The 211,346-nt window shown below is 41.9% G+C and overlaps 7 protein-coding genes and 1 long non-coding RNA gene across 10 annotated transcripts; 1 reads left to right on the plus strand and 7 right to left on the minus strand.

Moving 5' to 3' along the window:
• Positions 1 to 5,040: 5,040 nt before the first annotated feature.
• Exoc3 (exocyst complex component 3) lies at positions 5,041 to 26,633 on the minus strand. The gene is made up of 13 exons (XM_051182738.1): positions 26,545 to 26,633; positions 24,825 to 25,015; positions 21,523 to 21,742; positions 18,720 to 19,401; positions 16,693 to 16,810; positions 15,781 to 15,906; positions 12,776 to 12,876; positions 11,003 to 11,113; positions 10,780 to 10,927; positions 9,258 to 9,380; positions 7,206 to 7,367; positions 6,505 to 6,632; positions 5,041 to 5,299 (listed from the first exon to the last, which is right to left on the minus strand). The coding sequence occupies exons 1-13, from the start codon at positions 26,588 to 26,590 to the stop codon at positions 5,128 to 5,130; spliced, it is 2,328 nt and encodes a 775-aa protein (XP_051038695.1). The 5' UTR covers positions 26,591 to 26,633; the 3' UTR covers positions 5,041 to 5,127.
• Positions 26,634 to 31,834: 5,201 nt separating this feature from the next.
• Ahrr (aryl hydrocarbon receptor repressor) lies at positions 31,835 to 112,921 on the minus strand. The gene is made up of 11 exons (XM_051182739.1): positions 112,833 to 112,921; positions 105,830 to 105,902; positions 97,159 to 97,340; positions 77,853 to 77,950; positions 51,986 to 52,075; positions 44,512 to 44,641; positions 41,734 to 41,867; positions 37,495 to 37,691; positions 33,880 to 33,941; positions 33,508 to 33,649; positions 31,835 to 32,845 (listed from the first exon to the last, which is right to left on the minus strand). The coding sequence occupies exons 2-11, from the start codon at positions 105,892 to 105,894 to the stop codon at positions 31,837 to 31,839; spliced, it is 2,109 nt and encodes a 702-aa protein (XP_051038696.1). The 5' UTR covers positions 105,895 to 105,902; positions 112,833 to 112,921; the 3' UTR covers positions 31,835 to 31,836.
• An 8,622-nt stretch (positions 112,922 to 121,543) lies between these two features.
• Pdcd6 (programmed cell death 6) lies at positions 121,544 to 137,439 on the minus strand. 2 transcript variants are annotated; one of them, XM_051182759.1, is made up of 6 exons: positions 137,180 to 137,439; positions 136,466 to 136,527; positions 131,510 to 131,554; positions 130,107 to 130,259; positions 125,861 to 125,970; positions 121,544 to 122,095 (listed from the first exon to the last, which is right to left on the minus strand). In XM_051182759.1, exons 1-6 carry the CDS (start codon positions 137,422 to 137,424, stop codon positions 121,997 to 121,999), a joined length of 714 nt encoding a protein of 237 aa, XP_051038716.1. In that variant the 5' UTR covers positions 137,425 to 137,439; the 3' UTR covers positions 121,544 to 121,996. The 2 variants fall into 2 exon arrangements, with proteins under 2 accessions (XP_051038716.1, XP_051038715.1); XM_051182758.1 differs by having other exon boundaries at positions 130,101 to 130,259.
• Positions 137,440 to 141,458: 4,019 nt separating this feature from the next.
• Sdha (succinate dehydrogenase complex flavoprotein subunit A) lies at positions 141,459 to 167,950 on the minus strand. Of its 2 annotated transcripts, none has more exons than XM_051182754.1 (15): positions 167,823 to 167,950; positions 162,244 to 162,330; positions 160,441 to 160,602; positions 157,954 to 158,097; positions 157,148 to 157,312; positions 154,746 to 154,894; positions 151,869 to 151,993; positions 150,349 to 150,517; positions 149,387 to 149,582; positions 148,540 to 148,711; positions 145,851 to 145,969; positions 144,868 to 144,979; positions 144,551 to 144,681; positions 143,073 to 143,186; positions 141,459 to 142,426 (listed from the first exon to the last, which is right to left on the minus strand). In XM_051182754.1, exons 1-15 carry the CDS (start codon positions 167,883 to 167,885, stop codon positions 142,340 to 142,342), a joined length of 1,995 nt encoding a protein of 664 aa, XP_051038711.1. In that variant the 5' UTR covers positions 167,886 to 167,950; the 3' UTR covers positions 141,459 to 142,339. The 2 variants fall into 2 exon arrangements, with proteins under 2 accessions (XP_051038711.1, XP_051038710.1); XM_051182753.1 differs by having other exon boundaries at positions 162,244 to 162,333; positions 167,823 to 167,944.
• A 72-nt stretch (positions 167,951 to 168,022) lies between these two features.
• On the plus strand, positions 168,023 to 174,811 carry Ccdc127 (coiled-coil domain containing 127). Its single transcript, XM_051182757.1, has 3 exons — positions 168,023 to 168,073; positions 170,274 to 170,404; positions 173,430 to 174,811. Exons 2-3 carry the CDS (start codon positions 170,284 to 170,286, stop codon positions 174,089 to 174,091), a joined length of 783 nt encoding a protein of 260 aa, XP_051038714.1. The 5' UTR covers positions 168,023 to 168,073; positions 170,274 to 170,283; the 3' UTR covers positions 174,092 to 174,811.
• Positions 174,812 to 177,307: 2,496 nt separating this feature from the next.
• Positions 177,308 to 180,654, minus strand: Lrrc14b (leucine rich repeat containing 14B). Its single transcript, XM_051182755.1, has 2 exons — positions 179,701 to 180,654; positions 177,308 to 178,341 (listed from the first exon to the last, which is right to left on the minus strand). The coding sequence occupies exons 1-2, from the start codon at positions 180,585 to 180,587 to the stop codon at positions 177,696 to 177,698; spliced, it is 1,533 nt and encodes a 510-aa protein (XP_051038712.1). The 5' UTR covers positions 180,588 to 180,654; the 3' UTR covers positions 177,308 to 177,695.
• A 2,173-nt stretch (positions 180,655 to 182,827) lies between these two features.
• LOC127220918 (zinc finger protein 501) lies at positions 182,828 to 189,446 on the minus strand. The gene is made up of 4 exons (XM_051182818.1): positions 189,301 to 189,446; positions 188,712 to 188,807; positions 184,312 to 185,522; positions 182,828 to 183,052 (listed from the first exon to the last, which is right to left on the minus strand). Exons 1-4 carry the CDS (start codon positions 189,332 to 189,334, stop codon positions 182,828 to 182,830), a joined length of 1,566 nt encoding a protein of 521 aa, XP_051038775.1. The 5' UTR covers positions 189,335 to 189,446.
• A 5,622-nt stretch (positions 189,447 to 195,068) lies between these two features.
• On the minus strand, positions 195,069 to 195,416 carry LOC127220883 (uncharacterized). Its single transcript, XR_007834407.1, has 2 exons — positions 195,376 to 195,416; positions 195,069 to 195,193 (listed from the first exon to the last, which is right to left on the minus strand). It is a non-coding gene; the product is annotated as an uncharacterized LOC127220883 (long non-coding RNA).
• Positions 195,417 to 211,346: the final 15,930 nt, after the last annotated feature.

The following is a 211,346-nucleotide window of genomic DNA, read 5'->3' on the forward strand; positions in this document are numbered from 1 at the left end:
CTGATGTCCAGTCTTGAAGCGTCTCCAGAGTTTTGCTTTCAGCACACTGGAAATTTGGCCTGTCCCACAGGATCTCACTTGTCGGAGACTGCAATGAGGCTAAAGGTGGACACTGGGACCTGGAGACTTCTGAAACAAACCACTCAGCTCTCGGCTCAGGAAACTAAACACTGTGCTCAGAAACAAGGTTGACAGTTATGTTCACAGGGGTCACAAGAAGGTCCACTAATTTGTGTTAATGTTGCAGTTGAATTACAGATAGGAAGAGTGGACAATTCCTGTTCAAAAATGGAAAGAAATGAATGAATACAAAGCAAGTTCGCATGCACATCCTACTGCATTCTGCTTCAGAGTGCTGTTCTCCAACTGAACCTGTCGGTGCACTGTTGTCTGGCTGGCTCAGACTCAGCCGTCAGATGCCGAGCATCTGGTTTCCACAGCCCTTCTCCCTTGCAGCATTTGGACCACTTCTGAAATGAAGTCCTGCCATTGTAAAAACCAATGCTGTGGCCAGTAATTCCACCAGACTGCTCTGGAGCTGCTACTGGAGTACCTCCTAGGTGGGCTGTGCCTGGCTAATGTACCAGGGGTGTTCTGAGAGGCACCTGCCAGCCCCTGCTTGGCAGACAGGTTTCTCATGCCTGCCTGTGCCAGGACACTGCCTTAACACACCACCTGATCTGTTGGACATGTGGTCTAATTCCCACTGAAGAGTTAGAAGCCAAGTCTGACTAGACAGTGCCTCGGGCAACAGATACCCACCCACAGATACCAAAGCTAGTAGCCAGGTGATGAATCTTGTGACACTCTGTTCCCCGTGTTTTAGCTGTGTACATGCCATGTCCTTTGAGCTTGTGAACCACACCTTGGCATAGCCACATGGAGCCAGAGTTTTGACAAGAAAGCCCCATTAGCAAAAACCCCGTTCCTGTGCTTAGATGACACAGTGGCTACATTTCATAGTTGAGCACCCACCTGTTCTTGTCATTGTTGTACAATAGAATGTAAAACCCTATGAATGTATTTCCTTAGGAAAACTGTTGTAAAAATATTTTTATTAGGAGAGAATATTTATTTAATACTGAACTTTGACCTACTTTGTGTTACTACAAAGTATACAAATTTAGGAAATTTGTATTTCCACATCTGTATTTTCTTGAAAATAATTTTATTACAGTGTTCAATATACTTATGTATTACTGATCTTTTTGTGAAAGAAAATTTACAGAATTTCATAAAAACTAGAAATATATTTTGAGTGGTTAAAAATTGTGTATTAATGTTGTGAACATAATCATAGTTGAACTTTGTTTAATTCTGATTACAGAATGATGTGCCTTAAAATGCCCCTCCTCTGCACTGGGCATCATCTGTACAGGGAACATCAGCACAACCATAGTGACTGCTTGTCTAAGTCTATTAAAAACATTCCAAGGCTTTCTTGGTGCAAACTTTGTTTATAAATGAAAAACTATTTCCAGGATAATTTATACAGTAAAATTAATATCAACGGGTGGTATTTCTAAGGCCACCCTATTAGACGTGGGAAGCTGTTGACACATATGAGAAGTCTCTAATTTAGCATCTCTCATATATTAACAGACCAGAGACTTCCTGTGGCTGAATGGGCAGTGGATGGCTAAAGCAGTACCCACCATGGCCAAGAGGTGGCTGAGATGCTAGAGAATCAAAGTGGGTGATTGGGAAGGAATACTGAGAAAGGGCACCACGCCTCGTGGCCAAGAAGGGTCTCTGTGAGTTGACACAAGATAGTCAGGGCAGAGATGTATAGTGGGTCCTGTTAAACGTGAGGCCTAGAGGTCCTGCAACACATTTTTATTTTAATTTTAAAATATAATTTAAAATTTGCATACAGAAGATCATTCATCCAGTAGCTGATGGAGGTAGAAGCGGAGATTCACAGCTAAGTACTGAGCTGAACTCCTGAAATACAGCAGTAGAGAAGGAGGAATGATGAGCAAAAGGGTCAAGACCATGTTGGGGAACAGAAACAGTTGACCTGGGCAAATGGAAGCTCACGGACTCCAGACTGACAGCTGGGGAACATGCATAAGACTGAACCAGGCCCCTTTGAATGTGGGTGTCAGTTGGGGGGCCTGGGCAGTCAGTCTGTGGGGCCCGTTGGCAGTAGAACCAGTGTTTATCCCTAGTGCATGAATGGGTTTTGGGAGCCCACTCCCTATGGAGGGATACTCTCTCAGACTAGATACATGGGGGAGGGCCTAGGTCCTGTCTCAAATGACGTGACAGACTGTAATGATTCCCCCATGGGAGGCCTCACCCTCCCTGAGGATTGGATGGGGGGTGGGATGGGGGGATGGTGGGGGTGTAGGAAGACAGGAGGGAGAGGGAACTAGGGTTGGTATGTAAAATAAGTCTTTTTAATTTTAATAAGAATTGATTTTTAAAAATGCATACAGAATCCCTAGGTATTGGCTATTTACAAGAGGAGTCTCAACTGTTTTTAGTCATCGCCAGTGGATATAACGGGTAAACTAGCAAAGAACACAGACAGGGTAACTTACAAAGTCTGTTTCATGCCATGGGGCTGGGGAAGGACTCAACTTGGTTTTAAGAGCGGGTGGCATCTCCAGTCAAGTACTTTACTATTCTCATGTGACTTCATAACACCTTGATATACATCCCACTTATAAAGATTCTACTTCTAACCCCAAGCTGATTCGAGGTTCTAAGGTTAAGACCTCGATTGTTCTTTTTAGGGGTCACAATTCATTCCACTGAAGAAAGGAAGTGAGCCAAGGTGGCTCTGCTTGTCCAGTTTTTCCTGCACTCCAGATTAAAGGCCTGCTGAGGAGTCCTGGGTCTGGCAACTTGCACCCAAGTGCCCAGGGCACCCATCTTTCCTTCTTTTGAGGGCCTCACCTATCACCTGAGCCGAGCATCAACAGATATGAGGAAAGGAAGGTGAGACAGCATCTGGTAGCTGATTCTCCATCTCACTGGTGGCCCAGCATGACCCAGGCCATCTCACTAAATAAACCCACTAAATAAAGTTAATGTGGCAGTTCAAGCACGAATGGCCTCCATAGGTTCATATATTTGAATGCTTAGTCACCAGGGAGTAAAACTATTTGAAAGGATCAGGAGGTGTGGCCTGGTTGGAAGAAGGATATCATGGGGTAGGAGTGGGCTTTGAAGTTTCAAAAGCCCAGTTTTTCTTTCTGCCTAGAAATCAGGATACAGCTCTCAGCCACTGAGAGCACTGACTGCTCCCCACCATGATAATATAATGGGCCAAACCTCTGAAACTGTAAGCAAGCCCCCATTTACATGTTTTATTTTATAATAGTTGCAAAGAATCAGGGACTATTGACAGTCAACAATCAAGAGACTTTGCTAATTTGGAAGACATCCTTTCATTTCATGGAGGATAAAACCAAGACCTGGTGAGTGTTCCCTCTCAAAATACTTCCCTGTCTGGCAGATGGCAGGAAGCAGACATGAACTTTGGTATATGTAGCCACCACCCACTCACTGGAATAGCCTATCCAATCCTGTACATAGGTGTTCTCTTGGTCCCCGCCTTCTCCTGGTGTCATAGTGGACACGGTCTACCCACTGGCACACAGCCTGGCACCATCTCTTAGCTTCTAGCGATCCCTATCCTGTCTCTATGCTCCGACTACCCACTGCTTAGGAACAAGATTTCCTCTGTCCTCGGTTGACTCCAGGGCCAGACAGACAAATGGGCTTAACCACATGGGCATGCAGTGGTCATCTTAATGTCTGTCTAACCTAGACACTGAGCAGCCCCAGCAGCCTGCAGTAAGAAATGTCACTGAAGGGTCATTGCTATTAGTCAATACTTCTCAGTACACATTTAATGAATGCTGCCCAGCTGTCATTTACACTAAGCAGATTGTTGGGCGGGCACTAAATCTACACTAGCCAGATCCTCTAGGAAATCCAAGTCTCTGAGTCCCAGAGGAATTCTTACTTAGTTTCATATAGAAAAAGGGTTATTTGTGATTTTTTATACCTTGTAAGAATGTAATGAAAGCAAAATATTAATACTGCCACCAAAAGTAGAAAGAAAATACAGCATTAGTCCACACATTCAAGGATGGCCCAGTGGTATAAGGTCCAGGAGATAGGCCCTACTGGCCTTCTACCACTTTTTAATTTAGGTAGTCCCTGGAGCTCTGGAACAAAGAAGAGAGGACAACCATCTGTGTACATGGAGAGCAGTGGAATTTAGGTAGTCCCTGAAGCTCTGGAACAAGGAGGAGAGGACAACGATCTATGTACACAGAGAGCTGTGGACAAGGGAACCCCAGTATTACCTCTCCTTCAGGTAAGCAGACCACCTTCTGTGGACCATGTTCACAAGATATGGGGCCCACCATTTATTCTGAATATAATCCTATTAATTAGCTTAATGTGCAAAATAATGGCATCACTGGTTGGCTAAATTAGGGAAAGAATTGCAGAAACCTTGGATCAAATAAGCAAGCTATATAAATCTTAACACATATTTTAAATATTCATTTTTACACATACTTTGACCAAAATTTTTACTTGTGACAATTCTCATCCTCCTGGTATAACTGACCCAGATGGCATTCAACCCATAGGAGGTTGTGCTTACCTGGGTGGGGTTCACTGGTTCAGCATGATAGATTTTTGTCCCCCCTACCCCTGCCAAGATGATCTAGGGACAGCCAGAAAGGCAGAAAGGCCAGGGTAGAAATTGGCCCCAGAGACTGCTGAGGACTACTCATAGGTCAGCTGAGACCTGATGACCTGTAGCTTCTGGACATGGCAGCATCACAACTAGTCAGAACAACCTACAACTAGGGATAAGAAGCTCCCTTCTTTCCTTTCCTTTGAGTGGCAGAGGTTCAAAGTGTGTCAACTAAGCAGAGCAAGTCCTCAGCAGGGAGGAACAAGTGACGTTTCCCCACACATCTTTTCACAATGACAAGTGACCAAGAGGTATTCCGAGAACCATATGATACCACAGAAGACAGGCACATGAAACTGACATATGGAGCACCCAGGAGGGCTTTTGTTTTAATACATTGGCTTCTTAGGGTGGCAACAGGAAGCCACACATGAAGACATGAGAGGCAGCAGAAGGCAGGGCTACTTAAGGAGTTTTGCCACATTCAGACTTGGCACAACGATCTCCCTGAAGATGGGCACGTAGTTGGGGCTTGCTTGCATGGGGCCCTGCTCCAGCGTCTCCATGATGGTCTGTTTCATGTCCCGGCTGGCATCTCCTCGCACCGCCAACAGGGCACCAATGTGGTCATCTCTGTGGGGAGAAACCCACGGCCTGAGCTTCCATCTTCTTTCTCCCCAGTCTGCACAGGTCACACCCACAGGGTGGGACACTGACAATCACAAAGGGCACCTCTTCTTTTACAGAAGACAGATACCCAAAATTTCATCTTACTTTCTCTATGAAAAATGCAAAGGACTTTTTAAACTCTCCTCTTCTAACTATTGATGTCAAGAACGCATAACCAGGGAAGGGAGACCATGGAGGGTTTAGAACTCTAGCTCTTTTAACAGAGGCAATGACACAACTTAGCCATGCTCACCCTTAAAGGAAGTGGCAAGTTCCTGGAATGGAGCTCACAAAGGCAGGGCCTGGGCCTGAAGCTAGCACAGCAGGTAGAGGGACATGGAGCAGACACCCCTTCCCTCTGCCTGAGACTGAGTACACACATTCAAGGAAGTCCTGGCCATATACGACACATCAGCTTCCTTTTTTTAGATCATGGATTAAGATCCCTTTCAGACCACTTCAGTGATTACAACCTTCCCCACTCCACTCATCAAAGATTCAATACTCAATCCTTCCTGTGGAGGTTGGAAAGAAAAAGGCCCATAGGGAGCGGCACTACTGGGAGGTGTGGCCTTGTTGGAGTAGGTGTGGCCTCACTGGAGGAAGTGTGTCACTGTGGGAGTGGGCTTTGAGGTTTCCTATGCTCAAGCTACACCACCCAGTAATACAGTTGCTTCTGCTATGTGTAGATCAAGATATAGAACTCCTAGCTCCTTCCCCAGTACCATGTCTGCCTGCACGCCACGCCACCATGTCTCACCATCATAATGGACTAAATCTCTGAAACTTAAACTAGCCCCAATTAAATGTTTTCCTTTTAGTAAGAGTTCTGTAGCCATGGTGTCTCTTCACAGCAATAAAATGCTAACTAAGACACTTCCCAATACCATCTACTTTTTACAGTTAGGCTTACCTTCTGACTACCACTCACTCAGGTACAAATGCTTGGCTACAAGGCAGATGTACAAACCTCAGCCAGATTCTGCTAACATGAGGTAAGGCTGATGGAAGGCTGCACATAAATGACTCCTTGTTGTACCCTCACCACCACAGTCCTGACAACCTTATCCTTCACACCGTCTAACTCCAGATGCTCATAGCTTGTCTTCCTGGGGATAGCAGGAGTACTCTGTTGAACTACTTGCTGATGGAAGGTGCCCAGCATTTACCTGATATCTGGATATTTGCTGACCAGAGTTGAGACTTCTAGGTAAAGCAGAGAGGGGTCTGTGAGCTTAATAACCTCTGCCACTGCAACAATTGTATCACAGTGTCCATCTGCATCTTCACCAAATCCCTGGAAAATAGCAGCAGAGTGAGGGACAGCCGCAAACTCAATCTTGCACAGTAGTCCCAACTTGATGTTGACATCTTTTCAGGCTGGGCACCTTGCTCTTCCATGTAAACACCCCAAGATTCTCTCTGACTACGGATCAGGGGCCAATTTCACAAGGTGATTTGGTTAGTCACTATTTGGTCTCTAGCCAGGAAATGGGCCTGGTGGATTAGTACCTGGTCCCAGCCACTTGAGTCAAGGAGTTAGGCAACCAGAAACTTAGGGAACAAACAGGTCAGGGCAGAGAGACAGGAAGAGATGAAGTACACATGGGCTGCCACCAGAAAAGTCTTGAGTGTTGCCTTGATGTGTCAGCCTCTGTGGAAATTTATCAATTATGAGGCTGGGAAGGCTCTGGACAAAACCTTCTCTTGACAGACACAACTAACTGGCCACTGGTTCCTGATGTTGCTGAATCCCATAAACTTGACTCAACAGTTCAGGCATAGAAACCAAAAGCAAACTACAGGACAACACAACTCTGTAGCCTGACATCCACCATCCTGGAGCTTAGCCCATGGCTTCAATACTCACAGATGCCAGCTTCCGGAACAGGAAGCGGAGCTGTTCAGCCTCTCTGACCATCTTCTCAGCACCCTCCTTGCGCTCTTCAGCACTTCGAAAGGAAATGCGCTTCTGCATGACAGCCCGCAGGTATTCTACCACCACACGCCTGTGTGCCTCAGCCGTCATCCTCTGCGAAGAAACATGTGCTAACACACACAGATGTTCTCATCACACCTATAAGATGGCCTGCAAACAGGCTGGTACACATCCTTCTTATCCAACAACTTAGTTGGATTTTTCTTTTTCCTATTAAGACCTTCTTCAGCTATATAGTCCAGGCTAGCCTCAAATTCACAATAATCCTCCTGTCTCATGCTCCAGAGTACCACACCTGGCTATATATTTGATGGAATTTTAGAGTAAGTATGTAAAGCCAATTAAGCATACCTGAATTTCACCATAAGGTTTTGGATTCTCCTGGCTGCACATGGTGACAGGAGCTATGATTGGCCAACTATCAACACAGCATGTACACAGATGTGGGGTATTTGTACGCTGTGTGAAGATACACTGCTGTGATCGATTTAACAAAGAGATGAATAGCCAGTAGTTGGACAGGAAGGGATTAGGCAGGACTTCCAGGGACAGAGAGGACTCTGGGAAGAAGAGAGTCAGAGAAGCCAGCCAGACACAGAATGAGTCAGACACACAGAATGCGACAGAGGTAAAAGCCACAGGGTAGAACGTAGATTAATAAAAATACAGGTTAATTTAAGTTAGAAATAGCCTAGGCTATAGGTTGAGCTTTTATAATTAATAAGTTTCCATGTCATTGTTTGGGAGCTGGCTGGTGGGACAGAGACTCATTAAACATGAGTTAGAAAGGACTCACACATGGCCTGTGTAGCATTTATGCTTATAATCCATCTAAAAATCAGATGGATTTAAATCCCTGGGAGAACTTGCTTCCAGCACCATTTTTCTAGTGGCACCATGTCATGTATAAATGGACTTCAGTGACCCTTGTTAACAGACACCACGCCAGCACTTGTTGATGTGTGCCCTAGACTCCTTTGGAGGCTCCAACTCTGCCTGTCCCAGAGGCTCTCAACCCAATACAGAGTGGAACTGGAACTGGGGAACTAACTGCCTGAGTCAAACAAAATTTGGCTTCATGGACTGACAGGCTAGCTTAGCAGGAGGAGCTTAGCTCAGATGGAGCCCCAACAGCAGTACCTCATTCATAGGCAGCCTCTGATTAGTGCAAAAAACCAAAACACAGCCTGCACCCTTTGATAAAACAAAACAACCACAGGCCAATATCTTACAAATCTTCAGGAAAGGCTCAAATGAGAAAAGAAATCTCTAGAGCATTACAAAGCAAAAGAAAAGTCTAGAACCAACATGGGTAGAAGTACAGGAAAGCTGGCTTGTTGAGAGATCAGACTCCCTACACAGAGGTAATGGAACCTTACTGAAGGAGATACTTAAATCAGTCAGATCCCTTAATTGTACAACCACTGATGTGATGGCTGGTGACTTGTAGCTTCTGTACTGGAGTCTGCTCCCCATCAGTGGGATGGGCTATTGTACCTATTCCAAAATTCCATTAGGCCCATGGGCATGCTAACACACTGGAGAAGAGTCCCGCAAGTCTCCAAGGAAAACAAAGCAACACACATCATTAACTAAATCAAGCTGTAAGGAGGCTGAGACTGGAGCCAAGACATGTCTGGGAAGTGCATATCATTTCCCCAAATAATAGCCTCTTTCCTTAAGATCTATCATCTGCACATAAAATAAAAATCAGAGGTCATAATACCAAGAGGTAAAGCTGGCTTACAAAGACAACAAGCTCTGACATGGGGAGAAACCAACATGCCCAAAGACTTTGGGCCAGGACTGTCAGACGCCTCTATGTTCCTTAAAAGAATATTCCAGTCTTCACCCAAGCCCATCGCCTCACCTTCTTTAGATCACATCAACATTGGCATGTTATCATAAGCAGAGAGCTATTTTGACACTGAATTATTACCAGCTGGGAGATAGGCTCCAGTATACTATAACACATTTGTTTACCTTTTTATATGGCTTTTTGATTTTGGCAAAGTCATTGAAGTAGTCTTCTACAGTGACACAGATGATGTCCACAGCATTGGACCCTAACAGCCACTTCTTTGTCATCAGCTCATTCAGATGTTGCTGAAAGGCACAAAGTGATCATGTAAATCTTCATCTGGCACAATGCCTGGGATTGCCCCTACCTGAGAGTGGGCATTCCCTGGTGTCACAGAGATTTTGTGTAGTGGCAGTAATATGCTCAGGTTAAAAAAAAAAAAAAAAATCTTACTTTTACATAATCTGCAAATTTATACCTTACATTTATGAGATTTGTATTATATATATAAGCTTTGTAAAAAAGCATCACAAATAACAGGTTAGATATGCAAATATTGGTTTTTATACTTAATAGACATACATTATATAGATATGTCATAATTTATCTACCCAATTCTCAGATATACATCCCTATACTTTTCACATTTTGTGATTACAAATAATGCTGTAGTGGATTTGTATTTTGCAGGTGAAATTTCTTTAGGTGGAATTCCTAAGTCAAAAAGTATACAAATTAAAACTCTAATAAGTATATCCAAACTGCCCTTGAAAAACTGCAGAGTCAGCACTACCGAGCATTGTGTGTTCTCAATCCTTGGCTCCCAGCTAAGGAACAGCTTACACTAAGTCTCAGTATGTTTCTTTGGTGACAGCAGATGGATGACTGGCTCATGTTTAGATGCTGGTAATACTTTTTCTGTGCAGAGGTTATTTGTACCCTTTGTCTATTTTGTATCATGTCTCCTCTTTTCTCAACTGCTGTGTGTGCCCTACAGAGCCCAGAGGAGGGTGTTGGTGTCCTGTTTTATCACTTTCCACCTTATTTCCTTGAGACACGCTATCTCACTGAACCTGGAGCTCACCATTTGGCTAAACTGGCTGGCCAGTAAGCCCCAGTTGTCCTCCTTTCTCTGCTCCTCCTAGCTCTGGGGTTATAGGCATTCATAGGTGCTGGGGATCTGAATTCAATGGGGCATAATTAAAAAGAAAAAAAAGAGAGAGATTCCTTTGCAGCAAGACCCACAAATGGCTATAGTTTTACTTTTTAATATATGCTGATTCCTGCCAAAGCAATCAAGGAGCTGGTATCTATGTTCCAAAGTGGCCCTATTTGATTATGGTGCATTATGCTTTTGATACGAATGAAAATTGTTTTGTAAGTTTTGGGTGTGTTGTATGTTGGAATTTTACTCTATAGTGAGGTTGATTTATGTGACCTGTGCACTTTCAGCTGGGTTTTGTTATAGGTTTCTACATACTTATCAGGTAACGTGCTACTTAGTTTGATACCTAATATTTCCTGGCAGTCTTTATCCAAATTTGCCTAGAAAGGGTCCTAATTCACACAAGGAAGTCAGTGGCCCTCTGTACAGATGCAAGGGAACTTCTCAGCTCACGTATACCTTCTACATGAGGCAGGTGACAATACAGCACAAAGAAGAGAATGAGCCCACTCCATGCAAGGTGGAAAAACCAAGCCCACCTCTAGATCCAGGAAGACTTCCTCTAGCAGACTACTGCAGCCCTCCTTAGCAATGGCATCTAGAATCCCATCCATGCTTGACTGACTCAGACATGGGCCCTCCTCTTCAGGTTTTAGGTATTTCCTTTTCAGACTGACGATGGATTCTCTGCAAGGAAACATCAAGGGCTCAGGAAAGCAGCTCCATGCTTGCATGATTTCTGCTGTACCACCCACCACTCACTTGAAGGTCTGGCAGTTGTTGATGATGGCAATCATGTATTGCACATAACAGTGTGGGTGTTGCCGGTTTCTCAGGTGCTCTTCCTTGTAAAGCTGGGCTTCATCTTTGTATCTGAAATCACACAGGGGAACCCTAAGCTGTCTCCAGTGACAGGTAGACATCATGCGTGTCAGGGGGACTCAGATCACCACTTTTGGACCTGGGGAGTCTTTAAAACCCAACATACTTTTAAATAGTCCATATTAAAGGTAGAATAGAGAGTCAATCATGTTGAATGAATTTTAAGAACAATTTTGTAGCAGGCTTTGAAACACAGTTTGGTATTCTGACATGAAGACTCTCTGAAACAAGTAACTGTAACCAGGAAAGTATCACCTTATTTTATCTCATGAACAATTCATTACACAATTTATATAACAGGGTAAGAAGGTGACTCAGTAAGTAAAGGTACTTGCCACAAAAGCCTGCCCACCTGAGGTAGATCCCTGGAACTCACATAATGGTAGGAGAGAACCAAATCCACAAAGCTGTCCTCTGACTTTCACACGTATACCATGGCACAATGCCCCACTCCATTCCTCCACAAAACCCTCAACAGTGTGAGAAACATTATCATACATCTGATAAGACATCCCTTTTCAAAACTCTATATGGAAATGAAACAAAAAATAACCAGATTCCTGAACTATCTGAAAAAAACAAAAAACACCCAGGATGCCACTCTTTCCTTTTTAAAGGAGATTGTTGAATACACACTGAAATAAAGTAGTACCTCAGTAAATGTTCTATATATTTTTTTTATTTATTAACCTAAAACTGTTTATTAAAGAGGAAGATCTACACATTTATTCTGATTTTGTCTGTCTCTGATTCCAGATCAACCAAGCAAAAATCCTCTTCATAGAAGATCCCACCTCAAAAATGAAGTCACTAACTTGGAAGTGACCTTGATAAGTGACAGCCTTGGAATACTTGGGCAATGACCCCATAAATTGGCTGAGGAGCTTAGATATAACTCTGGGTGGAATGTGGAGATCAGGTGTGACCCTGTGAGTAGACTAGAGGAATCAAATCATGACCCCATAGGTGGATAGCAGATGGGGTTCTAAGGAAGAGACTGAGTTGTCAGAGGTGGACAGACATATAACACTAAGCAGCAATGTTGAAGACGTGCCGCTATGTAAACAGAGCCAGGCTCTGGAGTGGCTCCTGGTGAACAGGGAGATGGGCAGCCCTCATGTCCCAGAGGCCTAGAGAACTAGAGCACAGTGACACAAGCCTGTCAACCTAACAGTTGAGACTAAGAACTCTTAATACAAGATGTCAGATACCCACTGCATAATTGATGCTGTTGTGCTTATAGCAGATAATCTGACACATGGATAGCAACATCTGGGAATTGGAGTGGTAGAGGGAGTCACAAAAAGGGACAATGTGATACGAGAACAGGCCACATGAGGGTGACTTAGAAGAACTTGGACCATTATGATGGGAGAACAGGTTTCATGGTATTCTGACTAGGCTTGAAAATCTTCATGTGAACAATTCACAGGGCAAGACCCATTGTGACACAGTATGTTACACATCCCATCTGTTTAGGGTATCTTCATTTTAGCAATCTTTTCTTTTTCTTCTTCTCTTTAATATTTTTGCATTTTTAAACAATGAAAGGGGGCTAATCTTTAAATAACAGCATACTAGAATAAAAAAAACTTTGTTCTTAATTTTAAAACACATAATATATAAGTTAGATCAGTGGCAAAAAATACATACCTACTTAGGAAAGAATTCATTTGCTGAAGACACAAAATCAGTACCTTTGTTTTCAAATCTTCACTTATTTGAGCAGCAACTTGAAGATTCTGTTCAAACATCTAAAAATTGAAACCCTTAAGAATCTGAAATGGTCTTACAAGAGTATAGAAAAATGTTCCCCATTAATAAAATTCTACCCAGGACATCCTCCTCTGGTGAATCTGCCTGACTCTTTCTGCTCGACACCCTGACAACCTGCTAAATCTATCCTGGATCCCTCATCCAGTGCCCTGGGCTAGTCTAGCCACCCCTACTTCACCTCGACCAACCTCTAGGCTTCTCCTAGGACCCACCCTCCTATTCCTGACCCACAGGCTTCTACCATACCACATCCAGCCTTTCCACTTAGCCAGATCTACTCCCACACTCCAGGCTTAGAACAAGATACACACCCTTCACACCAGCCCAGTCTCCTTTGCCTACCTGTTTCATTCCTACCAAGCAATTTCCAACCTCTGGGTCCAAGCAGCCTGCATATTCTCTCTTCTGTTCCTCCAACCTGCTTTGTCATATCAGACACAAAACTAACAAAGAAGTCCATATGCCCATAACTCCTCACAAAAATACAAACAATAAGAAAGATCAAGCCTTTATCTCTCTGCCAAAACCTACTAAACCTTATAAATATGTGTGTCAATAAGAATTACCTGGATGTACCTCAGGAATCAGAATTCAAAAAGAACACATAAAATTAATCAAAGAATTCAAGGAATTTAAAGAAAACACAAAGAAGCAGCTAAGTGAAATTAAGGAAAAATAATTTACACCTGAATAATGCCCAGGAAAGTACAAATATAAGGCTGATGGAGATACTGAAGACAATACAGGACTTGAAAAAAAGAATTCAATAAAAAGTTAAAAATGAACAGGGAAACACTACAATACACACCAAAGAAATTCAGGGTATTATAAGGGAATACTTTAAAAACCAGTACTCCATTAAGTTGGAAAACCTAAAACAAAACAAAAAACCAGATAAATTTCTAGATTTAAGAAATCACCGAAATTAAACCAAGAAGTTAACAACCCAAATAGACTCATAACAAATGAGGATATTGAAATAGTAATAAAAAGTCTTCCAGAAAAAAAAAATGCCAGGTGGAGTCACAGAATTATACCAGAGACACAGAGAGAGACCAACACAAAGAGACAAACACTGAGACACAGAAAGACAGACAGACACACACACACACACAGAGAAAGAGAGAGAAAGAGAGAGAGAGAGAGAGAGAGAGAGAGAGAAATAGAATTCCTTCTATCAAGCCAGTATCACTCTAAGACAAAACCAGGAAATGACCAAAAAACAAAAAAACCAACAAAACAAAAAAAAAAAAAAAAAAAAACCCCTAAAGACCAATATATTTGATGAACACAGATTCAAAATGCTCAACAAAATACTTCAAGAAACCACATTAAAAAGCCTTTGAAAAAATCCAACATGCCTTCATGATAAAAGTCTTAAAGAATGGGGGCTAGAGGAAACATAGTTCAGCATAATAAAAGCTACATATGAGAAACCCACAGCAAACGCCATCCTAAATACAGAAAAAACTGAAGCAATGCCACTCAAGTGGGGAATGAAAAAGGGCTGCCCATTATTCCCACTTCATTTCTTTTTCCATAGTGTGCTTGAAGCAGTAGCTAGAGTAATAAGATGAGAGAAAAAAATAAAAATAAGGAAAGGAGTTAAACTATCCCTGTTTACAGATGACATGGCAATATACATGATCCAAAAATTCTACTAGAAGATGTCTACAAACAATAAATTCAGCATGTGGCAAGATACAGAATCAACTTGAACAAATCAAGATCTTTTCTATATACCAACATAGCATACAAAGACATATCCCCATTCACAATAGCCTCCAAAAAGATAAATATCTAGGAATAACCCTAACAATGAAAATGAAAGACCTCTCAGTGTGACAAGAGGGCCGACAAAGAGGCGAGGCTCTGAGGATGGCTGTGCTAGTTACATGTGAAGGGACTCTAACAGGCCCGAACGTGGCAAGCATGGCTCTAGCAGATCTTGCTTTCTCCCCCTTTCCCTCTGCCTTACTAAAAACTGCTTTTATATTCCTAAAGCTGCCACCAAGGTCTATTCCCTTATTTGGCCACTTCCTCCTGCTGAGGCTGACTACCAAAGTCCAGCTATCCAAGTATTGATAGTCTAGCAATCAAAAGCCCCCTAGTGGCTGCCCAAAATAACCTGTCCAATCAAAAATTAAACACCTCATCCTAACATGGGAGTGGGGAGGGGGGTGTGATGGCGGTGGGGAGCAGGGGGTGTGTGTGGGGTGTGGAGGATGTTCCCCCTATTACTTTTATAAACTTACCCACGCCACATTTGTCTCTTCTCTATGCAGAGGTAGTCCTTTGTCCCCCTGGAACAAACACTCCTCCCCCTCCCTTGTTCCCATCCCCCTTTCCCTGGTCCTTTATCTCCTGCCTTTGTCTCTTATTCCACGCCCCTTGTCTCTCTGGGGAAAACAAATTTTCTTTGTGCCAAGACCTTAGTCTTTGGGTGTCTTAGGCCAATACAGGCCCCTTCAATGCATACATGGACCCAATATCCAGCACAATCTTAGTGATAACAAAGTATCTTTAAAATGCTATACAACTTCCTTAGATTTCACCAAATGAAACTCAAGTGTGGCATTTTAAAGACAAGACTTGACTACTTACCAACATAGAACGTAAATAACCACAGAATGGAAGCACCATGCACAACCAACATATAATTAGCTTCCAATTCAGACCCAAAAAGATCTTCTGTAAAATCTCAAGTGAGCCCCGGTAACACTACTTGGTGAGTACAATCCTGAGCCTCCGTTTCTTTAGCTCCAAAAAGCAGAGACAGAGACATCAGGGAGATGGTGTTATTGACATCCTTACTACATTGTGAAGACTGAGGTATTCTCTGTCTATGAAACCAATGGATTACTTAAATCTAGGGCTTCTACCTGGAACACAATGGCAGGAAGTGTAGTCTGATAGTAGCCATCCTGGTCTGCTTCTGGCTCTGTCTCTTTGCTCCAATCTTTCTTGTCTGTTTCCAGTGCCTTCCGAAGCCAGGCGATGATGTTGGACTACAAGTTTGGTATCATGGAAAAGGAAAGAACAGGCTTTGAGTTATAGCTAACATTTTCCCTACAGCACTTGTAGCTGCTGCACAGACCAGATGCAGTTTTCACAGCAACTCTTGCTCCCAAGCATAGAGCCTGCTAGAGCAGGCACCTCACATGCAATTCATTGGTGTGCAGTGCTCTATTAGTCTCTGCATTATGTGGACCACCAAAACCCTAACTGCAGATAACAAGGGGAAAGGACCAAGAAGGCTATGGATGAACATTATGCTGGAGGACAAAACTGGATGTTCAGCATCTGACAGTTAAACTGAGGCCATCAGAGAACAGCCTTGGCAAGCCAGTCATCTCAGGCCACAGCAAAACACAGGTCTCCAGACCCCAGGGGCCCTCAGTAGTGGCTTAGATATCATCTTACTGCACCTTCTATCTTACTGAGACTGTTATTGGTTGTGAACCTAATGTCAGACTGGCCCTTTGCTCCCCAAATTGCCACCCCACATTGGAACACAATGCTAAGGTGGTTAATACAACCTCAGACGTAAGGCCGTGCTAGTCAAATGGGTGGCACAGGTTGGCATCTCCAGCAGAAGAAACTCAGCGTATCTGTGACATACATTCAAATGTGCTTCAGAACCAGAGTCAGGTGTCCCTTCTTTAACAGAAAAGGACATGGCAAGACCCAGAGAAACAGCTTGTCTACTGAGGATGGTTAGCTCAGATGTCTCACCACATTTCAGACAACTAACCACTAAGCACTTTCTGGGACTGCAAGCCAGTTCTACTCACTGTGAGTGTTGACATGTATGTGTCAAGCAACTCAGAGACCACGTTTGAAGAGAGTAGAGGCTCCAGGGCACTAACGTCCACTTCTGGGGCCAGCTCCACATTCCCCATCATCTCTGCACTGCAGTAAAAGCCAGGTGTAAATGACAAACCACAACAGAACACTCTCAAGTAAATCTACATGTTTGGCTTGATGTATAAATGCACTATGCTAGAGATCTCATTGCTAACACTTCTACAACTCCAAAAATCAGGATGAACAGAGGTCTCGTGGAGAGCACAGAGTGAAAGGTCAAGGATGTGAAGGTCCCTGCATGATGTCACGATGCAGGCTGTATAGCCACTTATGTAATCTCAATATGGCCTCCTCACACTGTGAGCACACACTCAAAGGCAGGGAAGAATCAACACAGGTTTGTCTGTTTTAATTCACTCAATTTCCAGAGCTGAGACCAGTACCAGGCAAATAGGAATTGTCAAATTGTCACACTCATTAAGTAAAAAGATAATGGACAAGTACTATTATCTGGAACACTAAGCACTATCATAAGAGTCACTAATCCCTATGGGAAGGTAAGACTAAGGCAAGGGATAAATGTTAGTAGTGAAGGAAACATGTCTGCAAAGAAAAACATTCATTTTACTGTTCAGAAAGCAGGGAAACAAATGCTAAGTTTCAGAGAAAATGTATTTGTTTATGCAATTGGGTACAAAAAAGTCTAGGACACATGACACACTATGGTCTAGGTTTGGTGAAAGACTACAGAATGGAATAATGGAGACTATTTGGACCTCTGAACAGTGGTTAAACACTAAAGTTCTGGCCTGTACATGTAAAAGCTATAAAATAATGGGGCCAGTGAGATGGCTCAGTGCCTAAGAGCACTTGGTGTTCTTTCAGGGGACTGAGTTCACTGTCATTACCCATACCAGGCTGTTCACAATCATCTACAAGTTCAGTTCCTGCGAATACAACACCTCTGGCATCTGAAGGTACCTGCACTCACATGTACATAACCATATGCAATTACATACATAACTCCATGTAATTAAAATAAAAAGAAATCCTAAAAAGGTAACAAATAATGATCATCACCCATGCCTGACAATTTCATTCTATTCTATTCACTTTTCTATACTGAGGTACTCTACTATAAACAGTTAAAACCACACACAAAGTCAACCTCACTGTTAAAAGCATGCTTTCTTTCTCCACAGTACTAAGATGGACAAAAACAAAGACATTTTACAATATTACTTAATACTGTTTTTCTACCCAGAAAACCAAGCAAAGTTAAAATTAATAACCATTTTAATTACCTAATCTTAAAGTATCTCACAATAGCTTCCCAGTGACATTTTTTTCAAAGTCCACCTTCAACTACTTCATGCATAAAGTAGCTCATGTTCCTTCACATAAAGTAATACTCTCAAGCTGCAATGCAAAAGGAATAACTGATTTTTCTATATAGTCTACATATTTTTTCTATATAGTCTTGTTGCTATCTTTTTTTTTTTTTTTTTTTTTTTGAGATAGGTCTTGCTATTCTGCCCAGGCTGTGCTCAAACCATCTGTCCACTCAAGTCTCTTGAGTTTGGGAACTACAGATATGGACTACTAAGTACAACTGTTTATATTTGGATGATTAACTGTTGCAGTATATTGGTAAGGAAAACAAAACTTGAATTTCCTAGAGTCACATGCAACCTATAGAATGTTCTAGTACTACACCTGTCTCGGGAAATCACCATGAAGAAGGCAAGAATGCACAGTGAGCAACACAAAATAATACCATATCACATAACAGAGTGCTCAAGGCAGATAGCAGAGACCACATAGAAACAATTATACCCACATGAGAGGTGGTTCATCCTTAAGGGTAAGACCCCAACTGGCAGAAGAGAAAGACTTTCACAAACCAGAAAAAGGCACGGGTTCAAAATGCATGAGACTATTTGTAAACTGTTGGTCAGTGTGCTTTTAGGAGTTTCTAAATAAAAGAACACATAAGGCACGAAATCAGTTCTACCTGGTATAGGTATTTAGGACCCATGTCAAAAGGCTCACAATCTCATTGGCCTCAAGGTCCTCTGAAGCGAGGTCCTGCATCCGAGTGCTCAAGGCCTGGTGGTACATGCTCAGGAGGTTCTTAAAGATCTCATAGTGGGGAGGGAAGCACTGGACCATCAGGTTCTTGGCAATGATGAGATCGTCCAGGACATACTTCCTGATGATCTCCAGGTGGCGCACAAGCCACATCTTGTCAGACTCTCTGGTGTCTGCCTGTGTACCTTCGATTCTAGTTGTCACAGTTCTGTCCAAGATGGTAAACATTTTTTCCCTCCAGTTTTTGGGCCTCCCAGGAGGAACAAACCCAGTTTGCTTTTTTCGGTCCAGTATCCGCCTGTCAATTTTTTCTTCCCTTTCAATGATTCTGACCACAGAGACCAGCAAGGTGGGATCACGGCGGACAGTGACCAGTGATCTTTGCAGCACCATCCACAGCTGCTTAGCCAGTTCATCAGAGAGCATCTGTGTGCTACCAAAGTAGTCATGAATGAGGGTCATGTCCCGTTTATTCCCACTGTCCATGCGGTACTGCTCACACATGAGCCCATCCCGAGAGCACTCCAAGTCCATTAGCTTCCGGTGGGCCTGCAGGAGAGCCCCTTGCTCGATGAGATCTTGGGTCTCCCTCACAATCTCAGGCACTAGAGAAAGGTACAAGCTGACTCAGTGAAAACACATAGAGGCTGTGTGTACACTCAGAGATGACAACAGGTAAAGCAGGAGGCACCTGGCATCCATCTCTACTTGGATAGCTACCCTGACAGACCCTAATGGTTTTGACCTCTAGAGTCTATAAAAGGTTAACAACTCCCAGAAGGACTAAATGGAAATTAAGTAATTATGGTCAAGTTCAGCTACATGTGCTTTTACTAAGACATTTTCCTGAGCTAAGGTAAACTTCAGAAAAAAATCCCATGTTCCAAAGTATGATGATCCATGTTCTAATTATTGATGACTCTTTCTAACTCTTTTATAGCTACTATTGCTGATGTGAATTCTAGGAAATAAAGAAGATGACTACCTTCCTTTCTCCAATTTTCTATCCCTTTGGAATAGATAAGGCATTCAAAAGTGCGCGCGTGTGTGTGTGGGTGTGTGTGTGGGTGTATGTGTGTGTGTGTACATGCATATATGACATGTCAGAAAAAAATCACTAGGCATGCTCAGGCAGAGGAAAAGGATCAGAAAAAAAGATGAAAGGATCCTATGTAAAACAATCTAAAACCACAATTCTAATAGATCCCAACATCCAGGTTTATCAAATGCCCAAAACAGAATACAAAGTACACTACCAGCAAACCATTCAAAGGTTAAAAATACAAAACAAAACAAAAAACCATGCTTTTAACCAACTTAGTAAAGAAGAAACCCTAAGGGAAATTGAAAGGTATGCAGAAAAGAATGAAAATGAAAGTACAATATAACAAAACTTAGAGGATACAATAGAAAACATATTTCTAGAGCAGCTCCCACTAAGAAGATCTCAAACCAACAACCTAACTTTACAACTGAAAAGCTAAGAAGAAGATGGGCTAGAGAGACTGTTCAGTAGTTAAGAGCACTAGCTGTTCTCACACCCAGCACCCACACAGAGGCTCAGAACCACCACAACTCCAGTTACAGGGAATCTAATGCCCTTTTCTGGCTTCTGTAGGCCCTAGGCCCTAGGTAGTACACAAATGTACATGCAGGCAAACACATACACAAAATAAATCCCAAAAAAAGAAAGAAAAGCTTAAAAAAAAAAAAAAAGGAAGGAAATAATAGAAATCGGAATAGGTAAACAAAACAGAAAGTACTAATCAATAGAGATAACTTGGTCCTTTGAAAAGATTAAGGAAACTGGCAAACCCTTAGCTCAAATGGTCTAAGAAAAAAGATTTTAATTAAGACGAGAGTAGGAATATTATTGCTAATTTTTCAAAAATTGATTTATTTAAAAAGGCTGTAAGAGAAAAAATAAAAAACCAAATAACAAGAAACTGAAAACCCAGATCAAACAAATTCCTGGAAACAAAAGCCTATCAGACTGAAAAAGCAGTAAAAACAGCAGACTAAACACATCTCTCTACAAAGAAAAGCCATAACCCAGTCATATCACTAGTGAACTGGCCAATGTTTCTTGGCCAGTCAAGAGTTCATGACTGGAGACAGCTGACACGGATGGAGAATTCCGCATTCCCTAACACAGGTAACAAAGAGATAACTCGGGCCAGCCCGTCAGTCAGTCAGTCCCCTGCCCCCTTTCCAGAGCTCCCCCAGCTCTGGCTATCACGCTGACTCTTGCTCTGACTGACACTGCTGCCCTACTCTCTTCCACCAGTGCACTTACTCATCCTCGCTTAAGAACGGTTAGTCTCACAGGTCCTCTGTCTCAGGGCCTGCCTCTCATCCCACCCAGTCAGCTACCCCTCTCAACATGTACTGCTACCTCCTAATCACTCATCCACAGCCAAAAGCGGTGGCTCTTCAGCGTGCATCTGTGTTCCCACCCTGACACAGAGTCATGTGCTCTCCACTGGTCCTTATTTACATTCCTTCAACTGACCTTTTCCATTCATGTTCAGAGAATCAAACTTACCATGTGCCTCAAGACAGGGCTAAAAAGTATATTACAAAGAAATGCTAACCTGCCTCGGCACATCTCACAGAGCTACCAGTGTGTGAAGGAAAAGCAGGGATGTGTGTGGGACGGCACCATCATGAGTGTTCCGGCAGCCTCCGAAATCTTCCTCCAGCCCCCTCCACGACCCGCCACTCACCAGAGAATATGTTCTTGAGGTTCTCCACTGCAGCGGCCAGCTGGCTGTGCTGCACCACGGCATCTTTTACATCTTTGAGGCTCTCGATGGTGTTGATGCTCTGCCTCCAGTCCTTGCTGACGTCAGCCAGGGACTGCTGGATATCCTTGACATCATTCAGGGCATTGTGGAGCTGGCTCAGGCCTGTGCGTACCCCATCCAGCTGAGACTGGATTGCAGCCTAAAGGAGACACCATGCAGGTAAGCAGAGCCAATGACAGCCATATATGATTTCCTAAGGAACACATTTTTGCCAGGGAGAATCAAGTTCAGAAGGAATCATTTGGCTGGACCAAAAATCACCCAAGAAGAATTTAATGGACTCAAATAGAAACTTTTTGTTTCTTTCAAGACTGCCTGGGAACAGAACAATGCTAATTTTAAAGCTTCGATGATACTTAAAAGAATCATAAGCAGAGAGGGGGACAGTTTTATTCAGGAGAGCACAGGAAAGAATAAATTTAAAAAGGAATAAATTCTATCATATCCAACTCAGTAAACCAGCAAACCTCTATCTGGATAGGAAGAAAGCAATGACCAAACAAAAAAAAACAGGATAGCTAAAATGATCCTATACAACAAGAGAACTTCTGAAGGTATTACCATCCCTGATTTTTAAGCTGCATTAGAGGGTTATAGTAATAAAAACCACATGATACTGGCATTAAAACAGGTTGATCAAAGGAATCAAGTCAAAGACATAGACATAAATGCACACACCTATGGACACCCGATTTTTGATAAAGTAGCCAAAGATACACAATGGAAAAAAGAAAGCATCTTCAACAAATGGTGCTGGTCTAACTGGATGTCAGCATGTTAAAAAAAAAAAAAAAATAGATCCATGCCTATCACCCTGCACAGAATTCAAGTCCAAGTGGATCAAAGAACTTAACATAAAGCCAGATACATCAAACTAGATAAAAGAGAAAATAGGGAGTAGTTTTGAATACACTGCCACAGGAGACAACTTCCTGAATAGAATACCAATAGTGTAGGCACTAAGGCTGACAATAAATGGGACCTCGTGAAACTGAAAAACTTATGTAAGGCAAAGGACACCATCAATATAACAAAATGGCAGCCTACAGTGTGGGAAAGAACCCAACATCTGACAGAGGGATGATTCTCTTTGGAAGAGTTAGAACAGACTTTCTGTAAGAATTAAACCCAAATTCTAACATAGCAGATCCAGAAAGGAATGTGAAGAGCAACATTCTATCAAATGTCTTGTTAGGACCCAATTAAAAGAAAAGTCAATAAAATGATTCCTAATGGCATGTTGCTATACTCGTACACCAGACCTGGCATAATTGTCATCGGAAAGGTTTCATCCAGCAACTGATAGGAGAAGATGAAGAGATCCACAGCCACACATTAGGCAGAGCTTGGGGAATCCTGTGGAAGATGGGGAGGAAGGACTGTAGGAACTAGAGGAGTCAAGGATACCACAAGATTACAGCCCACAGAATCAACAAATCAGGGCTCATAGGGGCTCACAGAGACTGAACCAACAATCAGGAACCTGTATAAGTCTGACCTAGGTCCTATGCATACTTATTTTGGCTGAGTTCTTCTGGGACTCCTAATAGTGGGAGTGGGGACTGCCTCAGACTCTTTTGCTTCCTTTTGGGACCCTTTCCCTCTTTCTGGGTTGGCTTGTCCAGCCTTGATATGAGAGTATATGCCTAGTCTTATTGTAATTTGATATGCCATGTGTGGTTGAAATCCCTGGGAGGCCTGCTGCTTTCTACAGGGAAATGGAAGAGGGGTGGATTTGGGGGAGAAGGGATGGGGGGAGTGTTGAGAGGAGAGGAGGGAAGGGAAACTGTGGTCAAGAGATGATATATGAAAGAAGAATAAAAAAGGAAAAAAAAAAAGGTTTTAAAGTGAGGCAAAATAACAACAGAATTCCAGATAAATGAATAAAAAAACTCTTAACAAAAAATAAGGGTCTCATGATTTCATAAAATACTACTGGACATAAAGAGGCAGACAGGTCCTGATACTTTAATATGGTTTATTCAAAAATCCCACTATTATCAATAAGTCATCTAGACTAAAACTCAATAAACAAACCTCACTGTTAAGCTATACTATAGATCAAATAGACTTAAGAGATCGTCTATACACAGGCATGCCTAACCTATTGGCCCTGCAACATGTTACCTACTGAGTTTGTGATCAACAACTACACTTTAGAACTTTTTAAAAAATCCCATGTTTTAAGTATGCTTATTGTATGTTGGGCTGCATTCATAACTACTCAACACAACTAATTCTACAGAATATTCGATCTAATTTTGAGTAATAAAACATTTTTCTCATTAAGCTATGGAACTTTCTTCAACATAGATAACATTTTAGTTCACATAACAAAAACAAAATTCAAATAATTTCTTAAATATTATCAGATCACAACAAATAATTTCTTGTATCTTATATCACATTATAATGGAATAAAACTAACAATCAAAGACCATAGAAACTAAAAAAATAATTGGGAGACTGAAAAAAATTCTCTTGAATGATCAGTAGGTCAGTGAAAAAAGTCAGGGTAGAAACAACAAAATTCTTAAGTGAAAATGAAGGCACAATTTACCAACACCTTTAGGACACAGCTAAGGCTATTTTAAGAAAAGCTAATAGCTTTGAATGCTTACTTGGGAAATGTCAGAAATCTCAAACAAAGCTAAGTATCTATTTCAAGATCTTAGAAAAACAAAAACAAGAGAAATTCAGGAACAGCAGACAGAAAAACAGAACAAACAAACAAACAAACAAAAAAATAAAGATCAGGACAGAAATTAATGAAATCAAAATTAATAATAAATACCAATGAAATCCAAGGTTGGGCGCTGGTGGTAACTTTAATCCCAGCACTCAGGAGGCCTGTCTTGAAAAACCAAACCAAACAAACAAACAAACAAAAAACCCAATGAAATCCAGAAGTTCATTAGAGAATAATGTTAACTTGACACAAAATAGAGTCATCTGAATGGAGGGAACCTCAACTGAGAAAAAATGGTAGTACATGCCTTTAGTGCATCCCAACACTTGGGAGGCAGAGGCAGGCAGATCTCTGTGAGTTTGAGACTAGCCTGGTCTACAAGAGCTAGTTCCAGGATAGGCTCAGAAGCCACAGAGAAACCCTGTTTGGAAAAACCATAAAAAAAGAAAATTATCTCCATAAAATAGGACCATAGGCAAGCAGGGTAGGTCAGAGCAGAAACTGTCTGTCCCATGATTTCTTTGGTCCCTACCTTTAGCCTGGCCTCCACAGAAGCCTTCTTCCGAGCCTCCCTTCTGCGATACTGCTCCACTTTGTCCAGCTGGTCTGGGCGCTGAAGCATCCCAGCAACCCTCTGAACTGCTGTTGCAACAGCCTCCAGATCTGTCTCCTTCATGGTCAAAAAGCAGGCAGAATCTCTGCACATATCATACCACAGGAACACTATGTACACAAAGGAGAGGGTATGTTAAAAAGGCTGAAGTGAGGCATCAAACTTACCATGCAAAGGTCATGTGATCACAGTGCAACTAGAGAAGAGTTTCAGCACACCAGAAATAAAAGCTGAGCTTGGGTCATACATGCCTTAATAAAACCACAAATCTTCGCACCTCAAGTGCTGGGAAGGTTTTACCTTAACAGAGAGAAGCAGGGATATCTCACAGGCCGGAGAGAGGCACACACAGAGGATATTTATAAAGGACTTAAGACTATGTCAAAAGCATCTCTTTTTATCTCTGGAGCTGTTACCCCATTGCTAGCCACACCCAGTGCTAGTCACTGGAAGACAATGACTATTACATACACCTCAGCAGCCCAGTGGGCAAACATGAATCCTATGACTTCCCCTTAGCACTGCTTTGGGTACCCAAGATTCCATTTCTTATTTTTTAACACCTTTAAAATAAAGTTAAGACAGAAAAAAGGTACATATTCTCCTCACTCAAGTGGTTTGTTCCCCTAAGCACAGATGTTCAGATACTAGGTCAGATACTAGGTCAGGCAGCCTTTAATCTGAGGGCCTCGCAAAAATGGGATGTCAATAACATTGCTTCCTTAGATTTCAGCTACTCAATATTCACAGATGTGATAAACAAACAAACAAACAAAAACAAAAAACAAAACCTTTCTGGAGCTTTTCAGTCTCCATTCCCATGTAGTCTCAGAAAACCACTAAAATCCATTGTACAGTTTCAGGCATGTAACTTCTTCCGTGTATCTCTGTCTTTTTGCATTTCTCATTCAAGTGGCACACCATTGCAAATACTATCTTTCTTCATCTTCTGATTATTAAATTACATATACGCAAATAGAAAATCCTAGCAGGCAATAGAAATAAGATTCTAGAGGCTACCGCTTCTAACAGCACTGTTTCTATTTCTTTCTAAATTGAGATTCCATTATATACATAATTGCAATTGCAGGTTTTTGCTTTCTTGCTTTGGTTTGACATGTTATCCTCAGCATTCCCAAAGCAATTAAAGCTGGCATAAATTCTATTTACAGGGCTAGGTATTAAACTCAACATCCAACCACTCCCCAGTGTTACCCACTCCAGCTGACAGGTGAAAGGCAGTCCAGTGGCAATGGTGCAAGCCAGATACCAAAGGAAAGCTGGCACAACCTTTGCAAGAAAGAATCCACTCATAAACCGGAACGAAAACCAGAAGGTTAAAAAAATGACACGGGATCTCCATCAAGCCTGGTTCCCATGGCAGCCTGAGGACCCTCAGAGTTCAGGCCACAGGGGCAAAGGGGAACTAACTCTGAGGGTGGCAACAGCCCCGCCGCAGGGGCGACGCTGGTCAAGGGCAGACCCAAACACGCCCTAGCCCCTCACCAAAGGCCGCCAGAAACGTCGGCCAATGGGGTCCCTCGCCAAGGTACAAACCCGCTAAGGGGCACAGCGTACCAGGTCCCTGCGCCCCGCCCACAGCGCAACGACCCTAGCAGTCAAAACTGAGGATCCTCACCGTCCGTGCAGCGGCTTCCACCTCCAGGAGGCCGACCGGAAGTCATCGTGGCCACTTCCGTTTCCGGCGTTGGGACGGAAGGACGGGACCAGGGTGCCTTGAAGGTTGTCCCTGTGCAGGCAGTCCTTGGGTGGACTTCTTGGGAACTTGTTCTGCCCTTGTGCCACGGACTCAGAACGACCAGAGATCGCGGATCCTGGCCCGGCTCAGCCCTGGCCCGCCTCTCTCTCCTAATGTAGCACCTGCTGCACCCGCCCGAATTTCAGGATTCACCTCTCGTGTTGCCCTCGCTCAGTTCCTCTCCTTAGTCACCTCGATCTCTCCACGATTCTCCATCTCTTTACTATGTCGTGTGTTCAAAGTTGCACTACTTGTACTAAGTATATTGGTTTCTTCTTGCTGTCCTTGCCCTAGCCTGTCCCCAGAGGTTTCTGACAGCTGGTAAATTCTGGCGTTCAAGAAGACAACGGAGGCACACAGAGGCTGGGGTGCTACTGATAGCTGTTAACATAGCCCTTAGAAGCTACAAACAAAACAAAACAAAAAAAACAGCTGGCGGAATTCCTCCAGCTGAAGGAAGCAGGGAAACATCAGGTTGCTTTGGCAACTTGGAATAATCATAAACTTTTTACAAGTTCCTACATCTACAGATAGAGAGACTTTCCCACACTAGTGTAAACTTTTAGTATTTTTTGGAAGGTTTAGGTTCTAATTAAGTTCTTCTTTGGGTAAAGACTCATCAGGTCTGACAACTCCGCCCTGATGGGTCTTATTTTTTCACCTCTTCTGCATACGCTCTTCTTGAGTAGCACACCTACCCATAACACCGCTTCAAAGTCTGAATCTCCCAAACGAATGGATGATAGGGCAGATCTTCAGTAAAGGAAGGAACAATGTAAGTAATCTGTCATAACTACAATTCAAATGATGTGATTAAGTCAGTCTTTTGAGGATGCAGATCCTTCCTTAGTGCATGAGTTGCAATTGAGAAAGTACTCTGGCCCCTTAGTTTATGATGTAGCAGGAAGAACTTCAGCATCATTAATGTTTAACTGCAAAATTAGTAGGCGCAGCTACCAAGGCAAAGCTGTAGTTTTCCTTGGTTAGCTTATATAGAACTCCAATCTACTGCTGCCTGCTCTATAGTGGAGAGTTTGGTGATGGTGTTCCCTAGCAGATTCAGTTAGCCATCCTAGTTAGAGGTGAACTGCTTCAGTAAATGACCCAACTTCTGTTTCCTTAGAACAAACAAATATTAAGAACCTTTCTTGATTTCTGTTTTTGGCCAGCCATATGGTGACAGAGCTCAGGAAATACTTGGAGTCACTGTGTGAAAATACCAAGCATACTTTTGAATATATAGGTGGATCCATAAGGAGAGTAACCAGGGCCAAAGTATGGAAAGAAACAAGCAGTGACTAAGAGTTCTTCTTCCCTGAAGCATGATGGTGAGTGTCTCAGAAGCCACTTTACACTCACCCAGAGCAAGGAAGGAGGCATAGGTTCCAAGTAAGTAGAGGACAGGTAGAGATTCCCTCTGGAAACCCAAAAAATCAGCTCAGGGTTTCCTTGGTGAAAGAGTGGGTCCAGAAGCAGTCTATCCTGGGCATGACTAGAAGGTTGCATAGCTTGCTGGGCCCTAGAGTAGGGTAGGCTACTAGAGACACTTCACATGGGACAAATTCCTCCTTCTCAGTCTGAAAAGTAGCACTGACAAAGAAAACCCAGAAGGGCTCTTGAGCCCCCTCAATCTCAACAGAAATGAATTCTGATGTGACCAAGGTCTATTCTTGTTCTCAGAGGACAGAGCTCTTACTTAGCTACAGGTTAGATGTTATCAAATATGCACCAAGGATATAGAATTGTAGATTCCAAACAAGTAGAAAGAAGAGAGAGAAGGAAGAGAGAGAACAGAGTATTCCAGTGAGCAGAGGAAGTGGGGGAAAGGAAGACTTGATTATACATAATGGGAAGTAGAAATGTGCTCAGATGAGCACAAGTAAATGAGTTAATCATGGTGAGACTGTTTGTTACAAGAGAAAATTTAAACTGTTAAACAAACAAGCAAACAAACAAAAAAGGTTTGGCAGTGGAGGAAGTTTCTCACAATGGCCAATTAAGCCTGAAAGAATTTGTGGGTGGTGGCGTTAGCATCAAATTGCCTATGTTTTGTCAAAAGTCACAGACAGAGACCGTTGAAAAGATACAAAATGCACAAGACATAAAGAAAAAAGGATTAAAATGTGGTAACTACCCTTGGATGAGCTGGGCGTTGGTGGCACACACCTTTAATCCCAGCACTCGAGAGGCAGAGGCAGGTGGATCTCTGTGAGTTTGAGGCCAGCCGGGTCTACAGAGTGAGTTCTAGGACAGGCTCCAAAGCAATACAGAGAAACCCTGTCTCAAAAAAACAAAAAGCAAAAATATCCTTAGATGAAAAGAACCCTCTGGGAAAAAAAAAAAAGAAAAAGAAAAAATAGAAAGAAAAGAACCCTCTGTCATGCCTTCCTCACTCTTCACAGGCAGTGTTAGTCTGGGGTGTCCTGAAGGCATGTGAGGGTCCCAACCCTCAATGAGAGCTGAGGAGGGCTTAACCCCAGCCCTCAACTCCAGCCTTTCTACTTTTATATATTATTCCATTCTGCTGTCCCAGAATGTAAACATTCTCTGAAGGAAAAGGCACACAATCTTACACTAAGTTCATGAAAACATGAAGTTTATTTTACACAAGTTTTGCAAATTTAGTACAGACCACAGTATGTGAAATGCATGTGGATTCTCTATTAAAACAAAGCATCAAGAAAACAGCACAGAAAGTATTGCATTGTAGTGTATCTGTTTAAAGTTTGTTGGGCCAGTCTAGATCTTGAGGACTTTTTTCTAGTAGAAACTACAAATATAAAGGACACTTTGTGTTAGTTATTCCTTCTTAGCCCATCTCTCATTATATTTGATTTTGATATTTTTAGCCAAATAGGCAAAAGCTAGATATCACAAAGAGTGTGAGCCTGTAGTTAGTGTAGATGGTGAAATCCTAAAGCAGGAGTAACCTCTGCGCACCTTCTATGCAAGCTAGTTGACCGGGGATTTGTGATGAATGAGCAACGTAAGTGTAGATGTGGGCGATTTGAGCATCCTTGGACAGTGCTGGCACCAGGTATCCAGCTTGCCATGTGATGTGGTGTCTCCCACACACAAAATCTGAAGAACTGACATCTAAGTGCAGAATTCAGTGTACAAAAAGCCTAAGCTGCAGGGAAACCCAGGTTCCAGTTGAGCTGCCCACATGCCTCTCCACACTTGGTAACCCATCCCAGCATCGGTGCAGATGAAGTACAGCTAAAAGGTTCAGAGTACCTGAGCAGAGGACATACAGCCTGTAGCAGTGAAGAGCATGGCTTTGTTTGGTTACATAGCAAAGTTATGGAAATCTAGCTAAAATTGGTAAATATATAATAATGCATTTTATTTTATTTTGTTTTAATTGAGAAGGGTCTCATGTAGGCTTGAACTGCTGATCTTCTGCTTCAGCAGTACACATCACTATGCCTAAATATGTCTCTGAATTTCCTATTTTTGGACTCTTTTCTCAGGTTTCTTCTACTGGCTCCAGGATGCTTGGGAAATGTTGTATGCATTGGTGCATAACAGTTTAATGTGTTCTCTGCTCCTTGTGTAGGAAGCATATAGGTTACTGAGTCTGGCTGAGGATAGGAACATAGCTAATCACTTTCAGAGAGAAGAACTAGAATGTCAGACACCTGAGTAGTTTGGGCATGTCCTGTCCTTGGAATCTGGGCATGTGATTAGGACAGGGAGTGTTGAGGAAGACTCGGATTCTACCTGTTGTTATTCATTAATACCCACAGTATAAGCTATGCTTGGCAGAAATATGTCAAGTGGGACTGAGATAAAGTGAGGAAAGGAGGGAGACAGGTGGCTGGGCACAGGGTACAGAGCTTGGACACCATCCTGACTTCAGGCTTTAGGTAATGTAGAAGCTGGAGAGAAGGTATGAGCATGCCTCACACCTGTGACAGTACAGCTCCTGTCTTGCCCCCTTTGAAAAAGACTTTGTGAACTGAGGGACAGAGAGAAAGCAAATCCCCAGGCTCTCATAGCAGGTATTCTCAGTTCTAGACCTTCAGTCGTATCCCTGTCCCACTGTGAGTCCTCTTGAGAGTCAGACAGCTCAAAAGCTGGGCAGAGGACCTGAGCCTACCCACCTAACCTGATTTTAACAAGGCAATAGGTATTTTCCAGATACCTTCTTCACTAAGACAGTGGCTGAGCAATGGTATCTGGGGCCATAGATGAAGGAGAGAAAGTCTGCATTGAAGAGACTCCCTAGTAGAATTAGCTGTGGGCTCCAGAAAGCTCATTAGCAAGCATCCCTAAGACATCAGAGGTGAATACTCATCCCCCAATGAAGACTATCTGACCCATACAGGCAAGCAGAGCACAGCAGGCTTTTTCCTGTTCAGTTGACCCTGTGCTAATGGAGCAGCGTTTCTGGTCTGAGTCCTCCCCTATAACACTCTCCACTACTCCACCAGTCATAAGTCATTTTGCCAGTGGCTCATGGTAACCCTTCCTTTCTCTTTTATATTTGATACCCACATTTCCTACAATCAGAGTACATTGCCTTTATAATTCAAAACAAATGCTGGCTGCCTTCCTGCCCCTAAGTCTCCCTAGGCTAGGAACTGTTGCTCTTACCTGAAAGCCCTGTAGACAACAGACAGGGACAATGCCTCCTCAAGAGTGTGGCTTCTCCCTTTTCTGTATGCTGTGTTTCCCTAGTTCCTGGCCTGGACACTGTAACTTCCACCATGTGATGTGTACAGGGACACAGGTACATAAACTATATTCAGAAATCCACAGAAAACACCAAATGGGATGGGATGTTTCCCTGACTACCACTACGCAATGTGTGGCTTCAGATCTCCTCAGAAGCCTCAGAACGCCTGTTGCATACAGGCAGGAGATGTAGCAAGATTTGGCACCAGGGACACATCACTTTGACACATCAGTTGGGGTTGCCCAGCATAAAATACTATAGGCTACTTTCTTAAACACTTTAATTTCAAAGAGAAATACTGTCCACTTGAACAGACTTAGGTTTATGTATGAAAATCGTCTGATGTTCTATATGATTCAGGATGCTCTGATGTTCAGCTACACACAGGAAATCTCAGCCTCGCTCACTGAGTTCTATAAAGAGTGTTACTAGAAGAATCTCCAATCACATCCCATCATCCAAGGACTGAGATTTCCAGCAGAGGAGCAGCTCTAGGGTAGGAAAATCCCATCAGAGCCTTTGGGTGGGATCATAGTGATAGAGGCACTCTTAGGGAACATCCTAGGCACAGCCACCTGGCTAGGTCCAGCCCATGATGGTGAATCCAGGGGCTCACGCTTAACAATAGGAGCTCTGCAGTCTTGGCCCAAAGAGGGATGCTGGCTCTCATTGTGACCCCGCAAGAAGATGTGATGCGGAGGCTCTGGATCCAGGCAAGTGCAATGTGCAGGATGGAGAGGAGCTTGCTCCCTGCAGGATCCAGCAGTATCTCTGCCTTGGGCATTAGTTACCAACATACTATGCCCAAGGTGTGGGGTACAGACCTGTTGCTTATAATCGGGCTCTGTTTTCAGGTGCATCCTGGCAGGGAAACTAACCAGATGTCTCCTGGCCATGTCATTCGCTCCCAGCCATCCCCGACTAGTTGTGCTGGCATCAACTATATCCTGGGACCCAGATTCATTTTCCAACTTGATTGGTACTTCAAGTGACAATACTGGATTACATGGGGTGTCTATGGTGACTGGCAGGCTGGGCAATTTTGCATCCTCTGTAGAAAATCCCCTGGCTGTGAAGCGCTGCATTCCAGGCAGAGGGATCCTGGATCCCAGGCTCCCCTGGGGGATATGACAGGTGGAATGATGTACCTGGCCCTGGTGGATGTCTTGCAAGGGTTTGTTCATTTGGCTGCAGTAGGCACCAGTGGGATGATCTGGTAAATCTTTGAAAGAAGTCATATTGCTGGCACTGAACATACCCTGGCTTCCATGGTAGGGCATACAGGAACCATGGGACATTGGACATGTGGTTGGCTCATTCTTACTGGGCTGCCGAGTCAGCTTGGTAGTGACCTCTTGACTTCTCTGTTCTGTGCTCCAGTTCAGGTGCCTCAAGTGTACTGGTGTTTCCAAGCCATAATTGTATTTGTGCATCTCCCTCTGACCCCGGGCACCAGTGGGTCTCATTAGTATGTGCTTCTGGTCCTCTTCCTCTCTGTCCCTTCAGAGAAAAGATAGCCATTGAACATAGCAACGAAAGTGATATTCTTACCTCCTTAGGGCCTCAGCTTTCCTATGAGATGATGGCAACTTAGTATGCTACCAATTAAATCTCAAGGGCATCTTCAAGTATTCCCTGAACACACTGGCATTTTCAACCACCTGTGAAGAGGCTTCCTTGTTCTACCTTACCTTCATTGGCCCTGAGGTTCCCAGGCAGCATGCTGATCTTGCTCCAAGGAGTCTTCACTGGGTATGGGTGAATATCCTCCATTGGCCACATGATCATGACTAATATAATACTGTAGTAACTATTAAATTAAAAGAACAGTCCTGTGGTTGACCACAGGACACTTTGTAGCTTCAGAACTAGCATCTGTGTGATGAGAGATAAGGAATGTACTACCTAGTAGCCGATTTGGTAGAGACCCCTGGTCAGGATTTGGCAAGAGGGTGGGCATGTGGAAGGTGGCAATTGAGAGAGGGGCTGGGATCTAAAAAGATTTCTGAGCCAAACATACTCCTCCCTGACTGCTTGCTCCCCAGGCTGAGAGGATGTCCGCAAGCATACACGTGTCAGGCTTACAGCAACTATTTCTTCTCCATGCCCATCCCAACTCTTTCACTCTGATAATCACAGTGACTTAACCAGGCACCACTTACCGGGAAGCCCCCTTGGGGTCCAGGAGGAGGTTGGGACCACCCCTGAGGCACAGACATGAAGGCCTGGCTAGGGCCCGGGCCCAGTGGCTCCTATCCGTTTGTCCCCTGTACAGTGAGATGCCATTTTCACCATTGCTCCTTCCTGTTAGAATTTAGAAAGGGGGAAAATGTCACTATGAGGGCTAACGAGTTAGTTTTCCCGGAAGTGACCAGGACCAGAGTGATAGCAGCAGGCAATTATGTCAGTGGTACCCCCTGATGACCCTGGTATCTCTAGGGAATACACAGAGTTCTGTAGGCATGGGGAACTCTCTCAGGGACAAAAGCATCTTGCTATAGAGAAAATAAAATAAAATAAAGTTTTAGAAGTACCTGCTAAGTAATTGGGTTTGGGATGCAATTCTGATTCACACAGACTTGTAACAGCTTTTGCCCTGTGAAGACCAAATAACAACATTAATATATATTAACAATATGACAATGAAAGGAATTAGAAAGACAGGTAATTCTGCTTGCTCAAGAGAACATTAAAAACAACTTTCACCCTTTAATCTTTATGTTGCAGAGATTTTTTTTAGTTACAGATACCTGAAGATTCTGAAGCACGTTGTATTTGGGGTTCAATACAAAGCTAATTAATTAGGAGGTAGGTGGCACATAGGTGGCTTTTAGAGACTGTACCTTCCTCTCCCCCTGAAGGTCAGAATGAAAATACATTGGCTCCTTTGATCTTAGAAAGTTGTGTTCTATAAAATCACTATAACAATGAATTAGTGATCATGAAGCCACTATCCCTTGGGGAGTAAATACGGGGAAGTGGTGATGGGAGATGGCATTCTCTTATTAGTTAATGAATAAATCCCTGTTGGCCAATAGGAAAGCAAGATAGGCATGACTAGGAGACAAGGAGGATTCTGGGAGATGTAGTAGAGGAAGAGTCAAAATGTAGGATGTGAGAGGAGTAAGAGGTCCGGACCCTCTCTCCTGTAAGATAAGACCACATGGGAACACTTAGACTGATAGAATGGGTTAATATTTAAGTCAGAGTTAGTCAATAAGAAATGCTTTATATCTAATACAGCATCTCTGTGTGTTACTTGGGGCTGATGCAGCTGTGGGACCAGGCTGGTGGGAAAAATGCTTATAACAGTGTGGAAGTTGGGTGAGAGTTATTAACAGGCACTTGGAAGCTGTTTTTATTGAAAACCAAACTCCCCATTTGAGCTCCCAAATTATCTAAAAGCAGAATGATAGTCTGGCATCTCTTCCTTCACTTTGCACCTATGTCCTTTACTTTATTTAGGTCACCTGCTTACCTTTGTACATAGGTACACTAACCGTTCATGGAGTATCTATCTAGAAACTAGGGCTACCTATCCTATCTGTCTTAGTTCTGGTTATTATTGCTGTAATGAAGTATCAGGATCAAAAGCAACTTGGGGAGGAAAAGGTTTATTTCACTCATAATTCCATATAACAGTTCATCATTGAAAGCAGTGAGGGCAGGAACTCAAGCAGGGCAGGAACGTGGAGGCAGGAACTGATGCAGAAGCCATGGAGTTCTGTTTACTGGCTTGCTTATGACTTTCTCATCTTATTTTATTATAGAATCCAATGATCAACCACCAGCTCAGGGATGGCACCACCCACAATGGGCTGGTCCTCTCCTATTAGTCACTAATTAAGGAAAGGGCCTACAGTTGGATCTTATAGAGGCAATTTCTCAGTTGAGGTTCCCTCCTTTTCAGATAACTCTAGCTTGTGGTTGACATAAACTGTCCAGCACATTATCTCATTTGTCTTCAAACAGATAAGAATAATGTAGGCATCTTATTGTCAGCTTTTTATTGCATTCTGTTTCATATTCTCAAAGGTTACTAAAAGTCTTCAGTTATGTCCCCAAATCTTCAGACACCATAGATTCCAGAAACACGGGTGCCTCGTAAGATAGCAGACTGTCCATGATGGTGGAGCTGTAGTTTGAAGAAATGCTAACCTTTTCCACTCTGCGGAATCAGAACTGAAACTATGACTAACCAGATTACCATGGCTTGACTAGAGCTGCTTAATTTAGCATACCTCTCACCCTTACCCCATTTCTCCCTCTATTTCAGCCAAAAGCTTATGTAAATGCTCCAAAAAATGGGGCCCTTTCATGTGTTCCTGTTTCAAAAGTACTATCATTGATGTCTTCCTTCTCTACTTTCATCACTACTGATCTCTTTAAAGGGCATAGCTGGATGAGTGGCCAAGCCTGGCTTGCTAGGACTACTGGACTTACGGATTTTACCGTTAAATTCTATTTAGAATAATTTTGAGCTACCCTGGATAGAGCCATTTTGCTTTCTGAAGGAGAAATGTAGGTGTCTTATCTGATGATGCCCCTCTACTGGGTACCAGTGCTGCTGGACCTCAAACTCTTATCTATTGAACTCAACCCAGAGAGCTCTGTGCTCTTTGTACCTGGGGTCTGTAAGGAGCTGAGACTGAGAGAGAAGAAAATCTGGCCTGCTGGGGCACTCCTGAGAATGTGTACTCTCTGAGATTCATGCTTTTCCCACTGTGTGTCTATGGACAGTGACAAAACCGTGGCAAGTGTAGATTTGGGGATTTGAAATAAATTTTAGCAGGGTGGGAAAAGAACACAGCAGGCTGAACAAATAGAGGAACAGCTAACACAAACCCTTGTTTTAAAAAGCTGCGAGAGACAGCAGCTGCTCCTGCAATCATCATAGGGCTGCTTCCAGCGCCAGCTCTCAGGGCCTGGCACCACCATCTCTACCCCCTCCCCCGCAGACAATGAATTGTGGTGTGCTGCTGACAGTGGTTCTGAATTCAGGTCGAGGCAGAGGGGGCAGAGTCCTGAAGTTCTCTATAAGAGTCTCAATAGTTTGTATAGGATGGTGCCTACTCTATAGGGCTGCAGTGTTCAGAAATCCTATAAATCCACCTGAAAGGGGGTGGTCTGTGTCCCCAATCTTATGCCCACCATGCCTAGAAGACAGAGTGAAATGGTACCAGAAATGGCATTTCTCTTCTTATGTTTCAGGGTGCCCTAGAGGTCTCTCTCCAGGTCCAGATCTGAACACAGCAATAGTGTTCTTAGAGCTTTGTTTTGGGGCTAGTAAAGTATTCGGAAAAAAAAGTTTGTGGGAATCTGTGATGAAAACAATCCAAAGTACCTTTTAAAAACAGGAAACTTGGACAATGAAGAAAGGCAGAGTACTCCTTAAGGTTGATATACACCGATCTTTCCCCCTGCCCTTGTCCGGGTGGGAACTACTAGGCTCTGAAGACCATTGGGCTCTGGCTAGGTCATGGCATTTAAAAAATTTCCTCATTTGGCTTGCTTTTCTTCTCTTATATGTTATATGCTGTTTCTTTAATAAAAAATGAGAAGGTATCCAAACTTATTTTTAGAATGTTCTAGAAGTCTGTTAGTCTCCATTTGCTGGTTCATGTTGGGAACCTCCTCTAGGTTATCTTCAGTCCTAGTTACATCCCTGGAGGCTAATTCCACGTGCCCTGCACCAAGGAGACCATGAAGTGCAACACTGGCTTCAGTGTCAGGTGACACTGGACAAAAGTAAGAATAACACATTTAGAAAACCCAAAAAATATCTATCTGTGTTGTTGCCAACACAAACAAACTGAAGAGGAGGCAAGACCCATAGAGGTGATAGATTCATTTTGGCCTCTCTCTAGGGGTTCTAGCCTAGTGGCGAGGGGCAGCTTTAGAGTAGTTGCAATGGAAGTGCATGGTGCTACAGTTTGCACCAATTTTGAAAAGATGCTCTTTCCTAATAGTAGTCAGGTACATTGTATAAGGGTTTTTAAAACATCAGACTTCATATTCATTATTTATTGGGGAACATTAACATCAGACTTCATATTTATTATTTATCAGGAAGAATTAAACAGAGATTACAACATGTAGGATATTTTGCTATCATAATTTAATGTCATTATGTGACAATTCATGCTCACCTTGAGTCCACTGTAACCACAATGTCTGCCCTGTGCTTGGCCCTCAAGAATGCACTTTTCGCTTTCATCTCAGCCACAGAAGGCAGAACTGGGACCACAATACAAAACAACGAGAGCCGAGGGGGCAGGGCTGTTCCTGATGGTGCCTTCTTCTTCTGTCCAAACAGGAATTTTAGTTTTCCTTGGAACTGCATAGTCTGGTGTTTTAAAGACAGAGACAGCTGTTCACAGAGTCACGAAGCTAACTTTGTATCAATACCACCATCCTAAGACTTTAGGAGACACCTGCCTCCCCTACCTGAGTGAAGCTCTGCCCTAGGGCTGCTACAGTTCTGTCATTGGCAATCTCAAGACTATTTATGGATAGCATAATCTCACACAGGCACATGTTGACCCCACTCCCATCCCTATGTGCGTATATAGACAGGCATGAGTACAAATCTACCTGAGTCGTCATGGACCTATACCCAGCCATCAGCCATCTTTTGCAGGAGTTCCCTAGGAGCTGATCCAGCTTTGACTTTCCATTTCCAAATTAGCATTCCTCACTTGCAATGAGAAGATGGGAACAACTTATCTAGAATATACTGTATGAGTTTAAGTACCAGTGAAGAGCTTAGGTATTTGTGATAAAAGAAAATTTTAAAAATATTTTTATATGGGGAAGGCTGTTATATCACTGACTTAGTTCCCAAGTTCCTTCAGGGTTTTCCTGATGTCTGATGACCTAGCAGCACAGATCCATACCTGCTCTATCTCTTTACACATTTATATTCTCTTCCCCCATCCTTCTTCCCTTCTTCCCAGCTTTCCAGCCCATCCACTCACCCGTGCCTGAGTACATTCATGGGTTGTGGAAAGAAAAATTAATTGCAAGGATCCACTTAGTGTCAGTCACATACATGGTGTGGGGAATTTTAGGCATGGAGCCCTGTGGGGAGGCCAACATGCCAGGGTGGGACATGTACGGCTAGACCTACACCTGAAGTCCAGAAAGGCTGGCTCACCATTGTCCCTCCAGCATTTTCTTTCCTGTCCTCTTGGGTCTCATGATCTGAAACTATACTTACTAAGGACCATTTTTTAAAATTGTTTTAGTCAATAATAATGATGTTGATTTGTCAAAGGCAGAAATGGTCAATAGCGCATAATATGGGGTTGGGAATCAGCTACCACTTCACCGATAAATGGCTGAAGAATTAAATATTGTATTGCCATAGACTATGAATTGTCACCATGTTCAGCTACCATCACTGGGTAAAGTCAATCTAAGGTGAATGTTAGGTCCCAGTCCCCAAATTGACAGTATATGCTCAGCTCAAGCTGAACTCTGACCAGGTAAACAGAAGGATTGTTAGCAATAAACAAAGGGTTACACTCAGCTTTTCTGTCTGTCAGGAAGAGAGCCATCACTTCCCTTATCTAGTTCCCTACTAGCAGGTAAATGTAACACATAGCAAATCCCCACTTCAGTTTTCATGCTTTTTCAGACCTGTCCCTGATTGTTTTATGCTAACTTGGCACAAGGTAGCGTCATCAGGAAGGAGGGAGCCTCAATTGAGAAAATAAGATGGACAGTAGGCAAGCCTGTGGGACATTTTCTTAATCGATAATTGATGTAGGAAGGCTTAGCCCATTGTGGGTGGGGCTACCTGTGGACTGGTGGTCCTGGGTTTTATAATAAAACAGGATGAGCAAGCCATGTGAGCAAGGCAGTAAGCAGCACCCCTCCATGGCCTCTGCATCAGCTCCTGCCTCCAAGTTCTGACCTTGTTTGAGTTCCTGTCCTGACCTCCTTCAGTGATAGACTACATGTGAAAGCATAAGCCAAATAAACCATTTCCTCCCCATCTTGCTTTTGGCCATGGTGCGCCATTATAGCAATAGTAACCCTAAGACAGGTCCCTATCAACACATACCTATAATTCATATCAAGGCCCCCAGGCTCCTGTGTCCCACAAACCTGCTCCCCACTACTCTAAACTTCCAGGCTCCCCACCTTTTGCTATTTTCTCTGACACCTGAGACTTGAGATTCTGAGTCAGAGGTTTCTTTGACTCTCTGGCTTGGTACTTTGAATTTTTCTTTCCATCCAAGCATGTCTTGTATGGAAGCTCCACTGCGTCCTCATTTACAGTGAGGAGGATGGGAACTCACTTTGCAAAGGTTAGGCAGAAGAGGCCAGATAAGGACTGCCCCAGGTATGGATTGTGGGCCTGGAAGCTGTCATGGCTCTTCATGGCAGCTATGCTCTGCAAGCATGTGTGAAGAGGGTGTCCACAGTAGGCCTGAGTGTTACTAGGAAGGAACGTTCTGGTTTTCCCTCTCTTCTGAAGATACTGAGTTGGCATTATACGTAATGGACATCTTTATTTTTAAAAACTAATGTTTATGAATAAAACAATAAAGGAGGAAAGACTAATGAAAATAAAAAGCCCCTGGCCTATCACTGTTATGGACCCCTTTCCCTATGAATTGTCTGGAAAAAAACTGAGTACATGGTAAGTGGAGGGAAGGCAATTCCTAAGTCAGTAACATAAGCTGAGATCTTCTATCATGTGCCTGGAATGTCAGCTTGAGGGTAGCTCACAGAGCCATGAATACAGAGCTTGGTGAAGCTGAAAAAATCTCCACAAATTGTGATAGAACAAGAGTGTATATTGAGACTCTAGGCAGACCTCATACAGATTTCCTTAGGGCTCTTTCCCAAGTGTGCAGTAAGCCTGTTAGGAATGGCCAGCCCAGCCTTTGGTGGATGCTCTGTAAGAATCTGCAGTCCCCAGGCCTTGACTTCTGGGGCTCCATAGTCTAAGTTAGGGAGACATCTCTTTCTCCTAGAAGCTTAGTCCAGTTGGAGAAGATGGGACCTCCACATCCATATTATGAAGAGGGGAATCCCCGGGGAACCTTTGTCGGGTTAGATATATAGGACATGTATACCAGGCTTGTTCTAGGTGGGCCAGAAGGGCAATATGCTGTGGTCATCACTGGGTGCACAATCGATCTAGAAAGCTGAGCGCACTATTAAGCTGATCACTAGTAGCTGAGGTCAGGCAGAGAGCTCAGAGATGAATACTTGTCAAGACAATGCAGGATGTTCAGGGACTCTCAGACAGCTGTGGCCCATTGGAGAAGGAGGGTACAGGGACCAGGGGCCAAGGTTCTGAAAGGGCAAATGCAGTGTGGCCTGGCAAGGTAGGCAGGTTCCAGAGCCTTTGTTCTGCTAAGTCCCAGGAGGATAACTTCCTGTCCTTTCCATATGGAGGTGGAAGAAGAAATGTTCAAATGTAAAAAGTGGAAACAGAGCTGGAAAGATGGCTCAGCGTTAAGAGCACATATTGCTCTCGCAGAAGACCTGGGCTCAATTCCCAGCATGAATATGGGTTCAAAACCCATATTAACTTCCCAGGGGATTTGATGCCTTCTTCTGATCTCTATGGGCATGAAGCATGCACAAGGTAATACATATATGTAGGCAAAACACTCACATAAAATAATAAAATTATATAAATCTACCAATAAAATAATAAAGAAAAATTATTACATTTTAAAAATTGGTGGAAACCTAGGTATTGTAGGGATAAAGGGCTGCAGCCAAAACTGTGGACTGAGCTATGTCGTGGTGCACATGTGGCGATCAGAAGACAATTTCCAAGAGTTGGCTCCCTCTTTCCACTAGATGGGTCCTAGAGATCAAGCTCAGGTGGTCAGGTTTGACATCAAGCACATTTACCCACTGAACAATCTCATCAGCCCTATTTTTAATGGCCATTTACTTATTTATCTAGGGACAGGGTCTCATGCACCCCAGGCTGGCCTTGTACCTATTATGTAACTGGGGATACTTGAACTTCTGGTCTCCCTACTCCCACCTTCCAACAGCTGGGATTTTAAGTGTGAGTCACCATATACAGTGCATGTGGTACTGGGAATCAAATCCAGCACACGAGGGAAGTTCCCTACTTATTTAACACATCTCCAGCCCTAGAAAAGACTTTTAAAACGAGTCTTAAATGAATGTACAACTGAACTTGAATTGAAAATGGTCAATTCTAAATATTGCATCTGCTTTTCTTATAATCCTCCAGGGCCTTACCTCATTTCCTCCCCATCTACTGATCAGTGAGCCAGCTCTGCTGGCTTACTTGCCTGGAGCCTCCACATAGCGTTTACTCTGTCCCACCTTTTCTTCACCAGGGTAGAATGTATCTCACATGTCCCTGGCATCCACTCACTCACCAAAAAGCCAGAGGTGCTGTCCAGCAAGCATCGAACACGACAGATGAAGCAGCGTGTCAAGAAGGCGGAGTATTCTGAGGGCAAGCCCTTGCCCCGTTCCTGGGCCCTAAGCAACTTCCCAAGGATGGTATTGTCTGATAAGATAATTAAAATAATGCAAGATGAAATATGCTCATTAGGCTGGAAGACAGCAGACTAGAGCTATGAAGATAGTGGATAAGCACATGGGAGAACATTTGACTGACTTCCATGAAACTTGTAACAAGCATGCCACTCTGTTTAGAATGCATGCCTGTTCATGATTCCCCAAGCCTTTGCTCCTATGTCTCTGAGACAGTGCTTTGATAGCTTTGATTTTTAGCACTGGTGCCTGTGTGACTAAGGTCAGTTGCTCAGTGTTGTTTGAGATGTATAAATAATATGACACAAAAGCACCTTAGGTCTAAGGTGAATCATTCTGTTGGATATTGAGGTTGGGTGGAAACTTTTCCTTGAATTTTTAAAGTTTTTGTGGGAAACCATCATCTGAATTCCTGGATGAAGTCCAGGACCCACATGCATCTATCTCCCCCAAACCCACTGTTACCTACTACTTATGAAAATATTCTATGCACAACTCATCTTTATCAATTGGGTACAATGGATGTGTTGGGGAGTGATTTACAGAGTTCTAGTACACAACAACTACAAAAACAAAGGTTTTTGTAGATAAGGGGCTTGAGAGAGTTTTTGAAACAAGTGACAAGTTCTTAGGCTCTTAGGGGGTGTTGGAAAATACCAAATATGGAAGACCCTGGAGTTTGGATCTTGGGTATCTTCCAAAGGCCCAGGGACCCCAGCCTATGGTAGTGGAACTTATAAGAGGCTGTGAGAGGTGTTGGGCCTTTACTGGCATGTCCTTGAAAGGTATTATGGGACCCAATTTAAAATGATATATTTGGGTATTAACATGGCAAGGGGTAGAGTTTTAATTATTAATCTTGATTATCAATTTGAAAGTCTCTAGAATACACAGGAAACACACCTCTGGGCATGTGTGTGAGGGAATTTCAAGACTGGATTAATTGTGTGGGAAGACCCACCTGAAATGTGACATCATTCTATGACCCTGAGTCCTGGGCTGAATGAAAAGGGGAAAAGAGCTGAGTATTAGCTCTCATCTCTGTTTCCTAACCGTGGGTGCCATGTGCCCAGTCACCTCATGCTCCTTCTGCTATGATGAACTATATCTTCCAACAGTGTACAGAAATAAACCCTTCCTTCCTTAATCTGTGTTTGTTAAGTATTTTGTTGAAGCAACAGCTAAAGTAACTATTAAGGACCCAATTCCCTTCTTTTTCCTCTCTGAGTTGGACGCCAGTTAAGGATTTTGCCTCACCAGACACTCATACTACAATGTGCTAACCCTCACTAAATGCCTTAAAAGCAAAGGCTCCACAGTTACTAGACTGAACTCTTCCAAACTATGAAACAAAACAACCAAGTGATGTAACTTGAAGAAATCATCCTGAATGAGGTAACCCAGTCACAAAAAGAGGAACATGGTATTTACTCCCTCATATATGGATTTTAGACATAGAGCAAAGGATCACCAGCCTATAATTCACACCACCAGAGGAACTAGGATACTAGGAATCTCTTCTAAGAGATTCATATAAAGTCCCTCACAAAAGGGGGAAGGGACAAGTCCCCCAGAGCACATGGGAAGTGGGAGGGCATTGAATGGAGAGAGAAGTAGGAGAAAGAGAGGGGGAGGAGAGGAAAGCACGTGCGACTAGGAAGATTGAGTCAGGGTAGGAAAAGAAGACAGAAGAGAGTGAGAGAGAGAGAGAGAGAGAACATAAAAAAGGGAGCCATTATTGGTTTGAAGAGAAAACTGAACCTAAAGAAAGGTCTAGAGACCTACAAGACTGACTCCAACTAACAATTTGAGCAACCGTGGAAAGGCTACTATAAATGCCCTTCCCTGATATTGAGATCAACAACTAACTTATCCACCATCATGGAGCCCTCATCTAGTACCTGGTACCTGTTGGAAACAGAAGCAAACACCCATAACTAAACCTGAGTCAACTAGAATCCAGATGCAGAGGGAGAGGACAAGACCAGGTTGCAGAAACACATAGAGACAGCTGACCTGAACAAGGAGGAGCTAATGGGCCCCCAGACTGATAGCTGGGAATCCAGCATGGGACTGACTCAGCCCCCCCTGAATATGGGTCTCAGCTAGAAGGACTGAGCAGTCTAAGGGACCTCAGACAGTGGAACCAGGACATATTCCTGGTGCACAAAAAGACCTTGCAGACACATCCCCCGTGGAGGGACACTCCCTTAACCTAGAGACAGGAGAGAAGTCCTAGTCTCTACTTCAAATGACTTGACAGATTACATGACCCCACCTGGATGGCATTGTCCTGCATGTGGAATGCGGGTAGGGGGATGGGAGGAGAGGGTGGTCAGGGTGCATGTGAGGAGGGAGAGAGGGTAAGAGGCAGGGAGGGAAGGAGAGAGAACTGGGATTGACATGTAAAATAAAAAAATAATAATAAACCGTTTTTTCTCTATGAGCTGGGTATTTCAAGTACCTGCCATAGTGAAAACAGAGGAGACAGCAGCAAGCATGGTGATGCAAAGGCTCTCAGTAACGACATAGAGTCTCGAATGGAGTAACTCCTGGCTGAAGAAGTATGGAAAGGAGGGTTCAAGAGAAAGCAGAATCCTAGAAGAAACTCCATGTATATAGAGAGGAAAATGTGGATGTCATTGAAATTGGCCCACCTGTGTCAGCATGTGGGGACTGTCCAAACACCACCTGTGGAGGGTCCATGGCCCAGTGTAACTGTCTACAGAAGTCCTGTCGGTCATCCACATGGATGTAGTCATAAATGTTTTGGTGCATTACGTCTGTCTGAAACACAGAAGCAGTTGCTTTAGCCTCGTCCTGAATTTACATGTTCTGGTGATTGAGAACCACGGGACCCCCACATTAATCATTCAAAGGTAATTCACATATGTAAAGAAAAAGCTTTGAGGAAAAGACAGATCTTTGTGGGGTTCCAACTGTCCTCCCGGATCCCAGGGTCATCCCAGGATCCCAAAGCATCTCCACTCTCTGTCCCCCAGGATCTGGCCTGCATGGTGGTATCATTATGCCCTCGAAGCCATGGGCACTCAGGCAGAGTTGTCCTCTTTCCTAAATGAACTCTAGCACCTCATGGCAATTGTGTCATCTACTTCAACAATCCAAGGTCTATGATGTGCCTAGAACACATCCAACTGCTGAAACTCGTTCTAAGCTGCTCAATCCCTTTCCCTTTATAAGCAAGCACCCCTGCCTGTTCTCTTTCTCTCTGTTTCTCTCTCTCTCTCTCTCTCTCTCTCTCTCTCTCTCTCTCTCTCTCTCTCTCTCTCTGCTCCCAATCTGTTAACACCTACCCCTCCCTTTGTTCCCTTTCCTAATAAATGCCATGTGCATTTGTTGAGTTTGGTGGATCAGGTTTCATCACCCAAAGTTGCAGCAAAGAAAACAGACCTGAGTAGAGAAAATCCCCATTTTAGGAAGAATGAAGTTGGAGCCTCTTGGGATACCCCTAAATTATGATTCACCTTATACACAGGTTGAATCCCATGCCAAAGGAATACTGGATCGTTTGGGATCTATCATTCTGCCCAGTATCACAACTGTAAGACCGGTCTTTGTGTGGCAGCATCGCCTCTATGTGTTGGCACTTTATAATGTAGCCACTCTTTCCTGCTATCTTTGCCCTGCTGTCTCTAGAGACATCTGTCATGTCATCCCCCTGGTATTCCCTTTAGGTATGATACAAACAGGAGATAAGATGGTTTTCTCTGGCCTGGATGACTGCAGAAGAGGATGTTTTCACAGGCCCAGGCCACTTGTCTCTGAGCATTTCTGTTTGACTTGCACTATTTCACTCAGCCTAGCCACTGAGAAACCTGTTCCTTGTCATCTGGTAAGCCCCTTCCCTTCTAAGAATGTTATTCTATTGACACGCACACATGTCAATGAAGATTCTAGAATTAGAGTGCCAGTATTCACCAAAGTGTATGTGCTTCTGCTGTAATCCCATTAATGTGTGTAGTTTGATGTGGAGAAGGCTGACATCTTCATGATGGTAACAAGTCTTCTGGGTATGGTAGATCTCACCATGTATTTAGACCAGCCTTAATTGAATTAAGAACACTGTTTTGTTTTAATTTTCACTGTGGGTGTTCTGTAAGTCACTGAGTGCATTCGTCCTTAGTATTTGTTGTTTTTATCATGTTGCAGGCAGTGCCATTTCCTTGTAACTAGAGGAACTGCTGACCTAGGCAATGCAGTCATGATTCTCAGAGTGAGAGTGCAATCAGGTGCGGTAGTACACTTAACTGTTTTTACCTGTGTTTTGGATGACCCTGAGCTTTGTAAATCCATTGGAGAGAGTAGTTTCCAGTGTCCACTCCCAAGGCTCTCGTCTATTATCTCTACATGCTGTAGTTAGTGAAGGGCTATATCTAGGTTAACATGAGCTGGGAGCCTGCAGTTAACCAGAACACGGGGCATACAAGACAATGGAAGAGACAGCAAAGCCAGAAGAGAGGACAGAGCAAAGCCATATATTTCTATGACAAATTAGAAGAAAGCACAAAATATTTTTAAGAAACAAATTACTGTTTTGATAACTAATGCCACAAGTGTGGTGGCCTCTTGTCCTTCAAAGTTTCCTAGAGAAGATGCCACAAAGGAAAACCAAGAGAAGTAATGGGAAGATATGTGAGAAGGGGCAAAGATGACACAAAGACTAGACAATGCTCTCACCAAGAGATATAGTTATTATTTCAGCTTCAAGCCACGCTCCATACAGTGTGACACAAAGGCAAGCCTACCTTTTACATGATGCATGTCCAGCAACTGTTATTTTTGCCTTCTTGGGCAAAGAGTGTATGTGTGCATCTACTAACTGGGCATAGATAGTTGTCCTTGCTCAGACCATTGGGCTGTAATGTTCTGGTTCCCTTGGTGACAGCTGCTACAGGTTACTATGAGGGAAGAAGCAGTTTCCTGAATGAATAAGCTTCATGGGCCCAAATTTTACATCAGTGCTGATCTAAAGAGGCTGGACAGTATATTCAGGCAGCCTCAGGAAGGAACTAGCTCTTGACTTTTGTAAAGCATTTCATACAAAATGCTACCTGGATCACAAGCTATTGTAATATTCTTGTGAAATATTTTGCATGAAGTAAAGTCAATGGAAACATTTTCTATAATGAAGGAAAAATTGATTTATACTTCTAACAGTTAAAGACAAATAGTGAAGCTCTAATAAGTAAAATTCCAGCAAGCAAATGCTTACTTTGAGTATAATCCCATCTGTATTTCAGTGCCTCTGCCCTCAACACCCAACTCTGTGTTGAGGCCATGAGTTTGGGATAAAAGGAGGAGGTCCAGGTGTTTATAGCCTACTCAAAACAAGATTAAACTAAAGTAATTCTGAACATGTAGAAGGGGGCAGGTTCTCTCTCTATCCTTGAATCCTACACTCACAAGCAAAAGAGATTATACTGGGGACTATTTTAATGGAAGAATCATGCCAACCTGCCATGTCCTTATCTGCCTCCATGCCTAAATTCTGCACTATCAAGGGCACTGGGACTCTATGCAGAGGGACATAAAGTCTGGCAAATGCACAGTATCTCCCTGCTGCCAACAAATTCACAGTTGGTAGAGTCTACCTCAGGAAATGAAATTGCTTAAGCAGCCCTCAGTCTTCTCGGGGGGGGGGGTTGTCATCTCAGGCAGGAGAGACTGACTCAGTGCTCCTATGTAAGGCTCATCTCCAGGAGATGCAAAGGTCTATATCATCAGGCTATGGAGATTGTACTTGGCCAACCTGAGGTATTATGGGCCATTGAAAGCAGATGAAGAAATGTTGGTGCTTCGTATGGCAGGGGCACTGTTTTTCTAGGTGCCTAGGACTTTTGGTATACATTATCAGCATCCTTAGAGGCAAGTAGCATTGTTGTCAACTGTATGGATGTAGGAAATGAGACATAACTGCTGAGTGATGGAGCCCACCATCCCCATCCTGACCCACTCAGCTGGCTGATTTCATCACTCACTGCATGCCACCATCCCCTGGGGTCTTCTACATGGCTTCCAGGCCAACGCAAGTCCAAGGTGAGAGACTGTGAGGGGGTTGCTGATCAGGGATAAAAATAACAATGTTCATATGATACCATTAGTCCTTTCCCATGACAAATGATAGCTAATTATCATATCAAGATAAGTCCTGATAGTCATAGTATCTCTAGTTCTGAGGCACTCTAGCTTTCAGATCAGGTGACAGCAAGTTAAACTGTGAGGTGGGAATAAGAAATTGTCATATTATTTCAGTACTGGGAAACTTTAAATTACTTTTTTCTTAAAAATTATATTAAGTAGTAATTCTATCAGATGAATTTTAATGTTGTCAACATGTCAAGAACCCACTCTCAGATCTTGTTTGTTACTGTCTTTGGCTCTGTTTAGCTTTGGTTTTTAATTATTCTATGAATTGCTCGCTGTTCACATTGACACCCATTCATCAACCCCAGCTCCTGGAGCATCTACTCTGCTTGAGGAAGCCTGGGACCGCACTGTCTCCCTTCTGCAGTTGCCCTGAGCCTGAGGCACCTCAGTGTCAGATAGGTACCCAGAGACTTTTTCATGCTGGTCGGCCTGGTCTGACCCCTCTGTGAACTCCTCTGCCTCACAGAGCCATGTTTCACTGCATCGGGTTTCCATTGTCACCCTGTGGGGATTCCCAAGGGTCCCTTGGGTTCCCGCTGCCTCTCCACTGCAGTCAGGGTGCCTCCAGAGCTCTTTTACTGTAACTGCTAACGTCAAGACTCTCCTTTTGGATTTCGATACTTTCTTACGCAAGATGACACAAATCTTTTGAATTAAACAGTGATATGACTGCACAGTTCTGTCTGCAGGATGCAGAAATGGTTCAACAAAGCCTCAGGATGCCCCAGAAGTTGGTGCCATCTCAGGGACAAGGGACCAATTCTAACATACTATCTTCTTCACTTTAAAAGTCATACTTGTTCTTTTTTCCATTATAGGCTATGAATTCTTTATATTGCCTTATAAAGCTTTCATTATTTCAATTTTATTTCATGTATTTATTCATTATGTGTATAAGGATGGCAAGTGTTCATGTGGAGATTAGAAGATAACTGGTAGATTCATGTCTGTCCTTCTGCTGGGTGGACCCCAAACTCATATTGTCAAGCTTGACAGAAAGTGCCTTTACCTGCTGAGACATCTCTTCAGCCCCTTTCCCGCTTTTATTGAGACAGAGTCTCACTATGTGGTGTTGGCTGGCCTGGAACTCCCTATGTAGACCAGGCTGGCCAAACTCACAGATAAACTGCCTGCCTCTGCCTCCTGACTACTGAGATTTAAAACATGCATTGTTACACTTGGTCTCATGTTATTTTAAATATGTTTATTTCCTAGCTTCTTTCGGGGGTCTGTTTTTCTCATGTTCTTCTGGGAGGGGCTACATGCATTTATCATCTGCTGGCTTATACTTGCCATCACAGCTTGGCTTCCCATGTGCTTAGGATTTTATTGTGAGCTCGTCTTCAGAGGGGATGTTTCTGTGGGGTAGCCTGTTGAATAAAACGGAAGTACCCCCACTCATACCCTGCCACTGCCACTGCCAATTTTGCTTCATTGGTGAGCCCATGAGTTCATTTATCTGTGTTGTGTTAGTTTCCAGATTAGAAGCCCTTCTGTGTAGTCATAGGTATGTTTGTGTCTTTTCGTGTGTTAGAATTGAACAATAAATTTATGAGTTATATTGGTTTTGTTGGCTGCTATTGTCCAAGTTGTTCCAATTTCCCTTGATAATTGACAAGTGAAAAACACAGACTCTTTTATTTCTTAATTACTCTCTGTCAAACATGCATTACTCAGTAAAATTTTCCACCATCTGTCATCTGCCTGTCCATTTGTCTGTCACCTATTAGTAATACTAATTCTTAAATCAACATTATACATCATGCAGTAAGTCTGTTTATCATCTATCCATCTTTCTATCTATCTATCTGTCTGTCTATATGTATGTATGTATGTATGTATGTATGCATGTTTGTATGTATGCTACAGAATGGATACAAAAGTGCTAAAGAGGACACAGAAAATTTCAAGGAGTTTACAAAAGCCTTACTGGAGGCAGATGCAGAGGCAAACAGCTGATACTATAGAAAGAAAATTTCTTCAGTGCTTATATAAAAATTAATAACTCAATTGGACAGCTGTTGAAGGTGTGTAGAGCCAGGCAGGGTGACAGGATTGAGCTGGACCTGAAAGTTTAGTTGAATTGCATAGGCAAGGTAGAGGACCCTGGAGAGCACAGAGATGAGGTGCAAGACTAGGACCATGTGAACAGATGAATGGATGACAAATGGACAGGTTGATGGGCAGATAGTCAATCTGAGTAATCAGTGAGAGCCAAGTTGAAATGAAGCTCTGAGGATAACTAGGAGTTCTTTGTTATCCCTAGATGCACACACCAGGTAGTCAGATTATAGGTAAATGGAGGGTCATCACTTTTATAACATTAGATGTTGTTTTATGGAGACCAAGTGTATCATTTACTTTTCTGTTGCCATGATAAAAATACCATGATCAAAAGTAAATTATGGAAGAAATAATTTATTTTGGCTTATAGTTCAGAGGGATAAAGGTCCTTCATGGCAAGGAGGCATGGCAGCATGTAGTAGGCATAGCAGCAGGACCAGGAAGCTGATCACACCCTCAACCAAAAGTATTAAGCAGAGAGAATCAAATTGAAAGTGGGGTGTGATGGTTTGAGATGGAATGACCCACAAAGGGAGCGGCACTATTAGGCTGTGTGGCCTTATTCAAGTAGGCGTAGCCTCGTTGGAGAAAGTATGTTACTGTGAGGGCAGGTTTTGAGGTCTCTTTCACTCAACTTTCATTCATTGTGATAATCAGCCCACTTCCTATCCCCTTCTGATCAACATGTAGCCAGGACCCTGTCTGTGCATATGCTGCCATGCTCCTTGCTGTGATAATAATGGACTGAGCCTCTGAACTGTAAACTGCCAGCACAACTAAATGTTTTCCTTTATAAGAGTTGCCATGGTCAGGATGTATCCACAGCAATAGCAACCCTAAGACATGGAGTGAGTCTTATGAACTCTTAAAGCTGCCCCCAGTGACATACTTCCTCTAGCAAGGCCATATCTCCCATAACCTGCCAAGTAGAGAACAGCTGTTCAAATATATGAGCCTATAGGTAATACTTCTCATTTATAATTTATACCACTAAAATCAGGGGAGGATATGGCACTCTTCTTTCGTATGTTGTGTTCAATAAGTTCTTAGGCCTAGATTTTCTGATAATGGCTTTTATACACCCATATGTTCACATACACCTAGTCTATTGTGATGATCATAGATAGTACATTCTTATATTTAATATTAACTTATTTACCAGCTCATGCCTGTGGACAGGACTGGCTAAGTGGCGATGTCTACATGCACAGTGAGGAGCACAGGAAACCAACCCCTCTTTGCATTTGCACCCCAAATGCTGCTTGTAAATGGAGTCATCCAGAGAGAGGCGCAGCCTGAAAGGTAATATTTTTACACAATATAGAGTAATTTACAGCAGGACACAGCCTTGCCTCCACAATAATACAGATCTGAATTGTCACTTGATCTGGTTTCCTATTGAGGCTTCTTCCTTCCTGAGGTCAAACAGGAAAAGCTTCCTTATTCCTTTCTGTGGCTTGAGTAGAATTTCTTCTTGGATCTGTTTGTTGATGAGTCAGTTTTCAGGGTATAGTACTTAAGGCATCTGGGCCCTAGCCCTTTGCCCTATGGGCTAGAATCATATAACCTGGACTGGCTAGGTCATTGCTCCAGTGAAGAATTTGCAAAGTTGATAAAGGCATTTCTGAAATTAATTATGTCTGGAACACACTAAATATCTTGAGTTTAAGACATAGAGTTATCAAATGAAATGGTGCTCTGCATATGAGAAGCTGAGAATAGTGTCTCCAAATTCTACAATGCCCCATTGAAGCTGACATGCTGTCCAATACAAAGCTGGGTCTTGTGATATACAAAGCTTGATCTTAGAAAGTCTTAAGTTTTAAAAAGAACACACATTTAGAAAAGTAATGGAACCCAACATTTAATATATCAAAAGACTACTTTTGCTTCATTTACCTGATGGAAGCCCAGATAGTCCACAATTGTTGCCGATGCATAAAAGATCATCCCTTCTGCACTCACCACCAGAGCAAAGCCATTGAGAGACTAAGAGGGAAAAACAATATATAAAATTGAGTCAGCTCACCCAACATGAAAAGAACAAGAAGTGGTTAGTTCTGTATACGTTTCCCAACATTTCTCCTGTTTTGTGTGATCTCTAGAAACTCCAACATCAACTTTCATCAGCTTTTTGTAATAGTTCCCCATTAACAGGAGGTGGAGGAAGTTGGCCATGGTTTGTGAGTAGGAAGACTTGGATCTCTCTAGGGGATACAGTGTGCATTTTAATGAAATAAAACCAGTATCAGACTGATCATCAGCACCCAGCATCAGCATCATCACAGGAGGAAGCAAGATGGGGAACTTTCACTTCATTGTTTGACCTTCTGTATACTATTTTGGTTTTTTTTTCAGCTTTTCTAAGAATTTGTGTACATATTCTCTCCAAATTTTGGTGTCCAGTTCTTTAAAAAAAATATGGATCCCTCCCCATCATCTTGATCTACTTATTTATGACAAGAGCAATGTATTCCTTGAAAGTCTAGTTTACCTTAGAAATCATGAGCCCATAAAGGGCTACTAGATTGTAATGCTTATCAATGCAATGGTTATTATCATATTAAAGTTTTTAAACTATTCTTTAATATTCTTGGGTGTATAATTCTATCTTACCTTGTTTATCATCATTGAATCTCAGTTATATCCATAATTGTAGGTTCTTCTAAGCATATGGCTATGTTGTATTCAATTTAGGCTCATTTTGTTTGTAAAGTGCCAGATGATTTCTCTTTAAACCTCTAATGGCTCCCTCTTTTGATGTGTCTCTTTTCTTGCTCTCCTCTATTCATCTCCCCACTTAATCTTCCTGATCCCTCATGTTCTCCTCCCCCTCCTCTTCTCGCCTCCTCTTTTTCCTACCTCTCTCTGCCCTCCCCCAATGTTCCCAATTTGTTCAGGGGCTCCTGTCCCTTTCCCCTTAACTGGGGACCATGTATGTCTCTCTTAGGGTTCTCCATGTTTCCTAGCTTCTCTGGAGATGTGGATTATATGTCTAATATCCATATATGAGTGAGTACATGCCATGTTTGTCTTTCTGTGACTGAGTTACCTCACTTAGGATGGTCTCTTTTAGTTCCATCCATTTGCCTGCAAATTTCATGATTCCATTGTTTTGTTCGTTTGTTTGTTTTGTTTTGTTTTTTTCCACTGAGTAGTACTCTGTTGTGTAAACACATCACATTTTCTGTATCCATTCTTCAGTTGAGGGGCATCTAGGTTGCTTCCAGGTTCTGGCTATTACAAATAATGCTGCTATGAACATAGTTGGACAGATGTCCTTGTTGTTTGAATGTATATCCTTTGGGTATATGCCTAAGAGTGGAATTGCTGGATCTTGAGGTAGACTCTATCCCATTTTCCTGAGAAATTGCAATACTAATCTCCAAAGTGGCTGTACAAGTTTGCACTCCTACCAGAAGTGAAGGAGCGTTCCCCTTTCTCCACATCCCCTCCAACTGTCTTTGGTGTTTTTGGTTTTAGCCATTCTGACAGGCATTCTGACAACTCTGATGGCATCTCAGAGTTGTTTTGATTTGCATTTCCCTATGGTTAAGGATGTTGAGCACTTTCTTACATGTCTTTCAGCCATTTTAGATTCCTCTATTGAGAATTCTCTGTTTAGTTCCTTCTGTACCCCATTTTTAAATTGAATTATTTGGTGTTTTAGTGACTAGGTTCTTTACTTCTTTGTAAATTTTGGAGACCAGCCTCTGTCAGATGTGGGGTTGGTGAAGGTCTTTTCCCATTTGGTGAGCTGCTGTTTTGTCTTATTGACTTACAGAAGGTTTCAGTTTGAGGAGGTCCCATTTATTGATTGTTTATCTCAGTGTCTGTGCTACTGGTATTATGTTCAGAAAGTGGTCTTCTACACCAATTCGTTCAAGGGTACCTCCCACTTTCTCTCCTAAGAGGTTCAGTGTGGGTCTATGTACAGCCTTCTACACACCATCATCCAGTTGTGACAGCACCATTTGTTGAAGATGCTTTCCTCTTTCCATTGTATACTTTTAGCTGCTTTGTCAAATATCAGGTGTATGTAGGTGTGTGGGTTAATATTAGGATTTTCAATTAGATTCTATTGGTATACCTGTCTATTTTTGTGCCAATACCAAGCTGTTTTCATTACTATAGCTTAAAGTCAGGGATGGTAATGCCTCCGAAAGTTCCTTTATTGGACAGGGTTGTTTTGGCTTGCTGGGTGTTTTGTTTTTCCATATAAAGTTGAGTATTATTCTTTCAAGGTCTGTGAAGAATTGTGCTAGGATTTTGATGGGGATTGCATTGAATCTGTAGATTGCTTTTGGTAAGATTGCCATTTTTATTGTGTTTATCCTACCTATCCAAGATCATGAGATAGCTTTCCATTTTTCTGGTATCATCTTTAATTTCTTCTTAAAGGGACCCATCCCTATTACTCAGGTCAGCCCAAGCTCCACTGATACCACTTCAGGAGGAGAGAATTGACTCCTGACTGTTGTCTTCTGTCCTCCATTTGTGCACTATGTGAGCATACATGCCTACACATGCATGTATGCACACAAAATTAGTGAGTAATACATCAAAAATAAAGTTTATTAAGATAATAGGTGCTGCCAAGGAGCACTCGATAGGAAAGTCAATTAGTGTAGCCACTGTGAAAAATATTATGATGTTTTCTCAAAAAGGTAAAAATAGAATGATCAAATCTATAGCAATTACTCAGTCTAAGAGAAACAAAATTAATGTGTCAAAAGGCATTTGCATTCCTATGGTCACCCAGCACTATTCATCATAGATTTAAGATTGAGACAGTGACCATCAGCAGAATAAATGGATGAATGTGACTAAAATGTGCCTTATAAAAAAGACTTATAAATAATGAAATACTGCCTGTGACTGGGTGTCAACTTGACTAGATCTGGAATTAATTAAGACATAAGGCTCTGGAAACCCTGAGAGGGATTATCTAGATCAAAGCTCGTCTTTGAGAATGTCTGTGAAGGATTTGGTTGATTGATTGCATTAACTAAAGCAGGAAGACATATCCTAAACGTAGACCATACTGTCCAGCCACAGCCCAGATACAAGGAGGCTTTTACTTTTTGCGTGCTTGCTTTCATTTCTCACTGGTGAGTTCATTTACCCTGTTGCTATTCTCTCTACTGCTGATGCTGACATCACTGCTGCCATCCTAAGTTGGTGTTGTAACCCAGCCCTCTCAGGCTTTCAAGGTGGCTCTTCAGGCCTTCAGTACTTGATTGGAACTGCTGATGCTCATAGATTTGTGAACTGAGCAGATAGATAGCTTTGGGATCCTCAGACTCTTTAGTGTAAAGACAACCATTGTTGGATTACCTACATCATACTATGTAAGTCCATCTAATAAATACCCTTCAATGTATATTTATTTTACCCAATATATTCCTCTAGAGAACCCTGACTAATACTGTGACATCTGCAGCAACATAGAGAAACTGGAGGATGTTATGTCTAGTAAAGTAAGCTGACTTTATTTGAAGAGTGTATGTTTTAGCTAGTGTGTAAATCTTTTAAAGTTAACTTTATTCAAGTAAAGAGTGAAATAGAGGTCACTAGAAATCAGGAAGGGATGGAGGTAGAGGAAGGATGGGTATTACTAGATACAACTGTGTATTTTATAAGGAACTAGCAAAGAAGGCTTGGAATTCTCAACACATAGAAGTGATAAATATTTAAATAGTGATAATGGGGTTACTCCAACTTCATCATTACATAGTGTTTATATGTGTCAAATGATCACACTGTATCCCATAAATATGTGTGTAATTGTTAGGTGTCAACAAAACACACAGTTTTGTTTTCAGTATTTACCCAAGCGAAATGGGTAGAGACATTCACAAGCATATCTGAATAAGGATGTTTATAGAGCAGTCTTATTCATATTCAAAAGATAGAAACAACCCAATGTCTGTGAACTGGAGAATGGGAAGCACATTTATGAATAAATATAGAATGGAGTATTACTACATATAAAAACAAACCAATAAAAACTCTATTGATCACATAAAAACATGGCAAAACTTAAAAGCATTTTGAGTAAATGCAATATAGCTCAAAAGAACCTGCTTGTTATTCATGCAACATCTGTGAATAGACCAAATATCTACAGTGATAGATATCAGAAGGTAGTGCCCTGGGGGCAGCAGAAAGTAACTGAATTAAAGTGAGAGTAAACCTCTACATAAACAAATTGGACAGCCTTAATAATGTGAACACTTTTCTAGAGAAATGTAATTTATGAAAACCGAACCCATTAGCAATAGAAAGCTTAAAATAAGAACTTCTGTGGAAGGAATATAGGAAATTATCAAGAACTACTTCCCTAGAGAGATGGCTCAGTGGTCAAAAGCATTGGCTGCTCTTCTAGAGGCCCTGAGTTCAATTCTCAGTACCCATGTGGCAGCTCACACCCATCTACAACTTTGTCCCACGTGATCTGATGCCCTCTTCTGATGTGTAGACATACATGGAGAGAAAGCCAAGTAAGTAAGTAAATAAATAAACCTTTAAAAAATAAAATTAAGAAAAGAACTACTTCTTCCAAATGACCATGGCACAGATAGTTTTAAGACAGAATTTCACCCAAATCTTCAAGGTTCAGAAAACAACAATACACATGAAGTTTTCTAAAGATAGAACATGAAGGTAATTTTTAATCCTTTTAAATAAATATGACTTCGACAACTTAACTTTGATATGAAAGTACCATAAAAAAAGCTACAAATCAATATTATTTTTGAGGGTGGTATAAATGTGCTAAGTAAGATAGTGACTTTCACATTAGGAAACGATGACCAATTTGATGAATGACCAATCAGTGATCCCAAGTATATTTGCTTCAGTAATATAAGGTTGGCTCTAGGTCGGGCATTGGTGACACACACCTTTAGCCCCAGCACTTGGGAAGCAGAAGCAGGAGGATCTCTGTGAGTTCAGGGCCAACCTGGTCTACAAGTAAGTTACAGAGAAATCCTGTCTTGAAAAACCAAAAAAAAAAAAAAAAAAAAAAAAAAAAAAAAAGTTGGCTCAATATATTTCTTAACATGGTGGCAGGCAGTTATGGTGGTGGTAATTTGTGTATTACTCTTAAGGCAGCAACTTACTTAAAGGGAAAAAAATTCCAGATGCCTTTAGTGAAATCAAGAAACAAAGCAAGCATGACTGCTACCACCCATATCAGGACAGATAGACTATATTTTCTGTGTGGTCTGCCTGTTGGTTTCATACATAAAGTCTCAATGATAACATGAAACTTACTCTGTCTACAGCTTTCTTTGTACTGTGACAGTGGAGCTTGGTAATCAACCCACAAGTAGGAGGAAGAAAGGGAGGGATAGAGGAAGGAAAAAAGAAGGATGGGGGAGAGAGAGAGAAATAACTGGGAATGGCCTAGGCTTTTGAAACCTCAAAGCTGGCTCCCAGTGACACAGCTCATCTATTAAGGTCACACCTCGTAATCTTTCCCCAAACAGTTCAACCAACTAGAAAACTAGCATTCAAACATATGAGCCTATGGAGGCCATTTTCACTCAAACCACCACAGGATCTGAATAAGTAGAAAGGTATCCATCCCTGACTCTAAAAATGGCTCTGCTTCCAAAGGATACCCCTTTCCCAGGTGAACTCAAACATGCCACAGTACTGGTAACTTCCATGTCATAAGCACTCAGCACCATAAAAACAGAACCAAAAAGGGGGTTGCATCACTCGTATGAAAACATACCACACAGGATCGTTCATACTGGTTCTGTGGCTTGAAAAGACAACAAATCAATGAGCCAGACAGGAAATCCTGACACATACCCAAGTTCACAATAAACAAAAAATGAGTTCACGAAGATGCCATCCCAAGCCATAAGACAAAGCTAGGCTTATTAGACAGTGCTTTGAGAGGATTAAATTTATTTACTAAATAAATAAAAAGGACAAATTAAGAAGATTTGTTATTGTTACTTTTTGTTAATTTATCAGAGTTGGATAATTTCCCAGTGTTTCCTCCTTATGTGCACTCACTAGCTGAGTTAATGAGTGACAGACTTCTCTTTAGATGATTTGTCATCTTCTCCTGGGACTGTACATTACTTCATCATTGAATAGGTGGCTTGATTCACATTGGTTTATGTGGAATGTTTGGCTACTTGTCACAAGGGAGGATGAGCTAAAATGTTCCTTTAAGTTGAATGTAACAGCTTTGGCTTCCAAGGTTCTCTATACCTTATGGAACTAGCTGACTTTGGAACTATACCTATGGAACTATACTGTTCCCTGCCTGAAATGGGTGAACTGTGTCTTAAAGGTTTCCCAAAATTTTCTTACAAAAAAGCAGTCAAGATACCTGTATTCGGTACTTTGATCCATACACCATCCACAGCCTGCCTTCCCCCCACCCTTGGACCTGCTGGGCCTGCTGCTCAGGTGAGCATTGGGCCAGAGTGTGGGTCCAACACCCCTTCTACCTCCATGGAACTTCCTAGGTCTGCTCTGAGTATACTGGACCCACATATCCATGAAGGATCACCTTGAGGCCACACTCACTGGATCTTTGGGCCCCATCACCTGTCTTCTGCCTGAGAGCCCTCCAAGAGAGCTCGGATCATCTAGAGTTATAGACATTAAACTTCTGATCCACCAACACCCACCAGGAGAGCAGGATGAGAGAGAGAGAGAGAGAGAGAGAGAGAGAGAGAGAGAGAGAGAGAGAGAGAGGGAGAGGGAGAGAGAGTCCACCTACACTCACTGGAAGAACCAATGGGAAGACAGCAAAACAAGAAAACACCAACAATAGAAACACCAGTATGGCACCACCAGAATCTAGAGACTCTACACCAACTAGATTTGAACACACCAAAGCAGATGGAGCAGAAGAGAACTACTTAAGAAATAACTGCATAAAAATGATAGAAGCCCTCAAAGACTATATGAGAAAATCCCTTAAAGAAATGGAAGGAAAAAAAACAAATAAAATTGGAAAAAATAGAGGAAAAGACCAAGCAAAAATTGAAGAAATGAACAAATATCTTAAAGAAAGTAAGGAAAGCCAAGAAAAAAAAACAATCAAACAGATGAAGGAAACAATTAAAACAGTTCAAAACCTGAAAACTGAAATAGAGACAATAAAGAAAACACAAACTGAGGGAATGCTGGAAATAGAAAAACTTGGAAAACAATCAGGAACTACAGATGTAAGCATAACCAACAGAATATGAGAGATTGGAGAGAGAATCTCAGGAACTGAAGATAAACTAGAGGGAATAGATTCATCGACCAAAGAAAATTTTAACTCAAACAAATCCTTAACACAAAACATCCAGGAAATGTGGAACACCATGAAAAGGCCAAACATAAGAATAATAGGCATAACATCCCCCATGGAGGGATACTCCCTTAACCTAGAGACAGGAGAGAAGTCCTAGTCCCTACTCCAAATGACTTGACAGAAGTAGATGACCCTTCTTGGAGGGCATCACCCTACATGTAGAGTTGGGGGGGAGGGTGGTTGGGAGCATGAGAGAGTGGGAGAGAGGGAAAGAGGGAGGGAGGGAGGGAGAGGGAACTGGGATCGATATGTAAAATAAAAATAAAAAATAAATTAATATTTAAAGAAGAATAGGCATAGAAGAAGGTGAAGAAGCCCAGCTCAAAGGTGCAGAAACCATATTCAACAAAATCATTGAAAAAAACTTTCCTAATATTAAGAAGAACATGCCTATGAAAGTACAAGAAGCATACCGAACACCAAATAGACTGGACCAAAGAAAAAAGACCCCCTCACCACATAATAATCAAAACACCTAACATACTGAATAAATAAAGAATATTAAGAGCAGTGAAGGAAAAAGGCCAGGTAACATATAAATGCAGACCTATCAAAATTACACCTGACTTCTTCATGGAAACTCTGAAGGCCAGAAGCTCCTAGATAGATGTTCTACAAGTACTAAGAGTCCATGGATGCCAGCCCAGGCTACTAAACCCAGCAAACTCTCAAAGACATAGGCAATAGATAATCCCACTTCACCAGAACCCAAAGGATAAATCAGGGCAAATATATTCATAATACCACTGCCAACAAATCTAAAACAAATAAGAATTAATAATCAGTGGACCTTTCTGTCAACATTAATGGTCTTACCTCGCCTATAAAAAGACACAGGCTAATAAAATGGATGCAAATACAGACTCCATTCTTTTGCTGCATACAAGAAACACATCTAAGCTTCAAAGACAGACATTACCTCAGGGTAAAGGGTTGGGGAAAGATTTTCCAATCAAAAGGACCCAAGAAGCAAGCAGGTGTAGCTATCCTAATATCTAATAAGTTAGATTTCAAACCAAAATCAATCAAAAGAGATAAAGAAGGTCATTTTGTATTCATCACAGGAGAAATCCATCAGTACAAAGTCTCAATTCTATACATTTATGCCACCAATACAAAGGCATGTACATTTGTAAAAGAAAGGCTACTAAAACTCAAAGCTCACATAAAACCTCACAGACTCATAGTGGGAGACCTGAATACCCCACTGTCACCACTAGACAGGACCACCAGTCAGAAACTTAACTAAGAAACAGAAAAACTAACAGAAGCTATGCCCCAATTGGGTTTAACAGGCATCTATAGAATATTCAATCCAAACACAAAAGAATATACCTTCTTCTCAGCTCCACATGGAACCTTCTTTAAAATCAACCACATGCTAGGCAACATAACAAACCTCAACAGATACACAAAATTTGGAATGTCCCCCTCTATCTTATCAAACCACCATGCTTTAAAGTTGGAATTCAACAACAACACAAATTGCATAAACCCTACAAACTCATGGAAATTGAACAATGCACAAATGCACCATTCCTGGGTCAAGGAAAAAATAAAGAAATTAGAGATTTCCTAGAATTCAACCAGAATGAAGACACAACATACCCAAACTTATGAGATACTTTGAAAGCAGTGCTATGAGGAAAGTTCATTGTACTAAGTGCCAAAATGAAGAAAATGGAGGAGAGTCACATTAGAGAAATAACAGCACAACTGAAAGCCCTAGAGCAAAAAGAAGCAAACTTACTCCAGAGGAGTAGATGCTGGGAAATAATCAATTTGAGGGCTGAAATCAATAAAGTAGAAACTAGGAATACAATACAAAGAACCAATGTAATAAAGAGTTGGTATTTTGAGAAAATCAACTAGATAAACAAACCGTTATCCAAACTAACCAAAAAGCAGAGAGAGGACATGCAAATCAACAAAATCAAAAATGAAAAGGGGACATAACAACAGACACTGAGGAAATCAAGAGAATTTTCAGGTCATACATTGAAAACCTGTACTCCATAAAATTTGAAAATGTAAAGGAAATGGACAAATTTCTGGATAGCTACCAGTTACCAAAATGAAATCACAAACAGGTAAGCAATTTAAATTGACTTATAACCCTTAGTGAAAAAAAAAAAAGAACAATCACCAAAAGCTTCCCAACCAAAAAATGCATAGGGCCAGGTGGCTTCAGTGCAGAATTCTACCAGAAATTTAAAGAAGAATACCAATATTCCTCAAGTTGTTCCACACAGAAGCAGAAGAACTCTTTTTATGAGGTCACAATTACCTTGGTGGTGGTACCCAAGCCACACAAGGACACAACTAAGAAAGAGAACTACAGACCAATATCCCATGAACACTGATGCAAAAATACTCGCAAATCAAATCCAAGAACACATCATAGAAATCATCTACCATGACCAAGTAGGCTTCATCCCAGGGATTCAGGGATGGTTCAACATACAAAAATCTATCAATGTGATCCACCATATAAACAAACTGAAAAAGAAAAATCATATGATCATCACCCTAGATGCTGAAAACTCCTTTAACAAAATCCAACACCCTTTCATGATAAAGGTCTTGGAGAGATCAGGGATAACAGGAACATACCTAAACATAATAAAAGCAATATGCAGTAAACCAACAACCAACATCAAACTGAATGGAGAGAAGCTTAAGGTGATTTCTCTAAAATCAGGAACAAGACAAGGCTGCCCTCTCTCTCCATATCTCTTCAATATTGTACTTGAAGTTCTAGCTAAAGCAATAAGACAACAAAAGGAGATCAAGGTAATACAAATTGGAAAGGGAGAAATCTAACTGCCACTATTTGCAGATGATATGAGAGTTTACATAAGTGACCCAAAAAAACTTTACCAGGGAACTGATAAACACCTACAGCAATCTACCAGGATACAAGATAAACTCAAAAAATCAGTAGCCCTACTGTATACAGACAACAAAGGGGCTTAGAAAGAAATCAGAGAAATATCACCCTTTACAAAAGCCACAAACAACATAAAGTATCTTGGGGTAATGCTTAGCAAACAAGTGAAAGACCTATACAGCAAGAACTTTGTGTCATTAAAGAAAGAAATTTAAAGAAGATACCAGAAAATGGAAAGCTATCTCATGATCTTGGATAGATAGGATAAACATACTAAAAATGGCAATCTTGCCAAAAACAATCTACAAATTCAATGCAATCCCCTTCAAAATCCCAGCACAATTCTTCACTGACCTTGAAAGGATAACTCAACTTTATGTGGAAAAACAAAAGACCAAGGTTAGCCAAAACAACTCTGTACAATAAAGGAACTTCAGGAGGAATCACCATCCTTGACTTCAAGATCTACTACAGAGCTATAGTCCTGAAACCAGCTTGGTATTGGCACAAAAATAGACAGGTATACCAATGGAATTGAACTGAACATCCTGATATTAATCCACACACTTATGAACACCTGATTTTTGACAAAACAGCTAAAAGTATACGATGGAAAGAGGAAAGCATCTTCAACAAATGATACTGTCACAACTGAATGATGGTGTGTAGAAGGCTGTACATAGACCCACACTGAACCTCTTAAAAGAGAAAGTTGGAGGTACCCTTGAACAAATTGGTACAGGAGACTGCTTACTAAACATAACACCAGTAGCACAGACACTGAGATTGACAATTAATAAATGGGACCTCCTCAAACTGAGAAGCCTCTGTAAGGCAAAGGACACAGTTGAGAAGACCAAACGGCAGCCCACAAACTGGGAAAAGATCTTCACCAACTCCACATCTGACATAGGGCTGATCTGTGGGAAAACTACCATAAATGCCTTCCCTGATAATGAAATCAATGACTAACTTATCCACCATCATAGAGCCCTCATCTAGTAGTTGATGGAAACAGAAGCAAACACCCACAGCTAAACACTGAGCCGAACTGGAATCCAGATGCAGAGAGGGAGAACAAGACCAGACTGCAGAAACACATAGAGACAGCTGGCCTGAACAAGGAGGAGCTAATAGGCCCCCAGACTGATAGCTGGGAATCCAGCATGGGACTGACTCAGACCCCCTGAACATGGGTCTCAGTTAGAAGGCCTGGGCAGTCTAAGGGACCTCGGACAGTGGAACCAGGATGTATTCCTGGTGCATGAAAGGACTTTGGGAGCACATTCCCCATGGAGGAATACCCCCTTAACCTAGAGGCAGGAGAGAGGGCCTAGTCCCTACTCCAAAGGACTTGACAGATTTTGTTGACCCCTCCTGGACAGCATCACCCTCCCTTTGGAGTGGAAGGGGTAGGATGGGAGGGTGGTCAGGGGACAGGGAAGGGTGGGAGAGAGGGAGGGAGAAGGAACTGGGATCAATATGTAAAATAAGAAAAATAAATTTAAAAAAAAAAGAAAGAAAAAGAAAAAGGGTCAAGACCAGAAACCCACAGAGACAGCTGACCTGAACAAGGGGGAGCTAATGAACACCCAGATTGATAGCTGAGAAACCAGCATTGTATTGACTCAGACCCCCTGAAGGTGGGTCTCAGTTAGAAGGCCTGGGCAGTCTAAGGGACCTCTGACAGTGGAACCAGGATGTATCCCTGGTGCACAAAAGGACTTTGGGAGCACCTTCCCCATGGAGGGATACTCCCTTAGCCTAGAGGCAGGAGGGAGGACCTAGACCCTACTCCAAATGACTTGACAGATTTTGATGATCCCTCCTGGAAGGCATCACCCTCCTTGTGAAGTGAGGAGGTGGAAGGGGAGAGGGGTCGGGAGCATGGGAGGGAGGGAGAGGGAACTGGTATCGATACGTAAAATAAGAAAAAAATAATAATAAATATATATATTTAAAACAAGATACCTGTATTCTCCAACAAGATGGACTATTTTCCTTTACCTTACTAGTGCTATAGCCATTTTATTTAGAAAATATCAAACGTCATAATTCTTTTTAAAAATTTCACTTCTAGACTCCCACACTGAAGTTTTTGGCCATTCAGGTAGAGATGGATGCAGAACCTGGGTAACCTTGCATCCTGATACAGGAGCCAACCTGTGCTGCAGTCTACTACCTTCCTGTAAGAAATGCAGAAAGGTGATGCTCAAGAGAAACTGAGTCCAAGGATGAGCCATGGAGCCAACAAGGGAAGGTGTCTGAGACGCTGACCCTAGCAAGTGCCCCTGGAGTCTCTCTAAGCTACCAGCCATGCACTGTAGCCTGTTTCTGTCCCTAAGAGTCAGGAAGAGGTAGTCCACACTGCAGTGGCTTTTTTCCATCTGGGCTTTAACTTTATCATTTTCTCTCTGTATTTTTCAGTTAACTTTGCAGTCAATTTTCTGCCTGCTTCAATGAATGGCAGAAGAAACATTCGGAGAGTGGTGTTTCCATTGCAATCTTAATTGTGGGAGCTAGAATACAACATGATCCAGTTCAACCCACAGTTAAGGTGTTCTACCTAGTGAGGATATGACCTTGCACCAAAGTTAGGAGAGAAAAATCTCACAAGCAGACACAGGCTTTGAGCTCAAGTTTAGTCTTGTTCTCCTCCAAGTACAAAGGTGTACTTGGAAAAGTTACCATTCAAGCTGGCAAGATGGCTTAGCTGGTAAAAGTGCTTGGTACACCTGACAACCAAGTTCATTCCCTAAACCCACGTTAAGATGGAAATAGCAAATTCTACAAATCTACAAAGTTGTCTTCTACACACATCACTATGGCACATGTACACTCACACATTACACACACACAATAACAATAAATACTTTTTTTAACATTAGAGCTCTCATGAACATAAAAACATTTGTCAGTTCTGAATCAATTCATGTTAAAGCAATTATTTTGTATGCATGTAATTTTGCTATTTAATTAAGACTAAAGGGAATTTTCATACTAATGAGATGGATGTACTTATTTATTTTTACATGAAGAACTGACTTTGGCTGATATTCCATGTTTTGTTGATATTCACGGGAGACCTGCCCTTTCCTAAGCAGAAACAGAGGAATGGATTGGAGGGTGGGCTGAGAGCAGCAGAGTGGTGGAGGGAAGGACTGGGAGGAGAGGAGGAAGGGGAAACTGCTACCAGGATGTAAAAATTAATCAGCCAATTAGTTAAAATAATTACTTGGGTGAAGATTTAAAGCTGCAGGACATAAGATTATCTCCAATGATTTCCAGAGCTGATCAACATCGCGATGTTATAATTATAGATATTGAGAACATTGCTTCACATAAACATGTAGTATAAAATGGCAAAATTGTATTTAGAGTCATTTTAGAAATTCTGTTCTGATCTGATTTCAAATCAAAATGCATCTTTTAACATTTTTTTGTTTTACACACATATGGGGGGGAGACACATGTGCAGAGGTCAATACTCCTTGAGAACTCTCCGTGTTATTTTTTGAGACAGGGTCTCTCTCTGAGACTTGAAACTGCAGCTGCATTGGCAGGTTTTGGGTCACCTTGACAAAAGTTGGAGTCATCAGAGAGGAAGGTGTCTAAGTTGAGGAAATGTCTCCATGAGATCTATGTGTAAGGCATTTTCTCAATTAGTGATCAGTGGGGAAGGGCCCAGCCCATGGTGGGTGGTGCCATCTTTGAACTGGTGGTACTGAGTTCTGTAAGAAAGCAGACTGAACAAGCCAGGGGAAACAGCATCCTCCATGACCTCTGCATCAGCTCCTGCCTCCAGGTTCCTACCCTGTTTGACTTCCTGTCCTGCCTTTCTTCAATAATGAACAACAATATGCAAGTTTAAGCCAAATAAACCCTCTTCTCTCCAACTTGCTTTTTGGTCATGGTGTTTTATTGAAACCCTAACTAAGACATTTTCCACTTTGACCAGACTAATTGGCCAGCAAGCTCCCAGGATCTGACTATCACCAGATTCTCAATACTGGGGTTAGAGACACACATGGCCATGCATAATGAATTTTACATGGGTGATAGAGATTAGAACTCAGGCTCTCTTGCTTTCACAGAAAACATTCTTACTCACTGAAGCATCTCGTAAAACCCTCATTTAATGATTTTTTTTTGTGAAAGTTAAGTCACTAACTCAAACAACAATTTTTTAAGTCAAACATTATAACATAATACAATCCACAATACTAACTTGATACTTATACACTGAGAATGACAGTAGGAAAATATTTAATGTTTTTTTCTATAAATAAGCATCATATTCTGTTAGAGCAGAAAACTCTGTGTATAATAAAAAAAACATTGCAACTCATAACATACAATAGTCTGAATAGGAGCTGAGGTATTTGAGGCAGTGCTTGTTAGAGCTGCGCAGCATGACAGCATATTCAGTGAATAGTGTACATATGTGTGTCCAGAACCACGGCTGTGGTGGAGGTGCGAGATGCAGGAGAGAGTGCTAACAGAAATAGCTCGAATTCATTATATGTCTAGTTTTGAATTAAGTTTTGGTCATTGAGCAAACTTTTTATTCAGAAACCTTTTACTATAAGTGTTTCAGGACTCTACATTCAGTTACATGATTCCCATATGGAATTGTAACCCATAGTAAGATACTGGATGTTCCCATTTGTATGTATTTATTTCATGTGTACACAAATTTCAAGGATAAATCTCTTTACTCTACCCTGGAGCCCTGGGTATTGGACTCAGGCCATTAGGCTTGGTTGCAAGTGCCTTTATCTACTGAGATATTTCACTGGCCTCAAAACTATATTTTTAAAGGGAAAGCTTATTTTTTAACTCTAACTCTCTCTCTCTCTCTCTCTCTCTCTGTGTGTGTGTGTGTGTGTGTGTGTGTGTGTTTGATGCTGATTAACAACCCAGAGCCTCATATGTAATAATAGATAAGCTGTATGCTACTTCTACGCTGTATTGTCAGGCTTTTTTTTTTTTTTTTTGTAATTGCAAAAGAAATCTTTTAATATTATAATAAAATATACAAAATTCACCATTTTAACCATTTTTATCTGTTGTGTTTTATTTTGTGAGACAGGGTTTTTTCTGTGTAGCCTTGACCATCCTAGAATTCACTCTGTACACCAGGCTGACCTTGAACTCAGAGATCATCCTGCCTCTGCCTCCGGGGTGCTGGGATTAAAGGTGTGTGCCACCACTACCCAGCCATCTTTTTAAGAGCACAGCACAGGACAATGGCATTCAGCAAAATTCACAATGTTGTGTGATTACCATCATTCTTCTCAAGTACTTTCTGCCTTTAGCCTTAACACTGCTATCTAATATGTCTGTGCCGATTTAACCCTTCCAGGGATACATAAGAGAATCCAAACAGATTTTTTCCTTTTGTGACTAGGTCATTTCACATAGCAAAACAATATCAAAATCCATCTACCTTGGAGCATATGTCATACATTCCTTTCTTGCCTTCTGGCAACCATCATTCTAGTCTCCCTCTCTATGAATTCCACTTTTTGAGATTCCACAGAAAAATGAGGTCATGCAATGATTTTCGTTTTTACCTGGATTATTTTACTGAGCAGTCTTCCAATTTCACTCATGTTACTGCAAATGGCAAAACCGCCTTCTTTTTACAGCTGAATTAATATTCTACTGTATATACGTGCCACATTTTAAAGTCTGCTCAGCTATTGATGGATATATGGGTCGTTTCCATTACTTGGCTATTGTGAATAGTGCTGCAGCCAACATAGGAGTACAGTATTTCTTCAATGTAATGATTTCATTTCCTGTGCACATACACCCTTCAAGAGGATTGCTGGGTGATAAGTTAGCTTCATTTTTAGTTTTTGGAGGAATATCCATATTTTTTTCTTCAATGGCTGAACTCATATCTTCATCACTTGGGTGAAAAGACATCTCATGAGTGGTCTGATCTGTACCTCCCTGATGGTTAGTGACAAAGCACTCCTACACATATGAACTTTTGTGTATCTTCTTCTGAGACATGTCTATCTAGGTCCTTTACATATTTTAATTTTTTTCAAGACAGGTTTTCTCTCTGTAGCCCTGGTTGTGCAGACCAAGCTGGCCTTGAACTCAAAAAAATCTGCCTGCCTCTGCCTCCTGAATGCTGGGATTTAAAATGCATTTTAATCATGTTTTGATAGTTTAATCTCATCTATTTTAAACATTAAGCTCTCACTGGATATATGTTTTGCAGATGCTTTCTTTCATTACTCTATCTACTGTTTCTTTCACTGTGCAGAGGATTTTACATTGATACTACCCTGTTTCTCAGTTTTTCTATTCATTTGTTGATAGGCACTTGTGTGGCTCCTCTCAGATTTGGTAAAGAGGTCTTCTGTGAATGTGGGTGTGAGTTGTGCAGGTCTATTGGAGCAGGAAGGTATGGAGGGGTAAGTGATAGCCCATTTAACATTTTGCTTTTCCTGCAATCCAGTGGGATAAAAGAAGATTTAAAAACTTGCAGCGAGTGTCACTCTACTGCCTTCATGGCTGGCAGGTGCTTCACAAAGGGGCATCTCCAACTTTTGATTCACATCTCTAGTGTCCGGCTTCAAGTGTTTTGCGTGGGAAATCCCAGAGTTTTTGTTCTGTCTGCATTTGATCTCAGTTGGGAATATGTCAACTTTGAAAGCTCCTGTATTCCTCCAGCTACTGCCCAGCATGATCTGGGCACAATTTGGGGTAGGTGAGACCAGAACTGAGGCTGAGGAAGGGTGGAACCCTGATGCTGGTAACTTGGTAAGATCACCAAGTCTAATGCTCAGGTCCTACAGCTATTATCTCCACCCAATCCACATCTTAGGAACAGTCAGTTCTGGCCAGAATGGGGAGACCCAAATCACTACAACTTGCACGGTTGGCTATTGTCCATCACCCAACCCACAGGCTACTGCAGCCCCCTGCCCAGACGGAGATGAAAGTAATACTGGGGTGCACTTAGGGATGCTTAGTGGATAAGGCATCGTCACTGCATGAGAACTTGGGCTATTATGTGAGAACAAAACCAACAGGTTTGATATAATGGCCATTCCAGGCAGCAATTGTAGTGTTTTGGGCATCTCTTCTCTCTCAGGTGAGTGGCAGATGTGCAGCAGGCAAAGCCAGAACATATGTCCTTGGTATTGAGCCCACTGGGCAGACATAGCTCAGTTGTGCTTTCCAGATCCTGCAACAGCTTTCCTCAGCTCAGTGCTTGCCATGTCCTCATGGTGTCCTACTAATAATAGTTCAAAGACCAAAGAAATTTTCAAGACTTGAGTATATAAAATGTCTTCTTAAAAAAGATTTTATGAGATTAGTCACAAGCAAAAACAATCTTAATTTTAACTCACAAGGCAGAATTTTTTTTTTTAAGACCATAAAATGCTTTTGTGGGATCATATGGATTCAATATCAGATTGACTCTCTGGTCCAGAATTGTCATGCCAAATTCTTTTACACATGTGGAACCATCTTTCAAAAATGCATCATGAATGTTTTTTTCTTTTCTTTCTCTTTTTATTCCTACAAGTTTTTTTTCCCTAAAAATCAAATCAAATCAAAACAAAACAAAACAAAAAATATGGTACATGGAAAATGAGATCACTTTTCCAAGTGGAAAAAAAGGATTTAGCCCTAAGGTTAAAGACTACATTTTTAAGGAAAAAATTACATCTATGTTTAATTACTAAAAGTCATAACATGAAGCACCTGCCACTAAGGATGGTGATCGGTACAGGCAAGGGTCCCTCATGGTCCCACAGCCCTCCCCTGGCATTTCTCCCATCCTCTAAACACAGGGAGGCCAACACTTTGAGAAGCTGTACTTCCTTTGGCGAACCCTGCCTATCTTGATTTCTTCCAGTCCCATGGCAGGAAAATAGCCAGCATGTACTTCAAAGATTATTTTTGTCAAGGTCACCGCAGAGGGAAAAAAAAAAAAAAAAAAAAAAAAAAGAGAGGGAAAAGGGAACAATTCTCAACAGCTCTTCTCATCTCTCCCCCTTGGCATTAGGGGAAGTTGGAGCAAGTCACTCCCCCTGGGAGTTGCTGCCATGGTTACTGCACAGCAACAGGCTCCTAGTCACGCGAGCAGCACCGGGCAGGCACTGGGGCAGCTGGCTGGGCTTCCTGGAGCCAGATCACTCGCAGGGGCTGTGGCATGGAACTTGCGTGCGTGCAAGCACTGTTCTAGCCGGGGGAGTGGAATAAATGGCTGTTTATAGATGCCACAAATAGTAAACTCAGCCTTGAATTTCTTCCACGAAGCAGCTAGAGCACTTGCAGCAGTTCCTGAGAGACCATGCTACCCGTGGCTGCAGAAACAGCAGGTGTGGACAGCCTTACGAGCATCACACTCACTCCACTAACTCTATCAGCAACCCCTTGCTGGTGAAAAAGTCTACAGCTAACCTATAGCAAGTTAGAAACTAAGTATGAAGAGTGCCCATTTCAGACTTTGTATGGTTAGAGGAGTATGCTGGACAGTGTGGGTGGATAGTACAGAATCCTGAGCGACCAAAAAGTAACAGAATGGTGAAGCTTGGATCTAGACATCTGAACCACCTTCTAGGTTAGGAACCAAAGCCATGTATCCTAACCAACAGGGATATTGCTAGATGACAGGATGTAATGCTTCACCAGCATGTAGAAGACATCCCAACTAGGAAGGTGAAGTCTTTCTTGGGAAGAACAACTTCTAAATATTTTGTCTCCCACTTACTAAACTGGAAGTAAATAAATTCTATGCAGTTCCTTCCAGGAGCCTGAGGGTCTTTGATAACTTTTCCAAAAGTGACAAGACACAGAAGAAGATATGACCCCAGCTGAAGGAAATTTATCTAAAGTGGGCATCCCTGGTATCATCATCATCATTTCCATGGGGTGGCCCTTCCCATCCATATCCATGCATAGAATAGCCACAGGGGAAGGTTGTTCCTCCTTGGTAAAAACACTACCTTCATATTTATAATGGTATGTATATGTTGAATTCCTGAAATGAAAAGGACTTCAAAGGCATTGAAGAACAAAGACCCAATAGTTACAACTCTTGGTAATGAAATGTGGGTATCTCTGTCAGAAAGACCTAAAAGGAGGCAAGAAGCTCTGGACCATAAGATGAACTTAGCATATCCTGCAACCTGTTTGTTGACGGTCCCAAGAATCAAAGAGGGGCATTGGGGGATCCAGGAGCCCCCAAAAATTCAGAATCCAGCACATTCAGACATGTGCTCTATATTCCTGACCTATATACTTCATTCCCCACCATTTTAAAAACCAAAAACAGAAAAGGATAGATATTCTCCATCCAGTGGTTCCCAACGGTAGGGAGCAAAAACTATCACCTCCATCTACCAGGTCATTAGATGACAGACTTGAATCCTGGCCCTCAACCTCAAGCATGGCTCCTCCAGACCTGACAGGTCTGCCCTGCTCTCCTGGCCCATTTCCCACTATGTTCCTTTTTCCTGTACCCTGGGTTTTCTGAGTGTTGGTCATGAGTCTCTCGGTTTTTATAGCTTTTCTTTCTAGCCATGGCCTCCTAACTGAGTACCAAGAAAAAGTGGGTAGGAGGAAGGGGACTTACGCTTCTGGCTCTATCTCATATCCCTAACCCTCAGTCTTCTTCCCAGTGACCAGTACACGGTCACACACATAGAAGTGAGTCGGGTGTCAGTTCAGCACGCAGGATCCCAGGATGATATCCCAACCCAGAAGGTGAGGTTTTTAAGTCTTTGGAAGAACAACTCCCAAATATTTTATCTCCAACTTACTACATTTGGAGTGTTGGAGGTACTTAAATTCTATAACCCTCCTTCCAGGAGTCTGAGGGGTCTGTGGTGGCTTTTCCAAAAGTTACAAAACACAGCAGTGCAGCTCAGAGAACTTCTGCCTGGCACATGGCTGTGGCTTCCTGACATATAAGGTTATCCCACAGATGTTTCTGTAAAGTACTGGACAGAGGGCAGCTAAAACCTGGCAGGCAGCCCTGTGTTGTACAGGAGTTGCCCTGTCCTCAAGAGCTGGGTGAGCTCTTTTCAGGGAACTTATGAGATTCCCTTCATCTCAGTACCCGATTCAGTGAATTTTTTGTTGGCGAGCAACCACCTAAGCTGGGAATTTGACAGTGAACAGCCTGGTAATGGTTGTGTTCCTGCCCTTTACCAAGGGGCTTTAAGACCATTCCTGACGGTGGGACCTGCCCACAGAAGCAAATTTCAGAGATGGGAAAACTGGTACCGCAGAGCTACCTCCCAGGCACCTACTATACAGATAGCCAGCAGAGGGGAACTCTTGCAGTGAGGGGCTACCTTATAAAACTCCTCTATACAGGTAATACTTTCACTCAGGAAGCTTGCTGCCCTGACCATACTTTCTTCCATCTCTCCAGTGAACCTGGGGTGGCCAATATCCCCAGGCCTAAGTCTCTTGTCTGGTATCCCAGGATCAAGCTAAGAAGCTGATGTAAGTTACTGATGTGACTATCAGTAACACCTAAAGAGATAAGAAAGATACTAGCACAGGAAAACAAATGATACGATTACTGAGAATGAAAATATTAGGTATGGAATGTGATAATGCTCACACAGTGAACATGAGCATGGGGAGAAATAAGCAGCAAGCTCTTGTGACTGGAGGCACACGGAAGGGCAGCTGTACAAAAAAACGGAAATGGTGGGTGACTAGGCTAGGGACAGTCTTTGAGTAGTGCCAACTCCTAAAAGTAAAATAGGGGTCAGGGAATGAAGGCATAAAACTTCCAGAATTGAAGATGATAGAGGACACAACCAGAGGAAATAAGAGAAAAGGTACATCATAGTGAAATTTAAGGATGCCAAATGCAAAGGAAAATGTTACAAAACTTTCAAAGAGCGGGAGCACCAGGGTGGAGGACTCAGGCCATCAGGCACTACAAATGGAAGAACATACTATGAAAACTGAGGGGAAAGGGTTTATACCTTAAATCCCATATCAACAGAGAGATAGAAACATTGGGTAGAACTCAAACTGAAATGAAGGAATTGAAAAACCAAAACCAAAAGGCATAACTAGAAACCTCAAAAGAAAGCCTTATAAGTAGAATTAATCAAGAAGAAGTTGGAATATTAAGGCTTAAAGATAAAATAGAGGATCTATACAAAATAATAAAAAACTGTGAAAAAAATTTAAATACAGGAAATGAACACACAGGAAATATGGGACAGTCTGAAAAGAATGAATTACAGGAATATATGAGACAGAAAAGTTCCAGGTCAATAGCATAGAGCAGACCTTTAACAAAATTCATAGAAAAAACACTTCCACAAATTAAGACATATACATAGAGATATAAAAAGCACAAGAGCACCAAATAGAACACCAGAAAAGAAGCTGCCCACTGTAATAATATCATAGTTAAAACACTAATTATACAGGGCATAGAAAAAACACTGAAAGCTGCAAGAGAAAAAGACAAGTCACATATAAAAGGTAAACCCACCACATTAATAGCTAATTTCTCAGTGGAAATGTTGGAAGCCAGAAGAGTCTGAAGCAAAGCCTAAAATACTATGACTGCCAACCTACCCTATGGACCTAGGAAAAAAACTATCTGAAATGGGTGGAGGAGAAAGAAAAACTTTTCATGATATATTCAACAGACCAAACCTAAAGAAAATATAGGATACAATATTTCAGGCTGAATAGAGAAATGAGCAACCAAGAGATTGTAGAAAGAAAACAAACAAAACTATAACATAAGGCTACTGAGAACACAAACAATACCAAAAATCAACAACACAATTACCGCAATTAACACACCTTTCAATAATAAGTTTAAATATTAATGGCTTCAATTCTCCAATGAAAAGACACAGGCTGGTTGAATTCATTTGTCTCTTATCTACAAGAAATACATCTTATCTTGAAAGATAGGCACTGTGTTAGAGTGAAAGGATGGACAAAAGTATTCTAGTTAAATGGAACCAGAAAGCAAGTGGTCCCCGCTATTCTAATATCTGACAAAATAGACTTCAAACTAAAATTAACCAGAACAAATAAAAGGCACTTCATTCTAATCATGGGAACAATTATCCAAGAAGACATGACTATCCTAAACATGTATGCACCAAACTCTTGTGTACCCAACTTCACAAAAAGTATCTTACTGCAATTATAGACACAGATTAATATTGACCCAGTGATAGTAGGTGATTTCAATGCCAGGTTTCCTCCAATACATAAGGTTAAAAAAAGAAGCAGAAAAACATCAGAATTAAATTACATCATACATTAATAGGACTTAACAAATATCTACAGAATATTCTACCTAAAAACCAATGAATACATGTTTTTACTCAGCAGCATATGGAAATGTTTGTAAAATAATCCATATCCTGGGACACAAAACAAATCTGTACTAATTCAGACAGAAAGACTGAAATAACTCCATGTATCCTATCTGACTACAATGCAACAACAAAACAAAAATTAAAATAGACAGCAAACAAATATCCAGTAAATATACTGTTGGAGATCAAACAACTCAGTACTGAACGATGAATTGGTCAAAGAAGAAATAATAAATTTTATTATTTCTTGCCAGCTAGTAAATTTGGATTTGGTTTGTTTTTGTTTTTACAAACTTTTGGTTGCATCATTAAATCATTTATGCCTTTTCTAATTTTTAATGTAGACTTTGGAGCTATAAGTTTCCCATGAAGGACTGTTTTCAATGTTTCCCAAAGCTTTTGTTGTATTTCATTTTCATTTAGTTCCAAGACATCTCTGATTTGGGACTAAACAGCTGTGGGACCCAGCAGTGTAGAAACTTCCGTCTACATAAGAGAAGTTGCACCCATGAAATTTCATAAACATGGCTACCTAAACAAGATCCGAACACGATCTGAACAAGGACAACACCAACAGATATGGAAGGGGAAAATACCATGGGGCCTCAACCCAAGCAAAATCTCCAGGCAACTACAGACTGCTGAGAGTCGGAGAAATAGTCTTCCGTAGGCAAAAGTCCTCAAATTGATACCATGTGGTCAGCCCTGAAATCATATTAATACAAGTAAAATATGTACTAAGCAGGTTACATTTATATATTCAGGAATATCTATCTATCTATCTATCTATCACCTATCTATCTTATCAATCTATCTATAGAATAACAAACATGTGTTTAAGAGTCAGGGAACAGACTGATACATAGAAAGGATTGGAGGGGGAAAAGAGAAGAAGGGAATGATGTAATTATATTTTAATTTCAAAAATATTTTAAACATTTAAAGGTTTAATGCTAACACTTTGTAAACTGGACAGTGATATATGTGTGATTTATGCTGGTAATGCAAAGTTGTTTCAACAGTTGAAAACCAATGTAATTCATATGATCAACAGACTAAAGCCAAATATAAACATGATCAGTTTTATAGATACAGAAAATTAATTTTAGCATTTATTCATAAGAACTCAAAGGGAAAAAAGCATGGGAGAGAAGTTTTTAATATAATGTAAAGCATCTACAAAACTCAAAGTTTCAAACAGAAAGACTAAACCAGCATCATGCTTGATTTGAGATGACTGACATTTTCCCTGATATAAGGGACAAAGATATGATGTCCCTTTCACCAGTCTGATTTCACACAGTCCTGGGAGCCTAAACCATGGCAGAAAAAGTAGGTAGCTTGAAAAAGTAAATATAGATTTTAGGTTTGGTGGGCTTAAGAATGTTTACTGCTCTTGCAGAGGACTGGACTTCCATTCCCAGCACCCATGCAGGACAGCTCACAGCTGTCTATAACTCTAACTCTAGGAGTCCAACACCCTTGCCTGGCCCCTATAGGCACCTGTACTCATGAGATGCCCTGTCCATCCACATAATTAAAAATAAAGAAAAATAAATCTTTTTAGTGTATACTACTTCTGTCTTCATACAGTACAAGAAATCTATGAAAAAGCTCCCAGAACTACTTAATTAATATATTAATCATATGACACAAAGTGAACCTAGAAAAGTATATTTCTATACTTTACCAACAACAACAAAAAAATTATAGTTAAAAAAGGCCCTTATATAGAAACAACAGAAAACACTGAATACCTAAGCGTAAATCTAACACAGACAGGATCTATAAGATGAAAATGATAAAATTCTCTTGAAAGTGATTAGAGACCTAAACCAACAGACACACATTCTGCTCAGGGGCTCAATAACATCATTCTAAAATGTATGTGGAAAGATGGTTTTCTAAAAAAAATCTGCACTTTATGTTTATGGGTGTTTTGTTGGCAGGTGCATCTGCACACCAAGAGAGGGTATTGGATCCCACAGGACTACAGACTATAGGTGGTTGTGAGCTGCCGTGTGGATGCTGGGAATTGAACTCAGGATCTCTGGAAGAGACCCAGAACACTATTCTTCAACTATAGCTAAACTGGCTAAAAAAGACAGAGTTAGGAGAGCATAAGAGGTAGGAAGACTCAATACACAGGAAATCTGAGCCATTAGACAGGATGCAGAAGCTTGTAGGGAAAGCAGGTAAGTCCAAGCCAACTTTCTGGGATGGAGCCTGGCACCTGGCTGTCCATTATCCTCTTCCTCTTGTATATGTGCATGAGATTTGCAATGTAAAAAAAAATAGTAGAAGAGTTGAGAGAGTGTGGCTTCACCCTGAAAGGTGCTATCCCCTCTTTGGGCTCTTAATACTTCCATTCCCTCTTTTAAGATATAGACAGAGATGGTGCCTTAAATTTCAATGGTGATGAACAGAAAGCCAACCTCTCCCACAGTGACTGCGTATAGAAAAGTGAGGAACTTCCAGCTCCTGTCATCTGTACAGCCAACAGAGGCTCACTCAGAGCCTGGCCCAGTGAGGATGGGGACAAAGAAATACAACTCTGCCTTACTTCATATCCCTACCAGTTCCTGACCTTTTTGTGTCAGGCTTCAGCCCTCAGAGATTGTTCTGTTATGATCATCTTCTGAGATGTCAGAGACCAAGCTTGAGCATCTCAGAGAAATCCCAGCACCAAAGAATCTTGGGGCTCATCTCATATGGGAAAAAGCTCCATCTACTGGGAGTTCCCATCAGGCCTGAATACCAGTGTGAAATTCAAGAACTGTCAGGTCCTATTTGCATAGGGCTCTGGATGAACCACATAGAAACTCAACACTGACTATTTTTAGTCTTTAATTTGGAAAGTAAATGGCCTAATATTTAGGTTCTTTCATCAATGGTTAAAACCAGAGAATATGGGATGACAAATGCTTCTTAGATTTAGCATGAGGATGATGAAATCCTTAATTCCTTCCTTGAAGTTGATTCCTGCCCACAGATCCTAACTTAAACAGTCTTGGACCAGTCTGGCAAACAGCTCATGAAAGCATTTTGGTACCTCTCAGCTTCTTATCAGGAAACACCACACACACACACACACACACACACACACACACACACACACACACACACACACACACACCAAACAAACCCATGGTGGCTGTGTGGTGTTGCAGTGAAATGTGTTCTTACCTCCAGAAGCAGCCGTCCCTCCTGCACAGGGAACCCTCTGTGTGAGTGGTCTTCAGGTGGCAGGGTTGGAGCTGGCCATACACAGGTCTCCTGCAAGGCTGTCAGGAAAGAATGAACAGATGAGCCCTTTGTAGAGCCCAGGCCTGCTAGTGGCTTTTAAGTCACATTTTTCATGTGTTTTCCTGAATTTTACCTTGTGGTTCCTGCTAGATGTTCAACCTGGGTTCTGTTGTTGTCCCATGCAAGACATGCAGGATCTCCACAAAGTCCTAAAAAGTTGATTGATTGACAGGAGGAGCAAGTTGAGGCCCCGGGTCAGCATGAAAGGGTGACCAAACTCATGTTCCACCCACCCTCATCTTGGAAACTTGGAAACATCTTGATTCTCTCATCTTGAGGCAAAGTATGGCTTCCCCCCAGGCTCCCTTCATGATCAAAGACCCCAGGGTCACCACAGACACCTCCTGAGTCCCAAATACCAGTGGATCCCAACATCACTGGTGGTTACCCTTTGAAAGGGAGCCTGTCATCTGCTTCAAGTCCAGATCAGGGCACCCTGAATCCACCCATATCCTATACCCTATTCTCTCCTGGAAGGAAGCAGGCCAAATGCCCTCACCTGGAGGTAAATGAAGTCCCTTGAGAATGCTTACACTGCCCACAAATGCTTCTATGCCTATGCCAACATCCCTGGCACCCCTATCCAAGACTGGTCTAATGAAATGGTCTAATGGAAAGCTCATGGTTCTCTTACAAAGCTGGATTCTAGTCTTTGATGGGCTGACTCCATCTCCATCACCCAGGAACCTTAAATCCATACAGAAAGTCCCATTGTTGAGGGCCACAGCATTCTTAAAATTACCCTCACTGCCTGTTCACAGCCCATCTCATGCTGAAAAGGATGGGTTTGATGGGCTAGGCGTATTATTCAGAAATGAAAGCATTATTTGAATCAAAGTTCATCATTCATATGTCACATGGCTTGGTCTTAGCAATCCCTAATGCCCAAGAGTGTTGGTATTGTTTGGCAATCCTTATCTAGAATCTGAGCCTCATTGTGACTCTGTGCCTCCCTTTCTGAGTGGTTCCTACCAGTCTACTGTCAGCTGGTACCATGAAACTGAACTCTTCCCTTTCTGGAGCAGGCATCTCCAAAGGTTTGAGGAATACAGGTTCCCAGGAAGCCAGCCCTACTACTCTGGGTTCCGGATACTGTTTAACATCCTGGCACTCCCAACAGACCTACACCTGGTCCTCAGAGTTAGCCTTCTCAGCTTCACCCAAAGCCATTTCAGCTGGCTGGCAGCCTCCATTCTCCCAGAAGTCCATGGTATCCTCAGACAGTCCTGCCCACATGCAGAGGTTTTAGCAGGGATAAAGCACCCTGTGTAATAGGCCACCCTTCCCAGGGGAGCCCAGGAGACTATGACCCCCATGGCAGTGACAGGACCTTTGAGACCTGGTGTCTTTCTCTTCCTTCTTTGAAGCCACCATTTCTCACCCTTGCCTGTCCAACTACTGAGAGTGGGTTTTCTGTTCACTGCACTAAGTAAGGAATGTACCATTTTCTTCGTCAGAACTCAGATCATCATTCCTGGGAAACTTGAGCCCCTGTTGCCTCTAGGGCAATGGTTCTCAACCTTTCTAATGCTTCAACCCTTTAATAAAATTCCTCACGTTGTGGTAAAAACCAACCATAAAATTATTTTTGTTGCTACTTCACAAATGTAATTTTGCTACTGTTATGGTCATGATGTAAATATTTTTGAAGATAGAGGTTTGCCAAAAGGTTCAGAGCCACAGGTTGAGAAATGCTGCTCTAGGGGAAAGGGATGGAGCCAGACTCCTTGAAGCTCACTCACAGTCCCTCTACACCACTAATCTCCCCAGATTGGGCCTCCCACACAGGAGGCATTGATGCTTTGAGCTTCCAGATGTGGCTTCAGGAGGAATGAAGGGGCCCACTTTATTGTTTTCCTCTTTGTGGTCTGCTCTGCCTTCCCTCTGGCGATAGGGAACTGAGAGACTAGCTTCCAAGCGAGGCTAGAGCCCTTGGAGGGGCACTCCCATACCCCTGGGCGATGTTCCATGGCAACTGCAAGAGTGAAATGAGCTGCTGTCCCCTGGTGCTTGGGGATGAGGAGAACAGGACAGGAAGATTCAGCCCCTGTGGGTCCCACATAAATCAAGGTATCAGTTAGAGGATTCCCAGCTCCCAGCGAACCGCCTTCTAATGCCCTCCCTGCAGAGGAGAAGCGTTCCCAGCACCATTGAGTTTGCACAAAGGCTTCCAGAGAACTTAAGCTAGGATGGCTGAGAGGCGGAAATGCTTGTTATGCCTTGAAGCAAGCGGGTAGGAGTGGAGCTGCTGGACCATTTGAGCACAACACAGAAATTGGCCAAATCTACAGGATCTCCCCACTCCAACCCCTACAGCCAGCTTCGCCTCTAAGAGCTAGGTCCAGCATAGGCTGAGCTCCTGCGACTCCACCACCCCCATCGCGTGCTTGGCGCCTCCGGCTTCCTCTTGTGGCCACAGGCGTCACGCGATGGCTGAGATCGCGTGCGAGAGAATTGGGCCCCGCCCGGCAGGCGCGGGGGTAGATTGGTTGGGGGCCCAGACCCGAGGGAAAGGGACAGAGGTGTGGCCGGGGACTGGGGTGGAGCCAGGGTAGGAGGGGTTTGGATTGTAGCACCTCTCAGTCCAGTAATGCAGTGGTTGGTCAGCTGCAGTTAAGAGTAGTGGAGGTCACTGGGGGCCCCCCCACAAAGCATAGCCAGAGGGTAGGTGTCTAAGAACCAACAAAGTGATACAGTGATCCACATGCCCCTGAGTGTCTGCGCGCTACTTCCCTCTGCTTTCTTCATGGCCTTCCGCCCCTCCACCCTGCACTTATAGCCCCCCTCCCCCGCCACACACACACACACACACACACACACACACACACACACACACACACACACACACAGAGAGAGAGAGAGAGACAGACAGAGACAGAGACAGAGACAGAGAGACAGACAGACAGAGACAGAGAGAGAGACAGAGAGAGAGCAGGCTTCTAGGGCAGTGAGCAGGAAACTCCAGGGCACAAACCACTGTTTCAACCAGCTCTGCTGGGGTCACTGGCAAGAGGAGCGACCTGCTGGGGCAGCTCACTCAGAAATGAGCTGGATTACTGTGCTCTGTGCCCAGCTCTACCTAAATCCACAGTCTCCTGTCAGCCCCAGTTCTTCACCCACAACTGTAGGTGCGGGAGGATCAGCAGATCCCTTCCCAGGAAACACAATCATTTTTGAGATTCTCAGGGACAATTCAAGGAGTTCCCAGTTGGTCACAATTAACTGGAACCAACGAATCTTTCACTTCTCTTATTTCCTGAAACCTTGAAGTCGTTTCCTTGGAACAGCAAGATTTTGAAGAGTTACCATGGAGACAGTTGAAATTGCTACACACAGCAATGCAGGGAGTACAGGCTATCCTGAACACCCAACTTCCTAGTAACATATTTCCCTTCCTCCACACTTAGCAGGCAAGTAGGACCCCATCTGTGGATGCTAGACACACGCAAATCCAGTGACTGCTGGGGTCATGAGCATCAGTTCAGCCAAGCACTCTCTGTGAAGGAGAAGCAAGAAGACCGAACCATCTCTGCTCCCGAGTGGCACTGTAATGCCTGAAAATGGCTCCCTTTTTTCTCTTTTTTTCTCAACTCAGTGATGTCAATCCCTACACCTGAGTGGTGTGTCTGATCAGTGGGCCAACCATTTCTGTAGTTACTTTCCCCTTGGATTTTCTTTGGTCAGAGACAAAGCTGAGCAAGCCAGCTGGAGCAGAGATGTTCCAGAATTTTGGCTAAAGTTTCCTGAGTGTTTACAAGGCTGAGTAAAGTTTACTTTAGATTGTCAATAGATAGAGATGTGGGTCCCAGGCAGAGCAGGGAGGAAGTGTATGAAAAGGATAACAAAGAGAAGCAAAGGGAAAAAGAAAGAAGAGGAAGAGGTAGGAGAGATGACTTGTCACTCAGAACTCACCCAGAATATCCTGGCAACAAGCTGGACAGTCCTCCTGGACAGTTGAAATCTCTGATGCATCCCCTGGGCAAGGAGGAGGCCTGGCTGGGATTTTAGTAAGCCAGTGTACTTTAGAGTCTCAGAACTACCGCTGGGAAGAACAGGCCTCCATCAAGATTCAGTCTACAGCACCACAGTCTACTATGAGCAGAATGCCCAAGTAAGCAGCAGGGCAGAAACAGTGTAGACAGATAGAACAACACATTGTCCAGGTATTAAGGACAATGCTTCAAGATTCTGCCAGCCAAAACCTGCCCCACATAGTACTTCACATAAAGAAGGTGTGAGGACCAGCAGACCTACAGGTGCATCCAAGTTATCTCAAGGCACACATGTGGCAGAACACTCAGCAGTTCCCAGAAGGCGTGAGCAAAGAAACATAAGAGAAAACCCTGGATCCCTGGCCACCCCATCTTGATAAAGCTCCCTAAGAGAAGATGCTTAGATATAGACACAGTCCCTGAGAGTGTCTTAGGACTGAAGGGGCTACCCTGGTGACAGCAGGAGTTAGTTCTACAATCTGTGATATTCAGGCCTTTTGTGCATCTAGGATGTTCAGTCTTGTAAATGCATGGGCTTGTGTATGCATTAGGCAGTCTGATGATTGCCTGATGGTGATGTGTACCTGCCAGGGATCGGGACACAGGGTTCTTGCCATATGCATGGAATCTCATTAATTTGGAGAAAAGCCCAGAGTGTTTGGAAAGGACTCTTGCTGATTGGCTTCAGATGTTGGAGTGAACAGGTCCACAACCAAGGATTGGCCTCTACTTTTAAAAGGACAGTGCTTAGGGCCATGACCAACATTGCTTTGACTATGTGTGAATTGCCCAGTTACACAGCTTCCCATGTCTGAGGGTATTTCAGGTAGAGTAGCATCTGAATCAGGGTCCAATGAGGCAGATACAGCTTTCATTGTATGGACGGTGTCACCCAACTTCTCAGGCCTGAAGAGCACAGAAACTGGTAAGGAATAAGTTTGGCCTTTCCTCCTGCCTCTGGGTAAGCTGGAATACAGCCTCTCGTTTACATCTGCTCCTGATTCTCAGTTTGGACTTGGGTTGGATCATGGCATTCATTTTCCTGGGATTCCCATCAGCTTCCATGACCACATTAACCAATTCCTCAAAGTTCCTGCCCCTGTTGATCTGCTTCTCCAGTGAACCCTGATAAATATATGTTCAAGGTCCGGCTTGAGGTAAAATACCAACATTTCAGCATCAGATAGGAGCCCAGGCTATATACTATGTCTGACCTCCAGGCTCCAAGCTGCACATTGAGCCAGTATCCTTTATGTCGTTTTTCTCCTCCAGCCATCTAAAGAGATTAGACAAGTTAATGAGAATATGCCCCTGTCACCCCAGCCTAACTGCTAGCTGTGTCTTGCCTGGGACTTTACCAAATACTAGCCTTTGGGATCTTTGCAATGACCACTTATTATTTAAAAATATCTTTTCACTGCTCAGTCCCTCAGACAAGAAAAATCATTAGAACATGAATAAACACTCATCTAGCTCGTTGTATATTATGGAAAGTTGCTGCTTTTGATTATAAAATTTCCAGATTTTTCACAATACATTCATTAAAGATTTCACACTTCCAAGCAGCTCACAAAGAAACACACACACACACACACACACACACACACACACACACACACATCCTTAAAGCAAATGAAAACGACTCAGATTCCATTTATACCTGTCAGAATGGCTAAGATCAAAATCACAAATGACAGCTTATTCTGGAGAGGATATGGAACAAGGGGAGCACGCTTCCATTTGCTGGTGGGAGTGTAATCTTATACAGCCACTTTGGAAATCAATATGGTAACTTCTCAGGAAATTGGGGCCATCATTGCAGACTTGTGGGAGTTTTCCCTGCATCAGGCCTCTACTGGACTCCATTTCCAGCTAAGACTCCTGGCAGCAGTGGATGTATAGTCTATACTGGCCATCCCCTGTGTTCAGATTGGTGACTACCCCAGTTGTCTGCAGAGAGCCTTCATCCAGTGACTGATGGAGGAAGATCCAAAGACCCATGGCCAAACACTGGGCAGAGCTTTGGAGTACTGCTGATGAGAGGGAGGAGGGATTGTAGGAACCTGGGAGGGGGGTGGGGAGGTCAGGAACATTGCAGGAAAATCCACAGAACTAGCTAGCCTGGCACATGGGAACTCACAGAATCTGAATTGACAACCAGGGAGCCTGCATGGGACTGACCTAGGTTCTCTGCATATATGAGTCACTTGTGTAGTTTGGTCTATTCATGGGACTTCTGGCAATGGGAGCAGGGGCTGTCCCTGGTGTTTTGACTGACTCTTGGGAACCTATCCCTCAAACCTTGCCCAGCCCGACTACAGTGGGAGGTGCTTGATCTTAAGGTAGCTTGATAAGCCATACTTCGCCCATGGGAGGCCTGCCTCTTTCTGAGCAAATATGGAGGAGGGGCAGAGGGAAGGTGGGGGGGGGGGGAGATGACGGAGGGAAGGCTGCAGTTGGGATGTTAAATAAGTAAATAATTGTAAATGCATTTCCTCGGAGTCAGTGAGGACTAGTCAAAAGGCAGCCATGGCCCTATCTCTTCTTAACTCCTTGCCAAGGGAATTTACTTCTCCCACGGGCTCTCTGTATCTCCAGTCACACATACATCCTTCAAAGGAGAAACACCACCCTTGCCTTCAAATATCTGTCATGGAGGAAGATGAAACTCAAGCTCTTTGGACACAACGCAGATCCATATTCTTTTCACGATATGAAGTCTCTGGTGTAGCAAAAACTGGGAGTTATTATGGAGCTTCATCAATACATGCTTCAGCAAACAATAGCAAGGGAAAGTTCTCCAGTATCAGTGAGGGCTCAAGAAGGGTTTTGTAAAACAAAACCAAAACGTGTGTTTTAAAAAGAGATATTTTAAAGTCAAAGATGTACTAAATTCATAATTTCATGATGCTTGGGTGTGACTATCAGCACGAATAAGGCACTCTATAAGATTCACCAAACTCCCACAACCCACAGCCAGATACTGTCGTGGCAACTCAGACAGGGTGCCCTAGAGGCCAGAAAGAATGTATAATCTACTTGTAGACATGAGCTGATAATGGAGGATGAAAACTCAATAGAGCACTTGGTTATCCATGAGCTCTATTCTCAGTAACACATACACCACGAATACTCATAAATAAATCTATAGTTATTTGTCAGAAAACTTGTAACTAACAGCAGCACAGAGGTGGCCTGCTTGCCTGGCAATCATCTGAGTCTTCAGCTCCTTTACACAAATCATTATAGGTCCTGAGCTCTTATCAGGGTTTTGCCGTAAATATGATCAACAGATACAGATTGAATTTAGTAAAACATCCTGGTATCTTAATGCCAGATACACAAGTCCTTGTGAAGATATACCCACTTATTCCCTGTAGTTGCTTCCCCCTTCAACCTATTATTCAGCCTGTCATTTCTTATCCCTGACTTAATACAACAGAGAGTGAGATACAACATGCAAGCCAAACATAAGAAGAAACACTGAGCAGGAAGCCAGAGAAATTCTATTGCCGCTTGGGGATGAGGAGTGATGTCAAAAGAGTGGTCAGACAAACTGAGGGGATGGCCTTTGGGAAAAGATATGGATGGAGCAATCCCAAGATGGTTAGCAAGAGGGGCCCAAGTATTCACCTTAACCCTAAGAAAGAATCAGAAGCCCAAATAGACATCTGTATTTCCAGACTACTGGCTGGGGGATGTCAGCCTTTCAAAGACAGAAAAGTGGTAGGTAAGAGCAGCATGGAGCACATAGTATGGCCCACTTCTTGGGAAGGAGAGGGTGAACAGAGTTCCTCTGACTGAAGCACCTTGGACACCAGCAGCCCTGGCTGTAGAGAGGTCACATATGCTATCATCTGGCTTCAATGACTTGCCCTGTCTTCCCAACCTTGGAACCTGGACACTTGACTGACATGCCATCTTGAGAACAGAGACTCTTTCAGAATCTTCCTGCTCCACAGTCAGAATCCCTCCATATATCCATCTCAAGATCCACAGATAATCAACTATGCTAGCACAAAAAGCTGAAGCTTCATCAGCCCAACCGGGCCAACTGTGCAATGCATTATGGGGTAGCATCTTGGCCTAAGCAGTGTCCTGCATAAGGAACAGATACTCAAGGACAGTCAGGAGAGTTCCCTCAAGATGAAGGGGTTATAGTAGTTCCCTTAGGTTAGGACACATCCTTATTCCCCTTGAGAATGTCCCTCCTGTGGGTTATAGGGATATAGCTTCCATAGTCTACACCCCTGAGTACCATCTCTTCCAGAAACAGAAGCCAAAATGATCAGCCACTGACACTTGCCTCTTGGGCCCTGAGTTTTTATCCTTTGCCAAAGCAAACTCCTTCTGTAATACCTGAGGTATAAATCAGGAAACATTTTTAGACACTGCTGACTGATATCAATCAATGGTTGTATCTGAGTTCACAAGGCATTACCCATATTCATAAGATCGAGACTTGACTCTTATCTTTTATTATCTGCAAACATTATCTCGGACATGATCTAAAATCAGATGTTAAGTCCTCAAATTATGAAAACTAGAAAAAGAAAACATAGGGGAAATACTTCAAGATGTTAATATAGGAAAGAAAATGGCAAGTGTCAAGATGGTTCAGCGGGTAACAGTGCTTGCTGCCAACTCTAACAACCTGAGTTTGCTTCAGGGCCTACATGGTACGCATGGTAGAAGAATGTGTACACACACACACACACACACACACACACACACACCATGGGGAGGAGGGAGAATAATTTGATATGTAATATAAAATACAAATTTAAAATGTAATTTTAAAAACTAAAGTAAGAAATACAATATAATCCTACAATTCACTTCTGAGTAAACAGCCAAAGAAAATGAACTCATCAAAGAGACACCTGTATTAACTCTAGCACCATTCATAATAATCAAGATAGGGAATCAGCCTAGATTTTCACTGATGAATGAATGGATATGGAAAATGTGATGAATAAACATTATGGAATGCTGTTCATCCATAAAAAAGGATGAAATGCTATTTACTGTTTACTAGAAAAATATGGAACGGGGTGCCATTGTATTAAATGAAAGGAGCCAAGCATTGAATCTACCACATGTTCTCATTTATTTGTGGAGGCTAAAAATGTTGTTCACACAGAAGTAGAGAGAACAAAGGTCATTTATAGGATGGGAAGGAAAATGTAAAGAGAAACAGACAGGTTGGGTAATGGCTACAAAAAAATCGAGTTGGAAGCAGGAAGTAGCTCTGAAGAACTATGTTAACTAAAGTTCCAGAGGATCCAATTATCTCTTCTGCCCTTTGCAGGCATCACATGCATGTAGTTCACAGACATGTATTCAGGCAAAGACACTCATACATGTAAAAAAAAAATCTCAAAAAGAGAGAAAATAACCAAATAGGATTCACTTCAGAAATGTAATAATGGTTCAAAAGTATTAATATACATAATGTGTTAGTTCTAATGATAAAAAAGAGAAATGCTAATTATTCTGGCTTGATCATTATATATGTTTCAGTTGAAGTATGGTACATATTTTGCTCCACCAATAAGCACAAATATTATATTCCAATTAAATGTAAAAGTTATTTCCAGGTAGGTAGGCTGCAGAGGCAACATTCCCACCAGCCGGGAAACCTCCCCTTGTGCCTGCTCCCTGTCCATGTCATGCTCAAACCCTGCTGAGAGCTGTTTCATCCTACTTTTCACAGCCACTGCTGCGCACTTCTCTGTAATCGCCAAGGCCTCTTCTGCTAGTGATGAAGACAGTAATGACAGTGGAGGGAGGAAAATGCTCCTCACAGATACATGTATACATCTACTTTGGAGAACGCAGCGTCTTTGTAGACTCTATCATCCCTTGCCCCCATTCCTCTCCTCCTGTTCCCTAAGATTTACTCTTCTACCACCCAGGAGCACCAGGACCTCACTGAATGCACGCTGCAGCGTCAGGCCTCACAGAACACTTCCCTAACTCTTAAGTGCTGTTTTATTGGTGCCTCCTGTTGACTTACTTTGAGATGTCAAACTTATACAAAACTTTTAAGAACAGCACAACATACCCAATTTTTCCCATAGACTCTACTGAAGCTTACCAACGGATGCAGTAAGATCTCTGCCAAGACACTGGCTGGTTCTCATCACAGTCCAGTTTCTTCTGTCAGATCCCTTTGAAGACCACAATCCAGCCAGTGGCAGGCTGATGAGCCTTGTAATCAGATGAGAACGCGTGTCTTCATCAGGAAGACCATCAAGTTATGCAGCTCAAACACAATCACTGAGGACAGTGAGTGTTGTTTCTCTCCTTTATGCCCCCCCCCCGCCCACCGACACAAAAAGATATTTTGTTTGAGACTATAAAACTCCCATTTCTCACCACATTTTCGCCATTATTCTTTGTTTTTTGTTTGCTTGTTTGTTTGTTTTTCTTGTATTGTTTGCCTGAATCAACTATGACTCAATGGCCACTGAATGATGACTTACAGCTCACCTCTTTTATGTTTGTCTCACCTGCCTTTATTAGCCAGTAGTATGTTAGAGATCTTCTCACTATTTAATTCATTCATCCATACTGATAGAACCCTGTTTTATTCATATAATTATCAGCTGTTGCTACCGTAAATCATTTCAATGCCTAAATCATTCCTGGCTTGGCCAGTAGAGCCTCCTCTCCGGTCATCCTATATTGCTTGATATTCCTCCATTGGTTATATTGATTATTTCCTAGCACAAACAGTTCTAGCTTTCAGGTTTTCTTTCTTTTTTTTTTTTCTTTTCCTTTTTCTTTTCGGTTTTTCTGAGACAGGGTTTCTTTGTGTAATACTGGCTGTCCTGGAACTTGTTCTGTATACCATGCTGGCCTTGAACTCACAGATATCCATCTGCCTCTGCCTCCTGAATGCTGGGGCTAAAAGCATGCACTACCACCCATATCCACATATCCAGGTTAACTTTACATTAGTGATTTCTAGCTAATTTTTACTGGGGTTTCACTGCAAGGTTTTTATGATTTTGTCTTTTGACTTTTGCTGAAATTTGCTTTATTGATCACCTGGTTTCAACATTTTACAATCTGCATGCAGGCTTGACTAGACTGGGACTCTGTAGTTTGGGAGTCCAGTGTTTCATGACTGTCCATTGGATTAACCTTATTTTCGTCTTATTTGCATCTTTTATAACTTTTACTCTTCTACTTGCCCATTCTATAAATTACTTTAATATCTTTCTGATGATGAATTTATGTATTTTTCATCATTCTGTCAATGTTTGTTTTATAGGTTTTGAAGTTATTAGAAACACATAAATTTTAAATTATTTTTTCATCTGATGAATCATTAAATAATTATGTAGTGACTCATCCCCTTCCTCTCCCCAGTGCATTGTAACTTCAAAGAAAATTTTGGACATTGATTCAAAGGCATAAGTCTTCTCTCTGTTAGGGTTTTCTCAGTGTGCCTTTCCATCTTTTTGTTTGTTCTTTCTAAGCCCTTAGGCTTTAAATGTGCTTTTAGTAAATATCAAAATTCAATGACATGGTTATTCCATTTATATTTCTTACAATTAGTGATATATTGGACTTTTATGCTTTCTACTTATTGTACTCATTTGAGTTTTTTACTACTTTTTTGTCTTTTTCTTTTATTATATTTTCTCATTCTGGACTTTCTTTGGAAAATTGGACCACATTTCTTTCTTAAAATAAGATAGACTCCAAAGCTATTACAAGAACCTTAGAACTATTTCAAATCACCCTCTTTATTCTGTGCTATTATATTGTATGCTCTCATTTCTCTTTTTGTTTTTACTGTATACCATTGTTTCAGTCAATGGTTGATTTACTTTAGAGTTTCTATTTTTCTTGCTTCTCATTCCTTTTACATCTTAAAATACTCCATCTGGCATTTCCTTTCTTCTGTATAAAATATATCTGTTCAAATTTTCATTTAGTACTGTTATCTCTTGATTGTCAATTTTTGGGTTGATTTCTTTAATTTTTGGTCTCTGAGAGTTTCTTAATTTCCTGTTAGCTCATTGATTCATTTTTATAATACTAAATCTTGCTGAGTGTGGTAATGCACATCTTTAACCTGAGCCCTTGAGAGTCAGAAGCAGGTGGGTCCCTACAAGTTCAAGGCCAATCTGAGCTACATAATTATAGCCAGAGAAGGTTACATAATAAGACCCTGTCTCAAAAATAAATAAAATACTTTATCTTGTACTTATATCTGTCATCAACAGTTTTAGTAGTTACCTACTAAAAATGAAAGGTTGTTTAAAAGTAGATTTCCCACAGTATATTCTAAATGTTAAAAAGGCATGTACATGGCACCATCCCCCACTCACATTATAAAGTATACTAAAATGATTTTTTTCCATATAAATTTTAAATCAGACCTCAACACAGCTGATGATAACTATTCCCAGGCTCCACAGGGGATTCAGAATGATGACAGAGAGGGCACTGGGTAAATGTTCAGGAAGGGAGCATGCTCTAAATCTATCTCCACCTATTCCACGAGAGAGTAGGGTTTCTTCCCCCTTGTGTGCAGCCAGGGGGCTTCAGAAAGACTCTGTGACTCTACTGTGCCTTCTGGGGCCAGTATGGACTGAAGGCTGCTGTTCTTCCTCTACTTAGAAATCTAAGAGGAGAAAGCTTTGGGGGCTCCTGCCAGGCAACAAGCCTTAGTTGAAAGGACTGTTCAGCTCCTATGGACCAAGTAGATCATGCTGTTTGTTTACTAGCCTGTGGTAGTAGGGTATAAATCCTTTCCAAACTGAGACATGAAAGCAGACCACAGCAAAGGGGGATCTGCCACCTGGGTCAAGGAAAGACACACAATACCAGTTCTAGGGGAAGGACCACCTTGCTCACCTCCAGAGTATGGGGGTCTCTCATGAAACCCGATGACATCCCAAGAGTCCCCTGGTATCTCATGCCTGCTTTATGTACCAACTCATAGACATGCCAGACACACAGGACAGTTTTTGGATTTCTTTCTTCTTTTCTTCTACTCCTACTTAGGGGATCAGGAACCCTAGCATCATTGTAGAAGACTTGGATTGGGGTCCAGCCTCCCACCTGAAGCTCTTTAATTATAGAGTTATGTTATGTTTTAACTATGTCACTAGATGTGTACAAATATCCTAGCTAGCCTGCTTGGACAACAGGATAGAAATACTAATATACCCTGTCTAGAAGTAATCAGCAAGGTCCTAGGCTGCTCCAGATTCCTTCAGAGGCAGAAGGAGGGCCACACACAGAAGAGGTCTTCTGGGAAAGCAAAAAGAGAAACCAAACCTCAGTTTCTTATGTCCTGGGAAGGAATCCAGAGACAGTAAAGAAAGGAGAGAGGAATTGATCAAGGCTGTCTTTAATTGGTCAGGTTTATTTTTTGAAATCAATGAAAAGAGGTAGGAAAATCATAAAACAATCAGAGTGATCTTTTCATACACTAACAATGTGATTGTGAAAGCTATTTGATCCCAAGTGTTAAGTCTTATCAACATGAACTGGAGAAATGGCTCAGCCATTAAGCGCTTGGCTCAAAACCAAAAATGTAAGTCCTAATCAACATTTACTCTAACATCTAAAACTAAAGTCTCATCTCAGTATCATCTTCTCACGTGGGGAGATACCTAGATATGATAGACACCCCCCCCCAGCAGATTCCCGCAGCTGTAAGTCTGTGGCTCAAACCAGGTGAGTACGTTCGAGGCACAGTGGCAGAGTACCCAGAAGAGGGATTACAGTTTCAGAAGGGAGACATCAAGAAAAGAAAGAAAGGTACCATGAAAGGCTAAAACCCAGCAAGGTAAATTCAATTAGATATTGAAGTTGAGGAATATCTTGGTTTCAAAGCTCTAGGTGGGCATCCTCAGTCCACAGAAACTTTGAACTCTCTCTTCAGGTCCTACTGCCCCTTTATTTGTGGTGAATGCATGTTGCTAGTGGAATGACTCTTGTACTGCTCTATCTCCTTTTGCGGAAATGGAAGCATCTGCTGGTATACCCCTTCCCTCTCCCTCCTTCTGTGGTGGCTGATTAAATTCCTGGTTCATAACACACATTTTCTTTAATAAGTGGTTGTTCAGCTGCGTCCTTTCTCATTTGTTACAGTATGAGTGAACTAAGGATTTTTCAACTCTTTAAATTGGTTCCTTTTCTCTTAATTTCTTCAATACATCCCTCCACTTACTTTATAATGTGTAGCAATGGGAAGCATCAAGGAGCACCTCCAATAGTCTACTGAGAAATCTGCTCTGTCGAATGTCTGGCCTCATCTTTTTGCAGGCTCTATTCTGGACAAAACACCAGGGCACAGGCTGCATTTTCGACAACTTATGAATAAGAATCGCATTTCCACTGGTTTCCAAAACCAGCTCTTTTTTCTTGCTGAGTTCTTTACAGAATAACTCATTAATGCTCACGTTTCTGCTCAATTCTGTTTAATGTAACACAAATTTTCTGAGACATCAAGAGACTGCCCTACACTACTCCTCTCTTCTTTCTTAACACTCTAGGATCACTGATAACAGCCATATTGCAGCAAACAGATGTCCCAGCCAGTTGGCTCTTGCCAACACACATCTTAGAGCTCCTGCATCCTCCATCATCCATTCCAAAGATTTTTCACACATCTCAGTGTTAGTCTCAATGGCATTCCAACTTCTCAGTATTTAGTCAACTAAGGCTCCTTATAGCAAAATAGCACTGCCGGGGTAGGTTAGACCATGGAGACTGATCTTCTCACAATTCTAGAGACTTGAGGTCATGGTCAAAATGATAGCACATTTTGGTTCCTTAATGGGCCTTTCTGGCTTATGAACACATACCTTGCTGTCCCTCAAATGGTTGTCTATTCTGGGTATGTGTCCAGAGAGGGTTCTTGTATTCCTCTCATAAGGTCAATAATCCTGAATGATCACAGCCACACTTTGGGATCTTCTTTAACTTTGATTACTTTACTTAGAGGCCCCATCTTCAAAAGCCATCACACAGCTGATTTGGGTTTCAAGATACGAATTCTGGGAGGGCACAAATATCTAACAACTCATAACAAAGACCATCGGGAAAAAGGTAATCCTTCAGTGAGAATTGTTCACATCAGTCCTGAGTGTCCAAAATCACTAACAGTCTCAAGGTACACCTGATTTTTACATGATAATGGATGCTGTATTCCCAAGTTCTGGGTCTCACCTAGAGACTTCAAAGTGTATCTGTATTTGTCCATCTGGGGTTGACATGAAGCAGGGGAGCCTGTTCAGTTCAAGTAAGCATGGTGGCCAGGACTGACCTTGGCCAGGGACTCTAGGACAGCCAGAAGTGTGTGGGGAGGTATGGCAGTCTGAGAACAAAACAAATGAGCAAAGGTCCCAGACACCATCCCAGGTGTGTATGGGCCACAGGGAGGAAACAGCAGCAGCAGCAGCAGCAGGAGCACAGCCATGAAAAATCTCTAGGTTTTCATGAGCAATAAAGCCGGGTCTCTCTGTCTCTTTTTGTTATTTGTTTGGTTTTTAGAATTCTCTCTCCCTTGAGTGGCTCTACACACACACACACACACACACACACACACACACACAAATGCACATTTGCTTGCCTGGTGGATGCTGTCATCCTAATGACTCATTGGATAGATGTTGCCCATGGACCAGGCCTGGGCATGATCCTTAGTATCAAAGCCTGAGAGTCTCTATTCCTGGTAGGTCTTCCTGGGCCTGGGCCTTGGTCTGGTGACAGCAAGGAGTCCCTGGGAAAGCATGGGACAAGCCAACCTATGATGCTTTGAGACTGTAGCAATGGTTACAGGGTTTCTTGAACTTCTCTAGCTTGTTCTCAGTGCCGTGTACCCAGGGACCCTAGTGTAAGCTGGGAGGACCCAACTCTGCTCCCTGCCCTGTAATAGGACATGATGGTCTCTCCTAAACACTCCCCAACTTTTTTCCTTCACCCAAATTTCCCCTTTTGTAGATAGCAAAATTTATAAAAGTGGAAAATCCCAGCCCTGACCATTACCCACAGAAGATGGTGGAAGTAAAGAGCTGTGAAAATGTTAGGTCTCATGACACACAGAGATCTGATGAATAAAACTAAAACAGTCCACTGCCTTTTAACAACCCATTAAAGGCAACCCTAAATGTTCAAACAGATGCTCATGTCACTGCCATCCTCTGAGTTTCCAGTTCATGTCCTTTACAGGGGTGATGTTTTATAGCAATTTTAATGAAATTAGCTCAATAAGCATAAACTAAAATCCAATTTTTGTAGCTTCACTTTTTTTTTTTCTAATCACACGGTTGGAAATAAGTTCAGGAAAATTTTTAGAATTTTTTCTCTATGTACAGCTTAAAGGGAATCACAAAATTCCGAACCGTTGGTGAAAAATGCATAGTACAGAAATTTAAAAGGCTCTTATCTTGCCCCCAGAAGTCACAGCATTCTCAGGATGCCTGTGGACCCTGAGAATTCACTTTGTCTCAGCACAGCAGGACCCTCAGGCTGCAGTGATGTGGACAGACCAGCCATAAAGTAGTGCTGCACTCACATCACAGAACTTTAACGATGGTGGAAAGACTGGCAAACCACTCCACTTGTTAGTTCCCAACTGAGCATTTATACAGACTCTTAGACAGTCTTTGGAGTTGGCCAGAAACATCAGGAGCAGATCTCCTGTGGGCCAACAAGCTCTGGCCCGGCTGGGTACATCCAGTTCTGTCCAGAGAAGAAGCAGCCTGCCCTGTTTCCCTGATCTGGTTAGCTTTACCAGTCAATTTGACACACCCTAGAGTCATCAGAAAGGAAAGCCTCAGCGGGCAGATTGGCCAGTGGGCACATCTGTAGGGATCGGTGTAATTTTTGACTGCTTACAAAATACCAGCCCACTGTGGATGGTACCATAACTAGGCTGATGATCCTGAAGTGTACACTAGTTGAGAATAGGCCAGTCTTCAAGCCAGCCACCAAGCAGCATCCTCCATGATTCCTACCATGGTTCTTTGGCTGTAAAATGAGTTGCTTGGTTAAAGGTAATGCTATGTGGAAGAGCAAGTGGGCCTGCCTTCAAATTCCTGCCGTAAGTTCCTGCCTGGGTTTCCCTCAAGGATGAGCTGTGACCTGGAATTATAAGATGAACACACCCTTTCCTGGCCTAGGTTACTTTCCTCAGCGTATTTTATCACAGACGCAGAAGGAAATGAGACCACTCCTCATCTCTGTCCCAAGGGCAAGTGTATGTATGTATAGCCATGTCAGTGCAAGGACAGAAAGCAAAGCCATTTTTAGTTCTGGACAGGGTCTCTCTGCCAGGGCAGCAGATCTGAGTGGTCTATACCTGGGGGGCTGCCCTTGAGGTTTGCTAACAGTGCCCATGGGAACTGGGGGTTGACTTAGTCACACTTTTAGGCACTTTGTAGAAAACAAACCTAGAGGCTTCAATTTCCTTCTAGCTTCCCACACCCATACAAGATCAGGATGACACAGCATGTTTTGAAAGATTTTCTTGATTTCTTCCCACCCTAATGCCCTGGAAAAGCACTCAAACCTCAGAGGCAAACTGAATGCAGCACCATTAGAACTAAGAGTTGCCTAGCAGGCAGCTCAAGTCTGGACCCCCAAAGTGATATGGGAAAGAGAACTAGGGTGGAGGAAAATTCATAAAAACAATACATTTGTGTGTAAAATTAGATATCCTAGAGGGTGAAATTAAAATGTATTCAAGGAGGCTGGGACTAGCCAGGACTTATGGGTGCTTATGAAAAACCTCAGGTAAGGGTATCAAGATGACCAGATACCAGGCACTATGCAAAATTTTTACTTAGCATCCTTCTAATACTGGAATGCAAAACTTCAGGGTTCTGGGGATGTGCTGAGGCTATCAGGGTCCTATGCTGAGAACACCCCACATGCCAAGAAAGGCCCCTCTTGCTAACAGGACTCTGAGGAGGGCAATCATAGCCTATCAGTACTGCCTACACCATCAGAACATGTAACCATGCTGTACCCATAAACTAACCTGAGAAACCAGCAACTAGATACCATACTATTTGGATTTTAATCCTCTTTAAGCCTATCACCTTCAGCTGCCACACAATGAAGAAGCCAGAAGAGCATCACCTCCACCTTCCAACAAAGGAAGCTGCCCAGTTCTATCTATGTCTTCAAGCCCTGTGTTTTTATTCTTTAGCCCTTCTGATACCCAAAATTCCAAGAAAACCAAAACCTAGACATCTAAGGAAACAAGATGATGTGGCAGAACATGGGTATAATTCTCAATACAGACCAAAGGGAGAAGCCATGGCCAACACAGAGAAGAGCTCTGTCTCTAACCACCTAACACAAATCTTCACAGGCACTTTTCCCAATCCAAATATGCCAGGAAGGCCAGAGCCCTGCTACCCTTGCGGGTTCAGTACAGCTAGTAGAATGACACAAAATATCCCTAAACCATGGTAGATTGGAGCTTTAGGATGCACGGACTCCCTGGACTCCCAGAAGACAATGTTTCACATGTTTTAGAGGGTAGAAAGACTCTGCTAGAGCATGGTAGAAAGACTCTGCCAAAGCACACTGTTATTTCTGAGCCACCCTGTGGTACCCAAGGTAGCAATATACAGAAAACAAGGTTAAATGTGGACACTATACTTCCTTCCTGTGTCGATCCTACTCCCTCTCTCTCTCTCTCTCTCTCTTAGAATAGATACACTTATTCACTAGATCCCCCCACAGAGGTGTCCTGTCCCTGGCCATGACCCCCTTATTCCCTGAAACCCCCAGAGCTGTCCTGGATCTAGCACTTAAAGAACCCAGGACCATCCTAATAAATTGGATAGAAACCTTGAAGCAAGTTGTGTTACTGATGACCTGGAGCCAGAGGAATCCCACATATTGGTCAGCCTACAACCAAAGACCTTTCCATCTAGACAAGGTTAGCATAGGCACAGAAGGTTGCATGGTAGTATAATACATTCTGCACATGTCTCATCACAGCTGGGCCAAAGTCAGACCTATCCAGATTCAAGTGGACCCAGGTAAGATCCAAAAGAGCACAGGAGAAACCCCACTAGGAAGACCCAACTCAGACCCAGCAATGCACAAGCGAAACCAAACTGGACTCAGGTGTGAACCTGTATGGTGCAAGTGAAACTTAGTCAGTCTTAGATGGAGTCAATGTCCGCAGGTGACAGTCCTACCTTGGAAGAAGCTCTTCACCCTGAGGTAACTAACGCTGAGGCGCAGGACGGAAAGCTTGTCCAGCTTGGAGATGATATCAGGTGGAAACGGCAGCAGGCTGGCCAGGTGGTCCAGCTCTGTATTGAGGCGGTCCCGGTGCCGTTTGGAAGGATTTGATTTCTCGGCCCCCATGGTAAGCCTCCTGTGGGAAGAAGGCCTTCGTCATATAGGTTCCCACCAGGAGTCACTGGCCCCACAGGCAAGCAATCATTCTCTGTGGTGACCTTACTGGGACACTGAAGCTGCCACCCAGACAGAAAATGTTTAAAGAATTAGAGGTCACAATCTTTTGTGAAGAGGTGCTGCTTTCATTGATTTAATAAAAAGCTAGATGGCCATTAGCTAGGCATGAAGAAGTTAAGCTGGACTTGCAGACAGGAAGAGAGCTCTCTGGGATGGAGAAGGGCGGAGTTGCCAGCCAGACACAGAGGAAGCAGGGCATGTACAAGATGAGGAAACAAGCCATGAGCCATGTGGCAGCAAGTAGATTAATTTAAGTTATAAGAGCTAGTTAGGAACAAGCCTAAGCTATCAGTAGAGCATTTATAATTAATAATAAGTCTCTGTGTGTTTTTTTTTGGGAGCTGGCTGGTGGAACAGAATATTCCGCCTACATTCATTCTTGAAGATGCATATAGAGGAACTGAAAAGACACACTAATTAGCTACAAGCTAATATTTGGAGGAATGTGTGAAAAGTCTCAGGTGAGGATGAAGGACATGGCTACTGGCTGTGTGTCTCTCTGCTGCATGTCTCAACCATTCTGTGACAGGTTTCCTGAGAAGGGAGATACTTGGTTAGGGCTGTCTGGATAAGAATCTGCTTGGAAAAAATATACTTTTATTTAACTTCCTTCAAATTCTCACAGCGTCTAGCCCAAACCTAATACACTATAGGAAAAATACAGGTTGCCATGCTAGGATGTTGATAGCTTCCTGATCCCATTGGCAATCAAAAGAGTTCTTGGTCTTTTCGGTCCCAGGATAATGAATTTGGCCTGAGAGTCCAAATGCCTAGAAGAGGACTCCAAGACATGCCAGAGATCACACACAAGTTCTCAAAGTCAAAGCCTCCAGAGCCCCAGCATCAAGAGGGTCAAGAGGTCCTTCGCCCACCACTTCACACAGCTCAGGGAACCTGCTCACTCATAGTTTCACCTGGCTTTAACTACCTGCCTGGGGAAGGGTCGTCAACATCCCTTCATCTAACCTCTTAGCTCTCCCTCTTCTGACCCTTTTAATTGTGACACAGAATAAACCTTCCTGATTCTTAGTTATCAGTATCACCTACCCTATGCCTCTAGAAGCAGATCCAATGTTGGAAAGGATAGGAGAGCAAAAAGGCTCATTGTTGGCATATTTGCAAATAAAAGCAGCCATGTGATTCAGCAGCCTAACACTTTCCGGGGTTTCAGGGAGTCTCAGATTAGAGGCCCCTCTGGTTTTGAGGAGTTCTCCAATGGCCTAAATGCCCCAGTTTTCTGTTACTATCTGTCAGCAACAAACCCAGGAGTTGTTGCCTTTTAAAGGGAAGATCTATCTAACACAGCATAATCAGTCATTTAAAAGTAACCAGCCTCCTTCATTTGCCAGCCATGACACTGCACATCTCTTCTTGGCCTAAAGATTTTTATTATTCAGAGGGAAGTTCCTCCCTCATGTGCATTTTTCTCCTAATTCCTTACTTTTGTGTTTGAAACTTCTGACCCACTTTCTGCCCACCTGGACTGACTTTTCATCCGGATGTACAGAAACACGAATGGTGGACCCACTCAACTGCCTTCACAAAACAGGGTTCTTCCCCGATTCATTCATACTCTAATGTGTATTTTGCTTCTTCATTCTTTTTTTCCTAATGGCTGAATAACATTCAAGTATATAAATGGACTGCATTCTACTGATCTTGCACCAATTCACAAATCTGGTGGTTTTCCATGGATGACCATTGTGAATATGGCTTCTCTGAGCACTCACTCAGAAGACTCTGCTTGAACATGGGAGAGCAGAATCGCTGGATCTGTGTAATTCTGAGCTTCATATCTTGAGGAAACCACCAGGCTGTATTCTGCACATCTGCACCATTTCACAGACTCACCAATTTCTCCACACTTGCTTGTCCACACTTGTTGAGTTTCACTTTTATTATAGTCAATGGATACGAGGTAGTATTTCCTTGTGGCTCTGCTGTGCACTTCCCTGGTGATTTGTCATGCTGTGAATCTTCTCTTGTGATTGTCCATTCATAAATCTTCTTTGAGAAGTGGCTATCCAGTCCTCTGACATTCTTTAATTGGGATATATATATAGTCTTCATCTGATACATCTGATACATGATTTGCAAATATTTTTCCTCTAGGGTTGTTCTTAATTTTCTCTCTACTTCCAGTGTTATTTTTAAATTGCCAGCCAAAACTGAAATAGCCTGGCAGAGAAGGCCTAGCACAAGCTGGCAAGGAGTCCACTCTGTGAATGACTGATACCTGAGGACTCTCCACAAAACAAAGGGGACATCTGATGGGCAGATAGGGGTATGGTTAGAAGGTGGAAAAGAACCACAGAGGTGCTGAGTAGAGAAGGAGACAGCAAAATCAGGGTGGGCTGGGACATGTATAGGCACTTGGAAGACATATTTAAAGTCCAAAGCAGCATCTCTATGTAGTGGCATCTTACCTTGCCAGTGAACTTATAGTGGTGGCCACACCCTTTGGGTGTGGTTTCAGGTGCAGAGGTGACCCTTTATAAGGTAGAGGAGGGGTAGTGAGATATTCACCTTGTCCACACCTGGGGCATAGACCACGCCCATTGGGGGGTGGAGACAGGGCCCGACGTTGGGGGAACTAAGTCTGAGGAGGGGGCTCAGAGAGCTCTCTTGCTTGCAGCATGGGGACAGGAGTACATCCTGAGGCATCCTTAGGACCAGGAACCTGGTGGTGTTCATCTGTCTATGTTGTAAGTTATTTCTCCCTGAATAAACATCTATTCAGCCTATTTGTTTCTCGTGCTTTCTTGGGTTCCAAGAGTATTGGAAGAGCAGAGACTACATCTTCTGGAGCAGGTAGGCCGCAGCAGTTATTTACTCTTAGCTGTGTAAGTTCTTCCCTAATAAACACCTATTTATCATTTGTCTTAGGTCTAAACCCCGCCTTCATCTCTACCTGGGTGATGGGTCCACATGGGGTTGTGTGCTCAGAGATCAGCCCTGTCCCCTTTACCATGGCTCTGGGCCCAACCAAGAACCTATGCATCCTCAGGCATGTGTCTTCCATTCATGGTCCCCAGCTCCAGTTACTTCCATGTACTGGGAAGTCCTCAGCTGAGCAGTGGCTCCCTAAGCCATAAACCCAGCATAGTTCTAACCTCTATCTAGATCCAAGGTGGATATGTCCTTGTCTCTCCATGCAAGGTGCTCCAGCCCTGACAATCAGGTCTTTCTATACAGAGCGCATCGAGGATGCTCCCTGCAGTAAGCGGGGCCCTCTCTCTCAGGCTCGGGGTGGTGCACTGTCCAACAAAGGAGTTGTGCCAAGATCACAATATTCTTTGCTTTTTCTCCTCTGGCTTTCAGGACACCAAGACACCCCTCACTGCTATCTACACTCTGTACTCTACTTCCCAATATCAGCTTCATGAAGCAGATGGTAACCTAAGAAAGGATAGATAATCAGGAGGGACAGTCTATTTAGAAACAGTCCTCTGGGCTTGTGGTGAGTTCAAACCCAGGGCAAATGTGGAGTCCAGGATAGAATTCTCATTGACTCCAGAGAGAGAAACAGCAAGAAGTGGGGAGTAGTGGACCACCCGAGATGACCAGCAGCACGGAAGTAAGAAGAAGCAAGAGGTAAAAAGCAGTTAGTCAGCTCTGCTGGACAAAATCACAAAGGAGCGCTAAACAGCAACAAAGCAGGGTACGTGTGGATTAACTTAACAAGACATCCAGGAGACACAGACAAAACTATGAAGTATCACTGATATATATGTAATGAACCTAAGTAAAATGACCTACCGAAATCAAAGGACCTAGAATAGTTGATTAAAAAGACCACACCTGGAGGATTTATCACCTGCCTTCCATAAAGCTCCAACATTCAAGATGTATTAGTATTAGAGAAAGAAATACAAATCAGTAGAAAAGAATAGGGAATCTACAAATAGACCCATATAGTCTTCATCAAGTCAATTAACTAGACCAAGATACTAAGGCAAGTCAAGGGCTTCTGGGTCCACTGGGAATCCATGAAAACAGTAAATGCCAGCACTTACCTCACACAGCACCTCAAGATGAACTCTAAATGGATCACAGACCCAAATGTAAAACCAAATATGAAACTTTACAGGAAAACATGTACAAGAAACTGAGGGTAGTTGTGGTGAGGGTAGTTGTGGGCCTCTTAGAACACACACACACACACACACACACACACACACACACACACACACACACCTTATCAAAAGTTCTTTAGATTTCTTTTCTAGAGTCTCATTATGAAACTAACCTAGGCTGGTCTTATACTTATGTCCCTGCTTCAGCCTCCCGAGTATAGGAATTATAGGTATACCATTATACTCAGCTTAAAATGTATGTGTGTGCTCATACCTAAACACTGAGTCAAACTAGAATCCAGATGCAGAGACAGAGGACAAGACCAGATTGCAGAAACACATAGAGACAGCTGACCTGAACAAGGAGGAGCTAACGGGCCCCCAGACTGATAGCTGGGAATCCAGCATGGGACTGACTCAGACCCCCTGAACATGGGTCTCAGCCAGAAGGACTGAGCAGTCTAAGGGACCTCAGACAGTGGAACCAGGAAGTAGTCCTGATGCACAAAAGGACCTCGCGGGCAGATCCCCCCTTGGAGGGATACTGCCTTAACCTAGAGACAGGAGAGAAGCCCTAGTCCCTACTTCACATGACTTGACAGATTTACATGGCCCCACCTGGATGGCATTGCCCTACATGTGGATTGGGGTGGGGGGATGGGAGGGGAGGGTGGTCAGGGTGCATGTGAGGGGGCAGAGAGGGTAAGAGGGAGGGAGGGAGAGGGAACTGGGATCGACATGTAAAATAAAAAAAATTATAATAAATAAATGTGTGTGGGGGGGTATGCATTCATATATGTGTGTGTGCATGTTTATAAGCAGGTGTGAATGTAAGGAGGAGCCAGAGGTTGTTATCAGACTTTTCCACCTTAATGTTTATGACACAATCTCTTGCTGAGCTTGAAGCTTGCTGTTTGGACTAAAATGTCTGGCCAGAAAGCCTCTGGGGTCTACCTGCTTCCCTGCCTGCAGCTCTGGGGTTACTGATTAAGTATTGCCACGACCAGCTTTTATATAAGTGCTAGGGAACTGGAGTCATGTCCTCGTTGCCATTTTCCCAGCCTCCAAAATATTCTTTGAAAACCAGTATTAACAGTGTGAAAAAGTTATCAAAGACTGGAAGAAAATAATCACAAGCACTTGTATGTGGAGTATATGAAGAGTTCTCATGACATAATGAAACAATCGAAAATGAAAATAGTCAAATTATTTGAATGCTAAACCACAGAAACTGTGTGGATGAAAAGAAAGCCCACAAATATACATGCAACATCATTCATTATTCCTTAAGTCGATACAGATTAACCCTGAAACTCTACCTACCCACGAAAGTGGCTGAAACTAAAACCTGGCAGTGTAAGCACTGGACAGAATATGGAGGGATCTATGCCTTGTTTCACTGAAGCTGGAGCATAAGAGGATGCAATGACTTTGAAAATGGACTGAGGTTTCTGGGAAAGATAAGCACACTTTTATGCAGCGATTGCCTCTCTAGGTGTTTACCCAAGGAGAACAGAAGTACCCAGTTCTCAAAGAATCACAGTAGAACAACCACAGCATCTTTAACAGCCCCCAAACAGAGGACAATCCAGGTGCCCACCAAACTTGGAATATCCCCCACAGCATAGAATATAAAGAAAAATAAAGGAATCTGTTAATGATGCACAAACTCAGAGGAATCCAAAGAACGTAAACTCCATTACACACAAAACAAGAAGTGCAAAATTCACAGTGACAGGAAGTAGGGCAGAGGCTGCCTGGGAACAGGGGTGGTGAGGACAACTAAAGTTCAAAAGGAGACTTTTGGAGTGGCAGAATGTTTGAGATCCTGACTTGCTGATAATCTCATGGGCAAAAGCTGATCAACCTGTAAAGTTTGTCAGTTTAATTGGAACACTTGTACTTCAATTGTACTCCAGTAAAGGAAAGCTGATATGCGCCCGTGAGGTAGCTCAGTTGGTAAAGACCCTTGATGCCAAGCCTAACCGCCTGAGTTTAATCTGTGGACCTATATAATGAAAGAACAGAACTGACTTCCATAAGTTGTTCTCTGGCATGCGTGTGCGCACACGCGCGCACACACACACACACACGCGCGCGCGCGCGCGCGCGCACACACACACATTTTAGTGGGGGAAGAAAAGAAAAACAGATAAAAGAATCAGGGACTTGAGTATCACAACTTCCACATTGTCATGAGATGAAGACACTGTTCCTGGTAAAGACTCAAGGGTCCTAGAGGATGAGATGTGGAACACCAAACATGGTTCTGGTGACACCAAGCATTCATTCCTGGGAGAAAGTTATGGATTCAGAAACACCCATAGCTAGTGAAGAAAAAAATTCAGATAGCTTAGAGAACACTCTCACAAAATTACTTGCCACTTAAAGAATGGCTTGCGACACTAACATCAGGCCGCCTGTGTCATTTATCCATGTTCCTAAGCTCCCTGGATAACGGTGGAAAGGTCTTGAGTGGTGACATGTGTGCTGCAGACCTATGACAGAGCTTAATGGACAGCAAAGGACTGAGATAACACCCATATACTCAAAGTGTATAGGAAAAGTGCAGCCTATACCACAGACCCTGAGGTGTGCTGGAATGTAAACAACATGAGCACGTACAGAAAGAGAAGTAACACACTGCAAGGACATCTGAAGAAGCATTCAGACAATGCTAAAATCAGATGCTTCTTGAAAGGGGACAGGGTGTGGAGACAACCCCTGAGTTATGAACCAGGCAAGCTTTCTGTCTTTTCAAAACCTCCAGAAGGCAAAATGCTAACTCGGTATGGTGGTGCTTGCCTTTCATCTTAGCCGTTGGGAGGTAGAAGCAGCAGATCTCTGTAAGTTCAAGGTCAGTCTGGTGTACATAGTGAATTCTGGGCAAGTCGGGGCTAGCTACATAGTGAGACCCTGTCTCAAAAGCAAATGAAACAGAATAAAATGTAAGTATTCAATACCTCAAACATGGCCTCACTTTTGCATTGGAGTAAAAATATTATGGAAAAAAAAAAAAAACTCAGCTCAAATTCTTTCTACACTGCTCACCAGATAAACCACGGTTTCAGCTAAATAACAAAGTTACTTCTTTTCTTGTTTATATGATAAATGTTATGTAAACCAATCTAAATCCCTGTCATAGAGGAGCACATTTCTATGCCTAATCTCATGGCGCATGGGTTTAAGTCTTCTTCTCAGTGCACTCAGCTTTCCCCCAGCACTCCTCTTCTAATCAAAGACCTATATCCCAGCGTACCTCAAGTCTCACTGTATGGTGGCTCCGACCTCCAAAAGCCACCTTCAAAGTCCAGCCTCACACTCTGAGCAACCTCAGCTTCTTGTCAGTCCTTGGATTCACATGGTCTTAAATCTACACAGGATCTTGTAGCCCTGGAGGCCAGCAGGGGTAGCCCCATCACTTAAAGAGAGTACACCTAGAAAGAGCTACTGATGGGTGTTCCATCAACCTTCTGTGGCATCCCAGCCTCACATACAGCTGCATCATACACACAGCAGTATCACATATCCATAACGTCTAACCCCCTCTCTGTATTTCTGCCTCTGTCTCTCTCTCTCTCTTTCTCTCCCTCTCTCTCTCTCTCTCTCTCACACACACACACACACACACACACACACACACACACAGACTCCAGCTGGTGATGCACATAGCATATTCTATACCAGGGACCAGAAGCAGCCTGTGGGCCTCTTGTGGAAACTGCAACTCAGCTGATTTCCTGGAAAGTGTTCAAACCCTGGTTTTGCTGGAACCACCACACACCTCTCACTTAGACCGCTCTGTGGGCTGCAGGTTAAGCCCAGGACAGGCAGAAAGACCACAGACAAGGATGAGTGTACACCTGAAGGACATGTAAACCTGATTCCCCCGTCTCTATGCCTTCAGAGACCTTAGGTAGGGAGAATGCACCCCAAAGAGCCTCTGTCATCTAGAGTGTGAGGACTAAACCCTAGGGCGCTTCCCACAGACAGAATGACTCATTGCTAAAGGGAACAAAGTTTGCAGACATACTAGTGACATATCCCTCACCCAGATGAGACCTCCACTAATTCCAGGCAGTGCTTTGTGTCTAGGTCAGAAAAGCTACCTAAAGTAAGCTTGCCTGCTAAGGAAAGCCAGCGACAGGTCACACATGGTGAAACCTAAAGGTCACCATGACCATGCCTATCAGGAAGGTTCTCCAAAGCCTACCTTATACCGTGTTTTAACTATAAAGTCCCCTCTCCTCAGGAAGGCACAGTGTGTCCCTTATTCCCCAAGGATATCAGGATGGAAGGCATGATACTCTACCGCTTCTGAATGGGTTTCCTTCTCTTCCTACCAGCATATGTACACTCTCCTGATGGGATCATCATCTTTGGTCCTAAAAGAGAAGGGGACATTGAATCAATCACATGAAGAGACCCCATGTGACATCCCCACATGTGCTTACTAGTGACCCCAGAGCAGGAAAGTCTGTCAAGGCCCCCTGGCCCTCGCGGCAGCTTAGCACTGCGGGTTGGAGTACTCACATAGTATTACAGCACTATGGAAAGGGGGGTGGCAGCCTGTACGAACCCTCACATTTTCAGTCTGGGAAGAATTGTTGGTGGGGCAAGGTGCGTGATACTGAGCCTCAAGGAGCTGTTGCTTTCAGAATCACACAACCTGCTTATCTGGGCAGTCCCTCCTGCACCCACAGGCCCACAGGGTTAACACCCCCCCACACACACACACACTCACTCTTGTGTATTATTTTTTTTCTTGGTCCCTTGTGCTGGACTTCCACTATGGTCACTCATGCTCAGCCAACTCCAGCACAATTAACAGTGTCCTGTGGTGCTAAACACATGCTTATGCCTCCCGCAGAAGTCACTGAAGCATCCTAGGACCTGCGCTTTAAAGTTTGCAGCTTCACATCCTCTCATCAAATGTAAGTACCCTCTTTCATGTCATAGAATCTTGATATTTCTAGTAGCCAGGACATCTGAGCCTTCACAAATTCCCTTAGACCCCTGCCTGCTGCATCCCCATGCTCCAGTAGCCTGAGAATGTAAATGGATAGCTCTGCTTTGACTCCCTGTGTGTATTGCCTGGAAGAGGTACCATTTCTATACCTGGAAGTGACAGTGAACGTATCAGAACTATGTGATCGATCTCCTCTGAGGATTAAAAGAGGCAGGCAGGGAGAAAGAAAACTCATAGGATGGTTCTTCCGGGCAAACACTAATCACACACCTGGAGTAGCATGCCAGGCATAAGTCAAAAGAATGTCACTAGGGACAAAGAAAAACTACCACAGTTGCCAATTTTTAAAGAAAAAATAATGATCCTAAATGTGCATACACCCAATAACTAACACAATTAAGAGAATAGCTTATCACTTCTCTCAGTGACCAATAGAACATATAATTAGGACATCAGTACAGACCCAGAATTCACAAATGATAGCTGACTGCAACTCAGGAGAGCTGAGCTACAAAACATATCCTTCAACACTATCAGAATACACATTAGCCCTGTGCACATGGGACATACACCCAGACAGACTTTACTGTAAAATTTATGTAATCCTAATAAATCTAAAATGACAGATATTTTACAAAGTTGTTTTTATGATGTAAGGGAATAAAACTAGAAAAACATCTGGAAAACTACCAACTATTTAGAAAGCAAAGAACTCATAATTAAAAACAATTAGAAATGAATGAAAATACAAACATATCAAACTTTGTGAGACAGAGCAGAAAGTGCTTGTTAAAAAAATAAAATGTATCAAATAAATAATCTAAGCTTTTAACCGAAGTAGCTAGAACAGAAAACAAACCTAAATCCAGCAGTATAGAAACAAGGCAGAAAAGGTATGAAACTTAAAACATAAAAATGAAGAAAACTTAATGAAATTAACAGTTGGTTCTTAAAAGATCAACAAAATTGGCAAACCTTTATCCATGGATGGTCAGAATCAGAAATGAAAGAGGACCATGCTATAGATCGCACAGACATTGAGGAGGTTAGAAGAGAACACTGCTATGAATTGAACTGTGTCCCCCAAGATTCATTTGATAAAGCTACAGTTCTCCACATGGACGTGGGGCAGTAATGGAGGTGACTAAGGAAGTGAGGTCATTGGGTGCATCCTGCGGTTCCATGGAGTTGTGCTCTTAGGAAAGGAGCAGAGGACACTAGGGCCCTTTCTCTCGCCACTTCATGAAGATCCGGGGAAAACAAAGCTCTCCACCAGCCAGGAAGATACTCTCACCAGAAACTGAATTGAATAGCATTTTCCAGAATTGTGAAGAATACAAGTCTGCTTTTTAATCTGCCCAGTCTCTAACTGGTACACCAGGACAAATAATTTCCCCATAAATGAAACAATTTACATGAAATAGAGCAAGTCCTTCAAGGACACAAACTATGAAAACTCACTCGAGAAGAATAAATAACTTAGTTCTATATCCCAATAAAGAAAACTCAAACCCAAGTAACTGCTCTGATGTAATCCACTAATTTAAAATATAAATAAGACCAACTCCATTGCTTCTGGTAGGAAAACTAAACAATATTCATGTGTGAGTTCAGTCTTGCCCTGCTATCAAAGCAAAGACATTGCAAAATAAGAAACGTTTAAGTCAGTATCCTTTGTGAACATAGATACAGAAATCTCAATGAAATATTAGTACACAGAATCCAGGAATACAAAACACACCAGGCCTCAGTGGAATTTATCCAAAGAAGTCAATGTTCTTTTCAGTTCTCAAGAATCAATCACTATAATTCATTATATTAAACAACAATAATGATAGAATATTGTGAAATTTATGAGCTGTGTGTACACCAGAAGACAACATGGAAGAAACCATCTATGGGGGGTATAGAAATACTGGGAAACAGTACTGGCTATCCACCTGCTGCTTTTAGGTTCCAAGTCACCTTTGCCTGCTCTACATGAAGATACTGATTGAGTCCTTAGAGTACTTCTTTTTAGAGTGACCATGATGTTACACCTGCCAGAAGAGGGCACCAGAGGGACCTTAGAAGACAGGTGGTCCTTTCTTGGTTCTGGAACTAATTTTTCTCTTAGCTCTTGATTAGCTCTACAGAGGCTAGAAAACTCAGCAACTTCCTCTGCCACCTGGAGGGTTAAACCATTCCTCCCAAAAGACTCGAATACCATCTCTTCAAAAGTAATCTCCTTAGGTTCTCTCCTGCTACACCAGGGTACCCTTGTGAGTCCCTAGTCACCTTTATTGTTACTCTAGCTTTACAGCTAATACTTTGCTAAAGTTAATCAAATTCAAGTTGAAAATTAAGTCAAACTAAGAAATGATCATACAAATATATATGTTCTAGGAACGCACACAGTGTGCAAAGGATTCACTTCTACATAACTCTTTGGGATGAAAGTGGAGTCTAGATGGCTTGGTTGGCAGAATAAGGCTCAAATGAGGTCTTGTCTGCCAATATTGAAAATTAGCCACCTGTGCTGGTTCGTAAGCAAAGTGGGTTCATTGTACAATTCTTTCCACCTTTGTAAAAGGCTTGAATATTTCTTTAATAAAGGGTGCAGAAGGGGCCACAGGAATGGCAGTGTTTAGGAGTGCTTACTACTCTTGCAGAGGACCCAAGTTTGGTTCCCAGAAACGACATCCGGTGAGTTACTAGCATCTGTAACTCCAACCCCAGGGAAACTGATTTTAGAGAGGTAGAGGAGCTGGGTTGGTCATGCACATCTGTAACCCGGAACTTGGGATGGTAAGGTAGAAGGATTCTGATCAAGGTCAGCCTCGGCTATATGACAAGACCCTGTGTAGAACATAAATAAATTAAAAAGTGGATTTTTTAAGTTTTAAGAAGAGAGAACATTTGGCACAAGAATGGTCATACTGTGGTCAGCTGACTTCCAACTATAGCTCCAAGCTTACCCAATGAGGAAGACACAATCTCTTCAAGAAATTTGAACACCCACATGCTAAAGAGTGAGACTGGGCCCCTACCTCACACCACGTGGGGGAAAAAAATCCCTCAGCATTCATTAGAGACCGAAATGTAAGAGCTAAAGCTTCAACAGTCTTAGAAACATAAGGATTACAACAAACAAAAATAATATAAGCCTTCATGGCCTTAAATGTGACAATATTTTTAGTTTTGGCATTAAAAGCACAATTAAAAAATAAATAAAAATAGAGGATAAATTGAATTTCACCAAAAGAAAACTTTTGTCTCAAAGCACACTAGTAAGAAAGTAAAATGAAGCGCTAGAGAGACGTTTCAGTGGTTAAGGGCATTTGTTGCTCTTGCAGAGGTCCTGGGTTTGGTTTCCAATACCACATGGTAGCTTACAACCATTGGTAGGCATGCACTCGGTGCTCATAAATAACTACACACAAAACATTCATCCACACAAAATATAAAATAAAACATTTGTTTAATTTAAAAAGAAAGTAAAAGGCTAATTCACAGAATGTCAGTAAGCTCTGACAAGTTATATCACAAATGGGCCTAGATACTACTACAACTGAACAAAATGATTAGGGAGAGGAGAGAGCTGAAGGAGTGACTAGATCAGAGGAAAACCTTCAGGCTGGATGGAAGGATACCTAAAGAAGTGGGTATGGGGCAACAGAAGGTTTGGATGGATAGATGGATGGTGAGCAGTGGCTATGAACTGGAACACGACAGATACCCATGGGATGGGGTGATGGTGTGAAATGTCATTCAGAAGGTTCACCTTCCCAGGAAGGCCCGTGAGATGCTGGCCTCAGACTATGTCCAGCCACATGTCTAGTCAGTAGAATTCTCCAAGAAACCAGGTTGGATAAGCAGTAGCTGGAGGCCAGCATGTAAAGCCATCTCACTGGGTCTGCGAAGGACTTTCAATTCAGACAGGAAACTTCCAAGCCACACCCAGTCCTGGCCCCAGAGAACAGGCCAGGGATGCTTCCTGACACCCCACAGAGGGCTACACACACAGACACACACCATCCACTGGACCACCCTCCAGGTCAAATAAAGCAAAGGACAGGGATTACTCTTACATCCTAGAGGAACCCAAGCCCCTGCACTACAAGCTTGACTAACCGTATGGTCAAATGAGTCTCAGGGCAGGAAGAAAACTAGAAAGTTTGTATAGAGGGCAACCAACGACACGTAGGAGCACAGAGGCCACAGCAGAAGACCACTATGAACCATCTTTACTCTCCTATTTCATACAGCAGGAACTGCAACAAGGGCTGCAATCTGGGTGTGGCATGAACCTGTCTAGACTAGTCTGAAACAATCACTAGCTGGAGATCACTGCAGCCTAGGATGCGCTCCTGGGTGTCTCCACTGAAATGTGAGAAACAGTCTTATGATGCAGGTTCTTGCAAAAAAGATTGGTAAATTCTGCTTATGCCCCTACAGCAGGGGGAGCAAGAAGCAACTCGCTGGTATCCACAGCCAGTCTCCTCAAGTCTTTCCAAACAACTGCTTTGAGTTTTGTCTTGTACCTTGGTCTCTGTCTATGTCTCCTGCACAGAGTTAGCATCACTGCAGCTGGCTGCTCTGTTTTACCAAATGTTGTGCGCCCTTCTCTAAAAGATAAGACCAACTTCACACAAATGTCCCTTGTGGCCAACTATATCTCCTTTCCATATTTTAGAAACAGATAGGGGACATCTCTTCAATGAAGACTGGTTGGGGAAACCCTCCACAATGAACTCTTGGTGGCCCAGAACAGGGTCTTTTTGGTAGCCGGAGCTGATTCATAGGGTCATGGGCAGCAGACATGTGAGTGCTCTTCATAGGAAAGCCCTATGCTGACAGCCCTCTGTGGCCTGCGGACCTTCTACCCACTAGGACATGGGCTGACCAAATTTCTCAGGCAATAGTAACAGCTATTCATTTTTTTATAACAGATAAATAGAACGTAGAAATAAAAGGCAGTCCCCTGTGTGCATGGTAGCAATATTTCAGTCTTCTTTTTAGTCTTGCATTCATGATAACCCTGAGACCATGTTCAGCTACTGGGAAAGCAGGGTGGAAAGGACATAATTGTTTTGAACACAAACACTGCCCATCCTGCCAAGGCCAGGCACAGGCAAATAGTCTATTCCCATACCTTCTTCGGTAAGATGGTTGGCAACAGACATCTCATGGGGATGCTTTATTAAGCTGAACATGAAGCCCAGTCTGGAATAATCAGTACCTGTCCACGACAAAGACAGCCACTGCATACTACAGCAGGGTCTCATACCAAGACAGGGCACCTCCTGATGATGGCCAAAAGTGAACCAGGCTCTGGGGCCTAGAGTGTCTCCTTCTATGGGTCCACTGACGAGACCAGGAGAAGTCCAATTACACTGTCCAGTACCCTACCTATACTCTGGGGTGCAATCCCCAAGGTGTACACACAAGATTCTCCTACAGCAGAGCCTTTAAGTTTAGCTGGCCATAATCCTGAGAAGTCAAGCTACTCTTCCCACCCTAGACAAGGGGTAGCCACATCTAGAAAGATCTCATGAACCCAACCCCTGGAAATAGCTGCAAAATAGAGCCTTTGTGGCGGGACCCCTATGGCAGAACAGTGCAAAGCCTGGACCTCCTCCAAGAGACTCCCTGAGGCGCTCTGGGAGGCTGGGAAGGTGGGGGAGACAGTCATCTCCAGTGGGGAAAGGGCTCCACAACTGGGATTACAACAACAGCACAGGGGGTGAGGATTTCAGGGTTTGTACCACTCAGCTTTCCAGCAACACCAGTGCTCTTGTCCCTTTCTGAAAGAAGCCACACTCTAGAATTTTCTTCCACTCAAGATTGGAGTGGACAATTTTTTCTGGAGCCACTAACTGGTGAAATCTTGGGATGGTGGAATTCTCTCCAAAGTGATCCCCAGGTTACCGCCCTCTGAGCTCCATGAAGGAGCTGGCTGAGCTACTTCCACTGGCTGTGCCTGTGGAGCCCCAGTCCTGGGATGGCTGGGGCGGACTGTGGGACCCCCTCGCCAGCATCTGTAAAAAAACTTCTAAAAGATATTAGGTCCAGGGCAAAGAACTCCCTAATGTGGGACAGGTATGTGCTCATTTGCATTGCAAAAGTGAAGGGGGTAGGGGACAGGATACCGGAGTTGGAGAAATTGAGGTCCTCAAACCGTGGGACCCTCAAGGATTCGCGTGTCAAGCGAGACGCCCCTGGCGTTTCCACCACTTTCAGCAGTTCTGGGTCCTCCAGACGCAACAATGAGTGGGAGAAGGGACCCCGGACCAAGCAAGAAAATCTCCGAGTGGCTACTGCAGAGGCAAAGACCAGAGATCCCTTGAATCCCAGGAGCACTTACCCGGGGCAGGCGGGGCGCGGAAGATCGGGCGCGCCCGCTGGGGGAGCCGCAGAGGCCAGAAGCTGTCAGCTCTCTCATCTCGGGGACCTGGCCTCAGGACTAAAGGAGGAAAGCCCCACCCCGGCACGCGAGCCGCCCTGCCCCGCCCGGAGCGGCAGGAGCAAGAGAAAAGCGGCAGGGGGCGCACGCACATCCTCGTTCCAGTCTGCCCTGCGCTCTTTGAATATCTGGAGTCCCCAGGTCTGAGTGCCTGGACAGGGTGGCACTGAGTGCACTTTGAGTCCCCACGATCCTCCGAGGACTTCCTACCTACATGTGATCTTATACCCTGGGCCTCTCGAATTCCCAGAGCAAGCCTCCAGTTTGTGCACCAAATCTCGCCAAGGGCTGAGGAGGCTCAAGCAGTCTCCTCCATTTTGCAGAGATGCAGGTTGGGGCTCCTTGGCCCCTGGGGCCTGAGGGTGAGATAAGAATAGGTAACCTGGATTTAGTTTGACCCTCCTCGTCTGCTCCATGGAGCTGTTTGGAGAATCAAACAACAACAACAACAACAACTTTCTAACACAGAATTTACATAGTGAGACATATTAGGCACATTGGGCTCCTTTGGGGGACATTCTCATCTGAAGTTTTTCAGGACACCACATGGTGGATAGGTTCAGCCCTTAACATACCTGCTCTACTGTCCTGCCCGGCCTAGATATCAGGACTCTTGCTAACAAGCACAAGGTACCTTCTATGGAGTCCCTGAAGTTCTCCATGTGGGCAATCTGCCCTCCAGGTTTCAGTCCTCACCCCGTCTTCCAGTCCTGATTTTAACTCTGCCCATGTGACATTCCTGGGACACAGCATAACCTCACTGTTCATTCACCAAGGTTCCCCATTACCTTTGCTGGCTATGCTTTGCTTTTCTAAATTATCCATTATATCTTTCTGCAAGCTATGCACAGAAAGCTATGCACTGTAAGCTATGCACAGAAAGATTTGGTTTGCTGGAACTGAGGTGTTTTTGGCAGTCCGGGGAATAGAGAACAGCAGGTGTAATGAAGTGGTAGTGGCATCCGGGGCAGAGGAGAGAGGCTCTGCTGTGCACAGCCTGGGGTGGGGGGACTGGCATCCATAGGTAATCTGAGAATCTGAGCTTTGCTGTCCCTTTCTAGAAACTGGAACTTTCTAGAAAGAGCTTCACTCCTCTTTCATGGAACGACAACCTCTACATCTCAAGACAAATACAAGTCCCATCACACTAACCTTGTCCCCTCAAAACCAACAGAAAGAGGAAGCTTCACTCTTTCCCTGGACTGGAGCCGTACCTGAGGATTGCTCTACCCAGGTACAGCGGAGCACCCGGTCTTTGATACCTTCAGGGGTGTAGGCCATCACTCTCAGATTTTCCTCCTAGTGTTCTCACAGCCTCGGGTCTCTGTAGAGATGGCCGTTCAAAAGGAAGTGACCTTTAAAGCCAAGGTCACAGCAGACAGCACCCATGTCAGGAGCCCCAGCTCGGGGTATTCCACACCAAAATGACGCTAGTCTTCTCAGCAGTGTTCCCTGGACACAGGGACAGTCTGCCCTTGCATCTTCCATTCATATGACTGTCCAGGGCCCCTGCATCCTTGAGGATATATGACCACCTGCCCCTTGCCACAATGGTCAGAATCAAATGGACCCCCACCCCTCAACCACAGCATCTTCTTTCTGCCGTGCAGAAAAGACACTATCGGGAGCCTTCTGCTCCAGAACTCTTCCCTGTCCTCTCTCCAGTTAGGATCCCCAACTGGAATCAATGATGCCATGCTCCTGAGCTATCCCCACTCAAATTTCTACCTTGGGTTCTAGTCCCTTTCATTGGGCCACTTCCTGTCCCCTGACTCTGTATGTGAGCATTTGAGTACTGCTGAAGGCTTGGGAATTTAAGACTCTGCTCTGGATGTGGCGATTCTGGAGAGTTGCTGCCACACCACTCAGAGGTTGGCCACTGGAAGGTACCCATGGGCAAATCTAGCTCCTAGACCTGATAGAGGAATTTGGAAATGCAGAAGAACAAAACTGCTTTCGCTATAGCTGAACTTCAGGGACAGCTGACTTCAACTGCCTCAGCCTCTCCCATTCATATCCTTCTAAACTGGGCAGACAGGACTGTCTTTACCCTTTCTCATGGTTTGAATGAAAATGGCCCCCATGACCCCTGGCAGTAGGATCCCAATACAAACCTGGTACATGAGCTAGCTTGTTGGAGCCTATTCCCAATGGTGGGATACCTTGTTCAGCCTTAATGCATGGGAGAGGGGCTTGGCTCTGCCTCCAGCCTATTGTGCCAGAATTTGCTGACTCCTCATGGGAGCCCTTATCTGTGAGGGGGAGTGGACTGGGGGTGAATTGGAGGGGGGAGGAGAGAGAGGTGGGAAGAGGAATAGAAGGAAGAACTGTGATTGGAATGTAAAATGAAATTTAAAAGAATAAATAAATTATTTTTAAAAAGAAAATGGCCCCATAGAGTGGCCAATCAATGACTGGTGCATCCTGGGATCCATGCCACAAGACTGAGCCCACCTCTGATACTGCCTGTAGTGCCAGGATCCAGAGGTTGGGTAACCCAGAGTCCAAGAATAGAGTGAAACACAACTATTAAAAAAGAAAAGTCAACATAATGATGCCTAATGATATTCTGCTAGACTCATAGATTGGTGACTACCCCAATAATCATTAGAGAGCTTTCATCCAGTAACTGATGGGAATAGAAGCAGAGACCCATAGTCAAACATTAAACTGAGCTTTTGTAATCCTGCTGAAGAGAGGGAGGAAGGATTGGAGGAGCCTGAGTGACTCCTAACAGTGGAAGCAGAGTGTCCCTAATGCTTTCTCTGGCTTTTGGGAACCTCATACTGGGTTACCTTGCCCAGCCTTAATACATGGGGAGGTGTTTAATCCTATGGCAACTTGATATACTACAGGAGGCCTGCCCCTTTCAGAACAGAAACAGAAGAGGAGTGGATGGATGGTGGGGGGGGGGGTAAAAAGAGGGAATAGGAGGAGAGGAGAGAGGGGAAACTGTGGTCAGGATGTAAAGTTAATTAATGAATTTAATTTAAAAGGAAAAGAAATGGCTCCATAGACTCCGGTATTTGAATGTTTAGTCCACAATTGGCAGAACTTTTGGGGGTGGATTAGGAGTTGTGGCCTTGTGGTCATTTGGGGTGGGCTTTGAGGTTTCAAAAACCCATACCATTGCCAGTTAGCTTTCTCTCTCTGCCTACAACTTCTGCAAGATGTAAACTCTTAGCTATTGCTCCGGTGCTATGTCTGCCTGCTACATGCTCTCTGCAATGATCATGGGCCCGTCTTCTGAAAACTGAAGCAAGCCCCCAATTAAATGCTTTCATTTGTAAGTCATCTTCACAGCCATGAGGCCAGGTCAAGGTCCTGCAGAGGGTCCTGCACAGGCACAGACAGCTTCCTTCACAGCGGTCATTTAGTATCATGCTTCTCCATCATGAGTCATCGCCAGCATTTCTTTCTGGAGGACAGCGAAGGATCAGATTATCACATGGAAAGCCTCTGGGAATCTCCTACTACCCAGTGTCCCTCCCAACCAACCCACCTGCATCACAAACTGCTTCCAGCTAGTCGTGCATTGTGGAGGGCTAAGTGGCTTCCTACTCCATGGATACACTTCCTGCCCTTGCAGTTCTCAGGGACTCTGTGACTGCAACCTGGAAGATATAGAGACGGCCCAGAGAAGGTTGCAGGAAGTATCTGAGAGACAAAGCAGCACCAGAGGGTCTGCTGACCAGGGCACTGCCTGCTGCCATGCTCATAAGCCTTGGCTGTGGCTGCTTGGCAGTGTGTATAACCTAAACTCAATGTACAAGTTCACCTCCCCGAGTCCTATTCATTTCTCTTTCATACACACCAACATCTCAATGGGCATTATCTTCATGGCAAGAACAGACTTTTTCAATTTCCTATACTTGAGTCCAACAGGAACAGAAACTACTAGAAAGCTTGAGGTATGAGATGCCCACAGGGAGTAAGAAGAGCCCTTCACTCCATCTTCTGAAAGGGGTCAGTTGAGTCAGAAATACACACTGTCTCAACTCCCCCAAACCTCTGCAGACCTTAACTACATCTGGGGTACTGTAGCTGTGCAGCCAACTCTGGCAACCCTACCCACAGTCCTGACATTGCCCTAAAGATCCATTCTTGTGAGCTGACACAAGCAGTGGGCTGCAACCCTGTGCTATAGCATACTAGTGTTATAACCCAGCTGAGGAAGGAGGACTCTACACCTGATAGGCAACAGATACAGATGGGAGACAGGCACTATTCAGGAGTGGTTTTCTGGTGTGGTAAAGATGTCAAACACTGATCTACTCCAGCATGGCCTGACTCCATCACGACCTCTGATGTCTTACTCGAGCATGCTTTTGACATGGCTCCCACTCTGACCACTGGCATTGGCGACTTTTGGAGCCTCTCTTTTCCTCTTGTTTTCTTGGGATGCTGTTTCTATGACTGAAAGCTTCCTCTTCATAAACCGTTTCTGTCTCTATTGATTTAAGTGTAAAAGTTCCCCTATCAGAAGCCTAATTGGACTTATGCTTTGCCCCAGGACAGAATTTTGTGCACTTTAGCCCAAGCTGAAGACAGCGTAGCACAGAGAGGGGAAAGCCAGCGCTTGAGGGAGGGTGTTGGAAGTGGAGAAAGGAATGCTGATTTTCCTGTGATTTCTTTCCTTTCACAGGCTCTGCAGACTGGGCAGTGACTCATTTGCTTATTCTTCTGAGTCAGTCTTTGTCCTCCATCTCAGAGCTCTGCCAGTGCTTCTCAGCGAGTCCCCATGGTCCGGCACCAGGTTCCGTCTTAGCCCCACTCAAGAATTTTTCCCTCCAATGCTCACTCTGAATTCCTGGCAATCTAACCTGTCCTCCTGCTCTGTTATCTGAATCATAGGGTTGCTTGTTTGTTTTGTTTTCTCTCTGGATTTTTCTGGTGCATACCTTCCGGAAGTTACCTAGATAAAGAAGCAACAGAAAAGTTTCCAGGCAAGTCAATGGCTCATTTGACCTGACAAGGATAGGGTTCAGGGTAGAAAACAATTTCCTTCCATACACCTTAGACTGGCTCTGGTGTCAATGATGGCAAATGCAGCTGCCCCAAGTCTTAGTCTCCCATGACCTCTGCTGCCCTTGGAAGCCTTGGAAGTTTCTTCTACCCCAGAGATCAAAGTGCCCTAGTGTGACCATTACCTACACACTGTCCATCTAAATCAGACTCTGAGTTCTGAAAAAAAAAAAAAATCCGTTTTCTCAACCCATTCCCCCAAAATGTTCTACATCTAATTCCTGTGTTATTCCACCTCTCTGAGATAACAATTATAGATTAAATGGACTTTATGATACCTTCTTGGTTCCCAAACTGCCTCTTTTACAAGTATAAGTTAAACCTTTCCAACTTGGGGTGGTAGTGGTGTCAGCAAGGCTTGTACCATAGAAGTGCCGAGGCTAGGCAATTCCGGAGTAGTATCTAACTCCCCACAGGGAGGTCCTAAGAGTCCATCCTGTGAAGGTGAACTCTAGATTATAGTGGAGTAGCAGAATACTGGAGATGTCAGAAATGCGGAACATTTACTAAGGAAAGCTATGGATGAGTGGGTCACATGTGCTGCAGGCAAACAGATTTAGAAGCACAGGGCTGTCCAAAGACAGTAGAGCACAAATAAAGCCAAAAAGACCCCCAGATGCTGGACATGGAGCTGCAGGACTCTGCATTTGCTCTGCTGTATTTAGTATGGATGTTCCAGCTGCTAGGGGCATGGTGATGACTTCTTGAAGCTTGTGGTGGAGAATCAGACATCCATCAAATTCTCTTGCGATTTTCCCACTGCACTCATAAGCACAGGCTGCATTCAAATTGGGAAGAAGAAGCCCAGTAAGATGGCACTGGCCCTCTACCAGCACACTGTCAGGATGGCTGCGAGAAGATGAGAAGGTTGTAACAGGAAACCCCCACTCCTAGCTAGTTCTGTGTTGGCAGGGAAGCCTAGGTTGCTTGGGTTGTCTGAAGATGGAGACACAAAAGAGAACTATGGCAGGTGCTTCCTAGGTGCTGATCCCACAACAGGTAGAGCAAATCCCACATTCATTACCCTGGAGCCCCCATCCTCCAGAAAATGCTCCACATTTCCATCCTGAACCTACTTATTTCCCACTGTACCTGCTCACATGTATAGGGGCAGGGGAGTCCCTACCTGACTGAAAGACTCTAGGGATGCTTTTGTTTGTATGGTGTGGATGGATGTGCACCAAAGTGGGTGGGGATGCATATCTGTGTGTGTGCATGTGAAAGCCAGAAGTTGACATAAAGTTTCTTCCTCTTGTTATTCTCCACCTCATATTTTCTTTCAGTGGACCTGAAGCTTACTGGTTTTGGTTTCACCGGATGTCAGTGAGCCTTGGAGACCTTCCTGTTTTTTCCTCTCAGCATTTGGAGTCCTGAACCACCGCATACAGCTTTGTATGTGAATGTTGGGAATACAAATAAATCCAGGTCCTCACACGCATGTGTGGCGAGCACTTTATTCATTGAGCCATCTCCCCATCCTCAAGGTAAAGTCTTCTCAGGGAAATGGTGGACGACATTGATAGTGGGAGGACATGCTGTCCCTGACAGAAATGGAAGATCTTTAATAAACCGCTGGGATGTGGAAGGGACAAGTAACTTTCCAAAGGTCATGGGAATGGTGTTTTAAAAGAAATTCGTTAAGACATGGGCTAGGGGCCAGTTTGTCCTTGAGGACATGATGATACTCCCAATCTTCACAATGAGTAGAGAGAGGGGAAGGAAAGACATCTTTCCAATTAGTAAAAATGGTTATAGGTTAACCTATATGGTGACTTCTCGTCACCAGAGTGGTCACTGTCTCTTCTGGAGGGATAGTTGACCTTAACCATTCTTTATGTAGGATCCTCTGAGGTTTTAATCTGAGTGACAGTTCCAAGGTCTCAGTTCCTTACCATGCAAAGTTATATAGTGTTTAACATGCATATGTGTTCATATGATGGGTCAGCATGGGTGGAAGGTGGATATCCTGGTCTCTCCTGTCTAAGGCTGCCTCCTCCTTAGCAGGGCTTTGTCCACCCACAGCAGCTCCTAATTCACACTTTCCTCTTCTTCGGCTATCCACTCACCACATCCTGACAACCAGAGGAAGTAGCAAAGGGCACAAACCTGCAGGAAACTCCCTCCAGACACCAACCATTAGCCAGCCCTAGGACTTCTGTTGCTTCTACAAATACCTTGAATGGACAGGGCCTGTCGGTGATGTGACTGCACTGCCCCCATGTGGCCAGGCTGAGCAAACCTTAAAGACGGCTCCCACAGTGTCATACTTCCTTCAACAAGGCCATACCCGCCCCAATAAAACCACAGCTAATAGTGGCACTCCCTGCGGTATTACAGGGGCCAATTACATTCAAACTCCCACATATAGGTACTCAAGTATTCAATGCAGGCACTGAGGTATACCATGAAAATGTTCAGGTGTGCAATACAGGCATTCAGATATATAGTAATCATATTTGGTGCATGTATGAACAGGTCAGCACAGGGACAAGCATTGGGGTTCTGCTGGTTGAGAATGGTTGCAGACAGGGCTGGGAGAGGGCAGGGATGACTGGTGACTATAAATGGAAGATGAGTCCAGGCAGTAGCCTTTATACAGATGGAGGCATCATACACCACTGAACTCATGGAGTTAGTTAGCACTGAACTCAATGACTAGCAAATAATTAGGGTTATTTGCTAGTCAATGTCTGGGAGATGACTAACATAGATGATACTCAGAGCACATCCAGTGACTCCCACAATGGTGGTCACAAGGCCAAAGCCCAAGAGGCAACACAACTCTGCCACCCCAGAATATAGCCCCTTCCCTCTGGGGTCCCATAAACCAGACAGCATAGGAAACAAACTTTATGTGGCATCCTTGGCCAGGAGAAGACTTCCATGGATCTGTTTCTCTTTCCTGACATCTACCCAACTGTCTTCATATTCCTACCCTAAAGCATAATCAACATCCATTATGGAGGGTTGACAGGCAGAAGACATGAAGGGTGGGTTCCTATCTCCAGAGCTGGTGTAAGGTAACGTAGTATGATTCTTATCTCTGGTTGGTTAAATCTCACCTTCCTAGCTCACCTGTCCTGGTTGTCTGTTGGACATAACTTCATATAGGAGAGTACATGTGAAACAGTGAATTTAGGAACGTAGGTATTGAAACACAGTACAAGATACGTGAGAATTCTGAGTGCTCGTGAGAAAACTCCAAAACGAGACAACAGTCTTGTGATCTTAGTTTCTTCAAACACCGAATTGCTCTTGGAATGTGTTTTCATGTCCCTCCCAGGTGTGGCATAAAGGAGTGAGTTTACTTCAGCTGTTGTTACTCATACAGGAAAACATGTTTTTGCCACGTGTGGCTTGTCCTTGTGATTGAACATCTTACTCATGTGATTTTTAACCCTCAGAGTGTAAACTGTCTGATGCTCTGAATAAAGCTGGCTATTGCATGAGACTTTAGTTCTCCTCATTTTAGGCCTCACCCTCTCAGGTTCATATCACCAAATAGAGCAGCAACAATGTGTACATTGCTTCCAGCTGTTTGATTAAAAAAAATAATATTAAATAAAAAGCCAAAAGCAGGCAACCAGTCTGTATCATTACTTTATTGCTTATGTTATATATTCCAATGAAGACATAAACTCTTTTTTAAAAAAGTAAGGCACATGAAAAGCCTTCTGTGCAAGTTCCATATTATTTTAAAATCCTATTGGCTAATAAAAGCATTTCAACTACAGAATTAGAGATATCTAGAAAAGAACATGATAGTTTGAGAGCAGAATCCCGAACCAATTATCAGGTTTCACCTCATGGCACAATTAGTCAGCAAACCCAAGGTTTGTATTATAACGGTGTAGCTAGGGTGCCACTACAGAATCACTAGCCAGCTTATTCACATATGTACAGCCAGGTCCCCAAGTATTAATTATACAGCCTACAGGAAGAACAGCATCTAACTGTACTTGTGCCCTGCTTTGTCACAGGTAAGGGATTTGGCATTTTCAGTCTTTTTGCATGCTGCGCTTGCTGTTCACAGAGCCTGGTTATACGATGCTGAAGACCATGGAGAGATACTGCTCATAAGACACCTGAATCCAGCCGTCCTGATCCGTGTCATAGCGTCTGAATATGTCTGTCAACCTCTGGGAGAAGGATAGACATTGAGAATTTACTTAACAGAACAGTATACTTAGATAAAAGACATCTGGGGACCCATTCTCAGAAGCACATTCATTTCCCTCATCTCTTAGAAGGATATTGCAATGGCATTCACACAGGAAAACACAGGGGTAATCTTGAGCACCTCTAGTCAGTGCCTCTATGGGCAACAAAAAGTATGGTAGGCCTAGCTAACTATATACCCACAAATACCTTCTTCACGTTTCATAACCATCTCATAGACCTAGTCTGGGTAGCCCAGGACAGAAACATTACAGTTTGGACCTTGACTACACGCCCAAAGGACCAATGTGCTGAAGGGTCTAGTGGGGATAAGGTTCAACTACAATGTATAAGCATCATGCAGGGCTCAGCCTCCCTAGCCCACTTTCCCTCCTGCAGACTTTGGATCCAGAGAGGTCAGGAGTAGACGAGCAAGACCATTCTAGTCTATTCATTTTGTTGTTTTTGTTTTACGTCTTTGAGACAGAGTCCCACTATGTAACCCTGGCTGGCCTGGGACTAGGTCTACAGACCAGGCTGCCTTTGAATGCAGAGATCCATCCACCTGCCTCAGCCTCCAGAGTGCTAAGTGCTAGGATTAAAGGCAGGGTGCTACCATGCCCAGATTCCACTCATTATTTTCTAAGACTAGGTTACATATACACCAATTTTGAACTCATACGTATATTCTCAGTTATTTCTAGTGAAAACAAAATCAAAACAGACACAAGGGAATTCCACGCGTTAACAGAAACCAACAGCCCCAGGACATCAAGACTCAACAGTTCATGGTCTACTTCCTACTTTAGACATGATTGTGGTAGTACACACTAGAATTTCAGCACTGAGGCTGAGGGAAGACTGCTTAAGACCAACCTGGCCTACATAGCTAGAGCCTGTATCAATGTTCCCACTCTGCATAGAATACTACTTTCAAAAAACAAACTATAGTCATGTGGCCATAAAACTGTATCTTGGTCATTGGTGGACTATAAGACACTACAATGTGAATCTTAAACATCTACCAAAAAGGTCCATTTGTTGGGAGCTCTGTCTAAATGTACATTAGGGAAGTTGTGCCTAATGGAAAGCCATTAGGTCACTAGTGGTGTGCCCATGAAAGGGCACTCCATCATCTTCCCATCTGCCTGCCACAATTCCTCAAAGCAAAGGCCAAGTCTGGACTAAGACCTCTAAAATTGTGACCCTAAATCTTACTTCTAATTGACTTATGTCATTTTTTTAATATTAAGAAAAAGAAAGCCACACAGTGGCTATAGCATACAGCTCACATGTATAAAAGGTCCTACCATCCAGATATGTGTAAGCATACTCATGTTTACACAATAACCTCATCTAATAACATCCTCTAGAACATGTCTCTATCAGTGACAAATGACTATAGAAAAGAGCAAATTTCCCTAACCTGTGCAAGGCTCTGGTTTCAATCCCAGCTCCATAAAACTAAATACAAAGAATATGAATTACTGAGAGTGCTAGTTCAAGCCTGTAATCCTAGGACTTGGGAGAAGGAGGTAGAAAGACCAGGAGTTCAAGGCCACACTCAGCTACATAGGGAAAAATCAAAGCCAACCTGAGCTTTTTAGAAAAAAGAAACACATCTGAGGAAACTTTTACCCATATTACACATTGTTCTCTTTCCTTTTAGAGGTCCACCCCACCCCAGGTCTCCCCCACCCTTTTACCCCTCCCTACCAGAGACAAAACCAACAGAATACATAATGAAAAGCTGCTTCTAGAATTGACTAGGTTACCCAGGGGTCTTAAAAAACAAAACAAAACAACAAAACAAAAAACCCAAACCTTTTGCATATCTAAAATGCAAGGATCAGAACTTTACTTACAATTTATAATAAAATTCAGATACAGTCTATAAGATTTCACATCAAATCTCTTTCCAAAGTGTTCACCGAACACTGTAAGTATCCCTAACCTCATGGGAACTCATAGTAGCAGAGGTAGTAGTCTCTTTCAGAGACTTGAAGCTTGAATACTAATAGACCAATTCTCCAACAGCATGAAAAACTGGGGGTGATATACCAAGATCTTTTTGTTTGTTTGTTTGTTTGTTTATTTAAGACAGGGTACTGTTATGTAGCCAGGCTTGCCTAGAACTCATGAATCTCATTGCTTTAGGCTGCTGGAAGCTAGAATGATAGGCCTACAGCATATTAGGCCAAGAATGATTTTTTCTTAAGACTTACTTTTATTTTATGTGGATGGGTGTTTTGCAAGAATGTATGTCTGTACACCTGGTGCATTCATTGCCCACAGAGGCCAGAAGAGGGTACTGGATCCTCTGGAACTGGAGTCAGATGGTTGTTAGCTACCACATGGGTACTAGGAATCAAACATGGATCATCTAAAAGAGCAGCCAGTGTTCTTTCCTGCTAAGTTATCTCTCTAGGCCCTCAGATTGATTTTTTTAAGAAATGATGGGACACTGTAATTAGCAGTCCAATAATCAGAGGAGATGCACTTTTATTGGCTTTTTTAAAAAAACTAGTACAACAATCTACAAATATTTTCCAAAATTCCAAAATATTTCCAGAATTCCAAAATTCTACATTGTATCTCAAGACTTAATGCTGTCCAAATCTCTCAAAGTTTCTGCAACCAATATAAGTGATCTCAGCTTAGATTCACTCTCTAAGGACTTATCTCTTAGAGACAGGTTCTACTAAAGTATTATGGAGAAAAATTTGCTTTCTATGAACTGAATCTACTTTAGAAAAAGGGGCTGGAGCGTGGAAGTGTCACATGAAATCCACTTTGAAATAACAGCTGTTAGGTATGATCATTATACTGTTATCTCTGTTGCTCAATTTTGTTTGAAAACTTCCATAGCAAAAATCTTAATATATATAAGGGCTTATCAAAGCACTGTTATTTCCAAAGCTTAAACATAGAGAACTTGGACCTCTATCTAGAAGCAATAGTTGAACCTGCTTCTTTGACAGGAACATGCACTGACTGAGCAATGAATGGGTGTCTGCATACCCTAGAGTTTGCTTATCATGCCAAGATAGCACAGGTCATCAAATGCTTGGCTGCTTGGCACAATCAAGGGGTCACAGCAAGGAAGCGATTTGGGAGGCTGATGTTGGTGTAACAATGAGTGCTCTTTCCAGCACTTTTTTATATTTATATATATACATACATACATACACACACACACACACACACACACACACACACAGTGGCGATTAAAAGGAAAACATATGGTTCACAGCTATAATTCTATTATTTTGAAGGGTGAATTCAAAGCTAGCATAGGCTACATAGTGAATTTAAGGCTAGCCAGAGGTATAGAGACCTTGCTTCTCAAAATAAAAAGTATAGTATTACATAGTATTTCAATTATATAATCCAATTATTATTGCCAAGGATTATGTACTATATATAAACATATTGCTAGACTTATATATGACTAGCATCAAGGTTCATCGTACGAGATTTACTATAAAAATGCAATGTCTTATGCCATGCATGATGCCATAACAACTATGACATCAATAGAGAACAGGCATTTTCCAGGTCATTATAATCTTATGGGACAACTTTGCCTCACAGTGAGGCAAATGATCCTAGTTCCAAGGGTTTAAAAGAAAAGTTTCTAGCTCCAAACTTGAACAGAAGGGAAGTACTCACTCTGATGGCTCCTCCATTACTGCCCCCCACTCCCACCTTGCATGTTAAAAACCCACATGAAGCTGCTTCGTCACCTGCAAGACTATGCAGCCCTGGATGAAGTCATCAAATGCGATCTGCCCTCGTCCTTGTCTGTCAAATTTTCGGATGAGGATGTCATGGAATTGGTCAGAGAGCCTGTAGCCTTGGAGAGATAAGATAAGAGTCAAGACAGGCTAGGAGAGGAATAAAGCATGAATTATACTTCATAGTGCTGAAACTTTCCTTTCTAAGACCCCAAGGCTTCAGCTCAAACAATAAGGGAATGAGAGAGAGAGAAAAGTACAAACTTATTGAAAGGCACTCTACTTAAATATAATATTTGGAATAAATATGTTGTCCAAACTGTGAAGTGATCTTATACACCAGTACCAACTTGCAAGTCTGAGTAGTAACAGAATGTGCTGCTTGCTATCTTGTTTCCTATGAACTCACTGGTTTAAGTCAGCTAACTGTACTCAATCTGTTTTGCCTAAGAAAACACCTACAAGGCATTAAGCTTGGTATCCCTGAACCCAGTAGAGACACCTAACCATGTCAATTCCTCTAGACATGAATGTTCTCAGTGATCTGCTGTCCTTGGTTACTCATGAGAGCCAAAACATCACTAAAGGCTCTAGTTACATGTGTCTCAACATAGAGAAAGAAGGTAACTGATGGAGATCCCTACACAAATTAGTTCATTTGGGATCAGGGTCAGTCTCATAAAGGTTAGAGTCAATACCATGTCACTAGGCATTATGATTCTACGTTTCTGAGAGCTCAGCTACTCAGCCTCACTGAAGCTCAGGATAAGTAACAGATCACCTGGCATTGTAATTTCATTTCCAAATTACTGAGTGTGTTTGAAAAGCAGGAGATGAGAGCTGTGAAAATGTGTGGACACACCAGATAGACAGACATGACCAGAAGCCATGTGTAAGGAAGACACCCCTCATCTGCTTCCTTCCCCAGTCACCATTGTGATTATGGTATCCTTATTGATTGAGAAGACAAAATCCAGGTGCCAAACTATTTTTTTTTTTTACTAATTTTCAGTCTTGTTAGAAGCTTTGTAAGTATATGTTCACCTATCATCAGAATCTCAGTTAATTACTGTATGAAACTTAATCATAACACTGATAAATGTTCAAGCACAAAAACATATTCACTGCACCTTCCATGGTAGCTGTGGGAAGTGGGGGCAGGAATTTATATTCTGGAACCCTAAACAAATGTGTAACCCAGAAACTGCTACAGGAGCTTCCTTTCTTATAGATCAAGCAGAAGACAGACCACCCCTCCCAACCGCCCAACCCCCTACCCCCCACCAATTAAAATCCAAAAGGGATAGCCCGTAGGAAATAGCTGCCATGCCTCACTTCCTTATACCTAGCATGTGAGTTAGTAGCCCTGGCTAAGTCCTGACCCTCTGAAAACAGAGCTTCGGCCCAGGTATAGACAGAGCAAGACAGGTACTGTTAGTCTCCTACCAGGATAAGGAAAGGACCAATGAAACAAGAACAAACTGCCAGGCTGCACACCAACTTGTTTCTATCTAATAGGCTAAGGTCACCTAGAGGCCTTTACTCTTGCACAAGTAGCAAGATTGTAATTGTCAACCATGGAAGTGCCGTGGAGTCAGTCTTGACTATCTCAGGATAGACCAGGTGGAACGCCCTCACAGGAGGGCTGAAGGGTCTGAATGATGCAGTATAGAGACATATCTACTCTTCAACTCTGCCCCAAGTGTCTTAGGAATGTTCTTCTATAGCCCCAGAAATGAGAAAAATGCCTGAATGAAAATAGAAATATTCTGTCTACTTCCAATAGCCTACACCCTCGGTGACAGGCAAAGTCCTTTTCTACTAGAAGCTAATAGAAGGTATGATGCCACCAGACAGATAACTCCATTGACACCACTGATCTGTGGTCAGCACCAGGAAGTGAGCACCTAGACAAGAATTCCACTACCAAAAACAACATAGCTCTGTGCTTCCTGAGGAATCCTGACGCAGTCACACACAGCCTGAAATCTGTGACCTCTAGTGATACAGGAATGATCTGCCTGGTACTAGTATCTTTCCCCCAACCAGCAAATGGCATGAGAAAGGCTATATATATATATATATATATATATATATGTGGGCCTCGCCTAATCTTAACTTTGGCAAAGCATTTTTAAAAACCAGTAACCTTGTGAAATGAGTCAATGATTAACAACCACATTACTTGGAGGTCATGCTACAGGGTTCAGATTTCCCTAAGCCTCCACCATCTAGAACATGCAGACACAACAAGATTGAACACAGCTAATTAAAACAACAACAAAAACCAAACAAACAAAAAAATCTAAACTATGGAAGTTTCCAGAGACTACATGGAAAAAGGGATGCTCAAAGATGTGCAGAGTTTGGGGGTAAGGGATTATTCACTCTAACTGTGCTGCCCACCAGAACAGATGGCTTTGCTGCAGGTGAAGTAACTAACAACTAACCAAAGCCACATCTAAGGGCAGTGTACATGCCCATCCAGATCTCTGTACCTGGCCATAGAACTTAGTAGCAATGGTTTCAGTGAACAGAGAATGATTAGACTCACCCGGGGCCCCATTAGAGCCATAGGCTCACCTGAAACACCACAGATTCTCTTATCTACTACTAAGATCCTGTTACCCAATAGCAACAACCATTTTGGGAGTCAGAATAAGAACTTTTGCCTTTAAGGCAAACTTCCCAATAGCTGCCACCAAAAATATTCTGATGGGGGATGTCCTTCTGTACGTTGTGAATATATGTTTCTCTCATTGGCAGGAAGTATGTGGGGGGCTAACAGACTAGGAAGGCTGGGAAGAGGAACACAGACAGGAGCCACCAGAGAAGGAGTAACATGCCGGGCTATTACAGTAAGCCACAGCTTCGTGGCAATACATAGTTTAACAGAAATGGGTTAATGATTAAGAAAGATCTAGTCAATAAGAAACCTGAGCTATCAGCCAAACAGTTTATAATTAATATAAGCCTCTGTGTGTTTATCTGGGACCGAAGGGTAGCAGGATGGGGCAGGATAGGAACTCCATCTACAATATTCCAAATTAGTATGCAAACAGAAAGACATTTCTTTTTCCTGGACACTTAAGTGAAATGTATCAGGACAAACAGGAAAAACCATGGCAGAACTACCAGGAGAGTTCATAGGGGATTGTTGAGCTGAGAAATGTTTGGAAAGTGAGGGAGATGCTGGCACTGTCCAAGATGGCCCACTGGCCCCTAACAAACATGCTTTCCTGTAGAGGATTCTGAAATGCCCTTGGTCTCGTCAACACACACAGGGCACTTATGCTCCTAACTGGCCCCAAGGACAAAGTGAGAAGAGAGAAGACGAAAGAAAAGGGGTGGTCATTGTCATGCTGGAGGGAGAAATGGCAGAATTACAGAAGACATTTTAGTAGGAAATAACATACTTTAGGAAAGTAAAACTCAAGATAGTTACAATACATTAGATTATAATTCACTTCACTTCTTAATAAAACCTTTCTAGAAGACATCTATTAACAATCTTTTGAAAAGTAAAACACAGAAGAGTTTGGTAAGGGCAAAAGAACAGAGTACTATATGAAACTGTTCCAAATCTAATCTTGGTATAATCATGACAAGTTGCAGATGGGATACAAACACTTCAGGGATTCAGTTCTCTTGGGCTCAAGGCTAGCTCTGGGGGCCTCTAATTATACCCTGGACAGGTACTATGAATATTTGCGAGAAACACAGCACACTTTGCATGCCTAAGCCCACACCAAGCACACACATGCTAAATGCATTTGAGAATGGGCACACACACTTTATAATTTCCCACTGAAGCAAAATTTGGATGGTCCGATAAATTTATTATTTACAGAATTATTTCTTAGTGTTGCTTTATCACTATGTCTATGTACTTTGACAGAACACTATGTATAAGCTGCCAACTACTCCACTACACTGTATTTCCATTTTTCTACCTCAAATTGTTCCAAAAGCCACATTCTCAATTTTGCTCATGACACATCATTTCACAAAAAGTAAATGATTTGCATAGCCCTTATCTCATTTTGGATGAAACACTGTGTGAAAGACTTCATGTCACATATAAATCTTCATGACAAAAATAGAGTCAAAATATGAACCTGTACAACATAAACACAAATTTCACAGGGACAGGGTTAAAAAAAAAATCAATAAACAAAGTAAAACAGAGCTTGAGGGACTCCTATATTCCAAAATGAAATATGCTATACAATTAAGACAAGTGAATTACCAAAACCTGAGAGTGCTTGCTTGAGCTCGTTCTTGTCAATCATCCCAGAGTTGTCCCTGTCATAGGTGCGGAAGACGTTCTGCCAGTCTGTGATGTACTTCCACACACCTGTAAATTCACTGAAGTTCACGCCAGCCTTATTTTCTCGGTCAAACATAGCTGAGGAGCAGAGGAACAGACACGCATTAAGACTGCATGTTCAACAGTAAAAGTACAGAACTGACGGTTTCATAACACCCCTAAGGCCTTCAGGTACTGGACTGGAGTGAGCAGCTGGCTAGCAAAAGTTAGTTTGTTGAACAAAATACTAGATTACTAACCATCTAGCTACCCCTGCCCAGGGCTAAGTAATGACAACCAGAACACATACTCACATAGAAGGTAGTTAATTATGAAAAAACATAATGCTTTACACTTCAGAAAGTTCTGGAAAACAGAAACACTAAAAGTACTCTCATCTTATCTGAAGGAAAATGGCATGCAAAGGTTAAGGCCCTCATTTTCCTAGCTTCTAGTCCTGAGACAAAGCAAACCCTTTGCTTACTGCCCAGGAACACACCTCCAGAGGGAGGCTCAGAGTTCCCCCTGGGCAAGAAATGCCTTTTTGATTAGAAGATGTCCTAGTCTATTATCCTATTAACTTTGGATTTTATTTTTAAGAAGTGAATTTTCATTAAAAAAAGAATGGGTTTAATTCTCTGTGTGAACTCTCAGTTCCTGTTCATGCCCCCAGGCCTCCCACTATTATGAACTTCAATCTCCTGAAACTGTAAGCCCAAATAAACTCCTTCTTCTATAAGTTGCTTTAGTCACAGTGTTTTAGCATAGCAATGGAAAGGGACTACTTCACACAACAGAGAGCCAAACTGATAATCCATATCCTGGTAAGAAAGACATGATGGAAGGAAGTCCTTCCTGGAGGACCCAAACACTAGCTTGCCAAACAAAGACAAATTACTAAAACATGAAGGAAATCAGTTACAGGCATGAAATTCAGTAGGAAGCATTATTAGATGTAGACTGCCTTCCTATAGCTTTCAAAGTCATCAGTAACACAAGGTAAAGTAGATATAAATTAATATATGTAAACTTAAATAAATGTATTTCTTAAAGTTTAGAAGACTATTTCATATAACATTTAAATAAAAGTCACAAAAACAAGTATTCTTAGAAGATACTACCAAAATAACAAAAGGCTTAAAGAGAACTCCAGTGTGGAAATTTTATACATCTATAACCTCAGAATTAGAACTGGAAAGGACAGACTAAGATGTAAATTTAAACTAACAAATAAGTGAAAGCATCTCGAAATAACAGAAGCAGGGAGGATGAAACCCAAGAGCCCACTCAATATGACTGGGTTATAGTAGCAGACACAGAAACCACCAACTGTCTGCATGGATACTTACAGATGATTGACCTAACAGTGACTGGATTAAATGGAGTCCAAGTACCTGAAAACAAATGACATAATAGCAATTAGACAAAAGAAGATAAACTTATAAGATGTTCTAAGTGCCTGGTCTATGACAGACCATGAGACTCAGTGGTCTGTTCTGGAATAGAGGTTGCAAGCAGGGGCCTGCTCCCCAGGACACCAGAAGATCTGGTTGCCTTAATCTGTAAGGAGCCCTGGACACTCATGTCAGCAGCTAGTCCATACTTCCAAGTTGAAAATATTTGTAATTACCGGAGGCTGGAGGCTGTTTTCATTTGTGCAAATTTCTGGAGAGAACAGACATGTTAGGCTGTGCCCAGGGTCACAGAGACCACCATCAGGCTTGACAACTCTCTAGGACAAGACTCACCACAACAGCTCCTCACACAGAGGGGACAAAGGGTAAAAGTGGCAAGGGAAATTGGGTGGAAAACCAGGAATGGACTCCTAGAATCAGTAAGAGACATACTCTATTATATACACAGGCTACCAGCAGGTCAACTATCCTGAGCCTGAGATTCTATCATTTTTCAGTAGTTAGTGCCAGCTGTCCTGAAGAAAATAATGCTCTCTGCCACAAATCACATCTTTGCTGTAAACAGCCCTGAAAAAGAAGTCAGACATGATGGTACATGCCTGTGATGGCAGGACTCAGGAGGCAGAGGCAGGAGGATGGAGAGTTGAGACCAGCCTGGGCTACCGCGAGACCCTGTATCAAAAACTAAAAACCAACCAACCAAACAAACAAACAAACAAAAAACCTTTTGGTGCCCCCGGAAATCCAGCTTTTGAGCTACTCTCCCCACCCAACCGTCAAAGCCACAAGTAGATCTCAAACTCCCCCTGCACCAACAAAGGGCAACCCATGTAACTGGGCCAGTGGTGGGGAAAAAGACAGAGCGACTGAATAATATTTTACAAGGAATTATCTTGCTTATATATGCGTGATTTCCCTCAGCTCTTTTTTTATCCTAAACTAGAATTCTATTGATAAAAATGTCTCCAAAGAAAAAAATAAGACTGTTTTCAAAGAACAACTAAAGACACGTGTCTCAAATCACTAATGATATGCTTAGTAAGTCAAATCTTCAAAAGCACTAAAGAAGTGAGTGAGGGACAAGTGCCTATAACCCCAGCACTTGGGAAGCAGATGCAGGAAAACTACAAGTTCAAAATCATCCTCAGTGAAACAATAGTTTAGAGTAAAGTCAGCCTGGGCTACACTTTACAAAAGACTAACCATCAAATAAACCAAAAAGGAGCTTGGGAAAAATTAATTTTTAATATGTAACTCAAAAAGTTCCCAAAAAGTTTGTGACACATCATTTCATAAAGCTAAGAGAAATCCTGTGATGGCTGATCTTCACTGTCAACTTGACTGGATTTAAAAACCAAACACCTAAGACATGAATAAGACATGTTTCCATGTTTATGAGGGCATGTCCAGATGGAATTAGCTTAACGGAAAGACCCACCCTGATTATAGGTAGTATTATCCCATGGGGGGCGGCCCAGCCAGAATAAAAGGGAAAAAGGAGGCAGCTAAAGGACACCAGCACCCCCCCCCCCTTTTAGGCTCCCCAGCTGCCACAAAGTGAATGGTTCTGTTCCACCAAATGCCCCCCTTCTGGATGGACTGAACCCAAATTGTGAACCAAAACACGTTTTTCTTTCCATGAGTTGCTTCTAGCAGGTACTGTGGTCGCAGAGATGAGAAAACAGATCCTGTTCTGTGTTTTTTCTGTCTACTGACCATACTTCTATGTAAACAAGTTTCACAGAGGCCCAGTGTACCCATAAATACTGCTAGCATGTTGGCAACTACAAGGTAACAAAGAGGTCTTACAGATGACTCTGGTGAAGTGAGACACTATGCTATTTTTGACTTCACATTTTCTACCATAACATATTAATTAAATTTCCTACTACAGTTTAACCTGATTCCAAAAATCAAAGCAGAAAACCAACCTAGGAGACTGACTGGAACTCAAAATAGTTTAAATCACAGGAACATAAGCTGGGTGTTGGTGGTGCATGCCTTTAGTCCCAGCCGTCGGGAGGCAGAGGCAAAGGCAGGCAGATGGATCTCTGTGAGTTTGAGGACAGCTTAGTCTACAGACCTAGTCCCAGGACAGGCTCCAAAGCAATACAGTGAAAGGAAGAAAGTGCCAGCACCTCAGGTATGAGGGAAAAAACACTGGTATCATTATTACTGCTCTGTGAGACTGTGAAAGAACTGGAGTTTAGGCTCATTGATAATCTGCTTAATTTACAAATAATCAGAATACAGAAAATAAACTAAAATTTTATTACGATAGCTGAGAGGTAGAAAGTGGACAGTAAAGATGAAAGGTTAACAATAAGCCATAAATTTTACTTCAAAATTTTTAGAGCTAATGCAAAGAGGAACATGTATTCAGTTAATATGATCTTGGTTTTCCCAAGAAACAAACAAAAACAAATAGTCACCAAAGCCTCTTGGGACACACAGATTATTAGGCCTTGCACACATGGGGCCAGTTCTTATGCTCCCAATATGAGCCAAGGTTTTCCTTTTAGCTTGAGCACTGATTCAAAGTGATTCTGAAATGAATTAGGGCTTAGAGTCCTTCTGGCAAATGCTAACCGTTTTCTCTCTCAAGTAGGCTCCTGCTCCTAAGGCTGGAGTTCTTAGGACCTAACACTCCATAAAAGACCTGCCTTTTAGTACTGTGAACCATGGCAAATAAATGTTAGTTTTAGTTTCAGAGGAAATAACTTTCAAACTTTAGCACTCTCTGGCTTTTAGATTATAAGCTTCATAAAGGAAGTTTACAGCTTTATCATTGGATATTTATCATTGGATAGCTGCGTTCTTTTGTTTTGTTTTTCGAGACAGGGTTTCTCTGAATTGTTTGGAACCTGTCCTGGAAGTAGTTCTGTAGACCAGGCTGGCCTTGAACTCACAGAGATCCGCCTGCCTCTGCCTCCCTACTGCTGGGATGAAAGGCGTGTGCCATCAATGCCCAGCTGCTTTTGTGCTTTTCTTATTTGTATCTGCTGTAGGGCACTAAACACATGAGCCAAACCATTAGGTACCCATTCTCCTGCCTGCATGTGGCCATGGACCCTAGGCCCCCCTGCTTCTCTTTATTGGAAGATGTACTTCGTATCACATAGGTGTGGCTGCTCCTGCAGACTTTGCTTTTTTTCCCTGACAACCTGTCAAAGTCTACTTCCGGGATACTGTGATACAACACAGTGGGTAATTTATACAACATCATTATACCATTAAGCGACAGAAAACCACGGCAATTTAAAGTGATCCCTCAACAATAGCATCTTGTGATTTCCACAGGTTAAGTAAGAAAAATTATGTCTGTTTAAAGGTCATTCTGAAAACACAAATGAAACAAGAATGCCTAGCATGAGTGGATGACCGAGGATGACCGAGGGCTTTCCTTTAATTTTGAAGCCAAGGCCACGAGTCACTATCATCTCACTTGCAGTCTCCCTTTGTCCAATCAATTCCAGGAAAATGATTCCCTTTATAACAAAAATAGGCCTTTTAAGATTTTCATCATATCTTGAAACTAATCCCTTCCCAAACTTATATAGCACACCTAGGGAGAAACAGCTCTCAAATAGTTAATTAGAAAAGACAACTGCACTTTAAGAACTACGAATGACATTTAATAAGAAAAATGTCTCTAGAATTTAGGGATGTACTTTGTTGGTAAGGTGCTTGCCCACTGTGCATGTAGCTCTACATTTTATTCTCAGTATGGAATAAACCCCCACTCAGTATTGAGTTACAGACAAGAGGATTGCAAGTTCAGGGTCATCCTTGTCTACATAGAAGTTCCAGACCAGCCTAGAACACACAAGGCTGTCAAAGAAAAAGGGCGGGGGGAGAGGGAGAGAGAAACTTTGAGGCTGGAGAGACAGTTCAGAAGTTTACAGCACTTGCTGCCATTGCAGAGGACCCAGGTTTGATTCTCAGTAACTACACGGTAGCTCCCAACTATCTGTAACCCAGTTGCAGAGGGTCAGATGCCCTCTTCTATCCTCTGTGGGCAGCAGGGCATACACTTGGTTCATACACATTCAAGCAGGTAAAACATTCACACAAATAAACACATCTAAAATTCAAAATAAAATTTCAAGACAGGGTTTCTCTGTGTAGCAGCCTAGTTGTCCTGTCCTGGAACTCGCTCTGTAGACCAGGCTGGCCTCAAACTCAGAGATCTGCCTACCTCTTCCTCCTGTGTACTGGGATTAAAGGTGTGCGCCACCACTGCCAAGCTTAGATAAATCGTCTGTAATGGTTACCATTAAAATTAATGACACTGACACCAGCAAAAAACATGACTCCATGAAGAGCTCCATACGAAGGCCACAATCCTCTTGATTCTGCTGGGACAGCTTCCTCGTATCTCTAGAATTACCTCGCCATGATCCAGCTGACAGCACTTGCCTATGTCTATTTCCTAAACTGGCCCCAGTGTTTTAGTTTACAGCAAACATTTCCACAAAAGTACTTGAGAATGATCTTGAAACCATTCAACAGCTAAACAATTACTTCTAAATGTCACCTGACAATGTTTCAGTGTCCCTGAAAATCCTCTCTAGAGGGGTTGCTAAGATTGATTTACCCAAGTAGGTCAAAGGCCTTTTAGATGACTAAGGGTCCTCTGAGGCAGAGCTAGCCTTCTTACCTCTACCCCAAGGCCTACATTGTAGCTCCCATTTCTCAGACAGCATTTTCTGAGGCTCACATACATTTGTTCTGGAGCTTGGTGAGGCAACAATAATGATAATCAAGAAAATGTGGACAGGGCAGCTTAGAAACACCTTTACCTTATACTGGTAATGAATGACAGGACCTCCTTGGAAATAATTCCAGGAAAGAAACTGCTTACTGTGAATGGATCAGGCTTCAACTCACCATTAGATAATGCTTGCTGAAGTTCATTGTCTGAAATTACTCCACTCCTGTCTTTATCAACCCTATGAAACAAAAAAGAGCGGGTAAGTTGGTGATGAAAAATAAAGGAAAAATAAGACATGGCCAAAACATCATTTCTATCAAATCTACATCAGGTCTGGAACGTTACTCTGGCCAGACCTTTCTCTTAGCTCAATTGGAATGACACATGCCCCCCTCCCCGCAGGTGTGCCAGAGATTACAGAACACTTTCCCTCAGTTCTTCAAGTCCGTCTAAATTTACACCTGCACCAGTTCATATTTTTCATATTAGGTAAGGATTCTCTAGGGCAAATAAGTCATTCCTTGGCTACGAGTCAGTGGAGTGGCAATCAGGCAATTCAGAAGGACAGCCGGAGAAAAAAGGCGCTGCAGTAGAAGCCAGCTCTTTTTACTGATACTGTTTTCCCGAGTTAAGATTTTTGGCCGTTCCTAAAAGCAAGCACACCAGACCCTGTGGGGCGGCTGTCCGCGCCCCTCGGCCCTCAGCAAAGGGACTGCCAACACGACCCCGAGCCTTGTGCCACTGTAGACGAGAGACTGTCGGGGATGGAGGAGAATAGGCAGGACAGCGAAGGAGGTCGGAGGGAAAGAAGGCCAGAGAGAACCGGCGAGTGGCCCTGGAAACCGAGGACCCGCCCGAGGCCCGGAGGAGCGGGGCGGCGCCGGCCTCACCGCTGGAAGACGTTCCACAGAAAGCTCTGGTCTGGCAGCGCAGCTCCAGCAGCAGGGCCGGGGCCTGCGCCCGGGCCTGGGCGGTAGGAGTAGGCCGCCATGGGCTGATGCACAGCGGCAACACGGCCCAGCTCCAAACGCTGTGCTTCCGCCTCTGTCCCGGAGAAGACCAGGAGCCCACAACTTCCTGCGATCAACGGAAGCGCGTGCCGTTGAGTCACTTGGCAGGCGTGGTCAGTTGCCATGCAACGTCTGGAGGGCGGTGCAGCCAATCTGGGCAGGCCTCCTACTCTTGCTAGGAGCGTTCCAGCTGGACTCTGCCCTGCCCTCCTTCCCAGTCCAGGTGCAGATCTTGTCCAGAGGATGAGTTCAAAAGAAAGCAGACCGCCCGGGGCCAACCCAAGCTTACACAACTGCCTCGACCTCGGATGGGAAGTGGTGAAAGTTTCACTTCAGTTGATGACCTTTCGTTATGTCAGCTTAGATAAGTATTGGTACGCACGTGATGTGCACCAACCTCGTGAAGATCTCGGCAGAAACTCAAAGTGACATTTTATGCACCCTGGAGTGTGTCCATCTGTCCATACTCCATCTTTCTGCCTTTCCACTTGTTTATAATGGTGAATCTCAGCCTCCCTGGGTTTACACAGTGATATCATTTGTGAATGGCCCCAGTAAGGTTTGGTCTTAAGGTGAGAGCTTCATTTGTCTGCGACCTCTACTTGGACTTCTGTACTTAAATAACACCTTTGGTGCTAACTCCTATAATTATAAATTTGCCTTCCTTCATTCTTGTTTTTATGGTTGGAATGCCCTTGAATTGGGGGAATGTACAGCACTGGGACAACTATCAACCTGTCATGTTCACATTAACATTGCTGTCAGGCCATCCTTCCACCTAGATCTGTGTGCTGTGTACGGTTCAAGATACTACAGTTTTTCCAGTTCTGTCATAGGATTATTCCAGTTTTCCTATTCCTCATCCAGTGCTATATCTGTGGGTTTTTAGTTTACTTGCTAAGGCTGAAAAGTTCAAGGGCCAAGAATATGGCCTCGTATACCTGAAACTTTCTTCCATGTGGACAATCATCCATTATTTAGCATAGCTCTAGATCTGATCAACTCTCAACTGTATCATTTTCTGCCCCATTTTCCTTGTTCTTGTCCATGAGATTTTAAAATTCTTCAAAGAAACGATCTCATAGCTTTGGCATTTACTTCAAAATCTACAAAGTTCTTTAAGGTGGATTTTCTTTCATTATTTAGTGAATTCATTTTTTTTAATTTCTCATAAAGTGTTCCAATCTCACTTGTTGAATAATCTTTCAGACTTTCCCACTTAATTTAGATTCTTAAATCCATTTTTATTCTGTCCCATCTCTGCTTCCTTTTCTCTTTTCCAGAAAGAAGAAAGTAGTGACAACCATAATTTTGCTACTCGATCTTGGAATTTTCTGGCTAAAAGCAGTTACTTCTGCAGACCTGAGGCCCTGAAACTCTGTTAGTTGTTTGCTGACAAGTCTCCAGCTTGGAATGCTATAAAGGTTCAGTCCCAAGGAAATTACCTTCTCTAACAGCTTAGACAGCTGTCTTCCAAGCACCACTATCTATCTATCTCTCTACCCTATCACAGGCTCAGTTTCCTCCTAACAAGGTCTGTTCTAAGCTTTCCAGGAGTTGAGAAATAAATGAGGTAACACTGTCCACCCTAATGTAATGTTAATCATATCATGTGTCTGCATATTGGGCCAGCCTTTCCTTTAGCCTAATTTCTCTGAGCTACGGCGAAAGTTCTTATTTTCCTTTAGAACTTTCCTAAACATTGCCCTTTTCAGGAGTTGGGGCATTCTACCCATGAAATGGGTGAGCCATTGTCTGTTCTATCCTTTACACAGAAATATTTTGGTGTGTGTACTGATGCATGTTTTTATACACATCTAACTTAGCGAGCATACCTCTAAGCTGTACTGATTCCTGTTTACTTTTGCAGGTTGGTTGCAGCACTGGGCATTTGCACAAGTAAGACAAGTCCTTTTACTGTAACCTCTCCTGGAACAGAGCCAAATGTGCTCATCACACCCTTCTCTTTCTCAGATTAATGAGGAAACTTTGTCCCTAGGCTCCAACATTATTCACATTTAGTTTGAAAGAGAACAACCTAGCACTTTTTAATGTAACTCAGGCTTCTTAGTGAGTATTGTTGAATCTATCAAATGTGTGCTAGTTGGTGTAAGGACAGAAGCCAATGTCCAGACATCAACCATTGGCCAAGGACAGACTTGTTCTGATCTGCTTGGTCTGATGTGATAGCCCTTGCCACATGAGGCTAACAGAGTACTGAGATGGACCAGTGTAACTGAAGTAGTTTTAAATCTCAAGTGAATTAATTAGTTAAAATGTAACTAGCTGCATTGCTTATTTTTGTATCCTTCAAAGTGCCATCACATTTGGCACCCATTCTTTTACATATAATCTTTTACATATAATGTTTCATTTTGAAATTCTGAGAGCTTCATTTTGAAAGATTCTGGTCCATGGGTCATTAGTGAAGTACTGGGGTTACATTTGTAATCATGAGGAAACCATCATTCTATTATGCGCAGGTGACTCTTGCATTTTTAATTCCAGCACTAACTTTGAATGACTGACACTAGCACTTTCACAGAGTTTTGCACACTCATTACACCTCAGTAATCACAACTTTCCACTTGCTATCCTGCCTTTTTGTTGGACCATGTCATTCATCATTCTAGTCTTCAAATTCCCTTGTACTCTAGAAATGCAAATTCTTGGTTGTGACTAGAACCTTAGGAATTGCGAGTCCTGGTTTGAATACTGCAGGCTAATCTTCTGTTTTTCAGTTCCCTTTTGGTTTTTCAAAGCAAGTAAACAAGCACCCACTTATATTGTATGAAATATAATGCCATGAGTGTGCATGTCTTCCTATATAGCACAAACTGGGCTCTTTTTTTTTTTTTTTTTGCATGTGTTTTCATTATTATGTGTCTTTGTAGGTGTGCACCTGAGTGCAGGTACCAAAGGAGAACAGAGGAATCAGATACCCCTGGAAAAGGTAGTTATAAGCTACCCAATGTGGGTGCTGGAGATTGAACTCTTAACCTCAAGTCCCCACATCTCAAACATTTGACCCTTACACATCAGCGCCTAATGAATGGGAAGAAAGGCAAACACCACAACTAAGATCAAGATCTTCCTCATTCCTTCTCTCAGCTGTACTTCCACCTTAGATGAACACACCTATCCCTCAGCAATGAACTGTTGTTTTTAATAAAATAAGAAAAGTTTTCAACTTTGTAGTCACTCCCCACTCCCCCCAAACTGGGTTTCTCTATAGGTTTGGAGCCTGTCCTAGAACTTGCTCAGTAGACCAGGCTGGTCTCAAACTCAGAGATCTACCTGCCTCTGCCTCCCATGTGCTGGGATTAAAGGCATACACGACCACTGCCCAGCCATTTCATTTCTTTAAAGTAGAGTTCTAGAGTTGCTGAGTCAAAGAGCAAATGCCTATTCTCTTCTATCATAGATGAAATGTTCTGCATTCCCATCGGTTATTAACAAGAGTTCTTGCAGACTATCACTTTGTGTGGTATGTAGGACAACAAACTTCAAGATGTTAACCAATTTTTTCTACTAACAGGGTCTTGCTAAATACTTGACTGGCCTCTAACTCGTGGCAATCCTTCTGCCTCAGCTTCTCAAGTGCTGGGATTACAGGCAAGCAACACCAAGTCTGCGGTTGAGAAATTCTCAATGTAGCTTTTCTATATTTTTGGCTATTTATTTATTTTTAAAGTTTTAAGGTATAATTAGAAGAAAAAAATGAATATGATCAGCAAAAAAACTTCCCTCCTAATCTTTGGGAACTCTCCCTTCTCCAAGTCTGCACAGAACTACTGATCTGTTGTTACATGTTAGTTTCTAGACCTCAAGTGTAATCAGTGTACCTTCTTGACTTATTATCATTGTCAATAACATTGGAATTCATCCACACTGCTGTGTACTCTAACAGCCCATCCCTTTCTCATAGTGATGAACACTGTGTGGACACAATACAGTCATCTTTCCCTGCATGTCAAAGCAACTTTCCTGTAGCTACTTTCTGTAACAAAACTTCTAGGCCATTTTCAGTGGCTAGATTTCTATCACCTTTCTTTTATTTATGGTCTGACAACTATAATATAAAGCTCTAGTCTCCACATAAGAATGGACTATGCTAGCTTCATTTTCTTTGTTGTGATAAAATACCCTGACCAAAAGCAATTTTGAGAAAGGGTTTATTTAGCTTGCAATTTTTGGTTAAAGTACTTCATTTCAAGGAGTCAGGCAGGAACATGAAGCAACCAGTTACATTCACAGTGAAAAGTAGAGCATGAAGGAATGCATGCATCTTGAGTGCTCAGCTTACACTTCCACGGTTCAGGATCCACTGCCTAGGGAATAGTGGTGCCCCTAGTGGTATCTTTCCTTCAATTAGCATAACCAAGACAATCTCTCAAAAGCATGCCCACAAGGCATCTAACTGAAGCAATCCTTTATTGAGGCTTTCTTCCTAGGTGATGCTAGACTGCGTCAAGCTGACAAAGCTAACCAGCACAACCCCCCTCAAATATACATGAACTTATGCATTTACCTAATTCCCACGAGGAACCTAAACAAGGCACTGGCTCTATACTTACCACATTCAAAACTTTTTTCCCAATTACTATGGGCCTACCCTGCTTCTCAATTTTATTTACCATCACATCTTAACATTCCCTAAAGTCTAGTTTAGTATATAGCACAAGAGAAACTTGATACTTGATACAACTGCTGTAAGAAAAGTAATTTCCTATTTCAGACAAATAGATATGCATAAAACCAAATACATGATTTTATTTGGAAATAATGATTGCTCGTTTGTGTTTTATTTAAGAATTATGCCAATTTTATCACTGCACCAAAAAAAAAAAAAAAAAAAAAAAAAAGGGCTGGGAAGACAAAGTCTGGTGCAGCTGTCCCTCACATCAAGTACTAGCAAGCTGTTGGTCAATAATCTATGAAGTGACTTCTTGTTCATGAGAGTAGAATTTTAACAAGACAAATATGATGTAAGCTATGATAAATAACCACATAAGCTGGCCCTGTAGTTGCCGGGTTTTATCAGTAGGAACGGATAGCAGGGGGTACGGTGGCACAGTCAGCTTCATTCAAGGTCTTGTCAATGACAGGTCTATACTCCAAAGTAACCTTAGAGAAAAGGGTCAGAGTGAATCAAAGCATGAAAATTTACAGTCATTTCTTCTGTGCCTATGTAAAATTAAAGCATCAAAGTACATTTACAGGCATGAGATCTTTAAGACAAAGGAGTCACAAGTTGGCTATGTAAATTATGTTAACCCTCCTACCCCATTTCCCTCTGTAGCCTATTCTGACCTCCAACTCAAGCTCCTCCTGCCTTAGCCTCCTGCTATAAGGTGAATAGCTGCCTCTGTCACAACATTCTGCTTAAGTGAATGAGTCTAAGCAACCATGAACTTCTGTACGTTGCAGAAAAAAATAAATCTTTGATCCTTTACATTATTCACATCAGGTATTCATCACAGTGATGTAAATGTACTAATAATTAGTCACCACTTCTTCCCAAACATCTATTCATTGCTCAGTACTCTTTATCTGGTATGGAAGATGAGAGCTGGCTCCATACCAAAGGTCCCCCTGAACCACCCAGGCATTGGATTCTGTTTCCAGTAAGAAACACACATTATTCTATCAGATGATATCTCAGATCTGTTAATAGCTGGTTTAAAACTAGGTTGTTTCCCAAACTGGTCAACAACCAAAGTCTAAATAAGGGTGGCTCAACACAACCCTGGGCTGATGTATGCCCACATACCTTCCCAGTCTTGGTGTCCACATATGAGAGGGTGTGTTTCCTCCAGTGTTCCTCAAATGGCCTCTTCTGCTGCCCCTGGATTGGCTTGGAGTAATCATACTCATCAATCCGCACCTGAGATAGGAAAAAAAAAAAACCTCATCTGTCACCACAGAGCAACATCAAAAAACACAGAAAATATTAACAGATGCACAGGAGAATAGCCCAGGATGTAAGTACCTTGGCAAACTAAGGGCTTTTGGAGTCAGAAGTACAAGTATAAGAACATCCATTTCTGCATATTCTTTTACAACTCTATAGATAGATATTGGAATTAAATATCATTTATGCAATTTTTCCTTTGGCTCCATGCACTGAGATTTCTTCAACTTTTCTCTTTAGCATTTTTAATTTAAATGTGCTTTTGTTTTGTTTTGAGGCAGGGTCTCTACATAGCCCTAGCTATCCTGAAACTTACTATGTAGACCAGGATGGTTTCAAACTCACAAAGATCCACCTGCTAGGATTAGGTATGCACCACCACACCCAAATTAATTTAGCTGTTTATTAAGTTTAGCATTTGTACTGAATAAAGTTAGTGTCAGTACACTGACTGCTAACAAAGAAAACTTTGCATGGGGGAATAGGTTAGATGAGCAACAGGTTCTTCAAACAAAAACCAGTATCAGATACCTTGCTGTTTCTACGTAGGGAGGAATGGCAGATAGGAGGTTCCTTACTTGAGTCAATGGGCTAAAGCACAGCCCTCACTATACATTTCTAACTATAGCATACATTCCTACTATAGCCTTCCAGGAATCTACTTCAAATCTTCAAGGTCTTATTTAGTTATCTCAGTTCCTAACAGTTAACTTTTAAGAAGCATCTAGTCTTTGGTACATAGCGGGGATACACTTGCTCATGTTTCTTTTCATCTACTTGATTACTGCTCCTTAAATCAATACATGATTATAGCAAATGAAAACTTAGGCTTTGCTCACTTTCCTATTTACTCACCATCCTACACTGTCCAGAACTTGTGTGGTAATCATGGGAACTCTTTGGTTGATGTATTCACCCTGAACTTGGAACTATATCCAAGCTTCTCCTTGTGTTTTCTACCATTATAATGTAGAACCCAACATGTGTGCTCTGTACAGATAATAGTCTGCATAAAAACTATGACAGGGCAGATCTCTAAGTCTTTTTCCTAGCCTCAGGATGTATCTGAGCTGATGACTCATAGTCTAACTGGTTGTGGTCACTGGATGCACTTTACCCTTAGCCCTGCTATGCTTACAGATGCTGCATGGGCTGACTCAAAGGAAGAAGAAGGTGCAAGGTTCTGAGAGTGAGAGTAAGAATTTAAAAAACTGGAGGAAAAGGTGTTTTCCTTGATTTACTTTTGGAAAAAATAAAATGAAACAGAGAAAGTGAGTAGGAATAAGTAGAATCAGGTGGGAAAAGTCAGGTCAGTGCAATATATCTTGAAGGCATACTTTATAATCTTCCCTGGCATGAGCTCCACGTGACTCCTTTCGTGCCTCGGCACCATATATGGTCTGCAGTGCGCACAGCATCAGGTTCTGCAGCTCCAGAGTCTCCACCAGGTCTGTGTTCCAGACCATTCCTGTGGACACACAAAAAACCATGAGACAGATGGAATCCAGTCATGTAGGCACTGTGGACTTACTAGCAGCACACAGCTGTGGGGAAGAGAGCTGGACAGCAGACATGGAATAAGGTAATGATAAACAGGAGAGACCCCAGCCTACCCCAAAGAAAGCAGTGTCCCCTCAGAACACTGCTGACTCACCTCTGTCAAATGTTTTTAGATGCTTCAGTTCTCCAAAGAGCTGGCTAATTTTTTCACAGCCTTCTTGTAATACACTTCCCACACGAAACACCGCAGCATGACTCTGCATCGACTATCATAAAATACCATTACAAACTTAATGCACAGAAAAAGATAGGCAAAAACTCTCAGATCTTTAGTTTTTCAAAATTTTATATATTTACAAAATTTAAATAAACTAGGAAATTCAGACTATGAGTTAAATTTAAACTTCAGGTAATTTTTTCCTAGAGAAAGGGTCTTATATGCTTGTGATCCTCCAAACATAGTCTCCCAAGTACGTCACTTTACCTTGGTAAAAACAAAATTTTGATTAAACTTAAAACATGTTTCTATATTCTTTATTACATATGTATCACAATAAATCTGTATATATCACTTGTAATTATTTTACTTCTCTGGCAGCATTTCTGAAACATAATCGTCCCTAAGTCCAAATGGGCTAATAGTGGTGGGGGCAGTGGAAGATCATGAAGTTAATAGGAGGAAACACCAGGGCCTGAGAATCCTTGTGGCTAGGCACTGCCCCACTGTTGAAGGGGTTAGAGGTTAGTTCCTGGCCACTTTCTGATTTTGTTGCAGTACAATTCGGTCTGGGGACATCTCTTTCTTAGAGCTCAGAGAAGCTAATAAAGGAACACTAGTTCTGGGCATTGAGAGGTGAGCAGGGTGCTTGCTATGCTGACTCCTAAGTGACCTGGGACTCAGTTTCTAATATTCTTCACTTTCCTATTGGCTGCGAGACACATGACAAGCAGCACTGGTCTGAGGATGAGTGTCAAGCTCACATATAGGAGTGCCGGAGAAAGCCCAGTCCCTGGTGCTATAGCTGCTTAGTTCTGCCCTGAACTAAGAACTCTGATGTTTAAGGCTCCTTTTATACTGACTCCCTGTTGTCAACCCCCAAGCACCCATACAGGGTGCCTGTCGCTGTCCACTCTTACCTTCTGCATGTTTAGGCGTAGTTCTGATGTTCTTATGCTTCCATCAGCAAATCTTAACTTGTCAAGATTCATAACTGACTCTTCTCCAGCATTTGCTTTAATTGGAGGAACTTTATCTCCTTTAAACAAAAAAAAAAAAAAAAAGCAAAGCCAGAATTTAACTTTCAAAATCACTTTTTGAGAGCTGGGCATTGCTGGTGCATGACTTTAGTCCCAGCACTTGGGAGGCAGAGGCAGGTAGATCTCTGTGAGTTCAAGGCCAGCCTGATCTACAGAGCTAGTTCCAGGACAGGCTCTAAAGCAATACAGACAAACCCTGTCTTGAAAAACCAAAAGACCAGGCTGGCCTCAAGTCACAGAGATCCACCCACCTTGCTACCAGAGTGCTGGTATTAAGGTCATGAGCCATTCCCAGAGTCAATTTTTTAAAGAACATATACAGAAACCAAAACAACACAGCAGATAATCATTTTTGAAACTAATAGACCTATATGTAATCAGAATTCTTGTTATTCTAGTAAGGAAACTGGACGCCCTTGAGATAGTAAGAGATCAGCTTCACACTTTTTTCTCATGAAAGGATGGCTATCCTGTGTCTTAAAAAGCTTCCTGCTGGTCTTAATTCTTGTGTCCTCTTAACTAGACCTTGAGATAATAACTTTTAGGCAGGGGGTACAACTTGGGAATACTGGTTAGCCCAAGTTTGAACCCCTATACTACATTGTCTTCTGCAAAAATGAAAAGAATCCTCTCCACTTAAAAAAAAGTACTGGGGTATTTAAAAAGTTGTTTTATGTGACACAAGCATTTTCTAATGAGAAAAGCAGACAACAGCTGCTTCTAGCCACTTCCTCTCCAAAGAAACTAGGGAACTGGCTCTTCTGTGTCCTCCCAGGCGTGCAACTAGTTCATTTCCCTTCCTCTTGAGATAATCATGAACTCACTAGATCAGCCTTGAACTAGCAATCTTCTAACCTCAGCCTTCTGAGTACTCAAATTACAGGTGTGTGCACGCCTGGCTCCTTTTTAGTGTTTAAAAAAAATAATCACTCAGTAAAGCTGACTTTTCTTGTGGTACACATTTTTACAAATTTCAACACTACTATGAACAGGATACTCTAGACTTATACTTTAGAAATATTAGGTTATTACCATCTGGGGGAAAATATTACAAGCCTTTACATTTTTAAAATCAAAGAATTAAAGACATAGTGAATTTTGCTGATGCTTTGTTCTAGTTTAGTAGGATTTTTCAGGTTTTGGCAAATAGAATTGTATTTAAGTACAATCAACACCAGGACAGCCTAACAACCATTATTTGTTTCTTCCTTACGTTTGCTGTTTTCAGAATTTAAATGACATGTGCAGCTTTCTGAGTCTTACTCTAAATACCCTAAGAATGTTGCTGAGCATTACTGAGTTTAAAAAAAAAAAAAAACCAAAAAAACAAAAACCTTAACATGCATTTATAGAACCTTTGCATATAAGTATATAATGTATTTTTATAAAACATTCTTTTTCTAATTCTCAAAGCAGGGCACTTGAATCTCTACTTTGCTCTATAAGTGATTTTGATCCTCACTGCTAAGTACAAGGCTACTAAAAGGCTACTTTTGGTGTCAGAGAAGATACTCTGAACCCTGCTTGTGCGGCTGGCCAGCACTAAGGACCAAGAATTGTCTTCACATTTAAGCTTATACTGTGGTATGACAACAAGTGTGAAGATGTAGTATGTAAAACTGACGACCCGCATCTTTATATTTACCAGTGAAGCAAGAACGTGCATAGTTTCTACGTCATCACTAATGTTCATTTATAAAACATCCACTCTATATAAACTGTACAGTTGACATCCACAATTAACAAGAGGAAAGAGTAATGGATAGAACAGTAAGTCTCTACCCTCCTCATGAGATATTCTCCCATACCACTATTCTAAGCAGATAGACAAAACAGCTATCAAGAAAGCGCCTAGGAGGCTGGAGCTGCAGTAACCTCCTGGCTCTGGTCTGTGCAAGCAGAACGACACTCCAACACAAGGCACTTTTTTCTTTTACACATTATTTTAAGCTACCATAAGAAGACATGAACTGAAATTCATTTTATCCCTGAGGGTAAAGGCTCATGTCATCCTTTTTTAAATGAAATTCTATTATATCTTGTTTTTAAAACAGGCTAACATTTTTCTATAATTAGCAAGAAGTTACAGTTCTCTTTTTACTATTAAAAGTATTTCTCTGCAAAAGTAATTTATAACAGGTAAATAATATGTAATCAACTTCCTCTCAAAATATCAATTTCTTAGTGGTGTCTTTTAAGGACACAATGACTGTTTAAAAAAAAAGAAAGAAAGAAAAGAAAAAAAGCAACCAAGCCATACATAATGGTATACCAATACTCAGAAAGCAGAGGCAGCTGGATCTCTCTGAGTTCAAGGCCAGCCTGGCTGATACACTGAGTTCCAGGCCAATCAGAGCTATAAAGTAAAACCATATAGCTTAAAAAAAAAAAAAAAAAAAAAAAAAAAAAAAGCCATGTCTTTAAAAAAATAAGTAACCCAAACCTCTCACCTTCTTGACTATTAAGATTTCTAAGAATCTAATCTCAACATTAATACTCCACAATCATTTCCAGCAACAAGACTATGTAGTCTCCTAAAGTAGCTTGAGGGCTTGAAAAGAAAACATACCAGGCCGGCAAGATTCTGCAATACTCAGGGCACAGGCTCGGCCAAAGACCACGAGGTCTAATAGGGAATTTGCTCCAAGCCGGTTGGCACCATGCACTGAAGCACAGGCAGCCTCCCCACAGGCATACAGGCCAGGCACAACCTGATCCTGTCCATTTACATGCTTCAGCACCTGCAGGAAAATATTTCAGATGAGGCATCAAAATTACTTACGGTTCCATGTGCCCGCTTCCCTAGCATACTCCCCATGCCTGAGGTAGAAAAAGTAAAGACCGTATTGTCTCTGTTTCACTCTTTAGTACATCCCAGTTCTCTATTTGCTCCTGAACTCTTGCTGTTAGTTACAAGAAGGTCAAAGATGGTCCCCAGGTTCCTCAGAGTCTCAGTCACTAGCTGATTTGACTAAGGTATGTGACAGGTGATGGAACATTAAAAGGAAGAGAAAAACTGAGGATCATCTGTGAAGTGGGGTAGTAATTGCTACCCTTTGTCCTGACAGGAGTTCAAAGCAGAAGGACCAACTGATGAGCATTTGTGAACTACTCATAACCCAAGTACCAATTACATACATACATACATACATACATCACTAATTTATAAGGTCACTGTAAAAGTATTAAATTATATAGAAAAGCAATTGTAAAATGGAAAAGATATACAGTATTATAGCCATGTGGAATTAATCCAAGAACATAATCTAGTTTTTCACTGCCTAGCAGGAATGTCATTTTTAAATTTACATTAAACTACCAAACACACTGCACTTTCGGAGGGAAAAGTGCCTGTTTTTGCTTCTATGCCTCTAAGGCCTAAAAGGGTCTTTGTGAGTTGGGCTTATCACCATCACCTGCCCTTTGTAGTTAGTGGGAATCCCTCCCATGTTGTAATGCACAGTGGGGAGGACAGGAATGGGCTCCTTAGTGACATCCACACCAGCAAAGATCATGGCCGTCTCTGAAATTCCAGGTAGACGTGTGGCCAGCTGCTCAGGGGGCAGATGGTGTAACTGCAGGTAAACGTGATCTTTCTCAGGGCCACAGCCTCTGCAAATACAACATCCTAACATGAGGCAAAGAACAATAAGAGCCAACTAAAATCTCTGAAGTGTGCGAGCCTGAACAATCTTTGATCATGAGGAAAGTTTCACCTTCATCTATGTATAGTCAGTGTCTCATTAATTTTTTTCCTTCAAATATTTTTAAATCACACTGTGTGTCAAAAACATTTCTGTGCAGGGACACAAGCAAGGATACAAAACTGTACTCACCAAAGTCACACTCTCGTTTTGGGTATCATGATTTCCTATGTTTTCCTTGCTAAATATGTTAGAAAGTCTCCCATAACCCACCAGATTCCTGTTTTAAATTAAAGTGTTAAGTAATAGGGGCAGGCCCTGGGAGCCTAAAGCTATTTCACCAAAGGACAAGGGACCCACAAGCCCTGAAGGTTACCTGTCAAAATACCTATAGATATTTGACAAAAACATAACTCCTAAGGCTCCTGAGTATTAGCTGGGTGTGTCAATTTCATTCTCATACTGTGAGCACATAATATGCTTACTTTTCCACACACACTGATGTGAAAAAGATCCTCAAAATGTAGGTCTTTAAGAAAATATCACAAACTAACAGATGTTAGATAATAATGGGATAGCTTTATTCTCGTAGGTAGGTGCAGGGGTACCTGTTGGCAAAGGTGAACTTCTAAAATACTTAGATGTGATCTAATGACTACCAAAGAGAAAAGAAAAGAGAACACAAATTTGTCCATCTGCCTACACTCATGTATCCCTGGAGGAGAACCACAAACCTTCCTTCACGGATCTCAAGAGTCATGGATCGAGATACAACATCTCTGGATGCTAGATCCTTGGCAACAGGGGCATATCTTTCCATGAACCTTTCACCTTGACTGTTGATGAGAATACCTCCCTCGCCACGGCACCCTTCTGTGATGAGACAGCCAGCACCATATATACCTGTAAAAATCCAGTGATTAAATGCTTATAAATGAATGATTAGGAAGCTAAATCTTTTTTTATAAACCATTTTTGTGGGAAAGGAAAAGAGACACAAAGAGCATTAAACTCAAAATAATAAGAAAAGTCAAGTAGGAGGTACGTGTGTGATAAGCAGGGGTGAAAATTAGAAAGCACACAAACAGATCCAGGAAGAAGCTAACCTATAAGGTTCTAACCCACATCTGAATAAACATTATGTATGTTTAGTAAACATAGTTTTAAAAATATACCTTTAAGCCTAAAAATGTGGTAATAAGTTTAGGCAGGAATAAACCAGCTTGGAGAATTTCTAAAATACCCAAACAGCAAAACTGGCAAATTATTTTGGTGGTTAATATTTACGTTTCTACCAATTCTAAACATTCACTCATTTAAGTTCTATGATGGCCCCAGGTAATAAGCCTATCCTCAGAGACAAGAAGTCGAAGCTTAATAACTCACCTAGTCTCAGAGCTATTAAAAAGCAGAGCCCAAGCCGGGCATTGGTGGCTCACACCTTTAGTCCCAGCACTCAGGAGGCAGAGGCAGATGGATCTCTGTGAGTTCAAGTCCAGCCTGGTCTACAGAGTTAGTTCCAGGAATACAGAGAAACTCTGCCTGGAAAAACCAAAAAACCAACCAACCAACCAAATAAACAAACAAAACCCAAAAGGCAGAGCCCGAATTCAAACCCCAGGAGCATGATGTAATCTAGGTTTTTGTATGTTCCCTCAATGTAAGGAAAAACAAGGAATGTCAAGTACTAGATTTTAACAGAAGAGGCTAACTGTTATTTAAAAAGCTAAAATTTTCTTTTATATGCCAAAAGGGTTATATGCTCTAAAAGTAAGAATATGAGCTCTTACATTTCACTTGCTTTTTACTTTTTATAGCTAATTTTTTATATATGGTAAAGAAAGCATAAAAAAAAAAATGGGAGTGCTAAACACAGTATATGGCAGGAAATCCAGAGGCTTGGTGACACTGGACAAATATTGCAGTAAGAAAACCAACACATTTATTTTTCATTCTCTGTCTCTATCCATCTGTCTCCTCTGGCTCAAGGCTCTGACAGGCAATGACATGTAATTTCTCCCACTACTAGCTCTTTCCCTCTTCCAAATTCAAGCCCTAACCAGTACGTTCTAACTTCACATTCCTCTAACCATGGGTACCTGAACCCAATCTATTATCAACTGCCTTTATGGAACCAGGAGAAAACTCTCCTTGAGGACTTAAGACAGGTGAAGTACACCACAGTGAACTGAATAGGTACTGCATGCTTATAAGACACAGAAAAGCCCAGAGCCAGACAGATGGCCCATCCTACCTGTGGGGTGGAACTGAACAAACTCTAAGTCCTGGCAAGGTAAGCCAGCCCTGGTGACCATGGCTGTACCATCCCCTGTGCTGGTATGGGCAGATGTGCAGCTGAAGTAGGTCCGCCCATAGCCCCTGAAAACAGAAAACAGTGACTATAAGCATCAGTCAACACCAAACCTCTTCTTATGTGATCAAAGAATATATAGTGTAGCCTCCGGTGTACCAATCTTTAAGAATCCTTTGCCTGTACTCTGGCCCATAAGAGGCCACATTTGTAATGCTGCTGCTACAATGAATAGATGGAAGTTGGGAGACAGAGAACAGGAATTTTTTGTTTGTCTGTTTGTTTACATATTTTATACTCTGTGCTTTATCTTCAAAGGATTTTCCTGATAAGGGTATATTACTTTTATAATGAAAAAAACAGGTTAAGTATTTATTGATTTGTTATTTTCTTTTATTATTCCTTCCACAGCCTCACTATTCATTTACAAGATGTCTACATGAACTGATAAACGTACTAGGAACTGATTTCAACAGTCATTTTCATTAACACATTTATAACTTTACATAATTATCCTTTCTTTGTAGTGCTGACATTTAAGACTCTTAGCAACTGTATCATTACTGTGCACGAAATGCTATCAGGTTTCAAAAACTGCTCATCTCCTGACTCAAACTGTTGTTTGAATACAGCTGTCTCTCATAGGCTCATTTGTTGAAAAGGCTTGGTCCACAGCTAGTTGCAGTATTTGGGAAATTGTGAAAATTTTAGGACATGGAACTTTACTAGATCTCTGGAGATATGTCCTTAGACTATATACAACCCTGGATTAATGTCTTTCACTCTTTGCCAAATCATACTTATCACTAAAATATCCTGCTTAAACACATACATCCATGTCACCATGCACTGAACCTGCTGAAACCATAAGCCAAAATAAATCCTTCCTTGCATAAACTGTGTTAGGTCACAGTGTTTGGCTAATACAATCCCATATGTTGGCCACTGTGAGTAATTCTGCAGGAAACATTTGCATTGATGATATATTCATGTGATTATGCTGACTTTATGCTCTTTACATATGCAGCCATGTGGGGCTGCTGCATCATGTCAGTTTTACTCTTAGGGTATATTTTCTTACTGGTATAGGTTTGATGCGCTTGCATGTCTATGAGTGTTTGTGTATGTTTTATGCCTGATGTTGACACTAAGTATCTTTCTTGATTGCTCTCTATTTTATTGAAGCAGGGTCTCCTAACTAAGCAAAAAGCTCATCAACTTGCTAGTCTAGCTAGCCAGTCTATGCTTGGGAATACCAACTCTGCCTCGAGTCACAGGAATACAGACAGGGCCATACTTGCTCAGCTTTATATTCAAGGTCGATTCTCATGTGTGGGTGGCAAGTACCTTGTCTACTAAGCCATCTGAGGAACCTTTACAATGACTACCAATAGACTTTTGGGCCACTTTTCTCTATATTCTTTTAAGATTTTATTTATGTGTTTGAGTTATGCAACTTGTGTGCCAATACCCAAAGAAGCTACCTCAGAGCTGGAGTTATAGGCAGTTATGAGCCTTCTGAAGTGAGTGCTGGGACCAGAACTCAAGTTCTCTACAAGAGTAGCAGGTCTTAATTCTGAGCCGTCTCTCCAGGCCACTGTTTTATGTGTGTGTGTGTGTGTGTGTGTGTGTGTGTGTGTATGTATGTATGTATATATATACACATACATACATACATACATACATATATATATGAATATATGAAAAATACTGAGTGTATATGGTAAACATAGGCACAGGCATTGTCACGGCACAAGTGTGGGAAGTCAGGAACTTTTAAGAAGTCTGTTCTGCTCTTCTACTATTAGTTCTAGAGATTGAATTCAGATAGATTGTTGCACTTGTGTGGTAATTGCTTTTACCCAGCATAATGGTTTGAATAAAATTGGCCCCCCCTGGCTCATATATTTGAATGCTTGGTCCCCAGTTGGTGGAACTGTTTGAGAATTAGGAGGTATATCACTGGGGGTGGGCTCATAGTTGTAGATCAAGATTAAATATTCAGCTACTCCTTTATTCAACCCTCACAGACTCTAGCCCTCTGAAACTGGAGGCCAGTAATGGTAATGGTGTTTTATCAAGCAACAGAAAAGTCACTAAGTCACTAAGACAGTTGGCCCCCTTTTCTCTACATTCTCATCAACAATTATTATTATTTGTATTTTTACATTAACCATCCTTACAAGTATAGCTATTACTTGCTGAGTACCTTTTATAAACCTGCTGACCATGTGTATCCCCTCCACCCTGGGAAAAACATTCAGGTTCTATACCCATTTAAAAACATTTCTTTAATCTTTCTTTTTTTTGGGGGGGGGGAGATGGTGGTAGTACTGGAGATTGAATCTATGATCACATATGTTCTAGACAAGCAAATAATCCACAAATAAGATATGCCCCCAGCTCTTAATTTTTAAAATGGTAAAAATGAAGTCATATCAAGGGAAATTTACTTATTTTCATCATATAAACAGATGGTATTTCTTGACTCATTATACATAGTAAACAAGAAAGAAGGAACGTTTATTTGAAAATGCCATGTGACTCTCCAGGCTTATTCTTTATGTAAGAACGGGCAGGGTAAGTTTTATAATCCCCAATTTTGTCCTACAATGCTTAGAGAACATCTATATTGTGATGAATGTACCAAGACTGGGAAAGATTACCTTCCACATGAGGTAACCTAAAGGCCTACATCTGACCCATTGCTCTGAATTAGTTTAAGAAAAAAGTAAATAAACCCTCCCCCTAAATACTGAAACTCAATTTTTTCTATAAGAAATTAAATACAGTTAAAAAAAAAAATAAATCAGATCCTACCCAGTAGCAATAACAGTGTTCTTTGCTCTTATTCGGTGTATGGACCCATCTTCTATGCACAGTGCAATGACACCACGACATTCCCCATTTTCCATCAAAAGATCCAAGGCAAAATACTCCACAAAATAGCTGGTGTCATATCGCAGAGACTGTAATAAAAAGAGCCTACATTTCAAACTGTTTAAGATTAAACCAACAACACTCAAAATGTGAAGGACTTGACCCAGCCATGTTAATAAATAAAGGAAGTTTAAAGAATACTAGGGTTTGTAATGAAGTTACACGAACTTGTAGTAGCATCAATACTGATAGTAGTACAGAGTACAAAAAGGCACCTATGTTTTGCGTATATTCACAACAAAAAATGTAGAGAATAGAATGCAACAGACCCTGGGCTGCTCATATTTTAGTAATACCACTCTTATTTCTATAAAAGCTTAGGAAAACACTCTGGGTTCTCTGGTGGCCATGTAATACTGAACACTTCTCAAGAATTTGGCACCCTCAATGAGGCCCATGGATCACAGAGTTGTGACCCAAAAGAGCTGCTAGCTTTATGTGGTCATTTGATTAATAAAAATAAAACACCCAGCTCCTCCATTATTATCAACCACATCAGTATCCGAAGTGCCCACTTGGGGCTGGTAGTAAGCAGCGCAGATAAGCCCATTTCCATGCACATAGGCAAGGTGACTCTGGATGCCACCAAGAGTGGATTTGATAGTCCTGATGGTGAATGCAAGGAGCTCTCAAGAGCTTAGGCAGACTCTCAAAACAACCACAGAACAAGCACATACTGTCACATTTTCTCAGTGTACTTCACCTAAAGCGAGCTACTGGTGTTCTAATATTTTCACTTGTCAGTATTTTCTGAAAACAGTTCAGAGTGTTGATTATCTGAACATGCCAAAGTAGGCTGACTATCTAGTGTAGTGGTTCTCAACCTTCCTAATGCTGCTGCAGCCCTTTAATACAGTTCCTCATGTTGTGACCCAACCATAAAATTATTTTGGTTGCTACCTTATAACTATAATTTTGCTACTGTTATGAATCATAATGTAAATATGTGTTTTCCAATGGTCTTTTGTGGGTCTCAACACACAGGCTGAGAACCACTGAGCTAGTGACTCCTGTTTCTTAAGACTTCATCCAGTTTTAACAGTGAAGTATTAAAACATAACAGTCAGTCCAGGAACTCAGAGATGAGAAAAGCATACTAAAATACTTCCTCTCTTCTTGGTATGTAATGGATCACAAATGTAAGATGGTAAGCAATGACTACCAGTTCAACTTTCCAAAATAGACACAAGGAAAAACATTATTTTAAAGACAGCTTTTCACAATACCTGTTTAATATTTCAGATTAAGAATTACTTAGGACACCTTTACTATTTGTGCTAGTTTTTTGTCAATTTGGTATGGGTAGAAACATTAAAGAGGGAACCTCAACTGAGAAAATGTTCCGATCAGACGGGACTGGAGGCAAGCTTGTGGGTGCTTTTTCTTTACTGATGATATAAAGGGGCCCAGTCCATTGTGGGTGGTGCCATGGCTGTGTAAGTGGCTGAGGGGTATATAAAAAAGTAGGCTGAGCCTACAAGCCATTAAGCAGTGTTCGTCCAAGGGTTCCACAGAAGTCTGTAACACAAATTCTAATTGGTCTTAATAATAAAAACTCAGAGTCAGCTATCAGGGGGTGAAAGTTGAAGGATCAGAGAAGCAGAGCAGCCAGCCACTAGAGTTCTTACCTCTACCAATACTCAGACCAAAGGGGTGATCCTGTCTTCAGACTACCTCCTCAGACTGACTGCTGTCTCTATGAAACGTCATACTGTATCCTCTGACAGCATCTGAGCTCCTGCCTCCTCCAGCCTTATATTCCTCTCCCTACCCAGCCATATCACTTCTGTCTCCACCTCCCTAGTGCTGGGATTAAAGGCATGGGATCACCTTTGTGTGAGCTCTGTTTCTCTTTTAGACAGATACAATCTTGTTTAATCCAGGGTAGCCTCGAACTCACAGAGATTCATCTGCCTGTCTCCTGAGCACTGGGATTAAAGATACGTGCCCCCATTGCCTTGCTTCTATGGCTAACTCCCCACTCTGATTTTCAGGCAAGTTTTATTTGTTAAATACAAACAAAATATCACAACAGCAGTCCTTGCCTCAAGTTCTTGCCCTGACTTCCCTTCATAATGAACTGAAAATATAAAGTGAAATAAACCCTTCCCTCCCTAAGTTGCTTTTGGTCATGCTCTTTGTCACAGCAATCAAAAGTATTATCTTGCTTATTTTTTGCTTTTTTTTTTTTTTTTTTAAAGTAGCCCATCCTATCCTATGCCATTCCCACTGTTAACCCTAACCATCTGTGTTCCATTCTTTCACCACCAAGTCAGCCTCACCCTTCCATACAAGGTGTGCAAGAGTGAGTGGCCTGTCCGATCAGCGACACAGCAACACCGATGAGCCTGCCCGCCTTTCCCAAACTTGAGGCTCTGTCCACCAAATGCGCGCTGATAAATCTTCCCATCTTCAGTTCTGCTAAATGGCATGCCATAATTTTCTAGCTGTGAAATACAAAACAAGCAAAAATATGTTGCCTTCAACAAGTATAAATATTCATGGTTAATTTGCACCAAACCTGAAATTTAAAACTTTCCCTCACTTCTGATTTGGTCTACAGTTGGTTGGAAAAAAAAAACAAACAGAACCAACCTGGAAGCAAGCAGAAGCTTTTGCTAATACTTTGCACCTTTTGGCGGTACATACCTAGTTGTCTATTCCAGTCTACAGAGCTATTTCTAAGACAAGACAGCAAAGGCTACTCAGAGAACTGTCTTAAAAAAACAAAACAAAACAAAACAAAAAAACAAGAGTGAAATGCTTTGTTATTTAACATGTAATTGGATCAATAAAGACTTCTGAAAGTGAAAAACAAAACAAACAAACAAAAAACCTTCCATACTAGCATATCCTATGAAAACACTGACAATTGGTGGTGGGGGGGGGGAATCTTGCTAAATGAACTGAACAGTTGCAGGAAAAACTTCCTTATTACTACCAGGGATGGGACCCTAGAAGCTTAACTGTGCTAGGCACAAACTCTCCAAGAGCCTTATCCCCAGACCCTTCTTTTATTTTTACATTGGTTCTTTTGTAATACAAGCAGAGCACATGCACAATGAACCAAGAGTTTCCCTTCAGTTACCTCGACCACGGAGGCAGGGGCTTGCTCTGTCATATAATGGATGGCATCCTGATCCCCCAGCCAGTCAGATCCTTTTACGGTGTCGTAGAAATGCCACCTCCAGTTGTCCTCTTCCATGTTCCCCAGAGCAGCATTGATGCCTCCCTGGAAACACCATGTCAACTGATTACATGCTGTAACTGTGAGGCCCCATTGCTTCTGCAGCCCATCTCTGCACTGAGATCTGATTCAGAGAAAGTTAACGCCTGACTCTTTATGAGGGTTAAGGAACAATAAGACAGGCACCAACTCATGAAACTTCCCCTGACTACATGTACTAGACGGGTGGCTTAATCTGTAAGTGTAATGGGGATGTTGCTTGATCTTTATGCCTGTAAAGACTGGAAAATGTCCTTATACCTTACCCATTGTTTATCTAACTGACAGATACAGGCACTTAACAAGTCCGTCTAGAAATTTTATGATAAAATGTTCTCAGTGGCACTTGTATGTGACTGCCTCTCAAGTAATGTGCTCCTCATTTAGTTAGACAACTCTGCGCGCTAGTTTCTTCCTCTGTTATGTGACTATCACTTTTATCTTACCCCTCAGAATCACAAAATAGGGCAGCACTGGTACCAGTCTCTTTCCCTCTCCTTTCACCTTATATTTCTGTTTTTGGGAAACAGTCTCGCTGTGATCCTTACTAGCTTGGAACTTTCATTATAAGCCAGGCTAGCCTTGAACTCGCAGAGATCCTCTTGCCTCTATTTCTGCCTCCTTTGGTGCTGAGATTAATTAAAGGCATGTGCCACCACACCCAGCCTCCAATTTTCAATTCATCCTTTCTAGATAGTCTTCTTTTCATAAGGGAAGGCACCCTAGTATGTCTTGATTGTTTATCAATGGTTTGTATTTTGCAAGGAGACAAAATTCACATTGTAATGGGATTAAGAGATGGTGAAACCTTTGAGAATGTGTTAGGCTTTGGGGCATGTGTACCTTTGAGAGGAATCTTAGTTTCTGTTTGTCCTGAAAAAAAGCAAGACTAACCCGTCCCATTTTCTGGTTTCCTGTCTGGTCACATAACTTCTTCCTCCCCTAAGAGCTCATGATGCAATCTACCTTGTTACATTGTAGGCAAGGGAACCCTCACTGAAGACCAAATGCATAGAGCTATCCAATTTTTGGACTTCAACGCCAAGCCAAGACGACCCTGACAACAAACTTTAAGTTACATATTTGTACCAGGATATAATAGCTACTTTGAAAAAAATGTGTAACTGATAGCAGCCATTACTTTATTGCTACCTGAAAACCAGGGCCACAAATGCTGGTCCCTCTGAGAAATCTCAAATCTTTTGAAACCTCTAGAACTCCAGTCTTATTCTACCTCCAGCTAACTATCCTTAGGAACCAGTAGCCAAACTTCTCCTTTCTCCTACTCTGTTACTATCAAACTACCTTAACTTGACACTATAACTTCTGTTCAGGTCTCCTTTTCCTTCTAGATCATGATTTCTCCCAATGTGTTTTAATTCTTTAGCTTACAAACCACCTATTTAACTCAGTGCCCAAAGCATGTACTAGAGGCTGTTTTAACAACAATAAAGGTAGTTTTTCCCAGCTCCTAGAAGTCATCGAACTTTACTGTTGGCTTAGGAATAAAACACTCCAGATATTAGGAAAAACAGAAACATAAGTTTGCCAACCATATAGATTAGTGTTACTTAGCTAGCCTAGAATAAGAATTATTGTAATTTTCTCAACTTGAAAGCATCAAAGGCCAATGTTTTCCTGTTCTTCACATCCATGCCATAAAAGTTCACTGTAATACACATTTAGCAAGGTACCGTAGTTTGGATTATGAAGCTCCCAAAAGGCACATGTGCTAACGAAGCTATGGTGCTATGGTAATGGGAGAACTTTTAGGAGGCAGGGCCTAATGAAAAGAATTTAAGCCACTGGACATGCTCTTGAAGGGAATACAGCACCCTGTCTTCTCCCCCTTTTTACTTCCTGGCTGCCTTGAGATGAGGTAACCAGCACCCTCTGCCACATGCCCTTCCAGTGGTATAATACACTGCCACAGGCCCAAAAAAGCACATCCAAATTATCAAGGCTGAAATCTCTGAAACCATAAATCAAAATAAGTCTCTCTTCCTTTAAAGCTTATTATCTTAGGTATTTGCCTAAGCGATTAAAAAATGCTGACTACACTTAAGATCTGGCTTTGCAAACATATTTTATAACAGGATGAACTGTGGAGGAAACAAAACCATGATGAGGAAACAGTTTGAAGGCAGGAGAGCCGGAAAAGACCCACATTCGAGAATAACAATGAGATGCTGGCCCCAAAATGATCCTGAGGACGAGGTCATAAGCAGTGACTTGCAAAGTGAGAGTGAATGACGGATTAGATGATGGTAACTTCTCACAAGAATTTGTATTACAGGAGGAGTGGTGCTGTGCAAGATATGCAGGCATTGAAAGAGGGCTTTTTCTTACCTGGGCTGCAACAGTATGTGATCGGGTAGGAAAGAGCTTTGTAAGGCATGCAGTATTAAATCCTGCCTCAGAAAGGCCAAATGCAGCTCGCAAGCCTGCCCCTCCAGCGCCTACCACCACAGCATCAAATTCATGATCCACAACTGGGTATTGAGTAGAAATCTGAAAAGGAAATCCAGCTATTCATTACATATTCAACTTCATAAAATATTAACACTATAATTACAATACAGAGTAGGCCTCAATCCTGTTCTGGGATGAGTATGTGTTCTTGGTGTTTGAGTGTGGTAGAAACTCAATGGACCAGCAATCAGATTTTATGGTCAAAAGAAGGTCTGTTCCCCTAACTCCCCCACACAAAATTAATTTCTTTTTGTTTTGTTTTCAGACATTGTACTGGGTAGTTTTTGTCTTTCAAAACAGCTATTTGGACACAAGCTAGAGTGATCAAAGGAAGGAGTCTCAGCTGAGGAAATGCCTCTTTGAGATCCAGCTGTAAAGCAATTTCTTAATTAGTAATTAATGGGGAATGGTCCAGCCCATGGTGGATGGTGCCGTCTCTGGAATGCTGGTCTTGAGTTCTATAAAAAGGTGTGCTGAGTAAGTCAGGGGAAGCAAGTCAGTAAACAGTTCCTTTCCATGGCCTATGCATCAGCTTCTGCTTTCAAGATCCTGCCCTGCTTTGAGTTCCTGTCCTGACTTCCTTCAAGGATGAACAGCTATGCTGAAGTGTAAGCCTAATAAACCCTTTCCTCTCCAACTTGCTTTCTGGTCATGGTGTCTTGTTGAAGCAATAGAAATGCTAAGACAAACAGGCTTAGCTTAGGCTGGCTCAAAATCCACCATCTTCTTGCCTCTGCTTCCTAACACTTTAACTTTAAAAAACACAACAAAACAAAAAACAAAGTGTTTTTGAGAGCACTTAAAATTATTAAGATTCCAAAGCAAGGAAGTAGAAAAGCAGACAAAAACATCAGTACAATTAACGCTAATGATATCTATTTCTCAGTGTTTTCACTCCTATCTACAACCATATCCATTTATCTATAGGAGATTAAACATGCACAGATAATGCTTCTACACCTGTTGTATACAAGTCTCTCTTGAAAACAATGTTGGTTTTGTTTAAATCAACACATTTCAGTTTCCCTGGGTACAGACCACAACTATATTTCAGGCCTATAGGGGCAGAACCTATGTGGGTTGCTGAGAAATTATCAAGCAGTACTCTGTAACTCCTGTTAGCTCATATGATTAGAACTTGTAAGTAATGTTCAGATTAAAAAAAAAAAAAAAAAAAAAAAAAAAAAAAAACCCCAGAAAGCAGAATAGGCTAAATACAAAGGAACTTCAACTCCAGTAGCTACACAGTCTGATTTTGTGCAGAAATTCTATATTCAGGATATACAGTGTATTTTCTCATATTGTTAGTTTACTTGCATATAGAATTTAGTTCAAATAGTTTTGCCAGCAAGAATGTCAGTATCTATGTAAGTATTTTTGTAAGGATTGCATTACACATATTTGAGCATACAATCAATCCCCAAGAAAAACTTTAAATATATACAATAATCAAATATACTAAAATGATTATAGATTATTATCCTTCAAAGCTAGAAGTTTACAAGCTGGACATAATGGCACACACCTTCAATCCCAGCACAGTCAGGTAAATCTCTGAGCTCAAGGCCAGCTTGGTCTACATACTGAGTTCCAGGATAGCCAGAGCTATACAGTGAGACCTTGTCTTGAGAAAACAAAAACAAAACAGGAAAGTTGTTTACATTTGAGCAATGAACTTACCGCATCTGAAACTTTGGCAGATGCCTTCTTGCTCTCACCAACAGTGAAGTGAAAGCCACAGGTCTGTTTTTGGAATGTTGCTGGCCGCTGCAGAGATATGAATGGTGTTAAGGTCTTGAAGGAATACAGAGAGGAACAAATTGAAATTTTCTTTCTAAATTGCTAAGCTTCCTGTGTATCCAGTTGCTCTCATTCTTCTAAAAGTTTACCTGGGACTCAGGTCTCAACTCTTGTACTTGAATTGGCATTCTAGGAAAAGCCTTTTCCAAAATAGCCTGTTTCTTAGCAGAATACTACTATGGAACACTTGCAAAGAATGGCAAAGAAACCTGTGTTACTATATTTTGCAAATATGAAGCATTTTTTACTGGATCTATCTTAACCCTTTGCATACTGGCTCTCTGAATGTCCTTCAAGAATTCTGGTTTTAAAAAACATGAACCAGATAGTGTACTGGGAGACTTATACTCTAGAACAGGCTACTGCTTATTGAAACAAGATAGACCTTAAGTTTAGAAATGAATCAATTATCTTTTACCCTATATACCAAGACTTAAGCCATACTTCCTCTCATGGGTCAGGTCTGTTCTCCATGACTGGTTGTCCCTGGCCTTCCTCTGAAAAACCTGTATATAACTCCCCACATCCAAGACTAAAATAAACATATACCTAGAAAACCTAGTGCCAGTGAAATCAGTCTAGTGTGAATCCAGTCAGCCATTAAAGGATGCATTTTCCATTCTACTTGCTCTATTTTGAAAGACCAAAATATAATGAAGAGACTTGAATATAACCTAAGTAACACTTCTAGGTAGTTAAGTTCACTTAGCAATTAAAAAGGGGAGCTCACAAATATCTTAAGAATTCCATGTTTTTAAAGAAACATTATTATGTGATATGAAAAATACCTGTAAGACAAGTAAGGGGGAAAACAGGGAAAAACCTGGCAACACAAGACGAATGACTTCTTTTTAAGTTGGAGGGCCTCAAGTCTCGGTAGGTCCTAACATTTACACATATTTACTTAGGTTTTGATACAGGATCTTACTGTGTAGGCTGCCTAGCCTTGAACTCAGAGATCCACCTGCTTCTGCCTCAAGAGTGCTGATATTAAAGGAATGTACTAGGGAAGACACATTTTTAAACCTTTTTTTTTTTTAACATTATTTCATAGTTGTTGAAGAGGTGGTGTATGTGCTCACAAATGCATATACAAAAATAAGAGAAAGATGCTGTGTCTTTCTTGATCACTCTTTACCATGGGTTTTAGGAATCACACTTTAGGTCATCAGACTTGTGCAGCAAGCGCTTTATCCACAGAACCACCTTGCTGGGTTTTCACCTTATTTTCTGAGACAGTCTCAATTAACCTAAAGCTCATGATTTCAGCTAGGCTATGTACTCCCAAGATACACTTGTCTCCATGTCCCAGCATGGGAGTTACAAACACAACTGGCTATGTCTGGCTTTTATGTGGGTTGGAAGTCAGGTCCTCTTGCTCACTGAGACATTTTTTAATTAGGAAACATGAACATGAATGAGGAAATTTACCTATACTGTAACAAAAAGTCTACTTATACCTTGTCTAATAGAACAGATGTTCTCATTAAAAAGTTGGGAAGCAATGAGGAGAACAGAGACTATTAATTATCCCCAAGAAGCAAAGTGCCTCAGTAAGCTAAGTGTCTAATCAATTGAAGACTGGTGTAAATTATCTTCTGCATAACCCTTGCAATCATAAAATCACCCAATGAAGATCTACAAATGGCTGGTACTAGGAGGGAAGTAAGTGGTTTAAGTGAAAACATAGAAATGGAGGTAAATACTAGTGCACAATGACACAATTTAGAAATTATTTCCATTACAGAAGTTTATTCCTTTTCATTTATAAATCTTTTAAACCTCAATGAGTAAAAAACTCATAACCATGTGAGATCATTTTCATTAAGAATTTTAGCTTTTAAGGCCAGTCAATGGCTCAGTGGGGCAAAAATGCTCCCGTTGAGCCTGAAGACCTAAGCTTGATTTCCCAGGACCCACATTGTAGGAAAGAAGCCATACCTCCAAGTTGTCTGCTGACTTCTACACACACACACACAAATAAATGTAACAAAACTTTAAATTTTCATCATTTTTTAAGTAGAGATGCTTAAAATACAATTCACAGGAATAGGTATCCCTGACTTAGGTGACTACAGTACAAACTTTTGGAGGTTGCCCCACAAAAATCTCCCAAACCACACAGAAAAACTGAAGGTCAGTGGGGACTATGGACCCAGACCCTGTACTTATCCCACTATCAAAGATCTTTGGGGAAAATTCCCGAGAAACTCCAAATTCAGATTTAGATGCTGGTCATGAATAAATGTTAAACCACAAGACTACAAATGAGCCAGGAATAACATACAAAATACAGAACTGAATGTCACTGGTTCTACGATGAACCTGACAAGGCAAACAAAATGGTATGACTGTAGAGTCCTAAAACTAACTCATGTAATTCTAGATATACCATTAAAACATTCAAAACAATTCATCTAAAGAAAAGATTTTTTTTCTAGCATGATGTCTCATATATTGTTTCCTAAGAACATGAAAAACTTTATGAAGGGAGCTGTCCTTGGTCTTACTTTTCCTATGGACTGAACAATTTCAAATGTTTGTGAGTCACACCAGTGTACTGGGACCATGAAAAGCAAACAGCAAATCAAACTTGATGATTTGATAACTTGAAAGCATTTGTTGATACAGAATAGCTAATAGCTATTATTATTAATAGACAGGACTAAAACTTTCTTCAGCATTTCTCAGTTAATGATCACAAATTTCTTTTTTTGCTAACTTGATTCTGTTCTTCTGTAAACTCAAAATCTTCATGAAAAAGCAAACTTCAAATGCCAATGAATATTCAGTTTGAAGGCAGAATTTCTATAGAAATAGTCATCCTTATGAAGAGATTTTTTTTTTTTAAAAAAAAAAAAACCAACAACCATATTTTGAGAGTACCAACTTGTGGGTCAATTCTGTTTTTTTTTTTTTTTTCCTATCGTATTATGCTGTTTTACTAGTACTTACTTAACCACAGAACAGTTATGAAGAGCCAGAACAATGTGATTCAATTAAGGTTTTAAAAACAAACAAAAAGGCTTCCAATCACACCCCTATGAAAGCAAAGAGTTATGCAGCCTGATCTCACATGCTTTAGAGTCTTATTCTCACAGAGTCTTATTCTCACTTTCAACTGTAATTATACTCCAGTCCAAATAAAAGTGATACCCTAGGGTGAGGATATACTTACTGATGTAGAAGAAGCTTGCAGTGGTAAAATTGATGTTATAAACGGTTTATTAACAGAATTCCTTAGGAGACATTAAGACACAAAATAGTATTTAGCTAAGGAAGTGCTGCCTTCAAAATACTCCAAAGACAAGAGTATACTAGCCAGTCCTGTTACAGATAAGTAAACTTAAGGATTATAGAATGTAAACATTTCTTCACCAGGATTGCCCAGCTTCTAGGCTCTATTCCCATAACAATGGAAGCAGTTCAACTTACAACCATTAGGCCCATTTCTCTATCAGAGAACATTCCTCCAATAGTCAATTCTAGGAGGCTGCCCAGGGTGACCACCATTTTAAAGTGTGGTATGCCATAAAGACCTATTTCTTGTCTTAAGAAAAGCCTAATTCTACCAGCTAGACAAGATGGCCACAGGTAACAACTATCTGGTAAAGAACAATGAAGGTGTGTTCAAAAGTAATTCAGGTAATGAGAAATATCTTTGCTGTATAAATCTCCCACCTATGTAAGTGGCCAGACTTATGCAGTCTCCTGTCTCTGTCTAAACTGGTCAAAGTGTAAACTGGACCTGAGACCTGAAAGGTATTTAAGGATGACAACATATGTGGAATGCATAAACCTAAGAAGTATGTATGTCAGTAAAAATCTTCTATTCTTGTTTTTCTTTTTTTAAGATTTATTTATTATGCATACAGTGTTCTGCCTGCACATATGCCCTGCAGGCCAGAGAGGGCACCAGATCTCATTATAGATGGTTGTGAGCCAACATGTGGTTTCTGGGAATTGAACTCAGAACCCTTGGAAGGGCAGTCAGTGCTCTTAACCTCCAAGCCATCTCCAGCCCCAACATCTTCTATTCTTGACTGTCCTTGTTGGGGCTCATAAAGATGGCTCTGCTTCATCTTGGCTCAAGGTCAGATAGTTCAAAACCGTCCTTAGTAAGTCGTAAGACCTAGAGGTCCCAGGTATGGCTACAGTAGTAGGATGTTTGATCTTGGCCTTGGGTGTCTTATTTAAGCAACAACAGACTTGGCATGAGATATGGTTGTTACTTCTGACCCTCAAAGCCAGTTAAGGAGAAACCTAATCTAAGGTGTGGTTACCAAATCCTTGGAGAATTTCGGAAGAAAGTCTATTCCATATACATGATGCCATGTTCCCCTTTTTGGTTAAGGTATTATGAATAAACTTGGGTTGTTCAGTATTAACTAGATTTGACCTCCTAACTATGCTGTGTCTCTTTCTCTTAAAGTATTTACCTACCCCTTCTCTATCCACCCCCCCCTTCAAGATATGAACCAGGCAAGTCGGCTGGCTCCACCGACTGTAGGTAGCCCCACATACCCTTTTTGGGCATTAGCCAGAGCTGGACTCAGACCATCATTAAAAAGTTTTTTTCCTTACTTTTTTCCTGAGTGTGTGGATTGAATCCTGGGGGTGGGGTGGATTTACTTATTTCTGCTACAATACAATTCTGTTATAACTACAGGTTGTTATTTCCTGTAAAAGGCTTCAGTGATAAGTACTTAAAACCCTCCTTATGTTTTAAGAACACAAGGGATAAGAGGAGGAACTGGGAGTCTATGGCAGTGAATACAAATCACAGAAATTATCAATGTTTGAAAATGCCTTCTGGTCTTGCAAGGACAGCTTCCAACTAATCCTTTAACATTTAATTGAACCTAATTTTTGAAATCTATTTCAGAGACAATTGCAGCCATAATTATAGGCACAATGCAAGTCAATACTGTTCAGTGTCTTGAGGCTTTTATTTCGTAATTAGATTATTAATAAAATCCTAGAAATCTGGCACACAATAAGTCATCGTCAGAGTACACTGAGACACAATTTGACAATCTAGGGACCTTTGCAGCCTGGGAGTATTCTGTGTCCCTCTTCCACTACAATGCAAAATAGGGGTCCGTGGCAAGACCGGATGAACACGGTGGAGAAGTGTCACCTGATATTTAAAAACAAGTCTCTGAAGCCACTACACAAAAACTATAAGCTCATCGCTTACAACGCTTTGTGTCAACACCCAGGCTACCAACTGTTACTCGCAGATTTGGCCGCAACCAGAGGAACACAGGCGGGTCCGCCCGTTGACCTTGGAGAACTTAGCGGGGCCAAGACGGGGAAGGCCGGGCTCCACTCCCGCGGCTGGGATCGTAACCTTCGCCGGGAAGCTGTCGGCTCTGGCCCACTGCACCTTCCCAGTTCCAGCCCAACTGCGGTGGGATAGCGGGATTAGGAGTACGTTCGGCGTGGCACTGACTCACCGCCCCAGCTAGCGCCAAGCGCCGCCCGCGAAGAAGCCGCGAAACTGCTCCAACACCCGCCATGTCTCTGCAGTCCCACAAGCCTTAGCGACAAAGTGCGCTTGCGCACCACGCTACGCCGACGCCGGGTTTGGAAACGCTGCGCCTGCGCACCTCGCCGGGCTCCCGTGGGAGGTGGTGCGCTTTGCAAACGCGGCGCTGGCAGTCTTCGAGCTGGGTTGTCAGCTTTGCTGATGGGCTGTGCTTCAGCGGTAAGAGGGTACCAATGTCTTTAAAGTGCTTCTTGGGTAGTTCTTCGAGTTTGCCAAAACAGAGGTAGTTGGAGGATCCGGACAGATGGAAGTGGGGTCCTAGGGGCAGCGACCTCAGCCGTATTTTATTGGGTGCTGGGTCTCAAGGAATGGGCGGGAGCTACCCCTGAACTTCTGGAGTGGGTAGGAACGATCCCTTGGTGGCTGGACTAGGGACAGCTGCACTGGGCAGCTCAGAAGCCGCCGGGATACTGACTTTATTAGCTGCTGGCAAGTTTAGGGCCCGGCCTGTTGTCATCCAGAAAGCTGCTTAGATCATGGCTGGGACTAGCATTCCTTCATGCAAACTCGGTCTGATTTAATCAGATACAGACAGTATTTCTATTTTTCTAGCGAAATAGCTGAAAATTTCGGTACAATGAAATGTCATAAAAAGTTAAACCAATAATAGCAGTTGTTTCCTGAATTTTCACTTAATATTAGAGTGAGTTCTTCCTCTTGGTGCATAATATTTATGAACATAATTTTGTAATTTATTAAGTTTACAATGAATCGCTCCCAACTTATTTCTTATAATTGTTTTTATTAGTAAACAAGGAAATATGGATTATGTTTATGCACAACACCATATATAATCCAGATATGGATGTTATTTGTGTGGAGCTGGCCCTCTAAGGGTTATGTATTAGTGGGTTCTACCAAAAGCAGATCAAACACATCTAGGGAAATTGCATTTATTCTGAGTATGTACAGACTTCTTTTTAACAAGGGGGGGGTAAAGCATATCAACTACTTAAGTGCCTTTATACCAAATTACATATTGATGATTTAGAGATAATCCAAAGTATTGAGCAGATTATATTCAAATGTGCTATTTTATATGGGAATCTTGACTGTCTTCAAGGCTTTTGGTCTGCTGGGGCTCCCCCACAGAGATCTAAGATATGGCTATACTTAATAGGAAGTTTTTGAAATGTATGTGCTTTAAGTTAGTATATATCTTTCTAAATTAGGCATCTACCAAAATTTAATTCTATGGTTTATATAACACATTAAGTTCTGAGATATATTTTATGGTCACATACTTATTGCTCATCATACTTCATATCTTTACATGTTAAACAAAGTTTGTTAAAACGTTAAAATTTTGAAAAATTGTTTTGGGTTCCTTATTGCGTGCATCCTCATTAACTATTTTGTGACTATTATATTTGTGAGATATATACATATAAGCAAGCTGTATGTTCTTATGACTTTACATTATGAAAACACCCATCTAGTATGGGTACTTTGTGATATTATTTTTTATTAATTTAAGACAGGCTCTTATTAAAGCTGGTATAAAGGCATGAATCACCATGCCTGGCTAGTAGGGTTGTTTTGTAAACTAGTAGATTCATATTAACCTTGGTCTCTAGCCTAATTTGGAACTTATACTCTGAGATGAAGCAAGGGATTTCTCTAACCCTGATCATGACAAGCATGTAAGTAGCTTTCCTTTTAATTTTGTCTGTAGAAAGCTGCTAATTCTTCAAAACCCAGCTCCTATGAAGCAGATATCTGTTGTAGATTATCCTTTATTGCATTTGTCTATGTTAAGAGTTTCACAGAGACAATCAAAAAGAGACATGTACAATAATGTTTTACTTAACAGTGGAGGCAGATTGAGAAATGCGTTGATAGGGGATTCCAATTTTATGTAAATCCCAGAATGTACTTACTCAAACTGAGCCTACTGTGACATTGCTGGGCAATATAAACAGGACTACTATCATATGTGCAGTTCATTGTCAACCATAAATTTTTAGGGCTTATGATGGTATATGTAGAGTAAAAGAACATTGGTTTATTATAAATAAATAATCAGTATAAGCACTCAAATGCTTGCTGGTCATACAGAGACACTTTTCAGGCACACCTAGAATGAATGATGTTTAGACAATTAGCTAGGCATGCTGAGATGCCTTCTCTCAGTCATATTGGCACATAAGGTTAATCATTACAACAACCATGCATCTAAAAATAAAAGAACCATCACATTTGCTTGTACTTCACTTGAGACATATCTCTCACACTACTCTGTGACTTCTTGAAATCACATAGGATGCAGTGTTGTGCAGCATGTAGAGCTGAAAAGTATTTTCATAGCAGCTGTACTCTGTTGCTTTTACATAATTAGTATCTTTTCATTTTCTTCAAGGTATAGCTCCATGAATAACTTAAACGACCCCCCAAATTGGAACATCCGGCCCGATTTCAGAGCTGATGGTGGTGATGGAAGCAAGTGGAATTATGCCCTGTTGGTGCCAATGCTGGGATTGGCAGCATTTCGTAAGTTTTTATTGTATTGGCATCTCTGTTTCCTGGTCCAAAATTATGCCGGAAGTAGGTTGCTGCAGGGGCTGGATACTTGCTGCAGGGGCTAGATACCCTAAGGGTTGTCTTTAGGACTTGACCAATACAGTGCAGTTTTACCCTAACAGCAACTGTGACAGAGTTAGTGTAATTGGACTTCCTTTGGATCGCCAGCCCCCAAATAATGACCCAGAGACTCATTTGAAAGCTTGGTCTTAGCTTAGGCTTGTTTCCAACTAGCCCTCATAACTTAAATTAACCTGTTTCTGTTGATCTATGTTTTACCATGTGACTCTTTACTTGTCCTCCATTCTGTATGTCTGATTGATGTGCTCTGCATCTTCCTGGAACTTAAGCCTAGATTCATACCCTGAATTCTTCTCCCTGCCCAAAAAAGTCCCGCCTAACCTCACCTGCCTACCTATTGGCCATTCACCTTTTTATTAAACCAAACACAAAGACACATCTTCACACAGTGTAAACAAAATGTCCTGCCACAGACTAGTTTTTCTGATCCTCGGTTCACCTATTTCTAGAAAGTAACTGACAAAAGCATTTGGGATAGGTTAGGTTTTAATAAGCTTTAGCCTTCTCTCAGTGCTTTACTGTTCTAAGGGAATCTCTTTGCCTTACTTGCCCTCCTCAGGACCGACAGAAAGAAATTGCCTTAAAGAAAACTAGTTAGGATGTATATTTAGTATTTTAAAAGTCAGGTATTTGGTTGAGTTTGCCCATAAAAACTACTTTGCAGGCTAGAAATCTTCATGTTTAAATTGACTGAACACCATTGAGACTCTTACCAATCATAAACTACAGTATGTATGGGCATATATGTGTTGGTGGGTATAGTGAAAGAAAATTTGAGAAAACCTGAGCTCTTAACTATGTTCCCACCTATGTTACTGATGTAGAAGAGCTGGTTTATATTCCTCCATCTTGTTCTGGTCAATCTAAGAATATAAGAAACTGATGCTTCAATAAATGAAAAGCATATACTGTGCCCATATGTATAGTGATTATTTTTATACAGTAGCTTTTTATGTGTCTGACATTCTTAGTTCAGAAGTTTGCCATGGAGGAAGAGGGACCTAAGCATTGCCTGGTGCCAGTCCAGATCCATCCCAGAGGGTGCTGTTTAAAGGTTCCTGCCTGTCGCCCGTTTCAGTAAACTGTTTAGCATAAAAGGCAACTATTACTTTGGTTCTGTGTGTGGCTTGGAAGCCTTAAAATCATAATGGTAGAGTCTCATCAATTAGTGGTGTTAGTCACTTTGAGTGAGTTAGCTTTGAGAATGAAAGAGGACCTTTCATTTTCCATGTATTCTTCAGACTTGTTTGTAGCTTTAATACAACTCATAACTTCCAGATTCTTTTTCCTTTTTGGTTTTTTGATACAGGGTTTTCTGTATTGCTTTGGAGCTTGTCCTAGAACTTTCTGTGTAGATCAAGCTGGCTTTGAACTGCCTCTTGCCTCTCTAATGCTGGGATTAAAGGCGTACACCACCAACGCCCAGATTTGCTTTTTCTTTTTAGATGTTCAAGTTGCTACTTTTTGCCCTGAGAAGGATTGCAAAATGCTTTACGCTTTTGTAGTGATTATCTTGATTAAATAATGTATTCTGAGATAACTGGGTTTTTGTTTGTTTGTTGATATTTTTGTTTGTTGTTGTTACTTTAAATCATAGTCTCACTATGCTGGCCTTAAATTCACAATCCTCGTGCCTCAGTTTAGGTGTGTGCCAGGACAGCCTAGCCTAGAGGTAATTTTTAGCTTTGCATTTTTAGAAGGATTGTCTAAAAGTAAGTTACTGCATGTTTGAGGACATGCATATGTTAACTAGCCTTCATTGAGATCTGGGAGTAACAGCAGATGAATGAATGCTTTACTTGATAAACTGATGGATGAGAACTTTAATCTGATGATTTAAGTTTCATGGCAAACCCTCTGTTCTTTCTTCCTTTATTTGATAATTTTCAATACAATTCAGAACTGGTGAAGTTGTCCTTACGTTGAAGAGTTTGTCCCTCTTTGGCAGGCTTAGATCCCCTTGTCTCTGTTTTTCCTTCTTTCTCATTCCATTCCTGTTCATTTTCCCTTTTTTCCTTCGCCCCTCTCCCCCCCCACCACCTTTTGAATAGAAAAGAAACTTAGATCTTAAAAAGAGATAGTTTTGAGACCATAGTAGACCACATATGGTTGTAATAAGTAATAGAGAGATCTGTAGCCTTTACTCAGTTTCCCCTAGTGGTTACCTCATGCAGACTCATGTGAGTTATGGCTGACACAGTCAAGGTAACAGCATCTTATAAAGGAACACCTGTTATTTCACAGCTATAGTTTCCTGTGAAACTGTAACCATTCATCTGGGAACCAGTTGATCCATGATGTTATTTAATTGGAGGTATGAAGTTATGTGACATAACTAAAATATCTGATCTGCCTGGGCTTTGGTATGACAGTTCATTTTGCTTTGAGACCTGCAAGTTTTGGATGTCCAAGCTGGCCTTAAGCTTGAAATCCTCCTCTCTCTTAGCCTCCCAAGTACTAGGTTTACAAGTACTTGCTACCAAGTCCAACATAAGTTGGACTTCCTCACCTTATTTTTGTAAGACAAAATAGCAAATCCACCATGCTTAAGTTATATACAGATTATAATTGGGTAAAGCCCAAGTGTGACTTCCAACAATATTTGAAGCCTACCCATATTAATTTTTTAAACACTGGCAATAAGTCATGGAGCACTGAGGCCGAGTGCATAAATGATAGATTCAAAAACAAAACAGTGATAAATTTTTCCAGCCATGGAAGTTAGACACCACAACATGGATATTGAATGTGCTGCTTTCAGTACCCAGTCTGCCTATTTTGTTATCTACGAAATTTCAATGACTTAGTACCTTTGCTGAAATGCTGCCATTGCTTGTTACACATTTTCCTTAGGTAGTCATAGGATTTTAATTGTGTCTCTTCGTGTGTCTGCCTTATCTCTTCCTTGTGTCAGGTTGGATTTGGTCTAGAGAATCACAGAAGGAAATAGAAAAAGCAAGAGAAGCATGTCATGAGAGAACAACTGCTTTCCAACGGGATCTTGAAGCTAAATACCATGCTGTGATATCAGAACATCGGCGTGCAGTTGCTCAGCTGTCTTTGGAACTGGAAAAGGAGCAAAACAGAACAACTAGTTTTCGAGAAGCTCTTATTTCTCAGGGGCGTAAGTTGGCAGAAGAAAGGAAGCTTCTTGACCAGGAACGAGCTCAGATAATGCAAGAAAAAAGCCAGTTGCGCTCTCTGAGAAGTGTCTATCTGAGCTGCCTGGAAGGAGAGGATGACTGGCAGAGGAGAGCCCAGCTTGTGCTGAAGGAGGTGGGAGAAGCTCTAGTAGAACGCCAAAATATCTACTGCAGCCTGATCCTTCCTCGTAGTACAAGGCTAGAGCTGGAGAAGAACTTACTGGTGCGCTCATCTGTTGATCCTGTGGCTGCTGACCTAGAGATGGCATCTGGCTTATCTGACATATTTAAGCATGATAAGCATTGTGGAGATGTCTGGAACACCAACAAACGTAAAAATGGGAAGCTCATGTGGATGTATCTTAAATATTGGGAACTACTTGTTGAACTTAAAAAGTTTAAGAAAGTAGAGAAAGTCATACTAGAAAAATAAGAATGAAATGAAACTTAAGGCCAGATGGGGCCATTCATTCACCATGGCAGTCTGCATTCTGGGCTCTCTGATATTTAACTCTGTTCCTTTGCTCCCAGATGTGACTTGGTACAGCTACCCTCTGTGAGAAGGCAAGTCTTTCCACTCTTTGAACAGTGCCGTAGGAACTTAGCAGATCAGTTTTTTCCTATGATGCTCTGCAGATATTAGAAATTCAATTTTTCTGAGACATTTTTGAGCTGCTAATATTAAGCGGAACAAGTACAACCATACATTTTAGTTCTAAGGTAAAGAAAAAATTTAAAGCTCAAATAATTTTTGGTTTTTTGAGACAGGGCGTCTCTGTGGCTTTGGAGCCTGTCCCGGAACTAGCTCGTATAGACCAGGCTGGTCTCCAACTCACAGAGATCTGCCTGCCTCTGCCTCCCAAGTGCTGGGACTAAAGGCATGGGCCACCACCGCCTGGCTCAAATATAATATACTCTACGAAATGTTCTGTTAGTTTTTACCTCTCCAATTACTATTCTCCCTTCCCCGATTCCATCTAAAAGTTAAATTACCAAGATTTATCTTGTTTGGAACATTTTCTTCACAAAGAAAAACAAAAAAAAAGCCACCAAGTGTTTCTTTTGCTCAGCTGGTGCCCCAGTAAATGCTTAGACAGTAAGCATGTTTATTAGCAATGACATGCAGTCAATAATACTTGTCATTTAAAATGAACAGTGTCACTTTTTATTTATGTGATTCTTTACTATTCTTTTGAGACAGTGTTGCTACATAATTCAGGTAGGTCTCATGTGCCATCTTCCTGCCTCAGGCTCCCAAGTGCTGGGATTACAAATGTGTATCACTACTCTTGGGTTGGTAATTTCACATGCATCTTCTTGCACTTTAGCATTATTTAAAAAGTAGATAAGTAAACAAGATAGCTTGTTTACATACAGCTTATGAGTTGATCCTTTGTATATAACTCATGTAATCCTTACTCTGATTTTATGAGCTAAGTACTATTGTTTATCTTGTAAATGGTAATTTTCCAAGATACCCAGATTCTATGACTTCCTCTGGTTTTTTGAGCTAAGTACTATTTTGTAAATGGTAATTTCCCAAAAATACCCAGAGTCTATGGTTTGCCATGGTTTTCTAAGATTCTACCTGTGATTGCCCTCAAGGGTAAGATTTGCTATAGCAAGACATATAAAATTAAAATTAGCAAAGGTGTGTTGATCAAGTCTAGAGGGAACCAGGGGGATCTCCCAAAGGTCACATTCTGTGGAATTACAGGGAACATTTTTTAATTTAGGGGCAAGCTGTAACTTATGACAGGTTCCCAGCAAAGCTCACTGGTAACTATCAAGATTTTGATGGGGTGAGGGCTATTCATGTAACCCTTCTGATTTCCTTCCCACTGGAAGGAAAGTGGTAGACATCACTCATACTCTGCAAGCAGTTTAGGTGTGGTGAGCTACTAGTTACATGCTCTGGAAACTCCCATAATCCAGGTTCCCAGACATGTGTTAGGTACTAGTCATGAAAGAATGCAGTCAATATGGAGTCTATTAAGTGAGCTCTTCTGCATAGCCTTACTTTCTGGAGGACAGGTTCTGGAGCCACAATAGACAGATGGTAATCTGCCTAGGTTTTTGTTTGTTTTTCGAGACAGGGTTTCTCTGGATTGCTTTGGAGCCTATCGTGGAACTCCTCTGTAAACTAGGCTGGCTTGGAACTTACAGAGATCAGCCTGCCTCTGCCTCTGGTGTGCTGGGACTAAAGGTGTGAGCCACCAATGCCTGGGTGTTTTAGTAATCTTAAAATCAGTTTTCTCAGATTGTTTCCTAATGCATTAGATCCTTGAAGGAAGCCCCATAGTCTCTAGTCCCTGTAACTCCTCTGATCTGCTGATCTGTCAGGTGATCTTGGACAGACCAGTCTTCATGGCTTTCTCTAAGGTTTATCTTTGTTTGTTTTGGGGTTTTTGTTTGTTTGTTTTGTTTTTGTTTTGTTTTTTGAGACAGGGTTTCTCTGTCTAGCCTTGGCTGTCCTGGAATTCACTCTGGAGACCAGACATCCACCTGCCTCTGCTTCTCTGCTGGGATTGAAGGCGTGCACCACCACTACCCTAAGATTTATCTTTTACAATGAGGACATAGTTTTCTTTTTCTTTTTTTCCTTATTTTACATATTGATCCCATTTTCTTCTCCCTCCTTCCCATCCACCCCCCCAACTCCACAGGGAGGGTGATGTCTACCGGAGGGATCAACAAAATCTGTCCCTCCTGCCTCTAGGCTAAGGGAGTATCCCTCCATGGGGAATGTGCTCCCAGAATATGAGTACATATTTTCTTTCCATGGGAATCACATTAACTGTGCCTGTGACATGGCCACTTTCCATTCTAGTCTGCTTTCTGTCTTTTTAAGCTGAAATTGTTAGCATATTTTTATTGCTGTTCAGAGGTCAAAAAGGAAGAACTCTGAGGTAAGGACTTACCCAGGGGAGGAGATAGCATGACAGACCCTAGGCTGGCACACGGGTGATTATGGAGCTAAACTTTTATTTCTGTCCCAAGAAAATTATTTTCATGCTGAATTTTAAGATTTAGATTAATGAAATAAACTACACATAAACTGCACTCCTATTTTATTAGCACTTAATTACATTAATACTTTTGCAAAGCAGACACTGGAAAGAAGTCCAAACAGGTCTTCCTCATGTGGTAATATGTTCCTCAAAGGAGTTACAATGTGCCAGGCCTCAGCCATTCTTAAGAGCAGTGATTTGGCATTATAGACATGCTGTCATCTACAAAGTTCGTGCTTGAAAACTATAACTGAGTCATACAAATTACACAAACATAATCTCTGTTTTGGGTAAGTTTAAGATTTTGTGATGGGCTGCATTTATAGCTATCCTCTGACATTGTGGCTGCATATACCATTCATGTTGGCCATGCCTGTCTTCGGGGCTGGATGCAAAGCAGAAAGCAGGGTCAGAATATTCCAAGAATACTGGGAATATTTCAGCAGCTAGGTGTCCTCAGTCACCAAACCATGGTGCAAACATGCTAAGATTGGAAACAAAGCCAAGACAGCTATGGACAAAAAAATGATTAACCACTTCCACCCCCCGGTGTAGGCAGCTGTCATCTGGTAAAAAGTACAACAGACAGAACATAGCAAAGCTTCTGCTAGGCGCAGGGGTCCAGTTCACTTATTTTCAGTGTATTTCTCTGGCTGTTTTTTATGGGCTGCTGCTCTTACACATTTCCTGTGATGAGTTTTCTCATTTCCTCCCCCTCGCTGCATCAGGGCCATGTTGACCCTGTTCCCACTACATCCTTCCCTGGTGGCCACATTCTCCTCCACTTAATACCTTGGTGATAGGTCTGTCAGTCTAGGTGGCTTCCCCTTTACTTCCCGTGCTGACACACAGCCATTTATATAGCTGGGCTCCCTCTTAGAGCATTTAATGAATATGACTGTAGTTTTCACTAAGGAAATCTGTGGCAGTGATACAAATGGCTGAGCCTGATCTTCTGATTCAGGACTGACCTCAGGGCACCACGCTAGTAGAAATGCACAGCCTCTTGTGGCATGATTACAGGACCTACTCCATTTGTTCTAGTGCCCTGGAGAAGTTTTCCAAAGCAGTTTTGAAAGCTTGCAGCAAGAAAGTACCAAGTTCATTGCTGGTTTCATGAATGTCTGGGTCAAAACTTCCAAAAAGAGGGGTGGAGGCCTGGATGTCCTCCCGGTTAGCTCGAAGCAGTACTGCTCGCAGATCCTCTGCAATCATGTCATATTTCTGTTGGTCGAATGTGGACACAGACAGCTCATCCTGTGGGTAGGTAGTGCCCTCAGGGTAGCAGTCCTTTGGCACTGGAAACTCAATGTGGCGGAGCCTAGGGAGTTCGCAGAGTGCAGCAAATAGGCGCTGGAGAGCACTGGCTGACAGTGGGTTTCCAAGGAACTTGAACTCCTGGAGCTGGCCGCAAGGACTGAGGCCCAGAATCATCATGCCAATGTGGTTGTCTGTGATGTTGCACTCCTCAAGGGTGAGCACTCTCAGTGTTTGTGCAGCCTGGCTCAGCAGCCGGAAGAAGGTAGCAGGGTACAGGTGGACCAGATTATGTCCACTGAGGTCCAGCACCTCCAAGTGGGCAGTGTGCTTACAATCTGCTAAGAAGGACATGTCTTCATGATTAAGGGCACAGTTGGCCAGGTCCAGCACTCTTAGTGGGGTCTTCAAGGGGCTGCAAAAACATCACAAATGTTACGAGGGTCCCAACTAAGCTGGAGTTTTGGTGGAGGTAGACAATCCATCCACTTTTCTGTCTTAGGGACCACAGACTGCAGCCTGCCAGGAACTCCAGCTGGCACTTCATTTCACATGGCTCCTAAGTTATTTTTAATAAGCAATTGAAAAAAAATCAAAATAGTTTGTGACATGTAAAAGTCATATATTTCTTGTGTTTTCTGGTTCTGCTGAACAGTCTATAATTGAACCTAAAATGGACCAACACCACCTTTCAAGTTGGGTAGGGAAGTTAAGCACATGATCCCAGAATTGTCAGAATATCGAGAGGGAACAGCAAAAGGCAGAATTAGTTTGAAAGAAGGTATTGTCACTCTGATGACAATAGAATCAATACAATTTCAGGGCTGGGCAGCACCCTGAATTTGGACTTCATATCTCGAATTCACTAGGCATCCTGTATCAGATGGGGGAGATGTGCCTCTAGATTCACGAGAATATACATTTCATGCCATCCCATACACATTTTCTGGGATCCTGGATCTTTCTGGAAACATCCCCATCACTGCCCTTGTTTAGCAAGGCAGTATGTACTGGGGTCTCTGTCTCTTCTACCCTTGCTGCCTCCCCATGGCCTGACCACACATGGTCCCACATTACAACCTACTACCGGGGCAGTACTCTTCACATGAAGCCACCTTGACTTTATCCCTACTGGATGGATGGCTGCAACCCCTGCCCTTCTTCATAGCAGAGTTGCTGAGGAGGCCGTAGCAGTGGCAGGGTGTCAGGTGAGACAATAGTTCACCTGACAGCTGACACAACATTGTCACTATGCTGAGCCACATTCCCATTCCTGACCTGGGAAAATGCTTTAAGACATTGGGTGATTTGTTATACAACAGTAGTCAGTGGAAGATCTAGTTGGGCCTCCTTCACTGTTTACTGTCTTCGTGCCCTCCTTCTCCTGCCTTCTCTTCCCTCCTCTTGTGCTGGGAATTAAAACTGGGTCCTGTTAGTGCTTTATTCCTGAATTACCCTATATGCTCAGCCCTTGTTTTTGTTTGTTGAGAGGAGGCCTCTTTGTAGTTGAGCTTAAACTTACAATGCCACTGCCTATGCCTCCTGAGCACTGGGATTATGACCAAGCCCCCCATGCCTGGTTTTTGTTAATTGAAAGGTGTCTTCCAAGTTGGCCCAGTGCTCTGGTTCTTTTCTGGTGACTCTTAACTCTGTGACTCTGGCCAACACATCCCCAGAGAACATTGTGTAAGCAGATCCCATCTCTATTCCTATACCTCAGTGACGCCAGCCTGGTCTACTCCGCCCAACCTGTGCCCAGTTATTTGAGACTTACCTAAGCAATGTTTGGATCTTCCCAGTCAGTGTTGAGAAAGCTACACTTAGCTCAGTGAGCTTGTTCATCTGGCTGAGCTCCCAAGCAATGGAGTTGAGGAGGGGATCCTCCCCCTCTGGAGTGGGGGCACAGGCGGGGGGTGCATCAAAGGCCTTGGTGGGTAAGGTGAGTGAGGTCAGCTGAGGGAAGCCCACCTGGGCAAGCAGCTGCTGTACATGGCCAGCATGTAACCGTACATTGTGTACTACCTCCAGCTTCCTTAGCTTGCTTGGCCCAGCTAGGCCAAGCACTTGAAGGAGCTGCCCAGGACTCAGGCTATCTGCCCGCAGTGAAGGGCAGCAGACCTGCAGAGGTGCTGGGCCTGCTGGCTTCAGGGCCTGTACCACTATGTCAAAGTTGCCTTCTGTAACAAAGAGGTCAGTAAAGACTTCAATGGGGCGCCTGGCTGTACACGGCTGTCCTTGGAGCTGGCAGCAGATCCTGGCCAGCACCTTAGTGCGTCCCCACCTTCCCAGCGCCCTCCCACAAGGACATTGCTGCACCTGAACATCCTGGATGCCTGTGAAATCCGCAACCCGAAGCCGGTTGCTCCTACTTTGCAGCACGTGGTCAGCAAGGCCCTGCATGCAGGCCTCCAGGCAGGCCGCGCAGGCCCGATCACGCAGGTCTTCAGGGTGGTCAGTGTTTGGCCCCAGCAGCACAGCCAGCCGGAACTCCTCTAATGGCCAGTGACTCAGCACAGCACGAGTTACTTCTGCTTGCTCTAGCAGGTAACTGGCCTTGAACAGGAGTGGGTAGAGGTTGTAGGCTACATGGTCCAGGCTCTCCTGGGCCAGCTGTGGGTGGGACACCAAGGTTTCGGCAGAAATGAAACGGAGCGACCTCATTTTGTCCCTGGTCGGGATAGTGCTGTCCTTGCTGTTCCTCCCAAAGCATGTGGATTTTGTGCCTACTTTTAGCAGCTGCTGCTTCTGGGCTCTGGACAGAAAGTGGTAAACTGGCCCTCGTGGTCATCTGACTGCTATTTTGGTCCTTGGACACTATTTGGCCGTGACTGTGCAGGCATCTGTCTGTTTCATTGCAACCTGCTGGTGAAATCAGAGCTGCTTGGTTTTGTTGCCCAATGTGGGGCCGATAAGTTGAGCTCAAGGTACTTGCGCAAATAGTCTAAGGTTTACAATACAAATGGATATTCTGCCCATCACTGGCCCATCCCAGTCTAAAGATATGAGTGAAGCTAAGCTAGTTCCTGAGCTGCACTTGGATAGATGAAACAGTTGTTTTTGGGTAAAGCCCTTCTTTTCCTTATACCCTAGGAGTCAGAGATGCAAGGGCCAGGATTATGGGGTCGGTATCTCATACAACTCTTCAAATTTTAAGAATACTGGCCCATGAAGCTTCACCATCTTTTATCCCCAAGGTCGTCTTTTGTAGAAGAGAGAGAAATAGTTTCCCTGTAGAACAGATAGAGACAAGTAAAGCAAGTGATGCTGCAAATAAATGCGGGTGCCTTTAGGCTGTGGCTTTTCAGCCCTAGCATAGGTGGGTGTTGAATAACTGCTGAATGGTTAAATCCTACCTTCTTATCATGCACATCACCTGGGATAGGGCAGCAGCACATCCTGGTTTGTAGGTCCCCATGTACAGGAGGGTCATAGTAGAGAAGGAGAGGAAGGAGGCAGACAGGGGCCAATCCAGGTGAGTTGCTGCAGTCAGGTGTACCCCAGTTTCCCCGGGTGACCTTCTTTGACTTCTTCCTCCTGATCTAGAGCTTTACCTCTCCCAAAGACTGCCATGGACATAGATGGGGATATAGTACCATGGTGGAGCACCAGGCACTGCCAGGTGGGCAGGATTTCTATGGTAGGCAATCCATGACACAACTTTGCCCAAATGTCACCATATGTCCCTGTCCCCAGCCTTGGCTGCTGTTGGTTGCTTTTTTACTCTTTACACTTTTGCTTTTTTGGTGGGCCTGCCACCAAGCTCCCAAATAAATAGTTTTATGAATTCTCAGTCTCCTCCTCCACCTACTCTTCCTCCTCTTGGATTTTTTTTTTTTTTTTTTTTTTTTTTTTTGAGATAGGGTTTCCCTGTATAGCTTTGGAACCTGTCCTGAAACTGACTCTAGACCAGGTTGGCCTCCAACTCAACAGAGATCCACCTGCCTCTGCCTCCCAAGTACTGGGATTAAAGGCATGTGCCACCACCACCCAGCAGCTTTTTATGAAATATCCCAACTACCTTTTGGCTCTGGGTTTTGACCTTTCTCTATTTCTGAATATCTTTTGTGATTGGCTATCTTTTCTTTCCTTCTTATTCTGTGTCTGGCTGTGTGGCTGGGTAGCTGACCCCCCCCCTTCTTTTCTCAATTCTTATCTCTTATCCCCAGATTTCCTCTATTTATTCTCTCTGCCTGCCAGCCCTACGTGTCCTTGGTATTGGCCATTCAGCTCTTTATTAGACCAATCAGGTGTTTTAAATGGGCAAAGTAACTCAGCTTCACAGAGTTAAACAAATTCAATGTTAAAGAATGCAACGTGGGGGCTAGAAAGATGGCTCAGAAGTTAAGAGCACTGACTGCTCTTCCAAAGCCACATGGTGGCTCACAACCATCTTTAATGAGATCTGCCACCTTTTTTTTTTTTTTTTTTTTTTTTTTTTGCCTACAGGCATGCATGCATGCAGGCAGAATACTGTGTACATAATAAATAAATCTTAATAGAAAAATGAAACACGGTTGCATCATTAAACAAATGTTCCATAGCATAAACAAATGTAACATATCTGAATATTTTACAACACTTGCTTGGCCTCTTAACTGTTAGCATGTCTGTTAAATAAGAACCCCAAATTAGTGATTCTAACATCTATCCTTTAAGGCATAAATGTTGAAGTTCATGTGATGGCAGACTTTTCTGTGATGATGAGGATTTCCTTCTATATGTTGTCAATATATATTTCTCTTACTGGTTGATGAATAAATGCTGATTGGCCAGGCAGGAAGTATAGGCAGGGCTACCAGATGAGAATGTTAGGAAGAGAAACAGAGAGGGAGGGAGAGAGAGTCACTAGGGAGTTGCCAGGTAGCTTCCAGGAAGATAGGATGCCTGCTGGGATGCTGGAGTCAAGGCCACTCCAAGCGACTCAAGAGTGCAGAGATGGCTTTGGCAGCCACTTGACGGCCCAGGGGCAGGCTGAGGTGTGTGATGGCCAGCACTACCTTGGGGCTGGACATGGCAGACACCTTTAGCAGTTCCAACACGGTGGTAAAGGGCGTGAACCGCAGAATGCTGCCCCTGCTGTCCTGCTCCAGGCAGTCTACACACTCCTCCAGGAACCACTGCACAAACTGGGGGAAGGGAGGGGGAGGGTGGCAGTGCATGAGCCCAGGATGTTGACTGTGTGGAATTGGGAAGCTGAGAGGGAGCTGTTCACGGAGCAGTCAGGGGGAAGGAAAAGTGATTTTTATTTTAACAATTTCATACGTGTTTAATTTTTTTGTTTTGTTTTGTTTTGTTTTAAAGAGGAATTGGGGGAGCAGAAAGAATAGGAAAGTAAAGAACAAAAAATTTCCAAGCAATTACAAAAAGTTTTGAAAAAATATATGCTATATAGAACAGTAACTTCCAAATTACTAGTAGGATATTAACACTGGTCAAAGAATGACAAATTATTCTACTAATCCCCAGCAATACAGAATTAAAATCTGCTATCTGTATCCTTGAGTAAAGTGGAATATTTTAACTTGTGATAGAATAACATGTCATTCAATATATAGCAGTGACAAAATACATTAAGAAGCACCTTTATTAAAACAACTAAACTTCACAATCTATATTTCAAAATCTAACATGGTTTCTGGAAAAAAAAATAACTCTCAAGAACCAGTTTTGTTCTTTTGATACAATCATTTGAGAACTGTCAAAAGTGAGGTTATAAAGTAAATTTTGTTTTATAATGAATCCATATTCTTAAAGAGGCAAGTTATCTGCAGACTCTGATGTCTGTGATATTTCTTTCATTATATCAAATAATGATGCCCTGTAAATTAAATTATAAGCAATCCTTCAAGTTTCTTTTTTCTTTTTCAGACAGGGTTTCTCTATGTCACAGTCCCAGCTGTCCTGGAACTTGCTTTGTAGACCAGGCTGGCCTAGAATTCTACCTGCCTCTGCCTCCCAAGTACTAGGATTAAAGGCATGTACCACCATGCCCGTCTTCCTTCAAGTTTTTGTGACATTCTATATATTTATTGGATTTATCTGTTATAATAAAATCCTTATATTCGGTAAGATCTAAGCTGTCAGCAAAGGCTTGGCTATATTCTTATAATTTTGTAGTGTAAATACTTTGATTTTCTGAGGTATATTAGATTCCTTCCATAAAATTTCTACCTAATATGAATTCACTGATGCTTAATGAAGATCAAGCCTCAGCTAAAGGTTGTGCAACATTATTTATATGTGCAAGTTTTCTCATTAAGATAAAAATCTCTGATGTTGATTATAGCATGAAGGATAAAGGATTTGCCACATTATTTTAACTTGTATGGTTTCTATCATGTATAAATTTTTGATGTTATATAAGTGTAAAACAACTGTTAAATACTTTGCCATCCTCTCTGCACTTACAGGGGTTCTCTCCAGTTTGTATGGATTTTTTGGTATTAAGGGCTTTACCATTATTAAAAGCTTCGCCATAACCTTCATATTTGTAGAGTTTTTCTATAGTATGAATTCTTTGGTGTTGTTTAAGATTTGAAGAACAGCTAAAGCCCTGGCAACATTCTTTGCACTTGTAGGGTTTTTCTCCAGTGTGAATTCTTTGGTGTTGACTGAGAGCTGAGCAATTATTAAATGCTTTGCCACATTTCTCACACTTATATGGTTTCTCTCCAGTGTGAATTCTTTGGTGTTGAATAAGGGCTGAAAAATTATTAAAGGCTTTGCTACATTCTTCACATCTATAGGGTTTCTCTCCAGTATGAATTCTTTGATGATAATTCAGGTGTGAAGACGAGTTAAAGGCCTTGCCACAGTCTTTGCACTTGTAGGGTTTCTCTCCAGTGTGAATTCTTTGGTGATGAGTAAGGCTTGAACTATTATTAAAGGCTTTGCCACATTCTTCACATTTGTAGGGTTTCTCTCCAGTATGAATTCTTTGGTGTTGAATGAGGGCTGAACAATTATTAAAGGCTTTGTCACATTCTTTACACTTATAGGGTTTTTCTCCAGTATGAATTCTCTGGTGTCGAGTAAGGTAAGAGACCATGGTAAAAGCTTTGCCACATTCTTTACACTTGTAGGGTTTATCTCCAGTATGAAGTATCTGATGATAATTAAGGTATGAAGAACAGTTAAAGGCCTTGCCACATTCTGTGCATTTGTAAAGTTTCTCACCTGTATGAATTCTCTGATGCCTATACAAGTGTGAAGAACAATTAAAGGCCAAGCCACATTCTTCACATTTGTAGGGTTTCTCTCCAGTATGTATTCTTTGATGTTGGGTAAGGCTAGAAGACCAGTTAAAAGCTTTGCCACATTCTGTGCATTTATAGGGTTTCTCTCCAGTATGAATTCTTTGATGCTTATACAGGTGTGAAGAACAGTTAAATGCCTGACCACATTGTTCACATTTGTAGGGCTTCTCTCCAGTATGAATTCTTTGATGCGGGGTGAGGCTTGAAGAACAGCTAAAAGTTTTGCCACATTGTTCACATTTGTAGGGCTTTTCTCCAGTATGAATTCTCTGGTGTTGAATAAGGAGTGAGTTCCGAACAAAGGCCTTGTCACATTCTTTACATTTATAAGGTTTTGTTCCTGTTGAATAAATAATGGGGTATCACTAAAAATGATAATCTTTATATTTATAATGCTTACTGTTAACATTGTATATTTTACTCAATCACATTTTATACCCTCATAATGAACCATAAAAATACACTTCTACACCCCAAATCACTACAGCATTACTCAGAAAATACCACAGGTGGAAAAAAAAACCTAACACCCCAGTGTACTGAAAGATAAAGACAATATGGAATATACAAACAAATGAATACTATTCAGCCTTAAAAATGTAATCACATACTATATACCATAAGGATAAATCTTAAAGGTGCTATGATAGTTGAAATAAAGCCTATTACACAAAGACATATGACCTGAATTATTCACAGATTCTATAGTAATAAAACTTGTAAAACTGAAAGTAGAATGCTAAATGGAATAGATTGTATGGAGACAAAAGTACACAGTTTCTTTCATAAGTACAGAGCTATTTTCAAAAGCGAAAATATTTTCTAAAAGTATATTGCTTAAAAATTTGAATAAATGGGGCTGGAGAGATGGCTCAGAGGTTAAGAGCAACCACATGGTGGGTCATAACCATCTGTAATGAGATCTGGTACCTTCTTCTGGCATGTAGGCAGAACACTGTATGTATAATAAATAAATAAATCTTTAAAATTTTTTTGAATAAACTTAATATACTCAAAATATTCAAGATACTTTTATACAATTGAAATAAATTTAAATTATAAATTAATATATTTAAATTTGTAAATCACTAAAGTTTCAGTAAAGGCAATGTGTCCAATCTTAAACAGATGATAATAAAATTAGCAAAATTTCTACAAACACTCATTTGTCAGGATAAAGCAACTATTGTGTATGGTATGAAAATATGGAAATGGGTAAATAAAAATGAAATTCTATTGGAAATATAGATATAGTTAACACATATGTCTTTTTTGTTTTGTTTTGTTTTGTTTTTCTAAACAGGGTTTCTCTGTGGCTTTGGAGGCTGTCCTGGAACTAGCTCTTTTAGACCAAGCTGGTCTTGAACTCACAGGGATCTGCCTGCCTCTGCCTCCTGAGTGCTAGAACTAAAGGCATGCGCCACCAACGCCCAGCTATTTAATTGCAGTTACAGTGTCTTAACTGCAATCCAATCAGAATATGTCTAAACATATTATCAACTTATTTGTGAAAACCTAGGACCAGAAAAGCAAAACAAACAAACAAACAAACAAACAGAAAATGGGATTCCAAATAAAAGAAGGAAAATCTTGAACCCATAAACTCCTGAAAGAATACTTTAAAATTACAAAAAGAAATTCTTTCAACTATGTATCCTTTTTGGGTGAGACTATAGAAACAAATGCATTTTAGATGCCATCTTACATCTGTCAGAATAGCTAAAATCAAAAACACCAACAACAATTTATGCTGGAGAGGAGAATGTAGAGAAAGGGGAACACTATCCATTGCTGGTGGAAATGCCATTTTGGAAATCAGTAAGGCAGATTCTCAGGAAAATGGGAACCAGTCTACCTCACGATTCAGCAATTCCATTCTTAGGCATATATCCAAAAGGTGCATATTCATTACCACAAGGACATCTGTTCAGCATTACTTGTAATAGCCAGAACCTGGAAACAACTTAGATGCCCCTCAACCAAAAAATGGATAAAGAAAACGTGTTACATTTACACAATGGAGTACTACTCGGCGGAAAAAAAAAAAAAAACAATGAAATCTTGAAATCCGCAGGCAAATGGATGGAACTAGAAGAAGCCATCCTGAATGAGGTAACCCAGTCACAGAAAGAAAACAATGGTATGTACTCACTCAGAAGTGGGTATTAGACATAGAGCAAAGGATAGCCAGCCTACAACCTACAACCCCAGAGAAGCCAGGAAACAAGGAGGACCCCCTGAGACATACGTGGACCCCCTGCGTAGCAGGAAGGGACAAGAACTCCTAAGTAAATTGGGAGCATGGATGGGGGGGGGGGGAGGAAGAGGAGAGGAGAAGGGGAACGGGGAGGAGAACATGAGGGATCAGCAAGGGGAAGAACAGGGAAGAGTGGGGAAAGAGATACCGTAATAGAGGGAGCCACAGTGGGCTTAATGAGAAATCTGGCACTAGGGAGGTCTCCAGGGATCCACAAGGATGACCCCAGCTAAGAATCTAAGCAAGGGTAGAGAAGCCCTTTAAATGCCCTTCCCCTATAATGAGCTTGATGACTACCTTAAATGCCATCCTAGAGCCTTCATCCAGTAGTTAATGGAAGCAGAAGCAGAGAGTCACAGCTAAGCACTGAGCTGCACTCCCTCCTGGAATCCAATTGTGAAGAGGGAGGAGTGATGAGCAAAGGGGTGAAGACCACGCTGGGGAAGCCCACAGAGACAGCTGAACTGAGCAAGTGGGGGCTCATGGACCCCAGTTTGACAGCTGGGGAACCAGAAGACTAAACCAGCCCCCCTGAATGTGGGTGTCAGTTGGGGAGGCCTGGGCAGTCTATGGGGCCTCTGGCAGTGGAACCAGCATTTATTCCTAGTGGACAAATGGGCTTTGTAGCCCATTCCCTATGGAGGGATACTTTCTCAGCCTAGATCCTTTCCCAAATGATGTGATAAACTCTGATGATCCCCCATGGGAAGCTTCACCCTCCCTGAGGAGTGGATGGGTGGTGGTGGTAGGGGCAGGTATGAGAGGATGGGAGGGAGAGAGAGAACTGGGATTAGTATGTAAAATACAATTGTTTTTAATGAAAATGAAAATCAATAGTACATGACTTTGAAAAAATCATAAAAGAGCACACTCACAGAGAGCTCTGAAGAGACAATGAGCATATAGATAAATTCGAGGAACTCATTTGTGGCTTCTACATTTTAAAAATTTAACACAGAGGTCTTTAGAAGTATGTCTGAATTGCCTGAGCTCTATATAGCAATGCAAATATCAGGACGTAGCTATTCATAGGCAAAAGGAATTACTTTGTAGTCACTATGAATGTGTGTAGAGATCAATGGAGGGGAAGAACATGTCTCTGAGGACTTAAAAGTATGACAGACATCCACTAGAAGTGTCTTTTTTGATAGAGAAATAAATGGAGACTCCTAAAAATTATTTCCATCAAACAGCTTTTCAATCCACATTTTAAAAGCCTAACATTTTGTTGGATTTTGGACTTCTCATCCGTGTCCTCTCATTCCTACATACCTGGATATATGGCTACTGCTGCTTGATGCTTCACCTCCCAAGGCTGTTTTCTTTGTTCCAGAAGTGTGATCAGATATGGCTTAGAGAAAGCAAGACCTGTTTGTAGAAAAATGATGCTTTGTATTGGTCTCTGGGAAATCGGCATTTCTATCCTATTATGTGCTTATAAGGAAAGAGGAAATAAAAAAAAAAAAAAAAAAACTATTTCTCTAAGCCTTTCCTGATAAGTATATTAGAAAATGAAGGAAGATTTTACAGTTTGTAGATCTTGTGCTTTACTTACAAATAAAGAAAAATTAAAGTTAAAGAAGTTAAAGAGTGGTGTATTGTTTTACTTTAAATGTGTGTGGTATATTTCACGCAAATGAATTTCTAAAATTACCACTAGAGTGAACGATTCATAATTTATAACAAGAGGTTTAAAAAGAATAAAACTTATCTAACCTATTATTAACCACTCCATTTTTTCCTTAAAAGCAGAAATATGAAATTCATTAATATAAAGCATAAGCACTCATGAGATATTCTATAAAGAAAGGCAATTAAATGTTGACGGTGAATTAAGGATCAGTAGGGAAGCGATACTCACCTAGAGAGACAAGGTTGCTGTAATTCTCTAACATCACATCACTATACAAATCCCACTGTGCGGGGTCCAGGCATTCAGACTCCTCTGGAGAGAAATCAATGGCCACATCTCTGAATGACAACTGTCTCTGATATAGAAATAAGTTAATTGCAATAAAGTAATTATTAATCAATAAATAGTTATATATTTCCTGACAGTTCTTAATTTTACCAAAGATGAAAGGAGAGCTAGAAATGGTTCTGATCTAAGTAATATTAATCAATAAAATTATTTGATATGTAGTAATATTATCTCATGAATTATCTTTAATGAAAAATTATGTAAGACCCAGTAAACTCATAAATATTTTTAATGAAAAAATGTAAACTGAAGGAATCTACATTAAATTTAGTGTGCTAAATTTGTATTATACTATATAAATTATAAATCTTTCATATAGAATAACACTAAGGATAAGTTATAATACTATCAATTTTTAAAAATATATACAATTATGAATAGGAAATGTAATTAAGATGCATATTCAGATGCAACAACTCTGAGCTAAATTCTGGGTTTCTGAGTCTGTACAGATCTCAGTAGTGATATCAATGACTAATCTGAATTGCCATGAAGTAGAACAATAAAGGAACAATTCATAGATACAAATGAATTCCAAGAATTCAAATGTTACACATTAAAAATAGAAAGTACAGCAACAATACCTTTTGAATATTAAAATAAACTACATGTTGACCCAGTTGCACTAGCTAGTCAGCAGGAAAGGCTCCTGCAGGCAGGCTGCACCAATCCCCCCCCACATCAGAGTCTGTAATCTACAAGTCTCACTCTGCCCCCAAACCCACCCATTCCCTGTGACCTCAGTGTCTCTCAGAGACACAGACATTGTACAGAGAGGACCAAGAGAGAGAACCAAGAGACAGGGACTACACTGATGGATCTAAGAGATGATCCCTGAGACAGACACCAACTACAATGATTGGACTAAGAGGCAAAGACACTGCCTGCAGATTGGAGGAAGAGATGCACAGTAACCAATGTGAGAATACATTTGACAACCTGAAGAGCAATATGTCACCACTAGAACCTAGTTAGTGGTCCTACAACAGGAAGACCCGAACATCCCAATGCAGAAGAAGCAGAAGAAAATAATCTTAAAAATAACTTTATGGTTATCTACCATCATAGAGCCCTCATCTAGTAGCTGATGGAAACAGAAGCAAACACCACAACTAAAGACTGAGCTGAACTGGAATCCAGAGGGAGGACAAGACCAGGCTACAGAAACACATAGAGACAGCTGACCTGAACGAGGAGGAGTTAATGGGCTCCCAGACTGATAGCTGGGAGTCCAGCATGGGACTGACTCGACCCTCCTGAATATGGGTCTCAACCAGAAGGACTGAGCAGTCTAAGTGACCTCAGACAGTGGAACCAGGGTGTATTCCTGGTGCACAAAAGGACTTTGCGGGCACATCCCCCATGGAGGGATACTCCCTTAACCTAGAGACAGGAGAGAAGGCCTAGTCCCTACTCCAAATGACTTGACAGATTTAGATGACCCTGCCTGGAAGGCATCACCCTACATGTGTAGTGGGGTGGGGGTGGGAGGGGAACGTGCTAAGGGGGGCTTGAGAGAATGGGAGAGAAGGAAAGAGGGAGGGAGGGAAGGAAGGAGGGAGAGGAAACTGGGATTGATATGCAAAATAAAAATAAAAAAATTAAAAAAGAAATAAAAGTTTAAAAAATTCAAAAAAAATAACTTTATGAAGATGACAGAGACTCTTAAAGAGGAAATAAAAAATTCCCTTAAAGAAATTGAGGAAAAGACACCAAAACATTGGAAGAAATCAATAAATCTCTTAAAGAAAGCCAAGAAAAAGCAATCAAACAGGTGAAAGAAACATTTGAAGACTTGAAAATTGAAATAGAGGCAATAAAGAATGCACAAACTGGGAGGATTCTGGAAATGGAAAATGTGGGTAAATGAACAGGAACTACAGATGCAAGCATAACCAATAGAATGCAAGAGATGGAAGAATCTCAGGCATTGAAGATACAATAGAGGAAATAAATCCATAGGTCAGAGAAAACATGAAAGCCAACAAAGTCATAACACAAAATGTCCAGGGAATCTGGGACACCACAAAAAGACCAAACCTAAGAAAAATAGGGATAGAAGAAGAATACCAGCTCAAAGGCAAAGAAAATATATCAGCAAATCATGGAAAGAACTTTCCCAACCTAAAGAAAGAAATGCCTATGAAGATACAAAATAGACAGGATCCCACTCCCCCCAAAAAAAGTACCCTTACAACATAATAATTAAAGCACAAAATATACAGAATAAAGAAAGAATATTAAGAGCTGCAAAGGAAAAAGGCCAAGTAACATAAAGGCAGGCCCATAGGAATAACACCAGACTCCTCAATGGAGACTCTGAAAGCCCAGAAGACCCTGCACAGATGTTATGCAGACACTAAGAGACCATGGATACCAACCCAGATTACTCTACCCAGAAAAACTTTCAATCACCATAGATATTCCATGACAAAAAAATGTATAAACAATACCTATCCATAAATTCAGTCCTACTGAAAACATTAGAAGGAAAACTCTAACCCAAGGATGTTAGCTGTACCCATGAAAGCACAGGTAATAGGTTAATTCCACACCAGCAAATCCTAAAGAGGGGAAACACACACACACACACACACACACACACACACACACTACCACCACCAAAAAAATAACAGGAATCAACAATCACTGGTCATTAATATTATCCCGTAATATCAATGGACTCAACTCACCTATAACAACACACAGGCTTGCCAAGCAGTAGTGGCACATGCCTTTAATCCCAGCACTTGGGAGGCAGAGACAGGTAGATCTCTGTGAGTTCAAAGCCATCCTGGGTTACAGAGAAAGTGCCACGACAGGCTCCAAAGCTACACTGAGAAATCCTGTCTCAAAAAACCAAAACCAAACCAAAACAACAAAAAGACACAGGCTAACAGAATGAATGTGAGAACAGGATGAAAACAGGATCCATCCTTCTGCTGCATACAAGAAACCCACCTCAACTTCAAAGACAGACATTACCTCAGAGTAAGGGTTGGGGAAAGACTTTCCAATAAAATGGTCCCAAGAAGCAAGCTGGTGTACCTATCCTAATATTTAACAAAATAGACCTCAAACTAAAGGTAATAAAAAGAGATGGACATTTCACATTCATCACAGGGAAAATCCATCGAGACTAAGTCTTTGTTTTGTTTTTTATTTTGTTTTGCTTGTTTTTTGGAGACAGGTTTTCTCTGTATTGTTTTGGATGCTGCTCTGACACTCACTCTGTAACCGACTCCAACTCAAAGAGATCCATCTGCCTGCCTCTGCCTCCCGAGTGGTGGGATTAAAGGCATGAGCCACCAATGCCTGGCTGAGATGAAGTCTTAATCCTGAAAACATATGCCCCAAATACAAGGACAGCCACATCTGTAAAAAAGAAACATTACTAAAGCTTAAATTGCACACCAAACCCCACACACTAATAGTGGATATGTCTGCCAGATAGAAAATTAAGAGAGAAATAGGAGATTTAACAGATGTTATGACTCAAATGGGATAAACAGACATCTATAGAACATTCACCCAAACACAGAAAACACAGAATATACCTTCTTCTCAGCACTTCATGGAACCTTCTCTAAAATTGTCCACATACTCGGTCACAAAGCAAATCTCAACAGATATAAAAAAATTGGAATAAACTCCTTTCCCTTAGCAGATCACCAAGGCTTAAAGTTAGAATTTAACAACAAAAATTATAGAGAGAGAAAAGAAAAAACATACACTGCATGTCATTTATATCCTCAAACATTTATGATTATTTTTATCATCAGAAGTCTAAAACCCCATCTTCTAGCTTTCTGAAATTTATGTAACTGGTACCTGTGGTCACCATTCTGTATAATAATAGTATTCTTGTCTTGCTTCCCCCTAAATGTATAATAGCACCAGCTCTCATTTTCTGATGTCATTATACCTCCAATTTCTGAGATCAAATTTTGATTGAGACCAAGTGGCATTTGTCTTTCTCTCTCTGCCTGAATACATTATTTCCAGATTTACCCATTTTGTTATAAATGATAGAATTTTGTTCTGTTTCACATCTGAATACTGTTTCATTATACATGTAAACTTCTTAGTTACATGTTATTTTTTCTTTTCTGGCACCATTTTGTTAAAAATCTAGACAATTATAGAAATAACATTTCGACTAAGTTCATGTGACCCCAAAAGTATAGAAAAAAAAAGAATATTTTTTAAATGGCCAAAACTCAAGTGTTTGTGCTAAAATAATGTTTAAAATAGTTTCATAGCAAAAAAAAAAAAAAAAAAAAAGATTATAGAAAACCCATTAAAGTCAGCCAAACAAAACTGTCAAATAATATTTATATCTGATATATAATATGTAAAAATAAGAGCTAAATGTTAGGAAAAAGAAAATTTTCATGTCTTTGAAAACAAGGAATATGATTAACAAGGGCTAGTGAGTTTAGTTTACTCACGAGGTAAAGGGCAGCTTGAATTTCATCCCTGAGACCCACATGATGGAAGGAGAGAAAAGACTCCTGCAAGTTGTCCTTGAACCTCCACACGTAGTATATTCTCTCTCTCATATACACACAATAAGTAAACAAATAATAAATGCTAATAAAAAATACATCATGAAAGGAGATAACTTTGTGGGACGAGTGTGTGTAAGGGTACAAGGAAGAGAAGGAGGAAGGAGAGTCAACAAATCAGATACTCCAATTTCAAATGTGGTACAGAGCTAAACAGAGAATTCTCAACAGAAGACTCTCAAATGGCCTAGAAATACTTAAGGAGATGTTCAACATCCTTAGCCGTTAGGGAACTTCAAATCAAAATGACTCTGAGATCCCATCGCACACCTGTCAGATGGCTAAGACCAAAAACACAAGTGGCAACTCATGCTGGAGAGGATGTGAAACAAGGGGAACCTCCTCCAAACTTGTATAGTCAGCCACTTTGGAAATCAGTGTGGTGGTTTCTCAGAAAACTGGGAATCAATCTACCACAAGACCCAGCTATCCAAAGGATGCTCAATCATACCACAAGGACACTTGCTCAACTACATTCATAACAACTTTATTTGTAATAGCCAGAACCTGGAAACAACACAGATGCCCCTCAACTAAGGAATGGATAAGAAAATGCACTCATTTACACAATGGAGTATTACTAGGCTATTAAGACAATGACATCAGGAAATTTGAAGGCAACTGGATGGACTAGAAACATATTCCAATAAACTTATTTCGTAGAAGAACACTTTTTGGTTTTGATATTTATTATAGTAAACTTTTAAATTACAAACCTCAAGTATTTGAAAAATGTTTCAAGAATAAATCTAACAGAATTGGTAAACATCTGAGCTAACTGTGTGGCATAATGAGAGAAGGAGAAAGGATGGGAGAAGATTCTGAATGCAGGAAAGATATATTGTAGAGATAACTTGGCTATCATAGGAGGGGAAATAAAGTATTTAAAATGTTTACCATGTGTATAAAAGCAAAGATTTGCAGGTCATAAATACAACGTATTTTGGGAGGAAAATTAAGACTATGCCCTTGTCTCGGGCCATATTTACCTTAGAACCATCCATTTCTTCTTCTTCTTTCTCTGTTTCTTCCTGTGTTTGACACAAGAGAGCCACGCTCATGTAGACTTCCCTTTTTGTAGGTTCAATATTGATGTTAGCTTTCACTCAGTTGTTGAGGTATTTCTGCATCTCATTTTTACCAAGTTTTAAATGAGACAGTATTCGGCTTAAAACCAGAACAACACTCAAGATCAGCATTTCCATCTACATAAGGAGGGGAAACATTACGAGGCATTGATATTTCATAGCTAAAAAGGAAAGAAAAAATTATTTGTAACTTTCAAAAATAAATGAGTTAGTTTTTTCATTGATAACAAACTATTACGTGATCAATAAATCACATATGGACAATTCTAGAACTGCCAATTCCTTCCCAAATGACTTACTATTAAACTCAATGTCCAGGTAACAAGATAGAGGACCAGCCATCACAAGCTTTCAAAAGAGGATTTATGCCAGGTGGTGGCGGCGCACACCTTTAGTCCCAGCCATCGGGCAGCAGAGGTAGGCGGATCTCTGTGAATTTGAGACCAGTCTGGTTTGCAAGAGCTAGTTCCAGGACAGGCTCCAAAACCACAGAGGAAACCTTGTCTCGGGGGGGGGGGGGGGGGGGGGGGGAGGATTTATTGTATTTTTGTATCACTGAATTAGATTTCAATTATAAACTATCTACTATATTTTCTTCAAATTTTCCCCTACATTTTGCAGTTGCAATAGGGTAGAGATTTTCCCTATATTCTCTGGTGGCATTATCAGTAAAGCCATGAAATTCCATTCAAAATCACCTGCCAAGAATAATAACCCGAGAAAGACATTCACTAATTGCTAGTGGAATGCAAAGTCAATGTCCTAGTTTGCTTCCTGCTGTTGTGACAGACAGCATGACTGACACCAACTTTGGCAGGAGAGGTTTTATATGGCTCATAGCTTACATCCCATCACTGAGGGAAGTCACAGCAGGAACCTGGTGGGAACAACTGAAGCTGAGATCATTGAGGAATGCTGCACAAACACTGTGGGATTTAATGCCCACTCCATGAGACGCAACCCATACATGACTCTGCTCTAGAGAAGAATCTAAGATTGGTTAGGCCACGTGCCAGGGGAAACCAAATATTGTTCTGCTAAAGGAACACAGCAATAAAAAGATTCCTAATGACATTGTCTATCTCAGCAATCATCACAGACACCCACAGAAACAGCTGACCTGAACAAGGGGGAGCTCAGCATAGAACCTACCCAGACTCCCTGAACATGGGTGTTAGTTAGGAGGGCTGGGCAGTCTACGGGGCCTCTGGTAGTGGATCAGTATTTATCCCTAGTATACAAATGGACTTTGGGAGCCCATTCAACACAGAGGGATACTCTCTCAGCCTAGACACATGGGGTTGGGCCTAGGTGCTGCACCAAATGATATGACAGACTGAAGATTCCTCATGGAAGGCGTCACCCTCCCTGGGGAACAGACAGGGGATGGGATGGGGGTTGGTGGAGGGGATAAGGGAGGAGGGAAGGGTGAAGGAACTGGGATTGACATGTAAAACAAGCTTGATTCAAATTTAAATTTTGCACTCTAGAGTGTAGGATCAATAATTGCTTGGACTAAGCAAATCTAAGGTGGTCCTTTCTGGAAGCTTTATCTCTGTATAGAAGTGTTGCTATGAGAGTTCAGGTCAGAGGGGTAGTGTGTCTGGGGGCTTTAGCTTCAAAGGGGGTTCTTTTAAATTCTGTAATGATTTATTTATTCCAAAGAAAATGAAACGACATTCCAATACATCAACTTCCTTCACAGAACTCTGTCCCCGGAAACTGTTTTTATAAACTGCAACAAAGAGTACTAGGCAAGCTAGAGACTCCACTCGGTTAAATACGCCAAGAATCTCATAATTACAACCGTCATGCAAGTCTCATTAATCTGGTAACACGACCTTTCCACGGCAAAGCTGGAAAACGAATTCATGTATACACCTCCCAAGATCAGGTAGTGGGCAGAAACATCCCAGCTTGAAGCGGGAGGGGGGAATCAGTCTCGGATCGGTTACTCGATCCATCTTTCCAGTTCTTAGGAGCACACGGTAGACAGATAACTGGCAGCACACTAAATTCTAACAGAGCGATCTCTGAAGTACTGTTCCAATCATCTTCTCCCCAGCCATGAGCTAGGTCACCGCAAAAACCTCCCCAACAGATTCTATCTGCCTTCTGTCCACCCACATTTTCGCTCCCTGTAAGCATTGGAACCCCCCTCCTACCTGCAGAGTGCCTCAGGGTTGTAGAGCTCCTCTTTACCCGCTGGCAGCTACCTTCAAGTCAAATAATCCAAACTCAAGCTTGTAGAACAGCGAACAGTATCCACAGACCTGATCTCGAGGGAAGACCCTTGAGACACAAATTAGCACTCAATGCCAAAGCCAGGTCTCCACGGCCCTTGCTTGTGACGTCACACTAGGCGAGACTACATTTCCCACAAGTCTGGGGGTGTGGGGTGGGATTTCAGGAACTATTGAAAGGATTTGAGTATTTCCTCTGTTTTTAGTTCTGCTTCCTGAGATTGAGGGTGTCATAGACATCTATGGTAAACACCAATGCACATAAAATTAAGATGTATCTTTTTAATTCCCTGAATGACAAAATGAATTGATTCGGATGTCTGAACGTAACTAAATCCTTTGACAATAATTGTTTTATTTGGTTTACTTGTTGTTTCTGGTTATTGTGGTTTAAAACAAAACGCCTACTTCCAGATGCTTACTATAACTGTAGACTTCTGGGTAGTATGAATTTAAAGGCCTTCACCACCAGTGCTGGCTTTAAAAATCATGTTTAAAGGGTTAGGAATGAGTTCCCCTATTTGTTTATTGTTTACTTTCAAGAAAAATTGAGTTGATGTCAATTTTCCATGCTATAGAACAGCCTAGTCAACTTACTCAGACCCTGTCTCAAAACTAAAAATGGTAAAGGATATTGCTCACTGGTAGAGTGCTTGCCTAGCACGTGCAAAGGGCCTGGCTTCTATTCCTTGTACCACTTCTCATACGCACATTCACTTATGAATACATATTTCAGGGCCCATTTCCAGGGGATGACACTACTAAAATTTGGTCTTAATAACAGCTAATTCATATTGAGCTCCTGTGCAGGGTTCAGTGTAGTTAGGAGCTATTCAGAGTAGTCAGGGCAATAGATGTTGCAAAAGATAGCTCTAGTCTGCCGATGATAAGCAATGGGAAAGAGAACAAGGCCCAACCCTAGGGCGTCTACAGATCTTCTCTAAGTTTCCGTTCCCTGCAACCCTGAGTAGTGTAAGTTTCTGAGCCTCCTAAGAGTGCTGGGCACATAGTCCAACAGCTGATAAGAAGTAAGGCTTGGGTTTGTAGTATCCACTTTCTTCTTCCCATTGCCAGGCCTCTTGCTGAAATCTCAGCAATGTGCTAAGACTATGATGTGCTAGGGAGCAAACCCAGGGTCAGTGCACACTAGGCAAACACTCTATTACTGAGCAACGTCTCCAGCCCCAAACTTAAGATGGTGGTTGTGATTGATGTGTTGTTTTGTGTGTTTTTGTCACATGCATCCATATATAACTGTGTATACACATGCATGCATGGACAGAGGCCAGAATAAAACATCAGGTGTCTTCTTTTTATCACCCTTTGAGTTGTTGCCTTGAGAGTGTATCTGAAATTTGCTGTCATTTGGTTAAATGAGCTGGCCTGTGAGCATTAGGATTCCTCTCTCTCTCTCTCTTTCTCTCTCTCTCTCTCTTTTCCTCCCTCTCTCCCTCCTTCTCTCTCTCTCTGCTAATTTTAGGGTTATAGGCATTCACAACCATGCCAGCTTTTACATGGATGCTGGAGATTCCAACTTAAGTCCTCTTACTTTCAGGGCAAGCAGTCTTAAAACACTAAGCTATTTCTCCAACCCCTGTTGTTTTGTTTCAGGAACTTGTTCTCTAGCTCACACTATTCTCAAATTTATGATTTGTTGTTTTTATCTAAGTTTTGACTGTTCTATTTTATCAGTAAAAACTTGGGAGTCAGATGCTGGTGTGAAACTGCTAGCTCAGAGAGGCAGAGAATGTACCCAGCTGCTTCCTCCTTCCTCCCAGAAAGAATCTTTCTTCTATAATATTCCTGCCAACCCTTCTCCAACTGGATGTGCCTCCCTTTTACTTCCTGTGTGTCTCTCTATCTATCTTCCTGACTTTCTCTAATACTCTATGGTTGTTCTTGTCAACTGGTTCCTTGGTCTGCCTCTTGATATATGGTTGATTTTGTTAAATCCTGTTTACGATATTCAAACATAAAGCGCTTGGAGCCAGACAGTAGTGGTGCATGCCTTTAGTCCCAGCACTCGGGAGGCAGAGGCAGGCAGATCTCTGTGAGTTTGAGACCAGCCTGGTCTACAAGAGCTAGTTCCAGGACAGCTTCCAAACCACAGAGAAACCCTGCCTTGAAAATCCAAGAAACAAAACAAAACAAAACAAAACAAAGCTCTTGGATTAAAAGTGTGTGCTAGCGCTGAGCCACACTACAGCTAGAAGCAGATTTTCCAGTAAATAACACAATCTCAGGGTTCACAGTGCAATCAAATATCTTGCAACAATTCTCCTTCCTCTGCCTCCCAAGGGCCAGAAATGGAGGTGTAAGCTGCCTACCAGGCACGAAACTTTTGTTCTAGGATTTTGTGTAAGAATTTGTCAAAGGGACTTTCCTTTGGGGGTGGGAGATGTACTGATTAAAAAGAGATTTATTTTCTTTTTCATTACTCATTTGTAGTTATGAGGGCATCAGGTTAGGGCTGCCAGGTATAGGTTTTGGGAACAAACACTGGTTCTCTATAAGCACAGAAAGCACTCTTAACCACTGAGCCCTGGAAGATGCTTTTAAAAAGAGGAGTTATCAAGAATTTTGTGATTGTTTGAATGTATTTGGTCCCCATAAACTCATAGGGACTGGCACTACTAGGAGGTGTGACCTTGTTGGAGGAAGTGTGGTCCTGTTGGAGGAGGCTGGATGGCACACACCTTTAATTCAGACCTTGAGGCTGGAGGGCACACCTTCTGTTGAAGTGATTTTCTTCAGATTTTAATGAAGCATTTGATATAGAACTTGTCAGGAAAAGTTTTCATTTTAGTTAAGGCATTCAAAAATATCTTTAATTTATGTACTATATATTGTAAGAAATCAAATACAGAAATGATATTTGTGAAATCCTGCATAAGTAACTGGTGGCACTAAAATATTTAAAAATTAACTCTAGGAATCTATTTTAATGATGCTAATATAAGTTAGATAAGATGATTCTCGGTACAGGTACCAGTTCTGCAGAATATTTTCTGGGTGCTCTGCCAGAATAAACATGACCACTGTTTCTTATTTACAGTGTGGAGAGAGGTCACATGCCCCTTTCAGGGTTAGGGAGAAACTTGGTGGCAGGGAAACCCCCAGAAACCACAAGAATGACCCCAACTAAGACTCATAGCAACAGTGAAGAGGGCCATCTACTGTGAGCAGATTGTGACTTCCGTAATTGCCATCAGGGATTATCTATCCAGTAACTACTGATGGAAGCAGAGGAAGAGATCTACAAATAAACACTTTGCTGAGCTCCCAGAGTCTTGGAGAAGAAAGGGAGGAGGGATCGTATCAGCCAGGGGGGGTCATGACAGAGACAGCTGACCTGAGCTTTCAGGAGCTCATGAACGATGGACCAATAGTCAGGGAGTCTGCATGGGACAGACCTAGGCCCTCTGCATGTGTGTGTAGCTTGGTCTCTTAGTAAGGCTTTTAATAGTGAGAGCAGGACCTTTCCTTGGTGTTTAGCTGGCTTTTGGTAACCTGTTCCCCAAGCTGGATTACCTGGTCCTTCCTCGACCTTAAGGGGAGGAGCTTGGTCCTTATTCAACTTGATATTCCATGTTTTCCATAAGCCCATGGGAGGCCTGAATGGAGATGGAGGAGGAGTGGACCTCTGAGCCATCTCTCCAGTCTCAGCTCATCTATCTTAATATTGGTGAAAAAGGAAGGTTTAAAAAAAAATTAGTTATGGCCAGGTGGTGGTGACAAACTCCTTAAGTCCCAGCACTCGGGAAGCAGAGGCAGGTGGTTCTCTGTGAATTCTAGGCCAGCCTGGTCCACAAAGAGAGTTCCAGGACAGCCTCTAAACCTACAGAGAAACCCTGTGTCAAAAAACCAAAAACAACAATAAAAAAGTAGTTATGCTCTAATGAAAATAAACATTTATATTAAAAAAGCAATTATGTATGCATCCATCATTAATGTCTTTTAACCTAAGTGACAGAATCTAATTACTGATACCAGAGGGAATGTAACAGCGTAGTAATGTATAGTCTTTAATATTATTGGTTTCTCAAGTGCTAGTCATTAACACATCTAAACTCACAGATACATAGTTCCACAATTAGACATTTCAAGAATGCTTGTATTTGGTAATGATCATGTTTAATTTTTAAGAATATTCTTGGTATAAACATTTGCAACATTTTCATAAAAACATGGTTGTAATATGACAAATGAACCCAGAAACTGACATTGGGGTTCAAAGTTCAAACTGAAGGTCAGAAAAGCAACGTAGCAGGCCACTACCTGTTACCACTCCCTCCGGATGAATGGGCTGATCCTGTTGCATCTCCTCAGCATGGTCTCCTACTGAGACCTTGCTCCTGTCTTATATACCTCTGTAGTGCTGCAATTAAAGGGGAACTCTGTTACTCTGTTAGACTGATTGAATGTAGTGTATTCCTGGGTGGTCTTGAACTCAGAGAGATGAATTTTCAAAGACAGCTGATATTAATTGATCCCAATCCTTAGGGTTTACCTTATTATTCCTTGCCCATGAGTCTACTAATTGCTTCACATATGGTGAGTGCATGCCATAAGAGACTACTGCTTCCTTTATACCTTTTAAATCTTTCATACATATTGGTTCCCAACGAAAATAAAGGAACCATTCAGGTGTTTTGTTTTTTGTTGTTGTTGGTTTTTCAGTAACAGGTACAGGGAAAGCCATAGGAGATGACATAATGACCTCAGACAGGTTTCTGCTGACCCTGAAGGGTGTAGGAAATCTCTTTTATTCCCTATTACCTGTACCTCTTCTTTTGGTGTATGAGATCGAAGGTCTTCTAAGGCCTGCAATCTATTCACCATTGTTTTTCTGAGTGTTTGAACTTCTTGAACCACATAATTTTCCAAAGACTTAATTGAATCAGTCAGTTTGTTTTCTCCAACTATGAATGATTTAGCATTCTCATCCTTAGACATTACCTGAATGGCATGTAAACTGTCTTCCAGAAACAATGTTCTATCTATTAGCTTGTCATTATCCTTAGACATGGAACAAATTCTATTTGCCAGTTTTTTCATCTGATATTCAATTTTTTTAAATTAGTTGACTCACCAGATAAGGAATGAGCTGTTTCTGTTAGCATGTTAATGTGTTCCTGTATTGTTTCTATTTTGAAGCAGTGGACACAGAACAAATTTTGTCTTTGAGTTGGTCATTTTTTATGATCCATGTTTTGTATTCTACCTGTCATAGCTCCATTGCCATATTTAATATTCTGAACCATTTTTCTAAGTGTTTTATGTTTTGCATTCTGTCAGATCTCCACTGCTAATTTCAATTGTCTGAACCCTTTTTTCTAATTGTTCTATGTTTTGCATTGTTTGTCAGATCTCCATTGCCATCTTCAATAATCCAAATATACTAAGTCTCCTATGGTTTGTAAAAGTTCCTTATTCTTCACTCTATTCTCAAACCCTTTCTTTAAGAATATTATATGGATTATGAAACTAATCGCTATTATTTAAAAAAAAATCATATTCTGGTTAAGTCATGTCCTCAACTAAGATCTCATCCATATAGGAAACAAAAAGATTCTTAATGTCTTGCATCTTAAGATTATTCACAACTGGAATGGAATAATTGATCTCAGTTATTATTTCAGTTTACATTGCAAAGGATGTTGTAATTACTTTAGATATAATCCTGCTGTCCTGGAACTTTGATGCTTTTAGTTGCAGATCTCAACTTGTAGTAATTACGACTGGCCAGTAGGTGACGCATGTGTACTACCAAATAGCGTTCAGCAGCAGGAGATCTTTCCATCCTGGTCCCTGTAGAACATAGTTCTTAAAATAAAGCAGAGGCAGGTGGATCTCTGAGAGTTCGAGACCAGCCTGGAGAGCCAGTGCCAGGACAGCCTCCAAAACCAGAGAAACCGTGTCCCTAAAACAAACAAACAAACTAAAGCAAGGCAAGCAAAATTTTGTTAAATGTCAATGAGCCTCGTGCTGGGACCGCAGGGCCAACAGGTGTCATTTCTGCTATTGGGAACGACTGGCACTGGACAGCCAGAGCACACAAGCGGGGCGGGGGTGGGGGTGGGGGGGCTAGGCATTCGGTCTCAGTGCAACGTGAGCACCTGTGCTGCTGGAGCAAGGACACCACAGCAGGTATGTGATGAGCAGACCCTAGGGTCAGGGAAGAAGGAAAATTGCATTGCCAAATAGCTGAAGTGGGGGTGGGGGTGGGAGCAGTGCTGTGCAGATGCCCAGCTGCCACCTGGGTGAAACCTAATTCCCCAGGTCTGGTGAAAACCTCTAGCTCACTTCTGACACCAGATAAAGCATGGTATATAAGAATCTGGGAAACGATAGGCTGATGGATGTGTATTGGGGAGAAATCACTTACACCAGGAACAGATGACCACTGCAGGTTCGCGTCCAAGGATGCCTCCGGATGCTCTCAGTTTCCCACCAGGAAGTAAGAGACCGATGAGCTGGGGTCAGGGACCCCAGACCTAGTTCCCCCAAGGTCATGCCCGCACTTCTCTCCATGCCCCAATGGGCGTGGTCAGTGCAACATGTACAGGCAGGATAGATATCTAACTACAAAACCCTGTCTCGAAAAAACAAAACAAAACAAAAAACAAACAAAAAGACTGCCTGCCACTGAGCGGGATTCCGAAATCAGGGATAGAATCAAACCTAAAATACACTTTGTTTTTTCCCCCAAACATGTGCCTAGGATAAACTTCCACTTTTTAATATTATTATTATTTTATTATTTTTGCCTAAAGGAAGCAGCTTAGGACTTCTGTTTGGAACATCCAACTTCCAGAATCAGCTGTCTTTTCTATATGGGAAATTATTTTGTAAATTATTATGTGAAACCAAGCTCTGCCATTCTAAACATGGTTACTAAATAGCTTACAATTGGTAGCCATATGGCAGGGTTATACTGGATAAAGGTATGACTGACAGACATAGCATACTACTTACAATGATGTGCAATGAAAATTTAAATTGTTAATTTCTTGAACTTTTCATTTTCAAATTTTGGTTGAGTGTGGTCTTCTGAAACCAGAAAAACAATGGTTTGAGGTGACACAGTCAGGAAAAATCAATTCATCTATGTTTCAAGGGTTCTTTGTTCCATGTTTTGGGAGGCCAAGAGAAGATTCTAAATTCACCGAGGAGAAAATATTTCATGAAGTGTGAATAACTATGCTATTTCTAAATTTGTGTCCTGTGTCCTCAATGCAACAGGTCCATGGCATAAAATAAGGAATTTAGAAGGATTAAGTTTACTGTTTTACTTTTCTCTGTATACTATTGGAAAGAAAAGGGGGTAGAAAAAAGACAGACCATTTCATATTTAGTTAGTATGTTTTGTTATTATACTCCTGATATGCCATACAACTTAGGCAATTTATTAATCAATTTGTAGTTTGTAGCACTTTTCCAAATTGGTGATTTAATGGCATTTCTCCTTCCATGGGGAATGTGCTCCCAAAGTTCTTTTGTGCACCAGGGATACATCCTGGTTCCACTGTCAAGAGGCCCAGGCCTTCTGAGACCCATGTTCAGGGGATCTGAATCAGTCCAATGCTGGTTTCCCAGCTGTCAGCCTGGGGTCCACTAGCTCCCCCTTGTTCATGTCAGCTGTTTCTGTGGGTTTCTCTAGCCTGGTCTTGACCCCATTGTTTTTTTTTTTTTTTTTTTTTTAATCACTCCTCTCTCTCTCTGCATATGGATTCCAGTTCGGCTCAGTATTTAGCTGTGGGTGTCTGCTTCTTTTTCCATCAGCTACTAGATGAGGGCTCTATGATGGTAGATAAGTTAGTCATCAATCTCATTATCGGGGAAGGGCATAATAGAGGTGGGGTGAATAAGAACTGTCAAGGAAACAAATTAGATGGAAAAAAAAAAAAAAAAGCAATGAGCCCAGAGTCAATAGACCTATATGTAATCCAAATAGGTTTCAGTAGTTTCTTTTTGACTGAGCAAACTGCCAATCTCTGTCTTCTCAACTACAAAACATGATAACTACATTATAAGGTAGCTGGAAAGATATGGGGGTCCATATTTTTCCAAAAGAGAGCCACAAATTTGAAAATTCTGCTCAGAGACTTGGATGTCAAGTTCTTAATGGGCAACAGGCCTTTGGTGAATTTGAATACTTTGTTTTATTGCTTCCTATTAAAATTTGGCTTTTATGGTATTTTGGGAAAAAACAAACAGTAACAACAAAACCCTAGGTTGTATTACAATGGGGGGAAGTAGACAATCTGTGGTGCAGTGTCTTCCTTATTAGGGACAGGGAAATTCTCTAATCTACACCCCGCCCCCTCTGCCCTCTACACAAACACCTTAAAACAGAATGAATCTAAAGTACCTGTACTGCCTAGAAAACCCCAGGGCCCTTAGAATTATACAACAGAGGACTTCTAGGCTGTTTTTCTTTGGGAGGAGGGGTAGCAAAGCTATCAGCCACTTGCAGAGAGGAAATGATGAACATCTTCTCCATCCAATGAGTGTCCTTCCAGACTCGGCAGGCAAAGCCAGTATGAATGCCATACTGAGCAGCAACTTTTGCATGTTACTGAGGTTCCTCTGGTAGTGAAGCTCGCAAACACACCGTAAGACACATGAGGAAAAACACTGCGCTGTGTCCGGTGCGCCTCCCTGCTGGATGCTCTGCTAGCCCTGCAGCATTCATTCCCAGTCCGGGTCCCTAAATTTGGGTCCCAGGGCCACAGTGGCCCTGGCCAGGCCGCACTCGGGGTTGCTCTCCCTCAGCCCCTGTGGTTAGGGATAACCCAGTCCTGCAGCCTGCCTTGGCCCCAGGCGCCCATGCTCGCTGCCTCTGCCTTGCTCTACTTTCACTTTCGGTCGGAGCAGCGAGGCTGGCGGCTTGGGGAAGGTAAGGCGGGCGGCTCGGCCGGGCCGGATGGAGCGCTGGGCCGGTGGCGATCTGGGCTGGGGGCAGCTGAAGAAGAGCTCTCCGCTGGCTGGCACCGCAGGGGACCCAGGCTCGAGCCCGCAAGGCCGGCGCTGTGGGTCGGGTAGGAGTCCGCAGTGCGAGGGAACGCGGCAGGCGGCCCGGGCAAGTGGCCCGGAGAAGGCGGAGGCCCTGAGCCCGCACCTGGAGGCTGCCCAACTGCTCCTTCCCCCTAAGGCCGAATGGCGGCCCGGGAGGACGATGAAACCTGGGGGACAGGCCATGCAAGGCGCCTTGACGGTTACAAGTGAAGGGGCGCTGGGGAGAGCATGCAGTGCCCGGAAGGCCAGTTCCTTCTCCCTGACTCCTTCCCCTGCTGGGACCTGCTCTATGGAATCCCTACTCCCAAGATGACCTTTATAGAGATAAAGCAAAGTGAGAGGCTTTTCTAGGCGCTTCACTCACAAGGCAGGCTACTAGAGTGGTTAATTTCATAACAGGAAGCGAAGGAGCAAGAGAACACTTTCTTAAACCTTTGATGACGGTTCTTGGGGTAGCTCAGATTTGGAAAGAGAATTGCTTCTCTTTTGAGTGCCAGAATTACTGTCAGCTCCATGTATGGACAGGAATTAAAACACTTTTTTGTCACAGCTCCCACCTCCAGCCCTTTCCTGCCCAGGTTTGGAAATGTACCTTGAAGTGGCAGCTTTGTGAGGCGAACCTAATAGAAACATCCTAGTATATTTACATACATTTAAGTCCACATTGAGATAATTTGCCAGAAGGAATGAACGATTTTAGTGCTTATTTACTGTTTACGAAAATTCGGATTACACTGGGGGAAGTTAGGAAGGGCACATGTTCCTAATTGTTAATCTGTTTTCATTGATTGTCCTAATACAAATGGGAAATCATCCAAACCGTTGCTTTTAACTTCCTTGAGAAGCTTGAAAAGTCAGAATCAGGACAGACACCTGAAACAAGATTTCTAAAATGGCAGACTCTTCTGGCTGGAGTTAAAGTTATGTGATAGAGCCTGCCACACATTAACAATGGGCAATTCTTTAGTTTCATCACATGGAAAAGGAAAGTATTTTACAGTGTTCTTAAAATTACACACAAATAGGCTCTTGATAAATATTTGTGTAATTCATTATGGAAAAAGATTTAAATTTATTTGATCTTTACAGCAACCTTGTGAGGGATATATTGCTCATTTTACACAAAGAGAAAATGAAACCCAAACTAAAGTAATCTGACCAAGGTCACACAGTCAGTGTGGAAGCAAAGACTAAAAGCCAGATTGTCTTTTGTGCCTAAGTATACTATATATGTATATATGTGTGTATGTATGTATGTATATGTGTGTGTATATATATACATATATATATATATATTGTGTGTGTGTGTGTGTGTGTGTAAAATGATAAACTACTGGATCAAGATGACAAGTGTCAAGTGCTGTTGATGCTCCATCAGAAGTTAGTCGTTATTTTTCTCCTTGACTTCTGTTCTTTTAAACGTTAGTGAAGCAGTTGCATATATTGGATAAATTATTGTTTTAGGGAGTTTTCTCACCATGAGTCACTCTTAGAGCACGCTGAATAAAGCCATGTCTTAGAGGATCATTTAGAGCTATGAAATACTGTTTTTGAAATGAACACTTAGACGAGATGAGAACAGCTACTGTTTCAAGAAAAGAGCTAAACATACTGGAATATGACCTCAGATTGGTTGAGCTTATCTAAAGAATTTTAACAGTGAAATACTCTCCCTACACTGAATTTTATCAAGCCTCTCTCATATACAAGTTGTACTTTTAGGTGCTGTGGGAAATGTGAAGATAGATGCATTATCGATCTCCATCAGCTTCCAGTGCTGAAAGACGTATCATAAGTGCAACAATGACAGCCTTAAGAGTCAGGAACATGCTATGAACACAGAAAGTACAGGGGGGCTGGCGTGCAAAGAAGTACTTATTTGTGCCTGGAATATTCCTGAAAAGATTCTCAGGGATGTCTTATTTGAACTGGACCTTGAAAGACAGGAGAAAGATATTAAGAGGGAGAGAATCCCAGGAAGAGATGCGGAAGAGAGGGAGGGAGAGAGAGAGAGAGAGAGAGAGAGAGAGAGAGAGAGATGTTTTCCCAGGTACATTTTGAGTACAGAAAAAACCCAAAATGTGTAATAGGGTTGGGGTGGGGTTGGGGTGCCTGGGTAGAGCCTTGATTCCCAGACTGGGGGATAGCTTGCCTGATTACCTAACTAGCAGTCTACTACTACTTTAGAGGTGTTTTTCAGCCTGGTCATGTAGGAGAATCTGCATTTCAGTGATTCAGTTCCTAACATCCAGTGAGCAACAAAGTCCTCGGGGAGCTCTTTTAGAAAAGAGAACAAGACCTGAAGAAAAACTGAGTCCACTAAAATGTTACAGGTTCCAAGATAGAACTCTTCATGGGACTCAACAGAACACAAAATTAGGGGGCTTTTAATGGTTATTTCTAATTATGAACTTCTTCCCTTACATTAGGTCAAAATATAGAAGGATCCAGAACTTTTTTTTTAGGAAAGACCCAGAACTTATGGGAGTTTGCCTCAGTTATTCACAGACCTTGCATGGATAAGCATTGGCATTTATGCTGTCCTTATTAGATCCCATTATGGTTTCTTGGCACTGAAGCCTTGAGACACAGCTGTGTTCTCTATGAGCCCATTTGAAACCATCTGAGGCCTCACTATACCTTTCTGTCAACTCAGAGTTGCGGCTTTTGCATCTCCTCCTGGACTGCCCAGGAATGATGGGGACTTTTCCAATGCTTGCCTGTTTGAACCTGCCACATTCATTCTCTCTCTCTCTCTCTCTCTCTCTCTCTCTCTCTCTCTCTCTCAATATAAATTTGTGTTTAAATTAGAAATGATCTTATTTCACATATCAATCCCAGTTTCCTCTTCCTCCAATCCTCCCATGTTCCCCCACTGACTTAGCCCCCCCACCCCACCCCATTGTCCCACCCCCATCCACTCCCCAGGGAGAGTGAGGCCTTCCATGGGGGATCATCAAAGATTGTCACATCATTTGGGGCAGGACCTAGGTCCTCCCATGTGTATCTAGGCTGGCAGAGTATCTCTCCATAGGGAATGGGCTGCCAGTGTCCATTTGTGCACTAGGGATAAATACTGGTTTCACTGCCATAGGCCCCATAGACTGACCAGGCCTCCTAACTGACACCCACGTTCAGGGGGCCTGGTTAAGCCCCATTCTGGTTCCCCAGCTGTCAGACCCGGGTCCCCTGAGATCCCCTTGTTCAGGTCAGCCTTTTGTGTGGATTTCCCCAGCCTGGTCTTGAACCCTTCGTTCATCCCTCCTCCCTCTCTATAACTGGAATACAGAGTTCATCTCAGTGTTTAGCTGTGGGTCTCTTCTGCTTCCATCACCTACTGGATGAAGGCTCTAGGATGGCATCATCTCATTATAGGGGAAGGGCATTTAAGGTAGCCTCTCCACTGTTGCTTAGATTCCTAGTTGGGGTCATCCTTGTGGATCCCTGGACATTACCTAGTGTCAGATTTCTCTTTAAACCTATAATGGTTTCCTCTATTAAAGTGTCTCATTTCTTGCTCTCCTGTATTGTTCCCCAGACTCAATCTTCCTGATCCCTCATGTTCTCCTCCCCCTCCTCTTCTCCCTTTCTCTTTCTCCTCCCTCCTTCTCCCCAACCCTCTCCCCCATGCTCCCAGTTTGGTTAAGAGGGACCATGTATGTCTCTCTTAGGGTTCTCCTTGTTTCCTAGGTGTGGATTGTAGGCTGGTAATCCTTTGCTCTAGGTCTACTATCCCTGTATGAGAGAGTATATACCATGCTCATCTTTCTGTGACTGGATTACCTCACTCAGGGTGGTTTCTTCCAGTTCCATCCATTTGCCTGAAAAGTTCAAGATTCCATTGTTTTGTTTTTTCTACTTAATAATACTCCACTGTGTGAATGTACCACATTTTAGATAAAAAAAAAAAAAAAAAAAAAAAGTAAGCCCCAGATCAGTTTTCTCTGTTCACACACATCTGCCCTTTTCATTTGGGTTTTGTGTTTGGAATTTGGATTGTAGTCTCTACATTGATAGTTCGGGAAACCCTCTCTGTTCAGCTACCAAATACACAATCAACAATGAGATGTTTGTAGTTTTAACTCTGAGTTAGGGAGAAAAAATAGGATGGAGACTGAGTGGTGGAAGAGTAAACATCAGCTATTTTTTTGTGGTAACATCCTGCAACACAGCTATTAAAGGGTAGGGCCAGAGTTTGGAAGGGATTATGATGGAAGCTTTTAACCCTGGCTTGCCAATAAAATTGCTAGGAAATTTTTTGAAAAGTTGATTATTAGACCATATCACTATAGATTCCAGTGTAATTATTGTCAATAGGGATCAAGGATATATATATATATATATATATATATATATATATATATATGGATTCCTCTTATCCAATGTTAATACAGACAGAATACAGAATATTCCAAATGTACTACACATTGAAAATCGCCTGCCTTGTGCTACTGGGAGCATTCTTCATTCCTTCTATTTTCCCTGAGACATCCTCACTATGTAGCTCTGGGTAGTCTAAAACTTGCTACATAAATTAGACTGCAGTAATTAACTTGCAGTGATTCCCCTGCCTCTGTCTCTGTGTACTGGAGCTGCAAACACACCTGACTAGTATCACTCTTCAGACCCATGAGAAAGCACCACTTCACTTTTAACTTTTAACTCTTTTCTTAGTTGAAAATAATAGGCATAGGTGATATAAATTTGCAGTCTGAATAATTAAAATACTTATTATAGCTCAGAAATCTAATTATATGAGCAAATAGATAGTAACTCCACTAGAGCTGGAGGAAAGAAAGTTAAATGAAAAAAAAAATGAGATTGAAACAAGCAAAAGAAAACATTTAGTCATTTTTAACGCGATACAAAACTATTTGTAAGTGATGTAAGTTTGCAGCCAGATTTGAGAACCTTTGTATCTTAGAGTGAAAACTTAGAGGGACATGATCATTTTGGGGTTCCACATTTCTAATTTGGTTCAAATGTCCAGAAGCCAGAGGAGTCTG

The sequence above is a fragment of the Phodopus roborovskii genome, unplaced genomic scaffold (assembly GCF_943737965.1).
Source record: "Phodopus roborovskii unplaced genomic scaffold, PHOROB, whole genome shotgun sequence".
NCBI lineage: Eukaryota > Metazoa > Chordata > Mammalia > Rodentia > Cricetidae > Phodopus > Phodopus roborovskii.

What these genes read in the sequence shown, in the direction of transcription:
- Pdcd6 (XM_051182758.1), bottom strand. Translation starts at nt 137,424, where the DNA reads ATGGCAACTGACCACGCCTGCCAAGTGACTCAACGGCACGCGCTTCCG. An exon ending in CACTGTTAGGTCAATCATCT is followed by an intron (nt 130,260 to 131,509) that starts GTAAGTATCCAT and finishes TCTGCTCCTCAG; the next exon opens with CTATGTTTGACCGAGAAAAT. An exon ending in AGGGCTGCATAGTCTTGCAG is followed by an intron (nt 122,096 to 125,860) that starts GTGACGAAGCAG and finishes TCCTTCTCCCAG; the next exon opens with AGGTTGACAGACATATTCAG.
- Exoc3 (XM_051182738.1), bottom strand. Translation starts at nt 26,590, where the DNA reads ATGACTTCCGGTCGGCCTCCTGGAGGTGGAAGCCGCTGCACGGACG. An exon ending in CATACATGTCAACACTCACA is followed by an intron (nt 15,907 to 16,692) that starts GTGAGTAGAACT and finishes CCAAACTTGTAG; the next exon opens with TCCAACATCATCGCCTGGCT. An exon ending in TGTTCCGGAAGCTGGCATCT is followed by an intron (nt 6,633 to 7,205) that starts GTGAGTATTGAA and finishes GCTATTTTCCAG; the next exon opens with GGATTTGGTGAAGATGCAGA.
- Lrrc14b (XM_051182755.1), bottom strand. Translation starts at nt 180,587, where the DNA reads ATGAGGTCGCTCCGTTTCATTTCTGCCGAAACCTTGGTGTCCCACCCA. An exon ending in AAGATCCAAACATTGCTTAG is followed by an intron (nt 178,342 to 179,700) that starts GTAAGTCTCAAA and finishes ATGTTTTTGCAG; the next exon opens with CCCCTTGAAGACCCCACTAA.
- Ahrr (XM_051182739.1), bottom strand. Translation starts at nt 105,894, where the DNA reads ATGATGATCCCATCAGGAGAGTGTACATATGCTGGTAGGAAGAGAAGG. An exon ending in GGTGAAGAGCTTCTTCCAAG is followed by an intron (nt 77,951 to 97,158) that starts GTAGGACTGTCA and finishes CTTTCCTGACAG; the next exon opens with CCTTGCAGGAGACCTGTGTA. An exon ending in CAAACCCAATTACTTAGCAG is followed by an intron (nt 33,650 to 33,879) that starts GTACTTCTAAAA and finishes AAATTCTAACAG; the next exon opens with GAAGGAGCAATGGTGAAAAT.
- Sdha (XM_051182753.1), bottom strand. Translation starts at nt 167,885, where the DNA reads ATGGCGGGTGTTGGAGCAGTTTCGCGGCTTCTTCGCGGGCGGCGCTTG. An exon ending in CCCCTGCCTCCGTGGTCGAG is followed by an intron (nt 157,313 to 157,953) that starts GTAACTGAAGGG and finishes TGTATTTCACAG; the next exon opens with CTAGAAAATTATGGCATGCC. An exon ending in TACGCCTAAACATGCAGAAG is followed by an intron (nt 144,980 to 145,850) that starts GTAAGAGTGGAC and finishes ATTTTATGATAG; the next exon opens with TCGATGCAGAGTCATGCTGC.
- LOC127220918 (XM_051182818.1), bottom strand. Translation starts at nt 189,334, where the DNA reads ATGTTAGAGAATTACAGCAACCTTGTCTCTCTAG. An exon ending in CAGCAACCTTGTCTCTCTAG is followed by an intron (nt 188,808 to 189,300) that starts GTGAGTATCGCT and finishes TTCTACAAACAG; the next exon opens with GTCTTGCTTTCTCTAAGCCA. An exon ending in AGTGCAGAGAGGATGGCAAA is followed by an intron (nt 183,053 to 184,311) that starts GTATTTAACAGT and finishes CCCTTCCCCCAG; the next exon opens with TTTGTGCAGTGGTTCCTGGA.
- Ccdc127 (XM_051182757.1), top strand. Translation starts at nt 170,284, where the DNA reads ATGAATAACTTAAACGACCCCCCAAATTGGAACATCCGGCCCGATTTC. An exon ending in GCTGGGATTGGCAGCATTTC is followed by an intron (nt 170,405 to 173,429) that starts GTAAGTTTTTAT and finishes TCCTTGTGTCAG; the next exon opens with GTTGGATTTGGTCTAGAGAA.